Here is a 288,358-nt window from a genome sequence, read left to right as displayed (position 1 = left end):
GATTGAGCTGAAAGGGAACTTGGTGCATTTCTTAGAGACTCTTTGAAGTCACCCCCACTTCAAAGGCACAACTTAGTATAAAACAGGGCCTCTGCCCTACCTCATCAGACACTTGCTGGAGAAGAAACCGGAACCAGAAACTACATCCTGCCAAGAAGAACTGCCTGGCTGCTCAAAGGACTCACCTGTCTGCTTTCTCCAAAGGACTGCTGTCTTGCTGTTGCCCTGATGCCTTGCTGAACTCTTGTCTGGCTGTGAAAGTGCTCTCCAAGGGCTTGGATAGAGCTTGCCTCCTGTTCCTTGAAGTCTCAGGACCAAAAAGACTTCTGCCTTTCACGTGGACGCTCCGTGCGCCGAAAATTTCGACGCACAGCTTGTTTCGCGGCGAGAAAAACGCCGCACACCGACGCTGATCAACGCGACGCCCTCGGGACGATCGAGACTTCGACGCACAACCTCGCAAGGACAAAGCCGCCCGACTTCCAAGGAGAAATCGACGCGACGCCTACCGTGAGTGCGAAACTTTGACGCACGGCCTCGCAAGGACAACGCCGCCCGACTTCCAAGGAGAAATCGACGCGACGCCTGCCGTGAGACCAAAATTTCGACGCACGGCCTCGCAAGGACAACGCCGCCCGACTTCCAAGGAGAAATCGACGCGACGCCTACCGTGAGATCGAAACTTCGACGCGCAGCCCCGCAGAACGACGCGCAGCCGGAAAATAAGCAGGAGAATCCACGCACAGACCCGGGACATCTGGTAATCCCCGCGATCCACAAAAAGAGACTGTCTGCGCGCCGGAAAACGACGCCCGACTTCCCCGCGTGGAAAAGAACGACGCAAGTCTGTGTGTGCTGAGGAGAAATCGACGCACACACCCCTTTTTCCACGCATCTCTTCTCCTGTGGCCCTCTGAGGAGATTTCCCACCAGAAACCAGGTACTCTGTGCTTGAAAGACACTTTATTGCTTTTTAAAAGACTTAAAGACACTTAATATCACTTTTCAGTGATATCTTTACAAATTCGTATTGCAACTTTGATCGTTTTGACCTACAAGTACCCAGATAAATATTCTATATTTTTCTAAACACTGTGTGGTGTATTTTTGTGGTGTTATACTATGGTGTTGTATGATTTATTGCACAAATGCTTTACACATTGCCTTCTAAGTTAAGCCTGACTGCTCGTGCCAAGCTACCGGAGGGTGAGCACAGGCTGATTTTGGATTGTGTGTGACTTACCCTGACTAGAGTGAGGGTTCTTGCTTGGACAGAGGGCAACCTAACTGCCAACCAAAAACCCCATTTCTAACAATCATCTTCGGTCCCAACAAGACGGCATGGAATGACTCCTGGTGGCCCACCACCCTCGGACCACCCCCAACACCCACCTCCCACGCATGCAACATTGGCATCATTCTAGACCAGTGGTCTCTAAACTTTTTAATGCTGCGCCCCCCCAGTTGAAAAACAGAAATCATTGGGCCCCCCTTCAGAATTTTTCACAATTATTTTATAAAGATGGCAATGTTTAATTATGTCTAGACCTATTTAAACATTGCAGTTAAGTGCTGTTATATTTTTTCAAATGCAATAACATGCTTCTGATTAAAACAAAGGCCTATTATCTGTATAATGCTTCTTTTGGCCAGAGTCTGGCGCCCCCCCTGAGATCACTTGAGGCACCCCTAGGGTGGCCCGCTCCCCAGTTTGAAGACCTCTGTTCTAGACTCATCTCTTTCCATGACCCAGCAAATCAATACCATATCATTCTCCTGCTTCAAGACCCTTCCTATGCTACACAAGACTTTCAAATGGATTCCTTCAGAAACAAGAAGAACAGTCACCCACACCCTCATCAGCAGCAGACTGGACTATGGCAATGCCCTCTACGCAGGGACCACAGCCAAGCTTCAAAGAAAACTCCAGAGAATACAGAATGCAGCCGCATGTCTCATCTTCAACCTCCCTTGCCACAAACACATCCGCCCACCTCAGATCCCTACAATGGCTGCCCATCAACAAAAGGATCATCTTCAAATTCCTCGTCCATGCTCACAAAGCCCTCCACAACACTGGACCGGCCTACCTCAACGAACTAGTAAACTTCCACATGCCAACTCGAAAGCTCCACTCCGCTGACCTCGCCCTCGCTACAGTCCCCCGCATCTAATACACCACCTCTAGCGGCAGATCCTTCTCCCACCTCGCCGCCAAGTCCTGAAACTCCCTCTCCACCAACCTACGTAAGACCCAGGACCTCCTAACCTTCAGAAAGCACCTTAAAACAATGGCTTTTTGAGCAGTAACCGGCAACCCCACCCCCCCCAGCGCCTTGAGACCCTAACAGGTGAGTAGGGCGCTTAAGAAATTATTTGATTGATTGCAAGGGAGTTAAAATCTAGGGGCAGATTATGGTAGTGCCACTGGGACACAGAGCTTTCTTCACCTGCTAACGTCTCTGTTACAGATGGGGGCGGGGCATATATTTGTATCATACTAGTGTGCACCAAACCTTTGATATCCACGCAATTTCATATAGCTACTCTCTCATTTGCATGTAAGTGTGAAACCATGCAATCACAAAAATGTCTTTGCCTGCGTTCCTGCACCATATTACCAGCACTAACTGACAAGCAAATAGGCCTATGGTAGAACACTTAACTGTGAACATACCTGGATGTGGTGCACAGGGGATCAAAGAGAACCCCTCAGTGCTGGGGTACCTCATCCCCTTTCAAAAGCATCCCCCATCATCCTGTAGTGAAAGATGGAGTGGCAGTTCTAGAACTGCTGATCCATCTATCAATGATGTGGTGTCTAATGTGTAGACATAAGCTGAGGGCTTTATTCACAAGGCCTTTGCGCCATCGTTGCATCATTATTTTTGACACAGCAGTGGGGCTAGCAGTGCTTTTCACTGCTCCTGAATTACATACTGACATGTTGGGCCCAATGTGTCAGTTTGTAAACCCTTGCATCACATTATACCTGCACGAGGTATAATGAATGCAGGATTGATGTTCCCACTGGAAAAGCCACGCAGAACTGATGCAGTGAAATTAACAACATTTCACTGCGTCATTCTTTGACTTCACTTTATCAGAATTTCACCGCCTGCTCAGAACAGGCGTAAAATTGACACAGAGTTTTTCTCTATGGGAGCCTTCTCGAATTGCTGGAGTACCGTAATTGTTTTTAATGCTAGTCCTCAAAAGATGCATCAGAATTTCTGACACATTTGTGAAAACAAGAGCCGTGGAGCTCTGTATTGTAAAAACAGTGCATCCATGGCATCGTTAGGGGATCGTAGGGCGGTGCAAAAAATCTGATGCATGAGGGTCTGCTAAACAGTTTATTTTACCAAGTCAAATTGGCAGTTTAAAACTACTCTACAGGCTGCAATGGCAGGCCTGAGACATGTTTTAAAGTGCTACTTTAGTGGGTGGCACAGTGACTGTTGCAAGTCCACTAGTAGCATTAAATATAAATGTACATGCACATGCATGTGTCATACATGTAGTGTCATATATAAGGAATTATACACAAATTAAATGTACCAATGAGGTGAGGGTCAATTTGATCCTGTTTTAGGTAGAGAGAACAAGCGCATTAGCACAGGCTAGCAGTGGTAAAGTGTGCAGAGTTCTAATGCCAGCATAAACATATTTCAGAAAACAAGAGGAGTGAAGGCAAAAAGTTTAGGGGAAGACCACACAAAGGATGCCAGGTCTCATAAACCATCAGCCATCCAAATGGATCACACTGGTTCTAGTAGTCACTACACATAGAGCCCTAATATAATATATGTATCATACATCAATTGCACATGCTTGCACACAGAATTTCAACACAACATCTGTGATTGACATACAAAGTACAACTTTACATTAGAGCTGTTAGCAGACCTTGTTGTCTCCTGGTACAGAGAAATAGATCTGACAATTCAATTGGTCTACAAAAACTTGGTATGCTGCCGCCTCCACTTTACATGATTTATCTAGGATGTGGGTGATAATACTGTGCAAACATTTAGGGCACATCTTTGGTGCCCAACCGGATTAAAGACAGGTTCTGGACCTAGAATTACAGTTAGTTAGGCTTGATCTTGAATAACAGTATCACAACTATCTGCTCTTTATCTGAAAATCTCAAATGGTTTCTTGTTGAAATACAAATATCTTATGAAGCCTTTGCACCAGGATTATCATTTTAAGGGACTTAAGGCCAGATGTATCAAAGGTTTTTACCCATTCTGTGTTTATGGGAAAAAGTGTTCATACATATGGCCCTTATTTTCTTGAGACCCATTTCTAGATGTGCTCAGTTTGCTGATCTCTCCCTTCAAGTTTCAGCCAGTTTCTCGTACTTCTCAAATGTGCATTGAACAGTACAGAGTTGCAACCACTGATAACTATTTTGATTTTTGAGTATGGCTAAGAAGTTGGAATTTTTCTACATCCATAATCTAGTATCAGTGTTGCTCTTCTGTTCAGATACCTTGGCACTGGGACTCCCCCAAGGGATAGCTACCATGCTCCACAAAAGTACTTCATTCTTCCATTCATTGTTTGAGGGGCAGAGATGCCCTAAACACATATTTTCTGTGGTACATCACTAATTTTTGCACCTTAACAATTGTCTTTGTCCCTATGCTCCCAATGACTGATGTCTTCATCCTCTCATGTGATCTTTCTCATCAATCAGGATTATGTTGAGTTGTGCAGCTGATGACCACCATGGTGAAGAGAACCTAAATGTCAGGCATCTAGTGGACAAGATGTTAATTATATGATTACAAAACAAAAGAGTAGTTTAAAGATAACAAAAGCTTGGTGCATCGCAACACAGACAAAGTCATGCAGGCCATGTTGAGAGGAAAAGCAATCACCCACATAAACTGTAGGTATGAATGTAGTATTTGTACAGCATGAACCTAGCCAAAAGGCATGTGAGCACTAGGTTAAAGATAAACATAAAGTCAAAGAGAGACAGGAGAGGTAGCTGGTTTGTGAATGATTAATGCATTGTGCTGTAGTGTTTTTAAAGAGGTACATCTTCAACTTTGTCCTAATTTGGACCAGCACTGGGGCAGTCCTGACAGGAATGGGCATGTTGTTCCAGACCCTGGGTGCTTAGAAACTTGCTGCCTTGCTTTTTCTTTATTACACTTCCTAGTCTGCAGTATGATTGTATCCTGGCTATGGGTCTGTCCAGAATAACCAGAGATGGTAAGAGTATTTGCAAGAAAGACAAGGGTGGTGGTCATGACGACTTTATAAATGATGCAGTTGATTTTGAAAATGGTGTGGGCTGGCAATAAAATCCAATGGAGTTCCATCAGGATGAGGATGATGTGATCAGATATTTTCAGGCCTCACATGAGACATATTGTGGTGTCAGATTTCCTTAATGATCACCATTGTGGAATGTGAGAGGCCAGTAAACAGAGCAGAACCAACATTCAGATGTGAGAGTGAGGGCGTGAACAGCAGTTGTTGATGTCGGTTTCTGGAGGAAAATGTTTAACTTTTTTTTTAGAAGAGAGAGGTGGTAGAAGTCCATCTTTGCTCATTGACAATGGAGTGTGAGTTTGGTGTTCAGGATAAATCCAAGTGTCTTGGCATGCTGTGAAAGTTGGTGTTTGCCAGGTTTGTAGTGTGCACAGAGCAGTCACAGACCTCAGCACAAAGCAGTCAGGTGTAACTTAAGAGGCAATTTGTAAAGTATTTATGCAACACTTAACTACAGTAACACAGTGAAAAACACCACAAAAAGAATTCACACCAGTTTAGAAAAATAGATGGATCTTCCTCAGTCAGAGCCTAGAGAGTCCGCCTCCCTCTATTCCGCTCTGAAGCCACCAAAATTATCTGCGGCTTACCCCAGGGATCATCCCTCAGCCCATCCCTCTTTACCTTCTACATGGCTCAGCTCGCTAACATCGCCTGATATCACAACCTCAACATCATCTCATATGACTATGACACCCAGCTTATTCTCTCCCTCACCAAGGTCCCCCCACCGCCAAGACCAACCTCCACAAAGGAATGAAGGCCATCACTGAATTGATGAAGAACATCTGCGTGAAACTGAATTCCGACAAGACATCTTCGGCTCCACCCCCTTCACATGTGATGAATCCTGGTGGCCTACCACACTGGGAACCACACCGACACCCACCGACCACGCACTCAACCTGGGATTCATCCTGGACTGATCACTATCAATGACCCAGCAAGTCAATGCCATCTCCTCCTCCTGCTTCAACACCCTCTACATGCTTTGGAAGATCTACAAATGGATCCCCATTGAAACCAGAAGGACGGTCACCCAAGCCCTCGTAAGCAGCAAGTTGGACTACGGCAATGCCCTCTACGCAGGAACCACGGCCAAGTTACAGAAAAAGACTGCAATGCATACAAAATGTCTCCACCCACCTCATCCTGGACATCCCCCGCCACTGCCACATCACAGCCCAACTGAAAGACCTACACTGGCTCCCTGTCAACAAGAGAATCACGTTCAAACTCCTTACCCACGCTCACAAGGCACTGCACAACACCGGACCAGAATACCTCAACAGACAGAGTCGCTTTGCCGACCTTCCCTTCGCCAATGTCCCACGCACCCACAGAATGACTGCCGGTGGCAGATCGTTCTCCCACCTCACTGCCAAGACGTGGAACACTCTTCCCATCCACCTGCATCAGTCACAGGACCTACTTACCTTCAGGAGACATCTAAAGACATGGCTGTTCGAACAGTAGCAGCCCCCCTCCCCTCAACGCATTGAGACCCTCTCAGGTGAGTAGTGCACTTTACAGATACTCTGATTGATTGGTCTGTCTGAGTAAAATAAGATGACAAACATCCAATTAGTAGAAGTTGAGATATGAATTTTTAAATATTAATGGTGAAAACAGTGCTTAGAAGTCACTAGTGGTCAAAAGATTACTCGAGGTCACGAGGGACCGTTGCAAACCCAAAATCCAAGCTGACCACGATGGAGGGTAGACCTGCTACAGAATCGGTACCTTTGATGGAACAAACAATCAACTTTGAGGGCTCATTAATGGAGTATTTCCCATCCAGTCAGGACATTGTATAGTCATTGGGCTCCACTGTATTGAATTTGATGCTTTGTCGTCGAGATGCATAGAATTTTGTTATTGGGGCACGCAGTGTGTGAATCTGCTGCTGTTGAACAGCCTCTGCATTGGTGTCAACGGAACGATGTGGAGTAATTTTCACACACTCAAGGTGATACCTCGGTTTTTGCATAAATCGGCTGGAGAATCCACTTCTGAGGCCCAGGACTGGAGGGAGAGCCTAAGGCAAGGGTAGGACGCACAGAAGACAGAATCCAGCAGCACTAGGAGAGTTGCTGGCAGATGTCCCTGAGACTGCAGACAACAGAGGGGCAAGCCAACAAGCCCTAGGAGAAACTTTGATTCAAGGATGTAGAGAACAGGTCGAGTCCTTCTCACTCCAGGCTAGAAGCAGCCGGCCAACACAGTAAAGCAAGGAGCAAAGTGGCAGTCCCTCCTAAAGCACATCACACAGTGAGCAGTAGGCCAACACAGCCATGCAGTTGCAGAGTGGCAGTCCCTCCTGGCTTTCCAGTGTGGGGAGAGACGACCCTATTCAGGTGTGTCAGCTCGTCCTTCTCATCTAGTCCATGAGGAAGGATCCACCTGTTGATAGGCTATCAAATGTCACACCCCAGCTTCCTTTGTGTGTGACTGTATAGAAGGAATACAAAAAGTCCAACTGTCATCTATCTAAGACATGTATCCACAGACAGGCAGTAGCACAGAATGGTTGAAGTAAAAAAAATTGAACTTCCTGAAAGGACTACTGTAGTGGTTGGCATAATCAGTGCTTCAGGCCCACTAGTGCCATTTAATTTTAAGGCCCTGGGCACAAATAGTGCACTTTGATAGGGACTTACAAGTAAATTAACTATGTTAATTGTGGATAAGCCAATGGTTCCATGTTTAAAGTACAGTGCCTGTTTTGCTTTCCTTATCTTATGACCGAGCTGACAAAACTTCTCTGGAATGCACTTCTTAGTTTAAAGAAGACATTTATTATTACTTCACCACGAGGTTGCTGAGAGACGAGATTAGTAGGTTGGAAGCACATGTTTAAAAGTAGTCACAGCACTGAAAGCAAAATACATCAAAGTACTTCTCAATTGCAATGCACACAGCAAATACATGTGATTATATTATAGCATAACTTCAAAGCAAAGAATAAAAGTCAAAATTTCATCACCGTAGGGCCTATCACTGCTCGTCATCCTTCTTATGCCTGAAAGTTGATGACTCCTGTTCAACTGCGAGAAGGAGATTTTCCACCCAAACGGGAGGCCAGGCAGCTGACGTCCGCTCCTGACTGAAGTCCTGGAGAATCTCGCCTCGCTGCCGCCCAGGGACACCGTCAAAAGCCTGGCCCCTTCCTCTCAGACCTGGGAAATAAAACAAGCCATTGGAGATTGGCCAGATCTCCTAAGCCTCTCCTCTTCCCAAGGCTGAGCAGAAAGGAAAACACCAAATATATGCTCTCTTATCACGTTAGGGTTCGTGTGAATTCAATCTGAAAAAACACAGCTTGGTCTAACATGTGGAAAAACACAGCTCATCTGCAATGTCTCAACTGCAATGCCTAACTCCACGTTAAAGCCAATAGGCAGCTAACCTAAATACCAAATGTAATGTCTAATGCCATGTTAAAGCCAATAGGCAGGTAAACTGAATACAGAATGTAGGGCCAGATGTAGGAAAAATCCAATTTGCGAGTTGCAAATTGCGAGTCCTTCCGACTCGCAATTTGCAACTCGCAAATTGGTATGCAGAACGGTGTCTCAGACACCGTCTGCGACTCGCTATGGGGTCGCAATGACCCACCTCATCAATATTCATGAGGTGGGTCGCAAATTGCGGCCCCATACCGAGTCTAGGCACTCGCAAACATGGAGGCCTGCTGTAGTCAGCAGACCTCCATGTTCGTGACTGCTTTTAAATAAAGCAGTTTTTTTTTTAAGTGTAGCCTGTTTTCCTTAAAGGAAAACGAGCTGCACTGAAAAAAAAATCCGAAACCTTTTGTTTCTGTTTTTTTTCAGGGCAGGTAGTGGTCCCTTGGACCACTACCTACCCTGAAAAAATATTTGTGGGTCCATTCACAAAGTGGAAGGGGTCCCATGGGGACCCCTTCCAATTTGCGAGTGGGTTACCATCCACTTGAAGTGGATGGTAACTGCGACACCATTTGCGACCGCATATGCGGTCGCAAATGGTATTGCATACCACTCCGAATCGCAAATAGGAAGGGAACACCCCTTCCTATTTGCGATTCTGAAATGCATATTGCGAGAATATGCATTTCTGCATAGGGAAACGCAATTAGTGAGTCACAAACGGCAATTTTTACAGTTTGCGAGTCGCTATCCGTTTCCTGCATCTGGCCCGTAATGTGCTCCTGATGAACATTGAACAACTAATATGCGCAGTGGTGAAACACAAAGTCATTGGTCAATCACAATTAATGGCATAACATCTCCACCCTATGACCAAAGACTTTTGTTTACATACCTCTTATTGCAAACAAAAACAAACAACAAAAACCCAAAACAACAAAAAAAAAAAACGTAGAAGCAAATCAGATTTGAATGATAAAAGCAATCACTGTAAAGCAATGGAAGTGGATTAACATATTGATCTCCTAACCTTTCACATCAGATACACCTACAATGAAAAGACTGAAGCTTATTTACTCTGATTGGGATAATAACTGATTGAATAGTGTCTCTAAAACAGCAAGTTGATGGAGCACGAGTTCTACTCCTGTAAAGGTACACGGTCCACCTGAAAGGTTTGCTGGAATGTAAGTGAAAGTCAGGGTTCCACATGAAAAAACACAGACAGTTAACTGGCAAGGTTGCTTAGTTCCAGTGGAAGAATGTTATCAAACAAGTTGACAAACTTTATATTGATCCCTTGTAGAATTTGAACTGAAGGCGCCAGTTGCGCGAAATGGATCCATGGGGTTTATACTTTAATCAATCAGGTTCAGGTTGGTGGGGTGGTCCCTCCGCCAACCCCACACGCACACACCCAAAGGGAGACCACACAGCACACTCATGGTCAGTGGCGAGTCGTGGTAGGATCTGCAAAAGAAAAAAGTATGACTTTTCTTGCAAATAACATTTGTCATCTGAAATGTGCCCTTCTTCTTCCTTTCCCTGTTTTATAATCAGCAGGACATTATTGGGGCCCTTTGTTATGATTTCTGCAGCTTCTGAGGGGTCACCTGGGGCTTCAACCCACACCTTAGCACTGAGGTTTTTATCTGCTGCACCACAGCTTCCCTTTCCTTGCACTGTCAGAAGGGCTGGGGCAGACTCCTTCTTTACCAAACCTCCATTCCCTGCACTTATGACATGTTGGGCAATTCTGTCTCCAATCTGTATGAATAAATCAGATTGTCTTCTAGTTATCAGCATACTTTTGATTTCTCCTTGGTAATCTGCAGCAATCACTCCCCCTTAAACCTGATCAATTTGCCATATCTGTCCTGGTAACTTTCCTCTCCCCAACTGATCTTTGACTGTTTGTGGGACAGATCTTTGTTGTGCGTGCTGACAAATAGGACCTTGCAAAACCACAGTTTTTATCAAATGTAGGGGAATGTGCATCTCTCTAATTTCTGCCCACCTGTAAGTGGTTTTTTCTCCCAGAGGTCCACATTTCTTGTGTGCCCACTTAGCCATCCCCACCAAGTCAGAATTCTGGGTTGACACTTCTGTCCCTGACATTTTGGCTTTAACATCTGCAAGGGAATTGAACCAGTTATGTACAAACCATGTGGAAAACCAAACTGCTAATCCATTGGCAGTGAACCAACAATCAATGTAAAAATGACACATCTCAAGCAGCTATTGCTTTAAAGTCTGACACACATTGTACAACTCTTCGTATTGGTTACTTTTTCTTTCTCATGTGGTAGACAACAACTTTTCAGTAACTGGATTGTATGACACTGCTTTCCATTGTCTTTTAGTACTCATGCATTTCAATGAATCATTAGTCCAACAAACACGCTTTTTATCCTCAGGGGACAAGAATTCAAATGGTGCACTCACTTTCACTGGTGACTCTTTTACCTGTGATACCTTCTGCACTCTCTGCTCATCCTGCAAAGGGGCTTGTGAAACATGTTCATGTAGGGCTGCAGTGACTCGAGCCCTGTTTTGTATATACCAGATCCAGTGTATGATACTAGCCTCTTGTGCCTGTCCTATACTGTGAGATTTAGGTGAACTCATCACCCACTGCATGATTGGCAGTTCAGGTTTCAGAATTACATTATCGTTTAATGTCATTTGCTCAGTATTCACTACAGCCCAATATCAAGTCAAAAGCTGTTTTTCAAAAGGAGTACAGCACTCCACAATGTCAGATAGTTTACTAATCCAAAGTTTCAGGAGCACTCTTATCCTCCCCTGTTCCCGATTTACATGTAATTCAGTGTTTCCCTCTTGCACTGCGCACAAATCTAAAGTCTGTTGAATTTGTCAAAAGCGGGCAGCTGCTTCTCACTCCATTTAAACTCATGTTTTTTCCTAGTTACTTTGTACCAAAGTGTTAAGATTTTACTCAGATGAGGGCTATACTGTTTCCAAAAATCAAACAAGCTCATGAAACTCAATGTTTTTTGCTTAGTGCAAATAGTAAGAAACTCTAAAATCTTTTGTTTTACTTGTGACAACATCTGTCTATTTTCTGGATTCCACTGAATTCCCAGAAACTGCACTTTTTGCAACAGTACTTCTGCCGTGTCTGAATTAATTTTAAACATCGTACTTTGCAAAAACGGTCTGAATATAACATTCTCAACTTCGTGCTCAGTGCAATCTTTTAAGGAATGCACTTCAACTGCCAACAACCGTGGGCTGCTCTGCACACGGAGATCTACACTCTTCTCAAGAGGCTCACACTGGCCCCCACCTTTTTTAACCTCCTCATTACTGGAATGGGAAGAGCCAGATTCTCCTACGATAGTTTTATAGATTTCAGCATTATCTTGCAATAATTTGTACTGGCTAATTTGCTCACTTAAATTCTTAATTTCATGTTCTAACTGCCTGCATTTCGCATGCATTTTTCTGGAAGCAGACAAAAGTATCCAAACCCTTCTGTCAAGAACAAAAGGGACATCATTGATTTCAAAAAGCACATTTTCTAAATATGAAAACACTTTTGCTTTATCCAAGCACTCATCCCAAGACTCAGCGCCTGTTTTGCTTTCCTTATCTTATGACCGAGCTGACAAAACTTCTCTGGAATGCACTTCTTAGTTTAAAGAAGACATTTATTATTACTTCACCACGAGGTTCCTGAGAGACGAGATTAGTAGGTTGGAAGCACACGTTTAAAAGTAGTCACAGCAATGAAAGCAAAATATATCAAAGTACTTCTCAATTGCAATGTACACAGCAAATACATGTGATTATATTATAGCATCTCTTCAAAGCAAAGAATAAAAGTCAAAATTTCATCACCGTAGGGCCTATCACTGCTCATCATCCTTCTCATGCCTGCAGGTTGATGACTCCTGTTCAACTGCGAGAAGGAGATTTTCCACCCAAACGGGAGGCCAGGCAGCTGACGACCGCTCCTGACTGAAGTCCTGGAGAATCTCCCCTTGCTGCCACCCAGGGACACCGTTAAAAGCCTGGCCCCTTCCTCTCAGACCTGGGGAATAAAACAAGCCATTGGAGAGTGGCCAGATCTCCTAAGCCTCTCATCTTCCCAAGGCAGAGCAGAAAGGAAAACACCACATATACGCTCTCTTATCACGTTAGGGTTCGTGTGAATTCAATTTGAAAAAGAAAACAGCTTGGTTTACCATGTGGAAAAACACACCTCATCTGCAATGTCTCAACTGCAATGTCTAACTCCATGTTAAAGCCAATAGGCAGCTAACCTAAATACCAAATGTAATATCTAATGCCATGTTAAAGCCAATAGGCAGCTAAACTGAATACAGAATGTAATGTCTTATGCCATGTTAAAGCCAATAGGCAGGTAAACTGAATACAGAATGTAATGTGCTCCTGATGAACATTGAACAACTAATATGCGCAGTGGTGAAACACAAAGTCATTGGTCAAACACAATTAATGGCATAACAGTGCCCCTAGCACCTGACTAATCACTGGTCAGTAGTTGTAAAGTGCACAGAATCCTAAAACCAGCAAAAATGAAGTAAAAAAAAAGGTCAGAGGGCAAATCATTAGGAGAAACCACCCCAAGGATGCCATATCTAACAGAGGTCATGATACTGTCTGGTGATCAGTTAGTGGGGGTAAGTGGGGGTGAGTGTTTAAAAAGATTCAGCACTCAGTCCATTATTATTTTGTGTTGCTAAAGTCGCTAAGTGGCCAGGGTATTCCTAGATGTGGGGCCCCTGCTCACTGTGCCACTGGATTGAAGGTAGCCTGGCTGATGAGGAGTGACACCCTGAAACTGGGCCCAGGATGCTTGTTTCCTGTCGAGGGAGGACCTGGCCTGGCAGATTGGGCTGGGCTGTTTCCATGGGTAACAAGGTCAAGACTGATTTGCAAATGGCTGGGTCCAAACTGGGGTGGAATGTTGAGCAAAATAATGATGGATTAAACCCAGATCTGTGATTAGGGGTGAGTGTTTGAAAAGTTTCAGCACTCCGTCTATCATCCTTTTGAGTTGCTAAAGTCACCCTAAGTGGCCAGGTTATACCCAGACCTAGGTCCCTTACTTACTGTGACACTTTATTCAAGCTAGCCTGGCTTATGAGGGGTGCTACCCAGAAACCGGTCCCAAGATGCTTGTTTCCAGTCCAAGGAGGAGCTAGCCTGGCAGTTTTGGTTGGACTGTTCCATCGGGAACAAGGTCAAGGTTGATTTGCATACAGCAGGGTCCAAACTGGGGGGGTCTGGTGAGTAAAAGAACAATGGATTAAATCCAGATCTTTGACTGGGGGTGAGTGAAAAGTTTCAGCACCCCTGCCATCATACTTTTGTGTTGCTACTGTTAAAAATCTTACCAAAATGGAATATGGAGTAGAAAGAAAAACAGGTACATCCAACAAGAGTGACCAATATGAGAATAAGGTGCAATCGGAGGCATCTGTGTAGAATATTGGTAATGTCAGATGAGATAGAGGAACCATCAGCTCTTATGTGAAACCTAGACAAAGCATTTGGCTTGCTCCTATGGGCCTGAATACTCTATTGAAACTGAGTTGCTTCAGTCAGAATAAATCATGTGAGATGCAGAACCTTTGCCGTTAGTTGCCAGGCAGAGCTGCACAGTCTTGCTCATATTGTTTTCTTCCATGGTGGAACCATTGGCTAACTGGATAATGTGAGATGCACTAGCATTGGATGGTCATCAAGGGTGACTCAGATGCTCACCACAGGTGGAAGGTTGAATATCCTTGTACGCAGATGACATTCTGCTCATGTAGTCAACACACAATGATCAGAGCCATTAGGAACGTATTTAATAGATTGATTTAGTACTTACTTGGGCCTTGCCTTGTGGAAAACTCGGATAGCTCATTTGTCAATTGCAGGCCCAACTGGAACACAAGTGGAAAATCTTTCAACGCCTGAGAAGCGGATTGTGGCAAAGATAATTGGTCCATGTACAGTACTAAATGCCTGATTTAGAGATTGACAGTCGGGTACACCATCACAAACATTATTCATGTCCTTTTTATCTTACTACAAGTGCATTGTTGCATAATGCACTTGTAATATGGAAGACTGGATGTGCTATACGTTGGCGTACCAATCTGATGGTCTCTAAATCGGGCCCTAAATCATGGCTCAAATTATAGATGCATCTTGAAGATATGCATACATGGGGAAGAGCTCCTGATTCTAAAGTCACCTTGTTGAAGATGATAGACTTCCCTCTATGTACTTAAGACCTTCCTGTTTGTGGTGCCCGAGGAATGTTTTTCCCTGCTGACCTCCACATCACCGGACATCGCCTTCCTCACCAAAACCTGGACTAACTCGGCCTCCGAACCCGACATTGCCATTGCCATCCCTGAAGGCTACAACATCACCAGGAGGGACCGCACCAATAAACCAGGAGGAGGAATCACCATAGTCCACAAAAGCACCATCAAAGTCTCGACCAGCACCCATGACACCCTCATCTCCACCGAACACCTCTACTTCAACATCTATGTCAATGCCAACACCACCCTCAAAGGAACACTGATCTACAGACCCCCAGGACCACGAGCACAATTCTGCGACACCATCACCGACGTCGTCAGCACCCATGCCCTCGCCTCAGCAGATTACATCCTCCTCGGCGACCTGAATTTACACCTAGAAAACAACAACGACGTCAACATCAATCACCTGCTGGACAACCTCGCTAACCTCAGCTTCAAACAACTCATCACGTCACCCACCCACATCGCAGGCCACACACTCGACCCCATCTTCGCCGCCAACAGCCACGTCTCCTTCAGCCACACCAGCGAGCTCGACTGGACAGACCACCGTTGCATCCACTTCACCTACCAGAAACCTACTACTCACCACCACCGCACACAACCCCCTCAACGCAACTGGAGCAAAGTCTCGACAGAACAACTGATCTCCACCCATGCCCAGACCCCACCGCCAGGAACCTCGGACACCAACACAGCCGCCTCCGACCTCCATCACTGGTTATCGGACTGCGCCAATACCCTCGCACCGCTCAAAATACCCTCTAACACCCCACACAGCGCCAAGGCCAGCTGGTTCACCCCTCATCTTCAGAACTCCAAACGAGAAAGCCACAAAAGAGAGAAGACCTGGCGTACGGATCCCACCGAACTCAACCATGTCGCACTCAAGGAATCCATCCGCAAGCATCACCAACTAATCCGCACCATCAAAAGAACCCACTTCAAGAACTGCATAGACAACAACACCCACAACAGTAAAGAACTCTTCTGCATCGTCAGAGATCTCTCACACCCCAAGTCCTGCTCCAACGAACCCCCTCCGTCACAAGATCTCTGCAACTCACTCGCCACCCACTTCCGCCGCAAGATAGAAGAAATCCACAACAGCTTCAACCTCAAACAGACCGCAAACATCCACGAACCCGACGCCCCGAGTAACACCAACCTCCTCCACAACTGGACCCTCATCAACACAGAAATCGTCATTCTCACCATGGCCTCCATCCACTCCGGATCCCCATTGGACTCCTGCCCTAACCACATCTTCATCAAAGCTAGCAACATCATCGCCCCCCACTTCTGCAACACCATCAACAACTCCTTCGAATCAGCCACCTTCCCGGAAATCTGGAAACACGCAGAAGTGAACGCACTACTGAAGAAACCCAAGGCGGACCCAGATGACCCGAAGAACTACCAGCTGATCTCCCTCCTCCCCTTACCGGCCAAGGTCATCAAAAAAGTCATCAACACCCAGCTCTCCCGTTTTCTAGAAGAAAGTAAGGCGCTCGACACCTCCCAATCCGGTTTCTGGAAAAACCACAGCACCGAGACCGCACTCATCTCTGCCACAGACGACATAAGAACCATGCTCGACAAAGGAGAAACCGCAGCACTCATCTTGCTAGACCTCTCTGCCGCTTTCGATACGGTATGTCATCACACCCTCCGCAAACGACTCCACAACGCCGGAATCAGCGACAAGGCTCTCAACTGGATCTCATCATTTCTCGCCGACAGAACCCAGAGAGTCTGCCTTCCGCCATTCCTGTCAGAAGCCTCCAAGATCATCTGTGGCGTCCCTCAGATATCCTCCCTGAGCCCAATGCTCTTCAATGTCTACATGGCCCCCCTAGCCAACATCGCACGGTCACACCACATCAACATAGTATCATACGCGGACGACACAGAGCTGATCCTCTCCCTCACAAAAAACCCCACTACTGCCAAAAACAACCTACACAATGGACTTCAAGCCATCTCCAATTGGATGGAATCTAGCCGCCTCAAACTTAATACCGAAAAAACAGAGATCATCATCTTCGGCTCCAACCCCTCAGCATGGAACAACTCCTGGTGGCCCAACTCCCTATGCACCGCACCATCACCCACCACCCACGTCCGCAACCTAGGCTTCATCCTGGACTCCACCCTCAGCATGACTCAACAGGTCAACGCAGTCTCCTCCTCCTGCTACAACACCCTCTGCATACTCCGCAAGATCTTCAAATGGATCCCTGTCGAGACCAGGAAAACCATCACCCACGCCCTGGTCAGCAGCAGATTGGACTACGGCAACGCCCTATATGCAGGAACAATGGCCAAGCTACAATGAATCCAGAACACTTCCACCCGCCTCATCCTTAACACCCCGCACCGCAACCACACCTCACCCCTCCTCAGAGACCTGCACTGGCTACCCGTACCGAAAAGAATCACTTTCAAACTCCTTTCCCACGCTCACAAAGCTGTCTACAACACCGGCCCAGCCTACCTCAACGACAGACTTACCTTCCATGCTCCCACACGCCTTCTTCGCTCCGCCAACCTTGCTCTCGCCGCAGTCCCCCGCATCCGCCGCTCCACCGCCAGAAGAAGATCCTTTTCTCACCTCGCTGCCAAGACCTGGAACTCACTATCTCTCCAGCTGCACCAGACCGAAGACACCCTAACGTTCAGGAGGCACCTCAAGACTTGGCTTTTTGACCAGTAGCACCCCCTCCCCCCAGCGCCTTGAGACCCTAACGGTGAGTAGTGCGCTTTATAAATATTCGGATTGATTGATTGATTGATAGTGGAGTATGTTCTCTAGGACTATCCACAGACTGTGTGGATATGAAGCAACATGATTAGTCAACATATGGTTGAGGTGTGCTTAACAATCACTCTTACTACTTGGAATCAAAACTCATAATTATCAATATCTTGTCGCCTAAACAGTTAATCTCACTATTATGCATATTGTATCCTAGGAGCTCAAAACAGAGATCTTTCTGCTACAAAGGTAGTTTTTTAAGGACGGAATTCGGCTCTAAATCCTAGGATTGAGATAATAAACTTATGCAAGTGAAATTCATGTGGGTGTGATAGGGCCTTGACCAAATCTTCAAAACGCGAGTTTGGAGCATGGCATTTCAGTGAACTGCCTAAAAAGGGAAAAATGAAGGTTAAAGTAATTATAGCATACAGAGGACAGGTGATCTACAAGTGTTTCTTAACATTAAAATACAAACCTACTTTGTGGGGTGAAATAGGCGAATGTGAATGTTCATTAGAGCTATTTGATGAATTTAAATGTAAATGTAATTGGGGCTGCTTGCCTGCTCTCCTTTACAGATGCTGCAAATCTCAGGTGCTTGCTAAGGGCTCTGCCATAGGTCGTGCTGTGAAGCACTATCAAAAGAAGTTCACCGCAAGACTCAGGAAAGTCTCCAATTTGAATCTTATGAACGCCATGAGTGTATTTTAAAAAAGGCTTTTACACTTTTCTACAACAGCCCCACTGATCAATATTACTATGAAATCGTAGTACATCCTTTGTAACTGTTCAACCTTTTTTTAATAATAAATTCAGATAAATAACACCTTAGTTCTGACCTCCATTCAGCCTTGTCAAAGCTCACGAAGTATTACAGTGTGTCCTAATAAAATGTAAGGCTCCTTGTGGGGAAGATTGCATCTAGGGAAGCCGGAGATTTACTTGGTTACAACCCACTGTGGGATGGAAAGCTATAAATTCCAGAATCACTTTCTGAAATGTCTCAGGACCAGACAAGGATCACAATGGGGGGCAATCGCCTCCTTCCTCTTCTGTTGTTATTGCTGTCATTGCCAGGTGTGCTATTCCAGTCAGACGGAAACGGAGGTACCTTTATTATTTCTATGCGAAGTATTAGATTAACCTCTTACAGCTCCATTGCCAGATGTTATTGGAGGGAAAATATGTGTGGATTATTTTCCTGAATTGTGACTATGTGATGAGGATCCATTAATTATGACGATGTTGTACCAAATCCCTACATTGATTCACTTGAATGAGAGTTTGTAGGCTAGAAAATATTAAGTATTGGTAATTGTAATTCGGCGACTGTGCTTCTATAATGAAATGTTCCTCATGAAAACGGAAGCTTTACGTGGTGAATTTGAGGATTGTGGTGCGGTATGGTGTGTGTACCTTGGTTCTTTAAACAGTGGCACCCACAGAGTGAATTACAGAAGTTTATCAGATTTTTTTTTAATTGTTTTTACTTATGAGGCACCAACCCTTCTTCCTTCCTGTGCATTTTTTCATGTCCCCATATATTCTGGCCTTTTAACCCAATCGCCAACCTCATCATCACTTTTTCCTGATCTCCTTTCACATCCTCCCGTCACATACTTTCTTCCCTTCTTTTCTCATCTACATTATTCATTGTGTCCTCTTTAACATACTCACCTCCTCATTATTCCCTTCTTTTTCTCATCTTGCTTTTTGCTTTGTATTGTGCAATATCCTGTTTCCTTCTTCATTCACTGCTTTGTTGTATTATCTCGAAGGCAAGGCCTTTTTATCTTCTGCCCTTTCGCCTTCTCTTCCCCATCGTTCATCACTTTAAGAGAGCGAACTTTTGGAGCCCTTAACATAAACTTCATATCCTATACTTGGAGTTCTGAAGGTGGATAGCTCCCACCATGTACATTTGCTCGCTGTGTTTGGCCTAGTGCTGTTTTTCCGAGAGACTTTATGGACGTTCTGTAGCACAGCATGCTAGCTTTATGAGTGCTGGCCAAACTGCTTCTACCCATGGAATGTAGTGATTAGGGTACAATGGAAAAGCGTCTGATTTTTGGAGTAGAATCAACAAATAGGAATTTTCTCCATCGTTTTACACTTTCTTTAGTTATCAGGTGATTTTTCACTACCACCCATTTCTTAATGTCACCCACAGTTTTCCGACTGTAGTGCAGTAGAATTTGTATCCTCACATATACAGTAACATTTCCCAGTGGATACGTGGTTGAAATGCTACATGCAGCTCATTCTGCAAATGTATTTCTTTTAAAACAAATTTTATTGGGTTTTTCAAAATATGACACATAACCACTGTTATGCAATTCAAAGCGAAGTTCGGGAATATATTTTCAATGCCCTGATAAAACTGGACTGTGAGTCGTCTTCCTCGTCTTCAGCGGCATTCATACAACCCTCTCATACACCCATTCCTAAACTATTGCCCCACCCCCCCACTGTGCCCAATGCGTGCTCAATGGTGTAGCTATACCATGTAAATATGTAAATGAATATGAATGGAAATATGGGAGAGGTGCTCCTGATATTGGCCAGGATCTAGTGGTTGGTTCCCATTCCACCGCATGTGTCGCCCTGTTGTCACTCAGTATGTCAATTTCTGTCCTTTTCATACCATAAGGATGAACTAAGGTCAAGTGGGGGTCATCGTCAGGTGACGCTATGTCGTGTGTAGCCAATGCTGTGACCAGTGCTTCCCAAGCTGTGGCCTCGTCTAGCGAGCGTTAACCCTTTTTGGCCGCACACTCTCATATCCTGCCCATTGTAGTGTTTTCCGTTTCCAGCCCTCATGTTGGTTCCCGGGGGCTCTTCCAAAGCCTTGTTATTGCCTAATGAAAAGGCAATGGCCCGGGTGCAGGGGACCTCATGTTTTGTGATCGATGTCATAGTTCTTGTGATTCTTCCCCAGTAGTCTTGGGGACAATGCCTAAACATGTGCGAGAATCCCTCTTGTGGCTCCAGGCATCGGGGAGTTTTCGCCTCCATTCTCCCGAAGTAGCAGCTAGGCGGCCAGGTGTTAGGTAGGCGTGTATATAAAGATTAACCAATTTAAAGCACGCATTACGAGACACTTTGGGTACACGCTCTAGAATATATTCCCAGTCGCTGTCCGCTATGGGCCACCTATGTCTTCCTCCCACAGTAGGTTTAGTGCCATCGGTGGATGGTGAGCTCTCGTCGCTGCCGGTGACAGAGGCATGTGACCGCCTTGTACCACCCTTTCCGCAAATGTCTTAGTAAATTGGATAAAGCGTTGATCATTCAGGTTGCTTGCTCGGGTGCAGATCTTGAAGTAGGAGAATGTGTATTGTATTTTAAAAAGCTACTACCAAACAACCAGCCGTGCATTTAAGTATTGTTTGCAACAAAGCTTCCTCTTAGCCAAAATAGTATTGCTGTAAATTATTTGACGTCTCCTATTTTATTGGAACCATCATGCATGATAGAATACTATGCCAACACCCTGTCGGTACCGCATGGATACATTGGTACTGTTATCCTCTGATCTGAGCCGGACGCTGTTAGACTTTTCATCCTTGGCGTGGTCTCCCTTAACTTTTTGCCTCTGTTCCTCAGGTTGTTGATGTGTGCTGGACTCTGATTTTACTGTTTTTGTTACTCTGGGCACTTTACCACTGCTAACCAGTGCTAAAGTGCAAGTGCTCCTTTACAAAATGTGTATGTGATTGGTTTATCCATGATTGGCATATTTGTTTTACTATTAAGTCCCTAGTAAAGTGCACTAGAGGTGCCAGGGCCTGTAAATCAAATGCTACTAGTGGGCCTGCGGCACTGGTTGTGCCACCCACATAAGTAGTTCTGTAATCATGTCTCAGACCTGCCATTGCAGTGTCTGTGTGTGCAGTTTTAACTGTAAGTTCGACGTGGCAAGTGTACCCACTTGCCAGGCCTAAACCTTCCCTTTTCCTACATGTCAGACACCCCTAAGGTAGGCCCTAGGTAGCCCCAAGGGCAGGGTGCAGTGTATGGTTAAGGTAGGACATATAGTAATGTGTTTTATATGTCCTGACAGTGAAATATTGCTAAATTCGTTTTTCACTGTTGCAAGGCCTGTCCCTCTCATAGGTTAACATGGGGGCTACCTTTAAATCTGATTAAAGTGTAGATTCCCTTTGGGAGCGGATGGCCATGTGGAGTTTGGGGTCTCTGAGCTCACAATTTAAAAATACATCTTTTAGTAAAGTTGATTTTAAGATTGTGTGTTTGAAAATGCCACTTTTAGAAAGTGAGCATTTTCTTGCTTACACCATTTCTGTGACTCTGCCTGTTTGTGGGTTCCCTGTCTGGGTCAGTTGGACAGTTGGGCTGGTTGCACCTCACACTAGACAGTGACACAAAAGGAGCTGGGGTGTAGTCTGCATTTCTTGATGAGCCATCTGTGCTAGGAGGGAGGGGAGGAGTGGTCACTTACACCTGAAAGGGCTGTGCCTGTCCTCACACAATTCAGTCTCCAACCCCCTGGTGAGTGTCTGGGGCCTGGTCTGGGCAAGGCAGGATTTCACATTCACTAGAGACTTTGCTTTGAAGTAGGCCTACTTCAAAGGAGAAATTGGGTATAATAAGGGCACCCAAAACCACAGACTTTAGAACACTTCTGGAAACAAGAGGAACCTCTGCCTGGAGAAGAGCTGAAGAGCTGAGGAGGAGTGCTGCCCTGCCTGTGACTGTGCTTTGTGGAGCTATCCTGCAGTTGCTGCTTCTACCAGAGTAAGAGGGCAAAGACTGGACTTTGTGTGCCTTCCATCTTGTGAAGAAATCTCCAAGGGCTTGATTTAGAGCATGCCTCCTGTTGTTTGAAGTCTCAGGGACAGCAAAGACTTCTCTCTGCCAGCACCTGGAGTCTCTGAAGAGACTCCTGCTCTGACAAGTGGTGCCCTATCCAGTCCCTAGGCCCTTGAAAGGAAAGCTGGTGGAAATCCAAGGAAATTGACTTTGGATGACTTCGGACCGACGCCGCTGCTGAATCTGGTGACTCCGCCTGCACCTGACGCGTGACCTTCGCTGGAACGCGACGCTCTTCGCAGGCCCGACACCGCTGTAGCCCCGCTGAAGTCCGCGTCTCCATGGAAGTCGCTGCACCACGCCATTACTGACGCCGCTCGAAGTGCGCAGATTCAACATTTCGCACCGACGCCGTGATCCGCGACTTCGTCCGTCGACTTGCTTTCACTCCTCACCAAATGTACTGTACTTGGGGGTCTACACGACTCCATGTCCGGCGCTGCTGGTGTCGGCTTGTTGGGAACTACTCCGTCACGACGCCGTGTTAACACCTCATCGAAGCATTTTGTGTTTCTAAGCGCTATTTTTTAGTTTAATCTTTAAAAATTCATAACTTGACTTGTGTATGTCGGATTTTTGTCGTTGTGGTCTTGTTTTGTTTAGATAAATATTTCCTATTTTTCTAAACTGGTGTTGTGTCATTTTGTAGTGTTTTCATTAAGTTACTGTGTGTGTTGGTACACATACTTTACACCTAGCACTCTGAAGTTAAGCCTACTGCTCTTCCAAGCTACCAAGGGGGCAAGCAGGGGTTAGCTGAGGATGATTCTCTTTTACCCTGACTAGAGTGAGGGATCTTGCTTGAACAGGGGGTAACCTGACTGTCAAACAAAGACCCCATTTCTAACAGACGCTTACCGGCTGACTGTCAGCATCCCTTTAGACGTGCACATTAGGTGAAGTGTCAGGTATTCATGACCTGACTCTCGTCATAGGTTACAGTTTAAAAAGGAGCTCCTTGAACCTGTGATGCTTCAGGGGGCTCACCACACCCTGGAGTTCTGAACATGTCTACATCCTTGCTGCATACTGGATTCAGCAGATTGCTGATATGCGTGACTAGATGTATAAACGTATTTATAAGAATATTTTATAATTTCACTGTTTATAATCCAGATTCTGTACATGATCACAATCAAATGGAACCGTTTAAAGTGCACATAGCTTTAAATAAGTTGTAGAAAAGTGATTGAATTGAAGTTCTATATAGTTTCTTTTAAAATGGCTTAGAACTGGCTATACGGTTAACTATCTATATGAAAATCTCAGTAAAGAATATATCAAAACACATTAATTACGAAATCAAGAGAAGAGGTATGGATGCTCTTATAGGTCTGATGACTATGATCTTAAAATGTTTGTAATAGTTGTGCGATGGTCTTTCTTGGAGATGGGTATTTCAGTCAGTCTTAGTGATGTATCCATAAGCTACATGCCAGCAACTTCATAGGGCTTCTATACAAACTTACAGGTTTCACCGCAATCCTGTGGAGGCCAGTAACAAGAATTTCCAAACCCTTCAGGTTTAGAAGATCTGCAGATGCAGAGTATTTCTGTTGGAGATTTACCCTGGTACCAGGCAAAGCCTACTAGGTAAAAAACTAGCCAGAAACATGTAGGAAGAATGCAGAAATAGCATTTCCAACATGGTATTGTCCAAAAAGTTGAGGTTGAGATTACTCATCACCTCCAACTCCTGTAGTTAAGAATGGCCCGATATTAGTTATTCAGGTGGGGGTCGGATACCGAGCCATTGAGCGGCTGACTCGCAATGTGCTCCTATCTAGAGATAAAGTATCTGAAGAAGTACTCAAAGAACTTTCTGTTGGGTTCCATAATTTCCTACACTTTGGTACTTCACAGAGAAGAGCATTGCCGTTTTCCCCATTCATGCAGACTGCAAAATGTTCAAAATTCCGAATAAATATTTCCCCCTAGTCTTTCTATCTAAAGGTAACTCTCAGAGTTGATGCTACTATCGTGTCCACAATTTTCCTTGGCTATAATCCATTATTGTTTCACTAAAGTATTTGTCCAAGTAGAAGGAAGGAATTTTTGACTTCTGTGGCATATCATTGCTGGACATACCGCTTAATGGCTGACAAGTTGGTTTGCACTGGTTAGTGAAAAAAATCCTACCTGCTGCCTTCTCCATCTGTGTGGTGAGATCCAGATCCAAAGAATCTTCTGGGGAATCTTCATGGTCACAGGCTATCTCTCACATCCGTCCAGAGACACACTATATGGCTACAAAAAGGGGAACTCACAGACAAGGTTTGGCTCCCTTAGGGTGCCTGACAGATACTGCTGAGCTCATTGCTTGTATGTGTGAGGCAATGAACATCTGATATGATGTTTTTCTAATCCTGTTATTCACAAGCACAATCAATTTAGAGCAGATCTAAGTTGCAGTCGGCGCCCAAGCTACTCTGAGGTGAGCCAACTTTAACCTCATCCCCATCCTGCTGACTTTAAGGTGTGGGAGCTTTACTGAGGCTTCAGTGCCTGGCCTCTTTGCCCATTCACTAACACTACATCACACTTACCCTGCCTAATAATCCTGAGCCCGAGTCTTCTCATTCTATGGGGAGTGGAGTGTCCATGGGTTGCACAAGGCCATAACATGCATCCTTGAGGTAAGGAGAGCTTGGGATTGAAGGGGCGTGACAATTGAAGTTCTCCTGCAGTTAGCAATCTTGGCTTGGTATGTGTACCTGAAAGATGTAATTTTTAATGACATAACATCTCCAACGACATGCCCTCATTGAAAGCCACTTTCGGTTCACTCACCAATCCATATACATGACACCAACAATTTGACTCTCACGCCAGCCACCTTTCTGTCAGGCGTATTTCAGATCAGAAGTCAAAAAAGTATATGGTTAGTCAAACAATCCAAAATATTCATAATTCGAAGTGTCATTGGCAGTGGATGATGAGCCCCAATCTAGGCAAAAGCCAGTACCATACGGTTTAGCACACGGTAAATAAATTAAGGAGCATATGTCATACAGGCTGTTCAGTATAGCAAGAGAGACGAGGTATAGAAAAAAGTGCAGACTTATAAACAGTACTAATGTGTAGTCTGCTCTCTACGAGGGCTAGAGGAAGACCTGGCTGGTTTCCCAAATGGACCAAACCAAGATGTGTTATATACTTTCAGACAGAGAAATCGTACAGTTGTGGTGTGAAATGAGATATACTGAGCTATCCAATGTTAAAACAGGAAACTGATCACATTGTGTAATGACTTTCAATCTACATCGATTGCATAGCTCTGTTTGAGTCCATACAATAGAAAACCAAAGCACAATGAAAAGTATAAACAAAACCACTGTTGTGCCAAAGGAATTGGCTTTCAATTGTATACAGCTGAAATTCGCTGTTTACTCAGGAACAACATTAACAGGAAATAATACATTTTAAAAGTGTTACAGTGCAAACAAGACTGTAGAGCTTACTGGATTTTGTACAATTAGTATAATAATGAAGGTCTCAATTGAATGTTCTCATTGTCTAGGCAGAGAAAGAGAAAATACTTAGTTGGCTGTTTATGGTGTCTTGTCACATGGTGCTTCATCCTTTCCTTCCATCTGAATATTAACCTTTCGTTACTTACCAAAGTTAAAAGTCATACAACAGAGTCAGTGATGAATGCAGATAAAGGAAAGATCCGGCCAAATCTGCAGCCTGATCTGGAAGTTTTAATTCTCAATGTTATATGGGAATAATACAATTTTCCTGTGGTCAACTATGTGTTTAGAGGCACTGTTAACTTGGAAGAATCCCAGTGCATTCACTTTTTTTCCATTTCTGCACCAGGTCGGTTGTTGAGTAAACTACCCAGAGGATAAAATAGAAATTTCAAATGAATGAATGCAGTATTTCGCAAATTTAAAATGTTTGCACTGGAACTTGAAGTTGGAGTTTGGTCCTAATAGGCAGTTGATTACTGCAGTGGTGCTAAGAGGTTTGATTAGTGAAAGGGTGGTTAGATGTTAGATCAAGCCTGTAAAAATATTTCCTGGCCAAAAGCTTGTTGTTGGTCAGTTTTCTGAAGGTCTGTCTGGAACCTCTCTGGTGAGTGTCTGAGGTTCAGGATGTTTTCAGAACGGATAGCCGGGAATCAGCCACTGGGAACGTCTAGCAAAAGAAGGGCACTTATGAATTTGTTATATGAATATAAAGTGTTTCTGTTGTAGTGTTGCTGGCTTTTCCAGATGAGGATCACACACACACACACACACAAATTATGGTAGATTTGGGCCCTGTGAGAGTTCTGACTGAAAAAGCTCTTTGTCTCTTTAATGAGTAGTTTTGGATTATATTTACCAATGAGTGATTTATGATACAGAAACTAGTGTAGATGTACCCCGGTTTGAGTTATCCATTTGGTTACTTAGAGACATGTATTTCTTATAACTGATCCAGATGTTGAAGATATTTTTTAACATTTCTAAAATTGTTGTGTGCCTGAGTTATAATGGTTATCTCGGTTCGTATTTTAATTGTAATAATTCTATGCTGAAAATGTACTTTAAATAGACACAATAGAAATGCTTTCACTATATTTTAACATGGTGAAACTCAGAAGTGGGTCTCATGTTTTCAATTCCACTTTGAAAATGCGTGTGAGGTACAATGTCTGACAGGGTCTTATTTCGAAAAAGAAGCAATGAAGATTTATTTTAGGATTGCTTACCAGTAATCTTCTTTGCAGATTCTTCCTTCCGCCAATCATGTGCTTGCAGCAGATTTGTATGCCCATCCGAACTGCAGACTTGCATACATTTAAAAATATGAATGTACAATCCCAACTCCCAGCAGCAATGTAACTGACAGCCTTCAGTAAAGTTTGCACTCTGAAAAGGCAAATTAAGTTTTAAAGCATCTCGAGTGCTAGCTATGGGTTAACACATCAGAGAAATAATAGTCAATATTGATAACTGTATTGATCCAGAATAATAACATTAAGAGCTTTCTAGTTAGAATATGCAAAGACTAGATTCACTTTTGTCAGTCTAATGAAAAGTATGAGTCACTTTTAGTGTTCTCAGCTGTTTTTGCTCCTGAAGTTCTTGCTGCCAAAATACGAACAGAGGAAGTCAATCCCATGAACAGACAGGCTTATGCTCTGCGAATGCACCATCTTTTCAAAATCATGTTTTATGAACTACATCACTGAAAACTTCGGAAAGGTGTTTTCTGTATTGTAACTGACATTTATATGAGCATTCCAGTATCCATTGAGGGGTGTTTTCCAAAAGACAAAAGTTGCATTACAATGTGGAGGAAATTATCTCAGTGGGTGTGGCATAGACAATACACTTATTGATACTGCAATCTTTGGAAGCAAAACTGACCAGCCAATATTGAGCGAAACTCATTATGTTAATTCGTTACAAGGTATGCTCATCATATCTGAGGCTATGGAAATATTTCATTGGAATGCTTTTTGGAACACAAATGAAAAATTAGATTTTGCATATCTTATCTCAGAAGTGAAAAAGGCACAGGCTGCACTTCATTCAAAAGACATAATGCAAAGCCATGCAATGTCCAATACACTCAGTTCAAAATCAGAAAACCTGAAAAACAATGCCCATATTTATACTTTTTTTGCACCGCATTTGTGTCATTTTTTTTACACAAAAGCGGTGTAAACTTCCAAAATACAATTATATTTTGTACGTTTGTGCCACTTTGTGTCAAAAAATAATGCAAATGCGGCCCAAAAAAGTATAAATATGGGGCCAAGTTCATAGAGTTTGTCAAAGAATGTGAAGAAAAATCAGAACTTTGCATGTACTGGGGAGATGTTTTAAACATAATAGCTCTAGTGAAGATTGGGAGCTGCCTGTGAAGACTGTGGAGTCTCCAATTACTGAGTTTTGTGAATTTGATTGACTAAACTACCTGAGATATAGATCCTGGCATTTAAAAAGGGTGAAGAAACAAGAGGTGGAAAATTCATACCTCCTCAGAAAATTCATCCAAAGACATTTTGTGGTGAAAGACAGAGAGGGGAAGGTTAAATGCTGTGGCTCCAGATATGAACCTGGAACAGACGATCCAGAGATCACAGAAAAAGCTTCAAGGGAATTGTTGATCAGACACGTAAAAGTGAATATGTTGCTCATTGACAGCTAGTTTACCACAAAGTCCTTTCTATTTGCAATGTTTTCAGATGACAAATTCAAAATGAATGGATCATTATGAAACTGTTCCTCACCTCAAACGTGTGGGAAATAGAGGAGGATGTTTTAATAAACAGCTTAACAGCCTTCTTCATTTCATGCAGCAGCAAGGAAACCCATTTGAAATCACTGAGCCTGTGCAAATACACAACTTTATGAACAAACAATATGTGCTTAACCAAATAAAGACACATCTAGTAGACGTTCTGGAACATGGACTGAAACAATATGCAGAAATGAAACAGGAGAGATTTGTATTGAAAGACAAAAATCAGTCTGACATAATCTTTAAAGCTGAATTTCCAAGCTTTGATTGCCATAATAAGAGTTTTGTCCAACCAGCCACTACAAAACAAGTTATGAAAAACAACTTTCATAAACACAAAGAGAGATAGATGCAGCAAAAGAAAGGGATGAATTTATCAAGGACATTCTGTTGCATGGTGTTTTTCCAACAAACACATTTTTTTATGGAGATGCTGCAAGCAAGTTACAACACAAGAGTATACCCTAGGTATGAGGCACTCACAGAGATAAAAGGTGTGGTACCTTGATACACCTGTACTACCCTCCTCTAGGTGTGGGAAAGGAAGAAATCCTTTTTTTATATGTAAGCCTAACCCACTCTAATAGTAGCATGCTTCATCATCAGGTTCACCATGACTTGTAAAGGTCAGGGTGGGCTTAACCGTCTTCCTTATTAGAAATTCAGACAGGGGGCAATACCTTAAGATAAAAAAATGATCATCCAAACCCCAGGTATCCCTTTATTAATAGGGTGATGGTAACAGTTACAAAATACACTATGAATGGGATTAAATGTTCCTATGACCCTAAGTTCACCAACATGTTTCAGCCCTACACTATTGGTCTTCGTGGGTCACAGGCTTTCATCAGGGTGGTTTATGTTGCTTTTAACACTTCCCATGTCACGTGTTATTCACAACTCAAGTGTGGCATGCAAAAAATACTTCAAGCATGCACAGGCAGTGAAGTACTTGCCCCTTCAAGTCGTTCCTATAGCCAAGAATTTTGTGTCAGTTGGTATGCTCAACTTAAACTTTTTCAGCCATGTCAAGCCATGCCCCCCTTACACTTCCATCAATTAAAAATGGCCAGTATCTTGCTGACATATTTTTGGGTTTGGCAGGAATTTTCCCTCTGCTGACTCACTTATCGTGCTCATATTGTGCAATGCTCACCTCACTCAACGTGCATAACAAAGGAATTAGAATACATGGCTGGTCACATCTGTAAAACAATTCTGACCAGCACAGGTCCCGACATTGTATCGCCATAAGTTATGGCCTCACTTTAGGGACTTCCATGTCCATGACATGCATTCATTTGAAACCATGTCTTGGATGTTTGACTACTGTAAGATCCATACACTCACCCGACATACGGGAACAAACTTCTCCCGCAGGAGCAGGAGGGGGGTTGGCCCTGTAGTCACACCCTTCAAAGATAAACAAAACACATTGTCAAAATGGCTCCAGTTTTTGTACTTACTTCTTCAAGGTTCCTAACTCTCCAGTACACCTACTTGGCTCCGCTCTCCCCGACTTGTAGTCATTTTTAGCCAAAGGGAGTGCATATTTAACCTCCCAAGTTGGACTGGTTTTGGGCTCATCTCTGTTGTCAGTGATCAATCAGAGAACTTCTCCTTTGGTCCCGAACAGGTGTGTAAATCAGTTAGGTTTATCCATAAAAATGCCCCCACATGTAGCACCTCAGGCTGGGTAATGCACACATGATCACCCTTGTGTCAGTGTTGAGGCTTACTTCTCCGTCTCAGAGAGCTGCACATGGCTGTGGGATACTGAAAAATTAAATGAGCTGCGCACATCTACGGGATACCCCATGCAGCAAAACACCAAGTCCCTGTATTTTATTTACAAAGCAATACATCATGGAGATTGCAGTCTCCCAATGTAATAAACACTGTGGAGTTATAGACCAGATATCTTAGGGAGGTGAGTTCATATTAGTGACTGGGCCACAATTATTTAATCAAACTTATAAGTAACTAGATTACCAATCTGGAATTGTTATTACTGGGTAGAGGGTGGAGATGAAACTTATTTTTTGCTTGCCTCGTGTCTGCTATGAAGGCTACCATTTATTATATATTGTTCCAGACCTAATTGTCTATCCCCACAGTAAGTGTGATTTTGTAATCTGGCAGGTATCGGCGACATAACAAATTCTAGGGGATTTCGTCATTCAGTTCCTTCTTACTTGTTGCCATTTTGTAGACCCATCTCTGTTCCTTTTCTAGCAACTTATGATTGATGTTTGCTTGAGGGTTAAATTTCTCAATGATGGTCCACCTCATATAATTTTCATTATGGTGCTTTTCAAGGAAGTGTGTCATCAGTTTTGTTGCTGCCTCTTTGCATTTGACAGTGCTCTTGTTCTTGCTTATACGGATCTTGAACCTGCGGGTTGTCATTCCAATATAGCAGAGGCAACAAGGACAAGCAATGGTATATATAACGTTGCTGCTGTTACAGTATGTATGTGTCCGCTGCTCCCATGGTCTTGGAAGGCCAACAGCAAGTGGGCAGATGAAGCAATTCCCACATGGGAAATGTCCCATGACTGGTGGAAGATTCCACAGAGTAATTTGCTGATCTGGCTTTTTTATCCCAGTGTTGCTATTCACCAGTCTGTCTCTTAGGCTTCTGTTTCTTCTGAACGAGAAGAGAGGTTTTTGAAAAGACAGTTGGTTGGATGTAAGAATGCACCAGTGTTTGTCCACAATCTTTTTTTATAGAGTTAGAAGAATTATAGGTGCTCACGAAAATGAGGGCATTATTGTCTTCCATTACGTTAGTCTCCAGGAGGATACCTCTAGGGATATATATTTATGCCCTCTTCTGGGCTCTGGCTATTATCCTTTCCTTGTATAGTTTCTTCATCAACTCCTTTGTGAGCTTCACTGCTTCACTCTTGAAATCTTGGAAGTCTGCACAGTTTCGTCTCATTCTAAGAAACAGCCCAAATGGCAGATTCTCTCTGAGAGCACAAGGGTGGGCACTGTTCAAATGCAGCAAGCTGTTCCTGTCCGTTGGTTTAGTATACAACATGCTTAGCAGACAACAAAAAAGCACACACTAATTCTATTTGTTGTAATTGTGAAATTCAGGAAGAGATTCCTATTGTTCAACCAGCTGTTAAATTGTTCAATGGTCTCCTCTTCACCCTGCCAAATGGCCAAGATGTTGTCAATGTTTCACCGCCTTAGCAGTATGCAGTCACTGAATGGGTTGGTGGTCCATGTATTCTCATCCTCGAACCAGCTCATGTGCACACAGGTTATGTTTGGCACAAAGGTGCTTCCCATAGATGTGCTGAGGTGTTGTTATAAGATTTGGTCTTCAGAGGAGAAGAAATTCTCTGCCAGGGCCACCTCTGCTAGTTTCACTATCAATTGTACTGGGGTTGCCCAGGGCTACTCTTGTGCCAGGAGTAGATTGATGATTACTCATAAGGTTTCACCTTGCAGGATACTTAAGTAGAGTGCCTGTTCATCAAGGCACATCAATACTTCCTTAGCTGGATCATATTCCAATCCTTTAAGAAGATGAAGTAAATGCTTGGAACCTATTATGTAGGTGCTAGTTCCTGTTACGAGGGGTCATAAGAACCAGTCTGTGTACTGTGACAATGGCTCAAGCACTGAGCTGATCCCTGATACTATTGGTCACCCTGGAGGTGGCATCCTATCTTTATAAATTTTGGGAATGGTTTAGAATTCTGACATCCTAGGCTCAGAGGCTATCAGGAACTCCTGTTCTTTCTTAGAGATCCACTCATTATCAGCTGCTTCTTCCACCAGGTCTTTTATGATGTTTTGTAAACAACTGGTGGGATCTGATTGAAGGAACACATAATTTCTTTCATCTTGAAGGAGATATAGACACACTTTCCTGTATTCTTCTTTCCTTTGCATCACTATGGCACCCCCCTTTATCCGCTGGTTTGATTACCAGGTGGTTCTTTCTACTGAAGGTGTTCAGTGCCTTTTTCCCACCGTTAGTCAGATTCTGAAATGTATTTATTTTCGGATCCAATGCTTCCACCTCTCTTATCACTGCTTCCTCAAAGGCCCATACCTCAGGGGGTATTGTGGATATAGAAGGGTTCAAGATGACTTCTTCCTCAAGGTGGTATTTCCATAATCTGTTCCTGTATTCAGACAGTTATGAAAGAACACTTTCACTCTTATTTTTCTGAAAAACTTAGCCAGTTCACATCTCATCAGGAATTTGTCCATGTGTGTTGTGAGGACAAACTCTAATCTTTTGTTCAGTACAGACAGCTCCTCCGGAGGTAGATTCTCATTGGAAAGGTTAACCACTATGTCTACAGGCTGCTCGGGCCTGGTTATTGGTCTGGTGACCTGTTCCAGGAGTTCTTTCCTTCTGGCTTTTCATTGTTCCATTGGATTCTCCACCCACCTCGTCTTCCCCTCTTGCCCCCTTTCCCTAAAATCCACTGATTCCGATGGAAGAATGGCATCTGTTGGGGTTGGAGAGGGCCTGGGTACATTTGTGGGCCATATTGTCCTGGCTAAAACACCCTTTGGGGTGGTGGATATGTGAGGTTAAAGAACCCCCTTCTTCTTTGTTGTCTCCGTTTGTCTCAACAGCTTTGGCCGGCGTTATCGCTTCCCCACGCATCTGAGTCTGAAACAGAGGAACCAGACTTGCTTCATCCTGTGGATTCGACACTAGAGTAGTGTTTTTTCTTGTAGCCATCCTTGATATACGGGTGCATTTTCTCATGAGAGAACCTTTTAAGGTTCTTCTGCGATTTGTTTATCTTAGTCTCCATCAGGAAATTCTTATGCTCAGATACCTCCTTATTTACCTCTTCCACTTTATTTTTTATAGAGGGTGATTTTTATCTGGGTGCTCAGGGCATCTTCACTGGCCTTAATCTTAATTAACATTGCATGTGATAGATGTTTGGCCATATTTTTATAATTAGAATAAGCCAATCCCTTGAGCACCTTCAATCAATTAGGGAACGTTCCTTTCAGAATAGTGGGTCTACTATAAATATTCTTGCTTCATTTGGTACAATTAGGCCTGTAGGAGCTGCATTTACTCGCAGATATTCTGACATGATAGCCCCATGAAGAGACAGAGAAGGAAAATGCTGCAACCAAACCAGTGAGGCAGAAACTTATAGAAGAGCTAAAGAAAAAACCTTTCGCCTTGTTCTCTTTGAAAACTGCTGTTGTTGTGAACTATATAGCACAATTAAGAATGGTCAAGATTTTTCACCATGCAAAACTTCAGAGAGGTCGATCAGACTGTTCTACAGATATCAAAGACAGTGTTCACCTTGCAAGAACTACACATTGTCTTTGACAGTTATCTTGAACTATCTGTCAAAGAATGTGCGAGAATCAGAGGAATGTCTACAAGTGGAACAATTGACCTTGCCTGCATTGAAAATTTGACAAGTATACCTGTGCAACTTGATAAAGTCTGGTCATCAACATCAAAAAAGATGAACTTGGAGATGTTAACTTGCCAAATTATTGCTGATGCCTCAGTGAACACTGAATTTCCAATATTTGCAAGTGGAATGATTCTCAATAAGGAGTTGGTTCCCGCAGAGATATTTTCAAAAGGTACAGACCATATTGTTTAAGAACAGCAAATTGTAGGAAGCTGACCTTCGTGCTGTGCCACATGTTGAGTGGGCTGTTAAATGGTTCCAATTGAGTCACTGTACTGTCAAATGACACAGATGCCATTATTGTGCTACTTAGATTTGTTGCAATGTTCATAAGTCAAGGATTGTCAGAGTTAAGGATGCGTTTTGGAACAGGCAAGAAAAGACACATAATCCTGCTTCATATTCTGTAGAAGAAAATTGACCCAGAGATGCCCAGTGTTCTTATCAAGGCACATATTCTTATGGCTGATGAAACCATGAGCAGAATTGGAACAAAGCTAGGAGCTTTAACGGCTGAACCTGTGAAGTTTCTAAAAGTATCTACTGAGGAGACAGAAGAAGAATGTGACTTTAAAGATGCAGAAAAATACCTTGTGCATGTGTGGAAAACGAGATCTGGCTGTCATACATTTGACGATCTTCGGTATAGTGAGTTCAAGAGATCAGTCCTTCTAAGTGAACTTCCACTGATGTCATATTCTGTGTGTCGACACATTAAAAGAGCGTTCTCCTTGATCAGAAGATGCGTAAATGTTTTGAATCATGCATATGTAAACAGAGATCTGTGTGAACTTGGGTGGGAAGATATTGATGGGGTGCTAACACCCCTTGTGGCTGCTGTGATGCCCTCAAGCGCCTATCCAACTCAGGATATGCCACTGCCAGGATCTGGTACATCAGAGGGGTTATGGTGCGACGGGCATCCCTTCCACGTTTGGAGCCCATCCACCAGCTGGGCCTCCGCCGTCTTCTTGCTCCAGCGGCGCAGGTCCTCCCATCTTTTGCAGCAATGGGTGCTCCGTTTATGATAGACCTCCAGGGTCTGCACTTCCTTGGCGATGACATGCCAAATACCCATCTTCTGGTGAGGGCTGACCTAGAGGAAAAGTGAAGTAAGAATGGATTTTACTCCCCCATCCGGTTCTTCTTACTCATTGGCCACAACTTCCCACCCTGGCCCAGAAACACATACACTGACCATCCTCACATGCTGGCCACTGCCCCCCGTATCTTCCATCCAGGCCACTCCAATACATTCATGCCCATTCCATCATGCTCACAGTGTACTCACCTGTTTGTCTGGAGGACCGTAGAGTAGCGTGTACTGGGGGAGGACCCCAGCCACCAGTTGGTCCAACTCCTACGCTGTAAAGGCAGGGGCCCTTTCCCCAGACACTGTAGCCATTGTTGCTTCCAGACTCAGGTCACAGCAGCACTTGCAGTGTAGGTCCTCTCCTGTTGAAGGTCAGGTATCAAGTGAGTGAACAGATCTAAAATGGCAGTCACGTCCGCAGCGGTGCGTACCGTCACCGCCGGTGTACATCGTCATTGGCTCCTGGAACCCATAAGGGCCAATGATAACCAATGCTGAATTGTGCTGCGGTCTTCTTCTGCCTACCGCGACGCTGCACAACGCCAGCACAGTTACCTCATTTCCCCTTGTCCCTCCTTACAGGTCAGGCAGCCGCCATTTCAGGGGGCCACATGGCAGGGCAACTAACTGCATCACATCACTTTAGTGCAGGAATACGGACAGACAGCGCAACACACCAATTACATCACAATTGTTCAAAACACCCTTGTGAAACCTATGTGGTGTATGACCCTCTGCTCACCCTTCTCCTCCGTAGGGCACGTGCACTGGGGCAAATGATGAGATGGCATCATCCTCCAGTATGCAGACCCCTGGTGGACCTGTCAACAATGTAAGATAGACACATCATTATAACCTGCAGACTTGATCGTGCCACAATCCATGAACTGTGTGCCCAGTTGGAGCCAGACCTGATGTCAGCTATCCGCCATCTCACAGGAATCCCCCCTCTAGTGCAGGTCCTGTCAGTACTCCATTTCCTGGCCAGTGGGTCCTTTCAAACAACAGTGGCCATGGCATCAGGAATGTCACAGCCAATGTTCTCCAACGTGTTGTCTAGAGTGTTGTCTGCCCTGCTGAAACACATGCACAGCTACATCGTTTTCCCTCAGGTGGAGGATTTGCCCACAGTGGAAGGTGACTTCTATGCTCTGGAACATATCCCCAGCATCATTGGTGCCATTGATGGTACACATGTGGCATTTGTCCCCCCACACAGGAATGAACAGGTGTACAGAAACTGCAAAAGCTACCATTCCAAGAATGTGCAGATGGTGTGTTTGGCAGACCAGTACATCTCCCATGTGAGTGCCAAGTATCCTGGCTCTGTGCATGACGCTTACATTTTGAGGAATAGCAGCATTCCTTATGTGATGGGGCAACTCCAGAGGCACTGTGTGTGGCTAATAGGTGAGCCCAAGTTCCCCACACAATTTACATAGGTGTCTGGGTGTTGGAGAGTCCCTAAGGGTTGGTGTGTGTCTACCAGTTGTCCCTCGATATTTGCAGATGGATACTGACCCCGTTGAGGAATCCCAGGACAAGGGCAGAGGAACGCTACAATGAGGCACATGGGCGAACTAGGAGGATAATCAAGCAGACTTTCAGCCTCCTGAAGGCCAGGTTCTGGTCCCTCCATCTGACAGGTGGCTCCCTATACTACTCACCGAAGAAGGTGTGCCAGAAAATCGTGGCATGCTGTATGTTGCACAAACTGGCTTTGCGACGGCAGGTGCCTTTTCTGCAGTAGGATGGGCCTGATGTTGGTCTTGTGGCAGCTGTGGAGCCTATGGACAGTGAGGAAGAGGAGGCAGAAGAAGAAGATATAGACAACCGAAACAACAACATCATCATGCAATACTTCCAGTGAGACACAGGTAAGAGACTGGTACTCCTCCTCTCATTTCATATCGCAGTGGGACATTGCATGATTCTGCCTTTTTACCTCTGTGTATGGACCCTGACAGTTCACTTTGCCTTTCCATTTCACAGATCTGGGTACCACTCTCTGCCTTCTGCTATGTTTACTGCTGCCCAACAACTGTCGAACATTGGTATGTGGAAATGAGCATTGACATTGCTATTTTTCTGAGAGGTTGCAATAACACATTTGTGAAAGTACAGACTGAGTCCAGATTGATTTGTGATTCAAAGGTGTTTATTTCTGTGCTAATAAGTGGAGGGGGCTGTGCAATGGGCTGGGGTGAAGGTGGAGGAATGCCCATGGTAGAGTCCAGTCTATTGGTATCACAGGTGCATTGTCCAAGGGGGCATAGGAAGTGGAGTAATGGCAGTTCAAGGTTGTCAGGGTGACATAGTGGGACAGAAGAGTGACAATCAGGAGAGTCTTATTTCCTGGCGCGGGTCTTGGCAATGTTCTCTGTCTTTTTCCTGGATCTCAGGGACCATTTGCGGGCTGCTTCTCCTTCTGCAGGGGGTGGGGAGCTGGTGGCCTATTGGTCCTGTGGCGGGACCTCCTGTCCACTAGCGCCGGAAGAGGTGGATGGCAGTTCTTCAGGGGCCAGTTGAAGTGCCACTGTGTCCCTCATGGTGTTGGCCATGTCTGCCAGCACCCTGCAATGGTGACCAGGGTGGTGTTAATGGACTTCAGGTCCTCCCTGATCCCCAGGTACTGTTCCTCCTGTAGCCGTGGGGTCTCCTGAAACTTGGCCAGTACCGTGCCCATGGTCTCCTGGGAATGTTGGAATGCTCCCATGATGTTGAAGAGTGCCTTGTGGAGAGTGGGTTCCCTGGGCCTGTCCTCCCCCTGTCACACAGCAGTCCTCCCAGCTTCCCTGTTATCCTGTGCCTCTGTCCCCTGAACCATGTGCCCACTGCCACTGACCCCAGGTCCCTGATTGTCTTGGGTTAGTGGATTTGCCGGGGGTCCCTTTAGTGGTGGACACACTGCTGATTGACGTGTCCTGGGGACAGAGGGATGGGCCCACTGGGTGGGTGCTGTGGTGGTGTTTCCTGAGGGGGGAGGTTCTGTGGTGGTTTGTGACTGTGGTAGGTAGGGTGGGGGGGATATAGTAGTAAAGATATAACTTACCAGAGTCCAATCCTCCTGCTGCTCCTGCGAGGCCCTCAGGATGCATGATCGCCAAGACTTGCTCCTCCCATGTTGTTAGTTGTGGGGGAGGAGGTGGGGGTCCACCGCCAGACCTCTGTACTGCTACCTGGTGTTTGGATACCACCTCTTCCTGATGTCATCCCGTGTTCTTGAATGCTGTCCCACTGCATTGACCCTGTCGAAAATTCTCTGCCATAGCTCCATCTTCCTTGCAATGGATGTCTGCTGCACCTGTGATCCGAATAGCTGTGGCTCTATCCGGATGATTTCCTCCACCATGACCCTGGGCTCCTCCTCAGAAAACCTGTGGTGTCTTTGGGGTGCCATAATGTGGTGTGGGTGATATGTGAGGTGATGTTTGTTGTGCTGTGTGACGTGTTGTGTTGGTGCATGGATGTTGTGTGTGCCTGTGGATGCTGGTGTTGTGTTTGCTATTCTCTCTCTCTCTGCTTCTTCCAAAAAAAAGCGGTGTAAGGGGTTGTGGGTAATGTGGGTGTGTGTTTTATAACGGTGTTAGTGTGTGGTGTGTGTATGTGTATCAGGTGTGTGTGTTTTGAATTGTCCAATGTGGTCATATTTTGTAAATGTGTGTGTATTTTGAGCGCAGCGGTGTGTACCGCAAATGCATTACCGTGGTTGAATGACTGCCCCGTTGATTCGTGGGTCGTGATAGTGTTGGCGTGACGGTGTAGGTTTTGCTATCGCCAGTTTATCACTGACCTTTGGTGTGACGGACTTGTGTGGGTGTCTGTATTATGGCAGATTATGAGATGTGGGTTGTAATGCCTGTAGCGGATTTCCGCCGCGGCCACGTTATCTTGACGGCCGTCAGCACGGCGGTAAGCGGGATGTACTGCCAAGGTTGTAATGAGGGCCTTAATCTCCATTTGCTACCAAAAATGAATGTGTTCTTGTGTAATGTAACCAGTGCTCTTGTAAAGCGCTGTAGTGCCTTTGTATCTAGTTTACACTATATACAATTGCAAAAACAAATGCTGCAATACCTTTGTGTCGAACTTCGTGCTACAGAAAACAAAATAATAAAAAGATCTAGCAGACATTGCAAAAAAACAACAAGATGCCCAAAAACAAGGAAGAGGAAGAATCAACATACCGCCATGAGCGCGAAGAGGCTAGGCAAAAGAAAACAAGGGGGTATGAGGCAAGCAGCCATGTTGGTTCAGGAGTTAACAAGCAACAGCGGAAGGAAGGTGATTGGGTGGTGACACAAGCAAGAATACAGCATGAAGGAGTGTGATTTAAGCAATATGGCCGAAGCAGTAGGGTGCATGTACATTGCCCCGAGCTTAGTATTGTAAGCACATTAACTCACAGGAGCAGGCTACCAAGAAAAAAAAAAGTCCCCCAATGAACAGCACGACAAAGTGTAATTATACAGTAGTTACTACCTGCTCCCGAAGAGAAAAAGGAGGGTCAAAGAGGCATGACTGACCACGAGCAAGCAAGGATTTTTAAATGACACTGAAACAAACAAATGAAATGGCTTTAAGCCCACAGAAGTAAGTATACTAAAAGTATAGAAGAGGCCATATGCTTACACTCAACCTAAAAAGAAAAAGCGGTGCTGGAGCAGCTACTTACAAACTTCGGGGGTGCCCCTGCAACTCCCGGACTCGCGGTCCTGAGAACCAGGAGAGATAATGCCCTAGCAGCTATCAGAGTCAAAAAAATTTAATTCAACAAGAATCATATACCTGAACTTCCACAAGGTTGCCCCAGCAGCCCTCCCCACCCCTACAATAGAAGGGGCACACAGAAAAAAAATCAGGAAGTGCAGGGGGAAAGATGTGTAGTGCCTGAGCATCCACAATGAACCAAAACCCTCACAAAGACAGGGAAAGAAAACAAGCATGGAGCACACTCACATTCTCCCCGGCAGTATGATGCCCAAGCAACTGATCCCTAAGTGCAATTCCCAATACCACATCAAATTAGCATTACCTCCTGCTCCCCTGGGTAATCAAGGAAACTGTGGCCTGGCAACTGTACCCACAGCATGCAACAGCATCCCAGCAACCGTCATGAGGGTGAAGAACGACCTTGTATTTAAAAAAAAAAAGTGGCGCTAGAGCAGCTGCTTGCAAACGTCTGGGGTGTCCTTGCAGCCCTCTTATTTGCTGCCTTGAGAACCAGGAGAGGCAATGCCCCAGCAGCTATCGGAGAAAAAAATTATACATTCTGCAAGAAACTTGGAATATTCACGTCTGATGCCATAGGTCTGATCTTTTATTATGAACTGTTATGGTACAGTGAGTAGGCCTGGCTTATTCATTCTGAAAAGCATTTGTTAGAGCCAATAGACCTTAAATGGTGGATTGTTATCACACTGTGTTGCAGGCTATAGTCAAGTATTTTGATAAATGAAATCTCACAGATTACCGTAGCAGACAGGAGTTTTTGCATTGTTTGTCTCTTCTGACAATTCTGGGGTAGAAGGTTTTCACTGTGATAATCCTTTGTAGACACTTTTAATAGGGCTTGTATATTGTTTTGCCAACAATGATGGTATACATATTTGTAATGTTATAAGTATATGCATAATGGTTTCCAGTTTATGCATACTTCAGTAGGCCTGTTGGTAATTGTATCAAGCTGATGGTAAAGGCTACTGGCCTTATCGATTCATTGGGCAAAGTTGTGCCACATTCCAGAGGTTTGATATGTTTATTATGAAATGTTAAGACAAAGAAAGCAGGCCTAACTTGCCAATTGCATTTAGCAGGTTTTTCAAATTGAGTATGTAAGGATGGTTTGCTGCTATCTGTCCACATGCTTTAGCACAGTGTATTTTATTACGTAGAATCCTGCAGATGACCATATTAAGCAAGAGTTTTGGTGACCCACTCGAAGAAACAATGAGGGGTTGGAAGGTTTGCCCTATGATCATCCACATAAGGCCCTCTGAGGAGGGATTTTAAATTGTTTTACAGATATAGCCTTGTGTGAATGTTTATGCTCAGTACAGTGCAGTGGGACATCTATGACAAAGGCAGTGTGAACAGGTGACTTGCTTGCCACTCATTTCATCTCCGGTGTTCCACAATGTGTGTGGGCAATTCCCCTAAACCAGGCAGCCATTAAGGATTAATATTGCCCATGGTGTACCATTCTTCTATCTTCCTATTATACCGCTAGTTCTAAACGTAGTAGCCTTGCTGACATTTTAACATAATAAATAATGATAGACAGCCGCACTTGCTATGTTTATTGTGTGTTTGAAATTATATGACCACCATGTTTAGAGGGCAGCATGTTTTCTTTTTTCAATTGTTAGTCTTTCATCTTTCATATGTTGATTTTTTTATGTTTTGCTTGTGTAAGTGGGTGAATAACAGAATGGGTCAGTGGGTGGATAAATGGATGCATGAGGTCAAGGATGAGTGACAGAGTGCATCTGTGCCTAAACCCAACACCGTTGGAAAGAGGGCATTTTTTAAGCTTGACTTGTTGGCATTGCCACAGCTTGGTTTTTATTTCTCTCTTAAGAGGCCAACACAAGTAGCTTCCCAATAAAATTGTTGCATCTTTTATACTGCAGTTCACCTATTTTGTGAGCTTTGTATACAAATGCCGGGTTTAGGCACCCAAAGTTACCATGAAGAAATGCACAATTTCTTTTGTCTGAATTTTTATTTTGTCATTATTTGGCAAAATGACTGATCTACTCAACTACAAGTCTGCACCCACAGAACACATGTCCAGTATCATTTGTTGTAATAATACAATGCATGGTGGGTGGAGTGACAGATACCTGTGGAATGTGTAGTGCCACCATCTGCATGGCAAAAGTAGTGAAAGCATGAAGGCGTATTACATGTATGAAAAAAAATTCTGCTAGGTGGCACATTTTTATGTGTGACTCACTTAGACCTATATCTTTACCCAAATGCTCTTTGCAAGCTTGGGTTTTTGTCACTGTTTGAAAGGGAAGCTACAAATTCAGTAATGCAACATGTGGATTAAAAGACACACTTGAAACTGGGCCATCTGGTAGCTAATAATGCAGATAAGCAGGGTTGAGTATGCTGCATGAATCTGCGAGAATCTGGTTTTATGTTTTTGAAAATGCAAGAGTATGACTTAATTTGTTATATCTTAGGGATTTAAAATGTTAACCAGATATCATCTTTGTAGCAGGGTTGACCTCTACCCCTGTAGATCTGAGAATATATAAGAGGAATGGGATGAATGATCTTCAATTGTTTCTATGAATACTGTCCCTAGTTCATTAACTGATGCTTGAGGTTTTAATAGCTTTCTAACCAGATGCAGTCCTGAGAGATTGAAGGTATGTGAGGAAAAGCATATGCAGCAGTGAATGGAGTGAGTGTAGACGCTGTGACAGTGAGATGGATTGATCAATCAACGCAGAGGAAGACTTAGCTTGGCACAGTCCACCACAAAAGCACTACACATACTACCAATAGAGAGACCATCTAGTATCAGAAATTGTTAAATATTTTTTAAAAGACCAAATATCCCAAAATATTTGTGTAATCTAATCTGAAAATGCAAAATGGCTATGTCTCAAAATAGCTTAATTTTAAAGCCAGACGTATCAACATCATCAATAAAACAGCTGAAAGCATTAGAGAAGCTCCAAGCAGTCAATGACCTTTTCCTATGGAGAAAAATAATGGTTGAAGGGTAGGCACACTTTGATGTATTTCAGATCTCTTAAGTCTCTTGTAACTTTTTTTTCTACTAAAAAACTTCTGATAATCGGTGTAGTTATTCAATAACCCGACTGCTTACTCCTTCCATCAACAAGTTGGCACTGATATTTTTTTAAAAAATTAGTATTTGAGTGATACATATACGTATTAGATTTCCAAGGATGGGTATATTTTTTTCTACAAGAATGGCAAATATTGGACCAAATGTGAGATCCTGTCTGATCTTAAATTATATTTTGCACTAAATTGTCTGGCTTCTCCGGCATTCCAATGAAGTGAAAAACAAGGACTTTGTCTGCTTCAATAGCAAATCAAATTCAAACTAAAGACAGCAGAGAATGAGTAATATCTACAGACAGATTTACATAATTCTGCTTTTCTTCCACAAAGAAAGAAAAAAATAAGAAGCATGCATTAGGGAATAGTATACATAATCTCTGGTTTTCTTACTGCAATGTAATCGCCTCATATTCTGCTAGACGTTCAAAATTTAACTATGCATCGAATGTATTGAAAAGGATTCTGCCACCGACCCTATCCGCAACTTTTCTGATGATTGAAAAAAACATCCTTTGGCCCACCCCAAAGTAACAAGTGCACCCAGAGATTTAAGAAATTTTACTGGACTAAGAATAAAAACAGTGATGCATGTTTTTTAAATAAAATGAGGTAATGTAATTGTCAGGACCAGCAACCGTGCTTAACTATGGGGATATGACCACATCCAAAATATTTCTAAGATTCACCATTGCAACAAGTTTCTCTTTTTCACCTGTGATAAAGATCCAAAAAAGAGATGCTTAGCTTTTAAACATGTAATCAATGTTTTGAGTTGAAGGTAATTTGTGCTAAAATGATAAAATTAAGTAGGAGTGTTGTCTTTGCTTCCTTAACATTTCTTTGAGAACATCTTTGTTATGAAAGCCCCAGTAGGATCCACCACGATGATCCAAGATCCTTCATGGTGGATGCTGGATCCTGGAAATTGTGAAAATATTTAACCCTCTTCAGTTTTTAGACATGTCTCAGTTCTGAAGGTTGAAAATCTGGAGTGACCTTCATGATGTTGCTGATTCAACCGCGGTGTCAGTTCTTGTCATTCTTGACATGTTGGTAGCCTTCATCGTGGTTTATCATTTGTCCTTCTCAAACAGTTAGAGGTGGTTGAAGGTGGCCATGAATTGGTTTCATCACTTCTAACAGGTTGGTACTATAGTATGATATTGAGGGACTTCTTGTCTGACAGTGTAGTTACATATACTGTCTACACATTGTATACCATGTGTCATGAAATCTGCCTCTATAGATAGGCTGAAAATATGCTGGGAAGCATGTGTTTCTCAGCTCAGAGGATCAGCTCAATTAAGAGGAGGGGGACAGGCAGTTCTTGAGAGATCATAAGGAAATGCTAGCTGAAGCTTAATGGCAGTAAGACAGATTTCATGGTGCTGGGTGAACATGGATGCAACCAAAGAATCAAAGGATTTTATTTTTTAGTGCTGTTGTGGGAGACCATTCCACTAAAAACTGGGATTGCCATATGTTGGTGATAGTACGTTGATTTACTGGGTTCATGTTTAGAATTGGTTTCAACATCTTAAGATGACCACAGATTCATCCCTTTACCCCCCACACCAGAATGACTATGTGATCATGTAGTTACAGTTTTGTCTATAGTGAACTCGAACATAGGGCCAGTTGTACAAATACCTGATCGAAGCATGACCTGTAAAGATTTTTAAAGTAATAATAGATCAGTTATTAAAAATCTAAATTATAGTTGTAGGAAAGTACCATCTTGCCTGGCGTTTTACCCCCATTTTTCACTGTATATATGTTGTTTTAGTTGTATGTGTCACTGGGACCCTGCCAGCCAGGGCCCCAGTGCTCATAAGTGTGCCCTTTATGTGTTACCTGTGTTATGACTAACTGTCTCACTGAGGCTCTGCTATCCAGAACCTCAGTGGTTATGCTCTCTCATTTCTTTCCAAATTGTCACTAACAGGCTAGTGGCCAATTTTACCAATTTACATTGGCATACTGGAACACCCTTATAATTCCCTAGTATATGGTACTGAGGTACCCAGGGTATTGGGGTTCCAGGAGATCCCTGTGGGCGGCAGCATTTCTTTTGCCACCCATAGGGAGCTCTGACAATTCTTACACAGGCCTGCCACTGCAGCCTGAGTGAAATAACGTCCACGTTATTTCACAGCCATTTACCACTGCACTTAAGTAACTTATAAGTCACCTATATGTCTAACCTTTACCTGGTAAAGGTTAGGTACAAAGTTACTTAGTGTGTGGGCACCTTGGCACTAGTCAAGGTGCCCCCACATAGTTCAGGGCAGGGGACACCATTACACGCGTGCACTACACATAGGTCACTACCTATGTGTAGCTTCACAATGGTAACTCCGAATATGGCCATGTAACATGTCTAAGATCATGGAATTGCCCCCTCAATGCCATCCTGACATTGTTGCCACAATCCCATGATCCCACGGGTCTCTAGCACAGACCCGGGTACTGCCAAACTGCCTTTTCAGGGGTTTCACTGCAGCTGCTGCCAACCCCTCAGACAGGTTTCTACCCTCCTGGGGTCCAGCCAGGCTTGGCCCAGGAAGGCAGAACAGAGGACTTCCTCAGAGAGAGGGTGTTACACCCTCTCCCTTTGGAAAAAGGTGTTAAGGCAGGGGAGGAGTAGCCTCCCCCAGCCTCTGGAAATGCTTTCATGGGCACAGATGGTGCCCATTTCTGCATAAGCCAGTCTACACCAGTTCAGGGACCTTTCAGCCCTGCTCTGGCGCGAAACTGGACAAAGGAAAGGGGAGTGACCAATCCCCTGACCTGCACCTCCCCTGGGAGGTGCCCAGAGGTCCTCCAGTGTGCTCCAGACCTCTGCCATCTTGGAAACAGAGGTGCTGCTGGCACACTGGACTGCTCTGAGTGGCCAGGGCCAGCAGGTGACGTCAGAAACTCCTTCTGATAGGCTCCTTCAGGTTTTGCTAGCCTATCCTCTCTCCTAAGTAGCCAAACCCTCTTTTCTGGCTATTTAGGGTCTCTGCTTTGGGGAATTCCTTAGATAACGAATGCAAGAGCTCATCAGAGTTTCTCTGCATCTCTCTCTTCACCTTCTGCCAAGGAATCGACTGCTGACCGCGCTGGAAGCCTGCAAAACTGCAACAAAGTAGCAAAGACGACTACTGCAACCTTGTAACGCTGATCCTGCCACCTTCTCGACTGTTTTCCTGGTGGTGCATGCTGTGGGGGTAGTCTGCCTCCTCTCTGCACTAGAAGCTCCGAAGAAATCTCCCGTGGGTCGACGGAATCTTCCCCCTGCAACCGCATGCACCAAAGAAGTGCTTCACCGGTCCTCTGGGTCTCCTCTCAGCACAATGAGCGAGGACCCTTGAACTCAGCAAGTCTGTCCAAGTGACTCCCACAGTTCAGTGACTCTTCAGTCCAAGTTTGGTGGAGGTAAGTCCTTGCCTCCCACGCCAGACTGTATTGCTGGGAACCGCGTGTTTTGCAGCTACTCCGGCTCCTGCGCACTTTTCCAGGATTTCCTTTGTGCACAGCCAAGCCTGGGTCCACGGCACTCTAACCTGCATTGCACGACCTCCTGAGTTGTCCTCCGGCGGCGTGGGACTCTCCTGTGCAACTTCGGGTGAGCACCATTTCACTCCACTTTGTAGTGCCTGTTCCGGCACTTCTCCGGGTGCTGCTTGCTTCTGAGAGGGCTCCTTGTCTTGCTGGAAGCCCCCTCTGTCCCCTCACACCATTGGCGACATCCTCGTCCCTCCTGGGCCACAACAGCATCCAAAAACCCCAACCACAAGCTTTGCAGCTAGCAAGGCTTGTTTATGGTCTTTCCGCAGGAAAGCACTTCTGCACGACTCTTCACAAAGTGGGACATCCATCCTCCAAAGGGAAAGTTTCTAGCCCTTGTCGTTCTTGCAGAATCCTCAACTTCTACTGTCCAGTAGCAGCTTCTTTGCACCCACAGCTGGCATTTTCTGGGCATCTGCCCACTCTCAACTTGATCGTGACTTTTGGACTTGGTCCCCTTGTTCCACAGGTACTCTAGTCTGGAAATCCATAGTTGTTGCATTGCTGGTGTTGGTCTTTCCTGCAGAATTCCCCTATCACGACTTCTGTGCTCTTTGGGGAACTTCAGTGCACTTTGCACTCACTTTTCAGGGTCTTGGGGTGGGCTATTTTTCTAACCCTCACTGTTTTCTTACAGTCCCAGCGACCCTCTACAAGGTCACATAGGTTTGGGGTCCATTCGTGGTTCGCATTACACTTTTGGAGTATATGGTTTGTGTTGCCCCTATCCCTATGTGCCCCCATTGCATCCTATTGTAACTATACATTGTTTGCACTGTTTTCTACTACTATACTGCATATTTTTGGTATTGTGTACATATATCTTGTGTATATTTGCTATCCTCATACTGAGGGTACCCACTGAGATACTTTGGCATATTGTCATAAAAATAAAGTACCTTTATTTTTAGTATATCTGTGTATTGTGTTTTCTTATGATATTGTGCAAGTGACACTAGTGGTACTGTAGGAGCTTCACTCGTCTCCTAGTTCAGCCTAAGCTGCTCTGCTAAGCTACCATTATCTATCAGCCTAGGCTGCTAGACACCCTATACACTAATAAGGGATACCTGGGCCTGGTGCAAGGTGTAAGTACCCCTTGGTACTCACTACAAGCCAGTCCAGCCTCCTACAATAGTGAGTTGGAATCTGACCTTACATCATGAAAATCAATGAAGTAGGCTGCACATTATGACTTATTACGACGGCATGACTTCACAGAGATGGTGGCCTGCTGACTATTGCCTACTCCCAAACACACTTTTTTAACATACACAAAGTGGAAAGTGGAAAGGTCCCTGGGGGAACCCTTCCCCTTTGTGAGTAAGTTGCCACCCCAGCTTGGAGGTCTGTCTGACCACTATTTCTGTCCTAACCATTGATACATATGGGTAGGAACTATTTGGAACAGACACCTACAACATTCCCCTTCCAAAAAGCAGTTCCTTTTCCATTCCTAAACCCATTTCAGGAGTCTGTAAACAGGTACTGGCTCCTAAAATAGTTTTAGTACATTGTTTCTGGTTGCGTTCTCCAAACTCGTGCATTTGCGACCGAAAATCTGCTTTGCACATTTGATCCATAGACTTTAAAAATAAAGTATGTTTGGGCTCCTCGCTCTTACAAGTCGTTTAAAATGCTGCTAGATGTATGATTGTAGGGCTGCGCAAGTTCCAACCCTTTGTAATATGTGTGTGCTACATTTATTTGATGCCTGATACCAATATTCATATCGGTCAATGGAAGGTCAATTTAATCTGCTCTCCATATTAAGATGGGGTTGAAAATTATGCCATATCAGGTCATTGCTGTTAGGAAATTCATTTAGTGTCATACTCAATCTGACAGCAGTGCTTAGTTTCCCCCTCTTCAGCTACAGAGAGTGAAAATCGGGGTAGAATGAATGCCCCTGAATTAAAAAAAAACATGATTGTACTAATTAAGCTCTAAATTCATAAATGACTACAGGTAGTATGGACACACAATATCACAATACACAGAGCATGTATGTTTGTAGCGCACTGGAAATGTTTTGGTGTATCGGTACCTATGACGCACATTAAGTTGTCCGCCATGAGTAGCAGCATTAGGAATTGACAACCGCCTGTCCTGTATGCAGGGACAGGTGGAAGTGACCTCACTGCGCCGGCGTTTGGCGTCATGATGGAAGGCGGTCTGCGGTCTAACATGGAGGTCTACGGAGCACAGGAACCAATGATCAACATCGCCGGCGGTGATGGTATTTACCGCTGCAGCCATGACTGCCATTTTCTCTGTGCCACTTCACTTTTCATTCCTGACTCTCTACAGTTCAACACCTCCACTGCATGTGCTGCTTTGTCCTGTGTCTGGAACCCATGATGGTCTGTGCTACAGGGGAAAGGGCCCCACCCTTCACATCAGAGGAGTTGGAGAAGCTTGTGGATGGGGTTCTAAGAGCAGGTGTATCGGCATCCAAACCAACAGGTGAGTTCCTTATGGAACCGTTGGATGCAACATGGCTGTATGAAGATGTATGTGTGTGCTGGCAGTGTGTCATTTGGGGAGTGCAATTATTGCTGCATGCAATGTGTATGCAGAGGTACGGGTCATGTGTGGACTTAATGTGGGATGTACGCAGTATGTAAGCCATTTTTATTACAGAATATAATGTTGAGTTCTTGGTGTCCATTCGTCTGTGTTCCCCATGCAGGTCAGCCCCCATCAGAAGAAGGGCTTGTGGTGTGCTATCGCCAAGGACGTGCTGACCCATAGCTGGTGGAGCACCCAGTCCAGGAAACAGTGGGAGGACCTGAGACGCTGGGCCCGGAAGACCACGGAGGCCCAGCTGGGGGTGGCCTACCAACGAGGGAGGTGTGCCTGTCAGACCCTGACCCCCCTAATGGCCCGCATACTGGTGGTGGTCAAACCTGAATTGGATGGGCGCTTGAGTGCAGCACAGCAGCCACAAGGAGGTGAGTACATACTGGATGGTATTATTTTTTGTTGCCTGCCATGGTGTTTGGGTGCAAGTTTCTAGTCAGTGGATGCCCCAATATGGTGGTTTAGCTAATCTTGTTGAGTCCTGCTTAGCAATGTGGGGTGGTATGTATATTTGGTATTGGCAAGTAGCTGGCATACCATGGCAGACATGGCTTAGGTGTGCAGATGGTAGTGTTTGGGGTAATTTCTGCTGTTGTTCACAGGTAATGGTTAGGCATTGAGGTTCATAGTGCACAGTGTTAGTCCCAATGAGTGATTGTGAAGTATATGCCATATGTGCTGTTGTTGCTGTGATCGACCCTGTGCTCCTTTTCTTTCTCCCCCAACCTCACTCCTTTACTCATCCTGTCCTTGTGTGCATTAGCATCATCTGGCGAATGAGCAGGGGCACCGGTGAGTGGGGGAGCTGCAGCCCATGGGTTCCAGGAGACAGAGTCCATTGATGCCAAGGGGACCAGTAGGTTGGAGGGCGAGGGGAGCACCACGGGGGAGAAAGGAGCCACAACAACAGATTCTGATTCCTTCTCCGATGGAAGCTCACTGGTGGTGGTGGACCCCTCAGGGATCACCCCAGCTATGTCATCTTCCGCCACCCCTATACCATTACTGCCCTCTCAGTAGCCCCCCACCGAGTTGGCCGTGCCCGCCCACCCCAGGCCCCTGCCCCAGTCAGCCCTGCTGCCCTCACTGAGGAGGCTATTGACCTCCTGAGATCCATTTCTGTAGGTCAGTCAACCATAGTGAATGCCATCCAGGGTGCTGACATCCCAGGTGCAGCATTGCAATGTCTGCCTGGAGGGTATTCACTGTGGCTTGGCTGCCCTAAAGAGATCGTTTCAGGCTCTGACCTTTCTCTTTGAAGGCAGCCACTGTCCCTGGTTCTTCCGTCCCCCCTCCAACTATCTGTTCCCAGTCCCAAAGTCCTCGCCCCCACCTATCCCATGCACACAATAAGACCAGCATGCACACAAGACAACAGACAGGACTCACACAGACAAACACAGGCCCACACATCACTCCACATTCACACACAGCCAACACACAGAAGCACATACAACAACAGCCACTGCCTCCACTGCCTCCCCCTCCTCCTCCTCCTCCCTCACAGTCACATCAACACTCACACCTGCAAGCACTGCATCTTCAGTCCCAGATCCTGCCATCTATGCATCCTTCCCACAGTCACCACAACAGCCGACATGCAGACTAGCACCCCATTCACCACATGTGCAGTCACCACCAGCACCATCACAACCACATGCAGGACACCCACTTCACTTGCAGACACCCCCACAACATACATACACATGACCTGTTTGTCCTCCCGTACCCTATCTGTCCACCCCCTCCAAAGACAAGACACATAAATGCTCCCACTCAGACACTCAACAGCCATCCACCTCACACACGCACATGGTACATGCACCTGCAACCCAGTCCAGCACACCTACTCCTCCTACAAACACTCCCTCTACCTCCACTCCCAAACCTCCTACCACAACCCACTTCATTGAACCTTTCCCGTCTTGACCGCTTCCCTCCTCGCCCCCCTTCTGCCCCTAAGGCGAAGCTCCCTCTCCCACAGCCCAGTATCTCCAGCTCCCAGTCCACTCATTTTCCTCCCCCTGCAGCTAGACCTGCCATTAAGGGTCACAAGAGTGGCACTCCGGCCCCTGCTCCAAACCAACACCTCCGCCCCCCTAAGCAATGGAGCGAGGACCCATCCCCTCCCAAACCCAAATCTAAGGACCCCCCTCCCCAAAGAAAAAACGCCCTCCCCACCCCCCTGGCCCCCTGAGGTGCCTGCCTACCATCAGCATGATGTCCCTGCCAAGTGGAGTGACTTGGGCTGTCAGGAGTTAAGTTGGGCCTTGGATGTTGCCCTGTGAGTTTTAACAAACATTGAATTGGCCAATGGCCCTTTCTGTACATACTTATCATTTTATTAATTGACATAATATTTATTTTATTGAGGTCGCTGGTCCCACCGAATTACAGTAGTTGGACCAAAGGTGTATGTCCAGGCTTTCTTTGCTCCTGGCTTACGTTGTTGTTGATTTTCCCTGCAGATAGTTTTCGGGGTGTGTGGTATGTGTGTATGTTGTGCATGTGGGTTTGTCACTCTCCCCTCCCTCTCTTGTGTGCTAGGCGGCTCTACTCACCGTCATCATTGATGTTGCTGCTCCTGGACTGCCATTACGTGGTACAACATCGGCAGGACTTCCAGTTCGGGTTCCATGGTGGCCGCGTACTCCTCTGTGTCCCTGGAGATGAGTGTCTCCTTTATATGATTCGTTTCTGCCAGGCTTTTCGTGGCAGTCGTCCCGCCCCGGAAATCCTGGCGGTCTGCTATGTCATAATATGGTGAGTGGGGTGTGGTGTTACGCCATCCTGAAGATGCCATGTCAGTAGACAGATCACACTGGTGGTTCGGTGGTACTTTGGCTATCTATGGGAGTGGATGACATACGTCAGTGGCTGCAGCAGCATGAGAGGGATCTGACAGCAGGCAGGATCCCTGAGGAGTATTGGGGACCTGGCCTAGTGAGTTATATTCTTGAGAATTGGAGTTCTTGAGAATTGGAGGGATGCCTTACTGGCCCTAGACGGGAGAGACAGGCAGGGGTGCACCCCCATGAAAGGAAGCCCTGATTGCGAAACATAGAGTCACCCCTGTAGAGTATAGGTTGAGGTTTGGGGCAGTAGGAAACTGTCTCACCAGTCTTGGGGGGAGTTTGCAGAGAAGTTTTGCAAAGTACTAGATCTATGGATGTTGGGTAGTGCAGAAAACAATTTTGAAGGGCTGTACAATCTGATTGTCACAGAGTACATGTTCCATTGTTATTTTCTAGGGTTACACCAACACCTGTTGGAGTGTGAGTTCTCTGACCCCAGGGAACTTGCAAAGGAGGAATACATCTGGGTGAGTACCAGAGGGTCTGGAAAGGCACTGGGGACTGACCCTAAAGGGAGTGGCTCTGCTCCCCCAAATTAAGGGTGGGGGAGGTTCAGAGTGACCCAGACAGATCACCTTTCAGTGGGGTTGGTGCAGGGTCCCATGTCCCTTCTCAGAGGAGGTGGAGAGATGTGGATGATACATGTCCCAGGGTGCCCTATGCCCAGCCCCAGAACTTGGAGAGTATCCAGAAGGGGCACCTTTGTACCTGGAGACCATCCACTGAGGTGTGCCTCATAGTGTCAGAAGAGCTCGAAAGGCTTCCTGACAGTTCTAGTGTCTTCTGGCAATACCACTCTGCAGAGAAGGGTGCAGAAATGCAGGTTGAGAGGTAGGAAGAGGAAAGCCTCAGCCCTAACCTCTGTCCAGCCTCTGGGTATAGACCCTGGGTTGGATGGTCAGGTTCAGGGTGATACACCTGACCTGGGTGGAGGGGGGGCTGTCACAAAAATCCCTACAATTTTGTTTTCTGGAGGTACCTTCCTGGTAGGTGGGTGTGGAACTCTAGACGGGGGAGCAGGGGGTGGAAGGACTCACCTTTGACCCTGAGCCAGCCTAAGGATACAGACCCTGGGTTCGGATACCAGGTTTAGAGTGTCACCCCTGACCTGGAGGGAGAGGTGGCTGCCACAAGCATCCCTATCCTTTTGTCTTCTGGGGGGTACTCTTCTGGGGGGTGTGGAACTGTCATGGAGGGCAGGGGGTAAGGACTCGCCTTTGACCCCGGTTCAGACCAAGGGTACAGACCCTGGGTTGGGAGACCAATTGCAGGATGCAACCCCTGAACTGGTGGGAGAGCTGAGCTGGACGGCTGACACAAGCACTGTAACATCTCTGGATTCTGATGGAGCTGCTCCCAAAAGGAAGGTATAGAACCCCAGAAGAAGAGGCAGGGTTAGAAAAGTCTCACCTCTGGCCATTGTCCAGCCTGAGGGTGCATACCCTGGGCTGGAGGGCCAGTCCCATGGTGTTACCCCTGAGCTGGTGGGATTTGGAGTAATGAAAGTAGGGTCTGAGAACACAGACAGAGGGATCCAACTGGGTACAGAGTGGCATAAAACTGGCAAGCGTTGCCCCTGCAGTTGCAGGCCACTGCCCACATTCTATTGCCCCAATCAAGGAAGCCCATCAAGGTATTGATGGGTCTACCCTGGCTTTAGGCTGGAGGAGGGATGTATTGGAAATGTCCCTTTCTGCGGGTTTATCCTCAAGCTTTTTGTCTTTCTCCTCCTATTTTTCTGATCCTCTTTTGTTGGCTTTAGGACTCTGGGCATTTTACCACCGCTAATCAGTGCTAAAGTGCATGTGTTCTCTCCCCTAAAACTTAGTATAATTGGTTTACACCTATTTAGCTTATTTAATGTTCCTGTAAGTCAGTTATAAAGTGGTTACCATATACCCACGGTTTGTAAATTAAGTGCTACTAGTGGGCCTGCAGCACTGATTGCGCCACCCACAGAAGTAGCCTTTCAAACTTGTCTCAGGCCTGCCACTGCAGTGCCTGCATGCACGGTTTACTGCCACATTGACTTGGCAAGTTAAACTACTTGGCAAGGCCTAACCTCCCTTCTTACTGAACCTAAGTCACCCCTAAAGTAGGCCCTAGATATCCCTATGGGCGGGGTGCTGGTAATGTAAACAGTAGGCCATATATTTGTATGTGTTACATGCCCTAATAGTGACAACCTATTTCATTTTTCACTACTGTGAGATCAGCTCCTCTCATAGGTTTGCATTGGGAATTCCCTTATATATGTCCAAGTGGTAATTTCTGATCTGTATGGAGTAGCGTGAGCATGTTTGGCATGTTTGGAATGGCAGTGAAAAATCCTGCTTGCTGGTGTAAGTGGATTTTACATTACTATTTTGGAAATGCCACTTTTAGAAAGTGGACATTTCTCTGTGCATATAACTCTAGTGCTTTACAGCCTGACTCCAATCCACATCTGGGGCTAGGAGTGACAGCTCCACTTAATGCATACTTTCCAGACAGCCATCACAAAGGAGGGTTGAGTGTGACAGAAGAGGCATCTGCATACTGATAGTTTTCCTGGTCTGGGGAGAGGGAAAGTAGTTCACACCTTACATGTCAGTAGGCTGATTACCCCCTACTGATGTCTGGAGACAGGGCTGAATTGAAAGGGTGTTGTGCTTCACTTGAAAGGGCTCTTTTGAAGTTACCCTCTGAGACAAAGGCATTTTTTGAGTATGAGTACAGGGGCTCTGGCCCCATGATTTTTAGAGAACTTTTGGAACTGGGCTGAACCTCTGCAGAAGGACTGCTGGACTGCACACAAGGACTCTTCTGGACTACTCTTCTGCTTTTGCCCTGCTACCTGTTGCTGCTTTGTGGCATAAAAGACTCACTGGATGAGTTTTCTGTATGTTGCCCTGCTGCCAGCTGTGCCCTGACATTGGACTGCCAAATCCCTCTGGTGCCTCAGTGAGAGATTGCCTCTGGGAGCACCAGTTGTGCTGGTCTGCCTATTCACTACTGCCTGCTTTTTGCCACCTTACAGGTGTTCTTCCAGGGGCCCAGCACAGGGTTAATGTTGCTTGTAGCACCCTGTGTACCCTTGGTCCTCTACGACTAGCATCGGGTGAGCACTTTTAAGTTTTCACCCCAGGTCTGCACTTGGCACTTGGCGATCGCTTTCTTGTCCACTTCAATTGCAGGCTTGCTCCATGTCCTCTGCCCTCAGCATGTGAGGAGCAGGGATTACTCATCTGCTCAGTGAATGTGAAGTGGTCCTGTTTTGCCCAACCCATCGCGCTTTTGCCCTGGTCACTGCGCCTTGACTGCCTGCAACAGAGAGACTGACCTAACATAAGTGTGGATGCCATGCTAGGACAAGGAATGATAGTTTCATTGAAGCATTGGCCGAGAGCACCAACCCATGATTCATGGAGACGCCACTTGAGGGAGGCCCCAGGGAGGAGACCAGCGTGACTCGCAGTGACTCAGGCCAGGCCCGCATTCCATTACAGGTGGCCAAGGATTGCCAACAGAGGTTGCACCCCGGCTATAGAAGCTGCCCCTCGAGCATCTTCCTCTACCTTTCAACACGTGAGCAGATTTATTTATAGCAGGCTCCTGAGGGTTTTGGACACACTGCAGCGATGGAAGCTGTATTTAGCTGCAGCTGCTCCACATGTTCATGGGCAGCCCCACTTCATTGTTCTGCATGCAGGGAACCCAGTGAGGTACCCCGCAGAATTCAACCATAGATACGGTCCCCGATTGCCCCCGCATTGGACCATACCTGCTGGGGAAACTAGGACCCGCTGCATTTCTCTGTGTTGACACCTCGGCGGAGACCCCTGGGGGTTACTGAGAAACGTGCCACCAGAAGAGCCTGAAGAGGATTGCTGCTCCCTTCTTACATGGGCATGCCCCCTCATCAGTGCTGACATATCTGGGGGGGGGTAATCCCTCTGTGCCAGGTGACGAGGAGGAAGCCTTGGCGGACATCCTAATTGCCATGAAAGGCCCCGCTGCCTTCAGGACAGTGCGGTGGAGGAATTTGCCAAAGCATTACTGAAAATCTTGAATTGGAAGCATGCAGGCCAAAGATACTAAGTAGGTGCTCCCCCACTAGGGGAGCTCTTTTGCATCCATTGACAGTACCGTAAATTGCATGGAAGGCACATGAGTGTCTCTGTGCCCTACGCTGTGATCTTTTCAATGTTTATGGTGATAACTGATGCTCTGTGTTCCCTGGTTGCATTTCATGCCCTAACGCCCTAACTTTGAAGTCTTGCAATATCAGATAACAGAGTACTATTCCTAAAGCTTACCCACTACTTATGGATTATGCCACTTATGGCCTCTTGTTTATTGACCAGAATAATAAGTACCATCTTGAAAGATTGGTTATTGTTGAAAAACTCATAGCATAATCCTGGCTCATGCATATTGAGCCAGGAATTTACGGTTCATGTCATTTTTATGCCTTGTATTGGGCAGTATAACAAGTGTTCTATCAGGGGACTGCATATTATGTGCAGATGTTTGTCAAACTAACAGTAATTCTGTTGTTGCACTCATTGTGATGTTTCTAACAATTGCCCAGTTGGTCAAGTAATCACTGATTTATATCATATTGGTCTATGATTTCTGTATAATATACTTCACATTTTTCCCAGTGTGGAGTCTCTATTGTGGTGTATTTATTGTGTCACTGGTACAAGTGTGTTGTGCAAAAGCTTACCATATGACCTCTGAGGACAAGACTGACTGCTCTGTGCCAAGCTTCCAGGAGGTAAGCACAGGTTATGGTTGGTGTGTAACTTACTCGCCCTGACTAGAGTAGTGGGTTCTGCTTGGCTTAGGTGTCTACCCTAGCCAACCGGAAACTGCATTTCTAACTTCTCTCATTGTGCTTTGATATTTATTTTATTTAAAAATGTGTTCGGTTTGAAGCCTTTTACACTTTCGAAATACAGCATCTTGCCATCCAACTTCTGAAATTCCCACTGTTATTGGAGAGTCCTAGATTTCAGATGAGGACCCCAAATCGCCACAAGGATCAAAGCAGAATAGTTCACTGCTTGATGTGACACCACGGTTCTGCTCTCTGTTTCCCTGCCCTGGTAGTTGTACTTATGTGTGCATCATAGCTAGCTGCACTATACAGATAAGGAAGTGGAATAGATGGACCTCACTCTCTGGCCTTCAGACGTAATTGTCAAAACAGCTATCATCAGCAGGAGACATGCACTTTAAATACTCTGTCCTCCTAGATCCGAATCACGCAGTTGTGTCCAGAACAGCGTTTAATCCAGCGTGTCTTTTTCCTACAAGGGGACCCTGTTTACAGCGGCGTCTAGTCACCTCTCACATCACCTGGAAACGTTGGATTTGCAACGCTGCATTTTTTGGCACCACGCTCAACTTGGAGAATGTCCATTACGAGAGCGAGCTTTTCACCGTGGAACATTGTGTATTTTCAGAACATAATGTATTTATGCTTGAACAATGTGACTCTGGGGTGAGGATTAACAGTACATATTCAGAACATTATAAAACTGGAACAGCGTTGATCTCTTGGAACATACTCTGCGTGCAACTAGTACACATTTTGGATAACCAGGGAGGCGATGCAGTGTTTATGAATGCGACCTACTATGATTGGCAAAATATTTGAAAAATGGCTGAAGGAATAATGTTATTGTCATCCTTTTGATGTCGTCTTACGAAGTTGGAACGTAAATGGAATGTTCAAGGCAGGTTTGTAAGTGATGAGACGAGCCTCTGAGGATGTATGAATAATATTGTAGATGGGTATTCTCAGCCATCACATGCATAACATACCAGCAGGACATGTGAAAAGTGTGATGTGAGCTTTAATATGGGCATAGCACCCTGGGAACAATAGGAAACCAATGGGTTATTTGGATTTGAAAGGAAGCAGTGTTCGTGGTGTGCAAGAGTTTTACAACCAGTGCTCGAAAGTGGGGCTTTGCAAAAGTATTTATCCTCCAGGGGTTTCAACTCAACATGTACAGTGTTTTGAAAGCGCTTACTGTCCATCAACGGGAGATACTGCGAACTCACGAGTAAGAACGTAGGGGATCAGTATAAGAGGTCAGTTAATAATGTCATGTGTCTTTCTCTGGCTGGCACCTTAGAAGCAAAAAAGCGAGTTTCTTGAGCAAGTCTACTACATGAAGGGCAGTAGACTGGTGCCTCACCTTTTGACCCTGTGTGTGTGGAAAGGGTTTTTTCTATAAACCACTCCTGTTCCTGTTCCATATGGAACAGGGATTCTGAGTCAGGTGTCACAAGGCTGTGATCACATGGCCCAGCAGTACCGCCACATGGACAGTGAAAACTTGGGGGGAGCACATTGCTCTTTGCAATGCACATTGATATGTGGCTTATCACCAGGATCTACCTTACCTTAAAAGATCTCTAGCTGGTCTGCACCATAAAAGCAGAAAGACTAGTAGTCTGATCAACCCTTCTCTCCACAATGTGTGGTGTAGCAAGTCTGCCAGCACCATTTGGGCACACAATTCTGATAGCTGCTTTTGTTTATTGCAATGCATGTGGTGCATTAGACAGGTATTTGGAGCTTGAATGCGATTTCCTCCTCCCAATTAGGATTCGGAAACCACATGTGAGGTGGAGTGCAACAACTTACCCCACCTAATAAGGTTGATGTTTTCTTTGGACTCAGCAAAAACCGAGGTAACCAGATACACTCAACACAAACCATAATCATAACAAATGTAGACAATTAAGCACCGTGACCCATTTGAATCAAAACTCCAAACTGAATCAAATTTCTAAGTTTTATTTCAACCACTGAGCCAATGTAATGTAAATAGTGCCAGGAGTGGCTTGCGACACGTTTAAGGGGTGGGGCGGCGCATGGTAGGAGGCATGAGGGGAAATTAATTAAACAAAAAAAACCACTAACCTAATTCGCTGCTGCCACCACCACACCGCTTTTCTGCCTTCACTTCAGCTGCAGACACAGGCTCACAGCCTGCCTTGTGGCCAATCGGAACGCTGCTGTCATGGTGCTGGTGTGATTAGGATTCCTCACAGGCATGCAAGGTCATATGAATTCTAGAGATGAGAAAGGAACAGAACTCACAGCATGAGAGGCAAGCAGAGGACTAACTCTGAGAATGGCACAAAAACTAAAGGTTTCAAAAGTCTCTCCCTAACTGAAAATTTTCACAGTTCACTGATTTAACCGCAGAGTGGGCCCATCAGAATAGCCACAAAAAAAAAAACCTAAAGGTTTCAAAAGTCTCTCCCTAACTGAAAATGTTCACCGTTCACTGATTGGACCGCAGAGTGGGCCAATCAGATGCAAATTGATCAGTATCCAATAGAAATTTTAGATGCCCATCAGGTTTGCAACTATTCCAGGTTTTCCTAGAGAAGTTGCAAAGTCATCTGATGAATTCATACAATTCTGTTTAAAAATTAAAAAATTTGTAACATTTGAAGCATTACGATTTCTTCCCATGGGACTCAGAATGATTCAACAGTTCTCTTGAGGAATACTAATGTTTGCTGATAGTCTGATATCTGGAACACTTTCAAGGTTAATAAGACCACAGTCTCCGTGTTTAATACAATAGGACCTTCTCTAACACATAAGCAACCTAGAAAAGAATTCAGATCAAAGGGAACAAGATGAGGCAGCACTTTCCTTCACTGCTGCTAAAATGATTTTTCAGGCCTAGTCTGGCTAAAGAGGCCTAAATGCATAATCATAATTATTAACAAACACTTATGCTAAATGTGTACCATTTATTTAACACATATGCAAAGCAAAATTATTTAATTGCAATCATTATTAATGCATAACGTTAGAAATGACTGAGATGTGCATTTATTTTTCTGCACACATATAGCTCCATATGCATAAATTCATATAAATCAGCATAAGTACTGTTAAATCATGTTTTTTTACTACTTATAATATACTTTTCATGTCTACTATATCTCAGCAATTAATATTTTCATTACTAAATTATATTAATGTTTCACTAAAAACAAATGCACAACAAATGCTATGGTAATACGTGATGCCCAAACAAGGGGAGGGCACAATGTCCACCATATTTCAAACGCACATTTTTACTTTTCATGTTAATGTTCTCTGTTAGGCTACTGAAAACAGATATATAAGTCACCTATTACTGACTTCTATGCCAATAATATCAAAGTAAAATTTGATCTCTAGCAGGAAATATGTGGCAGTAGGCTAATCCCGCATTGATCTGGCAGTCATTCCACAAGAACAATGCTCGGAGGTGGCATACAATGACAATTTTTACTGTGCAGTAAATCACACATTTTGCATAAAGGCAAAGGCCTATGCATTTGGGCTGGGCCTATGCACTTTAAAAGGTTAAAGCATTTGTTGAATCTAACCAGAATCTAATGTGTATGTTTTTTAGCCTTCACTGTCTTTCAGGTAGGGCCTGACTGTCCAGACAGGAAACAATTAAGTGAACAAACTCGATATTTTAAAACTCTAAACAGTCTGTGACTGTCCTGGTTGCTTAATGATGGTGCCTCTAAAAAGGTGAAGCTCTTGCCCGTAAATGTCTCAACTTTAAGATGAGAAAGAGGACTTCTCCCTGGAGCAGTTAAAAAACAGGTCACTTTGGTGCACTTCCTGAGAACAGCTGTCACAGCCAAACAGCTCCATTAATGATCTAATCACGTTTGCTGCTTTTCAAGGGACCCCCCCCAGCACCATTAACCCCACTCAGTCCAGGCCTACAATAGTGCTTTTGTTCCTTTTGCTACACTTCCCAGGCTCTCACTTTTTGAGATAGCCCTGACAATGATAATTAGTTTCCATGATAATTTACTGTTCTATTCGCTTATCTGCTGTCATTAAACTCTTTCCAGTTCCACTCTGCATGCCTCTGTCCTTTGCAGAAGAAAACTGCAAGGAAGTGACACTTGGACAACAGGTAGTGCCATATAGATGCCGTTATCACATTCTGGATGGGTGCAGCCCTCAGTGAAATTGTGTGGTGCCTTTGGCGGAGTTGGAGAGCTATGACTTGGAAAAAAAGATTACAGGATCCTGTCTGGCACCTGGGGATATTCACAAGGAAAATGAATCATCAGGAAGAAGTAGTATCCATCAGAAGTATAGTTACCAAATTAAGTAACATTTTGTAACTAAGTAGTATCAAAGTATATAAATGTGAATATCAATGGAAAAATCAGATGAAGAAAAATTATCTTCTGTTGGAAATGTAAGATTTCTGCTTGCTTATAATCTACGACGAGTCACATTCCTATTGTTTCATTGGAGCTGCCAACAAATGGAATACAGTATCAGACAACATTGAAACTTCCATGGTATTTGACTAGTAGTAGGATGTTGCACAGGGTTTCTGTCTGTCCTAAAGTTATTTCCAACTTTAACTTTTTTCTGTTAAACGAGATTTGCTTATTCACAATTACTTCTACTTGCCTTTACAAGGCCATCTTACTTAAAGAGTTTTTTTTGCAAAATTCATGTTTCTTGTCACTTCTTGTATATGCGTGTTTCTAAACTAGTGCACTCCTTATGATGTGTTCACCTCAGCCGTTTCCCCTCACCAATGTTTCCAGCCAGATATAGTCACTGACTTTTGACAATGAAGCTTACTCTGGTGATAATCTGTGTCCTGCGTATATATGGTAATAACGTTGCATAGCCAAAGTTATGCTTGAGTAGCATTTTAGGTTCACAAATTAGGTAGATAGCAAGTAAAGCATTAGCAAAACATGCTTAGGTGTACTCTATCAAAGTTTTATATGTGATTCAAACATCTCAATATATACTGGACAAAGAGGGAACCAAACCTTCAGGCTGATATCAGGCTACAGTTGACACAAAGGAATCTCAGAAACTGAAAGGACTTGCCGCTGCAACAAGCCACCAAGCTGCTAGAGTGCCAGAGGAACATCCCACAGGATCTGGGTGTAAATCTCACCGTACAGGATGTGAAACTGAAACTAAGGCATTTCACTATGTGTCGTCTGACACAACAGGGGCTTCAGTATGGCACAATGGGGCAAACACTTCTACAGAGATACAAGAGGGCAACGTTTTACATGGGTTTGGCAACACATGAGGTGAGAAAATAGGTCATAAAAAGGTAGTGTATGATTTTTGTTAAACACACCTTTGCACCAGGCGACCAGGATATTACTGGGTTTGAGATTTTCAAGGATAAGCAGAGCAGCTAGCTTATGCCTTAAGTCACTCCACTGTCTACCTAATATATTTTAATACACCAAATTCACCCTAAAATATGCCCAAAGGATCCTTGGGAGGATCAGTGCTAAGCTATGGCCCTAATGCCATCAATACGAGTTGGCTGGGTTTAAGTGCACCTAGTCAAGGGATCAATATTCTCCAGGTCCAGAAGGAATCTTGCACCTAAATCCACTGTTCAGGAGATTTTGCCCAAATAATGTACACCTAAAATCACTGTTCATGAGATTTTGTCCAAATAATGAATTGGAAATAACTATATAGCCCCAGATTTATCAAGCCCTGTTCTGCATGATTTCACTTATTCTAGGGCCAGTGCAAGTCAGAGGAATGTTTAGTGAGGTGAGGGAGTCAGTCTTGAATGTTGGAGAGGTCTGGCTATGTACCTGGAAATATTTCCTACTGTGAATCAATTCTGGGCAATTCGGAATTGGCTGTAGTGGTAGGTATGTCTACCCATTAGCCTTATATTGTGGGTCTAAGTGTTAAACACTCATCTTAAACTGCAAACAGCCATGTTTAAATTTCACCAAATACTAAGACATTAATAGATCATCCTATGTGCACAAAGCTAGGGCAGCTTACTGAGCATGGGCGAGCCACAAGCAAACACTCTCAGACCAAAAGACACTCAACATGTTTGATACTCCTTCAATTTGAGGATATAAAAATGTTTGGAAGGCAATGAAAACAGGAAGGTTTTCACCAGTTCGAATGTAGAGAGATATGGTCCCACAGAAGTAGGCCAAAGACTATATTTTCATGCTTTGGGGCAGTTCACCTTAGGGATGTTGATCGATTTAGTTTCAAACTGATTGTCGGTGAACCTCCTCCACTGCCACTGAGGAACAACTCCCAATCATCTGCACCCACCCAAAATCTGTGTGTCCAATAAATATTAGAATATTCTATTAATTGAGTTGCGTGTGCCAAGAAGAGCATTCATTTCTATATAGCTTTGAAGTTGAGCTGTATTTACCCTTTCCAACTATTTAGCTGGATTGGGCAGCATGGAGATCGGAAAAAAGTTAGGTACATCACAAATGTAAGTGGGGGAGGTTTGTAGAAAGGATAGATAATAGAAGAATGTAGTTGTACACAAACACATCCATGGGTAAGAGAACTGTTAAGCTGCAAGAGTATGGGCATCCAATAAATGATTTCCCTGAAAGTAGTATCCTATACATACCAATATCATTCAGCAAGTCCGTCTCTTCTTGAAGCATCTCAAATTCCTTAGGTGAAAGAGTAGAGAAACTATTTGGCTCTCATCCTGCATCAAGAACTTTGCAACTTGAAGAATGTAGACAGATCTCTGAAGCAGAAAGCCAATATTTTTATAGAGACCGGTATACATCAGTGGAAACTTCAGACTGAACCACTATTTATTTGTCAGAGCAATTGAAGTGAATTGCTGAAAATTACATTACTTAAATCATAGGGGGTCATTACAACATTGGCGGTAAAAGCCGCTTACCGCCGTGCAGAAGACCGACAACACACCGCCGTGGCCGCGGAATTAGCGACAGCTATTATGACCCACATCTCGAAATCCGACAAAATTCAGACACCCACACAAGTCCGCCACACCAAAGGTCAGTGATAAACTGGCGAAAACAAATCCTCCACCGTTACGCCAACAGAAATACGCCCACGCTATCACGACCCACGAATCCACGCGGCGGTCTTTCAACCGCGGTATTTCATTAGCGGTACACACCGCCGCGCTCAAAATAAACATACACATACAAAACACCACCACATTGGACAATTCCAAATACACACATCTGATACACATACACACACCACACCCACACACCCAATACAATATAAAACACACACCCACATCACCCACAAACCCCTACTACTACAAATTCAGAAAGAAGGCCAGAGAGAGACAGCAGAATCCACAAACTAGCAGCCAGAGGCACTCAACACCATCACCCACACAACTTCCACTCACAAAACACCACACACCACTACATATCACCACACTTATCACCACACACACCACCCCACACATCACCCACACCACCCCATGGCATGGCAAAGACACCCCAGGTTCTCAGAGGAGGAGCTCAGGGTCATGGTGGAGGAAATCATCCGGGTAGAGCCACAGCTATTTGGAGCACAGGTGCAGCACACCTCCATAGCTAGGAAGATGGAGCTATGGCGAAGAATAGTCAACAGGGTCAACCCAGTGGGACAGCACCCAAGAAATCGGGATGACATCAGGAAGAGGTGGAACGACCTATGGGGGAAGGTGCGTCCCGTGGTCTCAAGACACCACCTGGCGGTACAGCGGACTGGCGGCGGACCCCCACCTCCTCCCTCACAACTAACAACATGGGAGGGGCAGGTCTTGGCGATTCTGCATCCTGAGGGCCTCACAGGAGTCGGTGGAGGAATGGACTCTGGTAAGTCAAACCTTTAACTATCATGTCCCCCACCCTACCTGCATGCTATCACAGTCCCCCACCCTCGCCCCCTCCCCTATCACTCCAACTCCTCACAAATGTACTAATAACACAAACCACACATCCCAACACCAAGCCCTGCATGACACAACAAAGCATGGACACCCATCACTAAAGCATGCCCACTCCACATACCCATAACACCCCCCTCAACCATCATCAAACAAGCCCCCACACAGGAATGCTAACACTGGGGTACACGGTCACCCACCCATTGCACACCATGACACACACAGATGCAATAATCATGCTTTTACACCCCTGCAGGACCACTACCCAACGTCACCAGACAGGAGGGTCTAGACATCTCCACCTCACCCACAGAAAAGGCCCACAGTGATGACAGCAGCTCTGTCCAACTGGATCCAGATGACCAGCCCGGACCATCGTGGGCCTCGGGACAGTCAGTTCCCCTCACACAGGCACAGCCCACCACAGACCTTCCACCCTCTGGTAACACCAGCACAGCACCCACCCAGCGGGCCCATACCTCCGTCCCGAGGACACGTCAATCAGCTGTGTGTCCACCACTACAGGGAACCCAGGATAACCCACCACCCCAACAACAACAGGGACCTGGGGGCAGTGGCAGTGGGCACACGGTCCAGGGGACGGAGGCACAGGAACACAGAAGAACTGGGAGGGCTGCCGTGCGACAGGGGGCGGACAGGCCAAGGGAACCCACTGTCCACGAGGCCCTCTCCTCCATCATGGGAGCATACCACCACTCCCAGGAGACGATGGCAACGGTCCTGGCCAAGTTTCAGGAGACCCAGCGCATGCAAGAGGAACAGTATATGGGGTTCAGGGAGGAATTCAGAACCATCAGCTCTGCCCTGGGCACCATCATAGGGGTGCTGAAGGAAATACTTAACACCAGGAGGGACACTGTGGCACTGCAAGGGGCCCCTGACACTAGCATGGACGATGAACTGCCCACCACTTCCGCCGGCGCTACTGGACAGGAGGCACCGCCACAGGACCACCACACCAGCACCCCACCCCTGCAGACAGAGAACCACCCTGCAAGCAGTCCCTGAGATCCAGGAACAAGACAGAGCATGATGCCAAGACCCCGCCAAGAAATGAGACCACCCTGATTGTCAAACCACTGTCCCACTTTGTAACCCTGTCTATATTGGAACTGCCCCAGCTCCACTTCCTATGCCCATATGGGCAATGCACCTGTGAGACTAATAGACTGGACTCTGCCATGGACATTCCTCCACCACCCCCCTCACCATTTTACAACCCGTTCCAATATTGAGCACTTCAATAAACACCCTTGAAGCACAAAACAATCTGGAGTCAGTCTGTGATTTCGAAATTGTGTATTAGCAGTTACAGTGTCAAAATGCTTTTTCAAATGTAATGTCAACATACCTATGTCACACATTTCAAGTCCATGAGGAATCTAAGCAGATGACACCCGTTGGAAACCACACCTGTGAAACCGAAAGGGAAAATGACAACTCAGTGACCATACACTGGTTGAAATTGACAGACAGGATAGAGGTAGAAGTGTTAAGGTACTTGTAGTAGGCAGGAATGTTTTCTCACCTGTGTGTCACTGGAAATATTGCTGGATGACTGAGTCCCTGTTGTCAATGTCTTCTTCCTCTGCTTCCTCCTCATCACTGTCCACAGGCTCCACAGCTGCCACAACACCGCCATCTGGACCATCCTCCTGCAGAAAAGGCACCTGTCATCGCAAAGCCAAGTTGTGAAGCATACAGCAGGCCACGATGATCTGGCACACCTTCTTTGGTGAGTAGAATAGGAAACCACTTGTCATATGGAGGCACCTGAACCTGGCCTTCAGGAGGCCGAAGGTGCGTTCGATCACCCTCCTACTCCGCCCATGAGCCTCATTGTAGCGTTCCTCTGCCCTGGTCCTGGGATTCCTCACTTGGGTTAGTAGCCATGACAGGTTGGGGTAACCAGAGTCCCCTTATAGCCACACACAGTGCCTCTGGAGTTGACCCATCACATAAGGGATGCTGCTATTCCGCAGGATGTAGGCGTCATGCACAGAGCCAGGGAACATAGCATTTACCTGGGAGATGTACTGGTCTGCCAAACATACCATCTGTACATTCATGGAATGATAACTCTTCCGGTTCCTGTACACCTGTTCACTCCTGTGGGGGGGGACCAAAGCTACATGGGTCCCATCAATGGCACCTATGATGTTGGGGATATGTCCAAGGGCATAGAAGTCACCTTTCACTGTAGGCAAGTCCTCCACCTGAGGGAAAACGATATAGCTCCGCATGTGTTTCAGAAGGGCAGACAACACTCTGGACAACACGTTGGAAAACATGGGCTGGGACATCCCTGATGCCATGGCCACTGATGTTTGAAATGACCCACATGCAAGGAAATGGAGCACTGATAGCACCTGTACTTGAGGGGGGATTCCTGTGGGATGGTGGATTGCTGACATCAGGTCAGGCTCCAACTGGGTACACAGTTCCTGGATTGTGGCAAGGTCCAGCCTGTAGGTGATGATCAAACTTCTTTCCTCCATTGACGACAGGTCCACCAGCGGTCGGTACACCATAGGATGCCGCCATCTCCTCACATACCCCAGCGGACGGTGCCTATGAAGGACAACAGCGACCACAGAGTCAAACAACTCAGAAATATGTACCCACAGTCTACACAGAACACCATTCATACACAAAATGTGGCCTGTATTTGTGTTGTGAGACAAGGCCTAGGTATGTGTGATGCAGTTGGTAACTAGGCCATGTGGACCCCTGAAATGGCGGCTGCCTGACCTGTAAAGTGGGACAATGGGATGTGAGGTAACTGCGCTGGCGTTGTACACCGTCAGCAGTAGGCAGTCGAAGACCGTGGCGCAATGCTGCATTGGTTAACACTGGACCCTATGGGTCCCAGGAGCCAATGACGATGTAAGCCGGAGGTGATGGTACGCGCCGCCGCGGACGTGACCGCCGCGGACGGGACCGTCATTTTCCAGCTGTTGAGTCACTCGATACCTGATCTTTGACAGGAGAGGACCTACACTGCAAGTGCTGTTGTGACCTCGGTCTGGAAGAGACAATGGCTCATGCGTCTGGGGAAAGGGCCCCTGCCTTCACTGCAGAGGAGTTGGAGAAGCTCGTCGACGGGGTCCTCCCCCAGTACACGCTACTCTACGGTCCTCCAGACCAACAGGTAAGTACACAGGGAGCATGTTGTATGGGCTATGCCTATGTGGAGAGGGCTGGTTGTAAGAAGGAAGGGGGCACATATCTGTGTGCATGAAGGACTGTGAATGCATGTGCCACATGGCAAGGGTAGGGATGTGGGCCACTCACTTTGACGGTGCAGTTGGTAATGACTTCTCTTTTTCCCCTGTACATGTCATGTAGGTCAGCGCCCACCAGAAGAAGGATATTTGGCGTGCCATCGCCAAGGACGTCCGGACCCTGGGGGTCCACCACAGACGGAGCACCCACTGCCGTAAAAGATGGGAGGACATTCGCCGCTGGAGCAAGAAGACGGCGGAGGCTCAGCTGGGGATGGTCTCCCAACGTGGGAGGGGTGCCCGTCGAACCATGACCCCCCTGATGTTCCGGATCCTGGCAGTGGCCTACCCTGAGTTGGATGGGCGCTTGAGGGCATCACAGCAGACACAAGGGTGTGTGTACACTATCATTCAGCGGACTTTGTGCGCAGTGAAGGTATCTGGGTGGGGGAGGAGGGCTGTGGGTTTCCCTAGGCCAGGGCGAGTTCCGTAGGCTAGGCCCCTCCGTAAGGCAGGCCATGTGGCACCCCACCCCACGTCTGTAGAGTGGCAAGTACAGGTATTCATGCCCCTGTGTCATCTATGTGTGCAGATGTCGTCCATAGCCTTGTAGGCCATTTCCCAGCAATTGCATCTGTAGAGCCCAACAGCACGACATAGTGCAGGGGGCTGCTGTGTCTGTATTGTCCGCCAATGGTAGCGGTAAGCCATGCACTCAACCTGTCTTTCTTCTGTCGTCCCCCTCCTTTTTGTGGTCTCCCTGTTCTTGTGTGCATTAGCATCATCAGGCGGAGTAGCAGTGGCACCTGAGCACGAGGGAGCTGCATCCCACATGGACATGGAGGGCCACACTATGGACTCAGAATACACCAGTGGAACGGAGGGCGAGGTGAGCACCACGGCGGTCACAGGATCTGCAACCAGCAACACAGACTCATCCTCCGATGGGAGCTCCCTTGTGGTGGTGGCAACATCTGTGCCCCCCACTTCTACAGGTACAGCCGCCACACCCCCAACTAGCACCACCCTCCCAGCAGCCCCTCAGCCTTCGCCCCGTGCCCGCTCACCCAGGAGGGTGGGCATCACCTTCTCCCCAGGCACCTCAGCCCCTGCCCCTGTCATCTAGGGTGTAGAAAGGGAGTTGCAACACACAAATGCATTCCTGGAGGGTATTCATTCTGGTCAGGCTGCCCTTCATCGAACCCTTCAAACTCTGGCCTCAGCACTGATGGCAGCCATTGTCCCTGTGTCTAGCCTCCCCCCTCCAACTTCCTCCTCCCAGACCCAATCCCCTGTACCTCTGCCTATCCCAAGCACACCATCAGACCAGCCTGCACACACCTCACCACACAAGGGAAGCTCAGGCAAACATAAGCACCACACATCCCACGCAAGCATCACACACATACAGACACACCAACATCCACTGCCTCCACTGTGTCCCCCTCCTCCTCGTCTCCCTCCTCCCTCCCAGTCTCTTCTACACTCACACCTGCATGCACTACCACTACAGCCACTATGTCCCGCACCAGCACACCCACCAGCACACCCCGCTCACGTGCACTCACCACCCCCACTGCCATTTCCACGTCCCCTGTGTCCTCTCCCAGTGTGTCTGTGACGCCCCCTCCCAAGATACACAAACGCAGGCACACACCCACCCAACAGCCATCCACCTCACGACAGCCTCCAGCCCATGCACCTGCACCCAAATCCACAAAAGTTACACCTCCTACAACCACCACCTCTTCCTCCACTCCCAAACCCCCTCCAGCTACCCGTCCCAGTGTCTCCCAAAAACTTTTCCTGTCCACCCGTAACCTATTCCCCCCCCCGTCCAACTCATAGGTCCCATACTAGCAAATCAGCCAAAAAATCTCCCGGACCAGTGGTGTCTGTTGTTACAGGTATGTGGAGTGCACCGGCCACCAGGCCAGCCAGTGTGGCATGGAGCCACAGCACAGCCAGTCCCCCCCGTGAAGCACCAGAAGTTGGACAGTGCCCGGCGGGAGAGGGGGAAGTCTCCAGTCAGCCAAGCCGCTCACAGGGGTCCCGGGGGGAGTGTCGACTCAGCTGTGACTCCTCCCAAGGTGGGGAAGGGGCAGAAGAAATCTCCAAAGTCTGGGAGGAGCAGCACGGCGGAGAGGACCGCCATCATCCCAGCTGCCCAGGAGGCCTCCACCAGCCCCATCGTCACTGCCCAGGAGGCCACCGCCAGCCTCATCGTCACTGCCCAGGAGGCCACCGCCAGCCCCATCGTCACTGCCCAGGAGGTCACCGCCAGCCCCATCGTCACTGCCGAGGAGGCCACCGCCAGCCTCATTGTCACTGCCCAGGAGGCCACCGCCAGAGTCACTGGCCAGGAGGCCACCGCCAGAGTCACTGCCCAGGAGGCCACCGCCAGCCCCATCGTCACTGCCCAGGAGGCCACCGCCAGCCCCATCGTCACTGCCCAGGAGGCCACCGCCAGCCACAGCCCAGCTGGCCAGGAGGGCCCCGCAAGCCACAGCCCAGCTGACCCATGAAGGACCGCCAGCCACAGCCCTGCTGGGCAATGAAGGACCGCCTTGGCAAGGACCACTGAACAGGGCAAAGACCACCATGGAAAGTACCGCTGAACAGGTCTGACACTGGCAACTCAAGCACCGCTGAACAGGCCAAGGACCACTGAACAGGGCAAAGACCGCCATGGAAAGCACCGCTAGCCCATTTGCAGCAGGGCCAGTGACGCAACTGGGACCGTCACAGGGTGTGTGCTGCACTCTGGGCACCAGTCCCCCTCCAGAACCAGTGGAGAACAGCATCCACTCCATCTGTCCTTAACAGGATGAAACACTCTGGGCACCAGTCCCCCTCCAGAACCAGTGGAAGCTGTTATCCACTTGAGAGACTGTGGCTTTGCACTCCCCAGGATTGAACAGTGGGCAAACCACCCACTGTAGAGACTTGAGAGACTGTGGCTTTGAACTCCCCAGGATTGAACAGTGGGCAACCCACCCACTGTAGAGACTTGAGAGACTGTGGCTTTGCACTCCCCAGGATTGAACAGTGGGCAAACCACCCACTGTAGAGACTTGAGAGACTGTGGCTTTGCACTCCCCAGGATTGAACAGTGGGCAAACCACCCACTGTAGAGACTTGAGAGACTGTGGCTTTGCACTCCCCAGGATTGAACAGTGGGCAACCCACCCACTGTAGAGACTTGAGAGACTGTGGCTTTGCACTCCCCAGGATTGAACATTGGGCAACCCACCCACTGTAGAGACTTGAGAGACTGTGGCTTTGCACTCCCCAGGATACATCAATGGGCATGGAGCCTCCTCGTGGATCTGGCGTGGTGCACTCATCCGGCTGAAGTGCCCCCCCTTCCCTTCCCCCTGAGGTGCCTGTTGTATTTCGATCTGATGCCCCTGCAGAGTTCTCTCCGTTTGGATCGGGTATCTTGTGTTGGCCTCGTCCATGCATTTTGGGCCCAGTGGTCCACAGACTATGAATGGTGCAATACCTGCACTACTAATCGTGGTGTATATTTTGTTTATTGTGTATATATATATATGTATATATTTGCTTACTGTATTTTGATATATTACAATGGTTCCACTCATTTCCTTTTGTCTTTGCATTCTTCCGGAGGGCTTGGGGGGTGTTACTGTAATGTATAGATATGCATTGGTGTGTGTGTTGTGGTGGGTGAGGGTCGGGTGGGGGTTGGGGTGTTGAGTGTGTGTGTCCCTGTGTTTTTGCCTCCCCCCTCCCCTATGTCGTAGGTGCAGTACTCACCGTGGTCTTTGCCGCCGGCGTTGATGATCCTCGTAGAGGAGCAGGAAGACTAGCTCTGGCAGAATATGGAGTTCCGGCTCCATGGTGCCCTCCTTCCTCGTGGAGTGTGTAGAGGTGAGCGTTTTCCCTTTGAAATGGCTGTTTCTGCCGTGTTTTTATCTGCGGTGAATCCACCCCGGAAAAGGTGGCGGATTGGTAGGTTGTGATACTGTGGGCGGTACATTGTCCTCCACCTGTCTGTTGTCGGTGACCGCCGCGCTGTTTGTTTATACCGCCGTGGCGGTCTGTGTGTTAAAGTGGCTGTCTTTGTTGGCAGTTTCCGCCACGGTCATAATTGCAAATTTTTTACCGCCGGCCTGTTGGCGGTCTTACCGCTGCTTTAACACCGTCCGCCAGGGTTGTAATGACCACCATAGTCTTTTTCAATTAACTTTTATTTGTATGTACCTTCAAAGTGGATCAGAGTTATGTCACACATTTAGCTTGTATTTTGATCATTTTGTGTTTATCTTTCCATATTTATAACAAAGCCTTGAAGAAGCCGAGTTTCTCTAAAACACGTGTCAGTCAAAATTTTTGTCATTTCTAATTTTATGGTGTAAAATGATAGCTATAAATGTAATCGTGAATGATGACAAAGTGTCTGGTGCAAAGTAATTACCTAACCTCTGATGAAAGGTCCCACTAACATTTGTTGGGAGGGTATCTAGGTTAGGTGTGCACTAACATAAGTCCTCGATTATTTCCAAGGTGTACCTGTCAGTTTAAACATTCTTTAGTCAAGGACAGCCTGGAACATACATAATATCAAAATGTAAGTGACCACAATAATAGATTTAGTATTGAATCTTCCCAATTTTCTTCTATTAATGATAAGTCAGTGGCAATACTGTCCATACACTCTGTTACATCACAGTTGGTTTTCAATAATCCGAGTTTATAACGCTTACAGTGTTTATTAAGAGAAAGGTTTCCTTGATAATCCTTGGATAAAGGTTCAGACTCTTGCCATTGGTACTGACATAGTTTCTTTATGCACCGGTTAACCATTCAATCAGTACTTCTCGATTTGATTGCACCCCCCATCTTTGGACTAATTTCTGATACCTCCACTTTTGAAGAAAGACCCCCGATTGCCTGTAAGAATAAAGATAATGTTTTAATCTCTCCTTATTTCTGTAGTGTCTTCCCAAGCCTGGGTACTAGCCAATGACTACCTCAAACATGGAGCTGGATATTACACATCTTTATTCATTTGCATCTAACCACAAACCGAACATTCTAAACCTTCATTCACTTCACCACACTCTAAGACTTATGTCACTGTTTTATGGTGTTCATCAAGAGCCAAAAGGGTCCTGTCATTTATAACTCACAGGACACTACAGTTTCCATCACAACTCACCACAATTCTGGTGATGTGCCTAGGCTTATATTGGTAAGTTTTCTTTCATCTCACCCATTTAAGTAAACCTAGAGTGTCACTGGTGTTGCAGGGTGCTCTTTAAGGGAGCGGCACTCCACCTAAACATGGGAAATACCCAGAGTTCTCTCTTCTTTTTTGCATAATTTATGTATTAATCTAAACATAAAAGGGTTTTATGTTGTCCTATACTGGGTGCTCCCTTGTGTCTAGACAAAGTTAAACCTCTCTGATGAACTATAATGATAGCAAAACATGTGTCAGGGGTTGCTTCTGCTCATTCCAGTTTGGCCTGGATAGTATTTTACCAATCCAAAGCTGTAATACGGTGCCTGAATTGGTGAAAGGCTTTTGTTATTTTACAGCTCATCGAGGATGGCACTGTGTCATTCCTATGGTTAAAGATTTTGCTGTACAAATGGCAAAATAATTTGATCCTTTCTAGCCTTACATGGATGGCATTCTGCTAATACTATACTTGAAAACATTGCTAGAAAAACATTTGATGTGAGCATATCTAGAGTAGTTCCAGTGTTGCAGGGTTCTCCTTACGGGAGCTGCTCCCCACCTAAACTGGAAACCGGGAACTCCCCAGAGGTGTGTGTACACATATATATGTATACATATATATATATATATAAAAATACACCATTAGAAAGACTTTACATAACATTATGAAACCACGTTTGACCTCCACATGGCCGTGACTCCACACTGTACCACCTACTTATTCAAAATAGAACATCATAAAATAAGAGGTTATCACTTTAAATGAAGTAAGCCTATTGGCCTTGTCAAGAAGTCTCTCAAATCATTGAGGTCTGGAGGTTCAAAGAACTTCATAGCCCCTAAAGGATGGAGCGGTCCTCTTGGATGAAGATGAGGGAATACGTCCTTCCTCTGTAAATACCACTAGCTGAAGAGTATCCCTTCTGGAGTTCAGGCTCCTCCAAGAGGAATGAGATGGGGGAATTATGTTACATGCCACACCCATGCACCACTCCTACTGAAGTGGGGAAGGGAAAGAAACCCTTTTTGTTATATAACCCTCACCCACTCAAATAGTGGCATGCTTCATCATTGGGTTCACTCTGACTCCTGAAGGCCAAGGGAGGGGCTCTACCATGTTCAAGGGAGCTCTTACAAAGAAAATTAGATATGGGGTGTAACTTTAAAGCTATAAATTCCTCATTCACTCCCAAAGTATCCCTTTGCTAGGTGGGTGGATGTGGAGGTTAAAAAACATGAGTACAGGGTTCAAACATGTTGGTGATTGAGGGTCAAAGGACCAGTACACCCTAAATATTCCTATATAGTCTTTATTTTTAACCTTCCTATCCACACTGGATGGATGATCCTGGGCTTATTTTACTTCTGGGGTGAGCTGTAACCACAGCCACCAGGTGTTGTTCCAGCAGGCCTTGTGGCCTCAAATGTGGCATAATTTGCAGGGAGTTGGTTCCCTGGCTCCCTGTGCCAGCTTTCCTCCTGGGCTTTGGCTCTGGTGCTCCTCTCCTCCTTTCCCTAGGGGCAGAAGTCCACATTTCCCCCAAATGGTTCCTAGGGAGTGTAGGTTTGCCAGCTTTACTGACTTTGTAGAGACCTACTGGTCTTGGGGTCAGCTAGGGGCAGAAACATTGGCTCTGTAAGGCATCAGGGGGACTTGCAGGAGTTTTTCATATCTAGAAACCAGGCACGGGTGGCCAATCCTAGGGTGCCACACCACTTCTCCGCTCTTGTTCCAACCCTCCTGCACAGCATGCTGGGACAGTTTCAGATGGGGACATCCAGAAGTCACTAGTAAATTTCCCCTGGGAACCTCAGCTTCACTCCTAGCTGACATCACTGTCATGGACTTTTCCACCAAAACTCAAAAGAGAAGCCCCTTCCTATGTTGGCTCCAGTTGCCTGGGCTTTCTCTTTTGTTCAGTGGGCCTGGGCTGTCCACAGCCTTGATACAGTGTGACACCTATTAACAGATGCAGATTTCCTTCCCCACCCCTTCCTTCTCAGGAGCTGAGGGATACTCTGTTAAATACTCCTTTTGTGTGAGGAGGCCTTTGTTACCAATGCAGGAAAGTATAGTAATGATCTTGGCATCCTGAGCTTAGCTGGAGAAATATTCTGGATAACCCATAAAATGTACATATATCTGCTTGGGACTGACCTATTTCAACTGGGTGCATACTTTTGATTCCCATCGGATATCTTGCTGGATTTTGTAGGCCAAAAGAAAATGAAACTGCATTCTAAGGCAATTTCCCCCCATGTGTATAATAAAGTGTCACTGCAGACAAAGGAGTAAACCATACTTACTTTACCTATGAGTGCCCACTAATATTATAAGGCCTACACAAGGTCAAGATCTAACACTGCAGAGTCCCCTCTGTGCAATGCTACCTGTGCACAGATACCGGGCTGAGCACTATGGCAGTCTCATACGTGCAGCCCTCATACTAAATAGACGGAACCCACTTTCCAACACGTATCCTGTGGGTCTCTTTAGTGCTGCGGAAACTCCGCTACCAGTGTGATTGGTGATTAATTGCTTTGGTTGTAGTCTTCTGATTTTGATATTTAGGTATCTTGCACTCACTCTGTTGCTGTAAAAGCTCATCTACCAGGTTTGATGAAGGTTTTGTTACAAGACAGTTCAGCCTGAAGGAGTTGTGGCTGGTTCATGCTATTTAATTGACTATATTAGTGGGTCAAAGGGTCCATTCATAACTATATTAGTGAGTCAAGTGCTCACCCTAAGTGGTTACCCTATTGGTAACCTTATAGGATAAGTTGAAATTGGAGAGTGTCCAAAGACTAGAGAAATGATATTGTGTGGTGAACGTGGGCCTGCTGAATACAGAGTGAGCCAGGTGAGGCCAATCGAGCACAGTAGTTTGTCCAACAAGCCATAGAGGTCTATGAGGTAAAACCTGAGGTGGAGTTAACCTTCCTGCAGTCATCAGTGTGCTTCTAGGTATTAGTATATGGGTTGAGCCAGTCCCGCAGTAGAGGTCACCGGAGTGAACACAGGTGGTGATCCCAACTTCCTAAGTAGCTCATATGACATAACCAACATTTCTCTCATAGGTAGTCTTGCATATCAAACTGCTTCTACATTTGAGAAAAGCAAATTGCATTTATTGAGGTAAAGCTAAGATGTGCAAACAACGTGAAGCAATTATTTGAAGACTTATGACTCCCAAGCAAGAATACATGGCATTCACATCAAAAACAATTACCAGGCGCCAGATGCCACATGCAGTCCAAGCACTACGTGTTTTTGGAAGGCAGTCAGAAATTTACCTGGCAAGCCAAATCCCCATTTAATAAGAGTTAAAGCGGCAGCTCGGCAAGAAATGCGGCACAGACTGACATTCGTTGCTTGGTCCACCTGAAGTTGTGGAGTTTGCTTGCCCCATATAAAACATGCTGTAGTGCAAAAGTGGTGCAGTCACTTTTCCAGAATCAATTCATGTATGTAACGTAATCAGAAGCCCCACTTTGAAGATAATATAATGACACTGAAGAAGGAAATGTTTCCCGGCTGTGATGAGCTGTTGAGTGTGGCTCTCTCTTGTGAACTGATTTAGGAACTACCTGCAATCCACTTATTGGACAGTGGTTTGAATTGAATATGGAAAAAAACAAAACAGTGATAATCAGCACACGCGGAAATGGGACCACTCCTATTAGGGCAGTACATTGCACGTGAGGCATTTCCTAAAACCAGTGGGGTAGCTTATCTGCCTTAAAATTATAAAGGATGTGCTAGCTTAGACAGATAAGAATGTCAGTTATGAATTGTGAGGAGGGCCTGTATTTAGTTAGTTTGTAGATTATTATCTACAAACAGTGTGCACAATTTCAGAACACTGTTTAAAACGTGTTCGGTAGAAAATGTGGAGGGGTCAATACAAGGTAGTCTTTGGCTCACTGTTGCTGTGTGTTTATGTTTATTACACATCTCTGTAGAGGAATAAAGCGCAAGAAACTGACACCTAAAAAATGGCATAGCAGACTTCCATTTAGATATTTCCGTGGATCACATGACCCAAGACTGTCAATTCTCACCACGCCAGTAGCGTTTGACAACGATTGCAGTATATTCCTGAGTATACAAAGTGGGCAAACACTTGCTGAAGGTGCAGTGCATAGAATATTGATTGTCCAGAGTTTGCTATCCTGATTATTCATACTGCTGTTCGGTTTTGACTGTCCTAAGAAAACTAACATGGTGGTCTTCTGTTTATTGACCCTTTCTTGCAGAGATCCTTCCCATTCGACTCCAGGGTGGTGGCAACTCATGTGAGGGTCGTGTTGAGATTTTCTACAATAATTCCTGGGAGACAGTGTGTGACACTTACTGGAACACCTTTAATGCAAAAGTGGTCTGTAGACAGCTTGGGTGTGGCCCAGTACATTCAGCTCCCAAAAATTCCTACTTTGGAGAAGGCAATGGGAAAATTCTCCTGGACTATGTGAACTGCCGTGGGGATGAGCCCAGCTTGTTGCATTGTCGTTACGTTGGGTTATACAATAATACGTGTGGTCACTACAATGATGCTGGTGTCATCTGCGTAGGTAAGTCTATGTTATTTTTTCCAAGGTGCAACCTATATTGAAGTTACAAAACAAAGCTTTTAAATCAGTTATTTCCTTAAAGTGTGTTTTGAGCTTCATATTACTTTATGTGTTAAAGTGTTCTATAGTGTATTTTATGATATACTATGCAGCATAGAAGACACTCACTTAAAATGTTAAGTCTAGCACCTTATTCTAATAATTGCAGTGAAATGAAGTCGGCATAAATCTGTTTAGAACACACATTTGCAAAATTCATTCATTCGAGTTGTACAAATTTCATACAATTTTCAAACTTTCCATTTAGAATTTTGTTGATGAATATATCAATAAAGACAAGCCTGGCTGTGCTAAAAGGCGAAGCTGTAAAAAAAAAGTACGAAGAATTATTTTCAAGTTGAAATTCCTATCTATCTATTTATATATATATATATATATATATATATATATATATATATATATATATATATATATATATATATATATATATATATATATATTCTCTAAACAAAAATTTTAAGTGACGTACGTTATGGTTAGGTGAATACGTCAGTGACAACATTAATGTTTTGAACTCAAAAGCCACAGAAATTCACCAGTTGTAGTTAGCATGTCTAACTAGAACCTGCTCCTTTCATGCTTATTACCTCACGTATTACATGACTCATGACATGTTCTATGACAAAATTTATGACATCACTGATGATATTACTGATAATATCATCCAAGCTTTTGTTATAAACATTACTCTGTAAATGAGTATGGCATTAAAAGTCTGAAAGTAAGTAGAAAATAGCTCAGACTAATATAAAGCATTGTTAATGTCATCACAGATGCTACTCCCTTAGGTGTAGAAATCTCTGTTATATGCAGCATTGACCCCATACCATAGACTTCATGGATAGCTAAGTTCACATTAACAATTAACCGCAGATACATGGGAAACCCTTACTGTATGTGGAATTTAATCAGCATAGAAAACCAAGTTCCTCAAGATACTTAACGTCTGCTCCAAAACTAATGCCCTGCTATGGACAGCATTTATCTGTATCAAACCTCTTACATCCAAAAAACCTACATTGAGAAATGAATACTAAGAACAGTAGTCACTACAAACAAAACTTGTTCAAGGAGACAGTATTCATCAAACAAAACCCAAGGTCCGAAGGTGCTAAAGGTGCTACTACCTGCTGCCTTCACACTCTGGTACATTACAGGTAGCCCATCATTTGAAGCTGACAAGCATGTGTATGCAGGTTAGTACTTGGTGCACACAGTATTCTATGCTATGTTGAAATTGTCATGCTGAGACAATTCTGTCTAATAACACAAGGCTGCTTACAATACTTAGGCCCTCATTATGACATTAGCAGTAAGTGCTGCTTACCGCCATGCTGACTGCCGCCAATATACAGCGACCGCAGTGGTATCCCACACATAGAAATCCGCCACTATACAGACACACACCCAAGTCTGCCAGGCCAAAGGTCAGTGATAAAATGGTGGTACCAAAACCCACACCGTTACGCCAACAGAAATACGCCACAGCATCATGACCCACGAATCACTTTGGCGGACATTCAACCACAGTAAACCATTGGCGGTACATACCACTGCGCACAAAATACACACACACTAACAAAACAACACCACATTGGACAATTCAAACTACACACACCTGACACCCATACACACACCACAGCCACACACCCACACCAATATAAAACACACACACACACATTACCCACAACCCTTTACGACAAAAAAATTGACAACTGAGAGAGAGACAAGCCAGGAGCACCCACTGAATTAGAGCCACAAAACACCATCACCCATACACCATTTAGGCACCCCATAGCACACACCCTAACACATCACCCCACACACCCTCACACACACCACACACTCTGCACCCATGGCACCCCAAAGACACCCCAGGTTCTCAGAGGAGGAGCTAAGGGTCATGGTGGAGGAAATCATCTGGGTAAAGCTACAGCTATTCGGATCACAGGTGCAGCAGACGTCCATTGCTAGGCAGATGGAGCTATGGAGGAGAGTCGTGGACAGGGTCAACCAGTGGGACAGCACCCCAGAACAAGGGATGACATCAGGAAGAGGTGGAACAACCTACAGTGGAAGGTGCGTTTGGTGGTAGCAAGACACCAGATAGCTGCACAGAGGACTGGCTGTGGAACCCCACCTCCTCCCCCACAACTAACAACATGGGAGGAGCAGGTCTTGGCAATCATGCATCCTGAGGGCCTGGCAGAAGTAGCAGGAGGACTGGACTCTGGTAAGTCAAATCTTTACTACTTTATCACCCCATAGATGCATGCCATCATAAGCTCCTACCCCTACCCTCACCCCATCACTGCACCACCTCACATACACCCTACCGTCACAAGCCACCCATCCCAATACCAAGCCCTGCATGCTACACCAATGCATGGACCCCATCACAGACCTGCATGGACACCCATCACCACAGCATGCAGACTAGTGACAATCACTTAGCCAACCAAATCATAACTCACACAAGCCAAAGCTGACTTGGTAATAACAACCATAGAGGGGAACACACCCATGCACAAGATGTCACACGCTGAAACAATAACACTGCATTTACATTCTCACAGGACCCCCCACACAACGTCACCGGAGAGGAGGTGCCAGCAACATCCAGTCCCCCCACAGAAGAGGCCCACAGTCATGACAGCAGCTCTGCACGCTTGGATCTCAATGGCCAACCTGGCCCATCAGGGACCTCTGGACAATTGGTGACCCAGCCACATTCTCAAACCACCACAGAGCCTCCCCCCTCAGGAAACACCACCACAGCACCCACCCAGCGGCCCCATCCCTCTGTCCCCAGGACACGTCAATCAGCAGTGTGTCCACCACTACAGGGACCCCAGGCAACCCCACAAACACAGGACGATCAGGGTCCTGGGGTCAGTGACAGTGGGCACACGGTTCAGGGGACAGAGGCACAGGACAATAGGGAAGCTGGGAGGACTGCTGTGTGACAGGGGGAGAACAGGCCCAGGGAAACGACTCTCCAAGAGGCCCTCTCCTCCATCATGGGAGCATACCACCACTCCCAGAAAATGATAGGACAGATACTGGCCAAGCTGCAGGAAACCGAGTGGCTGCAGGAGGGACAGTACCTGGGGATCAGGGAGGACTTAAGCGACATCCACACCACCGTGGTAAACATTGCAGACATTGCCAACACCATGAGGGAAGCTGTGGCACACCAATGGGCCCCTGAAACTAGCCACACCGATGAACAGCTCTCCACCTCTGCTGACGGTAGTGGACAGGTGGCCGCGCCACAGGAACAACAGGCCACCAGCACCCCACCCCCAGCAGAAGGAGAACCACCATGCAAAAGGTCCCTGCGATCCACGCAGAAGCCAGTGAACATTGCCAAGACTCCCGCCAGGAAATAAGACTCCCCTGAATGTCACCCTTGTGTCCCACTCTGTCACCCTGTCCACCTTCTACTGCCATTGCTCCACTTCCTATGCCCCCTTGGACAATGCACCTGTGATACAAATAGACTGGAACTTTACCCTGGACATTCCTCCACCATCAACCCAGCCCACTGCAATAACCCCTACACATATTATAACAGAAAAAAACAGCCTTGGAACTAATTCAATTATGGAGTCTTTCGATTGAAAAATGTATTAGTTTAACAAGATGTAAACATTTCAATTCAAATGTACAGTTACATATCCATAGGTATGACCTGTTGTGGACAGCAGTAAACACACCAGGACCTAGAGTGGGGCACAGATATCTGAAAATAAAGATGCCAAAGGGTACAGTAAGTGGCCATAGAAATTGGAAATTCAGGCTGCGATGTACAATGTCCAACACAAAACTGCAATGGAAGGTGAAGTTACAGTGTCTTACCTGTGTGTCACTGGAAGTACTGTTGAATTATAGTAGTTCTGTTGTCCACATTCTCTTCCTCTGCCTCCTCTTCGTCACTGTCCACAGGCTCCACCACTGCCACACAACCATCTCCAGCCTCATCCTCCTGCAGAAAAGGCACCTGGCGTCTCAAGGCCAGGTTGTGCAACATGTAACATGCAACATGCAACGATGATCTGGCAAACCTTCTTGGGTGAGTAGTACAGGGATTCACCTGTCAGATGGAGGCACCAGAATCTGGCCTTCAGGAGGCCAAAGGTGTGCTCAATGATCCTCCTTGTTCGCCCATGTGCCTAATTGTAACGTTCCTCTGCCCTTGTCCTGGCATTCCTCACTGGGGTCAGTAGCCATGAAAGGTTGGGGTGACCAGAGTCACCTGAAAATATCGAGGGATACCTGTTAGCCAGACAATCACCCTTAGGGCCAAACCCACACCCACATACCTACATCAAGTGGGTGGGGACCATGGGCTCACCTATTAGCTACACCCTGTGCCTCTGGAGTTGAGACATCGCATATGGGATGCTGCTATTCCTCAAGATAAAGGCATCATGCACAGAGCCAGGATGCTTTGCATTGACATGGGAGATGTACTGCTTCGCCAAACATACGATCTGCACATTCAGAGAGTGAAAGCTCTTTCGATTTCTAAACACCTGTTCATTTCTCCGGGAGGGGACAAAGGCAATATGTGTATCATCAATAGCACCAATGATGTTGGGGATATGTCCCATTGCATAGGAGTCATCCTTCACTGTGGCCAAATCATCCACCTGGGGGAATACGATGTAGCTGCGCATGTGTTTCATCAGGGCAGACACACTCTGGTCAGCACATTTGAGAACATAGGCTGTGACATCCCTGATGCCATGGCCACTGTCACTTGGAAGGAACCACTTGCTAAGAAATGGAGCACTGACAGGACCTGCACTAGAGAGGGGATACCTGTGGGGTGGCAGATAGCTGAAATCAGGCCTGGCTCCAATTTGGCACACAGTTCTTGGATTGTGGCTCTATCAAGTCTGTAGGTTAGGATAATGTGCCTGTCCTCCATTGTCACCAGGTCCACCAGGGGTCTGTACACAGGGGTATGTCTCCAGCTCCTATTCATCCTCAGTGGTTGAACTTTACGGTGAAAAACGGTGAGCAGATGGTCAAATTCAAACATATACTGTGATTAATATGCTATTTTTGTTTTACAGAAACAGTATGTGAACTTTTAAGTCCGCTGATGTGGCTATGTCTGCTGTGACGCAGTTAGGTGCCATGGCCTGTGCCCCCCTGAAATGACCTGTGTGGAGGGACAAGTGGAAATTAGGTAATTCCACTGGCGTTGTGCGCCGTTGTGGGCAGCTGTCAATGACCACCGTGCCACACCGCATTGGTTATCATTGGGGCCTACAGGTTCCAGGAGCCAATGGTGATGACCGTAGGCGGTGACTGTACGTACCGCCGCGGACGTAACCGCCATTTTCTATCTGTTAACTCACTTGCTACCTGACCTTCAACAGGAGAGGACCTACACTGCAAGTGCTGCTGTGACCTGTGTCTGGAAGCAACCATGGCTTAAGTGTCTGGGGAAGGGGCACCTGGTGGATGGGGTCCTACCCCAGTACCTTTAACTTTATAGTACTTTATAGTCCTCCAGACCAACAGGTGAGTACACTTTGAACATGATGCATGGGGCATGAATGTATGGAGTGCTGTGTGTGTAAGCCTCCTATGGGGGGGGCGGAAGGGTCCTGGGCAGAGTGATGCATGTATGGTGGTCAATGTATGTGCGTAAAGGGATGGGAGGGATATGTTGGGTCATGAGTATGACAGTCTGGAAGGTATGAATAATGCCTTTTCTACTGTATCTTTTTCTGCAGGTCAGTGCCCATCAGAAAAAGGGTATTTGGCGTGTAGTAAAGTACCATCTTGCCTGGCATGTTACCCCCATTTTTACTTGTGTGTCAGTTTTTTTTTGCCTGTGTCACTGGGATCCTGCTAGCCAGGACCCCAGTGCTCATAGTTTGTGGCCTATATGTGTTCCCTGTGTGGTGCCTAACTGTGTCACTGAGGCTCTGCTAACCAGAACCTTAGTGCTTATGCTCTCTCTGCTTTTAAAATTGTCACTGCAGGCTAGTGACCATTTTCACCAATTCTGATTGGCACACTGGAACACCCTTATAAATCCCTAGTATATGGTACCTAGGTACCCAGGGTATTGGGGTTCCAGGATATCCCTATGGGCTGCAGCATTTCTTTTGCCACTGCAGCCTGAGTGAAATAACGTCCAGGTTATTTCACAGCCATTTTACACTGCACTTAAGTAACTTATAAGTCACCTATATGTCTAACCCTCACCTGGTGAAGGTTAGGTGCAAAGTTACTAAGTGTGAGGGCACCCTTTGTGAGTATGAGGACACCATTACACACATGCATTATATATAGGTCAATACCTATATGTAGTCTCACAATGGTAACTCCAAACATGACCATGTAACATGTCTAAGATCATGGAATTGTCCCCCGGTGCCAAATCTGGTGTTGTTGTGCCAATCCCATGCATGCCCGGGGCTCCAGCATGGACCTCGGGTACTGCCAAACTAGCTCTCTGGGGTTTTCACTGCAGCTACCGCTGCTGCCAACCCACAGACAGGCTTCTGGCCTCCTGGTGTCTGGGCAGCCCAGTCCCAGAAAGGCAGAACAAAGGATTTCCTCTGAGAGAGGGTGTTACACCCTCTCCCTTTGTAAATAGATGCGAAGGGATGGGGAGGAGTAGCCTCCCCCAGCCTCTGGAAATGATTTGAAGGGCACAGATGGTGCCCTCCTTGCATAAGCCAGTCTACACCAGTTCAGGGATCCCCCAGGCCCCGCTCTGGTGTGAAACTGGCCAGAGGAAAGGGTAGTGACCACTCCCCTGTCCATCACCACCCAGGGGCGCTGCCCAGAGCTCCTCCAGTGTGTCCCAGACCTCTGCCATCTTGAATGCAGAGGTGTGAGGGCACAATGGATGCCTCTGAGTGGCCAGTGCCAGCAGGTGACGTCAGAGACCCCTCCTGATAGGTGCTTACCTGGTGAGGTGGCTAATCCTCCTCTGAGGGCTATTTAGGGTCTCTCCTGTGGGTTTCTCGGCAGATAACGAATTGAATTCAAGAGCTCACCAGAGTTTCTCTGCATCTCTTTCTTCAACTTCTGCCAAGGATCGACCGTTGACTGCTCCAGGACGCCTGCAAAACTGAAACAAAGGAGCAAGTCGACTACCAGCAACATTGTAGCGGCTTTCTCGATGGTTTCCTCGTGGTGCATGCTCTGAGGGCTGTCTGCCTTCACCCTGCACTGGAGGACAAGAAGAAATCTCCGGTGGGTCGACCGAATCTTCCCCCTGCTAACGCAGGCACAAAACTTCTGCTTCAGCGATCCTCTGGGTCCCCTCTCATCTCGATGAGCATGGTCCCTGGAACACAGGAGCTGGATCCAAGTGACCCCGACAGTCCAGTAGTCCTTCTGTCCAAATTTGGTGGAGGTGAGTCCTTGCCTCCCCATGCCATACAGTAATTCTGTGTACTGCATGAACTGCAGCCGCTAGGGCTTCTGTGCACTTTTGCAAGGAATCCTTCATGCACAGCATAGCCCAGGTCCCCAGCACTCTGTCCTGCATTGCTCAACTCGCTTAGTTGACCACCGACTTCGTGGGACCCTCTTTTGTAGTGTTGAGACGACTGCTGTGGTCAGATTTCTTGAACACCTGTTCAAGTGCTTCTGCAGGTGCTGCCTGCTTCTGTGTGGGCTCTCTGTGCTGCTGAGTGCCCCCTCTCTCTCCTCCTCCAAGGGGCGACGTCCTGGTCCTTCCTGGGCCTTGGCAACACCCATTTTCTTCAATTGTGACTCTTGCAGCTAGCAAGGCTTGTTTGTGGTCTATCTGCGTGGAAACAACTCTGCATCCTCCAGCACGCCGTGGGACATCTTCTGTGGAAAGGAGAAGTTCCTGGCATCTTCTGTTGTTGCAGAATCTTCAGCTTCGTCCACTAAGAGGCAGCCCTTTTACACCTTCATCTGGGGTTTAGTGGGCTTCTACCCACCCCCCCCCCCGGACACTTGCGTGACTCTTGGACTTGGTCCCCTTCCTTTACAGGTCCTCAGGTCCAGGAATCCGTCTTCAGTGCTTTGCAGTCAGTTGTTGCCTTTGCAGAATCTCCTATCACAACATTAGTGTGTTTCTGGGGAAGTAGGGTCACTTTACTCCTACTTTTCAGGGTCTTGGGGTGGGGTATCTTTGACATCCTTAGTGGTTTCTTACACTCCTAGTGACCCTCTACACACTACACTAGGCCTGGGGTCCATTTGTAGTTCGCATTCCACAGTTAGAGTAGATGGTTTGCTTTGCCCCTAGGCCTATTGCATCCTATTGTATTCTGCAGTGTTTGCACTACTTTTCTAACTGTTTACTTACCTGATTTTAGTTTGTGTGTATATTTTGTGTATTTTACTTACCTCCTAAGAAAGTATATCCTCTGAGATATTTCTCATTTATTTTTAGTGACTCTGAGTATTGTGTTTCTTATGATATAGTGCTCTATGATATAAGTCAGTGGTTCCCAACCTGTGGTCCGGGGACCCCTGGAGGTCTGCGAAACCTCTTCAGGGGGTCCACGACTACTTTGAAAATTAAATAGTAATAACAGATTAGGTCCCGGGCTTTCAGTTATGTCTCAATAGGGGGTCCCCGGATTCCAATAATGATTCAGTGGGGGTCCCTGGGTTCCTGCAATGATAATGTGGGGGTCCACAGAAGTAAAAAGGTTGGGAACCACTGATATAAGTGGTATAGTAGGGGCTTTGCATGTCTACTAGTTCAGCCTAAGCTGCTCTACTATAGCTCCCTCTATCAGCCTAAACTGCTAGAACACTACTAATCTACTAATAAGGGATAACTGGACCTCGCACAAGGTGTAAGTAACATCAGGTACCCACTATAAGCCAGGCCAGCCTCCTACATGGCGTGCCATCGCCAAGGAGGTGCGGACCCTGGGGGTCCTTGACAGGCGGAGCACCCACTGCTGCAAACAGTGGGAGGAACTGCGCCGCTGGGCAAGGAAGACGGCGGAGGCCCAGCTGGAGCTGGCCTCCCAAGGAGGAAGGGGTGCCCGTCGTACCCTGACCCCCCTGATGTTCTGCATCCTAGTGGTGGCCTATCTGGAGTTGGATGGGCGCTTGAAGGCATCACAACAGCCACAAGGGGATGAGTACAGATTCAGAATCATGACTTTGTGCATGTTAAGGTGTTACCTGGGTGGGGGATGTGGGTGCCTCTAGGCCAGTGGTTCCCAACCTGTGGTCCGGGGACCCCTGGGGGTCCGCGAAGCCTCCTCAGGGGGTCCGCGACTGCTTAGAAAACTAAATAACATCAACAGATTAGACCCTCGCCTTTCAGTAATGACTCAGTAGGGGGTCCCCAGAGTCCTATAAAGATTCAGTGGGGGTCCCCAGGCTCCAGTAATGGTAAAGTGGGGGTCCACAGAAGTCAAAAGGTTGGGAACCACTGCTCTAGGCCATGGCAAACATGGCAGGGTAGGTTCCATGATGGGCAAGCTCTGATGCACTCCAACCAAAATTATATTAGTGGGCATCTACTACTGGGCAGGGTCCTGTGGGTTTCAGGTGTGCAGCTGTACCCCATGGCCTGGTGACTAGCATTGTAACTGGTAGTGCATGGCCTAGTGCATAGGGCTGTTCCCTGTGAGTTGTGCACGACAATTGCAGTGTTGTTGCTGGCATTGACCATGTGTATCCTCTGTCTCTCCCCCCCTTTTTGTTTTGTCACCCTGTCCTTCTGTGCATTAGCATCATCTGGCGGAGGAGCAGAGACTCCGGCGACAGAGGGAGCTGCATCCCACATGAGCCTGAATCCACCGACGGTGAGAACCACGACGGAGACAGGAGGGGACTGTACCGACAGCGACTCCTCCTCGGATGGAAGCTCCCTGGCGGTGGCGGACACCTCTGTGCCCACCCCAACTACAGGTACAGCTGCCATCTGCATACAAGCACCACCCTCCCAGCAGCCCCTCAGCGTGTTTCCTGTGCCCGCTAAGCCAGGAGGGTGGGCATCTCCTTTGCCCCAGGCACCTCAGGCCCTGCCCCAGTCAGCCCTGCTGCCCTCAGTGAGGAGGCTATTGACTTCCTGAGATCCCTCTCTGTTGGGCAGTCAACCACACTGAATGCCATCCAGGGTCTTTACAACAAACAAATGCATACCTGGAGGGCATTCACTCTGGCGTGGTGGCCCAACAGAGAGCATTCCAAGCTCTGCCCAACTCACTGATGGTAGACATTGTCCCTGTCTCCAGCCTCCCCTCTACAACTTCCTCTACCCAGTTGCAATCCCCTCCATCCCATCCTATCCGAAGCACACCTTTAGACTTGCATTCACCCAAATCAACACACAGAAGTGGCTCAAGCAAACACAAGCACCACACTTCATCCCACAGGCACTCACACAAGCACCATCCAGATGCAGACACACCAACATCCACTGCCTCCATTGTGTCCCCTCCTCGTCCTCGTCCACCACCCTCCCAGTAGTGTCTCCACTCACACCTGCATGCACTACATCCTCATCCACTACCTCTATCACCAGCACACCTATCACTACATGCCCCTCACTGGCAGTCACCACCCCCACATCCATGCACACATCCCCTGTGTCCTCTCCCACTGTGTCTGTGACCCCTCCTCCTAAAGTACACAAACGCAAGCACTCAGACACCCAACCTCACAACATCATCCAGCCCATGCACCTGCACCCTAACACAGCAGACAGACACCTTCTACAACCACTCCCTCTTCATCCACTCCCAAACCTTTACCCTCTTTCCACCCCAGTGTCCCTAAGAAGCTTTTCCTCACCAGCCTTGACCTATTCTCTACCCCTCCCCACCCCCATCATTCACTTTGGGCCAGGGTGGCCAGGACCCAGCCCAGCACCTCAGCCACCCAGTCCACAGCCACTGTAGTTTCTGCAGCTACTGCAGGTGTGAGAGGCTCCAACGAGGCACCCATCAGCACAGCCAGTGTGCCTGCACCACCTGCCAAGGGCAAGAAGGGGCAGCCACCTAGCAAGGGCAAGAAGGGGACACCAGCCAGAAAGGGGAAGGAGGCACCACCAGACAGCAAGGGCAGGAAGGGAACACCAGCTGACAGAAGCAAGGAGGCACCACCATCTGCCAAGGGCAGGAAGGAGAAAACAACACCAGCCAAGGCACTTCAGCTGTCCGAGGCTGCAGGGGAAGAGCTGGAGCCTCCCCAACCACTGACAGCACCGCTACCTGCACCGCAGCCTGCACCGCGGGCAGCACCGCCACCTGCATCGTGACCAGCACCACTGCCAGCAGCAGCAGCCCCAGTGGGCAGCTGTCCAAGGCTGCAGGGGAAGGGCTGGAGCCCCCCCCCACCACTGACAGCACCGCCACCTGCACTGCGGCCACTACCGCCACCTACACCGCAGCCAGCACCGCCACCTGCACTGCAACCAGCACCACTGCCAGCAGCAGCAGCCCCAGTGGGCAGCCGTCCAAGGCTGCAGGGGAAGGGACGGAGCCTCCCCCCCACCACTGACAGCACCGCCACCTGCATCGCAACTGCCATCCACTGAGCAGCCATCACCGCCGGCAAGCAGTGTGTAGTCGTGACTACATGGGCTGCAGTGCGTCCTGGCCCCTGCAACACCTGTCGGTATGACACCCAGGTGAGAGTCTGTCACATTGCACCATTCAGGATGAAGCACACTGGGCACAAAGCTCCCTCCAGAATCAGTGGAAGAAGGCATCCACTCACCCTCTCCTTGCCAGGATGAAGCACATTGGGCACAAAACCCCCTCCAGAACCAGTGGAAGAAGGTATCCACTCACCCCCTCCTTGCCAGGATGAAGCACACTGGGCACAAAGCCCCCTCCAGATCCAGTGGAAGAAGGCATCCACTAGAGAGACTGTGGCTTTGCACTCCCAAGGACTAAGCAGTGGGCAAACCACCCACTTGAGAGACTGTGGCTTTGCACTCCAAAGGAACAAGCAGTGGGCAAAGCACCCACTTGAGAGACTAGAGAGACTGTGGCTTTGCACTCCCCAGGGCCAAGCAGTGGGCAAACCACCCACTTGAGAGATTGTGGCTTTGCACTCCCCAGGACCAAGCAGTGGGTAGGTTGCCCCCTCCAGAAGCAGTGGTGTCGTACCATCTTCCGGCTGAGGTGTCCCCCCATTCCCCGTCCCCCTGAGGTGCCTGTGTGCTTCCGACCTGATGCTCCTGCAGTGTTCTCTCCGTATTGAGCCAGGAGCCAAGTGTGGCCTTGGCCTATGTGTAATGGCCCTGCGGGCCACGGAAATTTTAAAGTGGGCATTGTCCCTCTATTTGTATATATTGTACACACTGTTTATTGCTTTAAGGACATATTTATCTAATATTGTACTATTACACTCAATTTAATCAATTCCTTTTGTCCTTGCGTTATTCCTGACGGTTACGGGGTGTATATGTAATGATGTTGCATCTATTTGTATGTATGGTGTTGGGGGTGGGGTGTTGCGTGTTGTGTGTGTGTGTCACTCTCTTTTTCCTCCCCCCCTCCATTGTGTGCTAGGTGAGGTACTCACCGTGGTCGTCTTCACCGCCGTTCGTGTTCCTGGTGTATGAGGAGGTAGACCAGCATTGGAAAAATGTGCAGCTCGGGCTCCATGACATCGTCTTTCGTCCCTGAGTGTCGAGAGGTGACTCGTTTCTCTTCTCTGTACCATTTCTGCTGTGCTTTTGATGGTGCTGGTACCTCCCCGGAAAAGCTGGCGGATTGGCCTCTCATATTACTGTGGGCGGTACATTGTCTTCCACCTGGCTGTTGGCGGTTACCCCTGCCGTGTTTGTTGCTACCGCCGTGGCAGTTGGAGTGTTAAAGTGGCTGTCTGTGTTGGCGGTTTCCACCATGGTCATAATTCAATTTTTTTTCCCGCCGACCTGTTGTCGGTATCACCGCCGCTTTATCACCGACCGACAGGGTTGTAATGAGGGCCTTAGTGTGTAGTACATAGAATCTTTGCCCTGTTGGAAACTTTTTCTGCTGAGCCATAAACTGGTGTGGAAAATGCTAAACACAAGATTTCAACTGTCACCTGCACATAGTTACTCTTAAGTAAAACGATTTGTAAATACTCCCATCAGCTGGACACAGGCTGTACAAAGTTAGGTAGAAAAGTAACATGGTAGTTGTTGGAAATTAGGTTTCTGGTTAGCAGAGGTAGGCACCCTGTTCAAGGAGGAGCCGCAATCCTACTCAGGGTAAATTAGATACGCACCATTAATTAACCTGTGCTCATCGTCTGGTAGCTTGGCACAGAGCAGGCAGGCTCAACTTAAGAGGCAATGTGCAAAGTATTAGTGCAACTCTTCAAATAGTAACACAGTGAAAACTCCACAGAAAGATTGCACACCAAGTTAGGAAAATAGATCTTATTTTTTATAAATAAAACAAGACCAAAATGACAAAAATTCAATAAGTAGAAGTTGAGATATGAATTTTTAAATACAATTGCAGTTACCATCAATTTCAAATTGGTGGTAACCCATTCACAACCTATATGAATGCATGCGAAAACATCTTTTTACTCTCAGGCAAAGAGCACTTCAGACATCAGTCAACCTAAGTTCTCTTTGTGTGTGGCTGCCTGGAGGGAATGCCCAAGAGCCCAGCTGTCACCCACCTATACATGTTTTCAGAGACAGGCAGAAGGCACTAGGGGCCAGATGGATCAAACATTTTTGCAATCGCAAAAATTGATTTTGATATGTATCAAATCCAATTATGACTACATACCGATTTGGTATTAGAAAGGTGCTTGTCAAGGGCGTCCCTTCTTAATATCAAATCGCAGAGGTATGTATGATTGTTTTGTGACCCTGAATGCGGTCGCAAAACAATTGCAGTTACCATCAATTTCAAATTGGTGGTAACCCATTCACAACCTATGTGAATGCATGCGAAAACATCTTTTCAGAGCAGGCAGTGGTCCTACGGAAATGACATTTTTAAATGCAGCCTGTTTTCTTCTTCTTAAAAGCAATCACAAACATGGTGGTCTGCCGAGCCCAGTAGGCCACCATCCCTGAGATTGTAGCCATTTGCAATGGGTAGCAAATTGCGACCTACCTCATGAATATTAATGAGGTAGGTTCATTTGGAGTCCTTGCGAATCGCTACATGAAAATCCTGGAGTTTCATACATTCTAGTAGCGATTTCTTAATTGCAATTCACAAAAAAATCACAATTTGGTAATCGCTATTGGTAATAATGATACATCTGGCCCTAGATGATTTGTGGTAAGACAATGCCAACTTTCTAAAAGTGGCATTTTCAGAATCACAATTTAAAATCCAAAATCCATCTTCACTCTCAGTAGTAATTTTAAATTGTGATTCCAGAGACATCAAACTCGGGGTGCCATCTCTCCCCAATTGGAAGTTACACCTATACAATGTAATATGACAATCCCAATGTTAGCCCATCGGAGGGAAAGACCTTGCAGTAGTGAAAAACAAATGTAATCGTTTTTCACCACATGAACATGTAAAACTTAAAAGTACATATCCATCTGTTTAAATATACTGCACCCTGCCAATACTAAACCAATATTACCATGTTTTAGGCAGAAAGCATATGCACTTTAGCACTGGTTAGCAGTGGTAAAGTGCTCAAAGTTCAAAAACCAGCAAAAATGAGGTTAGCCAGACAGCAGGTCAGAAGGTAAAAAAGTTAGGGGAGACCACTCCAAGGATCTAAAATGTGTCCCACCAGCTGAAAGTGGGGAGAGCAGCCCAACCCCTTGGAAGTTCCCTTCATGAAGGCAGAAGAACATGGAGAGACCATCAGCATAGTCACAGTCTGTTCCAGAAAGGTGTTTCACTGTAAAGTCCATTCCCTGAGGAGATGGACTACCTTAACAGTTTGGGATTCCCACCCCTCGTCTGCATTAACAATCTGAGGGGCCTGTAGTCTGTCTGAACTCAGAGGTGAGTACCAAACAGGTAATGTCTCGGCTTCCTCAGAGTCCAGACCACAGCAAAGGCTTTCCTTTCTATTGTGCTACATCTCTGTTACCTGGAAAGTAGCCTCCTACTGATGAAGGCTACAGGCACATCCAGGTCCTCTTTGTTTTTGCTGTGAGAGCTCAGCCACACCATCCTTTGCTGTATCTATCTGCACAATGAATTATTGGGAAAAGTCAGGGTCCTTGAGCACGGGTGCTGTGCACATGGCCTCCTTCATGGTGTCAAGAGCTTTCTGGCATGCCTCGGTCCAGTTCACCTGACATGGGTGCTTCCGGGAAGTCAGCTCTGTCAAGGGAGCAACAATGGTGCCATATGCCTTGACAAATCTCCCTTGCAATAACCAGTGAGGCCTGTGAAGGCTCTTATCTCTGACTGTGTCTTGGGGGGCTCCCAAGCCAGAATAGTTTAACTTTTCGTCTGGAGTGGCTGCACCTTTCCTCCTCCCACTTGGTGACCCATGTAGACTACTGAACCCTGCCTCATCTGGCACTTACTGACCTTGATAGGCCTGCACTCTACAGAGCCTGAAGCACTTCATTAACATAGCACAGGTAGTCAGTCCTCCCAGATAGAACTGAATGCTGTAATGTTGTTTAGATCAGAGCCACTGAAGTTCTCTAGTCCAGCTAGGACCTGGTTGACCAACTTCTGGAAGGTGGCATCACCCAGAACTGGAAGTGCCCTTCAACGGTAAAGAACGCAGACCTCTCTTTCGCCCCTCGGTCAAAGCAGTCTGCCAGTACCCAGATGTTAAGTCAAATATGCTGAGGAACTTGGCAGTTCCTAGCAGATCTATGAGCTCATAAGCTCGGGGATGGGGTGTGCATCAGACTTAGTGACTGTATTGAGCTCATGGTAGTCCACACAGAACAGTTCAGGTGTGACATCTGGATGGGCGGCCTAGGGACCAATACCACTGGGCTTGACCAAGGGCTGTTTGAAGGCTTAATTACCCCAACACCAACATCTCGGAGACCTCCTCCTTGCTGCTGGTTCTCACCTTATAAGACAGCCTGTCAATCTTGTCCTTCACAGGTGTACTCTAGCCAGTGATCAATATCATGGGTATATCATGTAGTGAGTCCTGGGGTAAGGGAGAATATATAGTTAACTGCACCAGAAAATGTCTTCAGTCTCTCTGTTGACCTAGAGTTAGTGTAGGGGGAGGCTGACACCATCCACTTACCCATCCTCATCTTTGGAAGATAGGAGGCCGGAGTGAGGTTCACTCTCCTCCATCACCCCATCATCCTTAACCAAGTACATGGTAAGCGTAGACCTCGCAAAGTGGGGCTTGAAGCGATTATCATGCAGGATCCTCAAAGGGTTTCTAGGAGTCCTGAGGTCCACAAAGTGGTGACATCACTTTTGTGCTTCTTTGCCTCATAAGGCCCAGACCAGCCATCTTGCAGGGCCCTTGGCTTCACGGGCTCCATCACCCATACTTTTTGGCCAGGTCGATACTCAACCGGAGTGGCATTCTGGTAATATCAGAGGTTTATATTCTCCTGGGTGGCTTCTAAATTCTCCTGGGTGAACTTTTGGAAGCGTGATGTTTGGTTGCAGAGGGCCAGTCAACCACATCCTGGGGGCTCTTCTGGGAGCTTGCTCCCATTCCTCCTTCACCAAACTGAGAGGCCCTCTCACAAGGTGCTCAAACAGAAGTTCAAGGGGGCTGAATCCAACCCCCTTCTGTGGAATGTAAGTGAACAAAAGACATGATAGGAGAACAACCCACTAACGCCTCATAGGTTCTGGTAGACCCATAATCATGCCCTTTAGGGTCTGGTTGAATCTTTCAACCAACTTGTTGGTTTGGGGGTGAAAAGGAATGGAGAACTTGTTGATTATCCCACACTCCTTACACATGGCCTTCGTGTACCCTGACATGAAGTTGGTACCCCAGTCTGATACCACTTCGTTGGATAAAGCCAAGCAGGTACAGATCCCATCTGCGCCCTGGCCACCATCGGTGCAGTCACAGTCCTTAGAGGGATATCCACTGGGTACTGGGTGGCATGGTCCACCAAGTCCACATCAAATCTGTTGCTGTCTGTTGCTGTCTTGGGTACAGGGGCCCAATAATGTTGATGTCCAACCTCTCACAGGAGGTGCCAATGAGAGGAAAAGGTAGGAGGGGGGCCTTGCATTTCCCCGTGTCTTGCCACTTGTCTGGCTGGTAGAACAGGACCTACAGAATGCATCTGAGGCCTTCCTCAGTTTAAGGTCAATAGAAGTGGGAAACAAGCCTGTCAAAGGTTTGGTCTTGCCCCAAATGACCAGCCAGGGGTACATCATGAGCCAGCCCCAGTAGGAAGGTTCTGTATCACTGGAGGACCACCAACACAGGGGTTGCACTAGGCTCAGGAGCCTTAGGCTCACTATACATGAGACCATTCTCTCAGTAAATCAGTTGTTTGCCAGAGGCGCCACCAGCTGCCTGGGTCTATCCTGCAGCCGAACAGTTTGAGACAAAGCTACTTCTAAATCTCCTATTGGAAAATTAATGGGAAGAACATATTTTAGGACCCCCCTTTGTTTTGGCTGTTGCTTGATTATGCCCTCAAAACTTTCCATGCACAAACTAGTAAAAAAGTATCACTTTAAAAAAAAAGTTTCTTGGAGATTCACCAAATGGTGCCAGAGTTATTAGCAACATAAAAAAGGAATTTTCTATGGCAACATGATCCTAACTTTCACTACCTAGTAGTGACTGTCAATGGGTAATGTGTATAGGTGTATATGTATATAAATCCTTTGATTTCAGAACTACAGTTTGGTTGGTAAAAAGCTGTGAAACTAATCCAGATCTTTTCTCAAAATTCCTGATTTATCTTAAATTGCAAAAGCTATTGATATTGTATGTCCTGATCATAAAGCAGTTTTATTTCGAGCGGAAGCTCATAAAATAATAATCTATCACAAACCAATTTAAAATTATTAATATTGTTTTAAAAACTTGATTATACAGAGTATAGGCTTTATTACATACTTGCAATCTTCCTTACTCAGAGATCAGGTCTTTCTCATCACAGTCCTTGGCAAGGGAAGGTGAGTCCTCACAGATATATTGCTCTCAAAGTATAAGACATTTATTTTGAGAAATCCTCACATAAAAAATCCTAGCGTAGTCCTTTTCTTCCTCCCCATTGCTCATCCTCTGTACTACCAATACAACTCTTATTTAGGCCTGAAAATGTAAGGCCAGGTAGTAGCAGACAGGGCTGTGCATGAGAAGGTTCACATGACTGTAACTAGTAAGACCTGGACTTGAAGCAATCAAGAGATCACAGGTATGTAAAGGAAGAATTACCCCTTCATTTTGACTTACATGTGACAGTTTTTTCTTGTTAGGATATTCCAAGCATGGCAAAAGGGCATACTTGAATACATGCAATGAGAAATCAGGAACCAGTCTAGCAAGAAACAAAACATAGTAATGCAAAAAAACAAGACAGGGAACCATTGCGACTGAAAAAGCGACCCAGAGAGTCAATAACGATGAGCAGTTAGTAGGCAAAATGCAAGCAGAAAATATGAAGTTGGAGAGAGTTAAAAACTAAGCACTTCAACACCTTGACACACAGAACCACCCAAAACTACACATAGCAATGCATGAAGACCTCCTCCAGAATGGTACTTCAAGCACCCCCTCAGACCCTGCCTAGCACACCCTGGTAGAGCTGAAGTGACCCGATCCAGCAGCCAAGAGTCACTGAGGATATAAGACCCAAAATTGTCAAGAGAGACAAAGGCAGAAGCAGGCCCGATCTATGAGCTCATAAGCTCAGGGTATAGGATGTGCACCAGACTTAGTGACTGCATTGAGCCCATGGTAGTCCACACAGAGCACTGAAAAAAAAATCAAGGCCTGCTGCACCAATCAATGCCATGCAATGGTGCTAGGTGTTAAATGAGAAGAAAAAGGCATGCGAATAACCATTGGAAACAGAAAAGACAAGAGTCTGAGGGAGAAATCCAGCAAAGTTCCCGCCAAAAGAACTGGAAGGGATAGACCCTTGTGAAAACAAGGCCTCAGCGACCAAGCCAGTTGAGTTCAAAAACAAAGTCTTGAGCAGTTCACACGGAATCAACACTACAGAACCAGGAAAGTCAGAGAAGACACAACCAGAGCCTAAGCTGAGGAGCCATGGGCACCAAAGAACTAAGGAGACCCCAGAGATCCACAAAACTGATGGGTGAATATAAAAATTGAAGCAACAGTTAACCGGGAACCAGAGAAGGTACGTAATCTGATACATTGAAGGCTCGAAGAACAAACCAAAGGTCTCTGAGCAATGCGCTGAGACTAAACATCTCCAACAAAGCTGAATAAAGACCCCCCAAAGACAATGATGCCCATAATTAGTGCTCAGAGCAAATGACTGAAGGGTCTCCAAGTACCCTAGCACTACAGAATCTCCCTGATACCTGGAGTAGGATGATTAGAAGAACACAGAATTTCCAAAGGCAGTTGCCTCAGAAACAGATAGTTTAATGAGTGGAGCAAGGCCAGAGGCCATTGACAACTGCCGCAAGACTGAAAACAAGCTGAAATTTAGGACACATTGACAATGCCAAATACCAACCAGCGGGTCCATACAAGCCCTTATTTGAAGACCCAGGGCTGCTCCTGGTTCCTGTCACTTTCCCAGCTCCCCAAGGTTAATTAAAGGAGCCACAGGGAGGTTATGGGAGAGCGAGAAGAAGATAATAAGGTGGGGGAAGCTAGAAAGAAAGCAGTCAGAGAGGGAGGAGATTATGCAATGGAGAAGAATGAAGCGGGGATAGTTTGAGCGTTTTGTGCCAGGGCTACTCTTTGTTCTTCAGTATAGCCATGCTAATCAGGATACCAAAAAATCTGTATTGACCAAGAAGGCTGAAAGAAGCACAAGGGAAGCTAGAGCAACAAAAACAAGCCAGGGGCCACGACAGCAAAAGGCAACCTGGCACAATAATACCTAAACCAGGGGTACACCATCCTATCAACTTCCAGAAGCAGCTAAGATGCATAGTAGTGCCATCCATGGCAAAAACAATGCCAAAACCAGGCACCAAAATACCTTCTTCTGCAGTATGGAAACACACTCTGCCACCACAGTTCCCCATGGAGACTTTCAGCAAGCGAGCCACTTGAACTGCCATAAATCATGCAAAAGTCAATCACGCACATAAGCAAGCTGGCTGTAGTTTTGTTTTAGGTGCGATGCAGTACCTGAGACACAGGATTAGCAGACTTTGAGTGGCTTGACCCACCTGCGGCCAAAGGCACTAAGTACCCACCACACTCCTCCATATATTATGGATAGAGACAGTGGCGTAGCGTGGGGGGTGCAGGGGGGTGCAGGGGGGTCCGGCCGCACCGGGCGCAGCATCTGGGGGGGGACTCAAGTGCTAAAATCCACGGGTTAGGGGGCGCAAATTACTTGCCTTGCCCCGGGTGCTGACAACCCACGCTACGCCACTGGATAGAGAGAAAGGTGAAGCCCTGTACATGGAAGTACATGATGGCATCTATACACACCAATCTGGTTCAGTCCCCATCAGAAAACTCTGGCACACAAGAGAATACATATTTATGCTCTCTATGCCACAGTCATTAACCAGTCCATGGGACCAGGAATGACATAAGGCATGGCTGTAGCCTGTCGAAAAGATTAACCATGGCAACGAAGCAAGGATCTTTGAGAGAGACACCCAGAGGAATGTAGTGCCATTGTGAAAGTTTCAAATTTCACTGCACAAACAAGATGATTCTATGAATCTGCGTCTTACTTTGGGTAGATAAGAAATCAAAATCGTGACTCGGCACACTCAAAATTCGGCACTGCATCCCGTCTCCCCTCGGGTCCAACTAACAGTCTCTCGAGAAAGGACTTCCATGCCGAGATATCTCCGTGCCTCACCCAATGCACAGCTCGATCATCACAAAACATCGGGACAACTTACATTTCGTAAGTAGGCAGCCCGAAGACCTGTACTATCACAGAAAGAAGGCCACTTCTTACGCGCTTCACTTTCTAAACATATTGCTTTTTTGAAGGACGCTTAATAACCCTTATTTTAAGCAAGACACAGGCCTTACTAGTTCTTCATCCTGGGGAGACTCCAGAACATGGCTGGGCCAAAGCGTATCAACATGTGTCAACACCACTTTCAGGGGCAAAAATAAATAGATGTCCCAGAAAGGACCTCAAATAAGGGTTAAAGAAATAATTGTGGCGCTGATAAATTTGTTCGAGATCCCCTGATACTTACCACTTTGAAAAAATGTTTTCATCTCTCCAGTCCTTAGACCCTTACTTAAAAAAATTGGACTGCTTTCTGAAAACAACACTGTTTCCCCTAAAATCAGCCTCAGAAGCCAATTTGCACGCTTCCAAAAACCTTAAGTCTTTTCGAACCTTTTATGATTATAATTTCATTTTGTTTGAACGGTTATCACTATTTTTACTCACCGGTGATGGTACATACTTATCTCTCACACACAATGATCAAATATGATACAATGAACATTATTGTTTTTTTCCTCTCTTTTTGTATGATTCAGTATGAATTTATTGAAAAATGTGTCTCTGAAAAAAGAATGTACCGGTGTCTCATGAAATAAGATTTCGTTGACCAACCAACTTGTTTCCTTTTGGTCAACCTATAAGGGATGTCAAAAATAGAACATTTGACGTTCCTTTGAGGAGTATTAGGCCATCACCATGACACAGAGAAAAGACATATGCCATTTCAAGAGTGAATGGTAGTAAACAGACACACGCAACCATCTCCAACGCAGCAGAAGGAAGCCCAGCAGGAGCCTTTTGAAATTTCACATATCAGAGAAATCATTGAAACACCTTAGGGTTAAACACAACTTGAAACTCACATAGGAACATGAAACAGACACAGGAACATGCAAGAGTCTAACTACAATGCTTCAGGCTAAGAGTCATAGACTTCACCCGAAAGGTGATGTGTGACGTCCCTGGAGAAGTGTCAAGATGAGTAGATTCTCAACAGAGATTCTTCCCATGAAAGCACTAGGCCACATAAACTAAAGCAGGGTAAAGCTAGGTAAAAAATGTCAAGTCCCAGAGACAAACCACAAAATAAGGCTGAATGGACGCAGAGAAGGACACCTCCGACTTCAGAAGGGCAGACCCGACAGCCTACCGAAAAGCAGGAATACAAAACAGCCACCCACTCTGAACACCAGACAGGGTAACAAGAAACGGTAGTTGGCACAGGAACCAGGTAGACACAGATCCTTTGAAAACACTGAGACCCATAATCAGGTTCATAGCTACAGACGCAGAGGTGAAAATCTGCAATCCCCTGGCAGACACACAGATTACCCCTTCGCAATGGCAAGCAAGGTACAGGGAGATCGCAGCGGTCGAGAGGTTTGGGAGAGGAGGCAAATAACTGAATAGTCTTAAAAAATGCAGGAACTTTTATCATTCCCTTTGATGCTTTATTCAAGTTAGCGTCCAATAGGAGTTAAGTGAGTTTATCTCCTGTTGATTCCCAGGATCGATCATTTATGTGTTCTCTACTACACCCCTCAGGTTAATTTCAGGTTAATTTCTCCAATAATTTACCTCAAAGCTCTCACAATAAAACGACATTGTGTAATTCACTCGAAGCAGAATTTATTTCTTCTAGTAGCGTTCTAAGTTCATTATTCAACATAGAACCAAAATGGAATACTCAATCGATACCTATTCTCTTATAAATTGCCTCAATTCCCTAACTAACGAGCAAATACACAATGACCTTGAGGACTCCGACGGTTTGTTCAATAAAAAAATCCTTGGCAGTTTTATCTCCTCCACCTTTGACTTCTATCATATTTTCTAGCTATAAATCTGTTTTATCTTAGTACCCAGCACTTCCTCATACCTTTGCATGCGTGAGTAACTACTTTTAATCATAACCTATGCGCAAGTTAGTCTGTTAGTGTGTTTACCCGAATTCAAGTTTCATGCTTACCAGATTTTCTTAATCTTTTATTTTATTTTTACTTTTCTTGTACTGTTTTGTTTGTTGTTCCCCCTTACGTTTTAGCCTGGAAAAAAACCCTAAGCCTGCACACCAAACAGGTTTTGGCTAATTCTCTGTAACCAACTGCAAGTAGACATCTATACGCAGCAAATCATGTATATGAAATCTAAGTTTAAAATCATTACTTAAATAATAAAAGTTTGTTTCTGATCAATTATTGCTTGCTTATGATACTTATATCTTGTTTCCATGATTTTCTTGAAAACATGTATGTTAATGTGGCGAATGCATTCTTCCACCGTACAATTAGTATGTTGTTGTATTTGTAGCTGAGCCAGCCATGTTCAGGGTTGAATGTAGAATGATTCGGGTTCTGCTTGAGACTGTTTACATCTGACTATGGAGCAATTGCTCAGTGGTGTTGGCATAGTAGCTGCCTTAACTTCCTGACTGAGAAAAAAGAACATTTATTTAAACCACAATATCGGCAGTGTGCACCTTGTTGCTCAAATGTGAATTTACCTTAAAAACCAAAAGACAAGAGGTGTTTGGCAAAACAGGAACAATTCGTTGAATGAAACATTATGCCGGAAGAGCATTTACAGAACCGGAATCTGAGAACTGTCCCTTGATGTACATCAGTATGCAGTGAGGTTTTATACATTTCTCTGAGTACCAGAAAGTCATTGAAAACATTCCTTTCTTGTTTGAGAATGCAAACAGTTGTCATGGAGACATAAATAAAAGTCCTGATAATGAATGCAGGTAGGCCTTGACCTCACGTGGACACAATGTGGGCCAGCGAGTGCATGTCAAGATGTTTGGCCTGAGGGGTAGCGTGGGTGCTGCGTGTGGTGTGTGTGTTGTGATCTGATTGGCTAAGTGTTCCTAACTAAATGTGGCATCTAACTTTGTGGTGTTTTCGGGAATGCATGCAGCCCTCTGCCATGTGTGTTTTACTGGGGCCAATCTCCTGGGACCATTGTGGTGTTGCTACCCCAATCTATGGGATGTGATAGAAGTTTCTTGTTTGCATGTTTTCTGTCAACTACATATCACCCCACCTGTGACCTGTCAGTCAGTAACCTCATACCTCGGTCTAGGTTGGAAAATAAAAGATGATGTGTGGGAAGAATACATAGACCATCAGCTTAATTCAAAATTGGATGTCAAAATGTGAAGCAGATGGTTGACTCTGGTTCACTTTACACTGTTGTCCCCATGGATCTCTTCCTTTCCACTTGGGCAAAGGTTAATTTGAGCCATAGAGACATAAATCCCAATTTCTACCTGAGATTCACAATTGATGTGGTGGGATATATGTGGGCATCAATACAATTTCAGGATTGTCACATTTCTGGAAAAATGTACTTTGCTAAAGATGAACCACCAATATTGTTCTGGATAGAGAGTATGACATAAATAAGATGGTTTTGTTGCTGCTGGGTGGCAAGTTAGACTTGAGAAGTGCTTACCACCCAATAAGATTACATCTGGAACTTAAAGCACTGACTGCTTTTATGACAACTAAAGGTTTTTATCAATTTACTAGTCTACCTTTTGGATTGTCATCAGCAGCCACTGTCTTTTAAAGGTTAATTACAAATATGTTGGAGGGCCTTAACAATGTGCGTTTTTTTCAAGATGACATCTTGGCTTTGGGAGACTATTCAGAAAAATAATGAAGTCTCACCTTCTAGAAGTAAAAATACAGGTTTTTGCAGAGAGAGATAGAATACTTGGGATAGTCTATCTCTGAGAATGGGATGAGACCTAAGTCTGATCTAGTTAGCATCATAATCAATGCTGCAATCACAGATGACAAGGACAAATTGAGGTATTTATGAAGCTAGTTAAATATTATGCCAAGTTCATAAGTAAGTTTGCTGATAAGTCTGAGGTGTTAAGACTAATTTTAAGGAAAGCAAAAAGGTTTGAATTGGAAGAAAGAAAGCAGAAGTCATTTGATGAGATTGCCAAAGTGGTTGTGTTGACTCTGTTTAAAATGCATGTGAGGAAAATAATCATAGTAGATGACAGTGAGGTATGCACTGGACAATACTCTCACAGTTGTATGGTAAGATTGAAAAGACATTTGCCTTTGTATCACGTTCACTGTTGAATTCCAAAAGGAATTATTCAGTCATCGAGAAGCACTGGCTACTACATGGGCTCCAAATTATTTCCATTGGTGTGGTTGGAGACAAAAAAAACATTAAGGTCTGGTCACAAACCTTTATTCAAGATGGCAAAAGCTGAGGGTAAGTGTGATTGATTTGCAAGGTTATCCAGATTGTGTGCAAAAATGCAGTAATTTAACTACATAGTGGAATATGTTCCTGGGTGGAAAAATAGGGTATAATATTGCTTATATAGACTGACAGTCATACAAGGAGAGGATATTGAATTGGAGATGTAATACGTCGTCAGTGTCAGTCTGTTCCCATTACATAAGTCTCTAGGTATAAGGGCTAGTCAGATGCATTTCTCAACAACTGAAAAAAATCTCCTATATCAAATAGAGTATTTTTTAATTGAGGGATACAGCCCACAGTCCTTCTTTGTTCTTGATGAAATAGAATCTGCAAGTGTAAAGTAAAGGGGAAGTGAGTCTGTGGTGGTGGATGAAAGAGGCATCAGAAGGAATCAAGACTACATAACCTTGGTATTTGGCGCACCAATATTTGTAGCAATGGCCACGGGTTTCTGAGAACATCTTTTAGCTCTGGCATCTATTGTTTTATAATACATCGGAGTCTTTAATCCCAGTATAAATGCCATGATCAGATTTCCTTATTATCAGTGACTTGTGGTGCACCCAGTTGTCAATTATAAAAATATGTCACAGCTCGACTGTTATAAGTTATTACAGTTGAGTACTGACGTCATTATGCCTGCTGCCAGAGTCAGCAGCCACAATGAAAGGAATGTCAAGTCACGGAGCTTAACTGAAGCAGCTGTTTAAAGCAACAAAAATTTAACTTTGCTTTATTCTCTTCTGCTCTATTTTTTAGCTTACAATAACAAGGAGAGAAAACATGTTTATTTTTTTGCATTCCTTAGACAGATAAAATATAGAATCTTCCTGAATGGGTCTACACATGCTGAGCCAGTGCAGGCTTTTAAAGAAAAATATCTGGTTGCAATAAACAACTAACAGATGTTTGATGTTGTTAGAAATTGAGTTTCTGGTTGTCAGGGGATGCCCCCTGTACAGGCAGGAACCACAATCCTAGTCAGTGTAAGTCAGATACACACTAAAAGATAACCTGTGCTCACCCTCTGGTAGCTTTGCAAAGAGCAGTCAGGCTTATCTAAAGAGGCAATGTGTAAAGTATTTGTACAACACACACAAACACACACACACAGACAGACAGACACACACAAACACACACACACACAATCACACATTGAAAACACTTCAAAAAGACTCCACACCAGGTTAGGACAATAGACAATGATTGTGTAAATAAATCAAGACCAAAATGACAAAAAATCCAATGAGTAGAAGTTGAGTAATCAATTTTTGAAGATAGAAAAGAGTTCTAGCACTTAGAAGCATTAAGCACCAATGGAGGTTATCTGGTTGCGCTCGACAGAGACAAAGTCAAGAGTGATGGAGCACCAGCTGGCTACAGGGCCCATGCAGGGCCCACTGAGCAAAGTACCTTAATCCTGGTCGAAGTCACATTATGCATCAATATTTCTGACTCAGTGCTGGTGAAGTGCGGGTGCTACGATGCGTCGGTTCCAAGGCCGATGAGCCAGATTTCTCCACTCAGTGAAGGGATGTGTCAATCTTCATTCCGGAATGGTGACGATGCAGTGGCTCTGATGCACTCTCAATGCATTGGTTCCGAAATCGATGCACCGGGTTTCTCCACGCAGTGAAGGATGCGCAAATCTACCTTCAGTAGTGGCAGTAACATGTTAGCTCTGATGCAGCAATGATGTAATAGCAAAGTGCTGGTTCCGAAGGCGATGTGCCAGTTCTACTCCCGCAACTGCGGCGATGTGTTGGTTATATCTTTCCCAGTAGGCAATGCACAGATTCCCACTGGAGCAAGTATATGGGTCCACTTCCAGTAAACCAGGCACTTGAGCAGGGATAGATACTTTGATATCCCTAAGTCTCAAGCAACAGGAGGCATTCCAACAAGCCCATGGAGATCACTTGGGGTGCAAGGCATAGTCCAGCACTCCCTCAGCAGACTCAGAGAACACAAGGCAGCAGGACAGTACAGCAGATAAACAGTCCTTCCAGGTCAGCCGTCCAGCAGAGTAACTGTTCCTGATACAGCACAGCAACTTCTCTGACAGAGTCCAGTTGTAGGTCTAGAAGTGTCTTATTTGGTGGGGTCAGAGACCCAATACCTTTACAGAGTTGTGCCTTTGAGGGTGGGGATGACTTCAAAGAAGGGTCTTTGAAGTGCACAAAGGTCCTTTCTTCTTAGCCCTGGCTCCAGACTGTCAATAGGGGGTAGCCAGCTCTTTGTGTGGGGACGGGCACTGCCTATTTAGGTGAAAGTGTCAGCCCCACCCACCCATCCTGCCCAGGGATGACCATCTGAATGCAGATGAGTTCTCAGACATTAATAACCTTCCTGTGTTTGTGGCTGTCTAAAGGGAATGCACAAAGTGTAGCTGTCATCCAGCGTAGACATGTATTGGAGGTGCACAGAGCTGTAAGAGAAGAGAATTATCTATTTCCTAAAAGTAGCATTTCTAAAATAGTAATGGTAAATCCAACTTTAATTGTGAAGAGGATTTATCATTACCATTCAATGATTTTAAACTTGATATAGCTACTCCTTCTCAGTGAGGAATTAGAGCTTAAAAGTGAAATAAGTAATTCACAATGTTAACCTATGAAAGTAGTAAGGCCTCACAGTAGTAAAAAATAAATGGAGGTGTTCTTCCCTACTAGGACATTCAAAATGTAATAGTAAATGATCCACCTTTTGCTTACAGAGCACCCTGCCCTAAGGGATACCTTGGGCCTACTATAGGTGTGACTTATGAGTCATAAAAGGGGAGTTGAAGGCTTGGCAAATGGTTTTAAATGCCAAGTCTAAGTGGCAGTACAACTGCTCACACAGGCTCTCAGTGGCAGGCCTGAGCCATGTTTAAAGGGCTTCTTTTGTGTGTGGCACAATCGGTGCTGCAGGCCCACCAGTAGCATTCAATTTAGAGGCCCTGGACACATGTAGTGCTTTTTACGAGGGACTTACAGGTAAATTAAATAGGGTATGAGCCAATGCTACCATGTTTAAAGGAGTGACCACATGCAATTTAGCAGTCCTTTGCAGTGGTAAAGTGCTTAGAGTCCAAAAGCCAATAAAAACAAGATCAGAAAAAGAGGAGGAAGAAGGCAAATTTTTTCGGTTGACCTTTCAGAGTGGGCCATTTTGCTACAGATGTTTTTCCACTGGAGGTTTTATTTTTATTCTTCAGGTTTGTAAACCGACTCACTCTTTCATGCGAAAGAGCTATGCAACAAGGTTTTAAGAAGTTAGTGTGAAATGTGACAGTGTGACCATGTATTATTTTGGATAAAGTACCCCCAGGGCATTCCATAACCTTACAGAGGAACTTGGCCTTTGGTCTCTTTCCTCCATGTGGTTACGAAACTCCTCAGTGACTTGCAATATCCTTATGATGTATTCCAAGGGGCACTTTATCCCTTATATAATTAAGCACTGTCACCTTAGAAATATTTGGGCTACAAGGATCACACACTAGGAGAATACATTTAGATGCCTTTGAGCAGTAGGGCGCAGGACCTGACATAAAGCCTGCAGCCAGTGCCACAGCATGGAGAAATGTGAAGTATTGCATGTACCAGCAAAAGAGAGACAAAAGTCTGTGGTTACCTGCTGTGACTCAAACTTAATACCTGCAGAGAACCTTTTATCTGAGTGGTGAGCAACTTAACATGTCATGCCAACTTGAAACTATGAAGAATGACAAAGACCCCTGCAAGTGTCGCTGGTGACAATAGGTTGGATGCAGGTCTTAGCTCTGAACCCGTGACAGACTGCCCATTGAATTCAAATTAATCTTGCAAGCAGGCTAACCACGAATAGCCTGTTACGTTTTGAGGACTACAAATGAAAGCAAGCAGAAGATGTATTAGTTACCATCCCCAAGAGCAAGGTAGCCCACAACCCTATTGCCCATGCACGCTTGCTGGGAGCGTAGCATGACCAATGGGCAACACCAGGCATGGGCTAGAACAACCACCTGAGAATGGCCTCAGTATATGTAGAACTCTCTCAACACCCATAACAAATGACGCCCTGCCCACTGCTTTAGCAAAAATATGGGGCTGGACAAAATGCCCTTCACCCAACAGAACACAGAAAACAAGCTAATAACAAGCAAACCATCTCTTGAAGGAACACAGAATTCAGAAAAATATTAAAACACACTCACTGTGTATGAAAATAGGTAAACCAGATTTTCATTATAACTGAAAGTGCCTTTTCCTTCACTGGTTAGTTTAGGCACTAGTACCTTATCATGTATGTACTTTGTCTGCCATTCTTGCACTTATCCATCCATTAACCCACTCATTGATTCATTATTGCATTCACCCACTCACCCATCCAAAATGAAACACACACATCAATAATAGCACATTCACTTGCAAACGAGCTCTATTGGCTCCACCAAAGATTTTGAGTTACTTGGAGGCAGGGAAACTGTTTTGGGATATCCGCACCTAGAGTTTCAAGATGCTACATGGCTGCCCCATGATCTTGCCAAATTTAATGCCCCAATCCGCAGGCACAGCACACCAGCATGCACTAAAATAAAAACAAAAAACAGCAAGTGGGGTGGAGTCTGAAGCCTATCGAACATAAAACTGATAACAGACAAGAGAGAAGTGTGTGTTCCAAAATATGCTAACTGTAATACTTGTCATGACCTAAAATGATTACCAGGACTGTTAAAACTTGTAAGAAGAAAGTTGCATAAGTCAGAGATGTTCCTGATGGAAATTTAATGTGCCCTTGTCATTTGGAAGGGTGTAGGCTTCAGAACTTTATCAATGCTCCTGGATGGAATAATGAACTGTTCTGCAGGTAGCAGAGTGCAAATATCTTCTGGGAGCATAGCAGAAAAATTCCTCTGTAGGTAATCTGCACCTCTACCATGCAGTGCTTTGTGTGACAAGCAGAATACAATTCTTGTCTTAACCGAGAGCCAGTGGAGCTCTACTAGTACCTTTGACACTGACTTGAACTTAGGAATTTTTCACTGATGACTGTCTGTGTATAAAGCATCTTGTTTGGACAAAACCAGAGCTGTAACCAAAGATTTCTGGTGTTCATGTGGTATAAAGGGGAGGATTTTGTTTAAGATAGGCAGCAAAAAGAAGGAGGATGAGGTGAGTTTGTTGATCTGGGCATTGAAATAGAGGCAGAGGTCAAAAATCACCCCCAAATTTCGAACTGAAGATACTGGAGTGGCCCCAAGATTGATCCCAAAAGGCAGTGTCCTTGCCAAGAAGAAGAAGCTTAGTTTTATCCAAGTTCAACTTGAGACTGGTATTGTTTTTCCACTTCACCACTGCGCCCATACAGCTATTGAAGCAGTGCAGTTTTCATTACATTGCTGGAGATAGACACCCCAATCTTTGTGTCCTCCACGTATGCAATTGATGGAAAGCCAAAAGTTTGAGTTAGCCTAGTCTAGGCAGCCACAAAGATGTTAATGATTGTTGGGCTCAGAGACTGCCCCTTTGGGACCCCACAAGGCAGCTAAAAAGGTGTAGACACTAAGGCCCTCATTATGACATTGGTGGTCAGCTGACCACCAAGCCGGCAATGATGGTAGTGCCGTCACCAGGCCGGTGGTGAAGACTGCCAAATTATGACCATGGCGGTGATCCCTCCCATAGACAGCCAATGCACCACCCAGAGGTTAAGGCGGGAAAGGAAAAGCTTCTTAAGGCCAATGAGGTGGGTGTGGGAGGAGGTATGGGAGTGGAGGTAGAGGGAGTGGTTGTAGGAGGAGGAGGTGTGCTGGACTTGGGTGCAGGTGCATGGACATTGTGCGAGTGTGATTTGGGTGGCAGTTGGGTGTCTGAGTGGGAGCTTTTATGTGTCTTTGGAGGGGGGCAGAGCGGGTGGGGGAGGATAAACCGGACAAGTGTATGTATGTTGTGGTGGTGTCTTCAAGTGAGGTGGGTGTACTACATGAGGTGGTGATGGTGGTGACTGCACATGTGGTGTGTGTGGTGCATGTCTGTGTGCCTGGTGCTGTGGTGACTGTAGGCAAGGCTGTACAGGTGGCAGGATCTTGAACTGCAGTGCATGCAGATGTGAGTGCTGATGTGACTGTGAGAGAGGAGGAGGAGGGCGAGACAGTGGAGGCAGTGGCTGTTGTTGTATGTGTTTCTGTGTGCTGGCTGTGTGTGCTTATGGAGTGAAGTGTGGTGCTTGTGTTTGTCTGGGGGAGTCCTGTCTGTTGTCTTGTGTGCATGCTGGTCTTATTGTGTGCATGGGATGGGTGGGGGAGAGGACTTTGGGACTGGGAACAGGTAGTTTGAGGGGGGACGGCAGAACCACGGACAGTGGCTGCAGTCAAAGAGAAAGCCAGAACCTGAAACAATCTTGGTAGGGCAGCCAAGCCACAGTGAGTATCCTCCAGGTAGGCATTACATTGCTGCATCTGGAATGCCAGCCCCTGGATGGCATTCCATATGGTTGACTGCCCTACAGAAATGGCTCTCAGGAGGTCAATAGCCTCCTCAGTGAGGGCAACAGGGCTGACTGAGGCAGGGGCTGAGGTGCCTGGGGCGCAGGAGACGCCCACCCTCCTGGGTGAGCAGGCACAGCCAACTCTGAGGGGGGCTACTAGGATGGCGGTGATGGTACAGGGGGTGGCGGAAGATGACGTAGCTGGGGTGGTCCTAGAGGGGTCCACCACCACCAGGGAGCTTCCATCAGAGAAGGAATCAGAGTCTGCTGTTGTAGCTCCTTTCTCCCCCTTGGTGCTGCCCTTGCCCTCCAACCCACTGGTCCCCTTGGCGTTGGTGGAATCTGCCTCCTGGAACCCGTGGACTGCAGTTCCCCCACTCACCGGTGCCCCTGCTCCTTCACCAGATGATGCTAATGCACAAATGGACATGATGACAAAACGAGGGAGGGAGAGAAAGGTAGCACAGGGTCAATCACAGAGCCAACAGCACATATGGCATACACATCACAATCACTCAATGGGACTTACATCGCGCAGTATGGATCACAGTGACAAACCATTGCTTAGGTACAACAGCAGTAAGGAACTCAAACACTACCAACAACACACCTACTGGGACTAACTAAGCCCTATCTGCCATGGTATGCTAGCTACTTAGCAATACCAAAAAGGCATACCGCCTTACATAGCTAAGCAGGACCACACAGGAATAGCTAAACCAGCATATTGGGGCATTCACTGACAAGAACCTTGCACCCAAACCCCATGGCAGGCAACATATACAAAATGCCATACAGTCTGTACTCACCCCCTTGTGGCTGCTGTGCTGCCCTCAAATGCTCAACCAACTCAGGATTGGCCACTGCCAGTATGCGAGCCATTAGGGGGGACAGGCTCCGACGGGCACCCCTCCTCCGTTGGGAGGCCGTTCCCAGCTGGGCCTCTATTGTCTTCGAGGCCCAGCGTCTCAGGTCCTCCCACCGTTTCCTGCAGTGGGTGCTCTGCCGGCTATGGACCACGATGGTCCCTTTCTTTTGATGGGCGCTGACCTGCAGAGGAAACACAGACACAAGGAAAACCATGAACTTTACAATCCAGTCTGTCACACAAATGGCTCACACACTGCATTTGCTCCTCATCAAGTACACACATGACCCATACATCTGCATTCACATTGTATGCAGCCAACCCCCCAAATGACAACTGCCAGCACACACATATATCTACATGCAGCTCTGTCGCATCCAACATACCCATTATGTACTCACGTGTTGGTCTGGAGGCCCATACAACAGTCCATACCGGGGTAGGACCCCATCCATGAGCTTCTCCAACTCCTCGGATGTGAAGGCGGGGGCCCTTTCCCCTGTAGCACGAGCCATTGTAGGTTACAGACACAGGTCACAGCAGCATACACAGTGGAGATGTAGTACCGTGGAAAGTCAGGAATCAAGTGAAGAAAGAAAATGAGGGTCACATCCGCGGTGGCGAACACCGTCACCGCCCTCGTTGATCATCATTGGTTCCTGTACTCAATAGATCCCCATGTTAGCCAATGAGGATTTGCACGGCGGTGCAGACCACCTTCCACCATGATACCTAACGCTGGCAGAGTGAGGTCACTTCCACCTGTCCCTGCATACAGGACAGGTGGTTGCCATTTCCTCCTGCTGGTACTCATGTTGGGAAGATATGTGTGCATCATTGTAATTGACTGTACACACCTAGACAATTCCAGTCTCCTACATACATACATGCTCTGTGTACTATGATATAGTGTGTCCATAGGTCCTGTAGTAACAGCCATTTTACTTTTGGCTCACTGTTAGACCTGGCAGCTTTTTGGCATGTCTCCCCTGTCTTTTTGCCGTCTGCCCTCCTGATTTTATGGTGTACTGGACTCTGTTTTTGCTGGTTTATTGTCTCTGCGCACTTTATCACTGCTAATCAGCACTAAAGTGCAAGTGCTCCCTATTGAAATTGTACTGTTGATTGTTTTATCCATGATTGGCGTACTTGATTTACTGGTAAGTCCCTAGTAAAGTGCACTACAGGTGCCCAGGGCCTGCAAATAAAATGCTACTATGGGGCCTGCAGCACTGGTTGTGCCACCCACATTAGTAGCCCTGTAACCATGGCTCAGACCTGCCACTGCAGTGTGTGTGCAGTTTTAAACCGCCAATTCGACTTGGCAAGTGTACCTACTTGCCAGGCCTAAACCTTCCCTTTTACTACATGTCAGGCACCCCTAAGATAGGCCCTAGGTAGCCCCAGGGGCAGGGTGCAGTGCATGTTTAAGGTAGGACATATACTAGTGTGTTTTATATGTCCTAACAGTGAAATACTGCCAAATTTAGTTTTCACTGTGCAGGGCCTATCTCTCTTATAGGTTAACATGGGGGATGCCTTTAAATATCCTTAAAGTGCAGATTCCCTTTGAGAGCAGATAAAAATGTGGAGTATAGGGTCTCTAAACTCACAATTTAAATTTTTTTTTTCTTAGTGAAGTTGGTTTTTAAATTGTCTGTTTGAAAATGCCACTTTTAGAAAGTAGGCATTTTTTTGCTTAAACCATTCTGTGACTGCCTGCTTGTGGATTGTCTGTCTGGGTCACTTGAACAGTTGGGCTGTTTTACACCCCTCTAGGCAGTGACACAAATGTGGGCGGGATGTAGCCTGCATATCCTGATGACTCATCTGAGCTAGAGGGGAGGGAGGAGTGGTCGTTCACACATGAAAGGACTGTGCCTGCCCTCACACAATCCAGTCTCTGACCCCCTGGTGTTTGTCTAGGGCCTGGCCTGAACAAGAAAGGATCTGGCAAACACCTGAGACTTTGCGTTGAAGTTTGCCAACTTCAAAGGTAGAAAGGGGTATAAGAAGAAGACCCAAAACCCCAGTTTTTTTAGAATCTTTCTGGAATCAAGAGGAACCGCTGCCCAGGAGAAGAGCTGAAGAGCTGAAGGAGGAGTACTGTCCCTTTGCTGTGTTGCTTTGCTGGACTGGGCTAGAAGTTGCTGCTTCTGCCTGAAAAGAGTGCAAAGGGTCAACTTTGCTGTGTGTACTGCTTGAGAAAGTTCTCCAAGGGCTTGGAGTAGAGCTTTCTTCCTGTTGGAAGTCTCAGGGACACCAAACACCTCAGTTTCCTCGACCTGCAATAGTGGGAAATGTGGTTTTTGTGCTGTTCAACAGGAGAAACTACTGCGCCGCCACCAACTAAGCTGCTGGCCGCACCGTGACCTGCCAATGCCACACGGATTCGCATTGCCTTGCTTCGCACCGCAACCCTGGTCTCACCGACGCCATCATCAGATGACTTCACTGAGCTGCTGCTCGCACAGCGACCTGTTGGCCCGCACTCTGGCATTGCCTGCTTTACACATTGCTTCTGAGATGAGCCTGGCTGCTCATGCCAAGCTACCAAGGGGGTGAGCAGGGGTTATCTGAGCAGGTATCTCCCTTATCCTGACTAGAGTGAGGGTCCCGAGTTGGACAGGGTGCAAATCGACTGCCAGCTAGAGACCCCATTTCTAACACTCACTTAGATACCAACCACTGTGGAGGATGAGGATGAGGAGGCAAGCACCGGTGTACAGACCCCTTGTGGACTGGGTTACACTAGAGTACCAAAACATCATATGAACCTATAGTCTGGACAGGTCCACCATTGCTGAGCTGTGTGCACAATTGGAACCTGATCTAATGCCTACTATTCGTAGCACTACAGCTACTTCCCCTGTAGTACAGGTACTCTCATTGCTCCACTTCCTGGCAACTGGTTCTTTCCAGGTGACTGTGGGCTTGGCTGCAGGAATGTTACAGCCAATGTTTTCTATTGTGCTTGGGAGGGTTTTGACTGCCTTGATCAAACACATTAGCAGCTACATCGCATTCCCCCAGAATGAAGATTTGCCCACTGTAAAGGCTGGATTCTACGCCATGGGACACCTACCACATGTGATCGGAGCAATTGAAGGGACCCATATTGGCTTGGTTCCTCCCAGGGCAAATGAGCAGGTGTACAGGAATAGCAAGAGGTACCACTCCCTAAATGTCCAGATGGTGTCTCTTGCAGATCAGCACATCTCCGACGTCACTGCAAAGTATCCTTGATCTGTGCATGATTCCTATGTCTTGAGGAATAGCTGCGTCCCACAGGTGATGGCACGACTATAGAGGCACAGAGTGTGGCTCATAGGTGAGTATGAGACTTCACACAATGTATGTCAGTGTGTGGCAACTGGTAATGTACACCATGTCAGCATGAATGGGTAATGTGTGTCCCTCACTACTTCCAGATGACTCCAGCTACTCAAACCTGTCCTGGCTGTTGACCCCTGTTAGGAATCCGAGAAAAGGGGCTGAAAATCGGTACAACGAGGGACATGGCTGTACCAGAAGGGTTGTAGAATGCACATTTGGCTGAAATCCAGGTTCAGATGCCTACATTTGACAGGTGGGACCCTATGCTACGCCCCTAGGAAGGTGTGCCAGATTGTAGTGGCATGCTGCATGCTGCACAATTTGGCCCTCAAACGCCATGTGCCCTACCTGCAGGAGGAGGGCGGTGGCAATGCACCTGTGGCAGCAGTGGATACTGAGGACAGTGAGGAGGAGGATGTGGACAACAGGACACCTATCATACAGCAGTACTTCCAATGACACACAGGTAAGATTGTAGAGCTGTTAAATTCTCCATTTCTGTGGAGTGCTATCTGCCAGCTCTGTTGAGCTAGTTATTGCATTACCTTTTCAATTGACTGCCACTTATGCCTTCCCTTTTTGCAGATGTTGGAGTGGTAACAACAGTGTACTGATGTGATGGTTACAGACTACTTCACAACATCTGTTTGATGGAATGACATTTTACCGGACATTTGCACAGTAGGATACTGTCCATTACACTGCACATTCCTGTCTGATAAAGCACAATTACATCAGTTGTTTTCAAGAGTGTTTATTGAAGTGACAGTAATGAAGGGACATTGCCGTAGAGTAGGGTGATGGTTGAGGTAAACCTCAGTGTAGAAGTCCATTTGGTCAGGACCACAGGTACAATGTCCATGGGGCCATAGGATGAGGAGCAATGGAAGTCCAAAGTGAACAAGGGGACTCAGTGGTACACAAAGTGGACATTCTGGAGGGGATCATTTTTTGGCGGTGGTCTTGGTCTTGGCCACAGTGTCTAGTGTCTGGGTCGCAGGGAACATTTGTGGGGTGGGTCTTCTACTGCAGCCTGTGGGTCCTGTGGCAGGCCTTCCTGTGCACTAGCTGCAGCAGATGTTGATGGCTGCTGAGTGAAGTAGCTAATGGTAGTGGGCAGCTGGTGAATTCTGTTCTCCCGCATGGTGTTGGCCATGTCACGAAGCACCCCTACAATAAAGGGCATGTTGGCATTTAGGCCCTGCAACTGCTGCATGACCTCTTGGTGGTGTACCCATTGCAGGCACTGGTTCTTCTACATGATGGTGATGACCTGGCCCATCCTGTCCTGGGATTTTTGGCATGCCCCTAGGACATGTGTGAGTGCCTTCTGGGCAGTTGGTTCCTGGGCCTCCCCCCACAGTGCACAGCTGACCTGCCACTGTTTCTGGCCCCCTATGCCTGTGTCCCCTGAACGGTGTGCCCACTCCCACTTACACCAGGACCTTCTTCTTCTTGCCTGTGTGGTGTCGACTCGGGTCCCTGTTTAGTTGGCCACACTATTGTTCGACGTGTCCTGGGGACAGGGGATTGGGGGGGGGACGTTGGGTGTCTGCTGTGGTGTTTGAGTCAGAGGGGGAGGGCCCTGTGCTGTACTGACTGTGGGATGTTGTAGCCAACTGACCTGTGGTCCCAGATGGGCCAGTGAGTTCATCCAGCTTGGGACATCCAGAGTTGCTGTCATCACTGGGGGTATCTTCTGGCGAGGGACTGGATTGCCGTGGCATCTGCTTGCGCTGACATAGGCTGGGGAACCTGTGGGGATGTAAGCGATTTGTTAGGGTCATTGTCTATCACATTTTCTGCATTTCCACCTTTCCCTATGGCTTTGGTGTTGTCCTCCCACCTTTGGTAGTCTATGGTGTTGGATTGTGGGATTGGAAGTGCTACATGCTGTCCATGCATTGCTGGTGGGTGTGTATGCAGTGCTGGGAGGGGTGTGCCTGCAGTGAGTAGGTCATGCAGGGGTACAGATGTACCTGTGGTTATTGGGGTGGTGCACTGTATAGGATGGAGTGGGGTGAAGGGAGTCAGGGTGAGGGGGTGACATGACCTGCAGGGATTGCTGGTGGTAGGTAAGTAATGGTGACTTATCCATGTCCAGCCTTGCACTGACTCTAGAGAGGCCCTTAGGATGCAGGAATGCCATAACTTGCTCCTCCCATGCTGTCAGCTGTGGGGGAGGAGGTAGGGGTCCACTGCCAGTCCTCATGATAACGACCTGGTGCCTTGATGCAATGGAACGCACCTTCCCCCGTAGGTTATTCCACCTCTTTCAGATGTTGTCCCTTGTGCATGGATATTGTCCCATGGAGTTCACCCTGTCCACGATCCTCCACATAGCTCCATCTTCCTGGCAATGGAGATCTGCTGCGCCTGTGCACAAAACAGCTATGTGGGGTGTATCCCCAGTATGATTGTGTGATAGCCTGACGTGACAGAATAGCTCATGGTGTCCTTGATATGGCTTAAGAATTCTTTCCAAAAAATGGCAAGAGAGGGGTATGCCCACCATATATGGTGAGAGTCATCCATATATGCCCCACAGCGCCAGCACAAGACAGAGGCCGTAGGGTAGATAACGTGTAAGCGTGTTGGAGTGTAGTACCACTGAAGCATTATCTTGTATGCTGTTTCCTGCTGAGGGCAACTTCTGTGAATTCATTAAATGTCTCTCCATAACTGCTCCCACTGTTTCAGTGTAATACCAGGGGTGTTGTCTGGGGCCCATTTCCATTGATATAGTTGATAGGGCAAGAGGAGCGACAGTGTAGGACCTCATATGTCTTTGACACCAGGCTTCAGGTGCCCTCAAATCCTCAGACAAGTGTTTCAAAAGAGGAGAGGGAGTGGGTAGCAGCCAGTAAATGAGGGGGGGGGACTTGGTATGAAGAACCCAGTGCCACAGCTGAAATTACTGATGGCAGGTGAAGTCAGGAAGGTGGAACTCAGCTTCACACTGGTAGAAGGACTTAATAGTCTTTCCCTGCAATAAGAGTTGAAGGATTCTACATTCGCCCTTTACCCAGTCCAGGAAAGAGTCACAAGGAAGTGCTGGTGAGAAGGTGGGGTTACGTGCCATGGGGGTGTTTGGAAATGGGAATGTGGTCAGGCTTCGCCCTAGAGGCAGTTTGTCCCATATCTTTAGTACTGTGCACATTGGAGTAACTATGTAGGCACTACAAGAGCAAAGCTGTTTTGGGAGCTACGCAAGATCCCAGAGTGGGCAACAGCTCTATCCATGTGTATCCAGTGTTTTTTGCTCTTGCGCACTACCCACTTGGATGTGTAGCGCAGGTGGGTCACCCAATAATAGTCCTGTATATTGGGACAGGCAAGCTGTCCCCGCCTTCTTGGGAGCATGAGCAATGCACTGGAGACAAGAGGGCGCTTTCCCTTCCAAATGAATGGGCCAAGAGCTCCCTGCAACTGTTTGATGTCATCTGAGGGGATCGCGGTGGGCAGTGATTAAAAAAGGTACAGTAATTGGGGGAGGATGTTCATTTTCATGATGTTAAAGCAGCTTAGCCATGAGATTTGGAGTGGCCTCCGGCATCAGAGGTCTTCCAGTGTTGCTGCAATAGTGCAGCCAATTAGCTCTCATCCATGTGACCAAGGAATTTTTGATAGTGAGGCCTAAATATTGTATGGAGTAGGAAGAGCATTAAAAGGGGGTAAATGCCTGCAGGAAGTGAAGGTGGTGTGGTGGCAATGTGAGCTTGAGTGTGTGGGACTTGGCCAAGTTGATCTTTTACCCAGATATTGGCTCGTAGGTTTGGAGGGCAGGCACTACTGTGGGGACGGAGGTGCCCAGCTCCGTCAAGGTGAGTAGGAGATCATCGGCATATAAAAGGACCTTGTGTCCTATCCCCCAAAGGGGGTGCCCTTGATATCAGAGCATTGCCGAAAATGGATAGCAAGTGGTTCCACTGCGAGGGCGAACAGCAAGGGGGAAAAGGGGTATCCCTGCTGTTTGTAATTGGTATTCCATAAGGCTATTGGGCGATAGGAGGAGCAAAGCGTGGGGTCTTAAATGGGCTTGGGAATGAGTGTGATTTCCAAATTAGACATGGTCGGTGTAAGGCCCGTGGTGTGGGTGAAGGACTTGTAAAGCTTAAGCAAGTGATCTTGGAGCTGAGGCAAGAAAGCCAAGTAGAAGGGTGGAGTAAGGCCTCCTGGTCTTGAGGATTTACCCTTGGGAAGGTCCTTAATGGCTTTATGGAGCTCAGCTTTGGAAAAGGGCTCCTCCACATCTGCAGCCAAGATGGGAGATAGTGACTGCCGGGGGCAGGTCTGGTGGTAGGAATCTATTGCAGTTTGATCTTCTCTCCATGAGGTGTAAAAGCATTGGTAGAAGGACAAAAAGGCATCCTGCTTGTCTGATTCCCTGATTGCCTATCCGAGGTCTTCTGTCTTGAGCTTAGCAATGTGGGACTGCGTGTGTTGCTGATGTAGCCTACACACAAGGAGGTTGCCCACTTTGTCTCCCTCCCATAGTACCTTTGTTTAAGTTCTAAGAGGAAGTGCTCTGCTTTGTTAACTCTGTGTGTCCAGAGTTTTCCCCATAGTATAGCCAGTTGATGCTTCACCCTTAATATAGGGTGCTGCCTATCGGAGTGTTCTAGGGTGAGGATGTCCTCTGTAAGTTTTGCCTCCAGCATGCATGCCTCCCGAGCCCTGGCTATGGTGATGGAGGATATGACTCCTCGTATGGTGGCTTTAATCCCATCATGAAGGGTGTGGCGGGAGGTATCGTGGAGTGAGCTGAGCCTGAAGTATTCAGTGATAGCGTGGTCCGAAACGGAAATATTGGAGATTCGCACAGATGTTAAGGTTTCCAGTAAGGAGGAGGTGATAAAGAGGTAGTCAATGCGAGAATAAGAAAGATGCATATGCTAATAAAAGTAGTCCCTTATTTCTTCATGTAGATATTGTCAGGCATCGATAAGGCCTGTATCTGTGAATTCCTTCTTAAGCAGCTTGGACCTAGCTTCAGTGCCCTGTGCATATGCTGTGTTCCTGTCCAGGTCAGGATCCCAGACAAAGTTAAAGTCGCTTCCCACAATAATGTCACCCACAACTGATCTGAGTTGTCCTGTGAGTGTCTGAAGTATGAATGTGTCCTGTGCTTGGTTTGGACCCTAAAGGTTGAGGAGTGTCAGCGTGTTTCTGCCCCTCTCAGCCATCAAAGCAAGGAAATGCCCACCATGGTCCCTGGTCATGTTATTAGTCTTTAAATTCTTAGAGTCTGTGTATGCCCAGCATTGGTGAGGGTATTTGGGATGTGCCATGCGGTGACAGTCACATGTAAGCAGGTGTTTTTCTTGCAGGAAGATTACACCTGGGACCTGCTTTACAAGATAGCACCAGATCTGTAGTGGTTTGCTGGGGGAGTTAAGCCCTCAAACATTGAGGGATAATAACTTCAAGTCATGTGTGGTGCTCATGGGGGGGTAGGAGGTACTGCACATGCTGGAGTGGGGCATGGACACTGTAGAAGTGGTTGTTCAGGAAAGGGGCCTGTACTTTTGCCACTGAGCTCCTATAGGGGGTGGTGGTAGGAGCTTGGAGGAAGCAGGGAGGAAGAAGGGAGGAAGAAGGTGTAACACAGGTGATGGGGAGATGAAAGGGGCCAACAGGACCCAACCTAGTGAACCACTCAATTAAAGGTCAAAGGAGAAGACCCGACCCGATAGGGATGTTGCTCTCAATGGAGAGAAAGCCCAATTGAGGGGGGGTTCAAGGCCGAAAGCAGGGCTGGTGCGCTCTCTGTGAAATGCACAAACCCTGAAGTAGCAGTATGTGAAAACACAAGTAATATTAAACAGATCTCAAAAGTCTAAACTCTGAGCCATGGGCCCTGCTAAGGATATGAATAGTGTGCAAGTTAGCGGAATACAGCACCAGCCCTGGGCCAGGGTCAGATCCAAGCTACGTTCATCAGTTCTCTTCAGCCGGAGCGTGTGAAGGTTCCTTCTTCAGTTTCTGTAGGTGTGCTATAATGTCTGCTTTTGCCATATGATTGTGGCCACGTTGATGGACCATGTGCCATTTTGATTGCCAAGCATCTGGGCATGAGGGGGAGGGAGGTGAAGCATTCCTGCTGGGGGGTCCGCCGATAGGCCCAGATTTGACCTGGCTTCAGCTGGGGATCAGACATAGCGTTGTGTTCCATTCCATGTGAACATCAGGCCAAAGGGGTGAGACCATTGATATTTTGTTGCCCGGGCCTGCAAATGTTCCATCACAGGCTTGAATGCTCTCCGTTTCTTCAAAGTAAGGGAAAGAGGTCTTGATAGATCTGCAAGGTGTTCCCATAGAAGATCAAGTCTGCCTTCCCCCTGCAGCCTTGAGCACTGCCTCTTTGTCCTGAAAGAAGTGAACTCTGGTGAGGATGTCGGGGATGCGTCAGGCCTTCCAGGTACAGTTGCCACACTATGCATCCTTCCGAGAACTAGGGGTTCCCCATATGCAGCATTCCGAATGGACCCCAAAAGATCCCTGGGAGAAGACATAATGAGGGTTATTATGACCCCATTGGTGAGTGGAAATGTGGCGGTAGTACCGCCAACAGACTGGCAGTACATACCGCCACATTATGAGAATGGCAGTTTGGCAGCAGCCAACCTCCCACTTATCCACTCATACTGTCATGGCGATATCAGCTGCCGGGCCAGAGATGCCAATCTCTAGCCCGGCGGCCGGCATAGTACTGCTGGCGGCATTATGAACCTGCCTACCACCATGGTTTTCATGGTGTTAGCAGCGCCACGAAAACCAATGGCAGTAGGCCCTACCAATAACGGGAATTCCTTCCCTGTCACGAGTAGGGGGCTCCCCCCCCCCAAAACTCACCTGGCACACCCCACCCCACCTCCTTCCAAACTCCCCACCACCCCCTCCGGTCATCACACTCACCACACTCACCACCCCACCCCCATACACGCACACACCTGCAGACACACTGAACACATACATCCAGTCACTCACACTAACACACACATATCCATACATGCGCGCACACATTCTTAACACAATCACACTGACATGCATACATGCACTCACTTCACCATTCTTACACACATTCACTCACACGCATACAACACAGCACACACAGACGCATTCACACACATACTCACACATTCATGCACACAACCAGACACACACAACATGTCCCCCCCCTCCCCTGTCGGAAGCCCGAATTACTTTTGTCAAGGAGGTCTTCTGGCAGGGAACAAGAAGGGGCACTACTACCGCCAGCAGCACCCCACCAGCAGAACACCGACAGGATGTGTCATAGGTCATAATGCTGCTGGCGGCGTTCAACTGGCGTGGAGGTGCTGGTGGTAGCAGTGTCAGCTTACCACCATCCGCCAGTATGATCACTGCCAGATTTCCACCCTTCTTGTGGCGGAAGTCCGGCTGTGATCATAATATGATGGACGAATGGTAGCTACAGTGATGGTATGTTGACGCCGTCACCACGGCGGTAGGTGGTTTTTACCACCATTGTTATAATGAGGGCCATTATCTTCTCCCTCTGCACCACGGGGGATGCCTCTGATGCACAGGTTGTTGAGGCAGCCTTGGTTCTCCAGGTCTTCGTGTTTAGCCTGGAGCTCAATATGTTGCTGTTCCAATGCATTGTGTCGCCTCTATAGCGCATCATAATCCACTGCTCAGGAGTCTACTGTGTATTTCAGGTCATCTATTGGAGGTCATTAAGGCAGCTCTTGAAGTACATTTTTAAAGATCTCCTCACAGATGTCCACCAAAATCTTCTCCATGTAATACTGTGCGATGGAGAGAGCAAGAGGGACCGCAGGGGCCTGCCAGTCCTTCTTGCTCCTAATGTTGGTCTTGGCCCAAAGGGAGACCAACAAGCTGTCTTTAGTGGTTTTGTCCCTGGGCATAATAGGTGAGGCGGCAGACTGGTATGTTCCGAGGGTGCTAATTATAAAGAAGTAGGATGCAGGTGGGCTGAATCCCCTTTGAAAAAGATATAGGAAACAGTGGGTGGTGTCACTGAGGTGGGCTAGAGCAGTGGGGTCATCAGGGTAGACAGGTAGTCGATGGTCCCCCAAGGCCACAAGTGTGTAGTTAGAATCAGTGCATGCAGCCAGAGCACAGGCCCCAGTGTCTGCAACCAGGCATCCCAGCTAGGAATTCAGCCTGTCAAACAGGTTCTGCAGAAGTGTTCATATCTCCCAGAGCATGCCGGTGTGAGGTGGCCCCAATGACACATAAACAAGCCACAATATGCATAAAACAGCCTGAGCTGTTGTCAGAGTTTGGAGAAGATCAGAGCTGCTTCCTAGTGTGCCACACAGTCCGCAGATAGAAGAGGGCACAGCTTGACTAATAGAGTCCCCTGGTGCCCAGCTTAGCACTGTCCAAAATAGGAGGTAGGCCACTTACCTGCTGCTCTGCAGCTGTGGAAGTCGCTCTGGCTGCCATTTCTCCAGCCTCAGAGGGCATCAGGGAGGCACATTGAGAGCCTCGATATGTAGGTGAGTGGCTCCTAGGCAGGTGAGGGAGTCTTGTGCAGACTTTATTAAGGGGAGGTCACAGAGTCCAACACCACCAGTCTGCAAAGAGTGACCAGAAGGGGACAGCGAGGGGGCTCCAAGGAGTGCAGTAGGCCTTACTGTCCATGGTGGCGGGGGCGACCGCTTTGAGGGATGTAGCTGCCGGGGCTGTTGCTGCAGCAGTCCCCAGGTCATGGGCATGTTGCAAATCATGCACAGCTGTGGAGGCATGACCGATGCCGTGATGTGGAGCTATTGGGGGTTGCAAGCCCCAGTCTGTAGCATCCCCTGTCAAAGCCTCGAGGTGGGGGGGTAGAGGATCACTTCCGCATGGTCTCGGGTTTGTACTGGAGCTTGGCTGGGGGAGAGTTCTCATTTGTTATGGAGCTCGACCAGCCAGGCTTGGTAGTCCTTAGCTGGGGAGGCAGGAGAGGGGTCCCTGCACCTCCAGGCATCACCAGAAGCCGCCAGACACCCATGATCCTCCACAGCTCATGCAGCTCCTCTAAGCTTGTGGAGGCAGGATGCAAGATAGCACCATGTGCCCACAAGGAGCTGAAGATCGCTGAAGATCGCTGCCCTGTGATCGTCAGACAGGAATGGGAGGTAGCCTGCTGTGCTCAGAGTGAGGTCATACAGAGCCGGGCTGCTCTGGCACCACTGTGAGTGGTTTCATGCCAGTAATCATTCTTTTCGGTTGCATTAGGGCCCACAGGAGACCGGAGCTCGGATGACATGTGTCCTACGCCATTCACGGCCAAGGCACACCCCCGCAGAATCTTTTAAAGGTAGTCAAAACATTGAAGCACAGCACTAGCAGCAAGCGGCTTAGGATGGAGGTGGCAGATGCAAGAGCAGAAGTACTAAGGAGGCAGGAGAGAAACTGCAGCAGCCTTCCTCTCCAAATGAGCTTTTGGGCTGTATGGTTTAATTACTTTTATTGAAGTTGTAAATCATTAAAGTTGATGTGAGTATCCAGGCAATGTACTGGGCTGATTCAAAACATGACAGACCATTGGGGACAACGCCTGAAGAGGGCTCACTCTAACAAGCCAACAAGTTGACTGATCCAAAGCTCTTTTATGTATGTTGTACATTGTGTGCTGACATGAGGTCTTGACAGACAGCTACATCTGACTCTACCCAAACCTGAAACTGTATATTGTGCGTTTTTAAAAGGGTGAATTTTTACAAATGAACATGGTGTGTACAGCCTAATAGAATTGGTGTCACACTGATGAGGACTCCCACAGATGCTGTAAGAATTGGGAAGAGGAATAATGAAAAAGAAGTTAATAGAAAATAGCATTCCAGCCTAGTGATGTTCGCTGTGCCATCGTATAAATGCCTCATTCTGAGCTATAACTCAGACACAAAGATGACACGATCCTGTCCACATACAGGAGCTCTTCCTCACTACTGAAACTGGAAATCACCTACCTCAGTTACCTGTAAACATACTGCTAATTTACCCATACACTGACCATCTGCCTTCCTCCACCCAATATAAAGTCTGTCACCCCCTTAAAACATACTGACCTTTTGCGTAGCACATTAGGATAACTTTTATTGCTAGGCCTTTCTCTGTACACCACTTACCCAGCCCCAAGTGTTTTTGCCACCCTTATACTTGCTGTCAGGGTTATGTTCATGACTTTTCCTCCCGGGCAAATGTGCAAAAGCAGGATCAATTTGCTACAAGTTGGACGTCATCAAAATAGGCAATACACTTCTTGAAGGTTCAACTGTAACAGGCGATACAGGCAATCGAGTAGATCTGTGAGTCTTGTCAAAAATGGTTGGTAAATGTAAGATGAAGGGGGAATAGCATTATATATTGAAGATGAAGAGCAGGTATGGTTTGCTAATCACAGGCAGATGATGTGTCATAGCTAGCACATAGGATAAGCCAAGTGCTTTCTAAAAACAAGTCACTTTACAAGCCCCCTCCACCCCCCACACACAGGCTTTTACCTATTTTTGTGGGATAAATGACCCAGGCATCCTGGGACTACTTTTACCTGTCTAAAACTGATGAAGATATAGCCAAAGACCCACTTGCACCATGCCAATGCTGCCAATTACATTGTCTATCACCTGACGCACTAAAATTACCCATGAGTCTTGGAAACTCTGGTCTGGCAAAGTAACGTGAGCAAAAGTAATCTAAATAAAGGAGCTGACCATCAGTCAGAGGGGCCATCATCATGATTTTGTCTCGAGACCAAGCTTGATCAGTTTTGGGTCTGTCTGCTTTTGTCATTGTAAATACTCCTTTACTTTTTAGTTTCACCAAGTTGCATTTGAAAATGTTTTGAATAATAGTCACTTCAAAGAGATCGTTTCAGATTATGCTTTGAATTAAGAACATTGTGAGACTGATCTAGTAACCTGGGGCCATATGTACGAAAGCTTTTTCCCATAGACACAGAATTGTCACGACTCACTTGCTGCTGGCGCCTGGAAACCGCAGATCTAGTGGCGTAGGTCTTGAGGGTTCGGCTTTGGCCCAGAAAGGGGCGACTCTTTCTAGTAGCCACGGTGCTGCAGGCAGTGGAAACGCCAAGAACAGACCGTGCCCTTTTAGAATTAGTGCCAGAGGGAAAAAACCCCAATAAAGGGGAAAAAACCTCCAAAAAATGGATTCCTGAAACGAAAACAAAACCAGGAATCAAACAGGAACAAAATGCAGGTAAATGCAAAATTGAAAAGATTCAGAACCGAAGGCTAAGAATCAGGAGCGAAGACACAATCTGAGCAGAAAGTGATGCAGCGCAAGGAAAGGGAGAAAACAGAGCCCTTATATACCAAGAAACAGGAAGTGACCAACAGGAAGTAAAAAGACACCATTTTAGATAGGGAAAAAGTACATAGGATAGAATAGAACAGGAACCATAGAAAATAGGGACCAAGGAATGCTGGGAAGAAAAAGGTAACATGGGAAGGGGGAAAGACATAAAGAAAGGACAAAAAATGCCTCGAAAAGGTAAAGAAGAAAAAGTAGAAGAAGAAAGAAAAAGAAACAGGTAAGGAGGGGTCAGGGGAGAACAGGGACACCATAGAAGGCAGAGCGAGGCCCAAAATAATATCTGGGGCCTCGCGCTGTACAAAGAAGACTCGGGGCGCGCCGCGTCCTGAGAACGCGCTGCGCGGCGCGAGCCGAATGCTCGGCTCGCGCCGCACCACGCGGCGCAACAGTAGGTCCCCCCCCGAAGGTCCAGGTTTGAAGGGAAACAAACGATGAAAACGAGAAATCAAAAGAGGGGCGTGAACAGAAGAAGCATCTTCCCAAGAGCATTCACTAAGAGGATAACCCTTCCAGTGAATCAAATACTGAAGACGCCGGTGAAAAAGGCGAGAGTCACAAATTTCGTGAACCTCATATTCAGGGACATCATTCACCAACACAGGAGGAGGACAAGGAAACTGACGAGAGAAAGGATCAGGGACATAAGGTTTGAGTTGGGATACATGAAAGACCGGATGAATTTTCCAAGTATGAGGCAAGCGAAGACGAACAGTGACAGGATTGAGCAACTGAAGAATACGAAAAGGCCCATAATAGCGAGGCGTGAACTTATTCAGAGAAAGACGAGAGGGCAAGAATTTGGAAGAAAGCCAGACTTTATCCTGAGGGTGATAATCGGGAGTGGGTCCACGTTTCTTATCAGCGATCTTCTTCATATACCTCTTAGTGTGCAATAAATTAGATCTAATGAGCTTATGGAGTTGCAGGAGACGTTTGGAAAAAGATGTAATGGCAGGCAGAGGAGAGGTAGATTGAGGAGCAGTAGGAAAAGAGGTCGGATGATACCCATAGGAACAGAAAAAGGGAGTGACCTTGGAGGCACTATGGACAGAATTGTTGTAGGAATATTCAGCAATAGGAAGATAAGTGTTCCAGTTGCTTTGGGTGGAATTACAAAAACAACGAAGGTATTGTTCTAGTCCTTGATTCAAACGCTCAGTTTGTCCATTGGTCTGAGGATGGAAACCGGATGATAGTGCTATATTGATATTCAGTGTCTTGCAAAAATGTTTCCAAAACCGGGAAATATACTGGGGACCCCTGTCAGACACAATGGTATGTGGAAGTCCATGGAGACGGAAAATATGGTCGATAAATATCTGGCTCAATTCTTGGGATGTTGGTAATTTCTTTAGAGCAGTAAAGTGGGCCATCTTAGTGAAAGAATCAACAGTGACCATGATAACCTGGTTTCCAGCTGATGGCGGAAGTGAACACATAAAGTCAGTGGAAATAGTATGCCATGGCGTTGGTGGAACTGGCAAAGGCTGTAGTAATCCTGCAGGTCTGCTACGGGGAATCTTGACTTGGGCACATATGGGACAAGCCTGAACATATCTTTCGACATCTGATTTCCAGGTAGGCCACCAGAAAGATCGCGAAAGAAGTTCTTGTGTGGCCTTAATACCTCTATGTCCAGCAACCGGTGAATCATGGCACATCTGTAATGCTTTGTCTCGCACTCTGTTAGTAGGGAGGAATAACAGCTTCTGATGAAAAAAGAATCCTTCTTTCTTGCATAAAAAGGTTCTTAATTTCTCTATTTCGCTATTAGACAGGCTGGAATACTCCAGTTGTACCTCATCCAGAAAAGATTGAGCAACTCCAATGATCTTACTAGGCTCCAGTAGAAACTGAGATGGGGAAGGAGTACAATCTGGATAGCGTCGAGACAGAGCATCAGCCAGAATGTTTTGAGATCCAGGAATATAGGTGATGTAAAAGTCATACTGACTAAAGAAAAAGGCCCAACGCGCCTGGCGACTATTTTGGCATACAAAATTACGTAGACATTGCAGATTACGGTGATCTGTTCTCGCCTCGAAAGGCTCCTTGGATCCCATCAGAAACTGTCTCCATTCGATGCAGGCTGTCTTCAGAGCTAACAACTCTCTTTCTAGTACAGAGTAATGTTGTTCAGCTGAAGAGAGAATATGGGACAAATAGAAAACAGGATGTTCAAGACCATCATCTTCTTGAAGTTGAAGCAAGACTGCTCCAATAGCTTTTTCGGAAGCATCGGTAACTACGATAAACTGTTTATTGGTATCTGGATGTCTCAAGATGGGAGCTTGAGTGAATGCCTTCTTTAATTCTTGAAAAGCTGTTTCAGCCGCCTTGGTCCAGACAAACCCCTGTTTTAGATTTTCCTTCTTTAAGGTATGGGTTATATGGCTGGTCTGTTTAGCAAAGTCTTGAATGAACTGTCGGTAAAAATTTGCTAATCCTAGGAAACATTGTGTTTCTTTGATAGAAGAGGGAGAAGGCCACTCTAGAATTGCTTGTACCTTTTCTAGGTCCATAGCTATGCCGGTGGAACTTAAATGATAACCCAGATATTTGACTTCCGTCTTATCGAACTCACACTTTTCGGGTTTACAGAATAGTTGATGTGCTCGGAGTCTGTGAAGGACTTGTTTCACATGAGAAGAATGGAGTTCGGGGTGTCTGGAAAAAATAAGGATGTCGTCCAAGTAGATTACGAGTGTCTGGTTCAAGAGATCGGAAAATATTGAGTCCATAAACCTTTGAAATATAGCAGGAGCGTTCGTAAGACCAAAGGGCATGACTTTATATTCAAAATGACCAAACGGTGTCCTGAATGCTGTTTTCCACTCGTCTCCTTCTTTTATACGTAAAAGGTGGTAAGCTCCCCGAAGATCCAACTTGGTAAAACGTTGAGCCCCTCTGACTGCCTCTAAAATATCCTTAATGAGGGGCAAAGGATAACGATCCTTTATAGTTATCTTGTTTAGGCCTCGAAAGTCTATGCAAGGACGAAGATCTTTGGTCTTCTTAGGTACAAAAAAGAGAGGAGCCCCTGCTGGAGAAGATGATGGAACAATGAGACCACCCTGTACATTTTCCTCCAGATACTCCTTAAGAACTTCCTTTTCAGGTTCCGTGAGAGAATACATCCTCCCAAAGGGAACGACTGTTCCAGGTTCCAAAGGAATAGCACAATCGTACTCTCGATGTGGAGGTAATACAGGTCTGGATGGTTTTTGAAACACGTCTTGGAACTCTAAATAATGTTCAGGAACCCCTTGGACAGTGTTGATGGAATACTCCGTAGTACTCTTCATAGGTGTTAATCTGTTTGGTGACCAATATTTATCGGAAGCAAAGCAATTTTCTTGACAAAACTGTGAGGATAAAGAAATTGTCCGGGTTACCCAGTTCACATATGGGTTATGTCTAGTAAACCATGGAATTCCGAGAATAATGGTATGGTTGGGAGATGAAATGAGATCAAAAGAGAGGTGTTCTTGATGATTACCAAACTGTAAATTTAACATCAAGGTCGTAGTATCGACTGGACCTGAGGATATTAAAGATCCATCCATGGTGTGTACTTGTTCAGGAATGTCTTTGGGTTGAGTGGGAATTTGCAGATGAGTGGCCCATGTCTTATCCATGTATATACCACTAGCACCACAATCCAATAATGCCATAGTTCTTTCTTGGCGGCCATCAGGTAGTTGTAATATGACTGGTAACACGAACAAGTAAGTTGTATTGTCGTTGAATGAGCTGATAGAAGGTATAGCCGATGATCCCGTCCCCTCCCTTCTTACAGAGGACGGGAGGTGGCGTTTCCCAAGGGTCTAGGTGGACGTACAGGACATGTACGAAGCAGGTGACCAGCAGAACCACAGTAGAGGCACAATCCCTTCTTCCGTCTGTCTTCCTTCTCACTAGCAGAGAGTGGCCCTCGAGCAGTATCCACTTGCATGGGTTCCCCTTCTATATCTTTAGCAGGAGGACGAGATTCCTCAGGATGAGGTGGATACATCCGTGAAGAGCTTGGCTGAGACGCTCCTCTACTCCTTCTCTTCTCCATTCGTCGTTCTTGAAGACGATACTCGATGGAAAGTGCTTGATCCATGAGGCCACGAAGATCTTCAACTCTGGTGGAATGTACTAATTCATCCTTAATTTCTTCCTTAAGTCCTCTGCGAAACAAAGTTACCAGGGTACGCTCCACCCAAGTGGTCTCTGCCGCTAATTGACGGAAACGTGTAATATATCGGAGGACATCCTGGGAACCTTGCTGGATATCACATAATGCTTCCTCTGCCGAGGCTTCCAATCCTGGGCGACTAAACATTTGTTTGAAGCGGGTCACGAAGGCAGAATAGTCCGACAATACTGGATCGTTGGATGACACCATCGGGGTTGCCCAGGCCAACGCAGGACCGGATAATGCACTAATAAGATATCCCACCTTTGTCCTGTCATGAGAGAATTGGCTAGGTCTGAAGGCGAAGTAAACCGTTAATGCATCCAGGAATTCACGCAGTTTAGTTGGTTCACCAGAGAAGCGAGGCGTTGAGGCGGAGATAGTCGGAACATCGCCACTGCGGAGGGCCAAAGCCTGTCGTAAGACCGCATTCTCGTTGCGCAATTGTTGCAATTCCTGAGCTTGTTGTTGAATAGTAGTCAAAAAAGATGAATCAGGATCTGCAGCCGCCGCCACTGTGTCATCCATAGTATCAGAAGATGTCGGAATGGTTTGGCGCTGCATTCTGTCACGACTCACTTGCTGCTGGCGCCTGGAAACCGCAGATCTAGTGGCGTAGGTCTTGAGGGTTCGGCTTTGGCCCAGAAAGGGGCGACTCTTTCTAGTAGCCACGGTGCTGCAGGCAGTGGAAACGCCAAGAACAGACCGTGCCCTTTTAGAATTAGTGCCAGAGGGAAAAAACCCCAATAAAGGGGAAAAAACCTCCAAAAAATGGATTCCTGAAACGAAAACAAAACCAGGAATCAAACAGGAACAAAATGCAGGTAAATGCAAAATTGAAAAGATTCAGAACCGAAGGCTAAGAATCAGGAGCGAAGACACAATCTGAGCAGAAAGTGATGCAGCGCAAGGAAAGGGAGAAAACAGAGCCCTTATATACCAAGAAACAGGAAGTGACCAACAGGAAGTAAAAAGACACCATTTTAGATAGGGAAAAAGTACATAGGATAGAATAGAACAGGAACCATAGAAAATAGGGACCAAGGAATGCTGGGAAGAAAAAGGTAACATGGGAAGGGGGAAAGACATAAAGAAAGGACAAAAAATGCCTCGAAAAGGTAAAGAAGAAAAAGTAGAAGAAGAAAGAAAAAGAAACAGGTAAGGAGGGGTCAGGGGAGAACAGGGACACCACAGAAGGCAGAGCGAGGCCCAAAATAATATCTGGGGCCTCGCGCTGTACAAAGAAGACTCGGGGCGCGCCGCGTCCTGAGAACGCGCTGCGCGGCGCGAGCCGAATGCTCGGCTCGCGCCGCACCACGTGGCGCAACAAGAATGGGTAAAATCCTTTGGTACATCTGGCACCTGGTCTCTTATACCACAGGAAAAGGGTGTTCTAAAAGCATAGTGAATATTCAATATAGCCTACACATGTATTGAATCAGGAATATTCTGAAGGTCATTATGTTCAGGTAGCCATAGATGTACTATCCTTAGCTCCACATCTATGTTCAAGGACGATATTTATGTTGTTATTGTGATGTACAGCCTAAGGAATGTCTAGATGAGTGACCTTTTCAAGTGTTTTGAGAGATTGGGGCAAAGGTTGTGTTGTACCAGTAATTGAGGATCACATACTATCGGTGATATGGGTGAATTAGATTTACATTTTAAACACTGATTAGATAGAGGAGCATTAACATCCTATGGATGGACAGTGGTAATGTCTGTAAAACTTATGTATCTATATATTCATTTTCTTATTTGTTTTCATGTTTCAGACAATACAACATCGGCGGTAACAACAGCAATAAAATTACCAGCCACAATATCAACTCAGGTCACAGGTAATTATGGCTCTTTTTAGTTGAAGGAGCAGAGTCCTTGTCACTGCTTCTACCGTCTTGCTTTAGTGTGCATCTGTTAGGAATGGGGTCTCTGGTTGGCAGTCAGTGTGTACTCTGTCCAAGCAGGGACCCTCACTCTAGTCAGGGCAATGAAGGTACACACTCAAGACCATGCTCACCCCCTTGGTAGCTTGGCACAAGCAGTCAGGCTTATCTCTAAGGCAAAGTCTAAAATATTTGTACCAACACACACAGTAATACATTGAAAACACTACAAATGGACACCACACCAGTTTAGAAAAATAGCAGGGGCGGCGCCTCCATAAGAGTGGAGAAGCATCGCCCCCCGCCAGCAGCAGCTGCTGCAAATCATTTGCTAAAAATAAATAAACTATGCTTCTGATCGTTTTTTTAAAAAGGGGAGGTGCACAGGCTTTTACAAGCACTCCCCTTCACTGAGCATGTATCTTTGGTTGGCCGTCTCGGGCCGGCCAAACACACATGCGCAGTAGGGTCTTTCCAGCCCAGCAACTGTGTTGCTGGGCTTCAAACAGCCTGCACAGGCTGCCGGTCTGATAGGGAGTGCCCTGGCTAGGGGCTCCCAGCCATTCCTCACGCTTCTCTGAGCATCGTCAGGACTGGCCGCAGGGCAGGCTGGGGGCCTGTGCCTGTAGGCTGCTTGCAGGAGAAGAGAAGTGCGGTGGTTATCGAGTCAGCTGTGACAATTCAGGTAAGTTTTATTTTTTCTATTAATTTCCCGCCCTCACTCCCCTCTGCCCACCGCTGCAACTGCGAGTCGCTCCTGAAATATAGGTAATATCTATCTAACTCAAACAACACCAAAACAACAAAAATCCAACATACCCAAGTCAACATATGGATTTTCAAAAGAAGAAGCGTCTTACTCCATAGAAAACAATCAAAACGTTGTTTTTACTTAAAGTATCTGGTTAGCGTCAGAAAAATAAAGCCGCACAGGTGAATGTGCATCAGAAAAGTCAGCGATGTGTTTATTCCTTACTCGCAAGTAAGGCCATGAGTTGTTTCTTCTCCAGTTGAATAGGCAATGCGTCATTTTTCTCCCTTGCAAAAGAGCGATGTTACGATTTCCGGGCAGGGCACCTCAGATCCACCCAGGTCCATGATGACTTTGATGCCCAGCAGTGATGCATAAGAAATCTGGTCGCATGGTGTTGGAAAACCGCACTTCATGGGGTGTTGCGACATTTCTCCAGCTGCAATGCGTAGATCTCCCAGCCACGATGCAGGTGGAACGTCGCTTCTTGCCGCAAAAGAGGTGGTGCGTCATTTTTCACCCGGGTTGCAGGTGGTGTGTCAAACATTTTCCTGCACGGTGTTTTGTGTGTGGATTTCAGGCCTTGTTCAAGGGCCCAGAGACTGGACAGGGCACCACTTGGCAGGGCAGGAGTCTCAGCAAAGAGTACATGTGCTGGCAGAGGAAGTCTTTGATGGCCGTGAGATTTCGGAACAGGAGGCAAACTCAATCCAAGCCCTTGGAAATTCTTCACGAGCAGGATGTCCAATCTTTGTCCTCTTTCAGGCAGCCCAGAAAAGCAGATGCAAAGGGGCAGTACTCCGCCTCCAGCTCTTCAGCTCTTCTCCTTGACAGTGGTTCCTCTTGATTCCAGAAGTAATCTTGAAGATATCTAAAGTCTGGGGGTTTGGGTCCACTACTTATACCCCTTTCTGCCTTTGAGGTAAGCAAACTTCAAAGGAAAGTCTTTGTTGTTCACAAGATCCCTCCTTGCCCAGGCCAGGCCCCAGACACACAACAGGGGGTTGGAGACTGCATTGTGTGAGTGCAGGCACAGCCCATTCAGGTGTAATTGACCACTCCTCCCTCCACTCTAGATGGCTCATCAGGATATGCAGGCTACACCCCAACCCCCTTTGTGTCACTGTCTAGAGGATATTCACAAACAGCCAAACTGTCAGTCTGACACAGACAGGGAATACACAATCAGGCAAAAGCACAGAATGGTTAAAGCAAGAAAATGCCTACTTTCTAAAAATCGCATTTTGCAACTAACAATCTAAAAACCAACTTCACTAACAGATGTATTTTTAGATTGTGAGTTTAGAGACCCCAAACGTCAATTGCTATCTGCTCTCAAAGGGAATCTACACTTTAAGGATATTTAAAGGCAGCCCCAATGCTAACCTGTGAGAGAGATAGGACATGCAACAGTAAAAACCGAATTTGGCAGTATGTCACTGTTAGGACGTTTAAGACACATCTTCCACCTGTGACATACATTGCGCCCTGCCCATGGGGCTACCTAGGGCCGGCCTTAGGGGTGCCTTACATGTATAAAAAGGGAAGGTTTTGGCCTGGTAAGTGGGTACACTTGCCAAATCGACTTGGCAGTTTAAAACGGCACACACAGACAGTGCAGTGGCAGGTATGAGACATGCTTACAGGGTTACTCATGTGGGTGGCACAATCAGTGCTGCAGGCCCTCTAGAAGCATTTGATTTATAGGCACTAGGCACCTTGAGTGCCATCTACTAGGGACTTACTAGTAATTCAAATATGAAATCATGGATAAACCAATCACCAATACAATTTACACAAACAGCATATGCACTTTAGCACTGGTTAGCAGTGGTAAAGTCCTCAGAGTCCTAAAGCCAACAAAAACTGGTCAGAAAAGATAGGAGGAAGGAGGCAAACAGTTTGGGGATGACTCTGCAAAAAGGGCCAGGTCCAACAGCACCATATTTTCATTTCAATGTGAAGAGTGAGTCCTTAAGCATTAAAAATATCTGACCCAAACAGACATTGCCTTAGCCACCTTTTCATTTGATTTTCATTGATTGCATCTTGTAACATATGCAGTAAAGCCCATTGGGTTCACTAGACTTTAATGCTACCAAACAGAATATACTTGACAGAGTCAGCATGTCCGAGACATTTATTACTAGCGACAAATTTCATAGGACAACAAAATGTGAGCACTGGCTTTTAAGTACTTGGGATACGCCAATCCTTTACCTGTATGTGATGGTTCACGACATAAAATCCAAGAACCATGCATATAGAAAACGGATTAAACAATGGCCTTGTAATAGACTAGTCAACGGGAAATATTGATTCACTTTTTATGAAGTCACTTTATCAGTGGGGCAATATACAGTGTTTCATATGTAAAAGCTTCTGTGGATCTCTCTCATTAGTAGTGAAAAGAGAGGTTTCGGATTGGATGTTGCAGATTTCAAGGAAATGTATCTGGTCCCTCCGATGTGAGATGGAGAGAGGGGCCTCACTTGCTCAGCCTGCTAGCCATAATAACCCTGATTTTGTTTTGCAGGCAAATCCTTGGTGCAACGGGGGCAGACTAAAAGGTTTTAGCCTAAAAGAACATGCTTTCTCCTAACACCCATTGCCGCAGTTAGAGGTCATTATTTTGTTTACTTTTGGTGGGTGCAAGAGAGAACAAGCATTGGCAAAACCAATAGGTCTCGCCTTTGGGATCTACTGGCTTCCGCAACTGCTTTTGGCGGGACTGTATAGCATAGAGAGATACACTGGGCAACATTTTTAAAATAAAAAAGACACTGACAAAGACACTAGCTCATGCATAGGCAATACCTATTGGCTTTGCCAAAGCTTGCTGTAAATAGGGAGCCTGGTCTGTACATTATTTGCCAACACTGCTACACCTAGAGCCACTCAGCTAAAACAGCATCACTGACACTTGCAGAAAGAGCTGCGAAACACACAGCATCACACACAGCAGCACACTCACAGCCTCATTGGTATAAATAAAGAGTCACACAACACACATGACACTGACACAGGGGTGCCAAAACAGAACGGAATTGTCAGTGTCACAACGTGCGCACAGACCATTACTCAGCAATATGGACAAATTAACATGCAACAATATTGCCATGCGGAGCTACACAAAGGGTGACAGGCACACAGACACCACACCCAAAACCGCAATGGTGTAAATAGAGAGCCACTTAACAAACCAGTGTCACTGAAACTTGTGAGCAAGATACACAGCATCACACACACCAAAACTGCATCTTCATCATCATCATTGGCACAAAGAGAGATTCACACAACACAGGCACGCCATTACACAATATAATTCCCTGTGGCAACATTCATCAAAAAAATTAGACAAAGTAAAGGAACGAAAAAAACTGTAAAGATACCAGCAAATATGAACATTTTAGTAGAAAAGCCAAAACAAGTTCACATGACGCTTCAGATAAGATCTGGTATTTTCAGGTCTTAACCCTTGACCCACGGTATGAAACAAGTGGGCCATGGGAATATGAACAAGAGGTTCGTAAGGAAACCAGATGTCCCCTGTTTGAAATAATCCGGCAGGCGACGTCAGCTTCAGATAAAAGTACACATTGCAAACACAGCCCTGGGAGACCTGCTGGGCAACCACCTGAGTCCTGACAACCGCCCTTTGTTAACGTGTGAATATAATGACATTTTGAACATGACATTTTAAACACACACATTATCACTATAAAACACATCTAGTTTCAAACACTTCAGGAAGCGTGTGTAGCGCTTTGGAAACGTATTTGGTTATTTTTCTAAAGAGCAAAACACACTTGTCAAAGATAAATACGCACACACTCTGAATTACCAATTTGAAGAAATCTTTCTCAAACGCTTTGGGAAGCGTGTGCGCGCTTTAGAAAAATAACTAGACAAGTTTCCAAAGCGTGTATACACGCATCAGGAAGCATTCGAAAAGCAATTGCTTTCTAGTGATAATGTAGAGTGTGTGCTCGATTAAATATCTTTTTATATTTTTAGAAAAAAGCACTGTGTTTGACATTTCTTTTTCTGTATTTAACTTAATCACCATCTGAAGCCTGTGTTTGCTAATTATTTTTAAAAGCTTTGTTTCATATGATTGCTATAGATCATGGATGGTGGGAAAACACACGACCTACAGAGGGAAAGAGAAGCCATAACGAAATTACTACATGGGATAAAATACACATGCTGTGTGACAATAACATTAATAACAAGGCTACCCTATTACTTACAGTTTTGATGCACATCTACACTCTTTTGCTAGATGATAAAGTGCTGTGCAATGTTATAAAAAAAAGCAACTTTAAATAAACGAGCCCCCTCTGAAAACAGCTGATCTCTTCTTTGCATCCCAAGCAAATGTGATAAGAACCTGAATTATTGCCATGTCTACTGAAGGGCGGTCGGAGTATAGGAACCAGTGAAAGTCTGAGAACAGCTCTGGAAAAACTCGAACCCTGATGTCCGTTGCTGTTGGCCAATGGAAAAATTAGTCCCTTTTCCTTTCACTATAATGAGACAGGTGGAAGGCTACAAGTACTTTGGCCGTGCTCCAAGGGAGTGAACAACTAATGAAAAGGAGGGACAAAGAAGACAAATTAACCACTTGGAAGCAAGGATTTCTAAAGGACAAAGAAATAGACAAATAAAATAAATGGTTGGAGTTGAAGTCCACAAAGTATATAACAACAGGTCGGTAAGCGACAGCTCCAGCACTGCCTAGGGTCGACCTAAGAAAAGGAGGGAGAACCACTGTAATGGTCTGCTTTAGAGGCAATCCTGGATATAAGCTTTTGCTAAACCTACAGGGATGGACTAAACTGACATTATCGGATGCCATTTGGTTTAATTTTAGCTATAGTTTGTTTTCTAGCACCAAGCGTGTGATGTATGACATAGCTCTTTGTGCATTGGAAGCATAAACTCTCTGAATTGGTGAGATGTGTTCTGCTGGGGATCTGGGAGGACTTCTAACTTGATCAGGTCACCGACTGAGAAATGGATGCCTGAGTAAAGTAGATTAGTGTCTGAAAGTTGTTTAAAACATTTATTGTGTACTTTCAATTCTTTGTTGGCTCATCATTGTTTGTTTTACTTCTGAAATAGTCTTCTATTATCTTTGTTTTGTTGACCAGCTCAATGAATACTGCATCCCAGAAGGCATGCAAGATGTGGTATCTCCCTGCTGGTGCAAACCCTAATTTCCATGCAGTACTTTAGAGGGGTCTTTCTCATTAATGATCCTGTAAAGTAATTGAGTCTGTCTGTGTTATTTTTTTGTTGGATGAGACCTTGGTGAGGTATGTCACATCATAAAACATTACATTTCTTTGGGTTTCTGTAACTACTGTTGGCCAGCCCTCTTTCTATTGATGCTTTTCTGGTGTGTAGGAGGAAGCTCAGGTTCAATCTTGTTGGTATGTAGAGATGCGTTAGGCTGCAGTACTTGAATGAGGGATACAAGGATAGGGCGGTGAAGGGCCATATTGAATAGACTAGTTTGGGAGCAGGTCCAGGAGAGGAGGTTAGTGATTGTATTGGGATAATGGAGAATAAGCCTGCCCATTGTGACCTCCTCCATAGTTGCTTTTGGCATGTAAAATATTATGTTGGTAGTTAATGGAATTCTGGGCACTTCCAGTCAAGCAATTAGCCTGTTTATTCATTCGTATGTTTTCCTTTATCAGTTGCACAGCTTGCATCTCTCTCAGGTACAGCAGAATCTCAGTAAAATAGGATATGGTGGTGAAGTATTTAATGAAGAGGATATAGAATAAAGAGCATATACAACAAAAGAAATTTAGAACATAAGTCAAGGATGTCTATTTTTGATTGGGAGGGGGAATGAATTGGGTTTTTGTCAGGAAAAAGATTTTAAGGTTATTATCTGCAAATAATCTACACATTTTCAATACACTGATGGCAACCTGTAGCAGAAGATCCGTAGGGGTCCAGCACTAGCTAGTCTTTGACTTGTCATTACTGTGTGCTCATTAGACTCATCTGTAGAGGAAGAAAATACAAACAATAAACACACAAAAAATTCTCCATTAGACTTGCATTAAAACATTTCTTTAAATAACATGGCCCAAGTAAATGAATTTTCATCACACTATACTGTACTGGTTCTACTGCTTAACAAAATTTATATTAAATTCCTAATGATAAAACACTGCTAAATGCCTGGTGTGGTGCAGCATTTACAATATGCTTGCCATTAGTTTGATGTCCTGAATATTCATTGTCAAATCTCTTTGCTTTCTAAATATTGTGACAGAACTAACACAGTGATCTTCTGTTTATTGTTCCTCTCTTGCAGCAATTCTTCCCATTCGACTCCAGGGTGGTGGCAACGCATGTGAGGGCCGTGTGGAGCTTTTCTACAATAATTCCTGGGAGACAGTGTGTGACACTTACTGGAACACCTTTAATGCAAAGGTGGTCTGTGCACAGCTTGGGTGTGGCCCAGTACATTCTGCTCCCAAAAATGCTTACTTTGGAGAAGGCAAAGGAAAAATTCTCATGGACTATGTGAACTGCCACGGGAATGAGCCCAGCTTGTTGCATTGTCGTTATGTAGGGTTTTACAACAATACATGTGGTCACTATAATGACGCTGGTGTCATCTGTATGGGTAAGACTTCATTTTCTCCATAAGGTGCAACCTAGACCGCAGTTACAAAATAATTGTTTCTTTCAAAAAATAATTTTATGTCAATTTAAACTGAGCCTATCAAGACCACCTTCCTCTAATATTAAAGTGCCCTGTAGTTATTTATTTTAGATATCATGCAATTTACAAGTCACTCACTAAATATGGATGTCTAAAACATTGGATTTAAAATTACAGTCGATTTAATTAAAACATGACATTAATCCGTTTGAAAATAGAAATTTCCAACACTGAAAAACATCATTGCACAAATTTCACACAATGTTTAAAATACCCCTTTTGACTCACGGAGAGGAGTATATCTACAGTGACCAGCTTTGCAGGAATGATAAACTGTAAAATTAATAAACACACAACATCTTTACAATCTTTACAAGTTTGTATGTATGTGTGTGTGTGGGTGTTTTACCAATGTTCGATGTATAGTTAGTTCTAAGAAATACCTTTTTGACAAACGTTGAAGATTAGTTGGTATGGTAAAAAGCTGTGAAACTTCCCAACACATTTTCTCAACTAGTCTGATTTATCTTAAATTGAGAAAGTTCAAAGACTCGTATTTCATCGTGATCAAATTTATTTATTCTGAGCTGGAAATCCTATAAAAATGACATGAAAAACAAAATATTGAGCATGTTATTACAAAATCAGTTGTTTGGTTAATGTCCTGATTACATCCCAGAAATCTTTATTTGCTGAATCCAGGCCATCCTTGATAGAGTTCTTACAAAGTGAGAGTCCTCATCCACAGGGAAAACCATAATGTTGGTCCCAAACTACAATATGCTCATTTTCAGACATCCTCACATATAAAACCTGAGCGTAGTCCTTTTTAGGTCGAGCCAAGGCAGCGTGCATGCACTGTCTCTCGGACTGTTGTAATTGCTCTGTGGGCTCTATGCCCACCTACTGGCTTCTTATTGGCTGTGTGCTTATTATAATTGTATTCTTTGTTTGCAATTGGTTTCTGGCATGCATTTGTCATGCCTCCTTTTGTGTTTAGCCCTCCCAAAGCGCAGCGACCAAGTACAATCTTCTTACACAGGTTTCCTTTTTATATTGTTGTGGAACTTTTTTTTTTACTATTTGTAGTCGCACTATAGCGATCAGTATGTTTAGCGCTGTTTAATGTTTTGATGATTTTTTTTTGTGCTCTGCGCGCGTTGCTTTTAACTTGTTCAGATCTGTCTTTGCCTTCTCTTCGCTATCTGACACTCAATGCGCCTACCTTCTAATCGGTCGGAGCACTGGCTGCTCCGTTATAGTTTTTGTAAAAAAAATAAAATAACCACCGGCCTCACTGAGTGCTTTACGAGTAGGAGCAGGGAAATTCAATTTCTGGGCCAAACGGAGCCTGTAGGTCCCAGGGGCCAGTTCTGAAGGAGAAAAAACGTGGAAATGATTACGCTATTTGTGTACGGTCTCGTCTTCTGTTCGTTTTTTCATCCAACAGACCTTTCCTCTCTGGATTGCTCTTTACAAATGCTCCCTCTGGCCCCGGTAGCAGGGCTGCATTCCATATGTGGGCATGCCCCAGAGCTAGTCCTGCTATTGGCGTCCCCCAGACCAAGTCACTGTAAACAAATTTGAGTCATTCTAGACTCAGGAGTGCAAGTGTACAATAGAAGGGCCCTTACCTCGTTATGCCAGCGCGGCTTCCACAGGATTTCAGCTGACTGGTTTCTGTGGCAGACTTGCAGCCTTGTACAATACGGGCATTAGATTAGCTGAGTAGCGTGGAGGTCTGCTCTATTGTAGATTGCGGTCTGTTGAGCAGCAAAGGCTATCCAATCTCTGCTGCAGTGGCTTTAGATTTCTGTGTAATATCAAGACAAAGGTTTGCTCGCTTGATACTGAAGGGCCTATTGCTATCAGTTCTGTTCCCAAGTCTATTTCTTCCTTTAGAAGCGCGTGTGGAAGTTTCTTACGAAGAAGTTTCTGTTCATGCTGAAGTATCCAAGTTGCATATACGAGGCCGTCCAAACTTCAGTTAGTTGTTCTGAGATATAAGCACAATTTGCTGAGTATTTTTACTAATTTGCAGCAACAGTGTAGCGTGGGTGAGAGTGCAAGCAGGTGAGGCATAAACCAAACCTAAATTCTTCTATTGTAACCTGTGCTTTAAGTTTAGTTGAATGCAAATTTAAGTAAATAAGGGTTGAAACTTTTTCTTAGCCACATGTAGCTAGCTTGGGATCTCATTCAGACCAAAAGCGTTGCAGAATCTAAGTACCTCAACGTGCTGTGTTCTTCCTCTGTGTTGAATGATTTGATGGGAGAACAGTGCCTCTTTTTTAGGGTATACAGGGCTTTTGGCACAGCATGTCCATATACAGATCTTTACTCAGCTTAGCAAAAAGCGCAATTCCAGAGCAATACTTTTGCGCTGGCATGTAAACAGAGTAAGATGTACACATACTACTAAAATAGCCTTATGGTAGGTTTGCTGTCATAATCACAGTTAGGATTTCATGTGCTACTGTGCGGCCAAATTATGAGGCAGGGTTGACCAATTCATGTGACAAGAATAGAAAAGTCTAGTTATCAATGTAGAACGCCAATAGCTCTAACTCAAGCAAATGCGAGACCTATTGCATTGCAAATGCTTGTTTCCTTTCCAATGGCTCCTCCTCTTTACTTCAATCCATAGGCAGGTCAGAAAATGACAAGCTTACGTGGCAGCAGCCTAGGGACTGGAGGAAAAGGTTTGAAGGACTGTGACTAGTAAAACCTGGACTTGAAGCAATGAAGATTATTGGTAAGGATGCATTATTCCCCTTGTTCTGTCTTTCTTGTCATAGTCCTTACCATGTTACTATATATAAGAGAAAAGAGATAAGAAGTCCTAGACAACTGACCCAAGACAGAAATCACACTGACACCCATGACACTGTGGTCATGCCAAACACCAACCAGGACACCGAATATGCAAGAATGTCCAAAGTGCCTGAAAGAAGCAGTAGAAGAACTAATGGCTGCTGAAAAAATGAGTAAGAACCCTAAACACACAAAGAACCACCAGATAGTAGTCCATACAAGGAGTCCAAAGTAACTCACCTGCTGGTTTTGGACCTCAGAACAGCAGAGGTAGGAAGCACACAACACCCACCTGAGCAAGGAAAGGTAATTGAGAACTGGCCACCACATCAGGGAAATCGGCAAGTAGCCCGACAGCGTGCAAAAAACTCACAAAGACAATTGAGTCCAAAGGGCAGCCTGAGGAAAAATTAAGTCAAATGACCAGAAGAGAGAAAACCAGCTAATAGCAACAGTATTAAATGAGGGAAACCCTGTTCTAGTACCATCAAGCAGGATGACTAGCAGGATCCCAGTGAAACAGTAAAAACACCCTGACATATACTCACAAACAAGCCAAAAGTAGGGGTAACAATTCTAGAAAGAGGCTACCTTCTCGCATACCCCCCCCCATCAAATGAAGGACAATAAGGCTAACCTTGGCCAGTTGAGTCTTTATTGTCTAAGCGGTGACAAGCGGAGAGTAGCTCTGCAATAGATTGGTTACTCCCTTTATCATCCACTGTATGGTTACTTCCCTGTGGGGATGTGAACCACCCTGTTTGGAGATTCTTAGCCAGCCAACAATGTGAATTTATATTCTCAGAGTTCCTATTAGTATGTTTTAGTTTAGAGCAGTGGGATTGGTCCACTGGGCCTATATGAAGTGATGAGAATGCCAGAAAGGGATGCTGTCTCATAAAAGCCATAGCTGGGCAAAAAGTTTGTCCACATGGCTGTAAGAGAGAACAGGGTTAGGCACCCAATAGAAGCCGTAACCAATTGAAAAGCCAATCATGTAAATAAGGGGCAACTAATGGTGGTGCATCAGGCAGAGCAGTACCAGAGACCCTGCACTAACTGGATCTAGGCACACCTGCGGAAAAGTAGACTGAAAACCCATCTTCCCCTATCAAACAACACTGGATGGAGAAGAGGGTGAAGTATGCAAATGGAATCAGAGGGCATCAATCCACTTGACAGCCTGCTTCAGCCCCACGCAGGAAGCTATGGCACACATAACAACACGCAGTGGCCCTCTGTGTAAGCCATCAACCCATCCACAAGACCAGGAATCCACATGAAGCATTGTTGAGTGTTGGTTGAAATGATGAAGCATGTCAGTGAAGCAAAGATCACTAAAAGAGAACTCGAGGGATCAGTATGGTCACTGGGACACAGAAGGCCATCACTGACAAAAATAAAAGGCTTTGCCGCACTGAAGAACCGCTTGCCATTCTTAACTTTAAACAGACACAACAAACCAGTTTCAGCTCAGCAGAGGGTAAATAGGCGGGAGACAACTTAAGTTTTACATACCATAGAGATAATTCAAACACCTTACGGTTGAATATGCCTTGAAGCATACACAGGAAAATGAAGCAGAGACAGGATCCTCCAGGACCTGAACCACAAAGTTTCAGAAAAAAAGACCAGCGACTTCAACCAAAAGGTGACGAATGAATCAAGAATCTCAAGATAAAAAGGCCCTTGCCAGTGGTCCAAGAATGACTCCTACCCATTAAAGGCCTGGGCTTCATAAACCAGAATAGGGCAAAGCCAGGTAAAATATGTAAAATCCTAAACTCAAATGGCAAACCACCCACCAGAACAACAGTATGGAACAATCAAATTAAATGACGCTGAATGGAAGCAGCCAAGGATGGCTCAGCCTTCAGTAGGACATCCAACACATCCTATCGAATAGGAAGAAGAGGAAACAGTCACCCACCCCAAACACCAGACAGGATAACAGGAAATGGCAGTTGGTAAAGGAAGTAGGTAGCTAGAAACCATTGGATACACTGAGGTCCTGTTATAGCTTGGGTTGTGGTAGAATCCAGTTCAAGAATGGTACCTATGTCATCTTAGAACTGTGTGTGAAGGTTCTATGTGGAAGTTTCACACAAGTCAGTTGATTTAGCTGGCTGGTGGGGAAGGACTGTGTGAGGCAGTTTTATCCAGTATAAACGTGCCTACTATCATCTGTATTTGTGAAGCGTTATATTGACAAGATTTTAACGAAGATTTCCAGCTCAGCCCTCAAGCCGGCCTGTGGTCCAAGAAACTCATTTGTGATATTGAAAGGAAAGGTATTTTAGCAAAATTGACTTTAATTATTTCTTTGATGCCCCAAATGTTGCTTAACGTTTTTAGACTTTAAATTCAGCTAGCGACCTCAAACAATCGTATCGTGCCTTAATCCGGGGCACATCACAGTGCAAAGTTGCATGCATTGCTTTGCATGAGCAATGAAGCAGCAATTAAGAAGAAAAGTTTGCGCACCATAGTGAGCGAGCGTATACTGCCTTGAACTACCACTGTATAACATAAATTGCTTCAGAGGAAAGCAGCAAAAGATTGGTGGCACTCACCTACTGTTTTCATCACCTCTGCACTCTCCCATCTAATTATGCCTTTACCTTTGGCTCCTCTTTCTCTTAAAAAGAAAAGGAAAGGGAGGGGCACCACAAGTGAGAAAGGACTATAGATTGCAAGTATAAAGAAACAATAGAGAGTGTAAAGTTTAAATTTCTAACCTTTTAGGACAAATTCAAGCTACAAATGTATACACCTGTCATAATGGATTCCATTGCTTCTTCCAGAATTATACCCCCGCCATTGTTTTTAACACACATAGGCGGTGATTCCGCCGCCCGCCATGCGGTTACCGCCAAATGACCGCACCGCGGTCACAAGACCGCGGCGGCCATTCTGGCTTTCCCGCTGTGCTGGCGGGTGACCGCCAAAAGGCCGCCCGCCAGCACAGCGGGAAAGACCCAGCAACGATGAAGCCGGCTCTGAATGGAGCCGGCGGAGTTGCTGGAGTGCGACGGGTGCAGTAGCACCCGTCGCGAATTTCAGTGTCTGCTAGGCAGACACTGAAATTCTTTTTGGGGCCCTCTTACGGGGGCCCCTGCAGTGCCCATGCCATTGGCATGGGCACTGCAGGGGCCCCCAGGGGCCCCGCGGCACCCCATACCGCCATCTGTCTCCCAGGAACAGGATGGCAGTAGGGGGTGTCAGAATCCCCATGGCGGCGGAGCGCGCTCCGCCGCCATGGAGGATTCTCAAGGGCAGCGGAAAGTCGGCGGTACACCGCCGACTTTCCGTTTCTGGCCGCGGCTGAACCGCCGCAGTCAGAATGCCCAGCGGTGCACCGCCAGCCTGTTGGCGGTGCTACCGCGGTCATTCGCCCTGGCGGTTTTTACCGCCAGGGTTAGAATGACCCCCATAATGTCTCCACCTACAAATTAGAAAACTGCTTATAAGTATTTGATGATCAGGGTTTTAGGCCATCAAGAAAAAAAAAAGCAATTGTCTTGTGCACACTAGACAAAGAGGTTCAGAATGTTTTAAAGTACTTACCTGTTAATATGGATCAGAATGGGGAAGAAATAACCAACATTAACAAGGAGGAAAAAAAATAGAAAATTGATTTTTCAGAGACTAATGTGGTTATGAGTAGATTCAAATTTTATATACACTCACAAAAAACAGGTGAATCTGTAGATGACTCAGGAAGGGTGGCCATGTCCCCCTCTCCTTTAAAAAAAATGGGCCTGAGGGATGGGATCCCCGGGGCCTAATGAGGCTTGGAGAGGGGGCCCATGCGCCCTCACCTTTAAAATACAAAAGGCCCTGGGCAGTGCTTAATTTGTAAATGAAGAGGTGCCGGTGCTCAAAGCCCTTCTCTTAAACATGAGGCTGCTGTAATTAAATCTGCCAGCACTGAATAGTGAGGCAGCGTAATCCTGAAGCCATCTCAGGCCTCTTCAATACATTTACGGCCACCCCTGCCCCTTCAGCTCATCCTGCAACTTTCTACTTTCTCCCTTTATGACACTTTTTAGTTTTTCCTTCTTCCGTCTTTCCCATATGTGTCTTTTGCTCGCAGCAAATGCTTGAGGCATAAGAATGAGCCCCGGCTCTCACAAATAAGTGCCGGAAACAACAAGCACAAATTAAGAACTGGCCCTGGTGTTACCGGGGTCTAATTAGGCTCACAAATGGGGATGCACATGGCACCTCTTCCCTTTTTTTAATGGTATGGCCCTTGGGGAAGGGATCCCCATGGCCTACTTAGACTCAGGGAGGGAGGCCACCGGGCCCCTTCCCTTTTTTTTATTATATTTGGTCCCTGTGGATGGGGTTCCAAGGGCCTGAAGGCCAACCTGGTGCTGCACCCGTCAAAGTCTGTGCGAGTGTGGGATTGATAGCCTGCTGAGGGTTTGGCAATAGGGCTTGGAGGCAAGCCAAACCCTGTGATCAACCCCCGCTGCGCATGAACAAAGGCTGCGGGCAGTGTGGGGTTGGAACCATGGCCTGACTGCAACACAGGCCATGTGGCTAACCCCATACCACACATGTGCAAAGGCCGTGTGCGGGGTGGGTTTGGCTGCCTCCAAATGGATGTTTGCGGGGAATTGGATGCAAGACCTGACTCCAAGCCAGGTCCTCCGGCCATGCCCATGTCCATGCTGCATGCGGTAAAAAGGCATGCGCAATTTGAGGTTGGCTGTCTGAAGGGGGGTTGCTGCCTCTTGGTGCATTGGTTGGTAGCCCCCTGCTGCGCACAGCTGAAGGCTGTAGACAGCATGGGGTTAGCTGCTTGTGAGGAGTTTGCTGCATAGCCTAGTCACAGGCCAGGCCCTGTGGTCCACACTCCCCCCACTGTGCATGGCCAAAGGGCCTGCATGGCAGGGGTTTGGCTTCACCTATGATAATAAAATGTTACTTTAGGTTAAAAAAATGACATTCACTGAAAAAACAAAGGTTATGGTAACATTATAATTAGGTGTGATAAAAAGATCAGTTTTTTTTATTTTTTTAAACTTTCGTAATTCACTGGAAAAAGCAAAGGTTAAAGTAACAATAGTTAGATGAATATGTCAGTGACAAAATTAACACTCTGAACTAAAAATACACAAACATTCACTACTTATATTTAGCTGAGTTAAAGATAACTTATGTTCCTGTCATGCACTGCTTATGACAGCGCATATTATATCACTCATGACATGTTTTATGATATCATTTATGACATCACAAGTGAAATCACCCATTGTGTGGTGAGTAGATACCATATTACTTTTCTACCTAATTTTTTACAGCCTGTATCCAACTAATTGGTGTAAATGCTTAAAAAAGTTGTGTGCTCCTAATTCATCATAGGTGTGTAGAGGTATTGAACACATTATAAATCTTTGCATTGAAGATTAAGGCCCTCATTACAACCCTGGCGGTCGGTGTTAAAGCGGCGGTAATACTGCCAACATGCCAGCGGTAAAAAAAATGGGATCACGACCACGGCGGAAACCGCAAACACAGACAGCTACTTTAACACACCGACCGCCACGGTGTTAGCAACAAACACTGCGGCGGTCACCGCCAACAGACAGGCGGAAGACAATGTACCGCCCACCCTATCACAACCCGCCAATCCCCCAGCTTTTCCGGGGAGGTACCAGCGGCATCAAAAGCTTGGCAGAAAAAGGACTCGGAAGGGAAACCACTCACCTCTTGACAATCAATGAAGAACCAGGACGCCGTGGAGCCCGAGCTGCAGGTCCTGCTGATGCTGGTGTATCTGCTAATACACCACGAACAACAAAGACGGCGGCGGCGACGACCGTGGTGAGCACTGCACCTAGCACACAGGAGACGGGGGGAGGAAAAAGAAAGTGACACACACATGCAACATGCAACAACCCCACCCCCACCCTCACCCACAACACCAAACACACAAAAACATGTAACAACAGTACATTTACACCCCGTAATCCCCTGGAAGAACACAAGGACAGAAGGAATTGAGTCAAATCAGTTATATTTTGAAACATGCAGATAAAGTAAACGATTGGAAAAACCAGTATAAACAAATATTTACAATATGTATAGAAGGCCGTACACTGTCCTTTGCAAATGTCCATGGCCCAGTGGGCAACAAAATCATGGACGAAGCCCACACTTGACTCCTGCCTCAAAACGGAGAAAACACTGCAGGGGCATCAGGTCGAAAACACACAGGCAACTCAGGTGAAGGGGAGGGGAGCACCTCAGCCAGAAGATGGTACTATGCCACTGGTCCTGGAGGGGCCAACATGCCCACAGCAATGTCCTGGGGAGTGGAAAGCCACAGCCTCTCAAGTGGGTGGTTTGCCCACTGCTTGATCCTGGGGAGTGCAAAGCCAAAGTCTCTCAAGTGGGTGGTTTGCCCACTGCTTGGTCCTGGGGAGTGCAAAGCCAAAGTCTCTCAAGTGGGTGGTTTGCCCACTGCTTGGTTCTGGGGAGTGCAAAGCCACAGTCTCTCAAGTGGGTGGGTTGCCCACTCCTTGGTCCTGGGGAGTGCTAAGCCACAGTCTCTCAAGTGGGTGACCTCTTCCACTGGTTCTGGAGGGGGCCTTGTGCCCGGTCTGCTTCATCCTGCCAAGGAAAGTGATAGTGGATGCATTTCTCCACTGGTTCTGGAGGGGGCCTTGTGCCCAGTCTGCTTTATCCTGCCAAGGAAAGTGATAGTGGGTGCATTCCACTGGTTCTGGAGGGGGCCTTGTGCCCAGTCTGCTTCATCCTGCCAAGGAAAGTGATAGTGGATGCATATCTCCCCTGGTTCTGGAGGGGGCCCTGTGCCCAGTGATACTACACCTGGGGTGTTGCAGTTCCCATTCCCTCACCTGCGTTTCTGAAGCACGAGATGTGCAGGGAATAGGTAGCATGATACTTCATGGAGGCAGAGCCAGACTCCATCCTGCGGCGACTAAGACTGCAAACTGGTGGTAGTGCTGGTGGGGGTGCTTCAAGTGGTGCGGGGAGGCTCCAGGCCGTCTCCTGCAGCCTCGGACGGCTGCCACTGGGGATGCTGCTGCTGACAGTTGTAGTGGCACCGGCATGGCATGTGGCAGTGCAGATGGCGGTGCAGGTGGCGGTGCTTGCAGCGCTGTCTGCGGCGGGGATGCTGCCGGTGCTGGCCGTGGTGCAGGTGCTGGTAGTGGTGGAGGGAGACACCAGGCCGTCTCCTGCAGCCTAGGACGGCTGCCCACTGGGGATGATGCTGCTGCCAGTTGTGACAGCAGCGGTGCAGGTGGCGGGGCAGATGGCAGTGCAGGTGGTGGTGCCTGCGGCGGTGCTCTCCGCAGTACAGGTTGCGGGGCTGTCGGTACTGATGCTGGACACCAGTCCCTCACCTGGAGCCTCTGGGGCCTGAAGTTCCTTGCCTTGGGTTTCCTTTCCCTTCCCCACCTTGGCAGATGCTGCTGGGACCTTGGCACTGGCAGCTTGAGTTTTGGAGAAGGCCTTGCTGGATGGGTTATGCTTCTTGGCCGTACTGCATGCTGGCCACTTCTTCACCTTGGCAGGTGGCGTAATGGGTTCGTCCTTTGCAGGGGTCGGTGGCACACTGGCTGCCCTGACGGGTGTCCCTTTTGATCCTCTGGGACTTGCAGGTACCACAGCGGACGCCGACTTGGTGGCTGAGGTGCTGGCCTGGGATCATGACACCCTGGCCCGAGGGGAAGGATGGGGCGAGCCGTAGGAAAGAGGTCAAAGTTTGCTAGGAAAAGGTTTTTAGACACATGGGATGGGAAGATGGAGAGGGTTTGGGAGTGGAGGAAGAGGGAGTGGTTGTAGGAGGTGCACGTCTGCTGAGTTTGGGTGAAGATGCATGGGCTGGATGCTGTTGTGAGGTGGATGGCTGTTGGGTGGGTAGGTGCTTGCGTTTGTATACTATTGGAGGAGGGGGTCACAGACACACTGGGAGAGGACACAGGGGATGTGTGCATGGTTGTGGGGGTGGTGACTGCCGATGGGGGGCTTGTAGTGAAGATGTAGTGCATGCAGGAGTGAGTGGAGATGCTCCTGGGAGGGAGGACGAGGACGAGGAGGAGGGGGACACAGTGGAGGCTATGGATGTTGGTGTGTATGCATGGGCATGGTGCTTGTGTGAGTGCCTGTGAGATGAAGTGTGGTACTTATGTTTGCCTGAGCCACTTTTGGGTGTTGTATGGGGTGCATGCTTGTCTGAAGGTGTGCTTGGGATAGGGTGAGGTAGAGGGGATTGGTTCTGGGTAGTGGAAGTTGGAGGGGGGAGGCTGGACACAGGGACAACGGCTAACATCAGTGCTGAGGCCAGAGCCTGAAATGCTCTCTGTTGGGCCGCCACGCCAGAGTGAATGCCCTCCAGGTATGCATTTGTTTGTTGCAAATGCCTCTCGACACCCTGGATGGCATTCAGAATGGTTGACTGCCCAAAAGTGAGGGATCTCAGGAGGTCAATAGCCTCCTCACTGAGGGCAGCAGGGCTGACTGGGGCAGGGCCTGAGGTGCCTGGGGCGAAGGAGATGCCCACCCTCCTGGGTGAGCGGTCACAGGAAACACACTGAGGGGCTGCTGGGAGGGCAGTGCTGGTAGAGGGGGTGGCGGCTGTACCTGTTGTTGGGGTGCGCACAGAGGTGTCCGCCACCACCAGGGAGCTTCTGTCGGAGGAGGAGTCGCTGTCAGTGGTCTCCCCTCCTGTCCCCTTCGTGGATCTCCCCTCCGTCCCACTGGAGCCTTCACCCTCGGTGGATTCGGCCTCCAGGGCCATGAGGGATGCAGCTCCCCCGTCACCGGTGCCTCTGCTCCTCCGACAGATGATGCTAATGCGCATAAGGACAGGGTGACAAAACAAAAAGGGGGTGGAGAGACATAGGATACACTTGGTCAGTGCCAGCAACACCACTACAGTTGGCGTACACAACACACAGGGAGCAGCCCCATGCACCAAGCCATGCCCAACCAGTCACTAAGGTAGTCACCGGCCCATGGGGTACGATGCCTAACACCCGCATCTGCACACCTGACACCCACAGGACCCTTCCCAGTAGTAGATGGCCACTTGTACCATTGGGGTAGGGTTTTTTTCTGAGCCTGCACACAAGTGACCTACCCTGCCATGATCGCCCTTGCCTAGGGGCACCCACAGCCCACATCCCCCACCCAGTTGGCTCCTAAAGCGTGCTAAGTCAGGTTTCAGAATCTGTACTCACCCTCTTGTGGCTGCTGTGATGCCCTCAAGCACCCATCCAACTCCGGATAGGCCACCGCCAGGATGCAGAACATCAGGGGGGTCATGGTGCGACGGGCACATTCCACGTTGGGAGGCCAGCCCCAGCTGGGCCTCTTCTGTTTTCTTGGTCCAGCGGCGCAAGTCCTCCCATCTCTTGCGGCAGTGGGTGCTCCGCCTGTGATAGACCCCGAGGGTCCGCACCTCTTAGGCAATGGCATGCCAAAAAACCTTTTTCTGGTAGGTGCTGACCTGGAGGGAAAAGACAGCAGAAAAGGAAATTACTCACCCGTCCGGACCGGCATTCTCATTGCCCACCAGTTCCCAGCCATGCCCTGATGCATATGCACTGACCACCTCTCATGTAGCATTCAGGCCAGGACGCCTCAGCACCATCCAACATGTGCCTTACATCCACACTACTCCAAACATGCATTGCCCACGCATCATGATCACAGTGTACTCACTTGTTTGTCTGGAGGACCGTAGAGTAATGTGTACTGGGGTAGGACCCCATCCACCAGTTTCTCCAACTCCTCCGCAGTGAAGGCAGGCGCCCTTTGTCCAGACACAGGAGCCATTGTGGCTTCCAGGCTCAGGTCACAGCAGCACTTACAGTATAGGTCCTCTTCTATTGAGGGTCAGGTAGCAAGTGAGTGAAGAGATAGGAAATGGCAGTGACGTCCACAGCGGTGCGTACCGTCACCGCCAACGTACATCGCCATTGGCTCATGGAACCCATAGGGCCCAATGATAACCAATGCGAAGTAGCGCTGCGGTCATCGACCGCCTACCACGATGGCACACAACGTCAGCGCACTTATCTAATTTCCACTTGTCCCTCCTCAGAGGTCAGGCAGCCGCCATTTCATGGAGGCACATGGCATGGCACCTAACTTTGTCACAGCAGACATTGGCACATCAACTGACTCTTGACTTCACATACTGCTTCTGTGATGTAAATTCAGCAACAGTAGTGCAATCTATCTGCAAATATGACCCTCTGCTCACCGTTCTCTTCCATAGGCGACAACCGCTGAGGCAGAATATGAGATGGCAGCATCCTCCGGTGTACAGACCCCTGGTGGACCTGTCGACAATGGAGGACAGACACATTATCATCACATACAGACTTGATTATGCCACAATACAAGAACTGTGTGCCCAATTGGAGCCAGACCTGATGTCAGCTATCCACCAGCCCACAGGAATCCCCCCTCTAGTGCAGGTCCTATCAGTGCTCCATTTCCTGGCAAGTGGTTCCTTTCAAACTACAGTGGCCATGGCATCAGGGATGTCTCAGCCAATGTTCTCTAACATGTTGTCCAGAGTGTTGTCTGCCCTGCTGAAACACATGCGCAGCTATATCGTGTTCCCCCAGGTGGATGAATTGGCCACAGTGAAAGCTGACTTTTATGCCCTGGAGCATATCCCCAACATCATTGGTGCCATTGATGGTACACATGTGGCATTTGTGTCCCCCCTGGAGAAATGAACAGGTTTTCAGGAATAGAAAAAGCTAGCACTCAATGAATGTGCAGATGGTGTGTTTGGCAGACCAGTACATCTCCCATGTGAATGCCAAATATCCTGGCTCTGTGCATGATGCCTATATCTTGAGCAATAGCAGCATCCCATATGTGATGGGCCAACTCCAGAGGCACTGGGTGTGGCTAATAGGTGAGCCCAAGGTTGCAACAGAGTATAAGTAGGTGTCTGGGTATGGGGTTGTCCCTAAGGGTTAGTGTGTGTCTAACAGTTTTCCCTAGATATTTACAGGTGACTCTGGTTACCCCACCCTCTCATGGCTACTGACCCCAGTGAGGAATGCCAAGACAATCGCAGAGAAACGTTACAAGAAGCCAAATGGGAGTACAAGGAGGATTATTAAGAGAACCTTCCGCCTCCTGAAGGCCAGGTTCCTGTGCCTTCATCTGACTGGTCCCTGTACTACTCACCCAAGAAGGTGTGCCAGATCATAGTGGCATGCTGTATGTTGCACAACCTGGCCTTGAGATGTCAGGTGCCTTTTCTGAAGGAGGATGAGCCTGGAGATTGTTTTGTGGCAGCGGTGGAGCCTGTGGACAGTGACTAAGGCGAGGCAGAGGAAGAAGATGTTGACAACAGAACAGACATAATACAGCAGTACTTCCAGTGAGACACAGGTAAGAGACTGTAATTCCACTTAACATTTCAGTAATCTTTTGGACATTGTACATGGTAGCCTCTTACACTTTGTCTATGGACACTGACAGTTCCCTTTGGATTCTCTATTTTCAGATCTGTGTGCCCCATTCTGGATCCTGCTATATGTACTGCGGCCCACCAAAGGCCATCCTGTAGTATATTTCACTGAACATATAAGTTGCAATGCATTGATAATGTTGTTCTAATACATTTGAGAATCATTACACTGACTCCAGTATGGTATTTGTTTCAAGGGTGTTTATTTTCGTGCCAATAAGTATAGGGCTATGTGCAATGGGCTGGGGTGATGGTGGAGGAATGTCCAGTTAGTGTCCAGTCTCTTGGTATCACAGGTACATTGTCCAAGGGGGCATAGGAAGGGGAGCAATGGCAGTTCAAGGTGGACAGGGTGCTAGAGTGGGACAGAAGGGTCACAATCAGGAGACTCTTATTTCCTGGAGGGGGTCTTGGCAATGATCTCTGTCTTCTGCCTGGATCGCAGGGACCGTTTGCAGGGTGGTTCTCCTTCTGCAGGGAGTGGGGTGCTGGTGGCCTCTTGGTCCTGTGGTGGGGCCTCCTGTCCACTAGCGCCGGCGGAGGTGGAAGGCTGTTCCTCGGGTTGGTTAGTGTCAGGCGCCCTTTGTTGTGCCACTGCCTCCCTCATGGTCTTGCCCATGTCAGCCAGCACCCCTGCAATGGTGACCAGGATGGTGTATATTTTTGTTAGATCCTCCCTGATCCCCAGGTACTGTCCCTCCTGCAGCCACTGGGTCTCCTGAAACTTGGCCAGTACCTGGCCCATGGTCTCCTGGGAATGGTGGTATGCTCCCATGATGTTTGAGAGTGCCTTGTGAAGGGCCGGTTCCCTTGGCCTGTCCTCCCCCTGTCACACAGCAGTCCTCCCAGCTTCCCTGTTGTCCTGTGCCTCTGTCCCCTGAACCATGTGCCCACTGCCACTGACCCCAGGTCCCTGATGTTCTTGGGATTGTGGGGTTGTGGGGTCCCTGTAGTGGTGGACACACTGCTGATTGACGTGTCCTGGGGACAGTGGCATGGGCCCACTGGGTGGGTGCTGTGCTGGTGTTTTTTGAGGGGGGAGGCTCTGTGGTGGGTTGGGACTGTGGCAGGGGAACAGACTGTCCAGAGGTCCCTGATGGGCCAGGTTGGTCATCCTGATCCAGGCGTGCAGAGCAGCTGTCCTGTCATCACTGTGGGCCTCTTCTGGGGGGCTGGATGGAACTGGCACCTCCTCCCTGGTGACATTGGGTAGGGGTCCTGTTAGGATGCAAATGCATTGTTAATGTATCTTCATGTGCCATCTTGTGCATGAGTGTGTTTCCCTGTATGATTGGGATTTCCCTGTCGGCTTGGCCTTGTGTCAATGGTGATTTTGTGGGCTGGGTGAGTCTCTCTATTGGGCATGCTGTGGAGATGGGTGTCTATGCAGGTCTGTGATGGGTGTCCATGCATTGTGGGTGCATGCAGGGCTTTGTATTGGGATGGGTGGGTTGTGCTACTGGGGTATATGTGAGTTGGTAGAGTGATGGGGGTGAGGGTCGGGGTAGGAGTTTGTGTTCACATGCAGGTAGGGTGGGGAGGATGAAGTAGTTAAGATTTGACTTACCAGATCCAGTTCTCCTGCTAATCCTGCGAGGCCCTCAGGATGCATGATCGCCAAGACTTGCTCCTCCCATGTTGTTAGTTGTGGGGGAGGAGGTGGGGATCCACCGCCAGTCCTCTGTACAGCAATCTGGTGTCTTGATACCACGGAACGCACCTTCTTCCGTAGGTTGTTCCACCTCTTCCTGATGTCATCCCTGGTTCTTGGGTGTTGTCCCACGGTGTTGAACCTGTCCACGATTCTCCACCATAGCTCCATCTTCCTTGTAATGGACGTCTGCTGCACTGGGGATCCAAAATGCGGTGGCTCTACCTGGATAATTTCCTCCACCATGACCCTTAGCTCCTCCTCAGAAAACCTGGGGTGTCTTTGGGGTGCCATGGATGTGGTGTGAGTGATATGTGTGAGGATGTGTGAGGATGTGTGGGGTGATGTGTGTGGTGATGTGTTGTGGTGTATGCTGTGATATGCATGAATGGTGTATGGGTGATTGTGTTATGTGCCTCTGATTGAGTGGGTGCTCCTGCTTGTTTCGCTCAGTTAGCTATCTTTTATTTCCTTGTAAGGGGTCGTGGGTATTGTGGGTGTGTGTTTTATATTGAATTGGGTGTGTGGGTGTGGTGTGTGTATGTGTGTCAGGTGTGTGTATTTTGAATTGTCCAATGTGGTGTAGTTTTGTAAGTGTGTGTGTATTTTGAGCACGAGCGGAATTCTATGTGTGGGTCATTATACCCGTGGCAGATTACCGGCGTGGTCAGGGTATGTTGGCAGCCGTCAGCACAGCGGTAGGCGGCATTTACCGTCAGAGTTGTAATGAGGGCATAAATCAGTGTGGATTACAGTTTAGGACTTGTATGCAGTCTGTTCCTCACACGTTTTATAGTTCTGCATACAAGGTTTCTAACAGGGTAAAGATTCTATGTAATAGATACTAAGGATTGTAAGCAGCTTAGAGTTAATAGACAGAATAGTCATAGCATGTACATTTCTACATAACAAGTCTGTGTGCACCAGGTACTAACCCATTTTCATGTGCTTGTTTAGCTTTAAAATATGGACTGTCTGTAAAGTTTTCATCCAATTATGATGGCTGTGGGTGTTATGATCTTTAGCACCTTCAGACCTTGTCTATCTTACGCAAATAGTGTCTTTTTTGACATATGTTGTAAAGAGTGTATTTTGTTTGTGCTCTGTGGCGTATTCTCATGAAAGTTTCACTGTTTGCAAACAGTGTGGTACAGACTAAACGCTCTTCATAGACTAAACACTGTTTACAGTACCCACTTTTCTACTTGTATCAAATTAATTTCTCATTGTAGGTTCAGTGACTGTGAGAAGTTTGATACAGATAAAAGTTTTCCATAGTCGGGCATTCGTTTTAGAACGGATGTTGAAGATCTTAAGGGATTTGGCTTCCTCTGAATGGTTGTATGCATATTAAACACTGTGTGCAATGAGGGATTCCAATAGATCTGTGGTTGTTTGTTATTGTAAACTAGACTACCTGTGAAGTTTAAGGTATAGGGTCAATTGTGCACACAACACATACTTGCTACACCTAAGGGTGTTGTATGTGCAATAGCATTAATGGTGCTTCATATTATTCGGAGCTTTTTTGCACTTACTTTCATAGTACTAATGCCATACCCATTAATAGAGCAATGTGTGCAAAACAAGTTTGGATTGTGTCATCAGTGATGTCATCGATGAGCTAATTTGAGATGTCATCAGTGATGTCGTAAATGATATCATAGAACATGTAATCAATGATATGTGTGGTCTTAAGCAGCGCATAGCAGGGTACAACTTATAGTCAGCTCTGCTAACTATAACTGGTCAATTTGTGTTTTTTTAAAGTTCAAAGCATTAATGATGTCACTGACATATTCTCCTAACTATAACGTTACTTTAACCCTTTAACCTTTGTTTATTTTAATGAATATGTGTGTATACGCACACGCACATATTTATGCATCTATATTTACACATACATATAAATGTATGTATTTATTTATTTATTTTTACTAACAAAAAAGTACATAAAAACAGGACAATTCGGTTAATTTTTTGAACTTGAAATGCATTTGAGTAATTCCGTGTAATTTTGTGGTATTTTGTGTAATTACTCGACAGCAAATTAGGTGAATTTTGTGGGGGAACATCCTTTACCCTGCTGTCTGAACAACGATGTGCCTCACAACGCACTCTCTACGATGACTGCAACGTTACCATGCATTACTTTGTCACGCAAGTCGTTACAAGTATATATTTATAATTTATATGTTTTATGTGTGTTTTTAGGCATGATCGTAGCTTGATATGATGGTGATATTTGTTTAACATATGTGTAACTTTTATGTGGAAGATTTCCAAATGATGTATCCTGAAGAAGGTTGTTAGTACCAAGCCATACCACTGAAACACACTGAAGAATATTGTGAATTTATTTCTCATCTCACTTTATTGGTTTAGAGCAAGGATGTCTAACTTACTCAGCTCTCAATGGTGATGAATGAGAAGGGGTTATAGAACTAAACGTTGTGTATTGTGTTGTACATAATCTTGTGAAATCGTATTTAGTTTATATTGTTTTTTTATATATGTGTGTAATGCTATACATTTTATTGGTAGAAATACATTAAAAATATGTGTTGTATGTGTGTACACTATTGGCTTTATTTGTAGCAGTGTGCTGATGCAACTGTTTATGTAGATGTCATAGAACTTAGGGGGGTTTTGGCCTTTCTGTCTCTTGAACACCCATATCCTCTTGGTACTGAGGAGTTTCTCTCAACATTCCTCTACTGTGTTTTGAGCTTAAATGACAAAGCAACTTGAGTAACACTAATCTGAATAAAGGTCTTGAACCTTATTCAAAAGGGCTGTCATAGTGATTTTGTCTCACAAGGGGTCATCCAGGTGTGTCTAATTTTGGCAAGGTAAATACCCTTTGACTTTTTATTTTCCCTAAGTTGTGTTTTAAAATGTGTTGAATAGTCATATCTAAGAAAACCTCTCAGAGTGCCCTCTGAATGAAGCTGATTATGAAATGTGTTTAGTTACTGACTCATTTATACTGCAAAGAACTGGTTTTCTACCAACATAGTGAGTATTAAATACCGTCCCACACACTTATCATGGCTAGAATATCATCTTCCACAATATTGTCAAGGTCAGTGTTTACAGGTAAGTATATATTTACTATTCTTATCTCTAGCTCTACCTTCAAGGTCAATGTTGTTATTCTGACATACAGCCTAAGGAAAGTCCAGATGAATGACCTTTTTAAGTTTGTGGTTAGGGAGTCTGTGTTTTTTCACAACCCCTCTAGGGATGACAAAAAATATGCGATCTGAGTGAATTGCATATCAATTGTTTCTTTCATTACAAAGACAAAAATTGACATCTTCAAACTGGACAATGAGAACTTATATAAAAGTTATGTATTTTGTGAGAGGCCCTGGACCTCATTTTATTCACTGTGTTCATGTTTCAGGCACTGCAACACCAGCAGTAACAACAGCGTCCACAGTCACAACAATTCCAACCACAACATCAACTCCTCTCACTGGTAAATATTATTCTTTCTACTTAAAGGAGCGCAACAATTGTCAATGCTTCTCACTTTTTTTCTGCAGTGTGCATCATGTTTTCCTTTCATTTGAGGAGTAAGTCGTAAACCATAACTAGTGAATGGCCAACTCTTACTTCCACTAAGGAGTAAAATCTTGTAGCATATTCAGAAAGGCCTATTGGGTTCACTGTGGGCTTTGATGCCACAAAAAGAAATATCAAAGACAGCTCGAGCATGGCCCAGGCCTGGAACACCATACTGTAGAAATTCTCCAAGCATCTGGAATGCTGTACGGACACATGCCCAACAAGCCTCATGAATCTTCGTTTTCAAAAGGGACTTTAAATGACATATCCTAAAATACTATTAGTAATTTATACCCATCTATTTTACTGGTTCTTCGGAGGTAACGCACTACAATGATAAAATCATCCCTTTAGAGACCAGCATCTCATATTCATGACAGGTTCTTTGCTTGTCTCCCTGTGTTGATGTATATCTAATCTACGTAAAGCGCCCAGAAAAACTGTGTTCAGGGTCTGGGCGTGATATATCAAGAACCTAAATAAATAAATAAAAGATAAACCACATACAATTCCTTTTGTGTATCTGTTCATGTTTCTTCCAAGGCACCATAGTTCATTGCTAGATGAGTTGCTTACTACGTAGTGAGAAAGTGCTTGCTTGAGACGCTTTTATATTTGCAGCGTGACCTACGATATAAGTGTTTTAGTGTCACCTGTCACCTTATCCAAGTTCACCTTTCTTGAGTCGTGCCATTGAAGTGTTGTGGCAGGAAAAAACAGAAATACCGAGTGTAGGCAAGTTATTATTTTTTTTATCTGCTATTTCTTATTCGCGTTCCCTATGAGTTTTTTAGTATGACCGACGAACCATCAACCCAGTTACTAAACCCATTGTCGCAGTTAGAGGCATGAACTGCATTATCATGGAGGTTGTTGAGAGAAAGAGGGGAGAGATCTCCTTATTTCGGGAAGCTCCACATCTTAATTTCCTTTCTGAACTTCATAAGGTCTAGTGTACTTACGCCCATATTTATGGGTTTTGTGCCGAAGGGCAGTGCAGCAAAATAATCGGGAGAGACATTTTCATCTTTCTATGTGTGTTGCAGGATGCAGCACACATAGAAAGAGGAAAAGTGAGGAGAAATAAAGCTGTTTCTCCGTGTTATGCCTCTCCTGGGGGAGCATATATTTTTGGTGCATCCCCAGGTTTACCAGGTTTGGTAAATCTGGAAATGCATGAAAAACCATGGCCATTCAATATTCAATATTGATTCTTATTTATTTTGTTATCCTGATTAATCACTGTATCAACTCTGTTGTGGGGTTTTGATTATGTTTAAGGAACTAACAAATTGGTTTTCTGTTTATCGTGCCTCTCTTGCAGGAATTCTTCCCATTCGGCTCCAGGGTGGAGGCCACGCATGTGAGGGTTGTGTTGAGATTTTCTACAATAACTCCTGGGAGACAGTGTGTGACACTTACTGGAACACCTTTAATGCAAAGGTAGTCTGCACACAGCTTGGGTGTGGCCCAGTACATTCTGCTCCTAAATATGCTCATTTTGGAGAAGGCAATGGAAAAATTCTCCTGGACTACGTGAACTGCCATGGGGATGAGCCAAGCTTGTTGCATTGTCGTTATACACTGGACCGACCACATATGTGTCCACTTCACCTTCAGACGCAAGACTCTCCACCTCCGCACACAACCCATCCCACGCAGACATTGGAACAAAATCCCCACGGAACAGCTCCTCTCCACTCTCAGCGACAACCAACCCACCTTCTCCACCGACCCCAACAAAGCAGCCCTCAACCTCACTCATTGGATCACCAACTGCGCGGACAACCTCGCACCCCTCAGACGCCTCCCAAGACAGACCAGCACCAGGAAACCTCAATGGTTCACAGACACCCTCAAGGAATCCAAAAAAAACTGCCGCACCCTCGAGAAAGCCTGGCGCAAAGACCACACCGTAGAAAACATGTCTGCCCTCAAAAACGCCACCCGCGAACACCATCAGCTGGTCCGCCCCACCAAAAGAACTTCCTTCACAGACAGACTGGACAAGAACACCGACAGCAGCAAAGAACTCTTCAACATCGTCAAAGAGCTCTCCAATCCTAACGCCAACTCCATCACGCCTTCACAAGACCTCTGCAACTCCCTCGCTACCTTCTTCCATCGTAAGATCACCGATCTACACGACAGCTTCGGACACCAGACCCAGCCAACCACCACAGAACCTACAACCCCAGCCATCACCCTCAACGCCTGGACTCACATCAGCGCGGAAGAGACCAAAGTTACCATCAACACCATCCACTCCAGTGCCCCCTCGGAGCCCTGCCCACACTTCATCTTCAACAAAGCCGACGACATCATCGCCCCTCATCTCCAGACTATCATCAACAGCTCGTTTGCTTCTGCCACCTTCCCGAGAGCTGGAAACACGCGGAAGTCAACGCCCTCCTGAAGAAACCTACGGCTGACCCCAGCGACCTGAAGAACTTCTGCCCCATCTCGCTCCTCCCCTTCCCTGCCAAAGTCATCGAGAAGACCGTCAACAAACAACAGACCAATTTCCTTGAAGACAACAACCTACTCGACCCCTCCCAGTCCAGATTCCGAGCCAACCACAGCACAGAAACCGCCCTCATCTCAGTCACAGACGACATCAGAACTCTGATGGACAACGGAGAAACAGTCGCCCTCATCCTCCTCGACCTCTCGGCGGCCTTCGACACCGTCTGCCACCGAACCCTAATATCCCGCCTGCGCTCCACCGGTATCCAAGGACAGGCACTGGACTGGATCACTTCTTTCCTCTCTAACCGCTCCCAAAGAGTCTACCTCCCTCCGTTCCACTCAGACCCCACCGATATCATCTGCGGCGTCCCACAAGGCTCCTCGCTCAGCCCGACTCTCTTCAATGTCTACATGAGCCCCCTCGCCGACATCATACGCAAACACAACATCAATATCACCTCCTACGCCGACGACACTCAGCTGATACTTTCCCTCACCAAGGACCCCACCAGCGCCAAGACCAACCTGCAAGATGGAATGAAAGACGTCGCAGAATGGATGAAACTCAGCCGTCTGAAACTGAACTCAGACAAAACGGAAGTCCTCATCCTCGGAAATACCCCGTCCGCCTGGGACGACTCTTGGTTGCCCACGGCCCTTGGCACCGCACCAACCCCCTCAGACCACGCACGCAACCTCGGATTCATCCTGGACCCACTTCTCACCATGACCAAACAAGTCAACGCCGTATCATCTGGCTGCTTCCTCACTCTCCGCATGCTCCGAAAGATCTTCCGCTGGATCCCCGCTGACACCAGAAAAACTGTGACCCACGTCCTCGTCACAAGCCGCCTGGACTACGGAAACACCCTATACGCAGGAACCACTGCTAAACTCCAGAAACGTCTTCAGCGAATACAAAACGCCTCCGCCCGTCTCGTCCCCGACATACCCCGCAACAGCCACATCTCCGCCCACCTGAGACACCTGCACTGGCTTCCCGTCAACAAAAGGATCACCTTCCGGCTCCTCACCCACGCACACAAAGCCCTCCTCAACAAGGGACCCGAATACCTCAACCGTCGCCTCAGTTTCTACACGTCCACCCGTCAACTTTGCTCCGCCAACCTCGCACTCGCCGCCGTCCCTTGCATCCGCCGCACCACGGCAGGTGGGAAATCCTTCTCTTACCTGGCGGCCAAGACATGGAACTCCCTCCTTGCCAACCTCAGGACCACCCAGGACCACCTGCATTCCGGAGGCAGCTCAAAACCTGGCTCTTCGAGCAACAGTAACCCCACTCCCCTAGCGCCTTGAGACCCTCACGGGTGAGTAGCGCGATTTATAAATGTTTTTGATTTGATTTGATGTAGGGCTATACAAAAATACGTGTGGTCACTACAATGATGCTGGTGTCATCTGCTTAGATAAGTCTATGATATTCACTATGAGGTACAACCTAAACTACAGTTAGAAATCAGAGTTTTGAAAACAGTTGTTGCCCAAAAAAGTATTTTATGTCAATTTAAATTGAGCTGATCAAAACTATATTATTAAAGTATCCTGTAGTGTGTTATTTTATGTATCATGCAGCACACAACTCACTGACTGAAAAAGGTCTGTATAACACATTGATATGCTGTGTTATGTTATGTTATTGGTGATTTTATAACACTCTGATTACCCATGAGAGCATTTAGGCACTCTGTAACAGGTGTGTGAGGCCAAGCCCTGGGGGGTTACTCATGAGCCAGGTCTTCAGATTCTTGCTAAAGTCAAAAAGAGAGAAGGAGGCTTTGATGTGTTGTGCGAGGTTGTTCCATGGTCTAAGGGCCAGGTGTGAGAAGGCGCTGCCCCCTGCTCTACTTTTGATTATGTATGGGGTGTGTGCTAGTGAGAGACCAGCAGAGTGCAGGTGGTTGGAAAGTTAGTGGAAGTGAATGCAGCTGTTCAGGTAGGCAGGACTAGTTTTGTGGAGTGGTTTGCAGCAGTAGGTGTGGAGTTTGAATTATGCACGCTTGTGTATCAGGAGCCAGTGGAGTTCTCTAAGGTGTGGCATGATGTGAGCTTGGCGGTGTTGGTATATGGTTTGATATATGGGTTGAGCCTGAAGCTGAGCTCACCCGACCTGCTGTAGGTCTGTGGGATGAACCCAGGTTAATCGAGCCCAACCTGCTTTATCAGCTCATGTTCCATTTCCAACATTTCTCCCTTCTGCAGTCTTGCATCTCCATATTAATCAGACTACTTATATTGAAGTTTTCTTTTTAAAATTATAAATGCCATTAAACAATTTCTCTGTGCACTCAATGTGTGGCGAACAGTATGGCTGGCTGCTGCATTTTGGACTGTCTTCTTTTAAACTGGTTGATAATCTCTGCCAACAGGGTGTTTTCATATTATGGTTTGCTGGTGATGAGGGCTTGTGTGATTGCTTTCCTGGTCTTGTCTGGTAGCCTTTTGAAGATGTTCATCAGTATCCTTAGGATGTTGAATGTTTTCCTGGTCTTGTTTGGTAGCCTTTTGAAGATTTTCATCAGCATCCTTAGGGTGTTGAAACAGGACAAGCCCACTGCATTGACTTGGGCAGTCAAGTCCAGTTTATTGTCTATGGTGATTCAGAATTTCTTGCTTGCGAGCAGGCTTATGTCGGTGGATCAAAATTCTGTGGGCCACCCCAGGTGTAGTCCTATAGTGAGGTGTTCTTCCTGAAGACTATCAGCTCGTTCTTGTCTGAGTTCAATTTGAGGTAATTGGATTTCATACAGGTGGCCACTTCTGACATGCAAGTGGTAACTTGTTCCTGGTTTGAGGGTTTTGTGCGAGAGGGACATTATCATTTGTTCTTGATTGGCAGAAGTGAGAATGTTTATGTTGTGGGCTTGTAATAGTATATTAGATGTAGTATTTCAGGCCATATAATTAAAGATATGAAGTTAATCCTTTTAGAAACTATTCATCACTGCCCAAATTGCATACATTTTAGAAAATTAGGATTTTCACTTTTGCAGTGGAATATGTCTACAATAACAGGCTTTGCTGCAAGCTCAAGCTGTAAATTTAAACAAACAACCTCTTTTTAAGGTAATTAGCAGTGCACCCTATGTGGAAGGCGGGATGGGCTATGGCCTGGCCTGTGCCCAGGCCCTGAGGCCAACCCCCCACATACAGCCATCCCCACGCTGCACATAGCCTTTGCCCAACCCACCACAGGCAGCCAACCAGTAGGCCTTTTCTCCAGGCCACTTCTGGCACCAGGAACTCCCCACCCCCACCACGGGCCAGACATATTTTTGGGGGGAAGAAGGAAATGGGTCACCCCTACCTGGGCTGCTTTTGGCCCAAGGAACCCCACCCCCCGGTGACAGCAACATATTTCAGGCTGAGGGGACACATAGACCCCTTCCCTAGCCAATTTCGGCCCTGGGGACCCTATCCCTCAGGGCCTGGCACCATATTTAAGGGGGAGGGCGCATGCGACCCCCCAGGTGATTTCAGCCCTGGAGACCCATTCCCCGCCGCCCTGCATGTTGTGTGGGGAGAGGGCACATTTCCGCTCCCTGGGCTGGTTGTGGCCTGGCACTTTTATTAGGTGAAAAGGGGCACATGGCCCCCTCCCCAATTTTGGTCTCAGTGACACCTTCCCATGGGGCCCACTATAATATTTACAGTGTATGGGCCACAATTTCAGCCCCAGCGACCCATTTGCCCAGGGCCAAGCCCTGCTGCTAAAAGGGGGAGGGGAACATGCAACCCCCCCCCCTTACTCGGCCTGATTTTGGCCCTGGTAATCCCATCTGAAGGTGTTTAGCCGAATTGCAGAATGGGGTGGGGGTGCACATCCCTCCTCCTCAGGCTGATATTGGCCTCGGGGACCCCATCTCCCAGGTCCGGGTCAACAAAGGGGACTTGGTGCCCACCCAGGGCTTAAGTGCAGGCAGTGAAACAGATGAAAAGTCCTCTACCATCAGGAGGGAATATTTTTCATGCTCTCGTCCGCTGGGAGAGGAGTTAGTGCTTGCTCCTGCTGGGTGGAAGTTTTGAAATTGATTCCTGCATCTTCTTTCCAGTGGTGGGCACCCAAGGACAATATATGAGCCGGCCCTGGGGGACGGGGTCCCAGGGCCTACTAATGGCTATGGGAGTGATGATGCGCACCCCCTCCCTTTGTAATTGTGGCCGGGCCATAGGGAATGGGATTCTCAAGGCTGTAATCATTCCGGGATGGGGGCCCGTGCCCCATCCCAATTAAAAAAAAAAAGCTAGGCCCTAGGATGGGTCTCCCTGGGGCCAAAATCAGTCAAGGGAAGAGGGCCACGCGAGTCCCCTTTCCCTTTTCACAATTGGCTAGACCCCAGGGAATGGGGTCCTTAGGACTGAAATTGCACTGGGGAGGAGCGGGCCACATGCACACTCCCTCCAACTATATGTATTGTTCCCCAAGGACCTGGCCCCTCCAGGAGATGTAACAATCCTCCACAAATTTGCAGCAACATTTAAAAAAAAAAATTCTGGCCCAGGCGGGGTCTCTTTGGGATCCCACCACCAGGTGGTAGGACTGGGCTCAGCCCAAATCCCAAGATGTGCCACCACTTCCTGGTTGAAGTGGTGGCAGCCAATCACAGCATTGCTGTATGCATGTCGATCCACCACTGTGGATCCACATATCTAGATATACATACTTTTTTTCCTTTAATAATGCTCAAACTTCTTAACAGATTTATACCAAATTACAAAAATAACACTTTATGAACCAAGATCTAGCTTTCTGCCTAGTTTGGTGCAATTCCGTCCAGCGATTCAGGCTGTAGTCATGTCTAAAATTCCTATGGGAAATTACATGGAGAAAACATGTTTTGGGACCCCTCTTTTTCTTGGCCCGTGCTTGACGAATTACCTTGTAACTTTCCAAACAGCAGCTGAAGTTAGTGGCAAACGAGTTTTGAAAATGCTGTGAAGATTCATCAAATGACGCTAAAGGTGTTAGCAAAACAAAAGCTTTTCCTATGGACACTAGGTCTTAACTATAACTACCTAGTGGCTATATATATCTGCTACAGTTATATGAAATGTTCAAGAACAACGTAACATCTCAAACTCTAAACACAATTGAAATTCACCAGTTATAGTTATCTCAAGTAACTTTAACTCATGCCCTAAGGTAATTATAACTGGCACACCTGCCATGCACAGTTTTCTCATCAATAAGTTCACTGCAAATATTGCAGTGATATTATCAATGATGTCATAGAAGAAGTCATGAGTGATATAATATGTGGAGTAATTAGCAGTGCACAGCGAGGGTACGCATTATAGTTACCTCACGGCATCTATTAGAATTACCTTAGGGCTTCTTCCCAAGTGACCACTTCTAAGGTGACTGCTGCTAACCATTTCCTCAAAAGATTACATGCTGAATAAAAAATTGTAGCTCAGAATATAATGCATTCTAAGGGCTCTATGAAATTCAGGCCGGATGCTAGCAGAAGACCAGCTCCTTTCTAGCAAATAAGGGGAAAGGTTTTAATGTCATCTAGATTTCTTCCTACTCCACATCTGCTAGTCAGGGTCTGTCTTTGATTTTTAGTTCTTTTTATCATTACTAAACATATAAATTCTAGTTGCGTTCCAATTTAGTTTGTCAATTCTTAAAGGTGTATCCCAACTCAAGCTTTATGTAGCACCTCTAATAGAGTATCACAGCCTTTTCCAGTATTGACAGATGGCCATCCACAATAGGAGATTAGTGAAATATGTTACTCCGCCAATTTAGAAAACATCTACCTTTTCTTGTAAATTGGAAAGCTTACCCTGTTAGTGAACAATCATTGGTCCCATCTTCTGTTAAGGTCCCTATATTGTTCGGTCAATTTCTTTTGTTTGTGCCTTTCTTGGGAAGCCATTGTGCTTTGGAGAGGGGGTATACTGTAGTGGGTGGCATCTTTGCGAGCAAGCACCTTCTGCAAGAGGAACGTGGTAATAGCAGGTTCCCACAGAAGCAGGGCTCTTGGAGATAGAAGAGAGAAGGGTCCAACCCTATCTACAAATGTCTAGAGCCACTGCTTGTCCTGGTCATTGGTCCTTATTCATGGCTTCAAGTGGCTTCCCATTGTGAGTTCCTTCCAATACTGCTGAGTAGCTGTGGAATTGCGGAGCAGACAGTCACCAGCAACGTTATGGCCTTCCAACTTCAGGAGGGCTGTCATATGGTTTATAAAAAAACCTTTTAGAGGCTTTTTTAAGCTCTATACAAAGGAATGGGTACAAATGTCTTTAATTTAAAATGTTTATTTCCTCCAACAACATCACAGGCAAATGAATGAAATCTATGTCATCTGTCAAGCTACTCACCAACTTTCATCCTCTTCCAAATTTCTGTTCCTTTTCACAAGATTTCATGACATAGGCAGCATTCCCTTGCCATAGAAAAAAATAGGGAAAGACAGTACACAGGATAATAGGCCACATCCAGGATAATAGACCAAAACACTAAGGGCCCGATTGTGAGTTCAGCGTTTGAACGGCCTAAAATCCAATACGGCAGTGGAGAGGTAGCTGTCAAGCGAGTGGCCTCACCATTGTCGTATTACAATGTTTCCACCAAGCCGAACTGCAGAAATGTAATATTACGACATTCCCACCAGGTTGACCGACAGAAACAGTGTGCCTGAATTGGCCTCGACTCCCTCCAATGCTGTCGCGCACAGAACCCTCACAATAAGACCTCTCTGCCACAGCAGACAGGGCGCATTCCGAGGGTGCTGCTCGGGGCAGTGCAGGGCCCCCCCTGTCAGCACCCAGCTCTCCCCTTATTCCAGCCTTTTTAATGGCAGGGACCTTGCATGAAATGGCTGGTGGAAAGGAAAGTAAAATCATCAAGGTGGTGCCAAACTCAGCACTGCAGTGGTTGACCACGACTTTCACTGCCGCCAACCCGGTTGGGATCCCTGATCCCGGCGGAGGCAGTGGTCCGACCGCCAGGATCTTAAACTGGCGATTGGATGACAGGGATTGCAGAGGTTAGACCGCCACTGCGAGTTTGGCGGTCCTAGGACTACCAAACTCGTAATGAGGCCCTAAGTAAACCACAACATAAGATAGATATGTCTTTACATGATACGACAAAATGGGATATCATGCATAACTAATAAAAAAATAAAGCAATAGAAACACTGAAACATTATTAAGAAAAACTACCAACGTGTACGCACAAACAAGGACAAAAACTCTATTGCATATATCATATAAGAATGTGATCTCACCACATAATCTTTCAAATAAGTTGGACTCCTCCTGGTATACGTTTCTACACAACTCCCTTCAATAGAACTTGGTAAGTTTGCACATGTTCCAGGTTTATTCTTTTGCTCAGCCACCTCCCATTCTACTTGGAGAGAATGTTTCACCAAATGTGACATGCTCTATACCTCACCATTTTCCAACACCACCACATTCCTGACCCCAGTTATCCCAGAAAGGTACCATGGATTTGGATTTACCTTTGGAAATCCACCTTGGTCGTTTTACATATATGCAATCACCCACACACCAATTCCTGCACACAGTCCTATGCTTGATATCATAACACTCTTTGTATTTCCTTTGGTAGTCTGCCAGCTTATTGGGATCAACATTCACATTTTCTTTCCTTCACTCTAACCTCCTGGGACTGAGTTTAGAACCAGCCATATGTCCTTTCAAGCCTTTGAATAGAGATATTTTAATAATAATGTTGGGAATATTTCAATGGGCTAAAAGTTTCTCTCTCAAGATCCTCCTATGACAGCTCCCTTGTTCTACAGCTGTTGGAGCACAATCCCTCACTAAACCATTCATCTTTGACACTAAACCATTGGCTTGTGGTGAATACAATGCAGTGTAATGATGCTCAATGCAAAGTTTATTAAGCAATACTTCATCTTATCCGAAACAAATCGGACCCCATCATCAGTAACAACTATTTTGGAATTCCTTTGCAAGCAAACACATAACTCAAAAACTCCAACACAATACCTTTTGTTATAGAGTTTGTACAACAAGCAGTCACCCATTTAGATGTGCAATCCATCAATATGAAACATACCTCTCACCAGGGAGACAACAATTTAAAAAGTCCATCTATATCCAGTCGCAACTTCCACCAAGGCTCCTCTGGCACTTCCACAGGAGACAAAAATGTTGTCCTCTCAAACTTGCTTGCACAAATTCAACAATCTCTCACTAGGCTTTCTGTTTGTCTGTCCAATCCAGGCCACCAATAGTTTTCTCTCACTCTCTCCTTGTTGAGGTTCCTGTCAAGAACCCCCCTTAGGAGTCAGATTCAAGAAACTATTCCTCAATCCTATTGTAGGAAGTAAATTATCTCCCCTGAACAATTTGCCACATCAATAATGTTTAATTCCTCTTTCACATACCAACACTTCTTCACTTCATCAGATATCACCCATTCAGATCACTCGATCATTGCACATTCCATGACTTTAATTCAATCTACATCCTTTCTGGACTCTTCCCTCCACTCAACTTCATTTATTGCTGCTTCATTGACCCACATGATGGGGAATTCTGCCTCCGGTTTCACCTGTTTGTCAAGCAGCAACCCGGAGAGACAATCTGCTGCAGCATTACAAACACAAGGCAAATATTTACATTTTAAGTTATATTCCATTACACTTTCCAAAGACCTTTTGATTCTTTGAGTTGCTCTTTCAGTGCTTTTACATGTGAACACCTGAGTTAAAAGATTGTGATTGGACCTCAGGGTGAAAGGCAAACCCCAAAGAAACTATTTGAAGTGATGAATGACACACACACATGCAAGTCACTCATGCTCGATGACAGAATACCTTTCCTCTGCTCCTTTGAGAGAACTTGAGACAAATGCTATAACCTTCTCTCCATCCACTCCTCTCCATCTGAGCCAACTACTCTGAACTGGCACCCGTGGCCAAAACTGTTATTTTAGTGACATCAAAATGTCCTAAATTAAAGAGACTCCCTACCTCCAGCTTAATTTGAGAAAATGTTTCTTCACATTCCCTTGGTCTTTTAAACCTAGCTCCCTTTTTCAACAATAACCTCAGAGGCATCAATATACTGGCAAAACATTGAACAAATTTTGAGTAGTATTCAGCCAAAGTAAGGAATGATAGAACACCACCTTTATAAACAGGAGCGGGTGCTTTTGCTATGGATTCTGTCAAATCTACCTTAGGTCTTATGCCTTCACCAGATATTGTATGTCCTAAATAGGATACAGTACCCATTCAAAACTTGCACTTCTCTAGTTTCTGAGTGAGACCACTGTTCTTCAACTTTTCTAAAACTTGTCTCAGAACAAGATCATGGCTTTGTCTATCCTCCCCAAAAATAAGGATGTCTTCTTGAAAGAACAGTACATTGCTGATACCTTCTAGAGCTCCCTTCATTAGCCTTTAAAAACATACAGCAGCTGAAGCCGAACACAAAGGCATTCTCTTAAATCCATACACTGCTACAAAGGAAGTGAGGTAACGTGAATCCTTATGCAGCATCACCTGGTGATAGCCTGCAGAGAGATCCATGACAGTGAATACATTCACATCATTCAACCTAAATAGGATCTTAGGTATATTCAAAAGTGGTTGGTGATCCACCCAATTACATTGGTTAAGGCCCTGAGGTCCACACACATCTTTATTTTAGATCCATTGTCTTTGCGTGAGAACAACACAAGAGCCAACCATTCAGAAACTTCAATCTCCTCTACCACATCCAAACCCTTCAGTCTGCCAAATTCTTCTCTCAAAGCTCCCACAAAGAGATTAGGAGCTTTGCTAAATCTATGGACATTTTTTTAAGAACAATTTTATGTTCACATCATTTTAGCAAACCCAGGCCTTTTCTGAACACCTCTGGGAATTCACACACTACATTTTTTTCCTTGCTGAGATTAGTTATGAACATGACCTTGCCTGGACCATTAGTATCTAGAGTAATGTTTAAGTTCTTTTGATGGCACCAACCCAATAGGTTATGCCCTCATTTTACCACATACACCTTTCCAACAGTTCACATCCTTTAAAGTTGATATTAATCACAGTATGACCTATGGGGTCAATCTTTGCACCTCAAGACCCACTAAGATTGATGTCAGGAGCACACAATTGTATTTTCTCTTTGTCAAATATGGTTCCCAGTGTTTGTCTCCTATTAAATTAAATGGGGATCCAGAATCAGCTAAAAGTGTAATCTCCTTCACCCTCACCAATATTTGCCATTCAGACATAATGACATGGCCACCACCCACTTCATCATTAGCCTGATTCACCATGGATACTTCTGTTTGAGATACACATAAAATAGCCTGCTGAAGTAATTCAGGCTGGTCAATTACACCATGCTTGCATTCCTGCACACTCTTGACAAATGTACCTTTTTACCGCAATTTCTACAGTTCAATTTCTGGCAAAGCAAGTGGGTCTATTAGAAAGGTGGTTAGGATTACCCCACCTATAAGACTTCATTCTGGAATCTTTGGTATCTTTGACTAAATTCTGATTGTTCTTTGAATTTGTAATGCCCAATTGTACACAGACATTTTAGACTCCTTATCATCCTCCATAGTCATATTAAGATTTACAATTCTCAATTGTGCTGGCAGGTTTATCACGCAATTCCCTGATGTGTGTTCCTATCCTTGAACAATATCTGTAGAATCTTTTAAAGTTAGGTTCTTTGCTAGTAGTTTCTCTTGCACTCTCGAATTATTTGTACAACATACTAATTGATCCCTTTTTAGAGAAGCCATATAGTTCCCAATCTTTTTCAGTCTGGCTTTGAACCACTGTGGAGAAATTATAGTGGTCATTACAACCCTGGCGGTCGGTGTTAAAGCGGCGGAGAAACCGCCAACAGGCCAGCGGTAAAAAAAATGGAATCATGATCGTGGCGGAAACCGCCTACATAGACAGCCACTTTAACAATCAGACCGCCACGGCGCTACAAACAAACACCGCGGCGGTAACCGCCAATAGACAGGCAGAAGACAAGGTTCCGCCCACTTTATTACAACAGTCCAATCCGCCACTTTTTCCGGGGCGGATTTACTGCGAACAAAAACATGGCGGAAACAGGACTTGGAAGGGAAAACGCTCACCTCTACATACCCAACAAGGAACTAGGACGCCATGGAACCCGAGCTCCAGATACTCCCAGCCTTTATCTTCCTGCTCCTCTACCAGGAACAACAAAGGCGGCAGCGAAGACCACGATGAGTAATGCACCTACGACACAGGGGAGGGGGTAGGGAAAAAAGAGTGACACACATGCGCAACATACAACACTCCCACCCTCATCCACTACAACACACACACAAGTACATGTTGATACATTACATTAACAACCCCCAACCCCCCCCCGGAAGAATGCAAGGACAAAAGGAAATGAGTCAAACGTTTGTAATCTATTCAAATACAGTAATCAAAAATACATATAGATATACACATTTACACTATAAACAAATATATACACCAAGAATACAAGTCCAAGGTATTCCACCATCATAGTCCGTCGAACACTGGGCCCAAAATGCATGGGTGAGGCCCACACTCAATACCCAATCAAAACGGAGAGAACACTGCTGGGGCATCAGATAGAAATACAACAGGCACCTCAGGGGGAAAGAAAGGGGGGAAACCTCAGCCGGATGAGTGCACGATGCCAGATCCACAAGGGGGCTCCATGCCCACTGCTGTATCCTGGGGAGTGCAAAGCCACAGTCTCACAAGTCTTTCCAGTGGGTGGGTTGCCCACTGTTTCATCCTGGGGAGTGCAAAGCCACAGTCTCACAAGTCTTTCCAGTGGGTGGGTTGCCCATTGCTGCATCCTGGGGAGTGAAAAGCCACAGTCTCTCAAGTGGATAACAGTCTCCACTGGTTCTGGAGGGGGCTTTGTGCCCAGAATGCTTCATCCTGCCAAGGACAGAGGTAGTGGATGCCTTACTCCACTGGTTCTGGAGGGGGCTTTGTGCCCAGAGTGCTTCATCCTGCCAAGGACAGAGGTAGTGGATGTAAATCTCCACTGGTTCTGGTGCGGTCTTTGTTGCCAGAGTGCTTCATCCTGCCAAGGACAGAGGTAGTGGATGCCTTACTCCACTGGTTCTGGAGGAGGCTTTGTGCCCAGAGTGGTTCATCCTGCCAAGGACAGGGATAGTGGATGCCTTACTCCACTGGTTCTGGAGGGGGCTTTGTGCCCAGAGTGCTTTATCCTGCCAAGGACAGAGGTAGTGGATGTAAATCTCCACTGGTTCTGGAGGGGGCTTTGTTGCCAGAGTGCTTTATCCTGCCAAGGACAGAGGTAGTGGATGTAAATCTCCACTGGTTCTGGAGGGGGCCTTGTGCCCAGAGTGATTCATCCTGCTCGTGGCGGCCTCAGTAGCGTCGGAAGCTTTGGCGCTCATTGGCATGCGGTGCTTGTGGTGGCGGTGTCCTGTTCAGCGGTGCTTGTGGCGACGGTGTCCTGTTCAGCGGTGCTTGTAGCGGCGGTGTCCTGTTCAGTGGTGCTTGTGGCGGCGGTGTCCTGTTCAGCGATGCTGTTGGCGGCAGTGTCCTTGGCAGCGGTGCTTGTGGCGGCGGTGTCCTTGGCAGCGGTGCTTGTGGCGGCGGTGTCCTTGGCAGCGGTGCTGGTGGCAGCGGTGTCTTTGGCAGCGGTGCGTGTGGCGGTGGTGTCCTTGGCAACGGTGCTGGTGGCGGCGGTGTCCTTGGCAGCGGTGCTTGTGGTGGTGGTGTCCTGGTCAGCGGTGCTTGTGGTGGCGGTGTCCTTGGCAGCAGTGCTTGTGGCGGCGGTGTCCTGTTCAGCGGTGCTGGGGGCGGTCTTGTCCGCCGTGCAGGTTTTCGCAGACTTGCCTGTTTTTCTGTGGCCCTTCCCCACCTTGGATGGTGGCGCAGCTGTCTTCACACTCCCAACTGTACCCCGGGGAGAGGCTTTGGTGATAGATATTTTGCCTCTCTCCAGCTGGGCACTGGCCAACTTTTTGTGCTTTTGAGGTGGGGGACTGTCCGTCGTCTGGCTCCTTGGCACACTGGCTGCTCTGCTGCCTGGTACACTCCAGAAGCCGGCTACTACTGGCACCACTGTTCCCGCAGATGTTGTGGCTGAGGTGCTGGGTTGGGACCTGGAAAGGTGGGTCCTAGGAGACTTAAGGGGTGGGGGAGGTGACGGGAAGAGGTCATGGTTGGACAGGAAAAGTTTTTGGGACACACTGAGACGGGTAGATGGAGGGGGTTTGGGAGTGGAGGAAGAGGTAGTGGTTGTAGGAGGTGTACGTTTGCTGACTTTGGGTGAAGGTGAATGGGCTGGAGGCTGTCGTGAGGTGGATGGCTGTTGGGTGAGTGTGTGGCTGCGTTTGTGAACCTTGGGAGGTGGGCTCACAGACACACTGGGAGAGGACACAGGAGATGTGTGAATGGTAGTGGGGGTGGTGACTGCACGTGAGCAGGGTGTAGTGGTGGGTGTGCTGGTGATGGAGGTAGTGGCTGAGGATGTATTACATGCAGTTGTGAGTGGAGACAAGACTGGGAGGGAGGAGGGAGACGAGGAGGAGGGGGACACAGTGGAGCCAGTGGCTGTTGGTATGTCTGCATGTGTATGATGCTTGCGTGAGTGCCTGTGGGATGTTTGGTGCTTATGTTTGCCTGAGCTTCCCATGTGTGTTGACGTGTGTGCATGCTGGTCTGATTGTGTGCTTGGGATAGGCTGAGGTACAGGGGTTTGGGTCTGAGTGGAGGACGTTGGAGGGGGAGGCTAGAGACAGGGATAATAGCTGCAATCAGTGCTGAGGCCTGAGTCTGAAAAGCTCACTGTTGGGCTGCCTGACCAGAATGAATGCCCTCCAGGTATGCATTGGTCTGTTGCAACTGCCTCTCTACACCCTGGATGGCATTCAAAATGGTAGACTGCCCAACAGTGAGGGACCTGAGGAGGTCAATGGCCTCCTCACTGAGGGCAGCAGGTCTGACTGGGGCAGGGCCTGCGGTGCCTGGGGCGAAGGAGATGCCCACCCTCCTGGGTGAGCAGCCACGGGGCACATGCTGAGGGGTTGCTAGGAGGGCGGTGCTGGTAGGGGGGGGTAGCGGCTGTACCTGTTGATGCGGGGGGAGAGGGGCCCGCCACAGCAAGGAAGCTCCCATCAGAGGAGGAGTCCGTGTCGCTGGTCTCAGCTCCTGTCCCAGCCGTGGAGCTCCCCTCGCCCTCTGTCCCACTGGTGGCTTCTGACTCCGTAGTGTCGCTCTCCAGGGCCATGTGGGATGCAGCTCCCTCCTGCTCCGGTGGCACTGCTCCTCTGCCTGATGATGCTAATGCACACAAGAACAGGGAGACCACATAAAGGGGGGGAAGACAAAAGAAAGACATGTTGAGTGCATCCAATACCGCTACCGTTGGCGGAAACTACAGACACAGAAGCCCCCTGCACTACGCCGTGCACTTAGAGTTCCCTAATTAATCACAGCAACATGGGTTACAAGGCCTATGCCCGATTGCTGCACACATGGAAGTCACAGGAGTCTGACTAGGTGTAGTTGGCTCTGAACACAGGTGGGGTGCGTCAGGGCCTGCCTTAAGAAGGGACCTTGCTTACTAAGCTTGCCCTGGCCTAGGGGGACCCACAGCCCACCTCCCCCACCCAGACACCTACAATGCATGCTGAATCAGCAGAATGAGAGTGTACTCACTCCCTTGTGGCTGCTGTGATGCCCTCAAGCGCCCATCCAACTCCGGGTACGCCACCGCCAGGATCCTGAACATCAGAGGGGTCATGTTGCGACGGGTACCCCTCCCACGTTGGGAGGCCATCCCCAGCTGGGCCTCCGCCATATTCTTGCTCCAGCGGCGAATGTCCTTCCGTCTCTTATGGCAGTGGGTGCTCCGTCTGTGATAGACCCCCCAGGGTCCGGACTTCCTTGGCAATGGCACGCCACATATCCTTCTTCTGGTGGGCGCTGACCTACAGGAATAGTACAGGAGAAAAGGAGAAGATATAACCATCCACACTGTCACAGACATTGGCCCGCATCCCTACCCTTGCCATGATGCACATGCACTCACCGTCGTATCATGCATGCCTCATTTCCCCCCCCCTATCTTTCATCAACACCACTCCAAACAGGCATTGCCCATACAGCATGCTCACAGTGTACTCACCTGTTTGTCTGGAGGACCGTAGAGTAGCGTGTACTGGGGAAGGACCTCATCCACTAGTTTCTCCAACTCCTCCATGCTGAAGGCAGGGGCCCTTTCCCCAGACACACGAGCCATTGTCTCTTCCAGACTAAGGTCACAGCAGCACTTGCAGTGTAGGTCCTCTCCTGTCGAAGATCAGGTATCAAGTGATTGAACAGACAGAAAATGGAGGTCACGTCCGCGGGGGTGCGTACCCTCAGCGCCGGCGTACATCGTCATTGGCTCCTGGGACCCATAGGGTCCAGTGTTAACCAATGCAGAATTGCGCCGCAGTCTTCGACCACCTACTGCGACGGTGTACAACGCCAGCACAGTTACCTCATATCCCCTTGTCCCACATTACAAGTCAGGCAGCCGCCATTTCAGGGGGCCACATGGCATTAATTTTGACTGTGTCACACATATCTAGGCCTTTCTTAAACACTAATACAGCCATATGTCGATTTTCAAACATTTTCCTTTTAAGTTGTGTTTACGTATCTCAGTGTTGGCTGACCCTCTGATAGCTGTTCTCATCCATAGAGCACGTCCGCTGGGGCACGTGAGGCGATGGCGGCATCCTCCAGTGTACAGACTACTGGTGGACCTGTCGACAATGGAGGAGCGACATGTAATTCAGTCAGTCAAATAGCTTTATTCTGCAATTGCCATAAAAGTGCAAACCAAGACACATTTACCGATCTATAAATAATATAAAATAAAAACTTAAAACCATTACTAAAAACACCACATGATCATCCAATCTGAAACCCCTTAACATACACAGATAAATATACTAGACATGATTAAAAATCACAAAATCAGAAAAGTACAAATATTAGCTTTAAAATGATATACTATACGTACATAAAATATTTTTTAAAAAGGAGTAGGCCTTTTCCTAATACTTAAAGAAGCTGTAACAAAGTCTAATACATGGTGACAAATTTGGATATCTGGCAATCTCTGAAGATATAGTAGGGCTTCCTTATAATGAATGGGTCTAAGAAGACGTAACATAGGTAAAATAAAAGCCCCTCTAGGAGCAGCATATAAAGGGCAAAAAAGAAAAAAGTGCAAAGTGCTCTGAGTTGATTTGGAGTCACAGGGACAAAGTGGTAAGTCCTTTTTCCAAAAACATGGTTCGGGGAAAGCTACCTTAAAATGAATTAGATTAAGTCTAAAAAGTGTTGAAAAAGAAATTATTCTAAAACTTGAAAACCAAGTCAAATAGGGTTCAATGCATGGAACAGTCACAATCCGAGAGTAGGAATCATAAGATTTCAATTTCAGGGAACTATAAAATCTCAGCTCTGATATATGCTTGGAGTAAGTAGACTTCAAGACAGACCTAGAGTTTGTGGTTAGCAAATGGGGATCATCAAACTTGTATCTAAGCCCTAGGTTCTCAAAAGAGTTTTGCAAAAACATAAGCCAGGGAATCCTATTTGAATTTTCCAATTGTAGACAATCAGAGATACAGTCTTGGACCAAACTTGCCATAGGGTTTGACCAACATCTAATCCAGAGCAGTAGGGGAGCCATAAAGACCCTATCCTCCAAAAAGCACTGACCAAGTTCTTCATGGCAGATTATATTTGCAGTGCATTTTGGGACCAACAATAATCTGCGCAGGAATTTATTTTCAACACTCTGGAGAGACGGTATTTTATTATAGGCCCAGACGCCTGCCCCATAAAGGACTGATGCAGTGCATTTGGAATTGTAAAGAGTTTTCATCTGTGCAGGGGGTCTGTGACCTAGTTTATTTGAAAAGCGAAAGATTGCTTCGTTATTCCTTATCAACTGTTGGAGCTTAAAATTTATGTGTGTCTTCCAGGACAAAGAAGAACTCATGTACATGCCTAGATAACAAAATTCTTTGACCTTATTAAGAGTGTGCCCTCCCATAGTAAATTGTTTAGACTTTGTGTTACGTGGGCCACAAGTCATAATGAAAGTCTTGGGGTAATTTACTTTCAGATCAAGGTTCAACATAAAATTATAAAATGCATCCAGTAGTCCCTGTAAACCGTTTGCAGTACGAGCAATTAAAACTGCATCGCCAGCATATAATAAAACTGGAAGTTGTCTCTGGCCCATCTTCGGTATGTCCTTTGCATCTTTTACCAGTGAATCATAGAGCCCATTAATGTATATCAGAAACAGAAAAGGCGCTAAGATACATCCCTGCCTTACACCCCTAGTTGACGGGAAGGGGGAGGTTCTCTGCCCATGTGAGCCGGCCTGAACAGAAATCGTTAGATCTGTGTGTAGGCGTTTAATAAGCTCCAATAGAGCCGGATCGCAGCCTAAGACTTCCAAAATTTGCCATAACTTTGACCTATTGACCATATCAAAGGCACTGGTTAGATGAATAAAAGCCATATGAATAGACTCTTTTTTGACTATCACATATTTGCTGAGTATCAGCTGCAAGTTTAAGACTTGCTCAACTGTGCCTACACCGGGTCTAAAACCAAATTGAATAGGAGATAAAATCTGGGCCTCGGACACCCAATCTTCTAAACGGGACAAGATCACGCTACCTAAAATCTTTGCCGTCGAATCGATAAGAGAAATTGGTCTGTAACAAGAAGGATCTTGTCTATTTCCTTTTTTGAAGATGGGGACAATAATAGCCGATTTCCATGAGAGGGGCACGTTACTATTTACCACACTATTCAACACATTTGTAACTAACGGACCCCAAAGATCAATTTCTGATTTAAAAAGATCAACAGGAACCCCATCGGGGCCAGGAGCCTTTCCCTGCCTTGATCTATCAATAGCATTTTTGACCTCGTGGAGATCAAAGATAATATTTGGGGCCTTAGTTTTGGAATCTAAAATAAAAAGTGCAGAAGGATTTGCATGCGAATTCTCATAGGTTCCTGAACAGAAGACTTTCCTAAAAAGAGTTAACCAGACGTCCTCAGCAATAAGACAGTCATTGGCCAAAGAGTTGTTGCCAGAAAAGTAAGAGTGATTTATCACTTTCCAGAATTTAGAAGTATCCTTCTGCTCAGATGCAGCCAAAAGTTCGCCCCAGGCCCTAGACCTAATTTCTGATTTCCGTTTGTCAAGGGCAGCCTTATAATCGTCTCTAGCTATTTTAACTAATTGACGGGAGAGAGGAACTGCTTTAAGTGCGTCTTTGAGTTTTTTATGGGCGGATGAGCACGCAGAATCGAACCATCTGTGGGCCACCGGCCCCTTCGCGGGCCTGTCCACCGCCAGGGCGCGTGAAATGTCAGTGCTTAAAGATTCAAATTCACGCACTATGCGGTCAGGATCTAACTGCTGGGACAAACACATATGAATCGAGTCAGACCTACTTCTTACAATTTCCTGGTTAAAAACTTTTGGATCTATTTTGTCCCATTTTAAACGTATGCCACAATTTGGATTATAAACAGTAGCAGCACTCAAGCTTTTATTCTTGGATGCCTGGATAATTTTTAGGTCCAATATAATGCTAAGGGGGTTATGATCGCTCGCACAGTGAGGCATAATCTTAAATTCTTGAATTACATAAAAATCAGAGGAGCCGATAAGTATGAAGTCGATAATACTCCCCCTCAAATTCCCTGTAAAGGTTGGTGTATATACAGGCGTCGGGGGGCAATTTCTCTGTGACATGAACCAGATCAAATTTAAAAGTAAAAAGGTTTAAGGCATCTCCTTCAGAAGTATGGTTAAAATGAATTACTGACTCTCTGCCCTCAGCAGGAAAGGCACACAAATCCATGTGTTCTTTGCTACACAGAGGAGTATTGAAATCGCCCACCCATAGAATAATTAGATCACTATTCTGCAAAACATGTGAAGAATCTATGAAGTCCGTTACCTCTTCCAAATGACCCATAAGGAGGCCCCGAGGAATGTTATTGTAAAAAATTTAAATTAGGATATCCTTTTGGCCAATAATAGAGACCAAGACAACCATAAAATAAAGGGAAGACCAGATTAAGGACACATTTAAAAGCGGAAGATGTACGGAAACAAGAACTAAAAGGCCGCTGCTAGCTCTCCCCATTTGGGAGGTTAATGCCGGCTGACACAGAGAGGTGAAACCGTTCAGAAGGAACGTATCTTTGGACCAGGTCTCCTGTAGACAAATTATATCGTAAGAGGAAATAAAGCTCTTCCAGTCCGAATTGTCAATTTTGGATCGCAGCCCTGCTATGTTCCAGCTAAGCAGGGTTAATGGTCTAGACACAGGACATGACATTAGAACTTTGGTATTTAAAGGAACTTTCAGATCCATTACAGGCTTTCCTGTGTTCCAGGTACATTCAACGTGGACGTTCCCAGCCTTCGGTTTCTCCATGTTAGAAGAACAGGGGTAGATCACCGATAGTCAATCGTTCTCGTCAAGGTGACTAAGAGTCGGGAACCGGTTGCTAGAGGGTACATTAACCTGTAAATGAAGCCTTTCTGGGTCTGGTCTGTGAATACTTGAATTAGTGACAATGCGATTTGGTAGGAGCACAGGGTCGTAAAAATGACACAGGGGATGTATTTGAATCCTGTTAGTTGACATATTACAGTGGTCCAAATTGGTCAAAAAATGGTCTACTGAACGAGGATTAACAAAATTTAAAATGACATAGGGCCTGATTCTAACTTTGGAGGACGGTGTTAAACCGTCCCAAAAGTGGCGGATATACCACCTACCGTATTACGAGTTCCATAGGATATAATGGACTCGTAATACGGTAGGTGGTATATCCGCCACTTTTGGGACGGTTTAACACCGTCCTCCAAAGTTAGAATCAGGCCCATAGTCTCCCTCCTCCAATATCTTTGAATATCCTACCCTCCTCACTCTTCGGGCCATGAGAATCTTATCATTATGAAAAAAATTAGGTTTGAAATTGGAGTTCAACCAGTGACCAGCTTTTCTAATTAGGGAGTGGGTGTCTTCTTGTTTGGAGCACTCCAGAGGAGGAACGTTTGAAAGAACTAGAACGTACGGATTGCAGGCAGGTGGTAAATGTAAAAAGTCTGCATGGTTAGTAAGTTTATTTGGACCTTTATCATGCAACCTAGAGGAATAAACTTCCCTTGTCGGCCCTAATGCAGGGTTGTCAACGAGAGGTCCTTGACCAGAGACGGCTTGTGGATCAAGCGAAGAGTTACTTACTCCTTGGGATACCAAAGTAGAGGGAGGAGTGGATTGATAGGCTGGTTTAGGGCTATGATGTATTCCCGTACTTAATGGACCTGGTTTTAAAAAACTAGATAAAAACCTGGTCACGTCATTACAAAAGCAATCAAGCTTCCTAGCGATCAAAGTGGTAATTTTTGCCTCTAGAGTTGCGCAAAAGGATTTGAGTGTCAAGTCAATAATACTAGAACGGTCTTCAGGAGCATCCTTACTCAGAGGACATTCGGGGAAGGAGACCAGGGAGATTGGGGGTTGGTCACTTTGGGCCGGGAAGGTAGGTAGTTACTTTTTGGAGCCCAGGGCCTTTTTTGTATTTTGGGGCTTTTTCCCAGCTCTCCTCTTCTTCAAAGGAGGAGAATGGGCCTGAGAAGAAGAGCTTTCAAGAGGAGGAATAGCTAATGGGGGAGAAGAATTGATTCGGTCGGTAGTGGGAAGTATATCGTCGCCCAACTGACTGGTATTCAGAGGCAAGATCAGTGATGAAAGACCAGTTCTTGGAAAGGTGGAAATGTGGACGATAGGTTCCAAGGTGGGGTGTTGTACAGTACTTTGGACAGCCCCAATCCTTTCTTCTACATGTTCAAGTTCAGATTCGATGGCCCACATCACAGAAGATAAATAACTAGTAATGGAGGACTGAAGGGAGCTGGACCCGCCTTCCCCCTTTTGAACATTAGTCTTTCTTTTCCCCATATTTAATAATAGACTCACACAGTGTCTAACACAGCACCCAGATGGAGTTACCACTGGCGGAGGGAGTAGACGTTAGGGGGGGGGCCCAGCCCGGCCTCTTCCGGTTGATGACGGGTGAAGGACGGGCCCGCCCTTGGCCCGGGCTTTGCCCGGGCGCCGCCCGCGCGCGTCCCGCGACGGCGGGAGCGCGAAACAAATTTAAAGGGCTCTTGCCCCGCCTCCGGCCTCACAGCGCTTCCCGTGAATGCGGGCGCGCGAAACAAATTTAAAGGGCTCCTGCCCCTCCTCCGGCCTCACAGCGACATGTAATTGTCACCTACAGATTTGATCGTACCACAATCCTGGAACTGTGTGCCCAGTTGGAGCCAGATCTGATGTCAGCTATCCGCCATTCCACAGGAATCCCCCCTCTAGTGCAGGTGCTGTCAGTACTCAATTTCTAAGCAAGTGGGTCTTTTCAAACAACAGTGGCCATTGCTTCAGGGATGTCCCAGCCTATGTTCTCAAAAGTGTTGTCCAGAGTGTTGTCTGCCCTGCTGAAACACATGCGCAGCTACATCGTTTTCCCTCAGGTGGAGGATCTGCCAACAGTGAAAGGTGACTTCTATGCCCTGGGACATATCTCCAACATCATAGGTGCCATTGATGGGACACATGTGGCCTTGGTCCCCCCACGCAGGAGTGAACAGGTGTACAGAAACCGGAAGAGTTACCATTCTATGAAGGTGCAGATGGTGTGTTTGGCCGACCAGTACATCTCCCATGTAAATGCCAAGTTTCCTGGCTCTGTGCATGACGCTTACATTCTGAGGAATAGCAGCATCCCTTAAGTGAATGGGCAACTCCAGAGGCACCGTGTGTGGCTATTAGGTGAGAACATGGACCCAATACAGTGTGACTAGGTGTCTGGGTCTGGGGATGTCCCTAAGAGTTAGTGTGTGTCTAACAGTTGTCCCTCGACATTTGCAGGTGACTCTGGTTACCCCAACCTGTCATGGCTACTGACCCCAGTGAGGAATCCCAAGACAAGGGCAGAGGAACGCTACAATGAGGCCCATGGGTGAACTAGGAGGATTATAGAGAGGACCTTCGGCCTCCTGAAGGCCAGTTTCCGGTGCCTCCATGTGACAGGTAGTTCCCTATTCTACTCACCAAAGAAGGTGTGCTAGATAATCATGGCCTGCTGTATGCTTCACAACTTGGCTTTGCGATGACAGGTGCCTTTTCTGCAGGAGGATGGTCCAGCTGGAGGTGTTGTGGCAGCTGTGGAGCCTGTGGACAGTGAAGACGAGGAAGCAGAAGAAGAGAACATAGACAACAGGAACACAGTGATCCACCAATACTTCCAGTGAGACACAGGTAAGAAGACAACACTGTCTGCTACATCTGATTTAATTCTTCTACCTCTCATCTGTCTGTCATTTTCACCCAGTGTATGGACACTGAGTTGTCACTTTCCCTTTCAATTTCACAGATGTGGGTCCCACTGTGTGACCTCTGCTTTGTTTCCGCATGGACTAGAGCTGTGTGACATAGGTATGTTGACATTACATTGGATTTAGCATTTTTCCACAGTTATTGCAAATACACATTTTCGAAAGCACAGACTGACTCCAGATTGTTTTGTGATTTAAGGGTGTTTATTTAAGTGCCAAATAGTGGAGGGGGTTGTAAAATGGTCAGGGGTGATGGTGGAGGAATATCCATGGCAGAGTCCAGTCTATTAGTCTCACAGGTGCATTGTCCAAAGGGGCATTGGAAGTGGAGCTAGGGCAGTTTAAGTATGGACAGGGTGACAAAGTGGGACAGAAGGATGAAAATCAGGGTGGTCTCATTTCTTGGCGGAGGTCTTGGCATTGTTCTCTGTCTTTGTCCTGGATCTCAGGGACCGCTTGTGGGGTGGTTCTCCATCTGCAGGGGGTGGGGTGCTGGTGTTGTGGTCCTGTGGCGGTGTCTCCTGTCCACTAACGCTAGCGGAGGTGGTGGGCAGTTCATCGTCCAGGCTAGTGTCAGGGGCTCCTTGTTGTGCCACAGTGTCCCTCCTGGTGTTGACGAGTTCCTTCAGCACCCCTACAATGGTGCCCAGGGTGGAATTGATGGATTTGAGTACCTCCTTGAACCCCAAATACTGTTCCTCCTGCAGCCGCTGGGTCTCCTGAAACTTGGCCAGTACCGTTGCCATCGTCTCCTGGGAATGGTGGTACGCTCCCATGATGTTGGAGAGGGCATTGTTGAGAGTGGGTTCCCTGGGCCTGTCCTCCCCCTGTCGCACAGCACCCCTCACAGTTCCCCTGTTTTCCTGGGCCTCCGTCCCCTGAACCATGTGTCCACTACCACTGCCCCAAGGTCCCTGGTGTTGTTGGGGTGTGGGTTAGCCTGAGTTCCCTGTAGTGGTGGACACACTGCTGCTTGACGTGTCCTGGGGACAGAGGTATGGGCCCGCTGAGTGGGTGCTGTGCTGGTGTTTCCAGAGGGGGGAAGCTCTGTAGTGGCCTGTGCCAGTGTGAGGGGAACCGACTGTCCCGAGGTCCCAGATGGGCCGGGCTGGTCATCTAGATCCAGTTGGACAGGGCTGCTGTCATTACTGTGGGCCTCTTCTGTGGATGGAGTGGACATGTCTGGACCCTTCTGTCCAGTGACGTTGGGTAGGGGTCCTGCAGGGATGTAAAGGCATGATTATTGCATCTGTATGTGCCATGGTGTGCAATGGGTGGGTGACCCTGTACCCCAGTGCTTCCATTTTTGTGTGGGACCTTCTGTGATAATGGTTTAGGGGGTGTATGGGTATGTGAAGTGGACATGCTTTGGTGATGGGTGTTGTCTTATCCCGGTGTCTGGTTGACACCTGTTCGGTATAAGTCAATAAGGACGCTCAATGAAGGACCACACGCCAATTATAAATACAATTTAGCTTTAATAGAATTGCAGGTAAAATGTAGGCATTTAGCACATTAACAATAGTAGAAAAGTGTGTGCCCCTATCTGTTTGGATCTCATCATGTGCCCCATAATGTTTTATCAGGTAGTTTAGCCTTCGCAAAGAGGACTTTTGGTCTGCAGACTTACAGGGCATACCGAACATAAGGCCAGAGTAAGTGTCCACCATGGTCAATACGTAGCTTTTTCCTCCTTCCTTTGGTAGCGGCCCGATATAGTCCAATTGCCACACTGTAGTAGCTGCAGTTCCTCTTCTGATATGGCCACTAGGCTTCTTTTGCAAGGGCATTTGTCTAATCCGGTTGCATGTGGGGTACTCCTTTACTGCTTTTTGCACTTGTTCTTTAGTGGCTGGAATTTGTCGTAGCTGTGCCCATGCATAAATGCCATTCTCTCCTGGATGTCCGGATGTTGCATGTTCCTCCTTGATGACCACCGTTCGCGTTTTGGCCATCTGATCTACGGTGTTGTCGAATAGAGATGCAAGTGAGGTGTCCAATGGGAAATGGGCATCCACATGTCCCACATAGATTTGACATTTGTGCCCTTTCTCCCACATCTCTTCCCATAGCTGTTCGCCTCCCGAAATGGGGATGCCTTTAATTTTCCATTCATCCTTGAGCCAAGTCGGGGCCCAGCTTGCTAGTCCTTGGTAAGTGGCCCGACTGTCAGTGTACACAAATGTTTTCTCTCTGATGGGGGCTTGTTCGATCACTGCTGCTACCCCCTGCCGTTCTGCAAGCTGTCTTGATTCATTATCCCCTTCTCGCAGCAACATCGTTTCTGTAGCAGGCTGGAATGCGACTGTTTGCCTTTGTCTTTTTCCTTGATAGTACCGAGCGGTACCATCTGTGAACCATGCATTTTGCCGTTCTTCTTCGGTGAGTTGTTCAAAAGGCGGGGCTGTCTTAAATGGTGAGGATTCCATTTCAGAGGGCTCTAGTGCAGGGGCCATTGCCTGCCAGTCCACTGCCCCTAGTTTATCTTCTTGTAACTTTGACACACCTGCTGGTCCTGGTTTTGCCCTCTGCTGCAGATACCATTTCCACTTCACGATGGCAAACTCCTGCGCTCTGCCTATTTTATTGCCAACCCCTCCGTCTCTTGTCCAACCTAGTAAGGGGACCCATGTTTTTAAAGTGACCGGCCAATCATCAGTTATGCGTTCTAATTTTACTAAGGCCCAATCTTGTGGCACCCTCATTTTTTTTCTGCCTCTGCCATAGGCTCCACATCACTACATCATCTACATCATCCTGTACTATCATTTCCAGCCTAACGTAAAAGGTTCTGTAATGCATCTTTTGCTCCAGTGTCCCACAACCTCACCAACCATTTAAACAAAGGCTCTGCAGGCATCTGCCTAAACATACGGGTTCTCTGCAACAACTCACTCTGCGTATAATCTCTTACCAAACAAGAGTTCTGTATTTGCCCGCCATTCGCTCCCTTTTCACCTTCAATTTCAACTACACGTCCTTCTCCACTTTCAACTCCACCTAGTTCTGTTACACGTACTTCCACCTCATCATCCCAAGTATGTGGATCCCAATTTTCTTTGCGTACCAATGCCCTCACTTGCACAGTTAAGGGTATTTTAGGTTTCTGCCTACGCTTCTGTTTGCGCATCAGTGCCCTCACTTGCACAGTTGAGGGCATTTTAGGCTTCTGCCTACTCTTCTGTTTGCGTATCAGTGCCCTCACTGGCACAGTTGAGGGCATTTTAGGCTTCTGCCTACTCTTCTGTTTGCGTATCAGTGCCCTCACTTGCACAGTTGAGGGCATTTTAGGCTTATGCATACTCTTCTGTTTTGCTACTCATACTGCTAATGCGGTGCACCTTGCCTTCATTTGATCACCCGAGTCACTGCACTTTCTATAGTCTCTTTCATAAGTAACTGCCTTTCCTGCAAGGCTGCAATCTCATCCGGCAGTTTTATTATCTCTGCATCTTGTGTTAATGTATTCCTGTATACCGTACGGAGCGCAGACAGGAAAAGCCATCCCACTTGCCCTGCTGCTTTCAGCTCCAGCTTTGCCCCTCTTAGCTTCACACTCTCAACACATCTTCCACTAAGAGAGGAGTCACTTTCTCATCTAATGCCTCCCATACCACTGGCGCTGCCCACCGGTTTAGGAGTCCTGCCACACCAGAGAACGGGTCAGTTGCTAACCACCCGGGAATTGATCTGGCTTCTGCCCCATGCTGCCTTCCGCTCTCTGCCTCACTTTTCTTACGTCCCCAAAGAGGCATTATTGACTTATACCCCACTTCTGGTACCAAATGTCTTATCCAGGTGTCTGGTTGACACCTGTTCGGTATAAGTCAATAAGGACGCTCAATGAAGGACCACACGCCAATTATAAATACAATTTAGCTTTACTAGAATTGCAGGTAAAATGTAGGCATTTAGCACATTAACAATAGTAGAATAAGAATAGCAATGAAAAGCATCTATTTATATATATATAGGCAAAGAATTAATGGACTGATATAAGTTTTGATTAACTATATACTAAAATGCATTGCACTACGATATTCAGGAAGCAGAATATAAATGAGTTGAATACTTCAGATAAGCTTTGATTTACTGCACACCAAAATGCATGTTTCAATTACTGCAGCAGGCTCTCACTACGATGTTCAGGAGGCAAATTATAAATGAACTAAATACTTCAGATAAGCTTTGATTTACTGCACACCTAAATGCATGTTTCAGTCATTGTAGCAGTTCACACTAATAGGTTTAGAAAGCAAAATAAAAACAAGCTGAATACTTCAGGTGATAAATAATCAGTCATAATAATAGAGCAGAGAAACAAAGGTATTTTATCCCTGTGTGGAAACTTAACTTAATCCACGACATGCTGGAGAGCTCTCTACCGCCTGCTTGGACCTCTCTCTCCCTCAAGCACCACGAGCAAACAGGGAGGCAGCGCTGGGCCATGGCAGCTTCCACAATTCCATCTGCGAGCTTCCAAATCCCTCACCCACACTTCAGTGCTTAAAAAAAACTCTCATTCTGGCATTTTCTAGCTATGTTATCAGTATTTGGCTGCTCTGCCCTTCTACAGCCTTTGTTTTCATTCCATCTTCTCCCTGTACTCTCGTTCTCAAGGTTGAGACGGAGTCTTCTACACAAACAAGCTTGAAAATAATATCATGAACTTTTCCACAATGTTTGGGAGGGGGTTTCAACAGGCATTACACTCATCTACACTGCTCAAGCTAATTAACCCTTCGCGTTACAATTTCTTCTGCATCTTTCCCTAATACTGAACAGGTGTCCATGCTTTGGTGTTGCATGCAGGGCTTGGGTTTGGGCTGTGTGGTTTGTGATAGTGGGACATGTGTGAGGAGTTGGAGTGATGGGGGTGAGGGGTAAGTGATAGCATGCAGGTAGGTTGGGGGATATGGTAGTTTAAGGTTTGACTTACCAGAGTCCATTCCCCCAGCTACTCCTGCGAGGCCCTCAGGATGCAGTATAGCCAAGACCTGCTCCTCCCATGTTGTAAGTTCTGGGGGAGGAGGTGGGGGTCTGCCGCCAGTCCTCTGAACTGCAATCTGGTGTCTTGAGACCACGGAACACACCTTCCACAGTAGGTCGTTCCACCTCTTCCTGATGTCATTCCTAGTTCTTGGGTACTGTCCCACTGCATTGACCCTGCCCACGATTCTTCGCCATAGCTCCATCTTCCTAGCTATGGTGGTGTGCTGCACCTGTGATCCGAATAGCTGTGGCTCTACCCAGATGATTTCCTCCACCATGAGCCTGAGCTCCTCCTCAGAAAACCTGGGGTGTCTTTGGGGTGCCATGGGTTGGTGTGGGTGATGTGTGGGGTGGTGTGTGTTGTGATGTGTGGGGTGATATTTAGAGGTTTGTTGTGTGAGGTCTGTGGATGTTGTGTGAGTGATGGTGTTGAGTGCCTGTGGATGCTAGTGTTGTTTCTGGTGGTGTCTCTCTCTGGCCTTCTGTCGCAATTGTTGTCATAGGGGTTTGTGGGTGATGTGGGTGTGTGTTATATTGGATTGGGTGTGTGGGAGTGGTGTGTGTATGTGTATCAGGTGTGTGTATATTTCGATTTGTCCAATGTGGTAGTGTTTTGCAAACGTGTGTGTATTTTGAGTGTGGCGGTGTTTACCGTCAATGGAATACTGCGGTTGAAAGACCGCGCCGTCGATTCGTGGGTTGTGATAGTGTGGGTGTATTCCTGTTGGAGTGACGGTGGAGGTTTTGTTATCGTCAGTTTATCACTGACTTTTGGTGTGGCGGACTTGTGTGGGTGTCTAGATTTTGCTGGATTCTGAGTTGTGGGTCATTATGGCTGTGGCGGAATTCCGCGGCTGCGGCAGTGTGTTGGCGGTCTTCTGCACGCCGATAAGCGGCTTTTACTGCCAATGTTGTAATGACCCCCTATGTTTCTTCATCACCACATTCATTCTTGGTCCAAAATGTCTTTCTAATGTTGCCATAGACATTTCCAATAAGTCCCTAGGTTCACCATCACCATTTACTAGAGTTTGTTCATCTAAACCTTGGTGCCTACATTGTGGAGCAATACACCTTGTTTTCCCACATTGGAAAATTTATCTCTGTCAATTGCAATTAAATAGGAGTCAAATAGGAGTCAAATAGCTCCCTCCGTTTTTCCACAGCAAGATGAGATCACCTGCCTATGGGCAGCGAAGCAATCCAATGTCCACAAGGGCAAAAGGCAGCCAGGAACAACAGTTATTAAATCAGGGAAAACGTTTTCTAGAAGAGCCCAGAAACAGCAAGGCTGCAAAAGCAATCCCATCCTATTAAAAAACAATGTCAAGTCCAGGCATTGGAATACATTCCTTTGTAATGTTGAAATAAGTCTCGCCCCCACACTGCCCTAAGGAGATTCTGAACAAGACACCCAATAGAACTGCCATGACCCATGTAAAAAGCTAATTGTGCCAATAAGAGGGCAACCAGTAGTCTTCCATCAAGGGCAACAATTTAACTTGAGACACTAAACTAGCATAGGCTAGGCACACCTGTGTACAAGTATACCAGAAATCAAACACTCCCCATCAAGTAGCATACACTGGATAATAAGGTTCAGCCATTTAAATGGAAGTACCAGCAGACATCCATCACACAGCAGTCAGTTTTGCCCCACTCGGGAAACTGTGGCAGACAAAGGGACACAGAGTCAAACTTTATCTGAGCCACCAATCACTATAGCAGACTGCACCCAAAGCATGAATGGGACCTGTGGGTGAAAAGGGGAAACATGTCAGTGAAGCATTAAGAGAGGATACTTTAGGAAAGTAGGGACAACACTGTGACACAGAAAAAAGACTTTCCCAATCTCTTCAGAGAATGGTGAGCAGGCACAAGTAACCAGCTTAGCAGGGGAAAACCTGGTGATGCTTCACTTTCCAGAGAGATCATTGCAACACTTGGGGTTGAACAGACCTTGAAGCCGATGCAGGAACATGAATCATGCACTGGTTCATGCTGAACTTGAACCACATATTTTTAGACAGAGAGTCAGAGACTTGAATCAAAGGGTGACGAGTGACTTCCATGCTACAGTCGAAATATGAAAAGGCCCTCACCAGTGGTCCAAGTAAGAATTCCTCCCATGAAAGGCCCAGGGACACATCAAGCAGAAAATGGCAAAGCGGGTAAAAGATGTCAAGCCCCATGACGCAGCGGTAAACCACCCACAGGGTAACTGGAGGCAACAATTGCAGAGAATGAGGGTGAACAAAAGCAGTCAATGATACCTAAGACCCCATAAGGGCCAAGACATCCTACCAAAAAGAAGGAAGAGAAAAAACACAACTCAAACAGACACCATAAAGATAAGAAACAACAGTGGGTACAGAAACTATATATCCACATGACCCATGATCCAACCAGGGACGATAATACAGGCACATTTGTCATTAACTTTGATGTCTTACTCAAGTTAGCATCTGATATGAGTGAAGTGAGCCTGTGTCCTGATACTTCCCAGCTTATATTATCGATAAACTGAAAAGTCAACTTTTCTGGCTGAATATTCTCCTGATCATATATGAATATCGAAAACAGGCAACAATGAAACTAAGCTGTATAACCTTAGTTTTCAAAAATACAACAGCTTTGTCTTATGTGTTGTCTCCTCCTGTATAGTTTCTAAAGTATGTTTACAAATCATTTGTTTTCTTCTGCTCGGTTTCTTCCTGTGCAAACAAACATTTTATGTACAGTGTTTTTTTAAACAATTGAAATCCCAAGATATTTATCCCCCACAATATTAGGTGAACACTTCAGAGAAAACACATCGCAAAGAGTTTTAATACTCACTTCCCAGGGATTCAGCTGGGAATGAAATTGTGTCAAATTACAAATATACCCAAAATAAATATCACTCAAAAGATTGGCCTAGGCTAGCATTTAACTTAGGTACCCAGGCCTGAAGAGCTTGGAGTGAGGACTAAACAGACACAGGCAAGATTAATTTATAGAGTGAACAAAGTCTATTGAGCTTTTGTAGGCTTCCAAGATATAGCACCAAGCCAGCCTACCATGCAGCAAAAGTCACTCAATCTAGTGTACTGTGACAGTCTGGCAACAGTACAGGTACTAGGATTAAACAAAAGGAGAAAAAAAGGGGTCCACCTGCAGAAGGGCTACAGACCCAATAAGGGGGCTACACCCAGTAGGCAGAATAAAGAATTGTGAAGTGCTGCACGGTACCAGCAAGAGAGCGCCAAACATTTCAGGGTACTTGCTGTGACTCAAAATCAACATCTGCAGAGGACTTCGTGTTTGAGTGATGAACACATCCCATTTGTTGTGAGCCAACCGGCCACTACGATACACAGTATCCATACACTCATCCCGGGGGCAGGGTGTGGCTCGATCATTTAATTAAAGATGCACTGGCCACTCTTGACCAGTGCCCTCCAGCACTAATTCCCTGGTGTCTGTCATTATTACCGTGAGTACCTGGATGCCTGTGTGAGGCGTGTGCCTGATTGCTGGCCCTCTACATTGGTGTTGAGGTGGGACCGCTCTCCCCCCAACATGAACACAAAGTGTGGGAGAGTGCCTTCCTGTCTTGTGTGCCATCTGGTGTGCATGTCCACTGAAAGGGAGAGGTATCCCGCAGCCCCCCCGGTGCTGGCGGCATCACCCGTGGTCCGTAGTGGCCTCAGCTAGCGGTCGCCTCATTGTTGCACGATCTGCAGTTGGCGCTGTCACACCCGGATCCAAGCCTGGGTACACTGCCATGCCCCGGCTTATGCTGGAAGGAGACGTCTTCAAGGGACGCATTGCCAAGACTGAAACTTGTGAGCAGCACAAGGGAGTTTCAAAAGCAATTAAGAGGCCAGCATATCTGTCAGTGGCCATTTGTGAAATGGGGCTGAGGCACAGCAAGTCCTATAGAATACTTGGACACAATGAAAAGGAGAGTTTCTCCTTTGAAATGAACAAGAGGGACAACAGATAGAGAGAAAAAAGAACTCAGCACAAAGGTGAGCTGGACACATGATATATCAATAAAAGCAAGTTAGACAGATAGGTGTGCACAACAGGGATGTCTATGTGAGCTGTGCTGAAAGGGAGGTGTACCCATTATCAGTACAAGGAACAGAGCTTTTAACCAGCACAAGCTAGTGCAACCACACAGTAAAGGGCATGTCAACACTAGAGCAAGAGGCTGCACCTCAAGCACAACCTCAAAACGATGCACATGCGTCAGTGATGGCACTGCCACCATTCAGTATGCTGGCCGATCTGGTAACGACCATGCTGCGATTACTTGTGCGAAACAGATGCAGCTGTTAAACGATCCATGATGTGCATTAGGAGGGTGACGAACTGCATGAGCTATTCGAAAACTTACCAAACACCAGAGCTGATGATGATTTCGACGCAGCTGTGGCTGCCCTAAACAGACATTTGACCCACCAGTTGAACCAAGACTATGAAACGTTTAAACATTGACAAGCACGTCAGGCAGAGGGTGAGTCCGTTGACATGTTCTTTGCATGACTATTGAAATTGACAAGCATGTGCACAGAAATAAACAAACAGGATGAGATCAGATCAGAGCACATATTTTTCAAGGGTGCAGATCATCCAACCTCCGAAAACTAATCTTGCAGCAGTCCGGCATTACATTGGATGACATACTCATCCTGGCCCGATTCCACAAGCTGTCTGACAGTCAAATGGGAGAAATGGAATCTGTCCTTGCACGCGGCTCAACACCCCCAGCGACATCTACCAAGGTCAAAAACAAAGAAGAAAGGGATGAGGCCATGCAACGGCACCCAGTGAGATCAATTGAACCCGTCACACCCAGGTCGAGCAAAAAGATGTGCAGTAGCTGTGCATTGGCTCAACACCCTCCTCAACGATGCCCTGCACATGGCAAAATGTGTCTGGAGTGTGGCTGTCCAAACCACTTCGCAAAGATCTGGCAGAGTGCCAGCACAGAGGTTAACCCAACCTCAAAAGGGAAAAGCCATCCAGCAGTTGTCCATGGAAGAGAGAGGGGATGGACTAAAGCCGGCAACCAAAGTAGTAGAAAAATACTTGGAGGATGAAGACAAGGTGGAAGTATTCACCATTTCCCTCATGGGATGAAGAAATCAGAAGAGAAGACCACCCCTATGTGTCAGGTAACTGTCAGTGGAGCAAAGATCACCACCCTGATTGACACCGGGCGTCAGGCAATGTCATTGATGCAGAGCAATTTCTCAAGTTAAAAGCCCAAGCCAGAGATTGCCCCCATTAAGGTGAAAATCTTCATGTATGGGGGAACAGACCTTAGTCCATTAAGAGGAGTCATCAAAGTAGAGGTAGCCAACTGACACACCAAAACATGAGCCAAGTTTCACATGACTCAAGAAAACACCGGAACCCTACTAGCCGGCCACACAGTTGAGGATCTGGTCACTTTTTTCTTTTGCAAAGCAGACCCATCAGTCCCATGAAGATGGGATCCTGAAAGGTTTTCTAGAGCAGTTTAAAGGGCTGGGATGCCTGAAAGGCATTCAAGTAAAACTCCATGACGACACATTGAAGCCAGTGTTTCTGCGTCACCGAAAAGTGCCTTCCATTTCTTCCCACTGGTGAAAAAGGAGTTGTAGCACCTAGAGCAATCTGGGATAATAGAGAAGGTGGCTGGCCCTATTCTGTGGGTTTCACCGCTAGTCATAGCACCAAGGCCCAATCAGTTTTGGGGTGTCATCATTGGAGGAGGTCTTTCAGGATGCCATACGTGAAGCATTAGCTGACGTACTTTGTGTAATAAATGTGAGTGATGATATTCTAATCTTTTCAAGCATCCTTGAAGATCATCATGTTAGACTGAGAACTGCCCTGCAACAACTGGTGTAGCGAGGATTACCTCTCCACCATTAGAAATGTGCGTTCTATACTAATGAGGTGGAGTTCTTTGGATACAAATTCTCTGAGGAGGATCTACAAGTTGGTCCAAGTAAGGCTGAGACCATCAGGACAGTGGCCATCCCATAGAGTCCATCAGAAGTTCACAGCTTCTTCTTAAGGATCGCCAATTACTGCACCCGATTTATCCCGAACTTTCCCACCCTCTCTGAGCCCCTGAGGATCTTGACCAGAAAAGACAGCTCCTGGGAATGGAACAACAAAGCCGCACAGGCATTCAATTGCATCAAAATGGCTCTCTTGCATGACGCCACCATGGCATACTTCAGCCCTACAAGACACATGTTTCATGTGGGGCGGAGAGCAGCGCTATTGCAGATGAAGAGTGAAAGGAAGTGGGTTCACACCGTGTATGCAGGCAGAGCTCTTACATTGGCAGAGACACAATATGCACAGATCGAAAGGGAAACACTGAATATCCGGTGGGCATGCAAACATTTTCACCTCTACCTGTGTGGACAGAAAAGTGGTAACTTATCACAAGCCCCTGGTACCACTCTTTCGAGGCACTGCACAGAACGGCACACCAAGAATCGAAAGGTGGCTGTCCAGTTTCAACATATTCCTTCAAGGTGGTGTACTGTCCCGGAGTAAATAACCCAGCTGGGGAGGGATCTGTCCAGATGATAATGGAGCTGGCATGTTCACGGTAGCCACCAAAGTCGATAGGTGTCTAATGTGAGCAGCAGAAGCACTGAGAGGTCATCACTGGAGAAATTTCCTAGATGGCACCCGTGGTCTCACAGAGACTAAACAGTAAGCAAGAAGACAGCTGTGGAGGCGCCAAGATGAGCTCATTGCAAGCGAAATGAGGCTCAAATCACGAGCCCATCAAATTGTTATTAATCATGGTTTGTGGGCCCAAACAGCGGAACTAGCACGCCAAGGCCATCAAGGGATAGTCAAAACTTAAGCATTCTTGCGCAGCAAGGTGTAGCTCCCTGATATGGTAACACCTCATAGTACCACTGAATGTGCCCCAAACGATCTATTGATGAGAATGTCAATACAGGGTCTTCTGCCATTGGGGCGCACGTGGAAACCCCTCTGTCATGGATGTTCAACCTGCCCAGCAGAAGAGAAGGAGTAACAAAGAGAAAGCGAGTCAAGAGCGGAGGAGCCCATTCTATGAGGAAGAGACCAAGTTTTTATCAAAGACCACCACTCAGGGTGGAAATTTCATACTCCTTTTGAAAACAAATGTATGGTGATGAAATAAAAGGGACCATGGTGACGGCTAGAAGAAGGGGCCTGGAGGAATTGAGAAATGTATTGTGGTTCAAAATGAAAGAAGAAACAAACTATGAAAAGGAGGCACTGCTGCTGAAAATGTATGAAAGTAGGTCAATAGGAGCACTGCCGGAAAAGGTCATCAGAGTGATTTGAGCCCATCACAGATGAATCACAAGCTCAATGTCCGGATAGGAGTCGTCAAGAGCACCTGTATCAATTGAGGACCAATCCAAGACCCAACCAGAGGCTGAGAGACTGTGTATGTTAAGATGGCTTTTGAAGAGGGAGATCTTACGTCCCTCTAAACATATGCATGTACAATTTCTGTGGTTATGTCGCTTTATTATTTTCACACATTTTGTTTTCTTTTGTGCTTTACTTTCAAAGGTTATAGTGAGCCACCTGGACACTACTATACATTGTATCCATACACTCTTTCGGAGGGCCTGGCAGGCCCCAGGGTTTAAATAAAGGTGCACTGGATGCTCATGGCCAGTGCACATCAACACTGATTCCCTGTTGTCTGTGTCATTATTGCCATGAGTACCTGGAGGCCTGTGCCTGATTGCCGCCCCTTTATATCATTGTGCCAATTAGAATCTGAGAAGTTTAGCCAAATTGGTAAATCAAGTCTGCCAAAAACTGCTGGAAGTGCTGCTGAAGTCAATAGGACGGATGCTGCTCTGAGCTCCAAACCCGACAGACTGCAAGACCAAGTGAAATTGAACATGCAAGCTAAATAAGAATATCCTGCTAAAATGAGGTATAAAAAGAAGCCAAGAAGAAAACTTCTTGCAGCCAGCATCATCAGAGTCAGACCGCCCAGAAGCCTACTGCCCACACATGCTTGCCAGGATTGCATCATTGCCAAAGTGGAAAAGGACACATGGGCTAGAGCAACCAGATGAGCACAGGCGCAGTATAGGTAGCACCCAGGGATGGACTGGCCGATATGGCAATTTGGCAGTTCCAGAAGGACTGCTCCAACAGGTTAGTGTGTTGGAAGGTTTTTAACCATTCGTGTGCCTACTATATTTTCTGGTGCACCAGTTTTTATTGTTAATTTCCCTAATATTACCGCAGACATTGCATGCAACAAACGCAAATGCATGCAGTCTCCCATATCTTGCAAAACACCTAAACAGAGTGTCGTAACAAGTTTAAACCTGCCCTGATTTGCAGAATGTGGACCCACTTTTTTACCTAGCTGATTCACTAATGGGGGGTACATTTATTTTTGTGCCCAGGCCCTATTTCCTCTCCGAGTCCTACCCTGCTACTGTGGGAGTCTATCCAATATTTGACTGCACCCCAATATTTCAATCACCCCAAAATTTACCTCTGCTCAGCTCCTGCAACCTTGATCTTGCATCACCTTCCTTGGCATCAGGCTGAACAATTTAACCGAGTGAGTGGAAATAGTGACTGGGACCACTGACTAACTCAGTTCTAGATCGTTAAAGGGTTTTATTACAAAATCTCTAAATTAGGCATTGCAGAAGAATGCAAACTAAGGCCCTTATTACAACCTTGGCGGTAAATGCCGCCTACTGCTATGCTGACGGCCGCCAACATACCGTGACCACGGCGGTATACCCCTACGGGTATTATGGCCCACACAGAGAAATCCGCCACTATACAGAGACCCACACAAGTCTACCAGACCAAAGGTCAGTTATAAACTGGTGGTCCCAAAACCCACACCGTTACGTCAACAGAAATACGCCCAGCATCAGGACCCACGAATCACCTTGGCGGTCTTTCAACCGCGGTAAACCATTGGCGGTACTCACCGCCGGTCTCATAATACACACACACTAACAAAACTACACCACGTTGGACAATTCAAACTACACACACCTGACACACATACATACACCACACCCACACACTCAGACCACTATAAAACACACACCCACATTACCCCCAACCCTTTCAACGAAAAAAAAGATTGATAACTGAGAGAGAGAGACAAGCCAGGAGCATCCACTCAATCTGAGCCACAGAACACCATATGTTGTATACGCACACACACATATTTATGTATCTATATTTACACATACATATAAATGTATGTATTTATTTATTTTTACTAATAAAAAAGTATATCAAAACATGGACAATTCGGTAAATTTTTGGAACTTGAAATGCATTTGAGTAATTTTGTGTAATTTTGTGGTATTTTTCATAATTACTCTACTGCAAATTAGGTGAATTTTGCAGGGGAAACATCCTTTACCCTGCTGTCCGAACAACGATGTGCCTTACAACGCAGTCTCTACAATGACTGCGACATTACCATGCATTACTTTGTCACACAAGTCGTTACAACAACTGGTCTTAGGTGGCATGTTGGTGCACTGGTGTTGGATTTTTAAGTCCAACACTTTCCCTATGTTGCATAGAGTGGAGTTGGAATAGTAATTTATACTATTACAAAGTCCAGCTCCCCCTATGGCAAGTCGTTGTAACAACTTACGTGGTAAAGTAATGCATGTTGACATTCCAGTTGTGGTAGAGACTACGTTGTAAAGGCATGCGGGGCAAATGCATGCGGGTTTCCATCATACAACCATTTCTGAACACCCCTAATTATTTATTGAACAACAATTACCGACTGTGCCAATTTGCCTCTAAAGATTATATTAAATGGAGAGTAATCTGTTGTCTCGGTGTGGGAGTAGTACACCAAGTTAAATGTCAGCGACTGTGCTTTCTGTGCAAAGTGTATATATTTATAATTGTTATGTTTTATGTTTGTTTTTAGGCATGATCGTAGCCTGATATGATGGTGATATTTGTTTAACCCCTTCCCCGCCACGGACGTAATGGTTACGTCCATGGCAGCGCCCGTGTGGCGCCATGGACGTAACCATTACGTCCTGAATGCTTCCCTCGGGAGAAGCGCTAGCGCTCCTCCCGAGGGACACCCCCCCACCCCCCCAGGTCAGGGCTGACCGGGGAATCCCTTCCCCTTCCACCCCCGACCCCCCCCACCCCCCCCGTGACGTCAGCGCGCGAGCGCGCGCTGATTTGTCACAGGGGCCTCCCTAGTCGCGCTGGAAGCTCTGCTTCCAGCGCGATTGAAAAAGAAATGCAAAAGCATTTCTTTTTCAATCACTTGGGAGGCCCGGAGGGGCTTCAAAGGGAAGGAAAAGTATTTCCTTCCCTTTGAAGTCCCTCCGAGGGTTTCAAAAGCCGGATTGCTTGCAATCCGGCTTTTGAAACCCCACTAGACACCAGGGATTTTTTTTTTTTTCATTGAAATTGACCAAAGGGAGCGACCCCTTGGGCAAGGGTCGCTCCCAGGGGGGGCATTTTTTTGAAAAGGCCTTTTCTGCCCCCAGGGGGGGCAGAAACCTCTAGGCACCAGGGACCATTTTTTTTTTTTTTTTTTTATTTTATTTTTTTTTTTTTTTTTTGGTGGGGAGCGACCCCTTAGGCAAGGGTCGCTCCCCTTGGGGGAAAATTATATTTTGGCCATTTCTGCCTCCCTTGGGGGCAGATTGGCCTATTTTGATGAGGCCAATCTGCCCCCAAGGGGGGTAGAAACCACTAGACACCAGGGAGTTTTTTCTTTGCGTGAATTTCACGCAAAGGGAGTGACCCCTTAGGCAAGGGTCGCTCCCTGGGGGGGAGGGCAATTTATTTTAGGCCATTTCTGCCCCCCCTGGGGGCAGATCGGCCTATTATTAGGCCGATCTGCCCCCAGGGGGGGAAGAAACCTCTAGGCGCCAGGGCAATTTTTTTTTTTGTGTTTTTTTTTTTTGTTCTTTCTTTTTTTTAGAGATGGGGAGCGACCCATCAGGCAAGGGTCGCTCCCCTGGGGGGCAAATTGTATTTAGACCATTTCTGCCCCCCTGGGGGCAGATTGGCCGATTTTAGGTCAATCTGCCCCCAAGGGGGCAGAAACCACTAGGCACCGGGGATTTGTTTTTTGGCGCCAATGTCACGCAGGGGGAGCGACCCCGTAGGCAAGGGTCGCTCCCGGGGGGCGGGGGGTGGGGGTTGGGGGGGCAAATTTATTTTAGGCCATTTCTGCCCCCCCGGGGGACAGATCGGCCTATTATTAGGCCGAACTGCCCCCGGGGGGGGGGGGCAGAACACTCTAGGCGCCAGGGCAATTTTTTTTTGGTGTGTTTTTTTTTTGTTGTTTCTTTTTTTTAGAGATGGGGAGCGACCCATCAGGCAAGGGTCGCTCCCCTGGGGGGGCAAATTGTATTTAGACCATTTCTGCCCCCCTGGGGGCAGATTGGCCAATTTTAGGTCAATCTGCCCCCAAGGGGGCAGAAACCACTAGGCACCGGGGATTTGTTTTTTGGCGCCAATGTCACGCAGGGGGAGCGACCCCGTAGGCAAGGGTCGCTCCCGGGGGGCGGGGGGTGGGGGTTGGGGGGGCAAATTTATTTTAGGCCATTTCTGCCCCCCCGGGGGACAGATCGGCCTATTATTAGGCCGAACTGCCCCCGGGGGGGGGGCAGAACACTCTAGGCGCCAGGGCAATTTTTTTTTTGTGTGTTTTTTTTTTGTTGTTTCTTTTTTTTAGAGATGGGGAGCGACCCATCAGGCAAGGGTCGCTCCCCTGGGGGGGCAAATTGTATTTAGACCATTTCTGCCCCCCTGGGGGCAGATTGGCCAATTTTAGGTCAATCTGCCCCCAAGGGGGCAGAAACCACTAGGCACCGGGGATTTGTTTTTTGGCGCCAATGTCACGCAGGGGGAGCGACCCCGTAGGCAAGGGTCGCTCCCGGGGGGGGGGGGGGTTGGGGGGGCAAATTTATTTTAGGCCATTTCTGCCCCCCCCGGGGGACAGATCGGCCTATTATTAGGCTGAACTGCCCCCGGGGGGGGGGGGGCAGAACACTCTAGGCGCCAGGGCAATTTTTTTTTTGTGTGTTTTTTTTTTGTTGTTTCTTTTTTTAGAGATGGGGAGTGACCCATCAGGCAAGGGTCGCTCCCCTGGGGGGGCAAATTGTATTTAGACCATTTCTGCCCCCCTGGGGGCAGATTGGCCAATTTTAGGTCAATCTGCCCCCAAGGGGGCAGAAACCACTAGGCACCGGGGATTTGTTTTTTGGCGCCAATGTCACGCAGGGGGAGCGACCCCATAGGCAAGGGTCGCTCCCGGGGGGGGGTGGGGGTTGGGGGGGCAAATTTATTTTAGGCCATTTCTGCCCCCCCGGGGGACAGATCGGCCTATTATTAGGCCGAACTGCCCCCGGGGGCGGGGCAGAACACTGTAGGCGCCAGGGCAATTTTTTTTTTGTGTGTTTTTTTTTTTGTTGTTTCTTTTTTTAGAGATGGGGAGCGACCCATCAGGCAAGGGTCGCTCCCCTGGGGGGGCAAATTGTATTTAGACCATTTCTGCCCCCCTGGGGGCAGATTGGCCAATTTTAGGTCAATCTGCCCCCAAGGGGGCAGAAACCACTAGGCACCGGGGATTTGTTTTTTGGCGCCAATGTGACGCAGGGGGAGCGACCCCGTAGGCAAGGGTCGCTCCCGGGGGGGGGGGGGTGGCGGTTGGGGGGGCAAATTTATTTTAGGCCATTTCTGCCCCCCCCGGGGGACAGATCGGCCTATTATTAGGCTGAACTGCCCCCGGGGGGGGGGGCAGAACACTCTAGGCGCCAGGGCAATTTTTTTTTTGTGTGTTTTTTTTTTTGTTGGTTCTTTTTTTAGAGATGGGGAGCGACCCATCAGGCAAGGGTCGCTCCCCTGGGGGGGGCAAATTGTATTTAGACCATTTCTGCCCCCCTGGGGGCAGATTGGCCAATTTTAGGTCAATCTGCCCCCAAGGGGGCAGAAACCACTAGGCACCGGGGATTTGTTTTTTGGCGCCAATGTGACGCAGGGGGAGCGACCCCGTAGGCAAGGGTCGCTCCTGGGGGGGGGTGGGTGTTGGGGGGGCAAATTTATTTTAGGCCATTTCTGCCCCCCCGGGGGGCAGATCGGCCTATTATTAGGCCGATCTGCCCCCGGGGGGGGGGGGCAGAAACCTCTAGGCGCCAGGGGACTTTTTCTTTTTTTTCTTTGTTTTTTTTTTTTTAGAGATGGGGAGCGACCCATCAGGCAAAAGTCGCTCCCCTGGGGGACAAATTGTATTTAGGCCATTTCTGCCCCCCTTGGGGGCAGATTGGCTGAGTTTAGGTCAACCTGCCCCCAAGGGGGCAGAAACCACTAGGCACCGGGGATTTGTTTTTTGGTGCCAATGTGACGCAGGGGGAGCGACCCCGTAGGCAAGGGTCGCTCCCGGGGGGGGGTGGGTGTTGGGGGGGCAAATTTATTTTAGGCCATTTCTGCCCCCCCGGGGGGCAGATCGGCCTATTATTAGGCCGATCTGCCCCCGGGGGGGGGGGGGGGGCAGAAACCTCTAGGCGCCAGGGGAATTTTTCTTTTTTTTCTTTGTTTTTTTTTTTTTAGAGATGGGGAGCGACCCATCAGGCAAAAGTCGCTCCCCTGGGGGACAAATTGTATTTAGGCCATTTCTGCCCCCCTTGGGGGCAGATTGGCTGAGTTTAGGTCAACCTGCCCCCAAGGGGGCAGAAACCACTAGGCACCGGGGATTTGTTTTTTGGTGCCAATGTCACGCAGGGGGAGCGACCCCGTAGGCAAGGGTCGCTCCCGGCGGGGGAGGGTGGGGGTTGGGGGGGCAAATTTATTTTAGGCCATTTCTGCCCCCCCCCCTGGGGCCGGCTGAGCTACAGGCCAAACACCACAGGTAGGCACCTTGCAAAAAACACCTCTGTTTTCTGTGAAAAAATATGTTGTGTCCACGTTGTGTTTTAGGCCATTTCCTTTTGTGGGCGCTAGGCCTACCCACAGAAGTGATGTACCATTTTTATCGAGAGACTTAGGGGAACGCTGGGTGGAAGGAAATTTGTGGCTCCTCTCAGATTCCAGAACTTTCTGTCACCGAAATGAGAGGAAAAAGTGTTTTTTGGGCCAAATTTTGATGTTTGCAAAGGATTCTGGGTAACATAACCTGGTCTGAGCCCCGCAAGTCACCCCATCTTGGATTCCCCTGGGTTTCTAGTTTTCAAAAATGCACTGGTTTGCTAGGTTTCCTCAGGTGTCGGCTGAGCTACAGGCCAAAATCCACAGGTAGGCACTGCTTTTTATAAAAAAATGTGATGTGTCCACGTTGTGTTTTGGGCCCTTTCCTTTCGTGGGCACTAGTCCTACCCACACAAGTGATGTATCATTTTTATCGGGAGACTTGGGGGAACGCTGGGTAGAAGGAAATTTGTGGCTCCTCTCAGATTCCAGAACTTTCTGCCACAGAAATGTGAGTAACATGTGTATTTTTAGCCAAATTTTGAGGTTTGCAAAGGATTCTGGGTAACAGAACCTGGTCCGAGCCCCGCAAGTCACCCCTCCTTGGATTCCCCTAGGTCTCTAGTTTTCAGAAATGCACAGGTTTGGTAGGTTTCCCTAGGTGCCGGCTGAGCTAGAGGCCAAAATCTACAGGTAGGCACTTCGCAAAAAACACCTCTGTTTTTTTCCAAAATTTAGGATGTGTCCACGTTGCGCTTTGGGGTGTTTCCTGTCGCCGGCGCTAGGCCTACCCACGCAAGTGAGGTATCATTTTTATCGGGAGACTTGGGGGAACGCTGGGTGGAAGGAAATTTGTAGCTCCTCTCAGATTCCAGAACTTTCTGCCACAGAAATGTGAGTAACATGTGTATTTTTAGCCAAATTTTGAGGTTTGCAAAGGATTCTGGGTAACAGAACCTGGTCCGAGCCACACAAGTCACCCCTCCTTGGATTCCACTTGGTCTCTAGTTTTCAGAAATGCATAGGTTTGGTAGGTTTCCCTAGGTGGCGGCTGAGCTAGAGGCCAAAATCTACAGGTAGTCACTTTGCTAAAAACAGCTCTGTTTTCTGTGATATGTCCACGTTGTGTTTTGGGGCATATCCTGTCGCGGGCGCTAGGCCTACCCACACAAGTGAGGTATCATTTTTATCGGGAGACGTGGGGGAACGCTGGGTGGAAGGAAATTTGTGGCTCCTCTCAGATTCCAGAACTTTCTGCCACAGAAATTTGAGGAACATGTGTTTTTTTAGCCAAATTTTGAGGTTTGCAAAGGATTCTGGGTAACAGAACCTGGTCCGAGCCCCGCAAGTCACCCCTCCTTGGATCCCCCTAGGTCTCTAGTTTTCAGAAATGCATAGGTTTGGTAGGTTTCCCTAGGTGGCGGCTGAGCTAGAGGCCAAAATCTACAGGTAGTCACTTTGCTAAAAACAGCTCTGTTTTCTGTGATATGTCCACGTTGTGTTTTGGGGCATATCCTGTCGCGGGCGCTAGGCCTACCCACACAAGTGAGGTATCATTTTTATCGGGAGACGTGGGGGAACGCTAGGTGGAAGGAAATTTGTGGCTCCTCTCAGATTCCAGAACTTTCTGCCACAGAAATGTGAGTAACATGTGTATTTTTAGCCAAATTTTGAGGTTTGCAAAGGATTCTGGGTAACAGAACCTGGTCCGAGCCCCGCAAGTCACCCCTCCTTGGATTCCCCTAGGTCTCTAGTTTTCAGAAATGCACAGGTTTGGTAGCTTTCCCTAGGTGCCGGCTGAGCTAGAGGCCAAAATCTACAGGTAGGCACTTCGCAAAAAACACCTCTGTTTTTTTCCAAAATTTAGGATGTGTCCACGTTGCGCTTTGGGGTGTTTCCTGTCGCCGGCGCTAGGCCTACCCACGCAAGTGAGGTATCATTTTTATCGGGAGACTTGGGGGAACGCTGGGTGGAAGGAAATTTGTAGCTTCTCTCAGATTCCAGAACTTTCTGCCACAGAAATGTGAGGGACATGTGTTTTTTTAGCCACATTTTGAGGTTTGCAAAGGATTCTGGGTAACAGAACCTGGTCCGAGCCCCGCAAGTCACCCCTCCTTGGATTCCCCTAGGTCTCTAGTTTTCAGAAATGCACAGGTTTGGTAGGTTTCCCTAGGTGCCGGCTGAGCTAGAGGCCAAAATCTACAGGTAGGCACTTCGCAAAAAACACCTCTGTTTTTTTCCAAAATTTAGGATGTGTCCACGTTGCGCTTTGGGGTGTTTCCTGTCGCCGGCGCTAGGCCTACCCACGCAAGTGAGGTATCATTTTTATCGGGAGACTTGGGGGAACGCTGGGTGGAAGGAAATTTGTAGCTCCTCTCAGATTCCAGAACTTTCTGCCACAGAAATGTGAGGGACATGTGTTTTTTTAGCCAAATTTTGAGGTTTGCAAAGGATTCTGGGTAACAGAACCTGGTCCAAGCCCCGCAAGTCACCCCTCCTTGGATTCCCCTAGGTCTCTAGTTTTCAGAAATGCACAGGTTTGGTAGGTTTCCCTATGTGGTGGCTGAGCTAGAGGCCAAAATCTACAGGTAGTCACTTTGCTAAAAACAGCTCTGTTTTCTGTGATATGTCCACGTTGTGTTTTGGGGCATATCCTGTCGCGGGCGCTAGGCCTACCCACACAAGTGAGGTATCATTTTTATCGGGAGACGTGGGGGAACGCTGGGTGGAAGGAAATTTGTGGCTCCTCTCAGATTCCAGAACTTTCTGCCACAGAAATGTGAGGAACATGTGTTTTTTTAGCCAAATTTTGAGGTTTGCAAAGGATTCTGGGTAACAGAACCTGGACCGAGCCACACAAGTCACCCCTCCTTGGATCCCCCTAGGTCTCTAGTTTTCAGAAATGCACAGGGTTGGTAGGTTTCCCTAGGTGGCGGCTGCGCTAGAGGCCAAAATCTACAGGTAGTCACTTTGCTAAAAACAGCTCTGTTTTCTGTGATATGTCCACGTTGTGTTTTGGGGCATATCCTGTCGCGGGCGCTAGGCCTACCCACACAAGTGAGGTATCATTTTTATCGGGAGACGTGGGGGAACGCTAGGTGGAAGGAAATTTGTGGCTCCTCTCAGATTCCAGAACTTTCTGCCACAGAAATGTGAGTAACATGTGTTTTTTTAGCCAAATTTTGAGGTTTGCAAAGGATTCTGGGTAACCGAACCTGGTCCGAGCCACACAAGTCACCCCTCCTTGGATTCCCCTAGGTCTCTAGTTTTCAGAAATGCACAGGTTTGGTAGGTTTCCCTAGGTGGCGGCTGAGCTAGAGGCCAAAATCTACAGGTAGTCACTTTGCTAAAAACAGCTCTGTTTTCTGTGATGTGTCCAGGTTGTGTTTTGGGGCATATCCTGTCGCGGGCGCTAGGCCTACCCACACAAGTGAGGTATCATTTTTATCGGGAGACGTGGGGGAATGCTGGGTGGAAGGAAATTTGTCGCTCCTCTCAGATTCCAGAACTTTCTGCCACAGAAATGTGAGGAACATGTGTTTTTTTAGCCAAATTTTGAGGTTTGCAAAGGATTCTGGGTAACAGAACCTGGTCCGAGCCACACAAGTCACCCCTCCTTGGATTCCCCTAGGTCTCTAGTTTTCAGAAATGCACAGGTTTGGTAGGTTTCCCTAGGTGGCGGCTGAGCTAGAGGCCAAAATCTACAGGTAGTCACTTTGCTAAAAACAGCTCTGTTTTCTGTGATGTGTCCAGGTTGTGTTTTGGGGCATATCCTGTCGCGGGCGCTAGGCCTACCCACACAAGTGAGGTATCATTTTTATCGGGAGACGTGGGGGAATGCTGGGTGGAAGGAAATTTGTCGCTCCTCTCAGATTCCAGAACTTTCTGCCACAGAAATGTGAGGAACATGTGTTTTTTTAGCCAAATTTTGAGGTTTGCAAAGGATTCTGGGTAACAGAACCTGGTCCGAGCCACACAAGTCACCCCTCCTTGGATTCCCCTAGGTCTCTAGTTTTCAGAAATGCACAGGTTTGGTAGGTTTCCCTAGGTGGCGGCTGAGCTAGAGGCCAAAATCTACAGGTAGTCACTTTGCTAAAAACAGCTCTGTTTTCTGTGATGTGTCCACGTTGTGTTTTGGGGCATATCCTGTCGCGGGCGCTAGGCCTACCCAAACAAGTGAGGTATCATTTTTATCGGGAGACTTGGGGGAACATAGAATGGCAAAACAAGTGTTATTGCCCCTTGTCTTTCTCTACATTTATTCCTTCCAAATATAGGGGTGTGTGTAAAAAAGACATCTATTTGAGAAATTCCATGTAATTCACGTGCTACTATGGTCACCCCGGAATTCAGAGATGTGCAAATAACCACTGCTCCTCAACACCTTATCTTGTGCCCTTTTTGGAAATGCAAAGGTTTTCTTGATAGCTATTTTTTACTCCTTATATTTCAGCAAATGAATTACTGTATACCCGGTATAGAATGAAAACGCACTGCAGGGTGCAGCTCATTTATTGGCTCTGGGTTCCTCGGGTTCTTGATGAACCTACAAACCCTATATATCCCCGCAACCAGAGGAGTCCAGCAGACGTAACGGTATATTGCTTTCGATAATCTGACATTGCAGGGAAAAGTTACAGAGTAAAAAGTAGAGAAAAATTGATGTTTTTTTCACCTCAATTTCAATATTTTTCTTTTTCAGCTGTTATTTTCTGTAGGAAACCCTTGTAGGATCTACACAAATGACCCCTTGCTGAATTCAGAATTTTGTCTACTTTTCAGAAATGTTTAGGTTTCTGGGATCCAGCATTGGTTTCATGACCATTCCTGTCACTGACTGGAAGGAGGCTGAAAGCACAAAAAATTGCACAAATGGGGTATGCCCCAGTAAAATGCCAAAATTGTGTTGAAAAATTGGGTTTTCGGATTCAAGTCTGCCTGTTCCTGAAAGCTGGGAAGCTGCTGAGTTTAGCACCGCAAACCCTTTGTTGATGCCATTTTTAGGGGAAAAACCACAAGCCTTCTTCTGCAGCCACTTTTTCAAATTTTTTTGAAAAAAACAAAATTTTCCCTGTATTTTGGCCAATTTCTTGGCCTCTTTCAGGGGAACCCACAAAGTCTGGGTACCTCCAGAATCCCTAGGATGTTGGAAAAAAAGGACGCAAATTTGGCTTGGTTAGCTTATGTGGACAAAAAGTTATGCGGGCCTAAGCGCGAACTGCCCCAAATAGGCAAAAAAAGGCCTGGCACAGGAGGGGGAAAAGGCCTGGCAGCAAAGTGGTTAACATATGTGTAACTTTTATGTGGAAGATTTCCAAATTATGTACCCTGAAGAAGGTTGTTAGTACCAAGCCATACCACTGAAACACACTGAAGAATATTGTGAATTTATTTCTCAACTCACATTATTGGTTTGGAGCAAGGATGTCTAACTTAACCAGCCCTCACTGGTGATGAATGAGAAGGGGTTATTGTGTTTCACATAGTCTTGTGAAATCGTACTTAGTTAATATTTTTTTTTTATATATGTGTGTATTGATATACATTTTATTGGTAGAAATACATTACAAATATGTTTTGTATGTGTGTACACTATTGGCTTTATTTTTTGCATTGTGCTGCTGCAACTGTTTATGTAGATGTCATAGAACTTAGGGGCGTTTTGTCCTTTCTGTCTCTTGAAGACCCATATCCTCTTGGTACTGAGGAGTTTCTCTCAAAATTCGTCTACTGTGTGTTGCGCTTGAATGACAAAGCAACTAGAATAACACTAAACTGAATAAAGGTCTTGACCCTCATTCAAAAGGGCTGTCATAGTGATTTTGTCTCACAAGGGGTCATCCCGGTGTGTCTAATTTTGGCAAGGTAAACACCCTTTGACTTTTTATTTTCCCTAAGTTGTGTTTTAAAATGTGTTGAATGGTCATATCAAAGAAAACTTCTCAGAGTGCCCTTTAATAATGAAGCTGATTATGAAATGTATCTTGTTACCTACTCTTTTATACTGCAAAGAACTGGTTTTCTACCAGCATAGTGAGTATTAAATACCGTCCCACACACTAGTGGCTAGAATATCATCTTCCACAATAGTGTCAAAGTCAGTATTTACAGGTAAGTATAGATTTACTATTCTTATCTCTAGCTCTACTTTCAAGGTCAATATTGTTATTCTGACATACAGCCTAAGGAAAGTCCAGATGAATGACCTTTTTAAGTATGTGGTTAGGGTGTCTGTGTTTTTTCACAACACCTCTAGGGATGACAAAAAATATGCGATCTGAGTGAATTGCATCAAAATTGTTTCTTTCACTACAAAGACAAAAATTGACATCTTCAAACTGGACAATGAGAACTTATATAAAGGTTATGTCTTTTGTAAGAGGCCCTGGACCTCATTTTCTTCACTATGTTCATTTTTCAGGCACTACAACATCCGCAGGAACAACAGCGACCACAGTCACAACAATTCCAACCACAACATCAACTTCTCTCACAGGTAAATATTATTCTTACTACTTAAAGGAGCGCAACAATTGTCAATGCTTCTCACTTTTTTTCTGTAGTGTGCATCATGTTTTCCTTTCATTTGAGGAGTGAGTCGTAAAATATAAATAATGAATGGCCTAGACCGACATTGGCTCAGCCAACTCCTACTTTGACTTCCATTAAGGAGTAAAATCTTGTAGCATATTCAGAAAGGCCCATTGGGTTCACTGTGGACTTTGATGCTACAAAAGAAAATATCAAAGACAGCTCGAGCATGGCCCAGGCCTGCAACACCATACTGTGGAAATTCTCCAAGCATCTGGAATGCTGTGCTGACACATGCCCAATAAGCCTCATGAATCTTCGTTTTCAAAAGGACTTTAAATGACATATCCTAAAACAGCATTAGTAATCTATACCCATCTATGTTACTGGTTCTTCGGAGGTAACGCACTACAATGATAAAATCATCCCTTTAGAGACCAGCATCTCCTATTCATGACAGGTTATTTGCTTGTCTCCCTGTGTTGATGTATATCTAATCTACGTAAAGCGCCCAGAAAAACTGTGTTCAGTGTCTGGGCGTGATATATCAAGAACCTAAATAAATAAATAAAAGATAAACCACATCTAATTCCATTTGTGTATCTGTTCATGTTTCTTCCAAGGCACCATAGTTCATTGCTAGATGAGTTGCTTACTACGTAGTGAGAAAGTGCTTGCTTGAGACGCTTTTTTATTTGCAGTGTGACCTACGATATAAGTATTTTAGTGTCATGTGTCACCTTATCCAGGTTCCCATCCTTTCTTGAGTCGTGCCACTGAAGTGTTGTGGCAGGAAAAGACAGAAAGACCGAGTGGAAGCAAGTTATTTTTGTCATCTGCTATTTCTTATTCGCGTTCCCTATGAGTTTTTTAGTGTGACCGACGAACCATCAACCCAGTTACTAAACCCATTGCCGCAGTTAGAGGCAGCAACTGCATTATCTTGGAGGTTGTTGAGAGAAAGAGGGGAGAGATCTCCTTATTTCGCGAAGCTCCACATCTTAATTTCCTTTCTGATCTTCATAAGGTCTAATGTACTAAGGCCCATATTTATGGGTTTTGTGCCGAAGGGTAGCGCAGCAAGTCACCTTGCTGCACTGCCCTGATCACAGAGAAAGGGCAAGGAATGTGCCGTATTTATCCAATGCTGCACATTCCTGGCTTTTTCCTCTGCGCCGCCACACTTTTGGCAGCCTAGCACCTATGCAGCCTGAGTTGCATACAGGATTGTTTTTTTGCAGGAAGGGAGACCTTCTTGCACAAAAAATAATCCGGAGAGACATTTTCCTCTTTCCATGTGTGTTGCAGGATGCAGCACACATAGAAAGAGGAAAAGTGAGGAGAAATAAAGCTGTTTCTCCGTGTTATGCCTCTCCTGGGGGAGCATACATTTTTGGTGCATCCCCAGGTTTACCAGGTTTGGTAAATCTGGAAATGCATAAAAAACCATGGCCATTCAATATTCAATATTGATTCTTATTTATTTTGTTCTCCTGATTAATCACAGTGTATCAACTCTGTTGTGGGATTTTGATTATGTTTAAGGAACTAACAAATTGGTCTTCTGTTTATCGTGCCTCTCTTGCAGGAATTCTTCCCATTCGGCTCCAGGGTGGAGGCCACGCATGTGAGGGTCGTGTTGAGATTTTCTACAATAACTCTTGGGAGACAGTGTGTGACACTTACTGGAACACCTTTAATGCAAAGGTAGTCTGCACACAGCTTGGGTGTGGCCCAGTACATTCTGCTCCCAAAAATGCTTACTTTGGAGAAGGCAATGGAAAAATTCTCCTGGACTACGTGAACTGCCGTGGGGATGAGCCAAGCTTGTTGCATTGTCGTTATGTTGGGTTATACAAAAATACGTGTGGTCACAACAATGATGCTGGTGTCATCTGTTTAGGTAAGCCTACGATATTCACTATGAGGTACAACCTAAACTGCAGTTAGAAATCAGAGTTTTGAAAATAGTTGTTGCTTAAAAAACTATTTTATGTCAATTTAAATTGAGCTGATCAAAACTATATTGTTAAACTATCCTGTAGTGTGTTTTATTATGTATCATGCAGCACACAACTCACTGACTGAATAAGGTCTGTATAACACATTGATATGTTATGTTATGTTATGTTATGTTATGTTATGTTATGTTATGTTATGTTATGTTATGTTATTGGTGATTTTATAACACTCTGATTACCCATGAGAGCATTTAGGCACTCTGTAGCAGGTGTGTGAGGCCAAGCCCTGGGGGCTTACTCATGAGCCAGGTCTTCAGATTCTTGCTAAAATCAAAAAGAGAGAAGGAGGCTTTGATGTGTTGTGCGAGGTTGTTCCATGGTCTAAGGGCCAGGTGTGAGAAGGCGCTGCCCCCTGCTCTACTTTTGTTTATGTATGGGGTGTGTGCTAGTGAGAGACCAGCAGAGTGCAGGTGGCTGGAAGGTTAGTGGAAGTGAATGCAGCTTTTCAGGTAGGCAGGACTAGTTTTGTGGAGTGGTTTGCAGCAGTAGGTGTGGAGTTTGAATTATGCACGCTTGTGTATCAGGAGCCAGTGGAGTTCCCTAAGGTGTGGTATGATGTGGGCTTGGGGGTGTTGGTATATGGTTTGATATATGGGTTGAGCCTGAAGCTGAGCTCACCCCACCTGCTGTAGGTCTGTGGGATGAACCCAGGTTAAGTGAGCCCAACCTGCTTTATTAGCTCATGTTCTATTTCCAACATTTCTCCCTTCTGTAGTCTTGCAACTCCTTATTAATCAGACTACTTATATTGAAGTTTTCTTTTTAAAATTATAAATGCAATTAAACAATTTCTCTGTGCACGCCATGTGTGGCAAACAGTATGGCTGGCTGCTGCATTCCAGACAGTCTGCTGTCTTCTTTTAAACTGGTTGCTAATCTCTGCCAACAGGGTGTTTTCATGTTATGGTTTGCTGGTGATGAGGGCTTGTGTGATAGTTTTCCTGGTCTTGTCTGGTAGCCTTTTGAAGATGTTCGTCAGTATCCTTAGGATGTTTAATGTTTTCCTGGTCTTGTCTGGTAGCCTTTTGAAGATTTTCATCAGCATCCTTAGGGTGTTGAAACAGGACAAGCCCACTGCATTGACTTGGGCAGTCAAGTCCAGTTTATTGTCTATGGTGATTCCGAATTTCTCGCTTGCGAGCAGGCTTATGTGGGTGGATCAAAATTCTGTGGGCCACCTGGTGTAGTCCTATAGTGAGGTGTTCTTCCTGAAGACTATCACCTTGTTTTTGTCTGAGTTCAATTTGAGGTAGTTGGATTTCATACAGGTGGCCACTTCTGACATGCATGCGGTAACTTGTTCCTGGTGTTGGGTGTTTTGTGCGAGAGGGACATTATCATTTGCTCTTGATTGGCAGAAGTGAGAATGTTTATGTTGTGGGCTTGTAATAGTTCATTAGATGTAGTATTACAGGCCATTTAATTAAAAATATGAAGTTATTCCTTTTAGAAATTATTAATCACTGCACAAATTGTGTACATTTTTGAAAATTAAGATTTTCACTTTTGCAGTGGAATATATCTACAATAACAGGCTTTGCTGAAAGCTCAAGCAGTAAATTTAAACAAAAAACATCTTTTGAAGGTAATTAGCAGTGCACCCTATGTGGAAGGGGGATGGGCTATGGCATGGCCTGTGACCAGGCCCTGAGGCCAACCCCATGCTGCACATAGCCTTTGGCCAACCCTCCACAGGCAGCCAACCAGTGGGCCTTCTCTCCAGGCCACATCTGGCACCTATGAAATAGGTCACCCCTCCCTGGGCTGCTTTTGAACCCAGGAACCCCATCCCCCGGTGCCGGCAACATATTTCAGGGTGAGGGGACACATAGACCCCTTCCATATCCGATTTCGGCCCTGGGGACCCTACCCTTCAGGGCCCAGCACCATATTTAATGGGGAGGGCGCATGCGACCGCCCCAGGTGATTTCACCCCTGAAGACCCATCCCCTGGGTCCCTGCATGTTGTGTGGGGGACAGGGCACATTTCCGCTCCCTGGGCGGATTGTGGCCCCAAGGACCCCATCCCCCGGGGCCTGGCAATTTTATTAGGTGAAAGGGGTTTGTACAACAAGCAGTCACCCATTTGGATGTGCAATCCATCAATATGAAACATCAATATAAAAACATAACTCTCACCAGCGGGACAACAATTTAAAAAGTCCATCTATAACCAGTCGCAAATTCCACCAAGGCTCCTCTGGCACCTCCACAGGAGACAAAAGTGTTGTCCTCTCAAACTTGCTTGCACAAATTCAACAGTCTGTCACTAGGCTTTCTGGTTGTCTGTCCAATCAAGGCGACCAATAGTTTTCTCTCACTCTCTCCTTGTCGAGGTTCCTGTCAAGGACCCCCCTTAGGAGTCAGATTCAAGAAATTATTCCTCACTCCTATTGAAGGAATTCAATGATCTCCCCTGAACAATTTGCCACATCAATAATGTTTAATTCCTCTTTCACATACCAACATTTCTTCACTTCATCAGATATCACCCATTCAGGTCACTCGATCATTGCACATTCCATGACTTTAATTCAATCTACATCCTTTCTGCACTTTTCCCTCCACTCAACTTCATTTATGGCTGCTTCATTGACCCACATGATGGGGAATTTTGCCTCAGGTTTCACCTGTTTGTCAAGCAGCACCCTGGACAGACAATCTGCTGCAGCATTACAAACACAAGGCAAATATTTACATATTAAGTTAAATTCCATTACACTCTCCATGGACCTTTTGATTCTTTGAGTTGATCTTTCAGTACCTTTACATGTAAACACCTGAGTTAAAAGACTGTGATTGGACCTCAGGGTGAAAGGCAAACCCCAAAGAAACAATTTGAAGTGATGAATGACACACACATGCGAGTGACTCATGCTCGATGATAGAATACCTTTCCTCTGCTCCTTTGAGAGAACTTGAGACAACTGATATAACATTCTCTCCATCCACTATCTGAGCCAACTCCTCTGAACTGGCATCCGTGGTCAAAACTGTTATTTTAGTAACATCAAAATGTCCTAAATTGAACAGACTCCCAACCTCCAACTTAATTTGAGAAAATGTTTCTTCACATTCCCTTGGTCTCTTAAACCTAGCTCCCTTTTTCAACAATAACCTCAGAGGCATCAATATACTGGCAAAACATTGAACACATTTTGAGTAGTATTCAGCCAAACTAAGGAATGATAGAACACCATCTTTATCAACAGGAGCGGGTGCTTTTGTTATGGATTCTGTCAAATCTACCTTAGGTCTTCTTCCTTCACCAGATATTGTATGTCCTAAGTATGATACAGTACCCATTTTAAACTTGCACTTCTCTAGTTTCTGAGTAAGACCACTGTTCTTCAACTTTTCTAAAACTGCTCTCAGAACAAGATCATGGCTTTGTCTATCCTCCCCAAAAATAAGGATGTCTTCTTGGAAGAACAGTACATTGCTAATAACTTCTAGAGCTCCCTTCATTAGCTTTTGAAAATATGCAGCAGCTGAAGCAAGACACAAAGGCATTCTCTTAAGTCCATACACTCAGAGTGGTGCTACAAAGGAAATGAGGTTACGTGAATCCTTATGCAGCATCACCTGGTGATAGCCTGCACAGAGATCCATGACAGTGAATACATTCACACCATTCAACCTAAATAGGATCTTGGGTATATTCAGAAGTGGTTGGTGATCCACCCAAATACATTGGTTAAGGCCCTTATGTCCACACACATCTTTATTTTAGATCCATTGTCTTTGCGTGGGAACAACACAGGAGCCAACCATTCAGAAACTTCAATCTCCTCTACCACATCCAAACCCTTCAGTCTGCCAAAATCTTCTCTCAAAGGTCCCATCATGAGATTAGGAACTTTCCTAAATTTATGGACATTTTTTTAAGAACAATTTTATGTTCACATCATTTTAGCAAAACCTAGGCCTTTTCTGAAAACCTCTGGAAATTCACACACTACATCTTTTTGCTTGCTGAAATTAGTTATGAACATGACCTGGCCTGGACGATTAGGATCTAGAGTAATGCCTAAGTTATTTTGATGGCACCAACCCAATAGGTTATCCCCTCATTTCACCACATACACCTTTCCAACATTTCACATCCTTTAAAGTTGATATTAATCACAGTATGACCTACAAGGTCAAACTTTGTACCTCAAGACCCACTAAGACTGATGACAGGAGCACACAATTGTATGTTCTCTTTGTCAAATATGGTTCCCAGTTTTTGTCTCCTATTAAATTAAATGGGGATCCAGAATCAGCTAAAAGTGTAATCTCCTTCACCCTCACCAATATTTGGCATTCAGACATAATGATATGGCCACCACCCACTTCATCATTAGCCTGATTCACCATGGATACTTCTGTTTGAGATCCACATAAAATAGTCTGCTGATGTAATTCAGGCTGGTCAATTACACTATGCTTGCTTTCCTGCACACTCTTGCCAAATGCCCCTTTTTACTGCAATTTCTACAGTTCAATTTCTGGCAAAGCAAGTGGGTCTATTAGAAAGGTGGATAGGATTGCCACACCTATAAAACCTCACTTTGGTGTATTTGGTATCTTTGACTAAATTATGATTGTTCATTGAATTTGTAATGCCCAAAAGTACACAGACATTTTAGACTCCTCATCATCCAGCATAGTCATATTAAGATTTACCACTCTCAATTGTGCTGGCAGGTTTATCACGCATTTCCCTGATGTGTGTTCCTATCCTTGAACAATATCTGTAGCATCTTTTAAAGTTAGGTTCTTTGCTAGTAGTTTCTCTTGCACTCTCGAATTATTTGTACAACATACTAATTGATCCCTTATTGAGGGATCTGTTAAATCCCCCAAATCACACATGTATGCAAGACTTTTTAATGAAGACATATAGTTCCCCATCTTTTTCAGTCTTGCTTTGAACCACTGTGAAGAAATTATTTCTCTTCATCTCCACATTCATTCTTGGTCCAAAATGTATTTCGAATGTTGCCATGGACATTTCCAATATGTCCCTAGGTTCACCATCACCATTTACTAGAGTTTGTTCATCTGAAGTTTAGTGCCTAAATTGTGGAGCAATACACCTTGTTTTCCTGCTTTAGAAAATTTATCTCTGTCGATTGCAATTAAATAGGAGTCAAATAGCTCCCTCCATTTTTCCACAGCAAGATAAGATCACCTTCCTATGGGCAGCAAAGCAATCCAATGACCACAAGGGCAAAAGGCAGCCAGGAACAACAGTTATTAAATCAGGAAAACCGTTTTCTAGAAGAGCCCAGAAACAGCAAGGCTGCAAAAGCAATCCCATCCTATTTAAAAACAATGTCAAGTCCAGGCATTGGAATACATTCCTTTGTAATGTTGAAACAAGTCTCGCCCCCACACCGCCCTAAGGAGATTCTGAACAAGACACCCAATAGAACTGCCATGACCCATGTAAAAAGCTAATTGTGCCAATAGGAGGGCAACCAGTAGTCTCCCATCAAGTGCAACAATTTAACTTGAGACACTGAACTAGCTGAGGCTAAGCACACATGTGTACAAGTATACCAGAAATCAAACACTCCCCACCAAGTAGCATACACTGGATAATAAGGTTAAGCCATTTAAATGGAAGTACCAGCAGACATCCATCACACAGCAGGCAGTTTTTCCCCCACTAAGGAAACTGTGGCAGACAAAGGGACATGCAGTCAAGCTTTATCTGAGCCACCAATCACAATAGGAGACTGCACCCAAAGCATGACTGGGACCTGTGGGTGAAAAGGGGAAACATGCCAGTGAAGCATTAGGAGAGGATACTTTGGGAAAGTAGGGACAATACTGTGACACAGAGAAAAGGCTTTCCCAATCTCATCAGAGAATGGTGAGTAGGCACAAGTAACCAGCTTAGCAGGGGAAAACGTGTTGATGTTTCACTTTCCAGAGAGATCATTGCAACACTTTGGAGTTGAACAGACCTTGAAGCAGATAGGAGTATGAATCATGCACTGGTTCATGCTGAACTTGAACCACATATTTGTAGACAGAGAGTCAGAGACTTGAATCAAAAGGTGACGAGTGACTTCCATGGTACAGTCACAATATGAAAGAATTCCTCCCATAAAGAGACCAGGGACACATCAAGCAGAAAATGGCAAAGCGGGTAAAAGATGTCAAACCCCATGCCGCAGCAGTAAACCACCCACAGGGTAACTGGAGGCAACAATTGCAGAAAATGAGGGTGAACAAAAGCAGCTAAAGATACCTAAGACCCCAAAACGGCCAAGACATCCTACCAAAAAGAAGGAAGAGAAAAAACACAACTCAAACAGACACCATAAAGATAAGAAACAACAGTGGGTACTGAAACTATATATCCACATGACCCATGATCCAACCAGGGACGATAATACAGTGACTTTTGTCATTAACTTTGATGCCTTACTCAAGTTAGCATCTGATGAGTGAAGTGAGCCTGTGTCCTGATACTCCCCAGCATATATTATCAATGAACTGAAAAGATGACTTTTCTGGCTGAATATTCTCCTGATAATATATAAATATCGAAAACAGGCAAAAAGGAAACTAAGCTGTATATCCTTAGTTTTCGAAAATACAACAGCTTTGTCTTATGTGTTGTCTCCTCCTGCATAGTTTCTAAAGTATGTTTACACATCATTTGTTTTCTTCTGCTCGGTTTCTGCCTGTACCAACAAACATTTTATGTACAGTGTTTTTTTAAGCAATTGAAATCCCAAGATATTTATCCCCCACAATATTAGGTGGACACTTCAGAGAAAACACATCACAAAGAGTTTGAATACTCACTCTCCAGGGATTCAGCTGGGAATGAAATTGTGTAAAATTAAAAATATACCCAAAATAAATATCACCCAAAAGACATAGCCTAGGCTAGCATTTAACTTAGGTACCCAGGCCTGAAGAGCTTCGAGCGAGGACTAAACAGTCACAGGCAAGATGGATTTATAGAGTGATCAAGGTCTATTGAGCTTTTGTAGGCTTCCAACATATAGCACCAAGCCAGCCTACCATGCAGCAAAAGTCACTCAACCTAGTGTACTGTGACAGTCTGGCAACAGTACAGGTACTAGGATTAAACAAAAGGGGTAAAAAAAGGGGGTACAACTACAGCAGGGCTACAGACCCAATAAGGAGGCTACACCCAGTAGGCAGAATAAGGAATTGTGAAGTACTGCACAGTACCAGCAAGAGAGCGCCAAAGGTTTGAGGGTACTTGCTGTGACTCAAACTCGATATCTGCAGAGGACTTCATGTTTGAGTGATGAACATATCCCATTTGTAGTGAGCCATCCGGCCACTACGATACACAGTATCCATGCACTCATCCCGGGGGCAGGGTGTGGCTCGATCGTTTAATTAAAGATGCACTGGCCACTCTTGACCAGTACACTCCAGCACTAATTCCCTGGTGTCTGTCATTATTACCATGAGTACCTGGATGCCTGCGTGAGGCCTGTGCCTGATTGCTGGCCCTCTACATTGGTGATGAGGTGGGACGGCTGTCCCCCCAACATGAACACAAAGTGTGGGAGAGTGTCTTCCTCTCCTCTGTGCCATCTGGTGTGCGTGTCCACTGAAAGGGAGAGGAATCCCTCAGCCCCCCCCCGGTGCTGGCGGCATCACTTGTAGTCCATAGTGGCCTCAGCTAGCGGTCGCCCCATTGTTGCACGATCTGCAGTTGGTGCTGTCACACCCAGATCCGAGCCTGGGTACACTGCCATGCCCCGGCTTTTGCTGGAAGGAGCCGTGTTCAAGGGACGCATTGCTAAGACTGAAACTTGTGAGCAGCATGTGGGAGTTTCCAAAGCAATTAAGAGGCCAGAATATCTGTAAGTGGCCATTTGTGAAATGGGGCTGAGGCACAGCAAGTCCTATAGGATACTTGGACACAATGAGAATGAGTGTTTCTCCTTCGAAATGAACAAGAGAGTGACACGTGACAACAGATAGAGAGAAGAAAGAACTCAGCACAAAGGTGAGCTGGACACATAATATATCAATAAAAGCAAGTTTGACAGACAAGTGTGCACAACAGGGATGTCTATGTGAGTTTTGCTGAGAAGGAGGTGTACCCATTATCAGTACAAGGAACAGAGCTTTTAACAAGCACAAGCTACAGCAACTACACAGTAAAGGGTTATGTCAACACTAGAGCAAGAGGCTGCACCTCCAGCGCAACCTCAAAACGATGCACATGCGTCAGTCATGGCACTACCACCATTCAGTTTGCTTGCCGATCTGGTAACGACCGTGCTGCGATGGCACCACCGGGCAGGGTGTCTAAAGCATTACTTGTGCGAAACAGATGCAGCTGTTTAACGATCCATGATGTGCATTAGGAGGGTACCAACTGCATCAGCTATTCGAAAACTTACCAAACACCAGAGCTGATGATGATTTTGAAACAGCTGTGGCTGCCCTGAACAGACATTTGATCCACCAGTTGAACCAAGACTATGAAACGTTTAAACTTTGACAAGCACGTCAGGCGGAGTGTGAGTCAGTTGACATGTTCTTTGCTGAAATTGACAAGCATGTGCACTGGAATAAACAAACAGGATGAGATCAGATCAGAGCACAGCTTTTTTAAGGGTGAAGGTCATCCAACCTCCGAAAACTAATCTTGCAGCAGTCTGGCATTACATTGGATGACATACTCATCCTGGCCGGATTCCACAAGCTATCTGACAGTCAAGTGGAAGAAATGGAATCTGATCTTGCATGCGGCTCAACACCCGCAGTGACATCTACCAAGGTCAAAAACAAAGAAGAGTTGAGGCCATACAACTGCACCCAGTGAGATCACGTGAACCCGTCACACCCAGGTCGAGCAAAAAGATGTGCAGTAGCTGTCCATTGGCTCAACACCCTCCTCAACGATGCCCTGCACCTGGCAAAACATGCCTGGAGTGTGGCTGTCCAAACCACTTAGCAAAGATCTAGCAGAGTGCCAGAACAGGGGTTAAGTGCCACCATCAAGCACTTGTCCATGGGAGAGAGAGGGGATGGACTAAAGCCGGCGACCAAAGTAGTAGAAAACTACATGTGTCAGGTAACTGTCAGTGGAGCGAAGATCACCACCCTGATTGACACTGGGCGTCAGACCATGTCAATGATGCAGAGCAATTTCTCAAGTTAGACACCCAAGACAGAGATTGCCCCCATTAAGGTGAACATCTTCATGTATAGGGGCACAGACCCTAGTCCATTAAGAGGAGTCATTAAAGTGGAAGTAGCCAACTGACACACCAAAACATGAGCCAAGTTTCTCATGACTCAAGAAAACACCGGAACCCTACTAGGCTGCCACACAATTGAGGATCTGGTCCCTGTTTTCTTTTGCAAAGCAGACTCATCAGTCCCATGCAGATGAGATCCTTAAAGGTTTTCTAGAGTAGTTTAAAGGGCTAAGATGCCGAAAGGCATTCAAGTAAAACTCCATGACGACACATTGAAGCCAGTTTTTCTGCGTCACCGAAAAGTGCCTTCCATTTCTGCCCACTGATGGAAAAGGCGTTGTAGCACCTAGAGCAATCTTGGATAATAGAGAAGGTGGCTGGCCCTATTCTGTGGGTTTCACCGCCAGTCATAGCACCCAGGCCCAATCAGCTTTGGGGTGTCATCATTGGAGGAGGTCTTTTTGGACGTCATACATAAATCATTATCTGATGTGCTTCGTGTAATAAATGTGAGTGATGATATTCTAATCTTTTCAAGCACCCTTGAAGATCATCATGTTAGACTGAGAACTGCCCTGCAACAACTGGTGTAGCGAGGATTATCTCTCCACCATCAGAAATGTGCATTCTATATTAATGAAGTGGAGTTCTTTGGATACACATTCTCCGAGGAGGGTCTACATGTTGATCCAAGTAAGGCTGAGGCCATCAGGACAGCGGCCATCCCATAGAGTCCATCAAAAGTTCACAGCTTCTTCTTAAGGATCGCCAATTACTGCACCCGATTTATCCCCAACTTGCCCACCCTCTCTGAGCCCCTGAGGATCTTGACCAGAAAAGACAGCTCCTGGGAATGGAACAACAAAGCCGCACAGGCATTCAACGACATCAATATGGCTCTCTTGTATGACGCCACCATGGCATACTTCAGCCCTACAAGACACATGTTTCATGTGGGGCTGAAAGCAGCGCTATTGCAGATGAAGAGTGAAAGGAAGTGGGTTCACATTGTGTATACAGGCAGAGCTCTTACAGCGGTAGAGACACAATATGCATAGATCGAAAGGGAAACCCTGACTATCCGGTGGGCATGCAACCATTTTTACCTCTACCTGCATGGACAGAAAAGTCGTAACTGATCACAAGCCCCTGGTACCACTCTTTCGAGGCATTGCACAGAACGGCCCACCAAGAAACGAAAGGTGGGCTGTCCAGTTTCAACATATTCCTTTAAGGTGGTGTACTGTCCCGGAGTAAATAACCCTGCTGGGGAGGGATCTGTCCAGATGATAATGGAGCTGGCATGTTCATGGACACTGTCCCTGCCTGACATCGTGGAAGCCACCAAAGTTGATAGGTGTCTAATGTGAGCAGCAGAAGCACTGAGAGGTCATCACTGGAGAAATTTCCTAGATGGCACCCGTGGTCTCACAGAGACTAAACAGTAAGCAAGAAGACAGCTGTGGAGGCGCCAAGATGAGCTCATTGCAAGCGAAATGAGGCTCAAATCACGAGCCCATCAAATTGTTATTAATCATGGTTTGTGGGCCCAAACAGCGGAACTAGCACGCCAAGGCCATCAAGGGATACTCAAAACTTAAGCATTCTTGCGCAGCAAGGTGTAGCTCCCTGATATGGTAACACCTCATAGTACCACTGAATGTGCCCCAAACGATCTATTGATGAGAATGTCAATACAGGATCTTCTGCCATTGGGGCGCACGTGGAAACCCCTCTGTCATGGATGTTCAACCTGCCCAGCAGAAGAGAAGGAGTAACAAAGAGAAAGCGAGTCAAGAGCGGAGGAGCCCATTCTATGAGGAAGAGACCAAGTTTTTATCAAAGACCACCACTCAGGGTGGAAATTTCATACTCCTTTTGAAAACAAATGTATGGTGATGAAATAAAAGGGACCATGGTGACGGCTAGAAGAAGGGGCCTGGAGGAATTGAGAAATGTATTGTGGTTCAAAATGAAAGAAGAAACAAACTATGAAAAGGAGGCACTGCTGCTGAAAATGTATGAAAGTAGGTCAAGAGGAGCACTGCCGGAAAAGGTCATCAGAGTGATTTGAGCCCATCACAGATGAATCACAAGCTCAATGTCCGGATAGGAGTCGTCAAGAGCACCTGTATCAATTGAGGACCAATCCAAGGCCCAACCAGAGGCTGAGAGACTGTGTATGTTAAGATGGCTTTTGAAGAGGGAGATCTTACGTCCCTCTAAACATATGCATGTACAATTTCTGTGGTTATGTCGCTTTATTATTTTCACACATTTTGTTTTCTTTTGTGCTTTACTTTCAAAGTTTATAGTGAGCCACCTGGACACTACTATACATTGTATCCATACACTCTTTCGGAGGGCCTGGCAGGCCCCAGGGTTTAAATAAAGGTGCACTGGATGCTCATGGCCAGTGCACATCACCACTGATTCCCTGTTGTCTGTGTCATTATTGCCATGAGTACCTGGAGGCCTGTGCCTGATTGCCGCCCCTTTATATCATTGTGCCAATTAGAATCTGAGAAGTGTAGCCAAATTGGTAAATCAAGTCTGCCAAAAACTGCTGGAAGTGCTGCTGAAGTCAATAGGACGGATGCTGCTCTGAGCTCCAAACCCGACAGACTGCAAGACCAAGTGAAATTGAACATGCAAGCTAAATAAGAATATCCTGCTAAAATGTGGTCTCACAGACTAAACAGTAAGCAAGAAGACAGCTGTGGAGGCGCCAAGATGAGCTCAGTGCAAGCGAAATGATGCTCAATTCACGAGCCCATCAAATTGTTATCAGTCATGGTTAGTGGGCCCAAACAGTGGAACTAGCACACCAAGGCCATCGAGGGATAGTCAAAACTAAAGCATTCTTATGCAGCAATGTGTAGTTCCCTGGTATGGTAACACCTCATAGTACCACTGAATGTGCCCCAAATGATCTATTGATGAGAATGTCAATACAGGATCTTCTGCCATTGGGGCGCACGTGGAAACCCATCTGTCATGGATGTTCAACCTGCCCAGCAGAAGAGAAGGAGTAACAAAGAGAAAGCGAGTCAAGAGTGGAGGAGCCCAGTCTTCGAGGAAGAGACCAAAGGCCAGGTATATCATCACGGCCCTTTGCGAGTCGGAAATAGCGATTTTTAAGAAATCGCTATTTCCGACTCGCAAAGTGCCATGTATCACATTTGCGGTTCGGTAATAGCGATTTCCTAAAAATCGCAAATGCTATTACCGAATCGCAAATTGCGATACCGGCCCATAGCTGCAAATTTTTTGCATTTCCAAAATTGCAATTTCTGAACCAGAAATCGCAATTTTGGAAATGCAAATGCCCAGGGTGTTGGGGGCCTAAGGCCCCCTCTGCTGCACCCCAAAAGTGTTTTGGGGGACATGTAAGGTGCACACATGCCAAAAGGGCATGTGTGCTTTACATGTTCAATTAAAAAATGCATTTTTAAATTTTGCACCAGGTTACCACCTGGTTTCATTTCATGGTATTTTCCATGTGCAAAATGGCATTCTGCGAAAAGTCGCAATTTGCGATTTTTTGCAGCATCGCCTTGCGATATGGATTTTGCGAATTGCAAATTGCGACTCGCAAAACCAGGTCGCAATGCAAGAAATCGCAATTTTAGTGATTTCTTATTTGTGGTCTGCGAATGCCTTTCATGCATCGCAGACCACTTTTTTGCACTGGCAAACGGCCGATTTTTGCGATTCGCACCATTTGTGAGTGCAAAAAATGTTCATACATCTGGCCCCAAGTTTTTATCAAAGACCACCACCTAGGTTGGAAATGTCATACTCCTTTTGAAAACAAATGTGTGGTGATGAAATAAAAGGGACCACGGTGACGGCTAGAAAAAGGGGCCTGGAGGAATTGAGAAATGTATTGTGGTTCAAAATGATTCCATCTGAAAGGCGTGAGTCAGGGAAAGATGAAACAAACTATGAAGAGGAGGCGACTGCTGCTGAAAATGTGTGAAAGTAGGTCAATAGGAGCACTGCTGGAGAAGGTCATCAGAGTGATTTGAGTCCATCACAGATGGTGGTGATGTAGGCCAATGAATCACAAGCTCAATGTCTGGATAGGAGTCGTCAAGAGCACCTGTATCAATTGAGGACCAATCCAAGACCCAACCAGAGGCTGAGAGACTTTGTATGTTAAGATGGCTTTTGAAGAGCGAGATCTTACGTCCCTCTAGACATATGCATGTACAATTTCTGTGGTTATGTGGCTTTATTATTTTCACACATTTTGTTTTCTTTTGTGCTTTACTTTCAAAGGTTAAAGAGAGCCATCTGGCCACTACTATACATTGTATCCATACACTCTTTCGGAGGGCCTGGCAGGCCCCTGGGTTTAAATAAAGGTGCACTGGATGCTCGTGGCCAGTACACACCAGCACAGATTCCCTGTTGTCTGTGTCATTTTTGCCATGAGTACCTGGAGGCCTGGGCCTGATTGAGGCCCCTTTATACCATTGTGCCAACTGGAATCTGAGAAGTGTAGCCAAATTGGTAAATCAAGTCTGCCAAAAACTGCTGGAAGTGCTGCTGAATTCAATAGGACGGATGCTGCTCTGAGCTCCAAACCCAACAGACTGCCAGACCAAGTGAAATTGAACAGGCAAGCTAAATAAGAATATCCTGCTAAAATGAGGGATACAAAGGAGCAAAGAAGAAAACTTCTTGCAGCCAGCATCACCAGAGTCAGACTGCCCAGAAGCCTACTGCCCACACATGCTTGCCAGGAATACATCATTGCCAAAGCGGAAAAGCACACATGGGCTAGAGCAACCAGATGAGCACAGGCTCAGTATAGGTAGCACCCAGGAATGGACTGGCCGATATGGCAATTTGGCAATTCCAGAAGGGCTGCTCCGACAGGTTACTGTGTTGGAAGGTTTTTAACCATTCGTGCGCCTACTATATTTTCTGGTGGACCAGTTTTTACTGTTAATTTCCCTAATATTTCCACAGACATTGCATGCAACAAACACAAATGCATGCAGTCTCCCATATCTTGCAAAACACCTAAACAGAGTGTTGTAACAAGTTCAAACCTGCCCTGATTTGTAGAATGTGGACCAACTTTTTTACCTAGCTGATTCACTAATGGGGGGGCACTTTTATTTTTGTGCCCAGGCCCTATTTCCTCTCCTAGTCCTACCCTGATACTGTGGGAGTCTAACCAATATTTTACTACACCCCAATATTTTGATCACCCCAAAATTTACCTCTGCTCAGCTTCTGCAACCTTGATCTTGCAAGAAGAGTCATCACCTTCCTTGACATCAGGCTGAACAATTTAACAGAGTGAATGGAAATAGTGACTGGGACCACTGACTAACTCAGTTCTAGATCGTTAAAGGGTTTTATTACAAATTCTCTAAATTAGGCATTGCAGAGGAAATCAAACTAAGGCCCACATTACAACCTTGGCGGTAAATGCTGCCTACCGTCATGCTGACGGCCACCAACATACCGTGACCACGGCGGTATACCAATACGGGTATTATAACCCACACAGAGAAATCCACCGCTATACAGACACCCACACAAGTCCGCCAGACCAAAGGTCAGTGGTACCAAAACCCACACTGTTACGTCAACAGAAATACACCTAGAGTATCAGGACCCACGAATAACCACGGCCGTCTTTCAACCATGGTAAACCATTGGCGTACACACACTAACAAAACTACACCACGTTGGACAATTCAAACTAGCCGCACCTGACACACATACATACACCACACACTCAGACCACTATAAAACACACACCCACATTACCCACAACCCTTTCAATGAAAAAAAAGATTGATAACTGAGAGAGAGAGCCAAACCAGGAGCACCCACTCAATCTGAGCCACAGAACACCATCACCCATACACTATCTACACACCTCACAGCACACACCACAACACATCACCCCACACACCCTCACACATACCACTCACAACATACTCGTGGCACCCCAAAGACACCCCAGGTTTTCAGAGGAGGAGCTAAGGGTCATAGTGGAGGAAATTATCCAGGTAGAGCCACAGCTATTTGGATCACAGGTGCAGCATATGACCATTGAAAGGAAGATGGAGCTATGGCGAAGAGTCCTGGACAGGGTCAACGCCGTGGGACAGCACCCCAGAACAAGGGATGACATCAGGAAGAGGTGGAACGACCTACGGGGGATTGTGCATTCAGTTGTTGCAAGACACAAGGTAGCCGTACAGAAGACTGGCGGAGGGCCCACACCTCCTCCCCCACAACTAACAACATGGGAGGAGCAAGTCTTGGCGATCATGCATCCTGAGGGCTTCGCAGGAGTAGCAGGAGGACTGGACTCTGGTAAGTCAAATCTTTACTATTATATCCCCCAACCTACCTGCATGCCATCACAAACTCATACCCATACCCTCACCCCATCACTCCACCACCTCACATATACCCCACTATCACAACACACCCATCCCAAAACCAAGGCCTGCATGCCACACCAATGCATGAACACCCATCGCAGACCTGCATCGACACCCATCAGTAAAGCATGCACATTAGAGAAAATCATCTAGCCCACAAAATCACTACTCACACAAGGCAAAGCTGACAGGGCAATCACAACCATAAAGGGAAATATACCATTGTACGAGATGACTCATGCATAGACAATAACACTGCATTTATATCCCCACAGGACCTCCACTCAATGTCACCAGACAGGAGGTGCCACCAACATTCAGTCCCCCCAAAAGAGGCCCACAGTGATGACAGCAGTTCTGCACACATAGATCACAATGACCAACCTGGCCCAACAGGGACCTCTGGGCAGTCAGCTACCCTGCCACAGTACCAAAGAGCCTACCCCCTCAGGAAACAACAGCACAGCACCCACCCAGCGGGCCCATACCTCCATCCCTAGGACACGCCAATCAACAGTGTGTCCACCAGTACAGGGACCCCAGGCAACCCCACAAACACAGGACGATCAGGGACCTGGGGTCACTGGGCACATGGTTCAGGGGACAGAGGCACAGGACAACAGGGAAGCTGGGAGGACTGCTGTGCGACATGGGGAGGACAGGCCAAGGGAACCCACTCCCCACGAGCCACTTGCAGGGATTCTGGGAGCATACCAACATTCCCAGGAGACCTTGGGCCAGATATTGTACTGTATAAGTTGCAGGAGACCCAGCAGATGCAGGAGGGAAAGTACCTTGGGATCAGGGAGGACCTCAAACACATCCGCACCATCATGGTCACCATTGTAGGGGTGCTGGCTGACATGGCCAACACCATGAGGGAAGCAGTGGCACACCAATGGGCCTCTGACACTAGCCACACTGATAAACAGCCCTCCACCTCCGCTGGCGCTAGTGGACAGGAGGCCCCACCACAGGACCAACAGGCCACCAGCACCCCACCCCCTGCAGAAGTAGAACCATCCCGCATACGGTCCCTGTGATTCAGGCAGAAGCCAGAGAACATTGCCAAGACCCCCGCCAGGAAATAAGACTCTCCTGATTGTCACCCTTCTGTCCCACTCTGTTACCCTGTCCACCCTGAACTGCTATTGCTCCCCTTCCTATGCCCCATTGGACAACGCACCTGTGATACCAATAGACTGGACTCTACCCTGGACTTTCCTCCATCATCAACCCAGGCCATTGCAATACCCCTTCCACTTATTTGAACATAAATAAACACCCTTGGAACTAATACAAGTATGGAGTCTGTCAATTGATTAAAATACGTATTTGTTTAACAAGCTGTAAACATTGCAATTCAACTGCACAGTCATGTATACATAGGTATGACCTGTAGTGGGCAGCAGGGAACACACCAGGAGCCAGAGTGGGGCCCATAGATCTGAAAATAGAGATGCCAAAGGGTACAGTAAGTGGCCATACAATATGGAATATCAGGCTGCCATGTACAATGTCCAACACAAAACTGCAATGGAAAGTGAAGTTACAGTGTCTTATCTGTGTGTCACTGGAAGTACTGTTGTATGAGTGATTTTCTGTTGTCCACATCTTCTTCCTCTGCCTCCTCTTCCTCACTATCCACAGGCTCCACAGCTGCCACAAGACCATCTCCAGGCTCATCTTCCTGCAGAAAAGGCACCTGGCGTCTCAAGGTCATGTTGTGCAACATGCAACATGCAACGATGATCTGGCACACCTTCTTGGGTGAGTAGTACAGGGATCCACCTGTCAGATGGAGGCACCGGAACCTGCCCTTCAGGATGCCAAAGGTTCTTTCAATGATCCTCCTTGTTACCCCATGTGTCTGATTGTAACATTCCTCTGCCCTTGTCCTGGCATTCCTCACTGGGGTCAGTAGCCACAAGAGGTTGGGGTTACCAGAGTCACCTGCAAATATTCGAGGAATACCTGTTAGACATACACTCACCCTTACGGACAACCCCACACCCATATACCAACTTTTTCTGGGTGGGGACCATGGGCTCACCTATTAGCCACACCTGGTGCCTCTGGAGTTGAGACATCACATATGGAATGCTGCTATTCCTCAAGATGAAGGCATCATGCACAGAGCCAGGATACTTGGCATTCACATGGGAGATGTACTGGTCCACCAAACACACCATCTGCACACTTGTTCATTCCTCAGGCGGGGGAGACAAATGCTACATGTGTACCATCAATGGCACCAATGATGTTGGGGATATGTCCCAGGGCAGAGAAGTCAGCTTTCACTGTGGCCAAATCCTCCACCTGGGGGAATACGATGTAGCTGCGCATGTGTTTCAGCAGGGCAGACAATACTCTGGTCAACATGGTCAACACGTTGGAGAACATAGGCTGTGACATCCCTGATGCCATGGCCACTGTCGCTTGGAAGGAACCACTTGCCAGGAAATGGAGCACTGACAGGACCTACACTAGAGGGGGGATACCCGTGGGCTGGCGGATAGCTGCAATCAGGTCTGGCTCCAATTGGGCACACAGTTCTTGGATTGTGGCCCTATCAAGTCTGTAGGTTAGGATAATGTGTCTGTCCTCCATTGTCGCAAGGTCCACCAGGGGTCTGTACACGGGAGGATGTCTCCATCTCATATTCATCCTCAGTGGTTGAAGTCTAGGGAAAATAACGGTGAGCAGAGGGTCATATTTACACATCTATTTAAATAATGATGCATCTCTTCCTTTACAGAAACAATATGTGAATTCGAGAGTCAGTTGATGTGCCAATGTCTGCTGTGACGCAGTTAGGTTCCATGCCCTGTGCCCACATGAAATGGTGGCTGCCTGACCTCTGTGGAGAGACAAGTGGAAATGAGGTAATTCAACTGACATTGTGTGCCGTTGTGGTCGGCGGTCGATGACCGCCGCGCAACTTCGCATTGGTTAACATTGGGCCCTATGGGTTCCAGGAGCCAATGGCAATGTACGCCGGCGGTGACGGTATGTATCGCCGCGGATGTGACCGCCATTTTCTATCTGTTCACTCACTTGCTACCTGACCTTCAACAATAGAGGACCTACACTGCAGGTGCTGCTGTGACCTGTGCCTGGAAGCGACAATGGCTCGAGTGTCTGGGGAAGGGGCCCCTGCTTCCACTTTGGAGGAGTTGGAGCCACTGGTGGATGTGGTCCTACCCCAGTACACTTTCCTCTATGGTCCTCCAGACAAACAGGTGAGTATACTGTTAGTATGATGCGTGGGCCATGAATGTATGGAGTGCTGTGTGTGTCAGTCTCATGTGTGGGGGCTGAGGGGTCCCGGGCAGAGTGCTGCATGTATGGTGGTCAATGTATGTGCATAAGGGGATGTGAGGGATATGGTGGGCCATGAGTATGACAGTCCGGACGGTATGACTAATCCCTTTTCTGCTGTCTTTTTCCTGTAGGTCAGCGCCCATCAGAAAAACTGTATTTGGCGTGCCACCGCCAAGGAGGTGCGGACCCTGTGGGTCTTTGATAGGCAAAGCACCCACTGCCCAAACAGTGAGAGGACCTGCGCTGCTGTTAAAGGAAGGCGGCGGAAGCCCAGCTGGGGCTGGCCTCCCAACGAGGAAGGGGTGCCCGTCGTACCCTGACTGCCCTGATGTTCCGCATCCTGGCGGTGGCCTATCCGGAGTTGGATGGGTGCTTGAGGGCATCACAGCAGCCACAAGGGGGTGAGTACAGATTCAGAATCATGAATTTGCACACGTTAAGGTTTTACCTGGGTGAGGATGTGGACTGTGGGTGCCCCTAGGCCAGGGCGAACATGGCAGGCTAAGTCCCTTGTTGGGCAGGCTCCGAAGCACTCCAACCCCAATGGTGTTAGTGGGTATCTACTACTTGTCAGGGCCCTGTTTGTTTCAGGTGTGCAGCTGATGGCGTTATGCTATGTACCCCTTGGGCTGGTGACTATCTTTCTAACTGGTAGTGCATGGCCTAGTGCATAGGGCTGCTCCCTGTGTGTTGAGTACGCCAATTATAGTGCTGTTGCTGGCACTGACCAAGTGTATCCTCTGTCTCTCCCCCCCTTTTTGTTTTGTCACCTTGTCCTTGTGTGCATTAGCATAACCTGTCGGAGGAGCAGAGGCACTGGCGGTGGAGGGAGCTGCATCCCACATGGGCCTGGAGGCCGACTCCACCGACGGTGAGTGCACCAGTGGGACGGAGGGCAAGGGGAGCACCACGACGGAGGCAGGAGGGAACACTACAGACAGGGCCTCCTCCTCCTATGGAAACTCCCTGTCAGTGGCAGACACCTCTGTGCCCACCCCAATTACAGGTACAGCTGCCACCCCCATACCAGCACTGCCCTCCCAGCAGTCCCAGTCAGCCCTGCTGCCCTCAGTGAGGAGGCTATTGACAACCTGAGATCCCTCACTGTTGGGCAGTCAACCATTCTGAATGCCATCCAGGGTTTTGAGAGGCATTTGCAACGAACAAATGCATACCTGGAGGGCATTCACTCTGGCGTGGCGGCCCAACAGAGAGCATTTCAGGCTCTGGCCTCCGCACTGATGGCAGCCATTGTCCCTGTCTCCAGCCTCCCCCCTCCAACTTCCTCTACCCAGTCCCAATCCCCTCAACCCCAGCCTATCCCAAGGGTAGTGAATCCTAGTTTGTTTTAATGGGATTACAGGAGTTAGCTTAGCCTTTGGCTTGCAGACTCGTGCCCCTGTCACCTAGTGACTTTTAACCTACTTAGCTTGCTCTGTCTTAGCCCATTTAATGATTTAATTCATCTAAGATGGCTGCCTTGTTTATAGTTAGGCCACTTGTTATGCTTTGAATTATCAGTGCGACCGCGCTAAGGCGTCAAGATCAAGCAACAAAGACAAACAAACAGTAGGTGTTCACACTTAGGGATTTTCCCTCTCTATACTTTCGAGGGATTTGTTTATAATAATTGCCGTCCCAACCATGTCTGTTATCTATTGTTTGTGAACACACCTACGTCAGGGATCTTGGTAGATCTGTATAAATACATCGCACTTTAGACAGATAATCAGAGGGATTCCGACCAGAGGGCATCGCCACCATCGCTGATACCAATGCTGCACATCGTCTTGACGCTGACCCAGTCTTCGTGTCCCTGCGGAGTCTGAGATAGAGACCTCATTCCAAGGAAACGAGGGTTGGGGGCTCCTCTCATGAACATGGCATTGGCAGATTAGGTTTAGCAAACCCAGCTCTCCTTTAGGTAGGAGGTTGGGCCTATCACATTAGGGTAGTAGGGCATATTACATCTCATATGTCTTTTACATGCATTGCAAGATGGTGGGGGTCTTTGTAATAATGACTCTCGTCTTCACAATTCTGTTTCTTGCACTATTCATTATCCTAATCATTGCAGCCCATGCAACGTATCGCAAATTGCAGTTGTGTTAAATAAAAACTATTGAAACTTTACTGCATCTTTGTCTCTGCCTGTGTTTGTATGAGACATGATATATCTGTGAGAAAGGGGTAATCTCTGTTTAACCACACCATTCCCTGAGATGGCTTATTCTCAAGTCCATGCGTAAAGGCTGCCACAAACCACTTTTTACTATTTTGTTTCTGGTGAGGTGCTGCTAGTGAACCGGTAAGGTTGGGACAACAGTTGTGGCTTGTTGTAGGATAGGCATAGTCGCCTACAGACAAAAATACTGTCATCCTCAAACCAGCAGTCTTGCTTAGAGCAAGAGTCCAAACTATGACACAAGCACACCTTCAGACCAGCATTCACCCAAATCAACACACAGAAGTGGCTCAGGCAAACACAAGCACCACACTTCATCTCACAGGCACTCACACAAGCACCATCCCCATTCAGACACACCAACATCCACTGCCTCCACCATGTCCCCCTCCTCCTCGTTGTCCACCTCCCTCCCAGTAACGTCTCTACTCACAACTGAATGCACTATATCGTCATCCACTTCTTCCATCACCAGCATGCCTATCACAACACACCCCTCACTGGCAGTCACCACCCACACATCCATGCACACGTCCCCTGTGTCCTCTCCTAGTGTGTTTGTGACCTATCCTCCCAAAGAACACAAACGAAACCACACACCCACCGAAAAGCCATCCACCTCACAACAACATCTAGCTCATGCACCTGCACCCAAACACAGCAGGCTTACACCTCATATAAGCACTCCATCTTCCTCTACTCCCAAACCTTCACCCTCTTCCCGCCCAATGTCCCTAATAAGCTTTTCATAGCCAACATTGACCTCTTCCCCACCACCCCCCTGTCCGTCTGTCACCTCGGGCCATGGTGGCCAGAACACAGCGCAGCACCTCAGCCACGAAGTCCACGTCTGCTGTGGTTTCTGCAGCTGTCAGAGGCTCTAAGGGGGCACCCGACAGCCCAACCAGTGTGCCACCAACCCGTGCCAAGGCCAAGAAGATTCTGCCACCTGGCAAGGTCAAGAAGGGGACAGCGTCCAGCAAGGAGAAGGAGCCACAACCACCTAGCAAGGCCACGTCAAAGACTCGAGCTGCCAGACCCAAGGTGACATCACCATCTGCCATGGGCAGGAAGAGGCACAAAGCCCCAGCCAAGGCACTTCAACTGTCCAAGCCTGCAGGTGAAGACCTGGTGGCTACCAGCACAACCACCAGCACCGCCACCTGAACAGCGGACAGCACCGCCACCTGCACCGCCACCTGCACTGCCACCTGCACCGCCTCAAGCACCACTACTGTCAGCAGCAGCAGCCCCAGTGGGCAGCCATCCAAGGCTGCAGGAGAAGGGCTGGAGCCTCCGCCCACCACTGGCAGCACCGGCACCTGCACTGCAGCCAGCACCGCCATCTTCACCGCCACAAGCAACACTGCAAGCACCGCCACCTGCACCGCCATCTGCACCACCGCAAGCACCACTACTGTCAGCAGCAGCAGCCCCAGTGGACAGCTGTCCGAGGCTGCAGGAGAAGGGCTAGAGCCTCCCCCCACCACTGGAAGCACCGCACCTGCACCGCCGCAAGCACGGTCACCTGCACCGCTGACAGTAGCGCCACTGCCAGCAGCAGCAACCCCAGTGGGCAGCCGTCCGAGACTGCAGGAGAAGGGCTGGACCCTACCCTCACCATTGGCAGCACTGGCACCGCGGCCAGCACCGTGGCCAGCACCGCCACCTGCACCGTTGCAACCCCCTCCGCAAGTACCGCCACCTACACCGCTGACAGTAGCACCACTACCAGCAGCAGCCCCAGTGGGCAGCCGTCTGAGGCTGAAGGAGAAGGGCTGGAGCCTCCCCCCACCACCGGCAGCACCCCCACCAGCACTGGCACTACCACCACTATACAGCCCTAGCTGCCGGCGGATGGACTGTAGCCCTGCCTCCATGGACTATCATGCATCCTGCCCACTGCAAATCTGGTGGCTCTGACACCCAGGTGAGGGACTGTGACCTGGCACACCCCAAGTGCTGCATCACTGGGCACAAGCCATCCTCCAGAACCAGTGGAAGAAGGCATCCACTCACTCTATCCTTGGCAGGATGAATCACACTGGGCACAAAGCCCCCCCCCCCAGAACCAGTAGATCAAGGCAACCACTCACCCTATCCTTGGCAGGATGAGGCACACTGGGCACAAAGCCCCCTCCAGAACCAGTGGATTAAGGCATCCACTCACCCTATCCTTGGCAGGATGAAGCACACTGGGCACAACGCCCCCTCCAGAACCAGTGGATTAAGGCATCCACTCACAATATTCTTGGCAGTATGAAGCACACTGGGCACAAAGCCCCCTCCAGGACCAGTGGAAGAAGTCACCCACTTGAAAGACTGTGGCCTTGCACTCCCCAGGACCAAGCAGTGGGCAAAGCACCCACTTGAGAGACTGTAGCTTTGCACTCCCCCGGACCAAGCAGTGGGTAAACCACCGACTTGAGAGACTGTGGCTTTGCACTCCCCAGGACCAAGCAGTGTGCAAACCACCCACTAGGGAGACTATGGCTTTGCACTCCACAGGACCAAGCAGTGGGCAAATCACCCAGTTGAGAGATTGTGGCTTTGCACTGCCCAGGACCAAGCAGTGGGCATGGAGCCCCCTCCAGGAGCAGTGGCATAGTACCATCTTCCAGCTGAGGTGGCCCTTTTTCCCCGTCCCCCTGAGGTACCTGTGTGTTTTTGACCTGATGCCCCTGCTCACCTTGGCAGATGCTGTTTTGCACTTGGCTCTGTCAGCTGGAGGTTTGGAGGCGGCCTTGCCTGTGCTGCATTCTGGCCCTTCTTTACCTTGGCACGAGGTGGTATGGTTTGGTCCTTTGCAGGGGTTGGTGTTACACTGTCTTCTCTGACGGGTGCCCCATTTGAACCTCTGGAAGTTGCAGGTTCAACATTGGACGGCGACTTTGTGGTTGAGGTGCTGGGCTAGGTCTTGGACACCCTGGCCCGAGGGGAAGGACAAGGTGGGGCGGGGTAGGGAACAGGTCAATGTTGGCTAGGAAATGTTTTTTGACCCAGTGGGGCAGGAAGAGAGAGAGGGTTTGGGAGTGGAGGAAGAGGGAGTGGTTGTAGGAGGTGTCTGTCTTCTGTGTTTGGGTGCAGATGCATGGGCTAGATGCTGTTGTGAGGTGGATGGCTGTTGGGTGGATGTGTGCTTGCGTTTGTGTACTTTGGGAGGAGGGGGTCACAGACACACTGGAAGAGGACACAGGGGACGTGTGCATGGTTGTGGGGGTGGTGACTGCTCGTGAGGGGTATGTTGCAATGGGCGTGTTGGTGATGGAGGTAGTGGATGAGGATGTAGTGCATGCAGGTATGAGTGGAGATGCTACTGGGAGGGAGGAGGACGAGGAGGAGGAGGGGGACACAGTGGAGGCAGTGGATGTTGGTGTGTCTGCATGGGGATGGTGCTTGTGTGAGTGCCTGTGGGATGATATGTGGTGCTTGTGTTTGCCTGAGCCACTTCTGTGTCTTGATTTGGGTGATTTCTGGTCTGAAGATGTGCTTGGGATATGCTGGGGTTGAGAGGATTGGGACTGGGTAGAGGAAGTTGGAGGGGGGAGTCTAGACACAGGGAAAATGGCTGCCATCAGTGCTGAGGCCAGTGCCTGAAATGTTCTCTGTTGGGCTGCTAGGCCAGAGTGAATACCCTCCAGGTATGCATTTGTTTGTTGCAAATGCCTCTCAACACCCTTGATGGCATTCAGAATGGTTGACTGCCCAACAGTGAGGGATCTCAGGAGGTCAATAGCCTCCTCACTGAGGGCAGCAGGGCTGACTGGGGCAGGGCCTGTGGTTCCTGGGGCGAAGGAGATGCTCACCCTCCTGGGTGAGCGAGCACAGGAAACACGCTGATGGGCTTCTCGGAGGGCGGTGCTGGTAGGGGGGGTGGTGGCTGTACCTGTTGTTGGGGTGAGCACAGAGTCTGCCACTGCCAGGGAGCTTCTATCGGAGGAGGAGTCGCTGCCTGTGGTTTCCCCTCCTGTCCCCAATCGTGGTGCTCCCCTCGCCCTCCATCCCACTGGTGCTCTCACCGTCGGTGGATTCGGCCTCTAGGCACATGTGGGATGAAGCTCCCTCCGTCGCCAGTGCCTCTGCTCCTCTGCCAGATGATGCAAATGCACAAAAGGACAGGGTGACAAAACAAAAAGGGGGGGAAGGATACACTTGGTCAATGCCAACAACACCACTGCCGTTGGCTTACACAACACACAGGGAGCAGCCCAATGCACAAGGCCATGCCCAACCAGTTCATAAGATAGTCAACAGGACATGGGGTACAATGCCTAATGCCATCAGCTGCACCCCAAAAACCCAAAGGACCCTGCCCAGTAGTAGATGCCCACTAACACTATTGGAGTAGGTGTGCTTCAGAGCCTGCCCAACAAGGGACCTACACTCCCATCTGCGCCCTGGCCTAGGGGCACGCATAGCCCCCACCCCCACCCAGGTAACTCTCAACACGCGCACAGCAGGATTCAGAATCTGTACTCACCCCCTTGTGGCTGCTGTGATGCCTTTAAGCTCCCATCCAACTCCGGATAGGCCACCGCCAGGATGCAGAACATCAGGGGTTCATGGTGCAACGAGCATCCCTTCCTTGTTGGGAGGCCAGCCCCAGCTGGACCTCCACCGTCTTCTTTGCCCTGCGGCGCATGTCCTCCCAGCTCTTGCAGCAGTGGGTCCTCTGCCTGTCAAAAGCCCCCAGGGTCCGCACCTCCTTGGTGATGGCACGCCAAATACCCTTTTTCTGGTGTGCGCTGACCTACAAGTAAAAGACAGCAGAAAAGGGAATCAGTCACTCGTCCAGACGGTCACACTCATTGCCCACCAGATCCCACCCACCCCCTGACGCACATACATTGACCACCTTACATGCTGCACTTTGGCCAGGACCACTCTGACCCCACTACATGTGGCTTACACACACAGCAAACCATACTTTTAAGGCCCACGCATCATGCTCACAGTGTGCTCACCAGTTTGCCTGGAGGACCGTAGAGTAACGTGTACTGGGGTAGGACACCATCCACCAGTTTCTCCAACTCCTCCGCAGTGAAGGCTGGGGCCCTTTCCCCAGACATATGAGCCATTGTCACTTCCCAGACAAAGGTCACAGCAGCACTTGCAGTGTAGGTCCTCTCCTGTTGATGGCCAGTTAGCAAGTGAGTGGATCGATAGAAAATGGCGGTGATGTCCGGTGCAGTGCATACCGTCACCGCCGGTGTACATAGCCATTGGTTCCTGGAACCCATAGGGCCCAATAATAACCAATGTGAAGTTGCGCCGCGGTCTTCAACCGCCTACCGCGATGGTGCACAATGCCAGCACAATTACCTCATTTACACTTGTCACTCCTCACAGGTCAGGCATCCGCAATTTCAGGTCGGCACAGGGCATGGCACCTCACTGCGTCACAGCAGATATTGGCACCTCAACGGACTCTCGAGTTCACATACTGGTTCTGTAAAGTCAACAATTCATCATTGGTGCAATATAAGTGTGAATATGACCCTCTGCTCACCGTTCTCTTCCATAGGCTTCAACTGCTGAGGCAGAGTATGAGATGGCGGCATCCTCCGGTGTACAGACCCCTGTTGGATCTGGCGACAATGGAGGACTGACATGTTATCATAGCCTACAGACTTGATTGTGCCACAATCCAAGAACTGTGTGCACAATTGGACCCAGACCTGATGCCTGCTATCTGCCAGGCCACAGGTATCCCCTCTCTTGTGCAGGTCCTGTCAGTGCTCCATTTCCTGGCAAGTGGTTCCTTCCAAACAGCAGTGGCCATGGCATCAGGGATGTCTCAGCCAATGTTTTCCAACGTGTTGACCAGAGTGTTGTCTGCCCTGCTGAAACACATGTGCAGCTACATCGTGTTCCCCCAGTTGGAGGATTTGGCCACAGTGAAAGCTGACTTTTATGGCCTGGGACATATCCCCAACATCATTGGTGCCACTGATGGTACACATGTGGCATTTGTCAAACCCCTGGAGAAATGAACAAGTTTACAGGAATAGAAAAAGCTATCACTCAATGAATGTGCATATGGTGTGTTTGGCGGACCAGTACATCTCCCATGTGAATGCCAAATATCCTGGCTCTGTGCATGACGCCTATATCTTGAGGAATAGCAGCATCCCATATGTGATGGGCCAACTCCAGAGGCACCAGGTGCGGCTAATATGTGAGCTCAAGGTCCACACCCAGTATATGTTGGTGTATGGGTATGGGGTTGTCCCTAAGGAATAGTGTGCGTCTAACAGTTGTCCCTCAATATTTGCAGGTGACTCTGGTTACCCCAACTTCTCATGACTACTGACCCCAGTGAGGAATGCCAGGACAAGGGCAGAGGAACGTTACAATGAGGCACATGGGTGTACAAGGAGGATTATTGAAAGGACCTTTGGCCTCCTGAAGGCCAGGTTTCGGTGCCTCCATCTGACAGGTGGATCCCTGTACTACTCACTCAAAAAGGTGTGCCAGATCCTTGTTGCATGTTGCATGTTGCACAACCTGGCCTTGAGATGCCAGGTGCCTTTTCTGCAGGAGGATTTGCCTGGAGATGGTCTTGTGGCAGCGGTGGAGCCTGTGGACAATGAGGAAGAGGAGGCAGAGGAAGAAGGTGTTGACAACATAACCAATATTATTCGGCAGTACTTCCAGTGACTCACAGGTAAGACACTGTTACTTCACATAACATTTCAGTTATCTGTTGGACATTGTACAAGGCAGCCTGTTTCCCTATGTCTATGGCGACTGACTTTACCCTTTGGCATCTCTTTTTTTAGATCTCTTTGCCTCACTTTGGCTCCTGCTATGTGTACTGCTGCCCACCACAGGTTATCCTAAAGTATATTGCACTGTACGTTTGAGTTGCAATGCTTTGATTATGTTGTACTAATACATTTTTTAATCATTTGACAGACTCCAGATTGGTATTTGTTCCAAGGGTGTTTATTTAGGTGTTCATTAGTAGAAGGTGTGGTGCAAGGGGCTGGTCTGATGGTAGAAGGTAGTTTAGGGTAGAGTCCAGTCTTTTGGTATCACAGGTGCATTGTCCAATGGGGCATAGGCAGGGAGTAATGGCAGTTCAAGGTGGACAGGGTGACAGAGTGGGACAGAAGGGTGACAATCAGGAGAGTCTTATTTCCTGGCAGGGTCTTGGAAATGTTCTCTGTCTTCTGCCTGATCGCAGGGACCATTTGCGGGGTGGTTCTCCTTCTGCAGGGGGTGGGGTGCTGGTGGCCTGTTGGTCCTGTGGAGGGGCCTCTTATCCATAGCGCCAGCAGAGGTGCAAGGCTGTTCCTCGGTTTGGCTAGTGTCAGGTGCCATTTGTAGTGCCACTGCCTCCCTCATGGTCTTGCCCATGTCAGCCAGCACCCTTGCAATAGTGACCAGGATGGTGTATATTTTTGTTAGATCCTCCCTGATCCCCAGGTACTGTCCTTCCTGTAGCCACTGGGTCTCCTGCAACTTGGCCAGTACCTGGCCCATGGTCTCCTGGGAAGGTGGTATGCTCCCATGATGTTTGAGAGTGCCTTGTGGAGGGTTGGTTCCCTTGGCCTGTCCTCCCCTGTCGCACATCAGTCCTCCCAGCTTCCCTGTTGTCCTGTGCCTCTGTCCCCTGAACCGTGTGCCCACTGCCACTGACCCCAGGTCCCTGATGTTCTTGGGGTTGTGGGGTTGCCTGGGGTCCCTGTAGTGGTGGACACACTGCTGATTGACGTGTCATGGGGACATTGGCATGGACCTGCTGGGTGGGTGCTGTGCTGGTGTTTCCTGAGGGGGGAGGCTCGGTGGTGGGTTGAGACTGTGGCAGGGGAACCGACTGTCCAGAGGTCCCTGTTGGGCCAGGTTGGTCATCCTGATCCAGGCGTGCAGAGCAACTGTCATCACTGTGGGCCTCTTCTGGAGGGGGCTGGATGTAGCTGGCACCTCCTCTCCAGTGACGTTGGGTAGGGGTCCTGTTGGAATGCAAATGCATTGTTAATGTATCTGCATGTGCCATCTTCTTGTGCATGGGTGTGTTTTCTTGTATGATTGGTATTCCCCCGTCGGCTTGGCCTTGTGTGAGTGGTGATTTTGTGGGCTGGGTGAGTCTCTCTATTGGGCATGCTGTGGTGATGGGTGTCCATGCAGGTCTGTGATGGGTGTCCATGCATTGTGGGTGCATGCAGGGCTTTGTATTGGGATGGGTGGGTTGTGCTACTGGGGTATATGTGAGTTGGTCAAGTGATGGGGTGAGGGTAGGTGTGGGAGTTTGTGATGCATGCAGGTAGGGTGGGGGGATGAAGTAGTTAAGATTTGACTTACCAGAGGCCAGTCCTCCTGCTACTCCTGCGAGGCCCTCAGGATGCATGATCGCCAAGACTTGCTCCTCCCATGTTGTTAGGTGTGGGGGAGGTGGTGGGGATCCTCCGCCAGTCCTCTGTACAGCAATCTGGTGTCTTGATACCATGGAACGCACCTCCCCCGTAGGTCGTTCCACCTCTTCCTGATGTCATACCTGGTTCTTGGGTGCTATCCCACGGCGTTGAACCTGTCCATGATTCTCCACCATAGCTCCATCTTCCTTGCAATGGACGTCTGCTGCAATTGTGATTCAAAAAGCTGTGCCTTCACCCGGATGATTTCCTCCACCATGACCCTTAGCTCCACCTCGGAAAACCTGGGGTGTCTTTTGGTTGCCATGGATGTGGTGTGAGTGGTATGTGTGAGGATGTGTGGGGTGATGTGTTGTGGTGTATTCTGTGATATGCGTGAATGGTGCATGGGTGATGGTGCTATTTGCCTCTGATTGAGTGGGTGCTCCTGGCTTGTCTCTCTCAGTTAGCTATTTTTTTTCATTTTAAGGGGTTATGGGTATTATGGGTGGGTGTTTTTTATTGGATTGGGTGTGTGGTGTGTGTATGTGTGTCAGGTGTGTGTATTTTGAATTGTCCAATGTGGTGTAATTTTGTAAGTGTGTGTGTATTCTGAGCGCGGCGGTGTGTACCGCCAATGGTGGGGTGTTTGTATTGTGGCGGAATTCTGTGTGTGGGTCATAATACCGTGGCGGATTACCGGCGCGGTCATGGTATGTTGGCAGCCGTCACCACAGCGGCAGGCGGCAGTTACCACCAGGGATGTAATGAGAGCCTAAATCTGTGTGTGGATTACAGTTTAGGACTTGTATGCAGTCTGTTTCTCACACTTTTTTTAGTTCTGCATACAAGGTTTCTAACAGGGTAAAGATTCTATGTAGTAGATTCTAAGTATTGTAAGCAGCCTAGAGTTAATAGACAGAATAGTCATAGCATGTAAATTTCTACATAACATGGAAGTCTGTGTGCACCAGGTACTAACCCATGTTAATGCTTGTTTAGCTTTAAAAGATAGACTGTAAAGTGTTCATCCCATTATGAAGGCTGTGGGTATTATGATCTTTAGCACCTTCGGACCTTGTCCATTTAAGCAAATAGTGTATTTTTTGACATATGTTGTAAAGAGTGTATTTTGTTTGTGTTCTGTGGTGTATTCTCATGAAAGTTTCACTGTTTGCAAACAGTATGGTACAGAGTAAACTCTCTTCATAGAGTGAACACTGTTTACAGTACCCACTGTTCTACTTGTATCAAATTCATATCTCATTGTAGGTTCTGTGACTGTGAGGAGTTTGATACAGATAAAAGCTGTCTATAGTAGGGCATAAGTTTAGGAACAGATGTTGAAGATCTTGAGGAATTTAGCTTCCTCTGAATGGTTGAATGCATATTGTGCAATGAGGGTTTCCAATATATCTGTGGTTGTTTGTTATTTTGAACTAGACTACCTGTGAAGTTTAAGGTATAGGGTAAATTGTGCACACAACACATGCTTGCTACACCTAAGGGTGTTGTATGTGCAATAGCATTAATGATGCTTTATATTATTCAGAGCTTTTTTGCACTTACTTTCATAGTACTAATGCCATACCTATTTATAGAGCAATGTGTGCAAAACAAGTTTGGATTATGTCATCAGTGATGTCATCGATGAGCTAATTTGAGATGTCATCAGTGATGTCGTAAGTGATATCATAGAACATGTAATCAATTATATATGTGGTCTTAAGCAGTGCATGGCAAGGTACAAGTTATAGTCAGCTCTGCTAACAATAACTGGTCAATTTGTGTTTTTTTAAAGTTCAAAGCATTAATGATGTCACTGACGTATTCTCCCAACTATAATGTTACTTTAACCTTTTAATCTTTGTTTTTCTCAATGAATATGTATGTATATGCACACACACATATTTATGTATCTATATTTACACATGCATATAAATGTATGTATTTATTTATTTTTACTAATAAAAAAAAAAGTATGTCAAAACTTGGACAATTCGGTTAATTTTATGAACTTGAAATGCATTTGAGTAATTTCGTGTAATTTTGTGGTATTTTGCATACTCTACAGCAAATTAGGTGAATTTGGCGGGGGAAACATCCTTTACCCTGCTGTCCGAACAAAGATGTGCCTTACAACACAGTCTCCATGATGTCTGCGACGTTACCATGCATTACTTTGTCACGCAAGTCGTTACAACGACTGGTCTTAGGTGGCATGTTGTTGCACTGGTGTTGGATTTTTAAGTCCAACACCTTCCCTATGTTGCATAGAGTGGAGTTGGAATAGTAATTTATACTATTACAAATTCCAGCGCCCCAAGGCAAGTCGTTGTAAAGTAATGCATGTTGACATTGCAGTCGTGGTAGAGACTACGTTGTAAAGGCACGCGGGGCAAATGCATGCGGATTTCCATCATACAACCATTTTGCACACCCCTAAATTATTTATTGAACAACAATTACTGAGTGTGGCAATTTGTATCTAAAGATTATATTAAATGGAGAATAATCTGTTCTCTCGGTGTGGGAGTAGTATACAATGTTAAATGTCAACGGCTGTGCTTTCTGTGAAAAGTGTATATATTTATAATTGTTATGTTTGTTTTTAGACATGATCGTAGCTTGATATGATGATGATATTTGTTTAACATATGTGTACCTTTTATGTGGAAGATTTCCAAATTATGTATCCTGAAGAAGGTTGTTAGTACCAAGCCATACCTTTGGAGCAAGGATGTCTAACTTACTCAGCTCTCAATGGTGATGAATGTGAAGGGGTTATAGAACTAAACGTTGTGTATTGTGTTGTACATAATCTTGTGAAATCGTATTTAGTTAATATTGTTTTTTATATCTGTGTGTATTGATATACATTTGATTGGTAGAAATACATTAAAAATATGTGTTTTATGTGTGTACACTATTGGCTTCATTTTTTGCTGATGCAACTGTTTATGTAGATGTCATAGAATTTAGGGGCGTTTTGGCCTTTCTGTCTCTTGAACACCCATAATCTCTTGGTACTGAGGATTTTCTCTCAAAATTCGTCTACTGTCTTTTGCGCTTGAATGACAAAGCAACTTGAGTAACACTAATCTGAATAAAGGTTTGACCCTCATTCAAAAGGGCTGTCATAGTGATTTTGTCTCACAAGGGGTCATCCAGGTCTGTCTAATTTTGGCAAGGTAAATACCCTTTGACTTTTTATTTTCACTAAATTGTGTTTTAAAATGTGTTGAATAGTCATATCAAAGACAACCTCTCAGAGTGCCCTTTGAATGAAGCTGATTATGAAATGTATCTAGTTACCTACTCTTTTATACTGCAAAGAACTGGTTTTCTACCAGCATATTGAGTATTAAATACCGTCACTTATCATGGCTAGAATATCATCTTCCACAATATTGTCAAGGTCAGTGTTTACAGGTAAGTATAGATTTACTATTCTTATCTCTAGCTCTACCTTCAAGGTCAATGTTGTTATTCTGACATACAGCCTAAGGAAAGTCCAGATGAATTACCTTTTTAAGTTTGTGGTTAGGGAGCCTGTGTTTTTTCACAACCCCTCTAGGGATGACAAAAAATATGCGATCTGAGTGAATTGCATCTAAGTTGTTTCTTTCATTGCAAAGCCAAAAATTGACATCTTCAAACAGAACAATGAGAACTTATATAAAAGTTATGTATTTTGTAAGAGGCCCTGGACCTCATTTTCTTCACTATGTTCATGTTTCAGGCACTACAACATCCGCAGGAACAACATCGACCACAGTCACAACAATTCCAACCACAACATCAACTTCTCTCACAGGTAAATATTATTCTTACTACTTAAAGGAGCGCAACAATTGTCAATGCTTCTCACTTGTTTTCTGTAGTGTGCATCGTCTTCCTTTCATTTGAGGAGTGAGTCGTAAACCATATGTAGTGAATGGCCTAGACAGACATTGGCTCAGCCAACTCTTACTTTGACTTCCATTAAGGAGTAAAATATTGTAGCATATTCAGAAAGGCCCAATGGGTTCACTGTGGACTTCAATGCCACAAAAGAAAATATCAAAGACAGCCCGAGCATGGCCCAGGCCTGCAACACCTTACTGTGGAAATTCTCCAAGCATCTGAAATGCTGTACCGACACATGCCCAACAAGCCTAATGAATATTCGTTTTCAAAAGGGATTTTAAATGACATATCCTAAAACACCATTAGTAATCTATACCCATCTATTTTACTGGGTCTTCGGAGGTAACGCACTACAATGATAAAATCATCCCTTTAAAGGCCAGCATCTCATATTCATGACAGGTTATTTGCTTGTCTCCCTGTGTTGATGTATATCTAATCTACGTAAGGCGCCCGGAAAAACTGTGTTCAGGGTCTGGGCGTGATATATCAAGAACCTAAGTAAATAAATAAAACCACATCTAATTCCATTTGTGTTCATGTTTCTTGTAAGGCACCATAGTTCATTGCTAGATGAGTTGCTTACTACGTAGTGAGAAAGTGCTCGCTTATTTGCAGTGTGACCTACGATATAAGTATTTTAGTGTCATGTGTCACCTTATCCAGGTTCCCATCCTTTCTTGAGTCCTGCCACTGAAGTGTTGTGGCTGGAAAAGACAGAAAGACCGAGTGGAGGCAAGTTATTTTTTTCATCTGCTATTTCTTATTCGCGTTCCCTATGAGTTTTTTAGTGTGACCGACGAACCATCAACCCAGTTACTAAACCCATTGCCGCAGTTAGAGGCAGCAACTGCATTATCTTGGAGGTTGTTGAGAGAAAGAGGGGAGAGATCTCCTTATTTCGCGAAGCTCCACATCTTAATTTCCTTTCTGATCTTCATAAGGTCTAGTGTACTTAGGCCCATATTTATGGGTTTTGTGCCGAAGGGTAGCGCAGCAAGTCACCTTGCTGCACTGCCCTGATCACAGAGAAAGGGCAAGGAATGTGCCGTATTTATCCAATGCTGCACATTCCTGGCTTTTTCCTCTGCGCCGGCACACTTTTGGCAGCCTAGCACCTATGCAGCCTGAGTTGCATACAGGATTGTTTTTGTGCAGGAAGGAGGACCTTCTTACACAAAAAATAATCATGCAGCACACATAGAAAGAGAAAAAGTGAGTAGAAATTAAGATGTTTCTCCGTGTTATGCCTCTCCTGGGGGAGCATATATTTTTGGTGCATCGCCAGGTTTACCAGGTTTGGTAAATCTGAAAATGCATCAAAAACCATGGCATTCAATATTCAATATTGATTCTTATTCATTTTGCTCTCCTGATTAATCACAGTGTATCAACTGTGTTGTGGGGTTTTGATTATGTTTAAGGAACTAACAAATTGGTCTTCTGCTTATCGTGCCTCTCTTGCAGGAATTCTTCCCATTCGGCTCCAGGGTGGAGGCCACGCATGTGAGGGTCGTGTTGAGATTTTCTACAATAACTCTTGGGAGACAGTGTGTGACACTTACTGGAACACCCTTAATGCAAAGGTAGTCTGCACACAGCTTGGGTGTGGCCCAGTACATTCTGCTCCTAAAAATGCTTATTTTGGAGAAGGCAATGGAAAAATTCTCCTGGACTACGTGAACTGCCGTGGGGATGAGCCAAGCTTGTTGCATTGTCATTATGTTGGGTTATACAAAAATACGTGTGGTCACTACAATGATGCTGGTGTCATCTGTTCAGGTAAGCCTACGATATTCACTATGAGGTACAACCTAAACTGCAGTTAGAAATCAGAGGTTTGAAAACAGTTGTTGCTTAAAAAAGTATTTTATGTCAAGTTAAATTGAGCTGATCAAAACTGTGAGTCTCCCTATATTGTTAAACTATCCTGTAGTGTGTTTTATTATGGATCATGCAGCACACAACTCACTGACTGAATAAGGTCTGTATAACACATTGATATGTTATGTTGTTATGTTATGTTATTGGTGATTTTATAACACTCTGATTACCCATGAGAGCATTTAGGCACTCTGTAGCAGGTGTGTGAGGCCAAGCCCTGGGGGCTTACTCATGAGCCAGGTCTTCAGATTCTTGCTAAAATCAAAAAGAGAGAAGGAGGCTTTGATGTGTTGTGCGAGGTTGTTCCATGGTCTAAGGGCCAAGTGTGAGAAGGCGCTGCCCCCTGCTCTACTTTTGTTTATGCATGTGGTGTGTGCTAGTGAGAGACCAGCAGAGTGCAGGTGGATGGAAAGTTAGTGGAAGTTAATGCAGCTGTTCAGGTAGGCAGGACTAGTTTTGTGGAGTGGTTTGCAGCAGAAGGTGTGGAGTTAGAATTATGCACGCTTGTGTATCAGGAGCCAGTGGAGTTCCCTAAGGTGTGGTATGATGTGGGCTTGGGGGTGTTGGTATATGGTTTGATATATGGGTTGAGCCTGAAGCTGAGCTCGCCCGACCTGCTGTAGGTCTGTGGGATGAACACAGGTTAAGTGAGCCCAACCTGCTTTACTAGCTCATGTTCCATTTCCAAAATGTCTCCCTTCTGTAGTCTTGCAACGCCATATTAATCAGACTACTTATATTGAAGTTTTCTTTTTAAAATTATAAATGCCATTAAACAATTTCTCTGTGCACTCCATGTGTGGCGAACAGTATGGCAGGCTGCTGCATTTTGGACAGTCTGCTGTCTTCTTTTAAACTGGTTGATAATCTCTGCCAACAGGGTGCTTTCATATTATGGTTTGTTGGTGATGAGGGCTTGTGTGATTGTTTTCCTGGTCTAGTCTGGTAGTCTTTTGAAGATGTTCATCAGTTTCCTTAGGATGTTGAATGTTTTCCTGGTCTTGTCTGGTAGCCTTTTGAAGATTTTCATCAGCATCCTCAGGGTGTTGAAACAGGACAAGTCCACGGCATTGACTTGGGCAGTCAAGTCCAGTTTATTGTCTATGGTGATTCTGAATTTCTCACTTGCAAGCAGGCTTATGTGGGTGGACATGCACACTCCTCCCAACTATATGTATTGTTTCCCCCAGGACCTGGCCCCTCCAGGAAATGTAACAATCCTCCACAAATTTGCAGCAACATTTAAAAAAAAAAATTTCTATCCCCAAACAGGGTCTCTGTGGGATCCCACCACCAGGTGGTAGGACGTGGCTCAGTCCAAGTACCAAGATGTGCCACCACTTACTGGTTGAAATGGTGGCAGCCAATCAAGGCATTGCTATAGGCATGCCGATCCACCACTGTGGATCCATATATCTAGATAAACATAATTTTTTTCCTTTAATAATGCTCAAACTACTTACAGATTTATACCAAATTACAAAAATAACACTTTATGAACCAAGATCTAGCTTTCTGCCCAGTTTGGTGTAACTCCGTCCAGCGGTTCGGGCTGTAGTCATGTCTAAAATTCCTATGGGAAATTACATGGAGAAAACATGTTTTGGGACTCCTCTTTTTCTTTGCCCGTGCTTGATGAATTAACTTGTAACTTTCCAAACAGCATCTGAAGTTAGTGGCAAACGAGTTTTGAAAATGCTGTGAAGATTCATCAAAAAGCGCTAAAGGTATTAGTAAAACAAAAAAAAGCTTTTCCTATGGACGCTAGGTCTTAACTATAACTACCTAGTGGCCATATATATCTGCTACAGTTATATGAAATGTTCAATAACAACTTAACATCTTAAAATCTAAACACGACTGAAATTCACCATTTATAGTTATCTCAAGTAACTTTCACTCATTCCCTAAGGTAATTAGAACTGCCAAACCTGCCATGCACAGTTTTCTCATCAATAAGTTCACTGCAAATATTGCAGTGATAATATCAATGATGTCATAAAAGAAGTCATAAAATATGTGGAGTAATTAGCAGTGCACAGCAAGGGTACGCATTATAGTTACCTCAGGACATCTATTATAGTTACCTTAGAGCTTCTACCCCAGTGACCACTTCTAAGGTGACTGCTGCTAACCATTTCCTCAAAAGATTGCATACTGAAGAAGAAATTGTAGCTCAGAATATAATGCATTCTAAGGGCTCTATGAAATTCAGGCCGGATGCTAGCAGAAGATCAGCTCCTTTCTAAGAAATAAGAGACAAGGTTTTAATGTCATCTAGATTTCTTCCTACTCCACATCTGCTAGTCAGGTTCTGTCTTTGATTTTGAGTTCTTTTTATCATTACTAAACATATGAATTCTAGTTGCGTTCCGATTTTGTTTGTCAATTCTTAAAGGTGTATCCCAACTCAAGCTTTATGTAGCACCTCTAATAGAGTATCCCTGCCTTTTCCAGGATTGACAGATGGCCATCCACAATAGGAGATTAGTGAAATCTGTGACTCCCGCCACTTTAGAAAACATCTACTGTTTCTTGTAAATTGGAATGTCTATCCTGTTAGTGAACAATCATTGGTCCCATCTTCTGTTAAGGTCCCTATATTGTTCTGTCAATTTCTTTTTTTTGTGCCTTTCTTGGGAAGCCATTGTGCTTTGGAGAGGGGGTATACTGTAGTGGGTGGCATCTTTGCGAGCAAGCACATTCTGCAAGGGAACATGGCAATAGCAGGTTCCCACAGGAGCAGGGCTCTTGGATGTGGTGGGGAGAAGGGTCCAACCCTATCCACAATTGTCTAGAGCCACTGCTTGTCCTGGTCATTGGTCCTTATTCATGGCTTCAAGTGGCTTCTCATTGCGAGTTCCTTCCAGTACTGCTGAGTAGCTGTGGGGTTGCGGAGCAGACAGTCACCAGCAACTTCATAGCCTTCCAACATCAGGAGGGCTGTCATATGGTTTAAAAAAAACATTTTAACGGCTTTTTTAAGCTCTATACAAAGGAATGGGTACAAATGTCTTTAATTAAACATGTTTATTTCCTCCAACAACATCACAGGCAAAGGAATTAAATCTATATCATCTGTCAAGCTCCTCACCAATGTTCATCCTCTTCCAAATTTCTGTTCCTCTTCACAAGATTTCATGACATGGGCAGTATTCCCTTACCATAGAAAAAAATAGGGAAGGACAGAACACAGGATAATAGGCCACATCTAGGATAATAGACCAAAACACCAGGGGCCCGATTATGAGTTCAGCGTTTGAACCGCCCAAACTCCTATTCGGCAGTGGAGAGGTGGCCCTCAAGCCAGTGGCCTCACCATTGTCGTATTACAATGTTTCCACCAAACCGAAAGGTGAAAATGTAATATTACGACATTCCCGCCAGGTTGACCGACAGAAACAGTGTGGCTGAATTGGCCTCGGGTCCCGCCAATGCTGTCGCACACAGCACCCTCACAATGAGCACTGTCTGCCACAGCAGACAGTGCGCATTCCAAGGGTGCTGCTCGTGGGCAGTGAAGGGCCCCCCCTGTCAGCACCCAACTCTGCCCTTATTCCAGCCTTTTTAATGGAAGTGACCCTGCCATGAAATGGCTGGTGGAAAGGAAAGTCATGATCATCAAGGTGGTGCCTAACTCAGCACTGCAGTGGTTGACCACGATGTTCACTGCTGCCAACCCGGTTGGGATCCCTGATCCCGGCGGAGGCAGTGGTCCAACTGCCAGGATCCTAATCTGGTGGTTGGATGACCAGGATTGCAGAGGTCAGAACGTCACTGCGATTTTGGCGGTCCTCAGACTACCAAACTCGTAATGAGGACCTAAGTAAACCACAACATAAGATAGATATGTCTTTACATGATACGACAAAATGGGATATCATGCATAACTAATATATAAAAAATGCAATAGAAACACTGAAACATTATTAGTAAAAACTACCAATGTGTACGCACAAACAAGGAAAAAAAATCTATTGCATATATCACATGAGAGTGTTATCCCACCACATAATCTTTCAAATAAGTTGGACTCCTCCTGGTATAAGTTTCTACACAACTCCCTTCAATAGAACTTGGTAAGTTTGCACATGTTCCAGGTTTATTCTTTTCTCAGCCACCTCCCCTTCTACTTGGAGAGAATGTTTCACCAAATGTGACATGCTCTATACCTCACCATTTTCTAACACCACCACATTCCTGACCCCAGTTATCCCAGAAAGGTACCATGAATTTGGATTCTCCTTTGGAAATCCACCTTGGTCGTTTTACATATATGCAATCACCCACACACCAATTCCTGCACACAGTCCTATGCCTGATATCATAACGCTCTTTGTATTTCCTTTGGTAGTCTGCCAGCTTATTGGAATCAACATTCACCTTTTCTTTCTTTCACTCTAACCACCTGGGACTGAGTTTAGAACCAGCCATATGTCCTTTCAAGCATTTGAATGGAGATATTTTAATAATAGTGTTGGGAATATTTCAATGGGCTCAAAGTTTCTCTCTCAAGATCCTCCCGTGATAGCTCCCTTATTCTACAGCTGTTTGAGCACAATCCCTCACTAAACCATTCATATTTGCCACTAAACCATTGGCTTGTGGTGAATACAATGCAGGTTAATGATCCTCAATGCAAAGTTCATTAAGCAATACTTCATCTCATCCGAAACAAATTGGACCCTATCATCAGTAACAATTTTTTTTTGCAATTCCTTTGCAAGCAAACACATCACTCAAATACTCCAACACAATACCTGTTGTTATAGAGTTTGTACAACAAGCAATCAACCATTTCGATGTGCAATCCATCAATATGAAACATGATCTCCTCTGAACAATTTGCCACATCAATAATATTTAATTCCTCTTTCACATACCAACATTTCTTCACTTCATCAGATATCACCCATTCTGGTCATTCGATCATTGCACATTCCATGACTTTAATTCAATCTACATCCTTTCTGTACTCTTCCCTCCACTCAACTTCATTCATTGCTGCTTCATTGACCCACATGGTGGGGAATTCTGCCTCAGGTTTCACCTGTTTGTCAAGCGGCAACCTAGGGAGACAATCTGCCACAGCATTACAAACACAAGGCAAATATTTAAATTTGAAGTTAAATTCCATTACACTCTCCATGGACATTTTTGATTCTTTGAGTTGATCTTTCAGTGCCTTTAAATGTGAACACCTGAGTTAAAAGATTGTGATTGGACCTCAGGGTGAAAGGCAAACCCCAAAGAAACAATCTGAAGTGATGAATGACACACACACATGCGAGTGACTCACACTCGATGACAGAATGCCTTTCCTCTGCTCCTTTGAGAGAACTTGAGACAAATGCTATAACCTTCTCTGAATCTACAATCTGAGCCAACTCCTCTGAACTGGCACCCATGGTCAAATCTGTTATTTTAGTGACATCAAAACGTCCTAAATTCAATAGACTCCCAACCTCCAACTTAATTTGAGAAAATGTTTCTTCACACTCCTTTGGTCTTTTAAACCTAGCTCCCTTTTTTAACAACAACCTCAGACGCATCAAAATACTGGCAAAACATTGAACAAATTTTGAGAAGTATTCGGCCAAACTAAGGAATGATAGAACACCATCCTTATCAACAGGAGTGGGTGCTTTTGTTATGGATTCTTTCAAATCTACCTTAGGTCTTATGCCTTCACCAGATATTGTATGTCCTAAATATGATACAGTACCCATTCTAAACTTGCACTTCTCTACTTTCTGAGTGAGACCACTGTTCTTCAACTTTTCTAAAACTTGTCTCAGAACAAGATCATGGCTTTGTCTGTCCTCCCCAAAAATAAGGATGTCTTCTAGGAAGGACAGTAGATTGCTGATACCTTCTAGAGCTCCCTTCATTAGTCTTTGAAAATATGCAGCAGCTGAAGCCAGACACAAAGGCATTCTCTTAAATCCATACAATCAGAGTGGTGCTACAAAGGAAGTGAGGTAACGTGAATCCTTATGCAGCATCACCTGGTGATAGCCTGCACAGAGATCCATGACAGTGAATACATTCACACCATTCAACCTAAATAGGATCTTGGGTTTATTCGTAAATGGTTGGTGATCCACCCAAATACATTGGTTAAGGCCCTGAGGTCCACACACATCTTTATTTTGGATCCAATGTCTTTTCGTGGGAACAACACAAGATCCAACCATTCAGAAACTTCAATCTCCTCTACCACATCCAAACCCTTCAGTCTGCCAAATTCTTCTCTCAAAGGTCCCATCATGAGATTATGAACTTTCCTAAATTTATGGACATTTTTTTAAGAACAATTTTATGTTCACATCATTTTAGCAAACCCAGGCCTTTTCTGAACACCTCTGGGAATTCACACACTACATCTTTTTCCTTGCTGAGATTAGTTATGAACATGACCAGGCCTGGACCATTAGGATCTAGAGTAATGTCTAAGTTCTTTTGATGGCACCAACCCAATAGGTTATCCCCTCATTTCACCACATACACCTTTCCAACAGTTCACATCCTTTAAAGTTGATATTAATCACAGTATGACCTACGAGGTCAATATTTGTACCCTAAGACCCACTAAGATTGATGTCAGGAGCACACAATTGTATGTTCTTTTTGTCAAATATGGTTCCCAGTTTTTGCCTCCTATTAAATTAAAGGCAGATCCAGAATCAGCTAAAAGTGTAATCTCCTTCACCCTCACCAATATTTGGCATTCAGACATAATGATATGGCCTCCACCCACTTCATCATTAGCCTGATTCACCATGGATACTTCTGTTTGAGATACACATAAAATAGCCTGCTGAAGTAATTCAGGCTGGTCAATTACACTATGCTTGCATTCCTGCACACTCTTGCCAAATGCCACTTTTTACCGCAATTTCTACAGTTCAATTTCTGGCAATGCAAGTGGGTTTATTAGAAAGGTGGTTACGATTGCCATACCTATAAAACTTCATTTTGGTGTCTTTGGTATCTTTGACTAAATTCTGATTGTTCTTTGAATTGGTAATGCCCAATTGTACACATACATTTTAGACTCCTTATCATCCTCCATACTCATATCAAGATTTACCACTCTCAATTAAGCTGGCAGGTTTATCACACATTTCCCTGATGTGTGTTCCTATCCTTGAACAATATCTGTAGCATCTTTTAAAGTTCGGTTCTTTGCTAGTAGTTTCTCTTGCACTCTCAAAATATTTGTACAACATACTAATTGATCCCTTATTAAGGGATTTGTTAAATCCCCAAAATCACACACGTATGCAAGACTTTTTAGAGAAGCCATATATGTCCCCATCTTTTTCAGTTTAGCTTTGAACCACTGTGAAAAAATTATGGCCCTCATTACAACCCTGGCGGTCGGTGTTAAAGCGGCGATGAGACCGCCAACAGGCCGGCGGTAAAAAAATTGGAATTCTGACCATGGCGGAAACCGCCAACATAGACAGCCACTTTAACATTCCGACCGCCACGGCGGTACAAACAAACAGCATGGCAGTCACCGCCAACAGGCAGGCGGAAGACAATGTACCGCCCACACTATTATGAGAGGCCAATCTGCCACCTTTTCCGGGGCGGAACCAACGCGAACAAAAACACGGCGGAAACAGGACTTGGAAGGGAAAACACTCACCTCTACACATTCCATGAGGAACCAGGACACCATGGAGCCAGAACTCCAAATACTCCCTGCGATAGTATTCCTGCTCCTCTACCTGGAGCACGAACGACGGTGGCGACAACCACGGTGAGTACTGCACCTACAACACAGGGGAGGGGAAGGGAAAAGAGAGTGACACACACATGCAACACGCAACACCCCCACCCCCACCCTCACCCACAACAACATACACACTAATACATGCTGCAACATTACATTTACCCCCCCAATCCCCACTGGAAGAACACGATGACAAAAGGAACTAAATTGAACAATTGTAATAAATAAAAATCAATTAGTCAAATCTTTACATACAGTATAAACAATTATGTACATCAACTATGCAAGTCCGGATAGTGCACCATTCATAGTCCGTGGACCACTGGGCCCAAAATGCATGGGTGAGGCCCACACTCGATACCAGACTCCAAACGGAGAGAACACTGCTGGGGCATCAGATTGAAATGAAACAGGCACCTCAGGGGGAGGAGAAGGGGGGGCACCTCAGCCGGATGAGTGCACAACGCCAGCTCCACGAGGGGGCTCCATGCCCATTGATGTATCCTGGGGAGTGCAAGGCCACAGTCTCTCAAGTCTCTCCAGTGGGTGGTTTGCCCACCGCTTTATCCTGGAGAGTGAAAAGCCACAGTCTCTCAAGTCTCTCCTGTGGGTGGGTTGCCCACTGCTTTATCCTGGGGAGTGCAAAGCCACAGTCTCTCAAGTCTCTCCAGTGGGTGGGTTGCCCACTGCTTTATCCTGGGGAGTGCAAAGCCACAGTGTCTCAAGTCTCTCCAGTGGGTGGGTTGCCCACTACTTTATCCTGGGGAGTGCAAAGCCACAGTCTCTCAAGTGGATGTCTTTCTCCACTGGTTCTGAAGGGGGCTTTGTGCCCAGAGTGCTTCATCCTGCCAAGGACTGAGGCAGTGGATGTGAATCTCCACTGGCTCTGGAGGGGGCTTTTTGCCCAGAGTGCTTCATCCTGCCAAAGACTGAGGTAGTGGATGTATCTCTCCACTGGTTCTGGAGGGGGCTTTGTGCCCAGCGTGCTTCATCCTGCCAAGGACTGAGGTAGTGGATGCCTTTCTCCACTGGTTCTGGAGGGGGCTTTGTGCCCAGAGTGCTTCATCCTGCCAAGGACTGAGGTAGTGGATGTGAATCTCCACTGGTTCTGGAGGGGGCTTTGTGCCCAGAGTGCTTCATCCTGCCAAGGACTGAGGTAGTGGATGTATCTCTTAACTGGTTCTGGAGGGGGCTTGGTGCCCAGAGTGCTTCATCATGCCAAGGACTGAGGTAGTAGATGTGACACTCCACTGACGGTGGAGCAACATGCAAGCTGCCCAGGCTCCTGGAACTGACCACCAGCCTCGGACGGCTAACCACTGGGGATGGCAGACATGCTTGCAGTGGTGCCACTGGTTCAGGATTTCGCGGGCCGCTGGTGGTGCTGGCGGCGGTGTCAGTAGCGGCGGTGCTTGCGGCGGACTCTGTGGCATCGGTGCTGGCGGCGGACTCTGTGGCATCGGTGCTGGTGGTGGTGTCATTAGCGGCGGTGCTTGTGGCGGTCTTGGTGGCGGCGGTGCTGGTGGCTAGCTCAGTGACTGCGGTGCTGGTGTCATTCGCGGCAGTGCTGGCGGCGGTCTTGGTGGCAGCGGTGCTGGTGACTGGCTCAGTGACTGCGGTGCTGGCGGAGGTCTTGGTGGTGGCCGTGCTGGTGGCTGGCTCAGTGACTGCGGTGCTGGTGGCTGGCTCAGTGACTGCGGTGCTGGTGGCGGGCACAGTAACTGCAGTGCTGGTGGCGGGCTCAGTGACTGCGGTGCTGGTGGCGGTGCTGGTGGCCGTGCTGGTGGCGGTGTGTCCGCCGTGTAGGTTGGCGGCGACGTGGACCTGCCCTTGATCTTCTGGCCCTTCCCCACCTTGGATGGTGGCGCAGCTGTCCTGCCACTATCTACACTTGTTTTGCCTGAGCCCTTGGTGGCAGGTGTTTTGGCCTTCTCCCTCCGGGATGTGGGCAACTTTTTGACTTTTGGAGGTGGCAGAATGTCCTTGCCCTCGCTCCGTGGAACACTGGCAGCCCTGTTGCTTGGCGCACTCCAAAAGCCCGCAATTGCTGGCACCACTGTGCCCGGTAATATGGTGGCTGGGGTGCTCGGTTGGGACCTGGAAAGGCGGGCCCTAGGGGACGGACGGGGGGGAGGTGTAGGAAAGAGGTCAACATTAGATGGGAAAAGCTTTTTTGACACACTGGGACGGGTAGATGGAGGGGGTTTGGGAGTGGAGGAAGAGGTAGTGGATGTAGGAGGTGTACGTTTGCTGACTTTGGGTGAAGGTGCCTGGGCTGGAGGCTGTTGTGAGGTGGATGGCTGTTGGGTGGGTGTGTGGCTGCGTTTGTGTACTTTGGGAGGAGGGCTCACAGACACACTGGGAGAGGACACAGGGGATGTGTGAATGGTAGAGGGGGTGGTGAGTGCACATGAGCGGTGTGTGGTGATGGGCGTTCTGGTGATGGAGGTAGTGGCTGAAGATGTAGTGCATGCAGGTGTGAGTGGAGACGAGACAGGGAGGGAGAAGGGAGACGTGGAGGAGGGGGACACAGTGGAGGCAGTGGATGTTGGTATGTGTGCATGGGTATGATGCTTGTGTGAGTGCCTGTGGGATGTGTGGTGCTTATGTTTGCCAGAGCCACCCTTGTGTGTTGAGGTGTGTGCATGCTGGTCTGATGGTGTGCCTGGGATGGGGTGAGGTACAGGGGATTGGGTCTGGGTGGATGAAGTTGGAGGGGGGAGGCTGGACACAGGGACAATGGCTGCCATCAGTGCTGAGGCCAGAGCCTGAAATGCTCTCTGTTGGGCTGCCTGGCCAGAATGAATGCCCTCCAGGTATGCATTGGTTTGTTGCAGCTGCCTCTCTACACCCTGGATGACATTCAGAATGGTAGAGGGCCTGAGGTGCCTGGGGCGAAGGAGATAACCCTGCTGAGGAGAGATCTGTCCAGATGATAATGGAGCTGACATGTTCACGGACACTGTCCCTGCCTGACATCGTGGAAGCCACCAATGTTGACAGGTGTATAATGTGAGCAGCAGAAGCACTGAGAGGTCACCACTGGAGAAATTTCCTAGATGGCACCCGTGGTCTCACAGAGACTATATAGTAAGCAAGAAGACAGCTGTGGAGGCGCCAAGATGAGCTCAGTGCAAGCGAAATGAGGCTCAAATCACGAGCCCATCAATTTGTTATCAATCATGGTTTGTGGGCCCAAACAGTGGAACTAGCACACCAGGGCCATCAAGAGATAGTCAAAACTAAAGCATTCTTACGCAGCAAGGTGAAGCTCCCTGGTATGGTAACACATCATAGTACCACTGAATGTGCCCCAAATGATCTATTGATGAAAATGTCAATACAGGATCTTCTGCCACTGGGGCGCATGTGGAAACCCATCTGTCATGGATGTTCAAACTGCCCAGCAGAAAAAAAGGAGTAACAAAGAGAAAGCAAGTCGAGAGCGGAGGAGCCCAGTCTTCGAGGAAGAGACTGAGGGCCAGGTGTAGCAAATTCTGGCATTGCGACTCGCAAATTGCGTGTCTGAGCAACTCGCAATTTGCGAGTCACAATGCCGTATGCAGGATGGTGTCCCTGACACCATCTGCGAGTTGCAAGGGGGTTGCAAAGGCCCACCTCATTAACATTAATAAGGTGGGTCGCAACTTGCGACCCCCTTGCGAGTCGCAGCACTCACAGGGATGGTGGCCTGCTGAAGGCAGCAGACCACCATGTCTGTGACTGCTTTTAAATAAAACTTGTCAGTTTCATTTTTTCAGAGCAGGCAGTGGTCCATAGGAAAAAATGTTTTCAGGGCCATTCACAAAGAGGAAGGGGTTCCATGGGGACCCCTTCCCTTTTGCCAATGGGTTACCACCAGTGTGCAAATCGCAATGCAACTTGCAAAACAGGTTACCAACTTGCAAAATGGGAATGGGCATCGCGATATGGCTTTTGCACCTCGCAAACAGCGATTTTCGCTGTTTGCGAGTTGCAAAAGCCTTGCTACATCTGGTCCCATGTTTTTATCAAACTCCTTTTGAAAACAAATGTGTGATGATGAAATAAAAGGGACCATGGTGATGGCTAGAAGAAGGGGCCTGGAGGCATTGAGAAATGTATTGTGGTTCAAAATGATTCCATCTGAAAGGCGTGAGTCAGAGAAAGATGAAACAAACTATGAAGAGGAGGCGACTGCTGCTGAAAATGTATGAAAGTAGGTCATTAGGAGCACTGCCGGAGAAGGTCATTAGAGTGATTTGAGCCCATCACAGATGGTGGTGATGTAGGCCAATGAATCACAAGCTCAATGTCTGGATAGGAGTCGTCAAGAGCACCTGTATCAATTGAGGACCAATCCAAGACCCAACCAGAGGCTGAGAGGCTTTGTATGTTAAGATGGCTTTTGAAGAGGGAGATCTTACGTCCCTCTAGACATATGCATGTACAATTTCTGTGGTTATGTCGCTTTATTATTTTCACACATTTTGTTTTCTTTTGTGCTTCACTTTCAAAGGTTATAGTGAGCCACCTGGCCTCTACTATACATTGTATTCATACACTCTTTTGGAGGGCATGGCAGGCCCCAGGGTCTAAATAAAGGTGCACTGGATGCTCGTGGCCAGTACACATCAGCACTGATTCCCTGTTGTCTGTGTCATTATTGCCATGAGTACCTGGAGACCTGTGCCTGATTGCCGCCCCTTCATACCATTGTGCTAACTAGAATCTGAGAAGTGTAGCTAGATTGGTAAATCAAGTCTGCCAAAAACTGCTGGAAGTGCTGCTGAAGTCAATAGGACGGATGCTGCTCTGAGCTCTAAACCCGACAGACTGCCATACCAAGTAAAATTGAAGATGCAAGCTAAATAAAACTATCCTGCTAAATTGAGGGATACAAAGAAGCCAAGAAGAAAACTTCTTGCAGCCAGCATCACCAGAGTCAGACCGCCCAGAAGTCTACTGCCCACACATGCTTGCCAGGAATGCATTATTGCCAAAGCAGAAAAGCACACATGGGCTAGAGCAAACAGATGAGCACAGGCTCAGTATAGGTAGCACCCAGGGATGGACTGGCCGATATGGCAATTTGGCAGTTCCAGAAGGGCTGCTCCGACAGGCTAGTGTGTGGAAAGGTTTTTAACCATTTGTGGGCCTACTATATTTTCTGGTGGATCAGTTTTTACTGTTAATTTCCCTAATATCACCACAGACATTGCATGCAACAAACACAAATGCATGCAGTCTCCCATATCTTGCAAAACACATAAACAGATTGTCGTAACAAGTTCAAACCTGCCCTGATTTGCAGAATGTGGACCCACTTTTTTACCTAGCTGGGGCACTTTTATTTTTGTGCCCAGGCCCTGTTTTCTCTCCCAGTCCTACCCTGCTACTGTGGGAGTCTAACTAATATTTTACTGCACCCCAATATTTCGATCACCCCAAAATTTACCTCTGCTCAGCTCCTGCAACCTTGATCTTGCAAGAAGAGTCACCAACTTCCTTGACATCAGGCTGAACAATTTAACACAGTGAGTGGAAATAGTGACTGGGACCACTGACTAACTCAGTTCTAGATTGTTAAAGGGTTTTATTACAAAATCTTTAAATTAGGCATTGCAGAGGAATGCAAACTAAGGCCCTCATTACAACCTTGGTGGTAAATGCCGTCTACCACCATACTGACGGCCGCCAACATACCGTGACGCTGGCGGTATACTGCTACGGTATTATGACCCACACAGAGAAATCCGCCGCTATACAGACACCCACACAAGTCCACCAGACCAAAGGTCAGTGATAAACTGGTGGTACCAAAACCCACACCGTTATGCCAACAGAAATACGCCCACAGTATCAGGACCCAAGAATTACTGGGGTGGTCTTTCAACTGTGGTAAACCATTTGCGGTACACACCGCTGTGCTCATAATACACACACAATAACAAAACTACACCACGTTGGACAATTCAAACTAAACACCTGACACACATACATACACCACACCCACACACTCAGACCACTATAAAACACACTCCCACATTACCCACAACCCTTTCAACGAAAAAAAAGATTGATAACTGAGAGAGAGAGAGACAAGCCAGGAGCACCCACTCAATCTGAGCCACAAAACACCATCACCCATACACTATCCACGCACCTCGCAGCACACACCACAACACATCAACCCACACACCCACACACATACCACTCACAACATATTCATGGCACCCCAAAGACACCCCAGGTTTACAGAGGAGGAGCTACGGGTCATGGTGGAGGAAATCATCCGGGTAGAGCCACAGCTATTCGGATGACAGGTACAGCAGACGTCCATTGTAAGGAAGATGGAGCTATGGCGCAGAGTCGTGGACAGGGTCAATGGCGTGGGACAGCACCCCAGAACAAGGGATGACATCAGGAAGAGGTGGAACAACCTACGGGGAAGGTGCATTCCATGATTGCAAGACAACAGGTAGCAGTTCAGAGGACTGGCGATGGACCCCCACCACCTCCCCCACAACTAACAACATGGGAGGAGCAAGTCTTGGCGATCATGCATCCTGAGGGCCTCGCAGGAGTAGTAGGAGGACTGGACTCTGGTAAGTCAAATCTTTACTATTATATCCCCCAACCTACCTGCATGCCATCACAAACTCATAACCTACCCTCACACCCATCATCCACCTCTTCACATATACCCCACTATCACAACCCACCCATCCCAAAACCAAGGCCCCAAGGTCTGCATGCCACACCAATGCATGGACACCCATCACAAACTTGCATGGACACCCATCGCTACAGCATGCACATTAGAGAGAATCACCTAGTCGACAAAATCACCACTCACACAAGGCAAAGCTGACAGGGCAATCACAACCAGACAGGGAAATACACCCATGCACAAGATGGCACACGCAGATACCATAACACTGCATTTATATCCTCACAGGACCTCCACTCAAGTTCACCAGAGAGGAGGTGCCACCAATATCCACCCTCCCCTTGAGAAGAGGCCCACAGTGATGACAGCAGCTCTGCACGCCTAGATCGTAATGACCAACCTGGCCCATCAGGGACCTCTGGACAGTCGATAACCCTGCCACAGCCCCATAACACCAAAGAGCCTACCCCCTCAGGAAACACCAGCACAGCACCCACCCAGCAGGCCCATACCTCTGTCCCCAGGACACGCCAATCAGCAGTGTGTCCACCACCACAGGGACCCCAGGCAACCCCACAAACACGGGACGATCAGGAACCTGGGGTCACTGGCAGTGGGCACACAGTTCAGGGGACAGAGGCACAGGACAACAGGGAAGCTGGGAGGACTGCTGTGTGACAGGGGGAGGACAGGCCAAGGGAACCCACTCTCCAGGAGGCCCTTGCAGGGATCCTGGGAGCATACCAACATTCCCAGGAGACCTTGGGCCAGATACTGTACAGGTTGCAGGAGACCCAGTGGATGCAGGAAGGACAGTACCTTGGGATCAGGGAGGACCTCAAACATACACACCATTCTGGTCACAATTGCAGGGGTGCTGGCTGACATGGCCAACACCATGAGGGAGACAGTGGCACACCAACGGGCCCCTGACACTAGCCACACTGATGAACAGCCCTCGACCTCCGCCGGCGCTAGTGGACAGGAGGCCCCGCCACAGGACCAACTGGCCAACAGCACCCCACCCCCTGCAGAAGGAGAACCACCCTGCAAAAGGTCCCTGCGATTCAGGCAGAAGCCAGAGCACATTGCCAAGACCCCTGCCAGGAAATAAGACTCTCCTAATTGTCACCCTTCTGTCCCACTCTGTTACCCTGTCCACCCTGAACTGCTATTGCTCCCCTTCCTATGCCCCATTGGACAATGTACCTGTGATACCAATAGACTGGGCTCTACCCTGGACTTTACTCCATCATCAACCCAGCCCATTGCAATACCCCTTCCACGTATTTGAACAAAATAAACACCCTTGGAACTAATACAAGTATGGAGCTGGTCAATTGATTAAATACGTATTCGTTTAACAAGATGTAAACATTGCAGTTCAACTGTACAGTCATGTATACATAGGTATGACCTGTAGTGGGCAGCAGGGAACACACCAGGAGCCAGAGTAGGGCACATAGATCTGAAAATAGAGATGCCAAAGGGTACCGTAAGTGGCCATACAATATGGAATATCAGGCTGCCATGTACAATGTCCAACACAAAACTGCAATGGAAAGTGAAGTTACAGTGTCTTACCTGTGTGTTGCTGGAAGTACTGTTGTATGAGTGATCTTCTGCTGTCCACATCTTCTTCCTCTGCCTCCTCTTCCTCACCGTCCACAGGCTCCACCGCTGCCACAACACCATCTCCAGGCTCATCTTCCTGCAGAAAAGGCACCTGGCGTCTCAAGGCCATGTTGTGCAACATGCAACAATGATCTGGCAAACCTTCTTGGGTGAGTAGTACACCTGTCAGATGGAGGCATCGGAACCTGGCCTTCAGGAGGCCAAGGTTCTTTCAATGATCCTCATTGTTACCCAATGTGCCTCATTGTAAAGCGTTCCTCTGCCCTTGTACTGGCATTCCTCACTGGGGTCAGTAGCCATTAGAGGTTGGGGTTACCAGAGTCACCTTCAAATATTTGAGGGATACCTGTTAGACATACATTCACCCTTAGGGACAACCCCGCAACATATATACCACCATTCTCTGGTTGGGGAAAATGGGATCACCTATTAACCACACCCGGTGCCTCTGGAGTTGAAACATCACATATGGAATGCTGCTATTCCTCAAGATGAAGGCATCATGCACAGAGCCAGGATACTTGGCATTCACATGGGAGATGTACTGGTCCACCAAACACACCATCTGCACATTCAGAGAGTGATAGCTTTTTCTATTCCTGAACACTTGTTCATTCCTCTGGGGGGAGGGGACAAATGCCACATGTGTACCATCAATGGCACCAATGATGTTGGGGATATGTCCCAGGGCATAGAAGTCAGCTTTCACGGTGGCCAAATCCTCCACCTGGAGGAATACGATGTAGCTGCGCATGTCTTTTAGCAGGGCAAACAACACTCTGAGCAACAGGTTGGAGAACATAGGCTGTGACATCCCTGATGCCATGGCCATTGTCGCTTGGAAGGAACCACTTGCCAGGAAATGGAGCACCGACAGGACCTGCACTAGAGGGGGGATACCTGTGGGCTGGCTGAAATCAGGTCTGGCTCCAATTGGGCACACAGTTCTTGGACTGTGGCCTTATCAAGTCGGTAGGTTAGGATAATATGTCTGTCCGCCATTGTCGCCAGGTCCAACAGGGGTCTGTACACGGGAGGATGTCTCCATCTCATATTCACACATCTATTTAAATAATTATGCATCTCTTCCTTTACAGAAACAGTATGTGAATTTGAGAGTCAGTTGATGTTCCAATGTCTGCTGTGACGCAGTTATGTGCCATGCCCTGTGCCCCCCTGAAATGGCGGCTGCCTGACCTCTGTGGAGAGACGAGTGGAAATGAGGTGATTCCGCTGGCGTGAGCCGTTGCGGTCGGCGATCGGTGACCGCCGCGCAACTTTGCATTGGTTAACATTGGGCCCTATGGGTTCCAGAAGCCAATGCGATGTACACCGGCGGTGACGGTATGCACCGCCGTGGATGTGACTGCCATTTTCTATCTGTTCACTCACTTGCTACCTGACCTTCAACAAGAGAGGACCTATACTGCAAGTGCTGCTGTGACCTGTGTCTGGAAGAGACAATGGCTCGAGTGTCTGGGGAAAGGGCCCCTGCCTTCACTTCGGAGGATTTGGAGAGACTGGTTGATGGGGTCCTACCACAGTACACTTTACTCTATGGTCCTCCAGACAAACAGGTGGGTACACTGTGAGCATGATGCATGGGCCATGAATGTATGGAGTGCTGTGTGTGTCAGCCTCATGTGGGGGGGATGAGGGGTTCTGGGCAGAGTGCTGCATTTATGGTGGTCAATGTATGTGCATAAGGGGATGTGAGGGATATGGTGGGCCATGAATATGACTATTCGGACGCGAAGAATAATCCCTTTTCTGTTGTCTTTTTTCTGCAGGTCAGCACCCATCAGAAAAAGGGTATTTGGTGTGCCATCGCCAAGGAGGTGTGGACCCTGGGGGTCTTTGACATGCGAAGCACCCACTGCCGTAAACGGTAGGAGGACCTGCACCACTGGCAAGGAAGATGGCGGAGGCTCAGCTGGGGCAGGCCTCCCAAAGAGGAAGGGGTGCCCATCGTACCCTGACCCTCCCTGATGTTCCGCATCCTGGCGGTGACCTACCCGGAGTTGGATGGGCGCTTGAGGGCATCAGAGCAGCCACAAGGGGGTGAGTACAGATTCAGAATCATGAGTTTTCCCGCGTTAAGGTTTTACCTGGGTGGGGATGTGGACTGTGGGTACCCCTAGACCAGGGCGAACATGGCAAGGTAAGTCCCTTGTTGGGCAGGCTCCGAAGCACTCCAACCCTAATGGTGTTAGTGGGTATCTACTACTGGTCAGGGCCCTGTTTGTTTCAGGAGTGCAGCTGATGGCGTTATGCTATGTACCCCATGGGCTGGTGACTATCTTTGTAACTGGTAGTGCATGGCCTAGTGCATAGGGCTGCACCCTGTGTGTTGTGTACGCCAACGGTAGTGTTGTTGCTGACATTGACCAAATTTATCCTCTGTCTCTCCCCCTCTTTTTGTTTTGTCACCCTGACCTTGTGTGCATTAGCATTACCTGGCAGAGGAGCAGAGGCACCGGCGACGGAGGGAGCTGCATCCCACATGGGCCTGGAGGCTGACTCTGCCAAGGGTGAGGGCACTAGTGGGACGGTGGGCGAGGGGAGCACCACGACGAGACAGGAGAGAACACTACAGATGGGGACTCCTCCTCCGATGGAAGCTCCCTGGCGGTGGCGAACACCTCTGTGCCCACCCCAACTACAGGTACAGCCGCCATCCCCCATACCAGCACTGACTTCCCAGCATCCCCTCAGCGTGTTTCCCATGCCCGCTCACCCAGGAGGGTGGGCATCTCCTTCGCACCAGGCACCTCAGGCCCTGCCCCAGTCAGCCCTGCTGCCCTCAGTGAGGAAGCTATTGACAACCTGAGATCCCTCACTGTTGGGCAGTCAACCATTCTGAATGCCATCCAGGGTGTCGAGAGGCATTTGCAACTAACAAATGCATACTTGGAAGGCATTCACTCCGGCGTGGCGGCCCAACAGAGAGCATTTCAGGCTCTGGCCTCTGCACTGATGGCAGCATTTGTCCCTGTCTCCAGCCTCCCCCTCCAACTTCCTCTACCCAGTCCCAATCCCCTCAACCCCAGCCTATCCCAAGCACACCTTCAGACCAACATTCACCCAAATCAGCACACAGAAGTGGCTCATGCAAACACAAGCACCACACTTCATCTCACAGGCACTCACACAAGCACCATCCCTATTCAGAAACATCAACATCCACTGCCTCCACTGTGCCCCCTCCTCCTCGTTGTCCACCTCCCTCCCAGTAGTGTCTCCACTCACACCTGCATGCACTATATCCTCATCCACTACCTCCATCACCAGCACGCCCATCACTACACACCCCTCACTGACAGTCACCACCCACACATTCATGCACACGTCCCCTGTGTCCTCTCCCAGTGTGTCTGTGACCTGTCCTCCCTGTGTTTTATAGTGGTGTGGGGGTGTGGTGTGTGTACGGTGTCAGGTGTATGTTATTAAAAATGTCCACGGTGGTGTTGTTTTGTATGTGTGAGTGTATTTTGAGCACGGCGGTATGTACCGCCGTTGGTTTACCACGGTTGAATGTCCGCCGCGGTGTTTTGTGGGTTATAATGCTGTGGGCGTAGTTCTATTGGCGTAACAGTGTGGGTTTTGCTACTTCCATTTTATCACTGACCTTTGTGCTGGCGGACTTATGTGTGTGTCTGAATTGTGACGGATTGCTATATGTGTGTCATAATATGGGTAGCAGTAAACCACTCCAGCGGTATGTTGGCAGCAGTCAGCATGGCGGTAAGCGGGACTTACCGCCAATGTCATAATGAGGGCCTACGTGTCTTTTCTCGCCTATCCCATGACATATCCATAACACTGACAATCCTTGAAATATGAACATTCCAACAAATCTAAATAGCACAATAATACCATCTGTGTCATTTGACAGCACACTTGACATGTGGCACAACACGAAGGTCAGCTTCCTCCAGTTTGTTGTTACGTTCTTGAACAATATGGCCCGTACCTTTTGAATATAATTCTGCAAGTACCAACTCCTCATTGACAATCATTCCACTTGCAATAATTGGAAATTCAGGGCCAGATGTGTCAAAGGATTTTACATTCGCAAACAGAGCGAATTGGTAAATTTCACCGCTTGCAAATGCAAATTCGCCTTTCACAATGTATGAAAGGCATTCACAGTGCAAATATGAGGAATCGCTAAAATAGGGATTCCTTGCAACTGTGACATGAATTTGTGGGTCGCATTATGCGTATTGCAAATAGCGACATGAATGTGCAAATCGTAAAGTGCGTTCTGAATTTGTGAATTGCTAATTGCATTCTGAATTTGCAAATCGCAGAATGCGATTCACAAATTCCATCTCGCAATGCAATGATTCAACAAATTGTGAATAGCGAATATTCGCAGAATGGCCTTTTGCACGTACAACTTACCATGAAGTGAAGTCAGGTGGTAACCAGGTGCAACCTCTATAAAGAGGCCCAGAATGCCTCTTTTCCACAATGGCTGCACTCTACGTGATGGCGAGGTGGATGAGGATCCTGACAGGTTTGAGGAGAGGGAGAAGGAGATTTTTAGAGTGTGTGTTACCCTTTTTGACCAGACAGAGGAGGAGATATATGATAAGTACAGGCTAAGCTCAGCCATGATACTGGACCTGATACATGATCTATAACCCCTACTGCAGCGAAACACACACAGGGCAATAGCATACCCACCCATGTGCAGGTATTATGCTCCCTGCACCTATTAGACTCAGGGAGCTATCAAGGGGTCATAACAGCATCTGGAGGGGTCTCACAGAGTGCTCTCTCACGATTTTTCAAAGCATTTCTCATTGCCATGCTGAGCAAAATTCAACAGCACATAAGATTCCCCAACACCCCACAGGAATTACTACAGATAAAATGTTATTTCTACCAGATTACTCTATTCCCACATGTAATATGGGCCATCGATGGGACACATGTAGCTATCTGTCCACCATTGACCACAGGTTACGTTTATTGGAACCGTAAAAGTACACAATCCATGAACATACTAGTAATTAGCAATGCCGCCAACATTATAACAGATCTCGTGGCCAGATACCCAGGTAGCACACATAACTCCTACATCTTTCAGCTCAGTGAAATATACATGAGACTACTTGCGGGGGAGTTTTGGTGAAGGATACCTACTTGGTAATGTTATAGTTGACAATGTTGCCTTGATGTATATGTGATGTCACGGATAACAATTAATCATTTTACTCTCCTGTCATTCTAAGAGACAGTGTCTATGCCGTGCGGTCATTCATACTGACACCCTATCTGCATCCTGCAACGCCAGCCTAAAGGAGGTATAATGCTGCTCACAGGACAACCTGCAACGTTGTTGAGAGGACCTTTGGCCTGCTGAAGAGCTACTTTAGATGCCTACACATGAGTAGTGGCGCACTACAATACAGCCCTGAAAGAAAATGCAAAATCGTGGCTACTTGTGCCATGTTGCACAACATTGAAACAATGAGGGGCATACCTGTGGAACCCACTGAGCTGGACTCAGATGAGGATGATGATCCCTTGCCACCCCTTCACCCAGCAGACAGAAGTAGTGCAGCACAGGGTAGACAATGACATGCTGAGATCATGTGCAACTATTTCTGATGTAAGTAATGATAATATCACATCTATTTTATGTATTGCTGTAGGTAACATCTTTATTGCCTTGATGTCGGGTAATATATGTGTGATTAAGACATAGCTATGCACCATAAACAAACAGGTGTGAGTAACAGTGTCACACTATTAGCATCATAGTATAACTGCTTTGCTACATGTTATGCAAGTCGCCTGTACCCCTCAACATTACTCCCTACGTCCATGCACTCCACATTAGTGCTCAGTTGCCTCAGTGGCACCTCTTGTAGCAGGTTCAAAGACAGTACTGTGTCTGGTACTGCAACACCTGGGATCCATCACAGGGGCTGTGAGACTGCTGAGTTTAGAGAGCTCCTCACTATCCCCACCACCAAGTTAGCTGTTTGTAGCACTCCGAGCTGTCTGCATTGTCTCCAAAACATTGGTTATTTGCACCAATCCTTGTGCAACGTCCCGACTGCAATGTGCCATCTCCACTTGTATGCCCACAGCACGTCCTGTTACCAAGGCAGTTGTGGTAGTGAGCCAATTGTCAGATCTGCAGAACCCATCCAACCTGCCCATCAATTGGTGATGGCGCCTATGGTGCCTGACATGCTCCTGCTGCATCACAGTGCAGAGTTCCCTAATGGTGTTTGTCATCTCCTTTGTGTTTTCTGCTGCTGTTTGTTCTCCCTCATGCAGCTTGCACATGTTTTCATTAAGAGACTCAAACTGCTTGTGCATTGATCTCATGTTTTCATTGAGAGACTTGAACTGCTTATGCATTGATCCCATATATTCATTGAGTGCATCCACTGCTTGTGCATTGATCCCATGTTGTCATTGTGAGACTCAAACTGCCTGTGCATTGCACCCATGTTATGATCGATTGACACCAACTGCCTGTGCATTGACCTCATGTGTTTACATTGCAGGCGCTGCACTTTCAGCATGGAAGCCTCAAGACCGCCAAAGAGTGATGGGCCCTCACCTTCCTCTGTGCACTGTCTGCCTGCTTTGCGACGCCTCCTGAGAGGAGTGGACTGACGCTGGGGCAGGGACTGCTGTCTGTCAGTGCTTCTAGCCTCTGGGGGTGGTGTGGGTTCTTCATCCGGCATTTCATCAGAGTCCAGGTTATACTCAGGGAGAGGTAGCACTCTTGCCCTACATCTAGTAGGTGCATGTATGACGGACTCACTGGTGTTTGAGTTGGACTGTGGCTGAGTTTCGCTATCCCCCACATTTCCACCTTCTGCTGCATCAGGGCCCTGAACATCTGTAACAACAATGTGCAGCATGTCATTTTTGAATAGTAATCAAATAGTTGCGTAATAGTATTAAATGTACACTGGCATAGTATCACTGAGAGTTTTTTGTGTTGTTCCTCTATTTGGTTTAACACTGTCTTGATATTTATGTGGTATTTGCACTTTAGGCATTGTTGTGCTGTATGTAAGATGTGGCATGGATTACTTATCACACTGCATAGTGGCAATGACTATTTTCTATGGGGCATTTGTACATGCACATTTGTGGAAACACATCATTACTGCCGTTACCATTGCTGGTGCTGGGTGTGCCTGAGGTGTCAATGTCAGTGACTTCCATTGGTGGGGACAGTGTCTGGGTGGGTGGTCCTCGTCCGGTGCTCCTTGCCTCCTTTAGCCTGCTGGCTACCCTCTCTTTGGCATGTGAACGTGAGTCATACCAGCGCTTGCGTATCTCCTCGACAGAACACCCACTGCTCATATTTTGGTCTGGATGTCTGACCACAGTTTCCTCTTCTCACTTTCAGGTACCTGAAGTGAGTTTTTCCCAAAGAGTTTGCCGTGGTTCGTGACCACCACCTCGGTGAGCACCTCCAATTCCTGCTCACTGAATTTGAGCTTGCGCTTCCTGTCTCCTTTCTCCCTCACATTCCCATCAGTAGCCAGAATCCTCTTTGGTCCTGGCTGGCTGTCAAGGCTGCCTCCTTGGTACTTGGCTGGGTCTCTTTGCCTGCTCCTATGGTTGGGGCTTCTGAAAACAGCATGGGCTGGCTCACTTCCTGGTTGTGATGTCATCAGGCTGTTCCGGGCTGCCGTTTTCGCAATTTGTGATTTGCAAATACCGATTCGCTATTTTTTGTGATTCGGTATTTGCAACTCGCAAATAGAGATTGCGAATTTTAAGAAAGGGCTATTACCGACTCACAATTTTCATGCATCCCATTTTGCAGTTCTAAAATAGTGATTTCTTAAAATTCGCTATATAAGAAATGCAAACCTGGAGCTTGATACATCTGGCCCTCAGTGTTCACTGAAGCATAAGCAATGTTTTGGCGAGTTAACATCTCCAAGTTCATCTTGTTCAATGTTGATTGAATTTATCAAGTTGCACAGGTATTGGTGGCAAATTTTTGATGCGGGCAAGGTCAATTATTGCAATTGTAGACATACATGTGATTCTCTCACATTCTTTGACAGATAGTTCAAGATAACTGTCAAAGACAATGAGTAGTTCTTGCAAGGTGCACACTGACTTTGATACTGTAGAATAGTCTGAACATCCTCTTCGAAGTTTTGCATGGATGAAATCTTGAACATTTGCATTTGTGACATAACAACAGCAGTTTTCCATGAGGACACCTTTTACAATTTAAATTTTTATCTCTTGTACAAGGTAGTGTTTTACTGGTTTGATTGCAGCATCTCCATCAAATAATGCATTTGCTGAAAGAAGATCTGGAAGAAGATCATGTGACATGTGTCCTTGATAAATTCCCCCCATTTCTTTTGCTACAGCTTACATTTTTGTAGCCTATTCTGTAGTGGCTGGTTGGACAAAACTCTTACTATGGCAATTAAAGGGTGAAAGTCTAGCTTTAAGGATTTTGTCAAACAGGTTTTTCTCTTTCAATACAAATCTCTCCTGCTTCAGGTCTGCGTATAGTTTCAACCCATCTTCTAGGACATCTAGCACACGTGTCTTTATATCGTTATCCACATAATGTTTGGTCATAAAGTTGGGTAGTTGAACAGGCTCAGTTATTTCAAAGGGGTTTCCTTGCTGCTGCTTGAAATGAAGAAGGCTGTCAACATGTTTATTAAAATGTCCCCCCTCTTTCCCACAAGTTCATGGTGAGGGACAGTTTCACAATGGTCCATTAATTTTAAGTGTGTCTTCTCTCTGAAAACATTGCAAAGGGAAAAGACTTCATGGTAAATTAGATGCCATTGAGCAACATCTTTACTTTTGCGTGTCTGACCAACAATGCCCTTGGAGCTTATCTGTGATCTCTGGATCGTCTTTTCCAGTTTTAAATCTTTGAGTCAAAGCATTGAACCTTCCCTATTTTTCTGTCACTACAAAATGTCTTTGGATGAAGTTTCTGAAGAGGTATTGTGTTTCTACCTCTAACTTCTTCACTCTTTCCAAATACCAAGACCCATATCTCAGGAAGTTTATACAATCGAATTCAGGGAACACAGTGATCAGTGACTCCACAGTCTTCACATGCAGCTCCCAATCATCCTCCCAATCAGCAAGTAACAGGTTTCCACTAGAACTATCATGTGTAAAATATTTCCCCAGTACTGGCAAAGTTCTGATTTTCTTCACATTCTTTGACAAACTCTTCAAACTTGTTTCTATGGGCCACATGTAGGTAGGTTCCGATTTGCGACTTGCAAATTACAAGTCAGAGGGACTCGCAATTTGCGAGTTGCAAATCGGAATGCAGGATGGTGTCCCTGACACCATCTGCGATTCGTAAGGGGCTCGCAAATGCCCTCCTCATGAATAATCATGAGGTGGGTCGCAATTTGCGACCCCCTTGTGAATGGCAGGCCTCACAAAGATGGTGGCCTGCTCCGGACAGCAGACCACCATGTCTGAGACTGCTTTTTAATAAAGCAGTTTTTTTTTTTTGCAATGCAGCCCGTTTTCCTTAAAGGAAAACTAGACGCATTACAAAAACAAAAAAATGAAACGTTTTTGTTTAATTTTTTCAGAGCAGGCAGTGGTCCCTTGGACCACTGCCTGCACTGAAAAAATATTTATATTGACATTCACAATGAGAAAGGGGTCTCATGGGGACCCCTTCCAATTTGCGAATGGGTTAGCACCCATTTGAAATGGGTGCTAACTACGATTGGTTTGCAACCGTGTTCGTGGTCACCATCCAATCCTACATTGCACTGCGAGTCGCAATTAGGGAGGGAAACCCCTTCCTAATTGCGAGTCGCATACCCATTTTGAGCTTCGGTAACCAGGTTACCAAATTGCAAAACTGGGTTTGTGCATCACGATGTGCTTTTTGCACGTCGCAAACAGCGAAATTTACAGTTTGCGACATGCAAAGAGCTTCCTACATCTGGCCCTAGGTTTTCTGATTTGAACTGAGTGTATTGAACATTGCCTGGCTTTGCATTATGTCTTTTGAATGATGTGCACTCTTTGCCTTGCTCACTTCTGAGATAAGATATGTAAAACCTATGCCCATATTTATACTTTTTCATGCAAAACTGCGCAAATGCAGTTTTGCATCAAAAGGTATAGTGCTGGCTTGCATCATTCCAGAGCACCAGCCGGGAGCTAAATTTATGGAATGCCGCAAAACGGTGCAAAGGGTGGGCTAGCTTAAAAAAAAAAAATGACATCAGTCAGGTGGGGGTGCGGTATGGAAGAAGGGGGTTTTGTACCAATATGTTAGGTTGGTTAGAAGCAAAAAAAATGCCTCTGACCAGCCTAGCGTAAATTTCTGACGCAAAACCATCCATACCACATGAGTCCTGTCTTAAAAAAGACAGGAGGCATGCCCACCACCCCAATGGCCAGCACAAGGGACCAGTGTTCCCTGGGCATGGCCATTGCACCCTATGCCATGCAGGAGGCCCCAAGCTGGGCCCGATGCAATTTAAATAAAAAAATAATAATAATGATCTATACTTACTCTACTTACCTGGGATGGGGTCCCCCATCCTCCGGTGTCCCTCTGGTGTGGGTGGGGTGTTCCTGGTCTTGAGGAGGGCACCTGTGGACCCATTCCATGGTGTTCAACCACGGAAATGGGTCCAAAGGTCTCCTAATGCCTGGTCTGACCCAGGCGTTAAATAATGGTGCAAAGCAAGCTGTGCACCGTTATTTAGCCCCTCCTCCCACCCGAGCATCATTTTAGCACAGGGGATAAATATGTGGCTATGGGATTAGCACCATTTTTTAGATGGGAACGCCTACCTTGCATCTCATTGATGCAAAGTAGGTTCACCCATCTAAAAAATGGTGCCAACTCCAATATTTTGCTGTTAGACGGGTCTAACGTCAAAATATAAATATGGAGTTAAGTCTTGCGCCGAATTTGCGCAAAAAATATGACGCAAATTTGATGCAAATGTAGTATAAATACGCACCTAGTTTGTCATTCTTGTTCCAGAATGCATTCCAACGCAATGTTTCCATTGCCTCAGATATGATGAGCATACCTTGTAAAAAACTAAATTAATGAGTCCCGCTCAACACTGACTGGACAGTTTTGCTTCCAAAGATTTCAGCCTTAATAAGTGCATTGTCTATGTCATATCCACTGAGATAACTTCTTGCACATCCAAACACAACTTTTGTCATGTGGAAAATGCCCATCATTGGATAAAGATCATCAAAATCTACTGGATTGCTCATAACATTGTCAGCTACAACACACAAAATACCTTCATCGCAGAAAATTGGCAGGACAGGCTGGTCTTCAAGCTGAGCATGCACATTTTGGAAAAAACAATTGAGCTGTTTATACTGTTGTGTAGTTTGGGACTGGAGACGGTTTTACTCGTAAAAAAACAACCTTCTTCAGTGGGATGGTATTCTGGGAGATCCGAGCATGAATTCCAGCCCATAGAGAAACTGGCTGTTCTTCCCCAATAAGAGATATGATAAATTCAGTTAAATCAGCTTTGAGGACCACAGCTTCAGGTAGAAAAAGATCCATGTCCTAAACCGCTTCAAAACTTTCTGTAGACTGGGATGTGTTGATGGCTTGCAGTGATTTTGCTCATGTTGGCAAGGCAGTTGGGCTATAAGTTTGTAGCTTCCTTTATTTATGCCTATAACTGACACTGCTCGCTTTCCAACAGCTACTTCATTGCTACAGTCTTGAAAAACACCATGGCAGTGTCACGTGTGCTGGATTTTCCAGACAAAGAAGAGCTGCCTTCAAAATCAAAATGATCAAGATCAGCAATTGTAAATCCTTTCCTGGTACAGTGACTTGGAAGTGGTGTGCTGATGGATTCAGAATATTTTTACAGCATGATCTGCTAACAAGTTCCTACTCCGTACTATGGGGGTTATTACAACTTTGGAGGAGGTGTTAATCCGTCCCAAAAGTGACGGTAAAGTGACGGACATACCACCAGCCGTATTACGAGTTCCATAGGATATAATGGACTCGTAATACGGCTGGTGGTATATCCGTCACTTTACCGTCACTTTTGGGACGGATTAACACCTCCTTCAAAGTTGTAATAACCCCCAATGTCATTATAGCTTGTTGATACACAAATTCTATTCATTGAAATGAATAGCTCTCTTCCTTTGCACTTGTCATAGACTGCGTGGGCAGTCATTATGTGTAACAGAGTTTTCTTTTTGCTGTGATGCAATTCATAAAACGTGATTTGACAGCACATTTGAACAGCATAAGCCTGTTGGTTCAGGAGTTTGTCCTTCACTTCTTTGCTCATATCTTTAAAGCCACCATCAATGTTGTTGGCTTCTATGCCAAACTCAAGAACTTTAGTTTGTAACAGTTTTTCTTTGCTGATATTGAACAATCATGTAATAAATGTTAAGACAACATCAGGCATGTTAGAAATGGGGTCTCTAGGTGGCATAGGTATACACCTTTGTCCAAATAGGGATCACAATCCTAGTCAGGGTAAGTCACACACAATCCAAATTATCCTGTGCCCACCTTCTGGTAGCTTGGCACTGAGCAGTCAGGCTTAACATAGAAGGTAAGGTGCAAAAAATCCTGCAATAACACAGTGAGAACACCACAAAAAGACACCACACAGGTTTAGAAAAATATAAGATATTTATCTGATTAACTTAAGGTCAAAATGATCAAAATTTGATAATCACAAGTTGAAATATCACTTTTTGTAATGGTAAGAAGAGTCTTTAGTTCTTAAAAGCAACAATTGTCTCTTGCAAGCACAAAGTACCTGGTTTGTGTCAAAATTACCTGCACAAAAACCACAGAGGAGGAGATGCGTGGAAAAAGGTGGGTGTGCGTCAGATTTCCGGGTCCACACAGACGATGTACTGATGCTTTTCCACGCGGCAAGGGCTTTGCGTCGAATCCCAGCGTGTAGGCTTCAATCCTCTTTGCGATGCGGGGTCTTTTGACACCTAGGGATGATGCGTGGAAATCCTGGGTGTGTGGGACGAAGTCACAGCTGTTGCGTCCATCCAGTGGGCGATACAGCGGAGTGTCTGTTGCACGGCTGGTGCTGCATCAATTCCTCTTGCAGGAAGTCGAGCTGCGACGTTCCGGCTCGGCGATGCGTTGATCCGGTGGGATGCGCGTCAAAGTTCCAGTCGCAACGTAGGTGCTGTGTCGATTTCCACGTGGGGAGCCAGTCTGTGCCATTCCAGTTCAGCGATTCAGTAATTTTCTCACCGCTGGACAGGCTGTGCGTCGATTCGCAGCACAAGGAGTTTCTTTGCAGAGATGAGGTCTTTTTGGCCCTGAGACTTCAGGAACAGGACGCAAGCTCAATACAAGCCATTGGAGAGCACTTCTGAGCAGAGCCAGAGGCCAGCAAGGCATCAGGGCAACAGCAAGGAAGCAGCCCTTTACAGCAAAGCAGACCAGGTGAGTCCTTTGGGCAGCCAGACAGCTTCCCTTGGCAGGTGCAGGTTCTGGTGCAGAGTGTCTGTCCCAGGAGGTGTCTCTGTTGGTTGGGTCAGGGACCCAGTTTATAAACCCAAAAGTGCCATTGAAGTGGGGGAGACTTCAAAGAATTTTTCTGAAGTGCACAAGGTCCCCTTTCAGTACAACCCTGTCTGCCAGCATCCCGGTAGGGGGTTTAGCATTCCATTGTGTGAGGGCAGGCCATTGTCCTTTGAAATGTAAGTGTCAGGCCCTCTACCCTTCCAGTCCAGGAAGACCCATTCAGTATGCAGATGTGTGCAGGTGTGCCTTAGCATCCTGTGTTTGTGGTTGTCTGGGTGAAATGCACAAGGGAGCTGTCAACCAGCCCAGATGTGGATTGGAGACAAGCTGTAAAGCACAGAAGGATTTAAGTGCAGAGGAATGCTCACTTTCTAAAAGTAGCATTTCTAAAATGGCATTATACAATCCAACTTCACCAATAAGCATGATTTTGTTTTGCCATTCTGGACATACTAAATATTACCTGTTTACCCCTTTCAAATCAGAATCTACCACTCAAACAGTATATGAGGGTAGCTCTAATGTTAGCCTATGAAAGGAGCAGGCCTCACAATAGTGGAAAGTGACATATAAGACACACAGATATATGTCCTGCCTTTTACCTACATAGCACCCTGCCCTCTGGGGTACCTCGGGCCTACCCTAGGGGTGCATCTATGTTGAAAAAGGGGAGTTCAAGGCTTGGCAAGTACTTTTAAATGCCAAGTCGTAGTGGCTGTGAAACTGCACACAAGCCTTGCAATGGCAGGCCTGAGACATGGTTATGGGGCTACTTATGTGATTGGCACAACCAGTGCTGCAGACCCACTAGCAGAATTTTATTTACAGGCCCTGGGCACATGTAGTGCATTTTACTACAATTAAATTAAATATGCCAATTGGGTATGAGCCAATGTCAACATGTTTTAAGGGAGAGAGTATATGCACTTTAGCACTGGATGGTAGTGGTAAAGTGTACAGAGTCCTAAAACCGGCAAAAACAGTGTCAAAAAGTGGAGAGAGGCAGGCAAAAAGTTGGGGGTGACCACCCTAAGGCTGTCAGGTCTAACAAGTCATTATTGATGACTCCCATGAGTTACAGAGCTTTGGGGCATCACAAAATTTGTCACTAAATCCAAAATCTAAATCTTTCAGGATGTTTCTAAAAATGGTTCCTGCTGATTTTACTGCATCCCAGGATTTTATTTTGGTAGCAATAACTTCAGGAGTCAAATCAGCTGCCAACACCATAAGTGCCTAGTTCTTTTTGTTAGACTGACAATACCAAATTCTGTCATTGTATATTCTCACCATAAAAATCTAAATTTCATTATTATGGATCAATACCATTTCATCAATGTTGACCTTTATTTCTCTGATCTCACAGAGTGTGAACCTGTAGCCAGCACTCAAGATTGGCTTTAAAACTTAATTTGCTTTTTCAAAGAGTGCAAACATAACTGAAGGCTGGCGGTTATGTTGTTCTTGAGAGCTCATTGTACATTCATATTTTCAAATGTATGCACACATGTAGTTCGGGTGGGCATACAAATCCACCGAAATACATTCACCTCACTGTTTAGATCATCTACTCTGCTCAAAACTTCATCTTGGAACAAACTAGCTGCAGAATAAAACATGTTTGCCCTTTGAGACTCACCTACAATGTACTTTGTTATTTCATCAATCCCTTTGGCCCTTGTTCTGGCTAAACCACAGATTACACATGAAAGATCCTCTGCTTTCTGATCAGTTGCTGAAGGTGGGTGAGGGGTAGCCATCGCTTTTCTTAGTGGATGGGCATTGAGTTTGGTTCTTGTTGCTGTCTCAGAAGATTCTGTGCCTTTTTGTGATTCACCGGTTTCTGCCATTTTTTTTTACACTTTTCTTCCAGGTTTTTTCCATTGTATACGGCTTGTAGCGCTTGTTGTTACAATGATAAAATATTTGATCCTCTTCACCTATATGTTTCAAACTTTTATGAACTTCATCTTGCCATGTTTCTGCTGCATCTTGAACTGTCTTCTGCCCAGCCGTAGTTGATGTTAGCTTTTTTTTCGGATTATTTTTGGCATATGACACATTTTTCTTTGTTGAAGGAGTCCTCAGATTATGAAGTTAGCAACACTTTGTCAGGAGGTAAAGATCCTTGGTTACCACATGCTTCGCTCATGTTTAAGGATCTGAATCAATGGAATACCTGAAACAAAAATAATAATAATATAAATTACCAATATGATGGCTAAAACACATTAATATAGAGCTGTCATTTTGGAAAATTGTAGAAGGATTGCTCTGAGAAGCTATTTTCTGTCTCTACAAGATTAATTGACCCCCCAAACCTCTGCTTTGACACCAAAATGAAGTATATAGGTCTCATGGTTCTTGTAATAATACATTATCACTGCAACACATCCGCCATTTTTAAAAATGTCGTACAGAAAAAATCATCCTGGATTAGCAATGTCTACCCAAACTAAATTACTTCTTTAATGAAACAAAAACACAAGTCAAAAATGAAAATCTCTGGACAACTATTTTTTTATGGAGGTAAATCAAGGGACCAGGACTAAGAGTATCAGGTGCATAATTTTTTATAGTGTGGTATAGTTGAGAGACTGCCTTGTGGGTAAGTGTTTCGCCCAATACACAATTTTCTAATGGGAAGTGTGCCTGGAGGGCGTGTGTGAGCTGCAAGTATTCAAAGCACTGGATTTCAGTAAGGTCAGATTCCTCCGTTAGGATCTTGAAGGACTAAACGTCTCCGTCCTCCAGAATATCCCCCATGGTTTTGACCCCAATGTGTTGCCATTTATGAAAGCCGACTAGACACCCGGTTTCAGTCAGTACATCACCCTTCCATAGTAGGGTGGCTAAGGTGATCCTGTCTTTCCAACCCATTGCACAGATGGCATTGTAACAGGCTTTCACTGTGGTCTTGGTCGGTTCAGACAGGCATGGCCTGGAGGAAGGAGTTGTTTAGCCCTTCAAGATCCTAAAGGAGGAATATGTCTGGTAACTTTGCATTATTTTGGCTCTTTGCTGTTGCATATTTGTCTAATGTTCCGGTCCCTCACCTTTGCTGTTTTCAACAGTTACTCAATTCCTTTAACCACCTTGCCTGTTTACACTGAGCACCTTTTTGACCCTTTATCTGTTTAGCCTGACCTCCGTCCTTAGATTTTGTTTTGGAGTCTTACTGAAGATTTAATTGTACAACTCTCTGACCCATTTTTCCTGACATGCTGACCTTGTTCTTTGGACTCTGTTTTGGCTTTTTTGTGTGGCTCTGTGTATCCTACCCCTGTTGCTTTCTCAGACATATTCCAAATCCTTGGCTGACACTGTAGCTCACCAAACATAACTTTCTCCTGTTCACTGTGTCTCACCATAAAGCCAGATTGGTCTCCATGTATCAGGTCTGAAGGTCTGAGATCACCCCCTATGAGTCTAGTCAGTAGAATATTTTCCATAATATTGCATTTGGTGTTGAGCAGGGAATTGTAGAGATTAAGTGGTTTGCCCATACTTAGGGATGACCACAATGATGGCATGATGGAGGCTGATATGAATAAATTCAGGAGATATGGCTGAAGGAGGGCTGCAAAGCGTTTTAAAAGTTTTATTGAGAGGCAATTGCATTGGTTTCACTGCATTGCCTAACTCTACAATCATCAGGCCAGCTTCGAGGGTGTCCATGTTCATCATGTCTATGCCAGGGACTGTTATTTCCACCAAAACTTCAGTAATGTTGTGGGTTGTATGGTCATGCCGTGCCTATATAGTCCATTGTAATATTCTGCAAATGTTTGGGTGATTTATGCAACAGCGCAAGCTAGTCCTCTGGTGTCAGTCTCTATCTCTGTCACCCACCTCAGCTCCTCCTCTCTTCTACGAAACCATACAAGGAGACCTTGTCTCTAATATTGCAAAGACAATGCTGGATTCCCAGGTTGTGGTGTTGTGCGGCCTGCGTCACATGCTTATGGTATCAGGTCTTTGTCACCTGCAGGAGCACACAGGATGATTCTTCTCTTGTGGTCAGCCAAGCCTGCTCCAGTTTTAGAAGCTGCCTTTCCAGGCGCATCGTCATATTTCTTTATAGGAATTGTATTTCAAACTTTATCCCAGAGTACCGCCTTATAGACTTCCCATAGGATCATTGGAGAGGACACTGTCCCTACATTTTCAGTATAGTTGGGTGTCCACTCTTAGGGATTCTGTTATATCTGCATCTTTCAGGACCCATGGATCCAGCCTCAGGGATTGGGGATTGTGTTGCAGAGGGAACCTCACCAGTCCAACCAGGATTAGGGAGTGATCTGATACTCCTCTGGTCAGGTATTCTGCCCTTCCCACACAGAATACCTCTGTCTGTGGGACAAAGATGTAGTCCACCCTTGTAGAGATCCATGCGCCCTGGAAAGAAATGAATACTATCTTTCAAGTGGGAGTAGACTCTGCCAGGCAGCACATGAGTGAAGCGGTGTATCGATGAGGGAGACGTAGTGAGCATCGGCCGGCTTGGGTATCTGTCTAATTGATAGTCCAAGACCTCATTAAACTCATCTCCCACAACATGGAAGTTCCTGTGTAGGTCTATGAATCTAGGGCCTATCTTCTCCAGCATTTTGTTCTGCAGCCCGGGGGTGGGAGGCAGGGGCATATAATTTCACAGCCAGTATTTCCCTCCTGTGCTGCCTGCCTCTTACCGCCACACAGCAGGCTTCTGGATCAATTAAGGATTTTGCCATGTAGAAAGGGTTTTTGGCATGAGCCAGTGCTGTATATGTGCCTGTTTGCAGGCACTTACAAGAATTCTCAAGCTGGTGTGTCTTCTGTAGGAGTACCTGTCTGGGGAATGTCTCTGAAGGTAATGTTCAATTACCTTTTATTTTCATTTTGCATCTTAGCCCATTCCATTCCACTAGAGTACTGTGATAGGGTCAATATGTGACATCATCCATTAGTCTAATGTGTAGGGTCCGGCCGTGATCCCTACAAGGCACCAGTCGGGCGCATTTGACAGTTCTTCTCATGGTTTGTCTGCATGGGCACATGCGCTGTACTGGCCAACTGAGTGTAACTTTTAAGCCCCAATTGAAATGTCTGTCGCCCATTCCCTCCACTAACAACACTTCTCATTCTTGTCACACATACCTATGGTTGAGCACTCACTACTCATTCCACAATTGTTGTTTATTGATATTTACAAAAATTATAATTAGGTTTCATAATAATAAATAAAACGTTCATCAAAACAGTAAAAACAAAGGAATAAAGTGGGTAAAAATAACAATAAATATCATCAAATGTCATGTACAAAAATGTATCAAACAATTATAATCACAGAAAGACCATTTAGGGCGTGTCTTAATCCGGTGTTTAGTGCTTTGCTACTAATTACTTATGCTAATTGTAGGAATTTGGAGACAGCCTCAGCCACAATTGAGGTGGAGTCACTTTTGTATATTCTATATGACTCTCGTCTTTTCTATAGACAGAGGGATCTGCACATGGGGACAATCCATTTAGACCTTGGTTTCTCATTAAGGGGGCAAAGAAACAACATGTAGTTATGCAGTGAAAACAGCAGTCAGATTCCTGGTTCACCTTCCCCCAATTTACATCAAAGGCTGCTACAGGTAGATATCCATACATAAATTGTCAGTAAAGGGCTTAAGCAAGTGCCTGGTGAATAAAATCCAAAAACACCTCAGCCTTGCCAAAAGACTTAGGGAGGAGGAACACATTTATCAAGCTCCCTAAAGAGGAAGTATGATCATTAGGACTGCTAGCTTCACCTTTCTCCAGCTTTTTCACAGTGGCTGCATCACCTCTCCGAATGGGCAGTGTCTCACTCCAACACTTCCCTGGGCCCAAATCAAACCAACTCTTTTTCAACGCCCTCAATCATCCAGCTCTCCCTGCCCCTTTGGCCAAGATAAAGTCCGTCAAGCCCTCCTTAAGATGGCACAATCCATCAGTGCGCCAGACTCGGATTCAGTACAGCAAGGATTTTGAAGTTAACACTGATGCCATCTCATGGATTCCTACATCTAAATGGAGGTGGACCACTGGCGTGCCCTTCCCTAGGCCCAAGAGTCCACTGAGGAAGTTGTTTTCTGCTGTGGTTAGGGAGCTGATGTTACAGTGGTCCATGATTCTGCCCCATAGAGGTCCGCCCCCCTTGTTTGAGCCTTGTAGATTTCCAGTGCTGGGCGAGCAAGGCACCAAACCTCTTTTTAGCAAATTTTTGAATGGCACCTGCTGCAAAGTATTCAAACTCCTGTACCCTTTTGAGTCCTTTAGAGCCCACCATAATGATCTCTCTCGCCCCACTTTTCTTGGAGTAAACCATATATTTGGTCTTATAAGTATTAATTTCAAGGTCAAAGTCTCTGCAAAATTAATTGAAACTATGAATCAAATTTTGCGGGTCCCTACTTGTTTTAAACAACAATAAAATGTTGTCTGCAGAGAGTAGTGCTGGTAATTTTACCCCCATCAGGGAAGGAAAATAATTCACACAGTTGAGTAGGTAGGCAATGCAGTTTTTTATGTATAAGAAGAAGAGGGGTGGGTCAAGGATACAACCCTGCTGTACACCTTGATCAATGGGAAAGGAGTCAGTTTACTCTCCTTTCACCCCACACCTTACTTTCGCAATGGTCGCCTCGTGGAGCAGTCAGATCAGATGGATGAGATCAGGTGGGCTCCCCATTTCCTACAACACTTACCACAGTTTCCCTCTAGGGGCCAAGCCAAAATATGCAACCCACTTACTGAAAAGAATGGAAGTTTCTGCAGAATTCTCCAAATTCCCTTTACTCCTCCTAAATGAGGACAAAATGTTTTCTGGTTGTTAGTTACTGCTGCGCTCAGTAGATTTACCCACATGACCTCCTCCTATCCTGCTTTAACTGCTCTTAAGACTGTTCGATAATTCGCCCTACGCATCCTAATGCCTTGGGTGTCCCCTTTATCGGTTGCAGGAGGTCTACCGTGGCCTTTTTACACTGGTCATTAAACCATCCCCTTCACAGTGTGTAACCACCCCCCTTTAGTTAGGACACTCCTCAGCTTGTCAAAAGACATGTGGTGGTCAGCCAAAACCAGGTCGTTATTCTCCCAGTTTACACATTCTCTCCATATGGGTAGCCAAAGTTAAATACAAGGCCATGACTCTCTCAGACGAGGAGCTTACTACTTCCCATCTCACATTCCTTTTATAATTTGTGGCTAAAAGCTGCCCATGACCCTTGTCTGCATCTGTGGACTAGAAAGGGTTATCAAAACTTTTAACCTTAGTGACAATGGATTGTGGTTTCTCTCTGCTCTCTCCACTGTAGCCATGTCATCCAGCTTACTCCACAATCTTACATCTATAAGGATGTGGTCGATTGTACCCGGATTAGCCCCCCGTCTAAAGGTCTGGACCATGAGAATATCTGAGAGGGAGCGTTCATTACATGCCCTGATTCTATATGCGATGTTGAGGTCTACAACCTGGAGCACTGCTCTTGAGAGAGGTCTCCTTTTGAAGGGGCCTAGGTATAGAATACCCCACACCAGGTTCTTCTCTTTAGTCAGATCACTAACGAAGCTACTTGGCTTAATCTGCAAAATAAAAACCCCAGCTACGATCACATGGTAGTGCCTTACATACCCTCCTAATACTCTGTCCAAACCATGTAGTGCTTTGGATTCTTGTCTATGGCTACTACTCATATTATAGATATTGATGATCATACGGGAGTATGAGATGGCCCCTGAGAAAATCAGTCCTTGGACATGCAAGGAGTTCAGGGACAGGGCCATGACCTCATAGGAGAGAATGGGCCTGACCAGCACAAAAACTCACCACAGGGATGCCCATCACTTGATTCAATCGCCAGAATGTTGTAACTTCTATAACCATACCCATTTATCTACTCTAACGTCCATGTTTTCTGGAAGAGTCAGCTATCCACAAAAAATGTTCCAACTTAACAAAGGAGTTTGGGGTGGAGAAGATGATGGATGCCATAATGGGGCCTCTTGATTGTCTCTCCTAGGATTTTCTATGTGGCCAGGGATCGCTACTAAACTAGCTCCACTGGGATTGGTTGTAACATCAGGAGTACTCACTTGAGCTCCCTGCTCCTGAACAGAAAACATCAATCTAGCTAAGGTAGCCATCACTTCTGTGGTTTGTAAGCCCACCCTCCCATTACTTATGGCCACCCTGGCTGGGAGGGAGTCAATTGACCTCTTTCAGTGGGGAGGGACTGTTAGGTGTAACAAAATAGTTAAGTGGGCCAGGTTCATCTCCCCCCCAGGATCTGCTAAGAAGGCCTATTGTAGATGGCTGTAAGCCTAATCCACTCCACTCACTCAAATGCCGATAAAAAAAGCCCAGGGGTTTCAGAAGAATGTTAGATCCTCCCTGGTTTAGTCATGTGCTAAAGGTAAATAAATGACTTACATTCGCTGGATCCCTAAAATTCACAACAACTCAGTCACACCAATACGACTTGGGCAAATGCCTTACCCAGGCAACTTTCTTAACCATTAGGATTTGTTGTGCACCTACATAGGAGCAGCTAGCATGGGAACAAAGCCAGTGCAACATTTTGTTTTTAAGCTGGACAAATGATTCCCCTGAACCTTCCACTAGGCGTGGACAGTATAGCAACATGTGGGTATACTTCTGGGGGGCATATTCAGTGTGACGGCCTTTATGCACAGGCCACCACACCACCATCCTTTGCACCCACCATTGGTCCTACCAGAGCATGCTTTTTACCTTTTGTTGCTGCTGTTTGCAAGAGGGCACACTCTCAGGACCACAAATTGGCACACCTTATCCCCCTCTAGCACTATTTTCCCTAAAGACTAGTGGCTGCTGGCAAGGTTCAGACGTTGGCTGATTTGAGGGGGACCTCAAGGATCTGATGTCAGATTCAATTGCACCCAGCCGCTAGAGGATGGTCTCTAGGCACTTTTTAACACGTAACAAGAGATTATCACATAAGGCCTGCATTTCTGTCCGAGACATAGCCAACAGGCCACCCCCGCATCCCCACCCCGCCTCTGTCGAATGGCATAATCTCTTGCCATTAGAGTTCACTGTCTCCCTCTTACGTTTGCCCCTATTCATTTGGATAGGGCAGAACCCCTGGGGCATGGTGCAGGGGTAGCAGAAATCAGAGTAACTCCCCTGGTTCCTCTAGTGAACCATTAGGTGCACCCTCCTTCAGATTGGTCTCAGTACTATGGTTAGAGCCAGGTGATTCTGTCCGTGGAGTAGGAGTGCAGGCTAAGGTTGGTGATGGCCTACAGATGGCCCTAGAGTGGGCAGGTGATAGAGATAGACGTCACCCCACCAAGTCAATTTCCCTACTGATCAGGCCCACTGCTCTCTGGATAAACCCATCCAGTGATGTGTTCGACCATGCCTCAGTCCCATATTCTACTGGTCTCCGCTTCCCCACCTTAAGTCAGCCAGGTAACGCAGGCCTCCAAGTCAATCCTATGCAAAAACAAGTGCAATAGATTGATCAAAGGTAGGGGAGCATGGGACTGGGTGGGCAATAGCCCAGCACCTTTGTGGAGCACAGTTAGAGCAAAGAGTCAACAATGACGTAGTGCACACTGTAGTGTACACTTAGAGGAGAGAAGCCCAGTCACACCTATTCCCACTATAAGCATCTGGCATACAGTCCAATCTGGCCCAAACATTACCCCAGGCGGCAGGGTGTCGCAGTCACACCATGTCCAAATGGTCACTCACAAGAACTCTTCTTCTGCTCTCACTCATATCCCAAGCACTGCATGCATTACGTCTCAGTGTGGTGCTACCCAGTTTTTTGTGTCTGAGGAGCAGTCCACCGAGTACTCCTAACTTGATGGAGGTGTTGAAGATGCTGGTAAATTCCATGCTGATGTGGTTATTTTTGAGGTGGTGGGGACATGGGTCGATGGGTATCTTGTAGTTGATGGATGACATGATAGCTGATTGTGGATTGTGTGGTGAGCGGTGTCCATGTGGTGATTGATCTGTTGGTGTGGGCTGAGATGTTGAGAGAGCTGAGGTTTAGGACTGTGGGTTGAGGGTCCAAGTTGTTGGAGATGGTGGCGATATTGTTATGAAATTAGTCTGAGAGAGTATTGCAGAGCTATTGGGACAGGTGGATAGTGTTCTCTGAATAGTTCTTTCATGCATATGTGTTGATGCAGGCCTTGATGGTCACTCTCTTGGCTTCCTTAATTTGCGGTGGTAGCTGCTGAGTGCTTATTTGTGGGCGGTTCTGTTGGAAAGGTTCCTGGTGATTCGCCATTGTTTCTTGAGTTGGTAGCATCTGCAATTGCTGGTTCCGAGCTCGGGGGAGTAGCAGCTAGCTTGTCTTTAAATTTTGTTGGTTCTGGCTGGATTCAGTGGGACAACTCTGTCAGAGCATTCTGTGATCCAGGTGGTGAAATTCGGGACGGCCTGTTCAAGGTCAGATGAGGCCTTGATTTAGGAAGTGCCTAAAGCCTGCGTCTGCTGTGTTTCTGTTACCTTGCTCCAGTTGCAGTGGTTGTGGTTGTGGTACGTGGTGATGGGATCGAGTGTGTGCCCCAGGCCCACTCAGGACAACTGAAGAGGAAAGCATTGCCCTGGAAGATTATTTGATGTTTAGCCGGGTAGAGCATCGTATATTTAACGTTCAGGGCTCCCATTTTCTGCCTGATTGGCTCAAAAATCTTCTGGCCCTGTTGTACTAGTTTTTTTAAGTCTGGAAATTTGAGGATCCGGGTGGATTCATACTTAATCTCACCCAATTCTCTGACCAGTTGAAGTACCATGTTTTATCCCTGTATTTCAAATATCATGCTTTCATTGGTCTGTGGGTGGCCCAGGGTGGCGGTTTCCTATTCCAGTGCTCAACGCATGCTTTCAGTGAGGAAACATTGGAATATCTGATCCTCTAAAAGGAAAGGCCACAACCAAGCCTCCAAGAATCGACCGCAATACTAAAACCGGTCTGCCTTGGGTTGGTCTTCCTTCAAATCTTTTGCCTACTTCCCTCTTGATTTTGCTGAAATTCAGTTCTGTTTTCTTTAGAACTCTGTGCACTTTATCACTGCTAACCAGTGCTAAAGTATGTGTGCTCACTTCTTAAAACATGGTCCAATTGGCTTACATCTGATTAGCACATTTAATTTACTTTAAAGTTCCTTATAAAGTGGTACAATGTATATTCAAGCCTGTAAATTAAATGCTACTAGTGGGCCTGCAGCAATTACGGTGCCACCTAGTTAAGACATGTCTCAGGCTGGCTACCAATTCGTCCGTCCAAAAGAAAACTTTTGCCAGGCCTAAACCTCCCTTTTTAAAATACCCAAGTCACCCCTAAGGTAGGCCCTAAACAGCGCAAAGGGAAGTGTGCATTTTGTATAAAAATGCTGGAATGTACCTTTACGTTTTACATGCCCTAGTAGTGAAAAAATCCTAAATTCATTTTTTTCATTACTACACTGCCATCCCCTCCCATAACATAACATCGGGTTACCTTATTATACTTAATACATGATAATTGTTTGGGAATAGGTAAAAATGTAATGAATGGTCTCTAAAGAAGTTTCATTTAAAATCCTCTTTACTGATAATGTCAGATTTTATGTCACAATTTTGAAAAGAACACTTTTAAAAAGTTGGCATTTTCTTGCCCTGTCATTTTGGTGCCTATATCCTGGGTCACATGACATTGATTAGCATCGCAGTTGGCATTTCTGTATTCCTCCCAGACAGAGAGATAAAGGGGGACTAGATCTAGATGTGCCATCCCGCTAGGATATGTGGGGCAAAGCTGTTGCTAGCCCCCTTTACATTTCAAAGGATCTGCCTCAGCACACTCACAAAGAACTTCATACTAGCTTTCTGGCACCCCATGCCCTTTGGAACCTGGGAAGGGAGGAAGGAAATTCCAGAACTATCTGTGTGGAGGGAAGAAAAGAGGGGGGCGCTCTAGACGTTTCTTCCATTTCAAAGCTGGCACCAGGTATAAAAATGGAACCCGCAGACCTACTCTTCAGTTCACTCTTGAGCCTGTGGAGGACACTTAAAAGGCTACCCTGCACTTCAGAAGACTGCCCCACTGCTTGAGGCCTAGCTTGCTGCTTGAACCCAGAACTGCCAGAGTGACTCCAAAGGCTGCCTTCTGTTATGAGCTATAGAGACACAAAAAGCTCCAATGCTTTAAACCCTATACCTGGACCCTGCCCAACATGTCCTTCCCTCTAGGTGGTGCCCCACCTCCCCCAGTCCTGGACCTTGAAAGTGGTGCTAAAGGTGCCCAAACAGCCTAAAACCAAAACGTGGAGTGGAGACTTGGACCCACCTGCTTGCTGATCCCCCAAGGTGCATCATCGGTCAGCCTGACTTTGTGGTAGCTCCTGCTATGTTTTCTTTCTCAGCAGCAAATCCTGTTCAGCGGTTCCTCACAGGAGGGGTATACAACTTCATGAAGCCCTCTTTGGCTACAGCCTGCAGCTTCACCCCGCTGGAGATATTGGATTTCCAAAAAAGAGACTAAGACCGAAAGTAAAAGTCTTCACTGTGACTTGGTCTTGGGACTCCCTGACGAGGATGCCTCTTCCCCCTCCTTTGACACTGCTAGCTTTCTTGTCCCGCTGCACTTTACCTTCTCAGATATTTTTATTCAAAAATTCTTTTAATACTGAAGATAAGCAGAGACAGAGCCGAATCCACCTTGTGTAGCCAAACCGCGCTTGGCTATGAGGTTTGACTTTGCCCCAGTCTTGT

Source organism: Pleurodeles waltl, chromosome 6 (assembly GCF_031143425.1).
Source record: "Pleurodeles waltl isolate 20211129_DDA chromosome 6, aPleWal1.hap1.20221129, whole genome shotgun sequence".
NCBI lineage: Eukaryota > Metazoa > Chordata > Amphibia > Caudata > Salamandridae > Pleurodeles > Pleurodeles waltl.
This window is presented reverse-complemented; position numbering follows the sequence as displayed.